General features: G+C 39.4%; 4 protein-coding genes across 24 annotated transcripts; 3 read left to right on the top strand and 1 right to left on the bottom strand.

Moving 5' to 3' along the window:
• Positions 1 to 1,383: 1,383 nt before the first annotated feature.
• On the top strand, positions 1,384 to 75,879 carry r3hdm2 (R3H domain containing 2). 14 transcript variants are annotated; one of them, XM_088088870.1, is made up of 28 exons: positions 1,384 to 1,682; positions 2,034 to 2,086; positions 33,067 to 33,165; positions 33,827 to 33,985; positions 34,109 to 34,331; positions 35,861 to 35,902; positions 38,058 to 38,144; positions 38,311 to 38,455; positions 39,615 to 39,693; positions 40,550 to 40,609; positions 41,942 to 42,082; positions 43,557 to 43,665; positions 45,068 to 45,163; positions 46,286 to 46,335; positions 47,016 to 47,069; positions 51,800 to 52,035; positions 53,186 to 53,358; positions 55,448 to 55,546; positions 57,019 to 57,312; positions 64,696 to 64,831; positions 65,959 to 66,116; positions 66,798 to 66,937; positions 67,370 to 67,470; positions 68,735 to 68,904; positions 70,102 to 70,246; positions 71,524 to 71,618; positions 71,874 to 71,958; positions 74,301 to 75,879. In XM_088088870.1, exons 5-28 carry the CDS (start codon positions 34,173 to 34,175, stop codon positions 74,696 to 74,698), a joined length of 3,252 nt encoding a protein of 1,083 aa, XP_087944996.1. In that variant the 5' UTR covers positions 1,384 to 1,682; positions 2,034 to 2,086; positions 33,067 to 33,165; positions 33,827 to 33,985; positions 34,109 to 34,172; the 3' UTR covers positions 74,699 to 75,879. The 14 variants fall into 14 exon arrangements, with proteins under 14 accessions (XP_087944996.1, XP_087945022.1, XP_087945014.1 ...); XM_088088896.1 differs by having other exon boundaries at positions 33,067 to 33,225; positions 38,332 to 38,455; positions 53,228 to 53,358; XM_088088888.1 differs by having other exon boundaries at positions 33,067 to 33,225; positions 38,332 to 38,455.
• A 4,654-nt stretch (positions 75,880 to 80,533) lies between these two features.
• Positions 80,534 to 93,785, bottom strand: LOC148190217 (uncharacterized). The gene is made up of 7 exons (XM_088071362.1): positions 90,788 to 93,785; positions 90,296 to 90,404; positions 89,877 to 89,945; positions 88,486 to 88,588; positions 87,321 to 87,400; positions 81,086 to 83,664; positions 80,534 to 80,689 (listed from the first exon to the last, which is right to left on the bottom strand). Exons 1-7 carry the CDS (start codon positions 93,299 to 93,301, stop codon positions 80,534 to 80,536), a joined length of 5,610 nt encoding a protein of 1,869 aa, XP_087927488.1. The 5' UTR covers positions 93,302 to 93,785.
• A 1,839-nt stretch (positions 93,786 to 95,624) lies between these two features.
• LOC121958248 (SH3 and cysteine-rich domain-containing protein 3-like) lies at positions 95,625 to 109,566 on the top strand. 3 transcript variants are annotated; one of them, XM_088088857.1, is made up of 14 exons: positions 95,626 to 95,886; positions 96,002 to 96,068; positions 96,363 to 96,437; positions 97,708 to 97,786; positions 102,393 to 102,549; positions 102,641 to 102,738; positions 102,837 to 102,918; positions 103,788 to 103,885; positions 104,215 to 104,281; positions 104,560 to 104,609; positions 105,221 to 105,327; positions 105,468 to 105,519; positions 107,264 to 107,401; positions 109,087 to 109,566. In XM_088088857.1, exons 3-14 carry the CDS (start codon positions 96,421 to 96,423, stop codon positions 109,183 to 109,185), a joined length of 1,044 nt encoding a protein of 347 aa, XP_087944983.1. In that variant the 5' UTR covers positions 95,626 to 95,886; positions 96,002 to 96,068; positions 96,363 to 96,420; the 3' UTR covers positions 109,186 to 109,566. The 3 variants fall into 3 exon arrangements, with proteins under 3 accessions (XP_087944986.1, XP_087944983.1, XP_087944990.1); XM_088088864.1 differs by having other exon boundaries at positions 95,627 to 95,886; positions 105,224 to 105,327; XM_088088860.1 differs by lacking the exon at positions 96,002 to 96,068 and having other exon boundaries at positions 95,625 to 95,886.
• An 8,762-nt stretch (positions 109,567 to 118,328) lies between these two features.
• On the top strand, positions 118,329 to 255,547 carry LOC121951326 (neurexophilin-4). Of its 6 annotated transcripts, none has more exons than XM_042497616.2 (6): positions 118,332 to 118,523; positions 120,773 to 120,945; positions 137,710 to 137,812; positions 153,567 to 153,678; positions 200,202 to 200,296; positions 254,147 to 255,547. In XM_042497616.2, the coding sequence occupies exons 5-6, from the start codon at positions 200,264 to 200,266 to the stop codon at positions 254,963 to 254,965; spliced, it is 852 nt and encodes a 283-aa protein (XP_042353550.1). In that variant the 5' UTR covers positions 118,332 to 118,523; positions 120,773 to 120,945; positions 137,710 to 137,812; positions 153,567 to 153,678; positions 200,202 to 200,263; the 3' UTR covers positions 254,966 to 255,547. The 6 variants fall into 6 exon arrangements, 4 of the variants coding, with proteins under 4 accessions (XP_042353550.1, XP_087944972.1, XP_087944967.1 ...); XM_088088841.1 differs by lacking the exon at positions 118,332 to 118,523 and adding an exon at positions 118,542 to 118,619; XM_088088846.1 differs by lacking the exon at positions 200,202 to 200,296 and having other exon boundaries at positions 118,333 to 118,523.
• Positions 255,548 to 258,974: the final 3,427 nt, after the last annotated feature.

Below are 258,974 nucleotides of genomic sequence, written 5' to 3'. Positions count from 1 at the left end.
ACTGTAGGAAAATGTCCTTTTATGAAAAGAAGTATTCAGATCCTTTACTTATAGGACCCCCTCGAAAACTAGATGGTTCATCTTAAGGGGTTTATCCTATCCTTATTTATTTATTTTTGTCAATCAGCTAAGTGGTTTATCAGCAAAGAGTTTTAGCTGTAACCTATTTGTGTCAGCTGTTGGGTAGTTTAATTTATAACAAAACATGATATTTAGTAGACCTTTCCAATGCTTTTTATGCAGAAATCTTAATTTGTAAAGTAACCGGTCAATAAAGCTGTCAGATAAATGTAGTGAAGTAAAAAGTATGATGTGGATTTCCGTGTGGAATGTAGCGGAGCCGTATTAAGTGGCATGAAAAGAACAGACTTAAGTAAAGTAGAAAGCTTCAGATTCATACCAAAGTACAGTACTTGACTAAACGGTATACTGCATTGGTTTTACATTCATAATGTCACTAAACCGTCATTGCTTTACAGTGAGCAGCACCTTAATGACATATTTTTAATTAACCAAAAACAGTGGTGGAATTTAACTTAGAGTATGAATTTACTTGTACTTTAGCTGAGAATTTTATTTCATACTGTTACTCCACTCCATTTCAGAGGGAATATTGTACTTTTTACTTTTATCTGACAGCTTGAGTTACTTCAATTAAGATTTTGCATTAAAAAAAATAAGTTACCAGAGAGTTTTTTTACAAGTACATTTGCAACAATTAGTTGATTAATCAGTCTGTTCACATAAAATTATCTACCAACTATTTAGATAAACGCTGAAGTCTTTTTGTATTAAATTTTTTTTTTTTAGGATTTAAGTTAGGGGGACGGGAGATATTTTCAATTTTGTTTATAATTTTGAGGTTTTTTTTCTTATTTTAATAATTTTGAGTTTGGGGGTGTTTTGTATTTTTTGTTTTAAATAATTTTGAGTTTGTTTTTTTTCCTTAATTTTTACTCTAGACTTTTTTTTTGGATTTTTTTTTCCTTTTTTAACAATTTTGAGTTTTTTGTCTATTTTTTTCAATTTTCTTTTCCTTTTTAATAATAATTTGATGTTTTCTGCTGTGTGTGTGTGTGTGTGTGTGTTTACGTTTTTTCTGCATTGGGTACTTTTATTTTTAATTCTTTACATACATTTTCCTGATTATACTTACGTATTTTTACTTAAGTACCATTTTGCAGGACTTTTACCTGTAACAGAGTATTTCCACAAGGGTGGTCTTCGTAGTTTTACTTGAGCAAAGAATCTGAATACTTTTTCCACCACTGACCAAAAATAATAATATCAGTATTTTTGACAGTTATTTCTTTTTTGGCCGGTAACGTTAGATAGTTAAACTCTCCTGTATCCTGAACGTCTCCCTGCGAATGTGAAGTACGCCGCTGACGTAAACTGTCGGTGAGGGGAAAAAAAAGTGACGTTGACACACACACATACAAGCCAGAGCCGAGAAGGGGGAATAGCGTTTTGTTTCTTTTTTCTTTAATTTGTGTCCTTTTATTCTTTGGCGTTTTTGTTGATATTTCGCTGTCTTCCTGTCACGGAGTCGACTGCCTTGCTCCTCAGCGCTTGCTATCTATCGTTAGCGTTCATGCCGCTCTCCCCTCACGCGGCGCTATTTTGACAGTCGGGGTCGCAGTGAACCAACTCAAGCTAGCAGCTCCATTATATTAGCACTGGTAAGTCATTCGGAAAGCTAGCTAACCATAGCTAGCACCTCTTATTTTGAGACCTGACAGTGCTAATGCAGGTTTAAAACAAGTCTTGTTTTACTGGAAACGTATGCTACTTTGTCGGCTATCTGGTTGTAATATAAACGCTGTGTTTTGCTAACGTATGGTTGCTAACGTACACTGAAGAGAAAAGGCTAGCTAGCGGGCTAACGTTAGCTAGGTGGCTAGGTGCTGTAGGTGGCTAATTATACTCGCCGGAGGAAGCAAGCTAATGCCGTGAGCTAGCTATTGTTAGCGTGTGCTAATATTTTCAGTCAACTGCACAGCTCTGACCATACTGCCATCTGTTCTCTACAGACACAACTTGAAGGATTCTCCACACGGACTTGCGACACACGGCCAACAAAACGGTGAGCTGACCCTTTAAGGAGACTTGAGATAACTTGTAATCGATGATCCATGATTTTTAGTCCGATATATAACGTGATGTTAAGCACCATCTTTAAAGTCCGCGTTCTCCATGCCTGACACGAGATGGCCATGTTAACATTTTATCTTTCTAATCTTAGCAAGGAGACGTTACTGAAACTCGGCAAATGAATGCGTGACTAGAGTGACTGGGAATGAAGGGGTTATCTTATAATTGGGTTGAATTGGAAGGAAGTGGTAGTAAATTTATTGTACGTTAGCTTTTCATTGCAATCACGCTTAAATCCCACCTTGGCTGGTGACAACAAGGTGCTATTTATGCCATTACTCCCTGGTGTGTGCATGTTTATGTCCACTAATGTCAGAAATGACAGCAAACAAGGCGTAAGTGTAAGTTAACATCAACTTAATATTAAACTACAAACCTATAGTTCAATAACTGAATATTATGAAGCTGGGTTGAAGTGGTCTTATTTAGAAATAATTTTAAAAAAGAGACTTCACTACTGGGCTGTGCTTTATGCACTATGGCACTGAAGTTTATATTCTGTGTAACGTGTTCCTCAACTTTCTCTGTCATTCTCCAGTCTAAGGCAAGATCTATCACCATGGTTCAGTTAATCTTCTCTGACTTTTTTAGTTAGTCAGTTATAAACCAGACTTTTACATTCATATGTTCACCAATCCATAGTCTAAAAAGCTCCCAGTTGAGGGGGATATAACCCCTCATAATTTGGATGGAAATCTGGTTTGTTGACACCTTTCACAAGCATTGAAATTTGTGGGACCTGAGAAATTTGCTTTGATTTCTTTTAAAAACAAAGGGAAAAATGAGCAACTTGGCAAGAAATGTCCTGCGAATTGCAAAAATTAGTAAAAGATTAAATAAATTGACTTTAAAAGATTGACCATGGGGAGATTGTTTGATTTTATTAAAACAAAAAAATCTTATAAAATGTCCAAAAAACAATATTCGTAATTCTTATTATTATATATTTACAGTTATGCATTAATTTACTTGTTTCCTTTTTAACTTTAATTTTATTTATTTATTTATTTATTTATACATGTTTTCAGGCAATTTTCTTTTAAGGTGACTATTTTTTGCAAATTTTTGGTCCATCTCTTCTTGGTTATTGCTCATTGCTGTTGCTTCTTCGGTTCATCGGTTCCAAAGGGTTAAATAAGAAAAAGTGTTTTTCGAGAAAAACTTGACAAATGGCCATCGGTCCTTCTGTCTTGGCTTTCGCTCAACATTTTGATACTCAAGGCTGAAAATAGATGGCAAGACTGTTGTGTCAAACTAGGTGGGATCACAGCACAGACTGTCTGAGCTGTGTTTCAAACATCTGCTCTGGGAAAACGGCATGTGTGTCAGAAAACATAAATATTCATAATTGGCTTTGGCCAGTCATGTGATGCAGATAATTGGCAAGTGGCAGCCAAGGATTGCCAATATAGTAACATTTGATGGTGAAATTGTGTTGAAAATGTCACACTTTGTTGGTTGCTGTGTAGATTTATCTGAGTGAGATTAAGGACAGGTTGAGGAGGAGGAAAAGCATTGGTATAAACAGTGATTCTCTCTGCTCTAGATGTGACCTCATGACTTTTCTCCATATTTGTACATTAGGTAGCTATCTTTGCTAAATAATACTGAATCAAATTGCTGGTGTGAGGGTAGTATCATTGAGAAAAGGTTTCTCCATAGTAAGATCTGATGGAGGTGAGTCATTGAATCAACAGTTTGCTGTTGCTAAGGCCAGTGATGAGAAAGATGGCATATCCTGCCTCCCTGTCAACATGCTCCCCCCCATACACTGCAACTTACGAATCTTGATAATGCATCACTTATCATATTGTGAAGAAGTAATAAATTGTAGAAACAGACATTTTTGGTGAACAAGTGCAAGAAGAGAGGAAGAGATTCAATGAGTGTGCTTATTCTTTTTGCAGGAAGCATGACCATAAATAGCTCACTATTCACACACCAGTAGAACATGTGAGTGTATGTGTTGGATATCGGCTACTTGCTTTTACTGTGTTCACTTCCTACAATCAAATTGGCCGATTTTAGTATTGCATTTAAAACGGTGATGTAATTGAAAGAGGCAGCTATCATCCGATAAGACATGATCCGTTTTCTCTGTTTGTATTTGTCAGCGAGGTATCCGTATCTTCTTCTGTCTCTGAATCTCTGTTTGCAGCAGCATAAGCAGAAGAGTGGCTTTTTCTAGAGAGATTTGAAGAGCTATTTATAGATCTCTGCCAGAGCACCAAGCGTGGTGCTGTTGCTGCTGCTCCTATCTCTCTCTTCTCTTAACCACTCCTGCTTCTGTTTCTCTGTCTCTCTCCATCTTCATTTGCTCCCTCTTCTTTTCCTGTTCTCTTTGTTTTCTGAGACCTCTTTCGTTTGATGTCTTCCTCTGACTGTCACTGTTTCTCAATCCTCTCTTTCCATATCTTTCCTTCGTTGCTTGCTTTGATGTAAATTATTGATCAGAGCAGAAGGGAGGCGACTGGTTGCATGGCCGAAAGCCTGGCCTCAGACTGGGTATAGCTGCCTGACTGACTTTAGTGTAATTGCTGCAAAGCTAGAGGGTTTTCGCATGATATTTCAAAGGGAAAGAAAAAAGAAAAATCATCACATGTTGAAATTCACCATTGGATTGTAAGACATGAGCAGGGTTTGAAAAAAGTGTCTGTTTTGTTAATAACTCTGCTTGAAAAAACGAATACTTTAAGAATGAGTATCTATTGACTATATGCAACAGTAGGGTAATTTGTTCAAAGATTTGGGCCAAAATAACCCTTATTTAACTCAGGTTGCATCCTAAGTCAAACCAGTTATGTTTAAAACACAGCTGTATTTTGTGAAGCCCTATTTTGCCTGTTTGTCCTAGTGATATCTTATAACTTAACCTCAGTTACATGCTGTGTGTAGAGACTGCAACATCTTGTGATTGTGCTCACAAACGGTTTATCTGTGGTATCTTTGGCAACTGATCCTTGCTCAGCTCCTCCCCTTTCTGCTTCATGCTTTCTAAGCCTGTCGCTGTCTTCTCTTACTGTCCTGTGTAAGAGACTACCTGGCTGCCCAAATGCAGAAGAAGCTGTTGGACTTGGTTTGAGGCATTAGGTGGCATTAGTGCATCCCATCCCCTTTATCCCAGTCATGTGGCCAGCCTGAGATCAACCTTTTTGCAAGGCCATGCTGGGATTGCAGAGTCATTGGTTGGTTTCTGGTCTTAAGTTGGCTAAGTAAGGATAGAAGGTCAGTCTGGTGCTGAATGTCCATCCATCCATTTTCTGTACAGTGTGCTTATGTTGTGCAGGATCCACAAATCTTGACTGTGGATTTGAAGTAAAGACCAGTGAAGTAGCGGTGCTAACTGAGCCACAGTGTTGCACCTATGTAAAATCTGTACAATTTAACTAAACTCTACTCTGTGTGTGTGTGCGCGCGTGTGTGTGTGTGTGTGTGTGTGTGTGTGTGTGTGTGTGTGTGTGTGTGTGTGTATATAAACAATGTGGAAAAAGTCACAGCACCTGCGGTGAGGGGATGTAGGCCTGTTTATTGCTTCACTGTGTTGTGGCACTGGGAATAGAGAATAAAGATTGAAAAAATGAAATTTTTACCAGGATTGAACAGATTTTGGTGGAACCTCAATGCAAGAGCTAAATGTATTTGCACAATGTGCATATCTTTACTTTTTAAATAGACTTGTGCATCTACCAGGCAGTCCCACTAGCAATGTGCTGGCACATATGAATTTAAAACAATAGATAGTTAGGTGAAAGCGAAGAACAAATGAGACATGGTGCAGAGATAGACGTCTGAAAAATCTAGCAATGACAGCCCTGAGTGCTGACTGGGAAACCAATATGTCCCATAATGGCCTAAGTGTCGAGAACCACTTCCATTAATAAACGAACAGGGACAATACTTAAAAATGTGCTGTCCCATGCTGATCCTTGAAAGTGAATTGCAAAATTGAAGATTAGGTTAAAGTTTAGACATAATGTGGTATCTTCTACCTCACGGGTTACACAAATATCAACATATCAATGTCAGACAAGAGTTGTTGCATGTGGTTTTTCATACAGCAAAAACAGTAAAGGTGTCAATTGCCTGGTGAGTTTTTGAACTGCAGAAAGCACCTGTTGAGTTTACCTATCCAGCTAATCATCTCATAGTTGCTCTTTTTTTCACTGCTCCCCTTTATATTTAAAAGTGTCCCACTAACTTCAAAAAGTTATCTTAATTTTTAATATGGGATTTTTATTATGGGATAGACATTTTGCCACCGAGTGCAATTGCCGGTTGTTTCATGCTTGGCTGAGTGTTTTAAAAGTTGCTTCACATTCAGACTTTGCCATCATTACAACAAGCAACTTTCAGCCCACAAAAGTCTATGATTTGACTTGGGGGTGACTTGCTTTGATCATTGTCAATGCTAGATATGACAATGGCATGTATTGTGGCTGTGTGTCCACTTGCCCGTAACAGGCCCACCTGCTTTGATGCAGTTGGTACACTAGTGTTTTTTAGACTGAACACATCTACGCCAGTTCTTCCCTCAGTATAATCGTTGATCTGGCTATCTTAATTTTTTTATTTTAAACATATTGTGGCGTACTGGGATGGTTTATTAGTGATTCTGCCTCACAGCAAGAGGGTCCCCGGATCGAATCCAGGTTGGGGCAAAGTTCAGACCTTGGGCGGGGGGCCCTTCTGTGCGGAGTTTGCATGCCCCCCCCCACCCCCACCCCGCGACCCTTACGAGGACAAGCGGTTATGGACAATGAATGAATGAAATTTAACTGCCAAAGACTAGCTGGTGACTGCTATTTCAGTAATTCAAGACTGGAACACTGTCTTACTTGGCCACGCGTCCAAATTTTGCCCCCAAGTGCCCGGAAGTCTAGCTACATGCTGTCAACTCAAGAGTTCGGCCATCTATGAGACAGACATCTGTGGACTTATGCTACCTTACCTAGAGTTCCCTGTTGACATTTCCTTTGATGCTGAACTTTTGACTGCCTCTTTTCCATTGCGTCTATCAGCTGCCGTTTGCAGCGAGGGGGCTGCAGGGAGAAGATGCAAATATTTCGTCTTGTGGGATTAAGGTTTTTCCAAGCTAATGAGGTGGTTTCATCAATTTGCCCCACTGTTGTTCCTTCAAAAGGAACATTGCAGCAGTGTTCTGTTTCACCAGCAGCTGTCAGTATTTTGAGCTCATTCAGTTTGTCCAGACACATACTAAAGATAATGACTTCATATATTTCCATGAAATGGAGATTGATGAAAGGTGACTAGAGTGTGCCTGGATTCTACCTTCTGCCTGTCCATGGCTATATGCTTATGTTCTGTTTTGCCAAAAAATGTACCAAACCTTAAATTGCATTTGTGAAAAAATAAATGTATTTTGTTGAACCTCTCATATAAGCATCCTGCCATTGTATCAAGTGACATACTGGCTGATCCAAGCAATCCTGTAAACAGCTGGGCTTCTTGCGAGCCCTAGTTTGGCTGTCATTGCAATTATATTGTTACACAGAGGCAGAGCAAACAAGATATGTAAGAGAGAGAGTGAGAGAGAATCCACACGAAAGGGAGGGTTGGAGGAGAAGGGAGCGGTGCAAACTGTGTGCATGATAGCATAAGAGCAGGGAGGAGAGAAAGGGAGCCAGCCAGCAAGCAAGGTTTTCTGTTTCCCTGTAGTGCGTGTGCTTCATTCAGAAAAAGAGAGGGGGCAGTCAAAAAGAGTTGTCGGTCCATTTTCATGAAACCCATTAAGAAAACAGAGCTGTTTGTACCTGCTGGCAGGGAGGAAGAGAGCTTGCATGAAGATGAAGAAAGTAGAATGAGCTGAAACGAGTGACAGAGGTAAACACCCCTGAAACTCTGTTATTTACGTGCTGCAAGAAATGGAATTCATTCATCTGTACAATTCAGTGAGATTAAACTATTGTCAGTGTTGTCTCGGTTCAGAGCTCCTTCTGCTGCTGCTGCTGCTGCTGCTGCTGCTGCTGCTGCTGCTGCTGCTTCTCCTGTGATAATGTGCTTTTATCTGTGAGGCACCTGATCCGACTTGGCTGGAGATCCACAGAGCTGAACTCTAAATACAGTAAGCATGTGCTTTGTGTGTGTGTGTGTGTTTGTCAGTGGGTGTTAATAATTTGTAGGTGAGATGTAGCTTGTTCATGTCCCTTTCACAACTTTTGAGATTCGATTTAACATGCAGACATTGCTGCCATTATAACTGCTTCTCATTGTGGCACTTTTCATCGTTGGTCTTTGTGAAGTTCCTGTAGCAGTTTTATTTAAATATGCCTTAGAAACTGTGCAAAAATTATATATAGGGGCTTGTTGGGAGATAGTTTCATATACTCTGCATACTTATGCAAGTGCAGCTCATTGTGTCAGTGTGTTTAAGTTGGAAGGAGAGCCCTGATTGGTTTCATGCTAATGGATTTTACACATCACAAGCTTAAAGATGATCAGTTTATGTTCGTATATGTGTTTGTATATTGTATTTTTGTATTTTTATCAGACACACACAAAACATGTTTAGTGAGGCAAATGCTGAGGTAATGTGGAATTCCCTTCCACTGTGTCCCTGTGTGGGAGGAGGGAGGGTGGAGGTGGCCTAGTGGGGGTGGAGAGTCACTGAGAAGTAGGCGTCACTCTGCAACACTGTCATACCGAGGAGGGAGGGAGGGGTGCAGTTAAAAAGGACAACCTATGGGCTTACATAAGGCTGCATGTGGGAAGTTCTGTGTTATGAGACCCTGAAGTTTGTCCTCAGTGATCCTCTCGACTTGAAGGCGCTGTAATGGGTTATGATGATGAGCATTTATGAATGCATCAGACATCACAAATCTCCTTTTGATCTCTAAAGATAATATATATTTACACAGTCAATGTTTCCCCCCTTTATTTGTGAAACACAATGTGCAGGAATAGCGGAAGAATAGAGGGGAGGTGAGAGAGGCAGCACAAACATGAGCGAAAGCACAACAGCAGAGCCCTCTTGAATAAAAAATCTGCCGCTATTAATAGCAAGCTGTCCTCATGGCCTCAGCACTGTTTCAGGTTTAGAAGACCTGGCTTTTCCCTCTTTTTCTGTTCTGATGCTTACAGCCTCGAAAAATCAGGCTCACAATCCTCCTCATGGCTTCTTCCCTTTATTCTTTTTTTGTTCACTCGGCCCAGATCTGTCTTGTGCTGGATATGGGCTGTTTATGTAATGACTCCCTGCTTGTGTACGTGTGTGCACGTCTTTCAGCATTATAATAAATCAAGTTGTATCACTGTCCTAAGCGATGCACCCTAATTCAACTAGCTTGATGTTGGCTCATAAAATGACAATGATCCCATGATTCTACCCTCGTGTCAATTAGAAATGCAAAAGACAGACAACAACCACAGCAACCCCCAAATTAGATAGAAGCTGCCCATCTGGTGTCAGGTTGCCAGAGCTAATGCTGTTTTCTTCCTGATGTCTGCAAGGCCACGTTAGCCCCTCTCTCGGGCAAGTAAATGTATGGATAGCTAAAGTGGCTAAAGCTAGTTGATTAGCCCCGACTCACTTAAGTTGTTTGTATTAACTCGCATTAAGAAATTGTGTGTGTGCATCCATGTCTGTGCATATGACTGTTACCTTTGTTGTTTGTTTGTTTGTGACTTTGGAGTTCTGCTCCCCAGGTAGCTGGTGCTCCTGCAGGCTCACTCCTGCATACTAATTGCCAATGCGTGGGAAAAAGACTGAGTATGAAAGGGAGGAAGCATGAGAGGGAGAGGAAGGGAGGGAAAAAATCAATAGCAACCCCTGGAGTAACTGCTGCTGTAATTGCCTTTAAGTCAGAAGGTTCACACTTTTGCATCCTGAGCGTTTTTTTCCTTTTTTTTAAATTCTTCGAAATGTTTGTTCAGGTTAACACAGTGGATGGTGACAATGCTAACTTCCACTACCAAGATTTATAGCGTTAATGCATGCATGCATGTGTTTTACATGCTCCTGTAAATCCCAGCGCCTTTGTTTTGTTAATGTAATACCATCAGTTTACTTTCCTCAGATTTGGGAGTCTTACTCCTACCCCTACTCCTCTTAAAGAAGAGGCCAAAGCAAAATCTTTTGTAAAATTATGAACAAATCATCACTTCAGCCTCAGCTTGTGAATAAGTCCCCTGTGTGAAGCATTGATGAAGTGTATATGTCTCAGGCTTTTATTGTGAAAGGTAAGAACGAAAGAAGTGGACCTAATGTGGTGCTGTTGACATTGTGGTAGGCTGAGTTTGCTGTCTTGGATCAAAGTGGGGCCTCAATTGATATTTAATGACCTTCATAAGTGCGTGCAACGCTAGCTTGTAGCGGACTGGCGGCAAATGACATTGTAGTGGGTCAGCTGATGTCCCCTACAGTTAACAGTGCCACAGAAGCAGTAGCGCTGAAGACGGTCAAGTTTTGTCACACTGGCGCAGGTGCGTGTGTGTGTGTGTGTGTGTGTGTGTGTGAGAGACTCAGACAGCTTAGGAGCAACAGAGCCGTATACACATAAGTGACACCAAAAAGCAGCAGATTTTCAGCCTAATTTAATACATGACTATTTTGGTACAAACATGTACCCGTCAGTGTGGCAAATAGCCCTCAGAGAATTACTCGCCAAACGGAAAATCCACCCACATTTTGCGCTTTGTGGGTGTTAATTTCGGACCCTGCCAAAGACACTTTAATTGTTGTGCATGTGAGAATATAGAACTTAAACTTGAAACTTGCAGGTTGCAAGCTTATAGTAGCTAACAGAGATGTGTAAACCCTTAAGTACACTTTTATTTAAACAATAAAATATAGAGAAAACATCTTCTTGAGAGTCTGCTTTCAGGCCAACGTAATAAAGGGCAGATGACAGTGTCGTGCAAATTAGGCCAGCACAATCCTGTGTCATCCTTATGCTCAGATAAGACTGGTGAAGAGACATACCCACTTGTTGAATTTCAAGAGAGTAGGACTGAAGGAGCAACTTCAGTCATTAAGAGGCCTCTAAAGCCAACAGATCACCTTTTCAGACTGAAATCACTAAGTAAATGATAGAAGAGTGAGGAGGAGGATGGAGAACATGCTGTACTTAACAAGAACAAGTTTAGGAGTGGTAATTTCTGACGTAATTAGCAGGTAGTGACGATAGATGGAGAGGCTGATGGACAGAGAGAAAGAGCAAGAAAAACGGGAAGAAGGTGGGGACGGATAATTTGCTATCCTTAGACAGGCGGAGGAATTGGGAGTGGTTGGCTTTTACAGGTAAACAGATGGCATAGCACAGCAAGGTGCTGACCTGCCACCACTGTCAGGTCAGCTACGTGATCTAGCGACTCGCTGCCGTGTGCAGTTTCTCTAATTATCACTACCTCCTAATCTGTGCTGAGTTGCCAGTGCTATTCATACACATTAATTCTCTCACACATGAAATGGGTGAGGATAGCAAAGCATCTAATTAATTAAACAGTGGCAACACATTTCAGGTACAAAGAATCAAGACTTTCTAAATTTGACATGCATAGTGTATGTTAGGGCTGCAGGATTCTTGCTTCAATGTGAATCACAATTTTTCTCCTTAAGAATCAAAGTCACAATTCTCACACACAGATTCTTATTTTTTCAGCAAAAACATTGCACTTTTAGATGCTCAAGGGAAAAACAAGCCTAAGATGCTTGCTGTCTAGACAGCTTTACATTACCTTAGGAAATATCAAAGTGCTTGACTTACATCTAAAATATGTCAGAGTGCTCGACTTAAACTTTAAAGTCTCGTGTAACAAAAAACTTAAATGCTGCTGAATATTAAAAATAGAATGTAAAGTAACAGCTTCAGAATGAATAACACACACTGACCATTATGACACACAGAGCCTACACCATAGACCATGCACATATCCTAATCTGTTGTAAGCATTTATATGATTATTACTTGTACAGTGGTGTGTCCGTGTCACTCTGCAGTTACGCCCCTAAAACAGTAGTCGGCTATGGAGTTTCTGTGAAGTGCTGTAACGTAAGACCGATTCAAAACTGTCCTAAAACATACATTAAACATGACTTAATAGCAACAATTTCAAACGCAAGTACAGGATACATTACAAGATAGTTGCATTAAATTTTGTTTTTTTGAACGCTGTTCACAGCTAGAGGCAGGATTTCAGTCTCCTGTTCAGGTGATTTTTTTTCAGCCACTGTGGGTCAAAACTACAGGCTCTGTGTTTATTGTGTTAATTAGATCTGGGAAGATGAATAAAAACTAATATTAACACTATAAAGGCTAGAATTCCATATCTACTAAACTTTTCTGCATTATTTAGGTGCAGGCACCAAATAAGCCCAGTGGGTTTTCTGTCTCCATGTACTGCATGTCTTCTTCATTCTTGCGATTTTTCCCCCCTTTTTTTTATTATTTTGCAAAAAGTATGACAAAAAGGTGAGAAACTGTGCTATTTGTTGAAGTCTCCATCAAAGCACTTGGTGTCAAAATTTGAGAGCTATAACACATTTTAAGCTTGATATGGGTGACGGTGTTGCAACCGCCCCCAGTCTCCCCTACTGATTGTCCCTCACAGCAGCGCAGCTCACAGGTGACACAGCGGAGCTGAGCTCACCATGAGCCACAAGCGGATCTGGCTGATCCGTCACTGATGACAGTCGCCGTTTTCTCTTCCTCATTGGCATAACATAAAAATCACTTTCCAATGAGGATGAAACTTTAGCGGCCGCTTTTAAAGTTTTACTTTTGACAGAGACTATGATAGTTGCTAAGCAACCAAGATGCAGCTGCCACCGTGCGAAAATGAATCAATTTGACCGTGGCAAAATCTGTATGATTATTATTACCACCTGTTGCCGAAACAGGTAAAAATGATCACATTTTCTTTACTGTTTGTGCAATTTGTATAAATTACATCCATCTTTTCCTCACCTGGACTCCTCCCCGTCTCTCCTGCACTCTGCTGCTCCTCTCGGCCCCTCCCGTATCTTTAGGTTGAGCAGCAATATTTTCAGACCTGATAAATGTATTATTTTTATTTATCAGGACAAAACCTGCCACTGACACTCTTTGGACAGAAGGAAATTTCTCTGAGGAAAATTAAATTTTACTCAAGTGTAGAAGTGGTGAAGTTTATTTTGTCCCTCTGCTTCCAGTCTGTGATGCGGGCAGTTAGGCACGACGCCAGCGCTGCGATAGACAACAGCCAGCATTGCATTATAAAAAAAAAAAAAAAAAATGATGAAGATGTGGAATGATTATACTGCGTTAGTTTTTGCCAACATTGACCGTTTTAAGTGGTGGCGGCCTAGAAATTGGAAGTGGCAACTGCCACTAAAATTAATAAGCAGGAAAAACCTCCAGATTCACACTGTTTTTAGTTTGGCCTATGATATTTTCCATTGTATAAAGTAGCCTAGCAGCTAGCAGAGATTTAAGTGGCTTTAAAACAATGGATGTTTCATTCCCTATGCATTCTTCACAATAAAAGCTCCACATTGTTTTGTTATTCAACATCTTTTTTGTGAAACAGCCAAATAAAGAAATATTGTTTTTAAATCTGCAGCGAATTAACATAAATGCATAGGGAAATAGAAGCAAATGAATTGGCGAAATTTAGAAATAAGGTACATAGACATGTCAATTAAAATCGTGAGTTTTATTTATTTAATTGTGCAGCCCTAGTGTATGTTGTGGAAACATTTTCATTGAAGCTATATAATCACAAAAAGAGAAAGGGTCCTTTATTATTTGAGGACTTCTGAACATAAGAGTGTGTTGTAGGCTCTTGAAATTTTGTTCCAAACAAGTAGGACGTTGGCGACTAGATAAGGATCTGCACAGCTGTATTCAAATATAGTCATAGCCCTACTTAGATGAGCTCATACATCTATCAAACGGTCTACAGTATGCATGTCATTTTATGTCCACAGCTCCTACAGCCAACAGCAGGCCTGTCATCATCTCCCTATTTTTCTATTTTAGCACAGCGTCGTCATGGTTGGAACATTGCAGCCGCCCGATGCCTGGTGTAATGCAAAAAGGACAGAGGCCATGTTTTATCTGTCTGTGCTGACTAACTGTTATGGTTGCTGCTGTTTCGGTATTTAATGTCCTCTGTGATGCCTGTGACAGAGACATCTTGTTTGGGGTGTTTGGTTTGCAGACCCTGACCTGTGGGTCTTTGGCCTCAGGGATTTAAGGAGACTATATTTAGCTGGCTAGGTGCCTGGGGAACGAAGGAGGGAGGAGAAACACTGAAGAGCAGTTGAAGGGGGATGCTGGGTGGTAGACTGGGCTGAGTGTTGGTTGGCTGGATGGATGTCTAAATGGCTGGCATGTTGCCTTCCTGCTGGCCATACTGGAGTTCACAAGCCACATTGTAAGAGACCACACTTTCTGCTGGCCCAACAGAGACAGCCTGGCTGTTTGACTGGCTGGATGCCTGACTTCCGGGTTCGGCTGGCTGGCTGGCACCACTCGATTCTCCATCACTGTTTTGGCATGGCAGCCCAGCCAGCCAGCTGTCATTAAGTTTGGCTGTGGCAAATGGAGGTGTTTGTGCAGATCATAGAGGGCACTGGTCACCATCTGGACACATCCAGCTGTTGGCCAGGGCTTTATTTAACATGTCACTTAGGTGATAGCCAAGAGCATCTTTTTCGTCATGTCAATAGAAGTTCCACTCAGTCTCTTAGGAGTTGATGGGACCAAAAAATAGCACAGCATTAGAAAACAATGCAAGAAGCTGTGTTGTTGTGGGTCTGCTGCTATAGGTGCTAGTGATCTGCGATCCAGGAAGTCTAGTTTGAGTAAAATATTTTTTGGTCTGAAGGGTGCCAACAGACTGCACAGCGGTTCATAAAACTTTAATCTATGTGGGATATATTCAGTTGTCCAATACCATGGAAATTGGCTAAGGGATGTCATGTTACATTGCCTTGTGGCAAAAGTTCCATGAAATTCTTTGCTATACAACCTTTTAACCAAAGGTCTTGTAACACACTGCAGTTAGCAGTTGTGCTAAGCTAGATTAGGAGGAGTGCTTTGTCAACTGGTCGCATGCTTTGTCAACATGCGACCAGTTTTAATCAGTCAATGGGCCAGTTTTAGTTGAAATATTGTCCACATGAAAGCTTTAGTGCTCTAATTGCTTCACTAATTAAAGCATTTTTTGACATGGTTAAAATCTGTAAACTGTTTAAATTTCAAATATATTCATTATTTAATAACTATATCAAGAAATACATTAAACATAATATTGTTCAAATTAAGTCATTTTATGTATGTGTATTTCTGCTAATCTTTAATTTTGATTGGTCTTGGCATTATAATTGAACATAGAATCAGTTAATTTTTATTCAATCTGATCAGATGAAGAGTAAAGAGAGTGATTTTATGATGATTGTTTTGCTGGTACTTATTTTAGAATAATTAGAAAAACTACCATGTTGCCGGAAAAAAATGCTGTTTTACTGTTGTTGAGTAAAATTCCATGACATTGTATGATTTTCAATAACATGTTATCTGGTGTTTCTCTAGAAGTTAAAGCAACAAAAGGGGGTAAGTGGGTATGACAGATGACCAAATAAAACATATCATTACCTTGAATAAAATTATCAGAACTTTGTTGGAAACATTTTGGATAGTGTATGAACACAATTTTTTTTAAAAAGAAAAAAATAGGTCAAGAAACAGGTCAAAAAATGTTTAGACATTTTAATGTGTAAATATTACATATTATATGGATGGTGTTATAATATATAATAAGTTAAAATGAATTTATAATGGCTTATGTTGCTCCCCTTGCTCCAAACAATTTAAGAGCTATGGTTGAGATTTAAGTAGTGAAAATTGTAACGGTTTGTTGTGGGAATTCCTTTGTTTTTGCGTAACGGACATCTGAGTCCCCTGATCCAGCCCTCTAAAGATGTACTGTAGATACTGCATCAGTCTTTTCCTGAAGTCTTTTTTTTTTTCTTTTTTGTAACCCCCAGTAGGTCATCCATCAAACTTGACTATGCCACAGCATGTGCATCAATCATGGGAATTGATTGAGCCTGTATTGATCTATAGTCTACAGTATTGTAGGCAATTCACAACATTGTCCTACTGTGGCTAATCATTTTGTTAACAGAGCTTTGGATTTTCTTTTCTTTTTCTTTTTTTATTTTCGCAGATTCACCAGTGTGTCTGTCATGTTCACATACTTGTATCCAAATGTTTGGTTTGTCAAACGCAGTAGAAACAAAAGACAGAACCTGAAGCTGAAGCCTTCCAGATTCTTACAAGCTCAGACTGTGGGAAGCTCCAGGTACCATTAGCACCAGCTGGTCGTACGCCTGGGTGTAGCGTTACACCCGACTTAGAACTCCAAGATACGACCAACTTAAGGTTGTGACTGGTGCACCATTTAGACTTAGTTTAGTTTCACTTTTAATGCGCCTGACGTTTTACTGCTCCTCTCTGTCACTACTGGACTATAAATAAACCAGCGGTGTATATACTTTAATACCACGAGTAATTAACAGTCCAGCTTCATTCATTGAGACTATAGCGGGACAAATTTGCGCCCTTGCTCCTCTTGCTCCATGTGTGTATGAGGGTGACGAGAGGAGACGCTGCACGTGGTGTGAGTTCAGGTGTAGTGAGTTTCCAGCTCGGTTATGTTGAAAGAATGAAGTGATATCTGATGATGATTGATACAACAAGCAGAACAATATGTAAATATGCAGAGATCACAACAAAGCTGTTACTTAGGGACTGTTCTGTGGTGCTTCCTGACATTTTGGAGAATGTTCCACTATAACTCAAACAGAATGTTATTTTATACATTATTTAGAAAATAAGAGGGAAAAAAGCAAAAAATATTAAATTGAAATTAATTTTGCCCTTGAAAATGACTTTCTTTTACAAAAATGCGATTTAGCCAGATTTTTTTATTAAAATGCACAAATTCAGACGTTGATATAAAAGGAACAGAAGAAACTAGAATTAAATAATTTTTGTGTATGAAAGCTGAAGATCTGTTCTTATTTTGATGTATTCATTGTTATTATATTCAAAACACAAAATATTCTGGAGGTCACAACAGTCTACCATATCTTTATTCGTCAGTTTTTTATCTACGGACTATGCAGCTGTAGGCTTTTGGTTGTATACAAGCTTTTATATTTTTAATAAATAAAAGTAATATAATATGCTGCATTTTTCTGAAACGGCGCCGCTGAGAAGGTCCAAAAAGCTGTTAAATAGCGCTAAAGTCGGCACGTTAGTAGTCCTCTCCTCCCGTCACCCTGGGACCTTAGATTGTGTTGTTCGTTTGTTTTTGGATGTGGAAATGTTGTTTTATTGCACAACATCCGCAACAGTATCCCTTACACTACAGTGATAACACTGATTGACGGAAAATCCCGTTAATGTCGGGGAAAGAGTTTATAAAGAAGAAACAATGGGGGAAACTGTGCTGCTGACTGCGATGACATGTTTTGTACTGATCTAGCAGGCGCAGCAGTTTGACGTCACGTGCAGCACAATGCAGTACGTGTAGTACTAGCTGAGCGAAACCATAGTCAGAACTGTCTAAATCAAAGCAATTTATGCTTATTGGTTAAAACTCAACCCAGAACTTAATATCGAGAAGAAAAAAAAACAATCCAAAGCCATATCTGATACAGCTGATGTAATTCTGAGTCAGGTACAGCTCTGCTGTAACACTTTCACTGATCTTCATGCTGCTTTCAACTGTTTACCTGTTTTCTGGCCTGCCTGTGACATCAATCCTGTCACATCACTTAAGAAAAAAAAAAACAAAACACAGAAATGAGTACTCTGCTGAAGATCCATATACACGGCTCTGGTCTACGGGCAATGGTAAAGGACTCAATTGCATATTTTTAGTGTGTTTTCCCATGTTTAAGAAACCTCCACACGTGCTAATTTTGGTGGAAAAGGGCTTTGTGTCTTTATCAGATCAAGGTTCATCTTAACCACTCAGACAAAATGAGTGCCACAGAAGAGGGATTAAGACAACAACTATAGATAGGAACAGGGTGTGGGAGCGTAGTGTACTGCTGTAGTGGCATGATTTTCCCTGGAACATGAAGCAGCTTAGAGCATTGGATTTCTCTGTTACTCCAAGATAGTGATACAACTGACCACTGTTTTGTGGTCAGTGTTTAATCACTGTGTGCATAGAAGCTGGCTTTAACAACGTGTGTTCAGTTTTTAATGGATCAGGCATACTGATGAGAGGAACTTAAGCAGCTTCTCTGATCTTACCCTAGGTTCAGTTTGCACCTTTCACTGTTATTAGTGAATTAAAACAACTTCATAGACATTTGAGATGCTTTACATTTTGCATTTTTTGTTTGGTATTGTGCAACATACAGACAAGACAAGTACAAGAAAGGAGTGGGATTTCTCTGGGTGGGATTGGAGAGCAAACAAGACACTGGAAGCGGAGTGATTATAAAATGTTGTGGGGGGGGTTACAAACTGCTGCTTCTCCACTCTGCTCTCAAAGTGGAATGGACAGAAAATAATAGATATTGGGAAAGAGACAGACTCAGCCAGAAAGAGATAGTAGTCCAACAGAAATGGACATTTAGAGATGAGACTAAGTTGTCTGAGAAAGTTGTACTGGCTTTGCAGTACCTGGGGGCAAGTCATCAAGTATGCGTCTTAAGCTAGAGGCGGCACCACTAGGTTGAAGACCACTGGCCAAACGGAGAGAGAAAAAGACAGCTCGAGACATCCAGAATACAGAGCAGGGATGGTGCCAATAAAGTTGTGTGATAGCTCAAGTTTCATTTTTGCTAGACAGTCATTAGTTGTCCCTCCCTTAGAGCTCTGTTTGGCCAGGGCTTTCCTTATTGATACTGTATATCCACCATGACTGGTTATATGGAAATTTCAGTTCTACATCAGGTAGTGTGATGCTGTGCTGAACTCTGTTTTAATCTTTCTACAGGCTAATTTCAACAGTAGTATTGGCGAACACAATCCAGAATCTATTTTAATTGAATTATTGAAATGGTTTGTCTTGGTTATAATTCTGCTCCGATGCATGATATTTATTTACTTGCTGACAGAGCTGTCAAGTCCCTTTAAGACTGCATAATATGCATGTGGTTTTGATGTTGCAAATTAAAATGGTGTTGTAACCACACCCAACCAGCTGTAACTGAGTCAGGTTTTTGAGTGCGCCTATAAGTCACATGCACGGATGCAAACACTTCAAAAACAAAGCAGGCACAACAGATTTGCTAATGCCTGTACATGGATCAGATATAATTCGATCTGCATTTTGTCTGTTGCTTTCTCCTTGTAGACATGAGTTATCAGTGTCCACAAGAAGGGTTTATAATTCTGTGTTGAATCAACTCTGTACCTGAGGCAAAGGCTCTGCATAGACGTGTACCTGACAACATAGGCTGACGTGCACCTCTCCAGAAATTTAACTGCATGTTGCAGCGACACAGACTTTGTGTATTTTTACAAACTCAGTGGAAACAAAGCTTTTAAGATAAAAACTATAAATTGGGCAGACAATAAAGCCCCCACAAATAGAACTTTTAGTCTTATATGTGATTTATCCTGATGTCGTATAAGTAGAGGAAAAGGCAGGTAGCTGCTTGGCTAATTTATGCAATTGGAATTGGCCTAGGCTTATGCTAATCTGCTAATTGCTTTGTCTGTAAACCTTGCAAGTTGTTAAAGAGTCAGAATCTGTGATTGTATTTAGGGATGTCCCGATCAAGTTTTTTTTTTTTTGCTCCCTAGTCATTTTATAATGAGTATCTTCTGATACAGAGTCCTGATTTGATACATGTATTGACCTGGATAATAAAGCTGGACAATGCACACTTCAGTACTTTAATATGATTAAAATCATATATGCTTGAACAGGGTTTTTTTTTAATTTAATTTTATTTTTTACAAAATTACAAAGTAAACAAACTAAAACATTTTTTACATGGCTGTTATCACAATTCTACTCAGTACAGCATTTGTTTGTAACAAAACAACCTAGTAAACAAACTAAAATGTGTCTTCAGAAATTGCTCAAAAATCAACTTATTGTAGCATTGTAATAAAAGTACAAAACACTATAAATATGTAATATAATCACAATTCCACATCAAAGTAGTTATAGCTTAACTTAAACATTAACATTCCCAAACATGAAAAATAAAGATCGGTCCCATACTGTTATTACAGCACTATAGCAAAACTATTTCACTAAAAACGAACCAAAAAAATAAATTCCACTTACAATTTTTGTAGCAGCTTATGTTCAACATTAAAAAAAAAATCTGTTTCTACTTATTGGAGTAGCAGCATTACAATAACATCTGAATATCTGCTGTAAATCGAGCTCTCCATCGTGCTTTTTTTTTTTTTTCTGGGGAGGTATAACCACACAAGTAAAAATGCTCACAACAGGGGCGGCCTCTAGCTCACTTCACCTGTCCTATGAATAAAGGGAACATGCCCCCCAAAAATCTTAAATGCTGCCAATGGCAAAGGCTATGATGTTGACCTGAAATACATTTTCTTTTTTAGGTTTTTATAGGTAAAGACAGTACTTAAGTTAAATGCCAAAATGTTCAAACTGAAAGGCAACGTGGATTAAATCAATATTAGTATTAGTATGAGTATTAATATTAGTAATATTTACTCAAGAATTCATAGTCACATATTAAAAAATGTATTTAAAAATCTATCCCATTTAATACAGATCTGTCTAGGCAAACTGTCTGCCCAATGGGATTTGTCTGTCATGCTGTTGCCAACAAAATAAGGTTGTGAAGTACTTGAGCATGTATGGCCTCCCTTGGGAAACCTCACCTCTCAGCATGAACTGCTGACGTAGCATCTTCAGTGGTTAAACAGAAATCCATTATTAGTATGCTTCCAGCAAAGTTTTAGGGTTAACCTTGAATGTTAAAACTGTTGTCCTGTGGTTTACCGTCCCAAATCAGCTAGCTGTAACCTGTAAAGCTAGCCTGTAAGGCTTGGGTATAGTTGGGTCAGTACTTACAAGTGATACTTTTTGATGCATGAACTTCATCACCTTGTTCAAAAACATATACATATCTGGTAGGGAGGGTAGTTCCTTTTTGTCTGCTGAGGACTACTTCCTTGTTCTGGAGGTCTGGTCTTTTGTCTGTGAGCTCAGTCTGTTAAGTTCAAGGTTCAGCTCCACCAGACCTGATAGTTAGTCACAGCTCTCATCAGGACGGCGTGAACAGCCCTGTCTGCAGTGAGTGTGTGAGGGGAGTCAGCCAATCTGCACATTTTAAATAACTGTGTGCGCGAATGACTCACATTCTGATCACTATGTAAGCCCCATTAAGTCTGTGTGACTGTGTGTACATCTGCAAGCCTTGTTTGGTTGCATGTGTGTATGTTTGTTTTGTCTGTGTGATGAAGCTGTGTTGTTCAAGCTATAAGTAACCCACGAGGCTGCTATGTTTTGTGTGTGTGTGTGTGTGTGTGTCTGTGTGTCTGTGTCTGTGTGTGTCTGTGTCTATGTGTCTGTGTCTGTGTGTGTGAGACTGTGTGCTTTTTTATTTGTGTTTACCCAGTGATAAATACACCGGGCCTTGTAATTGGGGAAAGGAGGGGGGTCGTGAGAGAGAAAGGGAGAGAAAATATGGGGGTGTTGAGGGATATGGCTGCTTTTCTCTTGGTGACAGAGCCTGTTGCCATGGAGCTGGTCCTCCCATTGGTGGAAGTCTGGTCCAATGGCTTAACAGCACAGATTGTTTCATCATTGAGAAGTTTTTCCTCTCTTCCTGTCTCACTAGCTACCCCTTGCTCCTCCATCTTTCTCTCTTCTCTCTCCTCTCTCTCCTCTCCTTCCACTGCCCCCCCTCCATCTCCTCACAGTTAAAGGAGATGATAAATTACATAAAGTTTATAATGAGTGCAGGAGCTGCCACCCAATTCTATTTTGACACGGTTATTCATTTTACATCAGCAGCTCAAGTTGAGCAGACAGAATCGTTCACAAATCTCCTCAGTGTACTTGAGAGGGCAAGATAATCCCACATTCATTTTTTATGTATTTATTGGGCAGCTTAGAAATTGTTGTAGATAATGGGTCTGATGTGCCAGGCTGTTTAAGAACTAAAAGATGACCATCTTTGGACCGGCAGACTTTTTTATTTGGTAGTTCATGCTACAGTGAGGAAATTTCTCCACTACCAAATAAATTTGTGACAACACTGTTGTGAACAATTACTCTGGATATTTGTCGATTGCGCTTAATATCTGTTGAGCGCTTACTTTGATATTTCCCTTACTTTAAATGGAAACAGGAACACTTGGTGAGGCTGTGGCAGCACGTGGTTTTCTTTTCAGCACGTTAACTTTTTTTTTCTTCATCTCCCTCTTCTCTCATGGTGCGCTCCCTGCCCAATGATGTCCACTTAGCATTCAAGTTATTGTCAACCTGGTTGCGCAGCGCTTGAATGTTGCCTTGTGTAGCTTGTTTATGGTTGATTTCTCTCAAAGCAGACACTTTCAGTTAATAATTGTAGCGTCTGTTGTTGGACTAAATTTAATAACCCACTTTGTTCTTTTTTTTCATGCATGTGGCCACAGATAAGTGGAAATGTACTAAATGGGTTTTGTTTCTGTTTAAAAAAGAAAAGAAAAACAGACGACTATTTGGGCAGTCAGCAAGCACTGTAACTGGTGTGTAATTGGTACATGCTGAAAACACTGTGTATATGGCCGGGACTACAGCAGCAAGCCTATAGCTGATGGTTCAATATAAGTGTTTTATGTTTTTAGCTAAAATGTTACTTTCTGTCCTTAGAAGTGGAGGAATTTCATCCAATGCTTTCTTAGGTAATTGTCAGCCAGATCATGCAGCAACAGCATGCAACTTGTAAATTGTCTCAGCTCTGAAGCTAAAACTTTAGCTTTGAGTACTGTTGTACTCAAGAAACATAAAATATACTTGTTACAGAGCACTATTTTACAAGAACATTTTCCCATCCCTGCAATTCAAGTTCAGACATGTAGTATTCTTTCATACTTTTGTATCCCCACACATTTAACTATAATTAATGTAAATAAGTATCTTATTTTTTATTCATAGGCACAAATATGATTTGTCTGTAGGCTGCATATTTTCACTGAAATCCTTGAACACAGTAGTGAGAAGTATTTTTTATTTTTTTATAAGGTTATTAATTGTTTTCGGTGCTTTCCTTTGACTATTGAACATTGTATTATTATGAAGCTTTGTTTAAATTCAATAGATGTGTAACAGGTTATGTGCTATTAAAGTTACTGTGGCAGTAGTAGCCATTCTGCAAGGTGACACAGTTGAATGTGCTCTGGTGGTGTTATTAACACGCTCCCTGAGGACTCCCATTTGATAGACACACTGATGAGGAGATGTCTTCGAGGCCCAGCGTGCCCAAGTATCGGACATTACATTGACCATTGACAGAACCAAAAATAGAACTGCATTGAGGAACGGGGATTTCTAGGTTATTTAGATGCTTAGATTAAAAGATGCCAAAGATGCTGATTTATTTTAGCTTTGATAACCTAATATTATGTATTTTGTGGTGATGTTTCAAGTGGTTGTCTGAATTTCACGGTGTAGAGCAGTGCTGCAGCTAAATATTTCTTGATTATCATAATCTTTCTTAAGTACAACAAAAGTTTCCCACAACAGAATGTAACCCTTAATTTGGTACAAGCCCAATGTTTATTTCAGCTCTGGCATCAGACAAATTTATTTATTTGTCTTGTTCATCACTGACGGGGTTTTCTTCATTGTGACTCATTTTTTCTCTTCAGTTGTTCCTCTGAAGCGTTTTCTTTTGCTGTGGTTGTTCACACGTTAGATTCGTTTCTGCCTCCACTTGTCTGTGCACAGTTTGTCACATGGCATGATGCAGTCTTGTCATTTGTTGGTGCAACTTTTCAGACATGGAATATGTAACACTGCTGGCTTCCCCTTTCTGTTAAAGTGGCGGCATTTTGTCATTCAGACACAGCGGGCTTTTTCCGTTAATGTTCAGCTTCAATCAGATGTGACAGGACATTGACAAAATGAGCTTTGTCGGCCCTTGAGAAGAAGAGTGTTGACTATTTTCTCTCAAGCTGCGCCTCTGATGATTTCTAAAACTTGTTTTGTTGTTTAAGCCTGAATGACCATTATGGTCGCAGGGAATGCTCTCCACCGCTCCAAACAGTAAAACTACTGATACATTTGCACATCAGTTTCATCATTTACTGTTATTTGATCACAAAGTCTGCTGCCCATTCTCCAGTATCCATCCTTGCACAGGCACTGAATGACAGGATGTTAAGTTGGGACTCATTCATTTTACATTAATTCCAATTGTGTAACATGCTGTATATAAATGTTTTTTTAGGTATTAGACTAAATTTTCCATTCACTCAGATAGATTTCCTAGATGGCTTAAAATGGGCTCATTCAGTGTTTCCTAATTCATTAAACTGATAATGTGCATACCCAGAAATAACCTATTGGTTTACAGTTAAAGGGATACTTAGACAATTTACAACCAGCTTTGTATAAAAACAGTATGGGTGGTATATGAAAGTGAATGGTTGTAGACTACCCTCCCACTGACCAGTGCCTAGATATCCTACCTAGGTGAAACTTTGCCAGGTGATGCAAATTGATGCAAAAAAGTAATTCCATGAAGTTTTAGTTTTTAGCTGTTGCTCAAATCGTAGGCTGTACCTATGCATTCTTGTACTGCCCACCAGCCATGCCACCACAGTGTACACAAACAATATACAAGCAGGTCAAGAGGCAGACCCGCCCCCCTCTCGGTCCCTTAACCTCAGAGTAGAATCCAATCAAACTGGAAAACTAGGTCATGCCGATTGAATAAAAATCAACATCATCATCAATCATCAGCACTGCCTATTTCTCATTTTTAAGAAATGTTTTAGTTTACCTTTACCGTAATAAGAGATTGAGAGACAGAGATTTTCTTCTTTCTACTGCATACACATCTTAGTTTCATTTAAAGGCCATCTTTCCAATAGTGACAGTAATAGGAAATGCCGATTGAATAGGAAAATTTCAACGTGTTAATGGAAAAGAACGTCTTTGGATCTGACTAAAAATATTGAGACAATTCCTAGTAAAGTTTTTCTCATTTTTCCTTGTCACACGTAAATGTGATCCATATTTACTTCTGTAAATTTGGGTCATGTGGAATTCCACATTAGTCTCATTCACCCACATTCCAGCACTTTTCCTTTATCATTAATGCATGCAAGTATAGGATCTCCTCCCTCTCTCTGCTGGCATTCGTTAATTATGCAGAGGGAAGACTTGTCGTTCACGCGGCCAACACCTTTTTTTCTTCATCACTCACTTTATCTTGTGTTGTACCCTCTTCATACACCTTCTGTATGTTCCCCCTCACACAGAAAAGAACTAAACATAGGTTATAACTAGTGAGAGCAACAGAGAGGGAGACTTGGAGAGAGCTACAGAAAGGTAGGTAGGTAACTAGGGAGGGAGGGAGGGGAGGGAAGGAGGGAGAGAATGAGTCATAGCTCGTCCCACAGGACTGAGTGGGTTGGCTGAGTGGAGGAGGATGGCGTCAGCAGTAGGCCTGACAATTTAAGAAGACACATTAAAAGAAGAAGAAAAAGGAGAGAGAGGGAGAGAGACTGAGAGCTAACACTTAGAAGTGGGTGGATGTTGAGAGAGATATTGATGGGAGGGGTTGACGTGGAGGGGGTGGAAGGCAGGAAGGGGTATCCTCAGCACTGACAGAGAATTGAGAGAGGGGGTGGCATGGAGAAGGACACAGAGAGACGTAGATGGGAAAAGAGAAACCCTGTCTTCCGCTGCATTTGACCATTCATGTCCCCCTCATCTGTGTTTTATGTTGTGCTAGTCCGCCTTCAGGATTTTTTTTTCCTCCATATCTGTGTTGCTGTCATCAGCAAAGTTTACCGGCTTTGTATTTCTAAGCTATACAGTCACCTTAATCACTTAGACATATGTAACGGCAGAAAATATGTACAGTATTCTGGATTGTCTGTGTGTGAGCCTGTGATGCATGTATCCATTTTTTCACTGTGTGAAGCACACAGTGCGAATGTGCCTGGACCATTCCTCTATCATCCCGACTGCTCTGCCAGCCCCCTCGTCCCCTCCCTGTGTGAGATTGTGCAACTGACGCAAAGGGGAATCCTCTCTGACACAGACAAACACTGGTGCGCACACACTGCGAGGGCTGCTGATATATAATATGTGCAGGCACTGAGCTTGCACAAACTCTGCCATCACTACACACACATCAGAATCCACCCTGCGAAGACATAACCTTGCTGCCTTTTGTGAAATGGGTCCTCTCTGACGTCAAATGGGCGAGGTGCGCGGCTGAATACAGAGGAGCCGAATTGGGTCGAACTGCCTGTGCATGTCTCTCCCACTGCTGTCTGTGGGTTTGTACGTGCTCGCTCACTCCTGTTTGCAGCGTTCTGCGCTTCCATTCACCTTCATCTTTCATTCAGCCTCTGCAGAGAAAATGGAGAGGCATGTCTGCTACACATTTCTCCATTGTGAAATTTGAAATAATGCAATGAATGAAATAAATTACTGATGATAGTAGCAGCTTGCAATCATTCCCCACAGAAAATTGTAGGACTATACAGTGCTCATTCTCTGTTCATTTGCACTCTAGCAATCATTAATAGGGAACAACCAGAGACAGAGGAGATCTGTCCATCTGCACGGTAACTACAGTATATCTGTACTGCACTACTGCGCTACTGGCAAGCTACTGGCAATTTAATCCAATCCTCTTAAATTCTTTTGTAGGGGGATTTGTTTTTCCACCAGATTGTTTTTCCTTTCTTTCTGCCAGTTGAAATGGATAATGATTAATCAATGATTTAATTAATCTAGAATGCAAGAAAATAAGAACAGAAGCCCATTTTAACCTGTCCTAGTCCAAGGTGTCATCTTTGCCTAATCTAGCACCTTCATTTATCAGCAACTGTCTTTCTTTTTGTGTCCCAACAAAAACCTATAGATCTTTCACTGCTGTTCCCAATGTATCCCGCAATGAATCTGGTGTGGCGGCTTTCTGTTTTTATGGTCCTAAACTGTGGAACTCCTTCCCCTTCTGTCTTAGGGCAGCAAACTCCCTTGTAATTTTTTAAAGAAAGAAATTTAAGACCTGTCATTTTAATTCGTCTTGCTATTTGGGTACATTTTGATATTGTATTAAGTTTTGCCAAATTGTTTTTGCTTGTTTGTTTCATTTGTTTGTTTTTCTCTCACTAACTGCTGTAGCTTTTATTGCCAGATTTCCTTTTTTTATGGGGTGCATCTTTGCATTAATGAAAATAAAAAAACAAAAAACTAGAAGTTGCACACTAAGAGATAAGAAACCTACATATGTTTGTTTGTTTTTTGTTTTTTTTTTTCAAGAAATGGTTCAGATTTTGGTAATTTCATTTTCTTTGGATCCACTAATTTCAGCACAGCAGTGTAGGTTAACTTTCAGCCAAATGTACCTTGTCTTCAAACAACTTGTGAAATAAATATGTATTGCTACTCTTTTGCAACAGCTGGCATCAAACCATGGCTTTTGGCTGCCAGTGATCCTCACATCAATTATCTTATAAGTTAATCACTCAAAGACTTGATGTAGACAAGCTCTCCACTCAACTCACTGCTACCACCCAGAAGAATTCCTTTCATTTCTGTGGCTTGCCCCACTGCTAACTATTGCTGAGACCCTGACCCAGCCTGACCTGGAGCAGCTAAATTTGACAGTGAGCTCATACTTGCGCGAAATATTCGGTACGACTTGCCTACTGTCTGAAGCAGTGATATACATTCTGTTCACCTTAACACAAACACACATACACATGGTGTCGACCAGACAGATAGTTCTCGCTCTGTCTTTCGCTCTGTGCCTCACACTATCTCACTCCATTGGCAGTCTTTGGTACAGTAACCTGACACAGTGGGCAGGGGAGTGTATGACCGGTGTGTCACAGCTGGTTGCCTGTCCTCAGGAGGGCACATGTAAGAGGCTACAAGGTTCAGTAATGTGTGTGAAGTGGGTCAGAGTGCCCTGTGCTCGTTATGACAGCTGATGAAGATGATTGTGTTTTTTTTGTGTGTGTGTGTGTGTGTGTGTGTGTGTGTGTGTGTGTGTGTGTGTGTGTGTGTGTGTGTGTGTGTGTGTGTGTGTGTGTGTGTGTTTGTTTGTGGGTGGTCTGCCTGTGTAGCCTGTCTATGTGCTTACCTGTGTGGATGTTGAGGAGTTTGTAAAACACTGCCATTTTCATAGGATCTCTTTTAAAGAATGTGTAAAATTTTCACTGTGTATAGGCTGACAAATGTCCTCAATATTCTGTTTATTAAACTGTTTTAAGATTTCCTTTTTTGTTAGAAAAGGGAAACAGGTTTAGTTTTGTACATTCACATTGTTGTGAATGTGTGATGTGTAGGACCAAGTTACTGTTTTAATTAAGGACCGAGAAATTGATGGTGACACCTGCAACTGAGATGCTGTCTCACAGTTGAAAGACAGTGTCTTGTTGGTTACATCATTTGATTGTTAAACTCGCTCTGATTATTCACAGGGGCATGCAGAGGAGGGAAGCCTGCACAGACTTTGAGTGTTAAGAAGGATGCATGATGAGTTTTGAAAGAAGTGGCAGAATGATTAAATGAAAAAGGACGACTTGTTTAATGAGCTTTAGTTCACTTTCTGGCAACTGCTTTGGTGCCCTTGAGCAAGGCACCAAATCCTCAACTGCTCAGGGCACCATCCTGTGAGGCAGCCCCTTAGCGCTGTCATCTCTCCATATATAATGCATGTGTATAGGGCTTCTTTGTGCATTTGTGTATTTAGGCCTGTGTGTATATAAGAACAAAGAAAAATGTATATACGGAGTAGCATAAGTAGTATATGAATAGTATAGACCAAACCACAGGGTTTATTTACTGTTATTTACTTTTGGGTAGAAAATCCTCGCCTCGTGCACATTAAATGAAACGCTGCTGAACAAACGCTGCTTTATTTGGATAGTTTTTAGCCACATTAAAAAAGGCCCACTAAAAAATAACATTATTAGTTTAAATCTACGCTATATTTAAGTCGGTGATAATTCTCAGTCATCCAGGTCATGGTAATTCTAAGTGCTATATTGTAGGCAAATGGACTTGCTTGAGTTTTTTGAAGACATTTCACCACACATCCAAGAGGCTTTTCAGTTCTAACAGACTGTTGGTCTGACAGCAGAAAGAAATGTTTACCAGTTTTACAAATCTCCATAATTGAAATCAGGTGTGTGCCCATTGTCTTCCCGGAAGTGATTGTAGTCGTCACCACACCATCACTGTGATTTGGTCTCTACCCTAACCTACCTAAATTAGCGTTGTACTGTAATGAGACCATCTTAGAGAATCGACAGGTACGACATAAGTGGTGGATTTTACAGGTGGTCTTAGTGTAAGCTTTTTGTGAAAATGGTCAGAAACAAGACAAAATCATATTCCTTCAGTGGTAAGAGAATCAAGACATTAAATGGGTTATCAACATTACCAATCACAGCATCCCTATCCTGCTGTTGAACACCAGCCTGGTAATGTGGTTTTATGAGGATAACATGATGTGAATGCCTCTTCTGCTGTGATGTAACCGGCCAGGGTCCTTTGTGAATCAGCTGCCCTGCTGCATATCTGCAGCCTCATGTGATGATGCAGACAGTTTGCAGAGAGATGCCAACATCAGGCTGACCGACACACTGACTGAACTGGGACACAATAGGCATTGACGGGCTGCTGGTCGTGTTGTAGATGTTGTGTCTGCAATGTATAACCTCTGTTATGGCTCATTGTAGTTAAGTTCTTATGCCAGAATAACACTTTGTGTCACCACATAAGATTAAGGATGTTCTTTACTAGTTCTGGTTACATCAGTGTATGTAGTTGTAGGGCGAGTCTTACCACAATATTTTGGTAACATAGACATACTTCAGTGTTGAGATAATAAGCACAATCACCACTTTCCATCAACAATAGAGTTAGACTGCTAATGGTAAATTTTGTTTCCTAGGATGCATGATATTGGATTTTTGCTGATAAACAATATGCTGATATTTTCAGACTCATTTTGGCCAATTGCAGATGCAGATAAAGATATGTGCACTTATGATTTTCCACCAAATTGCAGAGAGCATCAGCTCTCTCCTGTAGCTAATAAAAGTTGACTAAATAAAGCCTCATGGCTTTCATGTTGGCAGAAAAGTTAATTGCCGATGCCGATTTTTCATTTTAAAGCCATTGTCTCCCAATATAAATGATATGCTGATATTATTTTGCATCCCTATTAGTTTCCTCCTCTGCTTTGCTCTGCTCAGAGCTGTGATTTAAGCATTGATTTAAGCATTGTCTGCTTTTTATTGTATGTTGTGATACGTGGCCCCATTTTTGTGCTAATTGGTAATCATTCATATGAGTTTGTTTGCAGTGACCATATTATTCTTCCAGTAACTGAACATAATTTCTCAATGTGAGCGTGCTAAGGTGAACTGTGTGGGGTTCAGGTTACCATGTCAAATCTTTCATCGTGATGTGCTAACTGGCATGCATATCAGTGTTTTAGGGCACCAATGCTGTTTGTCTAATCATGGTAGCCCGTTGCATTGTTTTTGAAGAGTTTTCACTACCTCTCATAGGCATAATCAGTTCAGCAAGCACTAAAATGCATACTACTTGACATCCGATGACCTTGATTACTGAAAGCCCATGTTGTTGTTTGTATCACAGTCTAAGATTTCCTGAACTTAAGAAACTGAAACAGCAGCAAAAGCACATCCTGGTCTCTCACTTTTTCTTTCCTTCTGTCCGTGCTCCCTCTGCCTCTGTCAGTCTGTCCCTCTCAGTCTGTGCACACTGCAATCCACATATTTATTTTTAATATCATTCTTCTTCTCTCTGCTCTTCTCGCTGGTACTCGCTCAACACAAATGGCAGCAGTTGAGAATGACGTTGCCATCTCCTTGGCAACACTGTGGGTCGGTTTGTGTGTGTTAGTGTTAAGGGAAGCGGGGGGGGGTGCTGAGGAGAGAGCTGAGGAAACATAAGAGAATCATGGGTGGAGGAGAAGAGAATGGGGAGCTGGTTTATTCATAAGCACCCCATTTCTGGCGCTGATTCACAATTTGTCCTGCAGCCTCTCCCTGCTACTGCTATGCTATTGGTCCACTCAGCCATGAGATTGACACTTGAGATGAATGATTATCTTTGCCCTCTAATGCGAAACGATTCATTCTTTTTGGTGCAAGGATAGGCTGTGTGTGTATGTGTGTGAGCGAGCATACAGGGATTATTTCGAAGATACAGTGTCAGGCATGTGTATCTGCCTGTAGTAGATAGTGTGGCTGTGGTGCGTGATGCTGTATGGCAAGCTTGTATAAGCAGTGCGGGGTTGGGGCATGTGGGTGTCCTGGTCAGTGATGTGGTGTAATGCTGCTGCTGATGCTGCTGCTGATGACGCCTTTGCTGTTGCATTGCCTGGGTCTCCCCACACTGGGAATCCCTGCCTAGTTTGTTCACTCATCTCATCTATCCTGCAGCGCAGCTCAGCACAGCACAGCACAGCAGCACAGACAGGGTGAATGGACGGATGACACTCCTCCATGCTGCATGCGTGCAATCTGGCGATCGTGCTTCTGATGCTTGAACTTGAGCTTGCTTCATCTCACTATTGCATGCATGTATGCATTTGGGATTTCATGCATACTCTTCATCTTTCTTTCAACGGGTGCACAGAATATATGCTGCTGTTGACCCTGTGATACCAGAGGTTATACGCTTGTAGGACAGATGGATTGTTATTCATCTGTGTTGATGTACGGATGTAATGCTGAAGACATCAGTTACTGCTTTAAAGCTAAAATTCACCCCAAAGCTGTTTGTGGTTCTGTGTCATGTTTGTTATGTAGCAAACTAGTCATGCTAAGGATAGGATTATCTCTTTGGTACAAGAAGCTGCAGACATGCAGGAAGCGGCCTGGAGAGAGGAGAGGACATCTTCTTAGTAGTGGTGAATTTGCAGTTCACAGCAACTTAATACGATACAGTCTCTGGCTTTTGTGTGATATCAAGTGTCGACATAAAATGTTGCAAATTTTCGATCTGTTGTTATTGCAGATAGCTTGTTTACTATATTATGTGAATGCCACTGTCATGCTGTCTGACCATCCTGCTGAAACCCATACCAACTTAAAAACCTAAAACAAATCATAGATTATTCATATTGAAGTGCCAAATTTGATTCAGTGGGCATCATTTTAGTTAGCTACAGGCTTAGTGTTTTATGTTTGGTGGAAGTTTAATTAAAAGATGATGGTGATTTAATGGTAACATTTGTTGTGTTTCTATGTTGTGTTTCAGACCATAGCTGGCAGACAAATGTTTGAATTCCATCCTTTTCTAGCTCTGCTTTGCATTCTTGATTTTTATGGTAAACTGGACTGCCAGTATGACTGCTTACTGTTATTAGTGTATTATTTTCATGATTCTATGTAGATTAAGCCGGCAAATACCCAAACTCCGCTTAAAAATGCAATCATTTTCACTGCACTGTGTTGACAGCTTTGCCAAATGAACCTTCTTTCACTGACATTTTGCTGCTAGTTTGAATTTTGGGGGGGAGACGTGTTAATTCTGAGGAAACACATTTCCCATTCATAAAGAGTGTTGCCCACACTATAGAGATCTGCAGCCCTGTGTGCAAGTAGGCTCTGAGCTCTCAGCTGCTTTGTCCCCCTCCCTGCTAGAATCAGCAGCAGCAGCAGCGATGAGTCACTCAGTGTGTGAAACATGACGTCATTCGTGTCTTCCTCTTCTGTTCTTGGTGTCCAGGGCTCCTGACTGGAGGACAGACCATGCTGCTGCACTGAGCCGGAGGGAGAGAAAAGAGAGAGGCCCCAGAGGACCGCTGAGGTGGTGGCTGGCCTGTTGGTGAGCCCCTCCCCCCTACCTGGCTGGCTAGCTGCTGCCTCTTCAGTTCACCTTACCGCTGTAAATATTGCTGCCTCTTTTTTGTCATGCATGTTAATATGCTTGTATATTGCTTGACTAAAGGTGTATCTTTTGGAGTGAGTATGCAATCATACCAGTGAAGTTAAACCTCTAAATAGATCTTTATGAATCCAAAAATGATCTTATTTTGTAACTAATTCTCATTAATGGAGCACAAAACTTCTGGCTTAAGCTAAAACACCTTAGCCTATAGATGAAGAAAAACATGGTTGGGTTTGCAGCTTGTTTCATCCATCAGAGTCAAGTTTTCACTAGGGGCAGTGTATGCATTATAAATGACACATTGGCAGAGTTTTGGCTTTGAGGCTTTTTCTGACATTAGGAATAAAAGAAAAGTCCTTTACTGTTTACAAATTAAAATGTTAAGTCATTTGTTAACAAAAGTGTAGTTTCTATATCTCTTGAGATTAACCTGTTAACCTCTTTTTTTTCTCCCAAAAGTAAGGCGACCCATTCTTAACAAATAATTGAAAAAACCAGTGGAAGAGATAAATAGTTATGCTTTTTTAATTTATTATGTAAATTAGTAATTTTTCATTCAGTTTACCATTTTTTTCATCTGAGCATTGTTTCTTCTCAGCCCCACCCCATAGGCTAAGGCTTGCTATGGACTGCGCTTCGCCCCCTGCTGCTGCCCAGCCCAGTATACTACCTTAGTGGGTTCCCTTCATCTTCCTGTGTGTGGTTCCCATCCAGACCCACTGTTCAGAGTCCAGCACAGATCTGGTACCACCTACAGGTAGATCATATAGCAATACACTTTCACACAAATACTGTATGTGTCTGTCTGTCTCTTTCTCTTTGGTCATTAATTTGGTGCTTAAAACTGTCAGACTCTAAAACTCTTCTATTTTTTTCTCAGCCACTCCTGGGTTCTCCACCCAACCCCCTCCCCAACTCCCACCCTCTCCCCCTCCCCTAAGAAGATGTCAGTGAGCCTGACAACAGACATCCAGCAGGAGGGAGAGAGTGGGCCACTCATCGAGCCCTGCAGTAGAGGCAAGACCTCCCCTCAACCACAGGGCACCAAGGAAGGAACAGGAGAGGGCCTTGAGCCTGAGGAGAGCTCCCCACAGGACGCACAGGTGAGAGAACGTGATCATCGGCCCTCTGGCCACCAATGTTGAATCCTCCTAAAGAAACTTTGGTGTAATCTTTGACCTTTACATAAACAAACTTGTGCAAACTGGCCTCTTCAAACTATGCACATCAAATCAAAGCTATCAACCACAGATTCAGAATTACTAATCCATACTCTCATATTTTCAGTCAGGTAGCTCTTTCCCACCTGCAAATTGAGCAAAATGCTACAGCTAGGCCCACATCGCACAAATGCTCACATCCCCTCATCCCCCATATAAAGTACGGAATAGACGGCAAGATGCTGCTTGTATTATACTAGGCCCAATGTGGTCTTGTGCCCTTCATACATCTTCAAACTCCTGCATCCCTATACCACCGCTAGGCCACTCAGATAATCAGACCAAAGTGTCTGACTCATATCCAGCTCCCTCCGCAAATCCAAGGGTGACTGGGCTTTTGCTGTTGGGCCCCTGTCCTTCTGGAACTGTTTCTCCCCCTCTGTACAATTAATTGAGTTTATAAACTAATTCAAAAAACTTCTCAAAACCCATTACTACCGACTCACTTTCCCTGTGTAGGGGCTCTAATATATTTGTGCCCTCTGTATTTTTATGTGTCCTTTCTGTTTATGGCTGTGTATGTATATATGTCTTACTTTTCTTCTTCTGTATGTCCTATGAAGCCCTTTTCCCCCCTTTTTCTTAAGGTACTATATAAATTACATCTTGCCAACTTACAATACAAAAGTGCAAGTAGTTTTTTCTTTTGTACCATTTCCATTTTGTATTAAACTGATTGATTTGTTTAATAATTTAATGAAACAAATTAAAGGCAGTAAATTAGATTGTGTTAGCATACTCTGCAATAACCCGGCTAAAGAAAAACAAACATTCATTTTCAGCTGGTCTGTAAAAGTGTGTCTCCATCTCTCAACCATGTTTTTTTAGCCAGTACTGCTGTATTTTAAGTGTTTTAGAGAGGTTATGAGAGGGCCTGAAGCTTGAGAATTGCTAATATATGCACACTTTTTTTCTTATATCTTTCTGACTTTTACATACAACTGTTTAGGTAGAAACTGACTCATGTAGATTTATCGTAGTTTCCGTTTTAGCCAGATTTTGGATTTATGTTTTATGTTGCATTCTGTGTTATCTCAATGTAGACACTTGGCATTTACACTTTTATTCATTTCCCCCCCTATTCTACACACTTTTGATCTGAGCAGACTAGGTGCGTGCCAATTATGCAAATCTGGAAGGGCTACCCAAATGTATTATGCGGAAAACATGAGAGTTTTTAAATGTACATGACTACACAACTTACAGTTATCCCTGTGCTGTTGTTTTAATATTCAGTTGTTCAAAGTGAGCCTGGAAAAAGTCTTAACTACATGTGCTGGTAACTGTCCCTTTACAAATGTTTGTATCTGTATCTGATCTACAATACATTCTTGAATCCATAGGTAATAAGGTGTTTGTGTGTATAATGTTCACCTTATCATTAAGTGGAGTAAAATAAATTTGTCTTGCAGAAACGGGCTCCTAATCACAGCCATGGCAGGAAAAGAGCCAAGGTAAGTCATTTGTGGTCAGCGTTTATTTATTTATTTAATTCAAAAACAAAAACAAAAAAACGACAATTTCTATTTGTAACCCTTCCATTATTAACATGCTAATCCTCTCAACTACAGTGAGCATCCTTCTTCTTACATTGGCCTAAAATCTTAGATCCCATGAGAGGGTGAAAAGTAGGTCTGTTGACATCACCTACCCACTTAGGACAGTTGTATATATATATATATATATATATATATATATATATATATATATATATATATACACTGTTTATATAAAAATAATTGGCTCGCAGTGGGGTGAATGAGTTGTGTGAAGTACAGCATAGTTGTTTTTTAAAACATACTGCAGGTCTCATCTTTTGCAATCGTTTACTGAGCAAGCTATGTTCAAATACATGGTGAAGTTTTGTGTCTTGCTGGGACTGGAGTTATACTTGCTTTTGAATCACACTTTTGCATAGACAACTAGCTGCGTCGTGAATCGAGCTCATTATGTATATGCTTTTGTACTTTGTGTTTTTCTGAAGAGTTCCAGTAGAGGACAAACCAGTACACTGAGACTGTATTTAACTTCCAGATTTGCATGATATGATAATTCTGAGATCACGGCAGAAGAAGCAACAGCGTATCAAGCACGTCGTGACAGTGGAGAGTATGTTCTCTCTTCTGCTAATACTGCCCCTGCTATTCATTTACATATGGCATTTTGCTGATGCACCATGTTAATTGCAGATGTGCACAACCAAAGCTCAAAATAAATGCAGGATAAACAACAGCCATCGTGTACATGTTTATAAATAGTTAAAAGCAAGTATATGTCTGATCTCCTGACAGTGTTGCAGTCTATGTCTGGAACTCCTGACTGTATGGAGCTGTGACGAAATGTGCTGACTCTGTGAACTCAAGTTGCACTGGGTCTCTATGCACTGACAGTGATACAACACGTTTCCTGGCTTTTTGCTGGGTAGTTTGGCCATGCATCAAAGTCTTGCCTTCAACATTGTTTGCATACATAGCACTTCTAAATATCTAATAATACATTAATGCAGTTGCACAGAAGCATTCACCATAATTGTCTTAGAAACTTGGGTTCGTAACCAGCTAAGCAGCGTATTAAATATTGTTGTTAAAACTCTATCATAAAATCTATTATAATAAACAATTATTTGAAAAGGATTGTAAAACAAGCACCACTTTTACAAAATGTGCACATGAGAGGAATAAACAAAGGAGGCCTTTTATGCTGTTATAATTTTCATTAACAATAAATGTGGGTGTACAGAGCTATGAACCCTGGGTAATTATGTCATTAGAATCAGCTCATTTGTCATTGTCTTAAGTTATGGTGACTTGATCTTAAATGAAGCAAACACTAATAATTGTGTTCAGAAACCGGAGCTCTCCTAAACTGAACATGCCTTACTCATAACTTAAAGATATGTGTTTATTTTTCTTAGGCCTGTGTGCATCTCTAACAATATCAAGGCAGTGTCGGTCATATTTGGACGCAAGAGTTTAAAACTTCTATGTCTTAATGGAAGTGGCTTTCCAGTGTGACTCCGCATGCTTAACCTTCTCCTTATAATCACTCCAGTAAAATGAATAAGATCAAAATGGTGCTTTCACAGTGAAAATATTCTTGAAGCTGGATCACCAGATCAAAAAAAAATCTGCAAAGGGACAATGTCCTAATTAGCTATGATGTATTGGGAACTTTGAATTTTTTTTATATTGTAACCTTCGGCAAACAAAACAAGCCTAGAAATTTTCAGATTTTTTGAATTTTTAGAATAACTTGAAAATAATAATAGTTTTAAATAAATACAACAAATAAACCTTAGCTTTTAAAGTTAATAATAAATAATACAAACGTGTTCAACACTGATTTTAATAATGTGTTTTGCGATTCAAGCATGCTGTAGTTCAATTTTGTTTCCTATTGAATATTATTATCATCATCCACATTTTTTTAAACTTCATTTTACTGGCAGTTGTTGAATTATGCTTGTTCTAAGAAGACATTGTTTACTGTAAACTACATCATCAATGCCACCTTACAGTAGGAAAGTTTTTAACTGATCTGCTACAATTTAAATCCCTAAAAAAACTAACTTAATTAGCCTTACAGATAATGTGTGTGGTTCTGTTTCAGTCTAATGCCAAACTGAAGCTGGTACGGAGTCTGGCAGTGTGTGAGGAGTCCTCTGGTCCGTTCTCCAATGATGGACCTCCAGAATCGGTATTGTTCCTGTCTTTAACCCCTAACCCTCACCCTAACCTTTGTCCATAGCTTGCAGTCAACCTAACCTGCAATTTCTTGTATGCAGCTACAGTTTGTGTAGGACTAACAATGTTAAATAGACTAAACAAAATTAGAATTCAAAATGTACCATCTTTTCTCATAGCAGTGGAATGTGGTTTTCCAGGATATCATCCAGCTTCACATCAGCTGCCCGTCAGACAAGGAAGAGGAGAAGTCCTCAAAGGACGAGTATGAAAATGAAGAGAAGGAGAAGAAAGACAAGGCTCCGCGAAAGATGTTGTCACGTGGTAAGATGAAACTTTGCTATTAAATGCATTTAAATTGTAGCCCATTTTGGTCACATGCCTTTTTTTACCACACAAGACAAGAGAGTTAGCTCTAGAGTTAGTAAATTGCATTCTCCATACCATAGACTGTATAAAATAATAGATGTAGCTACGATAACACCACGCGTTGGTTTGTGGACTCATGGTTTTAAGCCTCGAGTTCGGCTGCTAACAACTTGGTGTTATGGAGCCAGATGTGACCATATTTGGATGAGAGGATGGAGCAGTGGAGGAGGGAGAGGTGGAGCTCACTCATTAGCCCCTTTTACACTGCCTGTCCAAGGCGGGAATATTGCAGAAAATTCACTTCTTGCACAGTTGTCATGATTAAGGGAAACTAGCTATAGAGACCCAAAACTTTTCTTTTTGTACCAGGCTGTAAACATGTTTATTTCCACTGTAAAGTTTGGCATTTTATCATGGGGGCCTATGGGGATTGACCCGTTGCTGGAACCAGCCTGAAGTGGCCATTAGAGGAACTGCAGTTTTTGGCACTTTGTGTTAGCTTCATTTCTCAGCCCTTGAGGATGCTGCTTGCTCCATGTTCAAACACAATGAATGCTAAATAACTTTGCCAATGTTTAAAAATGTCTCACAATAATGTTTAAATGTTTTTTTAATGTAATGTCTGTTGCATGGAAATGCGATGTCCACTGTTTCATTAATACCAAAACCGAAATGACATAAAGCTAATTTCTCTGGAAGATAATGGGATCCCTCCCTCTCCTTTTTTTAAAATTACCTAGCTCTCTCTGCAGAGGCCCTCAGGCGTCATTAGACTCTGAGAGCAGCAGAGATGAAATGGCTAGCCCAACTGTCAAGTTTAGTTGAAAATAGTGGAAAATGATCCCCTAAAGAGTGTATGTGCATATGTGTGAACATAGGAGAACAGCAAGCTGGTGACTTATGCTGTTTGCTTTGTATGTTTATCGTCCCTGACCAATCAGGAATGTCATTGTTGGTGTATTGGGGTGCCATTTCAGTAGCGCTCAGGTTTTGCTCTTTCTGTCCTCCCCTGCACTTTACTGAAGTGTCACCAGCTCTTCATACTGCACCTAACCAGTCTCTCAACCTTTCTTACTCTTGGCTTCGTATTTACTTTTTCCTTTCTTTCTGGTAGACTCCAGTCAGGAATACACTGACTCCACGGGCATCGATGTTCATGAGTTTCTGGTCAACACACTGAAAAACAATCCCAGGTATGAGATAACCACCAAAAACATGAAAAAGCACAAGATGGGATACAGCTGGTCATTTATGTTGATTGATTCGGTCCTGTACACGTTAGTTAATACATGGCAAAAATATATTTTTATCCAAACCACTTCTGAGATATAGTTAACCTTTTATGAGCAATTTAAATGTTAGATTTTATATGATCTTTTATCCTGTATCTTACATCTGTTCTTTTTTTTACATAGCTCATCAGGTAAATACTGTCAACAGATAAGGACAAGCATCCACAAAAGCACTTGCACATTCATCTCTCAGTTTTCATAAAGCGAAAAAGTCTGCAGCCTGGTAACATTGTAGTTCCAATGTTAGTGGCAGTGTGGAATATTAATTGCAAAATGCACTGACTTTTAAAATACCTGCTAATTTTTGAAGCATCGTGCAAAGCAGAGTGTTAAAGGGATATGATAAGAAATTGTAACATCATGTTTGTCCAACCGTTGCAGGGCTAATATTCGGTTAGCATGATGTTCCCTGCAGTTGCTGCTGAGTAATAATATAGTCTGAAAAGTGAAAGTCCATCTCCTTTATCCTCTGCATGAGTTTGTACATGAATTGTTGATATAAATGTCTTATATTTCCTCCAAAATGCCAACATGATTGTATCCAGTTGTTCAAAGAAGGATTATTAAAAATTCAGTTTGACAAAGGCTTTAAATTCTGAAACAATCACCTTTGTAACAGAAGTGAAGGGATACAACCATTATTGGAAGTATTCATTGCGTGACATCATACCTTTAATCTTTGGCTGACATGCACTCTCTGACCTCCTCCCCCCACTGATCTCTCCTTCTACCCCCTCCCCCACCTTTGGCCCAACAGGGATCGAATGATGCTGCTCAAACTAGAACAAGATATCCTGGAGTTCATTAATGACGACAAGTAAGCCACGTTCTTCATACCCACTCTCTTGTATTTAAATTTAGCCCCTCTATGTCCATTCCTTCTTATTTATAGATTGCTGAGGTGATGAGATAAATATGGCAAGTTGTAGTTGTCGATTGTATGGGGCTGGTTTGGGCTGACTGTCTGGCAAAAGACCCTGTGTTCCTTTGTAACGAGAATAGTGTTGTGTTAGTAAATAGTATGGTCTTTAAATCTGTCTGAAAGCAGCAAATAATTTTGTCCTCAGTTGAGCCTAAGTAGAACTTCGTGCTAGTCAAACAAACTTAAGAATTTGAAAAAACTAAAACTTTGTTTGAGAGAATAACTCTTGTGGGAATCAAGACAATAGTGTTGGAGTTGTAAAAATTACATCATTGGAGTATTTATCATTGTTTTTTTAGAAAATGTGTGGAATACAATTTTGAGTGAAAAGGGAATTTTGTGTCAGACAGCCTGGTGTTTTTACATCATTCCTCAACCTCTTACTAACATACAGCGAACAAGTGAACTGGGAGAGCAGATGGGCTGCATAAAAGTGTTTAGACATACTGTGGCGACAACAACATTCAGGGAACCCATTGAGCCCTGAGTGAGCCTAAGCAATGGACTGCTGCTGCTCTGAGAATAGGTTTGAGGTGTGCAAGCTTTGCAAAAATAGAGCTAGGGTCATAGACTGTATAAAATTCTGAATGTAGCTACTATGACATGACTCATTGGTTTTTGGACTCCCATTTTTAGGCCTTGAGTTGGGCATTTCGATGTCTGTTTTTTGTTTGTGTTTCCCTTTGTATCATTCTATGCCCCTTCTCTAAATTGTGAGTTTTTTGCCATGAGTCCATAGACGCAGGGCAGGCTGTTCATGAGTTTTCTTTTTTCCTCAGCCACAGTTTGTGGAGTGTTCGCTTTGGAGTTGATAAGTGATCACTTAATCTAAACAGAGCTGATCTGATCAAATCGTAAGGATGAGAGGAGCAGCTGCTGCAGAGGCGAGTGAAAACAAAATTTAAGACCCAGTGCAATAAATGGTTACGTTTCACTGCGTCTGGCATTCTGCAGCTCCGTCTGTGTCCTGAGTACGCTCTGTAACCCTGCAAGTGTGGCCGTCAAAAATAATTGAATGTGTGGGAAACCCTGAGGTTAGAACACCTTCACTGGGGGAAAAAAATGAAACAATCTGATGTTTGCTGGTTCGTATTGCATCCAGTTAGGAAGAGATGTAAGAAGTATGATTACATACACTACAGTATTCAGCAAAAACAAAAATATAGTGTTTTAGAAACTAATTGCAGTGCAGTATTGAAATAACATGTTACTTTGTGTCTCCTGCAGTAACCAGTATAAGAAGTTTCCTCAGATGACTTCTTATCACCGTATGCTGCTGCACCGTGTGGCTGCCTACTTTGGCATGGACCACAATGTGGATCAGACAGGCAAGGCTGTCATCATCAACAAAACAGGCAACACGCGCATGTGAGTGTAGTTTCTAACTTTGCTTCAGACTTCAGCAGCTGCAGCCTTAATTGTGTTTTTCAAATCTTTATTTACGTATTTGTAGAATAAACTTAAATTATTCAACCTTTTAAAAGAGTTAAAAAAACACCATATTTTATTTAGACTTTTCCAGATGGCAGGATTGTAATGGTGTCAATAAGGGTTTCGGGGGGGCTGTTATAATCAAATCAAATCCAGAAGTAATCTAAACAGCCTCAAGGAAATACACAACAACAAACGCATGTGACTGAGATTGCTGTGACAACTGCAGCATGAAGCTTACAGTACATTCCCAAAGCTATAAACTCTTAAGTGTGAGCTGGATGAAGAACAACCTGACCCAAACATGTGACAGAGCAGCAACATGTAAGCAAATGAAAAGTGTATTTCTGCTGAAAGCTTAGGCAGTATCAATACACCTGAGAAATGAAAGCAGCTTGAGCCAAGTATGCACCTCATCTTTTCTAACAACATCCCATTGAATAGCAAGAATATGCTGTGCTTTTCACACTGTGTGCACTTTAGGCAGAGAGTGGAGAACTAACTAATTTAGCAACCAGCAAGCTGTTAAAAGTTAGGTTACACCTCACAGCTATTAGGTGAAATATGTGTAGGTAATAAATGTACTTTTATATACTATAAACTGGTCATTGTTTAAACCAGGAAATAAAGTTGCTAAATGTGTTGTTAAAAACAGTAGAGAAATCAGTCATCAGTCATCAGACTGACTGACCGTGACCAATTTCTGATGCATTAATGAGAATAAATACTCTCCACAGAGTGTTGTTTTTTTTACTGTAGGGGCATAGCTGGTCCAGTTTATACGGCAAAAGCTTCACTCAGTTGAGTCAATAAAAATGATTGTTTACTTACATAAGCAGTTTGCTAGAGAGAGAGTGTTTTTCTCTCTGTCAAACTATCTATGCACGTTAAACAATCGAAGAGCCAAAGAGATATGAGAGACATGGCGGCATGATGGACCTGTTACTGTCTGGCTACAAACTGTCTGAGACTATTTTTATCTTGGTCAAGCCAAAGTAGCTCTGCACACCTTGACCATTTTTGGACCAAATGACAGCTGTGAGTCAGCTTTCTCCAGTTGAACATTATTTCAACCATGTTGCGTTCAGGCTCATCAGTGAGCACATGTGCACAGAGATTTTACTACCTCTATTCCAGGTAAGATTCAAACTACTGGCAGGACAGTCACAGGCCCATTTCTTAAAAAAAAAAAAAAAAAAAAATCTGTACTTTTTCTAAAAGACACGTTTTGATTATTTTGTTTAGAAGATTTCATTGTGCTGGGACTAATTTTATTTATGATAAAGATACCATATGTTTTTACATATAACTGCCAAAAGCGTTAACTGTGTCTTATTTTGTTTCAGTCAATGGTACCTTTGGCTAGTTTTAAGTTTGTTGAAAGCATGCCTTTTGTCTTTTTCTTCTACAGCCCAGAACAAAGGTTCTCTGAACACATTAAGGATGAACGTAACATGGACTTCCAGAAGAAATTCATCCTGAAAAGAGATGATGCCAGCATGGACAAGGATGATAATCAGGTAGGCTGAATTATATACCATGACAATCATTAACTATATGTTTGTTAACTATCTTAAGATGGATAGGGACACAGAAGGACGGGGACACAGAAGTCTGAACATAATGACATAAGACTGTTAATTACCTTTCCCAGATCTGATGAAACAAGGTAATGTCTGATTTTGATGCCAACTAAGCTGTGAATCAAACACTCACAGATTTCCGGTGGTGAGGCCCCAGACTATCTGGGCATCTGGAAGTGGGAGTAGTAGAGCTGCAGCATCATCTTGACCTGGCCATGTGTTAAGAATTACAATGAACTCTTAAATTATTTAAAATAAAGAGGCAATACTTAAGAGTCTTAATTGATTTAGCTATGTGTAAGAGCATGCAGAGTTTGAACAGTGGTAACTGTACATTATTGTAGTTACGCAGTTGGCAGGTGGGTGTTAAACGGCATTGTTTCCAACAGGGATTAAAACAAACTTGGTATGTGAAAGGAGATTTAACAATCTCAAAAGATTTGGGGTGGTACTAATAATAACTTACAATTGAGGAAGCATGGTCTGCACTTAAAGGATGTGTTTAAGTAAAACCCATTATGCTTTCTGTCCACCCATGTTGTTTTTTTTAATGTTATGATGACTGTAAACCTCATCTCCTGTATCACAAAGGATTTTGTTTTTGTGAAATTGTTGATAAATTAAGGTTAGAAAATGAGATGCTGTCATACCTCTTTGTCCCTTCCAATACTAGTATCACCAACACAGAGGAGCAAATGCACAAAAAGGATTGCGTGGCTTTTGCTGTAGCTAAACATGTAAAAATAAGACAAAAGAAACTGTAATTCTCAAAGCACCCACAAAGGGTGAAATGCAACCCTAACTGGGCTGCAAAGCAGTTAGTGTGTCTGTATTCCTGCGCTATTTGCACATATTTGAATACGTTAAGCATTGAAACCCCACGTTGTCAACCACGGAAACAGTTTGATCATAATAATAATAAAGGATAATATACTTGCTTTGTTGCTGGCTGAACCAAGTTTTCACACCTCATTCCTTCCAACCATGTTTGTTTGAAGCATTGACACTTTTCTTCGGCGCCTAATGCTTGTGCATATTTATCGTTTTCCTTTGTTCTATCACATTTGTGGTGTTAAAGCTTCCCACGCTTATTCTGCCCCTCAAAGCACTCTTTCTGCACTGTTTCCATTCTGTTGTTTTGTTTTGACGGCAAGCAGCTGCTCTCTCTTGCATGCTACTGTTGCTATCATGTGACTTGTTGCTACTTATCTTTACAGTAGGTCGCACTAAGTGTGGCTATAAATGTGTTTACATAAAATTTAAGCACATATTTGGGAATATTGCATATTGGATTAAAAGTGTAATTTTTTAAAAATTCAATTGTTTTCCCAAATGTTAGATCCGTGTCCCGCTGCAGGATGGGCGACGTAGCAAGTCCATTGAAGAGCGGGAGGAAGAGTATCAGCGGGTACGAGATCGGATATTTGCCCGAGAAGTAAGTATTGAACCTGGTCAGGGCAACAAAAACTCGGAAGGACATGTTTACATGAAATCACACTCCAGCTCCCTTTACCATAGAGAAATCAGTATTTCTTAATTAGACAAGAATGTAAAATGTTTGTTTAATAACTGGTGCAGTGAAACATGGTAACATTCATAATCCAAGTCAGTGGTTCCCAATGTGTTTTGCTGACACAAGGTGCATGTCCATGAGTTGTGAGCAAATCATTCAAAGCATGATTTTTACCTTCTCAGGCCCTGTCTGCATGTTAGAGTTGGCTACTGTTCATATTTGTACAGATACCTGCACTAGCTTTGGCACCTGGAATTTGGTAGGCCTACCTGTAACCAACAGCTGCACGGGTGAAGTCGTAGATTAAAACAATTCTGCACCTGCGTATTTGTGTGTCTGTTTCTGCTCATCCACTAGTGATACTAGGCTGTTCCTAAATTATTTTTAGAAAAGAAATAACAAAAGAGGCTAAAAATTTTGCGGTAGATTGGTGCTGCAGCTTTGGAGCTCTGTGAATGGTTTACCCATCCCCCGGTTTTGGGGCGCTTCTTGCCTCGGCGGCTCCATCGATGGCCAACAACAACTTCCACACTACAGGACACTTAACACGCCTCCTGTCTAAACCCGGCATTCTCCCCCAGATGTGCTCGCAGGTCCTGACATTTGGCACAAATTGATTTAACCAGAATCAGTACCGAGTTCAGAGTTCAGTACCCAATCCTACTATATACAGATATTTATTATATATAGTATTATATAATATGGTATTATATAATATAATATATAGTATTATTAAAGCTGAGTTGCTGTTTTTAAAACACCCTTTAAGGTGAAGACTTTTCAAAACACAGGTTACTTAGTATCCATGCGGACATGTAATCAAACTGTTTAACCTTATTTGTTTTTAGAGGTCTGAAGAGGTAAAACTAAAGATATCTAATGTCATACACTGATAATAAACTTTTGGGAACCACTGCTTTAAGCAACATGTCACATCCTGAATACCAATAATGTCAAACTTAAGAACTTCTGAAAGGTTGAGCTGCAGAAAAGAATGCTAGTCTTAAGTGCTGCTGGTTGAATTAAGCATTTCATAATGTGCAGGTGTCCTTTTTTTTACAGTCCTCTCAAAATGGATACATCAATGACAACAGGTAAGATGATTCATCCTACTTGAGACTCTAATGTGTGCAATTTATAAGACTCTCTTTGCCACCTTTTCCCTTTAAAGCCACAGTTGCTTGCTAGGTTTTAGCTATAAAAGGTGGAGGGCTGTAGACCCATAAATATAAAGTTTTCAGATGGTATATATTGGGTTTTTTTTCATACAAATCTGACAATTTAACATGAATGTAGCCCCTACTTAAGTTTTTTGTTTTCTTTTCAATGCCATGCAAATAATCAGTATGTGTTTGATGATGTTTGTCTCTCACTGCTAAATATACCAGTGTTGTTTTATGCTAGACTGTTATAGGGACACACTTTCTTTGAGAAAGATTTGTAGGTAGTGGAAGAAATGTTTTCTAGAAAAATAAGTTAGCTCACACAGCAGTTACAGTCAGCCTCCATCCCCAGGCACCCTGCCCATTGAGGTTGAAAGATTAGGACGTAATATGCTGAGAGAGAGAAAGAGGAAGCGTGGGCTTTTCAACAGTCAAAGTTTCTGCCTTGTGTGCGTTTTTTTTTTTTCTCACTTTTTCACAGGGGTGAAAGTTCTGCACTGTGCCTACCTCAACCTCCCACCCCTCCTTATCTCACCCTCCCCTAAACCCCCTCCTGTTCTCCAATCCAGCCCTGTAACCCCAGCATTTTCTCCTAATGTTAACCCCAACAGACTTTCCACTGAGGGCTACTGCTCTAGCTCTCAAAAGAGGAGGCAGATCTTTAGGTATTGGGGTGCTGCTGACTTTGACTTGTGTGTTGCCATGCCCATTCTTTGAAAGTGGTTTGGTGATGATAGTGGTGACTTGTGGTGGTTTTTATATCTTTGCTTGGCGTAGTCGGCTGATTGATGGCTATTCCAGCACTGCACCGTGGGGCTTCCCATGGCCCATGCATGGCTGCTTTGTGGTTTCACTGGGGACTGATTGACCTACTTACCCCTCCACCCATCCACCGTCAACTACATTTTTTTATATAAAGTAACTGCATCGCTTCCACAGTAACCTGTTTGTTTTGTGGTTGACTTAGTCTTGTAGTTTTTGTTAACATGTCACCTGTTGCACAGTCACATAAAAAAATATATAAGTAGTACATAAAATTGAAAGTGCTGCTGGACTGGAACATTAGACTGCCAGCAAAAAACTTATTACACCAACTACGTTTACATGCACACTAATATTCCTGCTATCCTGAATATGATATGTTCTGATTTTGATGCAGGTTGTATAAGCAGCATATTCTGTTTTTTCTGGATATTCCGAATTAGGCCTTTTTCCAAATTAAAAAAAAAAGGCCAAAGACGTGGGATTTGCTTATAATAGTCAGGTATGGCAGCATTATTTGAGAGATAATTCCAAATGTGCTGTATACATGTCCAGTTGGGGTTTTTACTGCAGCTTGCGACACACGGCCTCTTGCCTGTTCATGTTCAAATCTGTGCATTGTCATGGATACATTTTACACAAGCATCTAGCCAACAGAATGCAGGTTTGGGTTAGAGATGTAGACTCAAAAGAAAAGCCCACATTTTTGAACGAAGGAGAAACATACCAACTGTTGAACATTATGAAAGACTTGGATAAATCAACAATTTTGGGATATGCATAAATATCACAGCAACACAGCAACCATTACAGCAAGGTATTTTAGGAAATAAAACAGGAACGCTGTGTTCACGTGGTTGAATAAGTCAAAATGGTGCAAGCAGCTTCCATACTTGTTTTGTATTGTATTGTATTGAGTATAAGTGGACTACTAATTTCCATTAGACATGTAAACAGCTTATTGGCAATATTGTCTTTTTCAGAATAAGAGCAAAATTTGTAATATTTTGTGCATGTAAATGTACCAACTGTCTTTATTTAGAGTTAAAAGTGCTTTAGCTAACATTTTTTTTATTGTTAATTAATCCTCTGATTATGTTCTTGATTAACCAATTAATCTTCTGATCCATAAAATATATGATGAGTAAAAAATGATCACAATTTCACAGAGCCCAAGTTGACGTATTTATGCCTTTGTTGTTGTTTTTTGTCCGACCAGCATCAAATCCCAGAGATATTCAGTTTTAGTTGTAGATTACCACCAAAAAAGAAATTGACAAAGTAATGAAAATAGAAGTCAAATCATTTTTTGGCAATTGATTAATTGATTAATTGTTTTATCTCTAGAGTGCAACAGTATATGCAGTATTCTTATTTTCATGATGTTAAAGTATTCTGCTGTTTGTAAATATTGTTTCTTGTGTGTACTGTGTTATTAAGAGCTTTTAGATATAGCTCTCCTGTTCTCCCCTCTTTACTTTAGCTTTTCATATAAATAATCTTCTTGTATAAGTTTAAGACTTTTTTTTTCTTCAACCTGTGCTGCTTGCAGAAATTTCATTGGAGGTTTTCATGTCATATAGTAATATGGCATTAATGATTTATGTGGAGTTTTAATTCTTGTCATGGGTTTTTTACTTTACCTAAAAATAAGCTTTATAATCCAAGTCCAGCATTCACTTCAAGTATAACCTTTACAGAGGACATGCTGTTAAAGCAAGGACACCATAAAACTACAGACTGCACTTAAATGAACTATAACAAGCAACTCTTCTGTGAGGCATGGGTTAATATAGTCGTCTAATAAAGACTGAGTTAAGGACGCACTGAACAACAGCAGCTGCCTAGCTTCCCCTGTTTGTGTGTGTGATGGGGAATGCTGTCGTGAGGAGAGAGTGGAGATGAAATATCATGTGATCAGCGGCAGAATCCCTCCTCCTCCTCTTCCTCCTCCCGCTCATCCTGCTCTCATCTTTGTCTGCAGAGCGAAGCGAACAAGTGTGTGCCTCCCTTTACAGAGAAACGGCAGAGCACCCACCCTTCCTTAAAATAGGCTGTGCAGCGAGAGGACTCAAAATAGATCCACCATTAATTACAGTCTCTCTGAAATATTTATCAGCCACAGCCACCTTCAAACACCACTCACTATCGCTATGGTTTTACTACCCATACCACGTCCGTGTTCTCGTCATGGAGATTCCCACAATCAACTGCATGTTTTGAATTGTCTCTACATGGACATACTCTGTTCATATACCTCTTCCAGTTATATGAGGATGAAAAAACAAGTGTTTACTGCAGCTGACTTGGCTGTTTTTTTTTTTTCTACTGTCCTCAATTCAAAGTCGTAGGTCTCTGTTCACCTGCAGGGCTTTCTATGTACATTCAACTTAATGCTGTACCATTATGTATAACACATTTTTCTTTTTTTCTTTTTTTTATTTTAAAAAAGCTGTATGTAAAATTCTGATTTCTTCGGACACGGTTATCAACATAGAGTGGGCTGCACCGGCGGCTCTCACAAGCCCCAGGAAGAGCTTTGAAGCCGATTTTACATAGTAGCCAAACTGTGTGACCACAACTTCAGGGTTCATGACAGGATGCCATTGGGCCCAGAAAGACTTTTCCCATATATTTACATTGTGAAAGAGACATTTATAAATTAATGGATGACTTTTTAGCGCTTTGGAACCCCACGGAAATGCCTTGTTTTAATATTATATTGATCTATTTGGTTCAATAACATTTGGAAAGTCTTAAAAAGCCACTTGATTGAATGCATCCAGGTAATTTTATACCTGAGAAGTCGAACATTTTTGGCTTCATGTGCATATACATCTATGGTGGCTCACAACTAATGGTAGTAACTCAATACACAAGGCTAAACAAAGGCAACAGTGCTGACAGAGCACTGAGCACTAGTTTGTGGGATACAGACATGCACATGCAGCTCGGATTACAACACAAACAGAGGAAGCATGACTTCATTGTCTGCTCAGGATGCCTTTACTCTACGATATCTTTACACAGGAAATGGTGGTTTGCTGCTTTATTATTGCTCTGAAGTAGAGTTCCTCCAATACCAATACCAGTATTGAAAATGCCTCTCATACTGCCACGTTACATCGCGTAACCATGAGTATGCTACTCTAAGCACAGATCCAATATCAGTTCATTTAAGAATAAACTAAAAAGTAGTTTCACATTTGCATAAATGGCAGTTTCCCCAAAAATCTATTCTTTTATAGTAACCCACACAAGTTGCACTGTGCAGCTGCTGGCAACTATTGTCACAGAGTGGCAAAAAATTATTGCTTTCTGGTAAATAGTTTAACATTATCAATTAACAACATGTCAGCAATTGGCAGTGTTTTATACTAGAAAGTCAGACCTGTGAAGCGGCAGTGGTATTGGATCGTCTGAGGTGTTATATCCAGGAGGCAAAAATTAAAATTGGAACATCTTGACTCTGAATATTGTATACAGGTTGTTCTGCTACATCTGTATACAGAACCTTTAAGTTTGTTGTTTTTGAGCACAGACACTGACATGTTCAAATGGATCAATAATATTCTTAATGCTGACATGTCAACGGCAGACCCAACCATTCACTCATGATGGGGAGGTTTCCCCAGGGTGGTGGTTACGCTTACAGTGTGATCATTGGTTTTCTTGGCAGCTACCCTTATCGAGGGTGACAGCATCACAACAACACAATGAATGTGTACACGGCAATATAATACAAAGAACCATAGGGGTGAACCAGTGGTAGCAAGTGGTTATTTGCAGATAAGTGTGTGTGAGTGTTGATGTACATCTGGTATCAATTTACAGGTGTATGTGTCCTGTTTCTGTCATTTCTTTTCTTCAGTACAATGAATCTTAAGTGCATGTGTCACTGTTTATCTGTATTCAAATGTATAACACGTACGTATGCAAGTGCTCATTCTGTAGAGTCCCTTATGTGAATGTTGTCTCCAGTCTTTGATGGTTTGTGTGTTGAATTCATGGAAGTTTGTCTCATCTAGTGTCACTGTAATATTCTGTTACAACCCAGTGTTGATTGTCTGGAGCATCTTTTCTCCCTGCATGTATGTTCTCGTATGTGGATGGGTTTGTATGTGTGTTTGTGCGTGTGAATGTGTGTGTGGTGGTATGTTTAAAATTGAAAATAATACTGTTTGGTGGTTTGTTGCCTGATCTTTTTGTATTGTGGTTTCACTAAAACCTGCCAATGCGCATCTGTGTTGAATGCCCCATCCTAAAGCCTGTCGCACTTGTCGTCCCCTCTGATGACCTTTTTGTGTTCTTCTGCTTTTGCTCCCCCCTCTATCCTATTTTGTCTTTGACTTTCCTTCTGTTTCTGTTTCCACCTACATGCTTCTCTGCTTGAAATCCTCCTATGTGCACACCCTCCCTTTTCTATATATGCCTCACCCTGCCCATGTACATTTTTGTCTCTGTCCTCCTCTTACTTCAATCTGCTCTCTCTACATCTCTAAAATCTTCTTGTTTAACCTCTCCTGTTGCTTCACTTTTCATTTTCTCTTTTTCCTGCATCCATCTCCATTTTATCCCCGTCATTTCATCTTGTTGTCTCTGTCCTCTCCCTCCCTATTCTGTCTTCTCTCAGAGGGAACCGTGAGAGCTCCAGCCGGGCGTCTAGCAGTCGTCAAAGCAGCACAGACAGTGATATGAAGTGCCTGGAGCCACGGCCCTGGAGCAGCACCGACTCAGACAGCTCCAACCGCACCCTCCGGCCGCCCGTCACTAAGGCTAGCAGCTTCTCTGGCATCTCCATTCTTACCAGAGGGGATAGCCTTGGCAGCAACAAAGGCTCACAGGGAAGCTGCAAAGGCTCACGCTCTGGTAAGGACTGTGAAGGAAAGTTGAGAAAAAAAGGAGAGACATTTAGGTCTGTCCTGTTTTTGTCATTAATGCTACTGAAACACTCGCTTTTACTATCCATTATAATTATTTCTAATAGACTGAAGCAAGCATAGCATATGGTCTTTCCAGTCAGTGATTTATTTTTATTTATTTTTTTTTTTTACTGTTGGCATTTTCTTTTTGAGCTTACTTATGAAATTTCATGACTCTCTTACTCTTGGCCGTTTGACAGATGATTCAGTCCTCTCCGTTTCTGCAGTAAAGACGTCAGGAGACGCTTTTGACTCACTGACTCATGAATTTACTTCCGCCGTTACACAAGCCTTTGGAAACTCCTGTATGTTAAACTGGGCTAACTGAACACTTGCAGAGACTTGCTAGCATAGCAACATTAAAGCTACAAACAACCCATAATGCAACACACTTTGTTGGAGTTGATGACCAGGGCCGCAGTTGAATACTCTTTTTTTCCTTCTTCTTCTTCTTCTTCTTAGGAAGGTTAGGAAGTGAAATGGCTCGAAAGTATCAGAAGTAAGCCATTTTTACACAGAGATTGTGCTGTATGTCCGCTACAAACTCCCATCTTCATGTTTTCATAGCATTTTCACACAGAACCAAGCAACCGCTCCAGTGTGTGATTTTAGATAGAATGCTGGCATCGCAGAATCAAGTGAGGCGTGTTGTTTAATGCAACAGTGTCTGCCTCAGTTGTGACATCTAACAGCTTGTTATTTAAAACAACAATGGCATAACATGGCAGTAACACTGACATATCACTGACCTTTTCTGATATATGGTGGCTGATCTTGTCCTCTGCTCAGAGGGTAGAGAACTCCTGAATCTCATTGTTTTCCCCAATTTGCAGAGATACATGTAAGCTGTTTTTCTTCCGAAATTAGCAGTTACCTGCTGTTAGCTGCTTTTTGGAATCTCCCATGGTGGATTTCACACATACCAAGTTTAAAAACTTGTCATGCCCAGGAAACTCACATTATTTTGTAAGGAGGAGGACAACACAAGATAACAAACAGACACATAATTTAAACCTTACAGAATTTGCTTTTGGATTGACCAAATGTTTTTGATAAGGACATTTTTGTGGGTTTCATGTCTTCCTCTGCATCACTAGGCCTGCCCCTAGTCAGTCCTGATGTGTGTCCCCCACCTGCAGCCTCCCAGCCTAGCCGTAGCCTACTCCCCTGCCCATCACAACAGCCACAGCCGCAGCCCCAGGTCCCGCCTCAGACTGCCCTGCTGCCCACCCCGCAGCAACACCCCATGGGAAACCACATGATTGCTCAGGTATGTACCTCCACTAACTGGATTTATGTCAACTGTATCAGTAAAAATGAAGCCACACTTTCAAGTTACAGAGGGTCTAATTGAATCTGGTGGTCCATTGAACATCTTTACTCTCCACCTTCCTGCTCTTAATGGGCAGGTAATTAAATAAATGTTGTGCCTGCAGCTGAATCAGTTCATATATAAAGAGAAGGCACTTTGAGTAACAATAAGTGTTTTCGAACTGGAGGAACTATTTTATAGTTCAAGAAACACTGTTCTAAGAGCCCCACTTTCTGTTAGGCCCATTAGAGATGACCTGTGCCTCGCCTAATAAGTGGCGTTAGCACAGGTCAGTAACATAAAGCTGCAGTCAAGTCCAAAAGTTTCCAGCAGCCATCAAAGAATATACAGGACATCAAAGAAATATTTACATTCTGCCCGATCCATCTTGAGGCTTCCTGTAATTTGCAGCTCATGTATTATTATTGTTGTCAACCACACATATGTTTGTTATCAGATTAAATCTTCATTGCACAACATGATACTAATAGCCTACAATCTAGTATTAAATATTACAAGTACGCAGTAAATTAGGATTTTTAGGTCTGTGGTTGAAATGAGGAGCCAATCAGCTCTTTGGTTTGGTGACATCCAGGCGTTTCCCATCATGCCCTGCGTCTTACCGTCAGTAGAGAGCAACTTTAGAGCCTTGCTCTAAAAATTGCGGCTACCTTGATCTCATGAGGTTATTGTTGCCCATGTGCACCGCTGCTGCTGCAATACCCACACATCAATCACTGTACATATGGCATCAAGTGCTGAAGAGGTCATCAAAGCAGCTAATGATCATCAATCAAATCATAATGTTGAACTATTTTAATTTAACATGTACGACAACTACATCATTATAGGCAAGAGGATATATCTGAGGCCTACATAATTGCTTGAAATAATAAAATTAATTTTGTGTCAGGGTCATTTAGTTAAACAAAAAAGCAATCATGCTTATGGCACCCAAATGGCCTGCAGCGGTCCTGCCCAAATGTACATTACATCAGCAAGTTGGGATCAAGTCTGACAAATACTGAAACAGGCATGCATTGTAAGTGAACAACAGCGCAGGCCTGACTTTACTCTAACAAGCTTAACATGTCTGCACTGCAAGACCTAAGAACAATCAAGGTCCTTAGAAATGCTGTGAGAGACTTTTCAGCTCATATCTCAGAGTATTTAATCCCCCCGGTCTCCCAGCCCAAAGGAACCATGAGTGAATAAAGTGTACGATGATTGGTCCAGACATTAAGTGTATAGTGTCTGATTGGTTGAACTGAGCCAATGCAGGTCCAGCAACTGCCAGTTTTAACAACCTGTGTTTATCGTGCAAACGTCAGACAACACAAAAAATAGTTTGTGACAAAAAAATTGAAGAAAACACTGACAAATTGAGTCTAGACTTTACTGAGCACATATGCAACAGGGGAAAATGAAGCACTATTTTTGTTCATCAAAGCAAAATTTACATTGTTATACCAACCCCAAACTTAAGTTACCTCAGCGTTCCTATCTGCGGTGTGAATTCAAGCAGTAAAAAAGTTCTTGAAGGTGTGCAGTTCTCAGGGTCGCTCCCCAGCAGACAGTTCCTCTAAGGGAGTCTCCAGAACTGCTCCGAAAACGCCTATTATACAAGTTATTTACAGTGGATGGCAACAAATCTACTGACAGGCGTTTCCTTTCTTATCTCTCTCTGAGTAGTAGTAATCACATTTCACGTTGTGAACAGTTTTATTGCTTTTGTATGATATTTAGAAACTGAATGTAATTTCCATTTCTATCCATCTGTTCATTAACAACTTTTCCTCTTTGTTCTAACCCACATCTTTCCTATGTCTTAATTTCTCTTTTTTTCCCTTCTATTCGCCTGCTTCTGATTCCCCTCCTCTCACTGGCTTGCTCCACGCTCTCTCTGTCTCTCTGTCTCTCTGTCTCTCTCTCTCTCTCTCTCTCTCTCTCTCTCTCTCTCTCTCTCTCTCTCTCTCTCTCTCTTTCTCTCTTGCTCTCTCTGTGCTCTGACTCTTTATTTCCTCCCTCTCTCTGGTGGTGTGTATAGCCGGTGGCATCTCTGCAGCCCTCTCAGCCTGTCTCCTACTCCAGCCCTTCCTGCCCCCAGGTTCTCCTGCCAGTTTCTCCTCCCCAGCAGTACACAATGGTACTGACACCTCTCGTAGCTTCATCTCTCTATATTAATTCAGTTAAAGATTGCATCACTGACACCCTCACAGTTTGCGTTTAGCTATTGCTGCATCCTGCCAGAGACTCTTGCACTCTCACATCCTGTTCTTATTTATATTAGTTAGATATTTAACCACAGCCATGGAAGAATTAGGTTGTTGCCACTCTGGACCACTCAGGTAGTGCTTAAACTCAGGACCAGACAGTCTGTCTGCATATTCCATGTCTCCATGCGCGTCAAGCACATATGAGTTGCTGTGACTAAAAAAAGTGACAGCTGTGCTATGTGGTACTAATTCCTTTTAGTTGTATGGCATACAAAATGTTTTTTCCTTTTTGATGTGATGAATATTTTTGATCAGCTAAGCACTTTTTTGGAAGTGTCTCTTGTGGGAGGAGAGTTTATGGTAGTTACTGCTGTCAGGAGTGTACATTCTTTGAATATACACGAACTAATGTTAAGACATAACAAATTCTATCTATTTTAACAATTAACCTAAATAAAGACCAAAAAAAATTAACCCAGAAAAAATATGTAATTGGGTTAAAATATTTTTTTAGAATTCTGTAGAAAAATTCAAATGGATTTCTGTGTGATCTTACACGACTCAGTGTTTCAGTGGACAGTGGTGCCAACAACACCAACAACAATTGTGGTTGGCTTTTACTGTCACTTTGACTGTCGTGTGTGAGTACAAACAGTAAGTGACAACCCTGCAAAGTATAACTTTAAGTTTGCAATTTATCTCTTGTTATTGTACTGAATGGTAGATAGGTATTTTTTCCAAAATGTCACAGTTCCCCTTTAGTAATCCATACCTTTAGTGCTCTCACTCTGTTGCTAATGTAACATTATGGCTTTAGTGATCACTCTAAGAGCTCAGTTAGACCTAACACCACAACTTCAAAATTCACAAGAGGCACTGACAGAGAGATATCAGCAGCAAACAGGTCTGCAGCCCATCTGAGGTCATGACCTGTAACTTAATCTGCAGATATATAAAGCTACAAATATAAAGCTTTAGACCATGACATACAGTTTCATATATCTGTAGATGGTGCATACAGTGACTTGCTTTATGAAAAATTTTGTTTCGGTTACCTGCATCATGAGAAACAAAGATTATTTCACACAAAATTTCTCAGTCAATAGTCAAACAAGGAATAGGCTGAAGTCCAAGGCTTCCTTTGCCTGTCCTATGTCAACCAAAAAAAGCCCAGAATAACAGCAAAGGAGCACCAAAGAAAGAAAACAAAGATTAATTACAAAAACAAACAAAAAAACAGTATACTCCAAACTTTAATCCTGAATTATTTTACACTACAATCATTTTAAATAATAATCTGTAATCACTTTACAATTTAAGGTATCTTAATAATAATGTTGCGCCTGTATTTAGTGTGGTGACAATTAAAAACCACCAGTGACATCATTCCCGTTTCTCCCAGGGAGAAGAGCTGGCACCTCAGTTCAGCCAGATGACGCTGAGTCGGCAGGGCTCCAGTGAGAACCCTGAGCCTCCAACCATGTATCAGGCTCCTCCCACGGTGTTGTCCCAGCACCCTCCTCCTCAGACCGGCTACATCATGGCTACCACGGGTCAGCCTATGCCGCCTCCGTCTGGATACCAGCCCGCCACTGGACACCCCCATCCTCCACCTCCACCGCCGCCTCCATCCCAGCCTGTCATGCAGGCCCCGCCACCCCCACAAGGCTACATGCAGCCCCCTCCACCTCAACAGGTACGTTATTCTCTGCAGGTTGCGATATGAAGTCATCAGGCAACTTTTCTCTCATGTTTTTTGGTTTGTCTGCAGCAAGGCGAGGCCCTGCACTGTTCTGAAAGTCTGTCAGTGAGTGAGTGAGTAACTAAGAAAATTAACCTGTTGGTTAGAGTGAGTGTTGGTGGTTCCCCATTTGCCATTTTACTTTCAAAATGAATAGGTGCAACAGTGTTTCCACAGTTTACGTCTTTGCCACCACCGCCCAAATTATTATTTTTTTTTTAAATCACAAAATGAAAAAAAAATCTTTGCCGCTCAGTGTTTCAATAGTTTTACATCATGTAAATTTCTGAGTCGAGGACACCCATACTGTCTTTAACACACTTCTACAAGACACTTTTGTAAGAGGACCACTTAAAATACAACTTTTTAAAAAATTTTTAAATGCTTCAAAAACAGGAGGAAATTGTATTTGTGTGAATAATATCTTGCAAGATATTCAGTGTATCAGTAGCATTTATGGTGTGTTCTCAGTCTCAAACATACGACTACGACAGAGAAGAACAGATGAACACTTAATATTCAGGGATTCACATTACAGTTACCACTGATGCTCTGTGTAACATATTAGCCACCATTTAGCACATTGAACACACACGGTCTGGCCATAAATGAAGTTTAACCAAGTTGTGTTAGGTTTTGTTTTAATGACCTTAGAGTACAAGATAGAAGCTGTATTTCTCAGAAATTGTTTTACAAGATTTTGGACCTCACCTGCAAGGCACTTTTGCATTCTCATTGCATTTTATTGGCTTTAATATATGATACATTTTTATATCATTAATTCAGTAGTAATTGGCCCCAGGTCAATAGGAAATCTAATACTGTACCCTTCTTTTGTATTGCAAGTAAGGCTCATCATCTAGGGCTACCATACAAAATTGAGATCCATAGCTTTAGAGTTTTCACTTCACGCTATTTTCTGAATACAAGAGTTATATTATTGCTGTGGACAAAACGATACCAGTAAACACTGATGACATCGTGCATACAACTTCCGGTATTTTTATTTCATGGGGGAGCTGCGATGTGGTCTGGAAGAATTCACGTAGTTTATTCCATCAACGGGATGCATGTGTGATGTTTGAGAGTTCTTGAGATTTTTGCCACTGTGGAGAATCATGTTCCTTACACCTCATATTAATGAGTGTTAATGTAAAGCTTCGTTGATGACAGAGACGGGTACACAGTGTGCTCGTCGCTGCACCTTGTTGACATACAGATACAGAGAGATGAAACTTGACTGCTTTCTTTTATGTTGCAAGGGTGATATGGAACTTAACAACAAGCACAGGAGTCATTCCTGATTCATCTCTGAGCAATGCGTAACCAGGGAACTTGCTCCAAAGTTGGTTAAAGAAAGGTTACACAACAGCCCAGTTCAGTCGTCACCCTTTACAGTAAAGGTGTATAGGGAAGTCACTACTAGCTGTGGGAAGAAGACATCAGAACTACTTCTTCTGGTGCTATGGAGATGTTAAGTAACAGCAACCACAGTTTAAAAAATTCACTTTGAGCAATAGTTTCATGCAACGAGGACATAACTTATTTATTTAGTGAGTCACCTCTACCCACAGCAAATAAGTTGCGTCTATTTAACGAGTTTCCAGCTGTGGCACAGGTACGACATTTGCCTCTGGCTACAAGACAAAAAATGTGCAATCACAATCTGTGTTGTTGTTCCAAGTTTCAACGAATGACATAAATTGAAGCTCATGCATCTCCATTTAAATGCAGGTTGATTGATATGCCATAGGTGTCGTATACGTCTTTGTCTCCCTTGTAAAAATGCCAATGCCTCATTTTAACCATCTGTCATTTCTGTATAATTCCTACAAAGCAAGCAAGCAAAACTTTATGTATATAGCACATTTCATACCAGGTGGACGCACAAAGTGCTGGACAAAGTGTGAGGTAAAAGTTGCAGGCACAAAACAAAACCAGCAACAGACCCTTAAAAGTGAATCAAATCCATTGAAACTAACAATAAAACCTCATAAAATAATAAAGATGAAGAATAAACCAAAAAAATAAGTACAAAGACATGAGTCAGAACTGCTAAAAAATTCTAAAATTCATTAAGTAACGATTCCAAAAGTAGACCATGAAAAACAATAGCACATATGAATTAAAAAAAATAAAGGAACTAAAGACAGAAAAAAATAGAAAAGAATAGAAAATATAGAAAAATAGACCCAAAGAAGATGATAACCATACGAGTAAAACCACCACAACCAACAACAACAAAATAAAAGATAAACCAATAAACCAGTGAAAGTAAAAACACACCTGATCTAATATCAATGATATTAGACAACATTGATACTAATAATAATATTGATACTTTTTCCCAACTTATTTTAGTGATCATCAAGTCTCTTTTGTAGAGGAATAAACATCATATTATGAATACTTCATCATGATGGCCCACCAGCAGATGGAGACATGCAATACGAGAAATCAACATGTAGGCCGATTCCGATATTTCATTTTTCAAGCCAATATCTGTCAATACTGATGACGTGCTGATATTATCATGCATCCCTCTTGCCTTCACACTCAACCTGTTTGGTTTGTTTAAAAGAAACCAAGCCCAGGTACAGGTTAGCATGGTTTATCTGGGCAGGTGTGAAAGCTGTCAGTTGAACCCTTGTGTAGACCAAACAGCCGAACCAAGACTACTTTAAAAGGTCTAGTGTGGTGCGTTTTTGGTGTGAAAGCAAACGATCCAACCACATCTTCTTTCATTCATCAGAATTTAATTTCCCCACGTGGGTCCTGATGATGCAGGATGATCGCCAAAACTGTCTAATCAATGAGTCACCTGATTCTGTAAAACTTAATGTCTGCTCCTCTTAGTTAATTTGTAAAAAGTCATTGTCAACATGACTGAGAGCACCCTGAGCCATCAGTTGAAATTGTACCGATATAACTTTGTCTGTGCTTTACTTTTAACTCCTTTCAAATTTACGTACTCTGTTCCAGGAAACTTCCTAGGTAATTACAAACCTGGAAAATAGGACATTACTGTAAAAACAACCCAGTGATGCATGACTGCTATAAATATTACAAATTAAAAAGATCTTTCTTTTATAAACTCAAAGAGTTAGGTGTGACATATGAGGGATGTGATTTCTGTGAAGTAGCAGGATTCACCCAGTGGGGGAGTTTGGTCCTCGCACTCAAAGCGCCGTGTGTCACCTCCACAAGCTCGGTCTCAGTCAGTCAGCTCGCCTGTCACATTCTTCCGATTGCAGAGGCGGTGACAATAATGAGTTCTCTCACTCTCTGTCACTCACACTCTTCCTTCCCTCCCTCAGGCTTCTGCTTGAATCCATAAAGTAGTTATTATAATTCATTTGAGCAGAGAGAACTAAATTGACCTGGCCATTAAGCACCCTGTGGGAGACATTAGGCCCTGTAATGTTCCTCCAGGGCTAAGTTGTAAAGGAGGATTGTCTGTTTAGTAGAGTTTTTAATAGCCGAAGTGACTACATTTTTTTTTTTAATAGGCAATAGTGTCGTAATCATATGAAGGTAATCTGGGGTCAGTAGTATCTTCTTAAAGCAACGTGTCAATTACAGCACACAAACACAAATGAAGTTCATTATTGCAGAGCCAGAGTGAGTTTTCCACAGCAGATGTGAAGGAAGAGAGATTTACTAGAGTCAGATGTACGTTTCACAGTACTCGGACAGCAGTGCAATCCAGGGCTGAACGATGCGAGAAATTCATCCAGTTGTGTTTTTTCTAGACAAATATTGTGATTCCAGTTCTGTTTTTAATATTTTTGTTAGTTTATTCTGTATTATCTTCTATGCACCAGTATTAAATCATTCTATAGTATGACCAACACAACATTGGATAAAGTCAACAAACTGCTCATTCGTTTAGGCCAGGCCTTCGTTTTATGATGCATGAATTAAGGAATAACATATCTTTATTTAGCTACCAAATGGTTAATGAATTGACTCCATTTATGTTGTGCGTCACAACACAAACACCATTTACACTGGTAACTCAGGCTACCGTACAAGTTGCCATCTACTCATCAGATGAACATTCACACGCACTCACACACCGATGGCACAGCATTTGGGAGCACATTGGGGTTTAGTATCTTGCCCAGGGACACTTTGACTGTAGACTGCGAGGGCCAGGGATCAAGCTGCTACAACATCCTACAATGGAGTATTACAACTTTTAACTCCACGCCATATAAACATGTAGTAGGAAAACTTTACAGATTTTCAACCAGCTTTGTGTTATAACAGTGCGGGTAGTATGTGTTAGTGAACTTTGGTAAACATCCCTCCATCTTAACAGTGCCAAGATCTCCATGCTCATTACCCTCTCAAACTCTGACCAAATTCTGATCATACAGTAAAACTAGGAACTGCAAGTCAAATAAACCAAGATAATGTTACTGCATTGCGTATTTCTCAACTGAATGATTTCATAAACACATTTCAGTGCATTAAGCTGTAATAATGAGTGAGGCGTGGTACTGTTTCCCGTAAAGTGAAAACTGAGGCCATAAAACAAACGGTGACGCTAAGCAGCACTGATCAAATATAAACCAAGATTCTGTTACCGCGTTGCATATTGCTCTCCTCAGATGTTTTCAGAAGCATGTTTAACTGTATTAGAGATGGTTTGTTACCAGCTGGTTGCCATTGTGTCAAACTGGTGAGCTCGCATTACGTCACCCACCAGCAAGAGCGTAAACTGATCTTGTGAGGTTCAGTGCATTCTGATGATAGTTGTAGGTTTTCTAGCTTTTTTGCAAAAGCAACTGCCCAAATCCTTACTCTCGGTTTTCTCTGCTCATGTAGTACCAATCTCAAAAGCATTTGTGCCAAATTTAAGTGCATACTGACTTTGGCTTTTTCACTCCACCACTAAAAATACTAACTCAAAGATAACTCAGAGCTTTGTTGTAAAGAGTTTAACCGTTCCTGCTTCAGCCTTCAGTCCATGCCTAAGAAGCACACCTGAGATGCTGCTCCAGTCGCCAAAATGTATCTTCTCTCAGCTTATTTGCTGTCTCTCCTTTCTAGTTTTACTATGCATTCACTGTAGCCAACAATGTAACATATAAACATAGTGTTACTGCAAGTATCAAAGCTTGTGTAGCATTTTTTCAAGTTGTTATCTTCATCTACTCTTATTCGCATTTGTGACCTGGTGCATTGGTCAATGTGTGTGCACATGAAGCCAACTGGCTCAGTTGTTTCTGGCCCAAACTTTTTTTTTTTTTTAATGGTGGCTTTTGGGATTTGTTAATTGTGTTCTATTACATCACAATCTCTGTGTAAATATGATAATTGTTGAGTGCAAACTAATAGTTTGTATTATTGTGTGTTGTTTTTCCACATGCGCTTGCTTATAGGACTTAGTTTTGGCATGTTCCTGCACTGTAACACCTTTCTGTTAAAGATTCCTCATCCATCCTGTCTCCTGTCTTTTATAGCTTTCATATTCTGCTCTTTTATTTTGTAGTTCCAAGCTCTGACCCATATAGATGGCATCTTTTCATGCCTTTTTATCGCCCTACACATCTTCCTATATTATCCTCACTGTTAGATTGCCGTCCTTGTATAAACAGCATTGGCTGGGAAGGAAGATCTGCTCTGTGTTGTTCAATGTGTGGGTGGTCGACAGCGTAACAGGAGTGCAAATATTGACACCGCTGTAGCCTCTAGATGGGCTGAATGTTGTCATGTATGCAGATGAAGGTGGAGGCAGGAACTATCGATCCTCCTAACATTCAACGTCCTCTCTGTTTGTCCATTTGATGTCTCGTTTGGAAATTCTGTGCTGCTACATTTAGCTCAGTTGTGTAAGATGCAAGTTGCTCAGGCTTCAGCGAGACACTTAGACCTCTGCAACTGTAGTACATTGTTAGATAGTTTCTGTTGAACAATCTTGTTGGTGCACATCACTGTTGAAGACTGACTAGGAAGCACAGAATTTATTTATAGGCATCATCTTCATTCTGCTCTAATCAACATTTTATTAACAGTGGATCACATGACCATTGATGTGCAAGTGGTTGCTTGCAGTTATAAAGTCAGAGATAATTGTGGGACCATAAAGCAGCACAGCAACTTTTAAGTCATTGTTGGTTTCATTGGTTTCCGGTTAATACTTTACTGTCCAGATTTAGTGTTACCAATCTCATATGTCCACTGTGTGTTGACTGTGAAATTGTTTCTGGCCACAACAGGTAGCTGTTATTTGTGCTCTGACTGACACTACATGTTCTTCAAAGGTGCAGAGCTAAAAGAAGAGTGAATACCAGAATTAAAACCATCAGGTGGACAAACATATGCCTCCAGATGAATGCTATTGTTGCTCTGTATCAGCTGTTTATATGAATTGGAAACTGTTTGCTAACAAGTTTGTGATAGCAGCTCAAAAGGTGATAACATATGTTATGTTGTCAGAGCTTGTTTCTGCTGCCCCCAAGTGGCCAGAAAGAGTGCAATGCAGGTTCAATGTGGTTTAACTGGGAAACAGACAACTGCAAAAAACTTGTACTGATAAATGAAACAAAAGGGCCATCCTCTTCCTGTTTTATTTGCGCAATGGTTGAAGCACTTCCTACATGCCATAAATGGAGTCTTTTTTTCCCGGGGGATCGTACCAGGTGTCAGGCAGAATAGTGAAAGTGAGACTTGGAGGGAATCAATATGAATGTTGATGTTGTCATTATTCTGAACTTATTACATTGTACAATCAACATTTACTTCATAATTATAAGTAAAAGTAAAACACCATTCCATTTCCATTTTAAGATGAGTTATGATAGTGAAAGTATTTAACAGTTTGTCTTCAACTGCACTTTAAAGTGGAAATATTTATTGCTGGAAATTTATATAGCACATTTCACTACAAAGTGTATAATATTGAAAGAAGAAATACAAGAAGAAATAATAATGTAGAGAACATAAAAACATCAACGCAATCAAATAGAAGCCCCTGCACTATCAACAAAGAGACACAAGTGCAATCATATGAGTGTCTACACACACACACAGATACTAACTATAAGCCTGGTAGAATAATAACGTTTTAAGTTTGTTTTCAAATGTGAACACGTGTGCTGGACGTCAGTCAGCAGGCAGCTTGTTCCAGAGAGCAGGACCACCTAAAGGCACCCAGAGCTTTGACAGCATACATGAGTATAAACAATTAAAAGTAAATGTGCATTAATATAATACATGAACAAGGTAAAAGGCTGTTAATCTGAGTCATTCTGACTGATGAACTGTTGTTATCCTCTCATCTTTGTGTATTTATTAATATCTAAATATGTTTTTGCTGTTTCTCTTCAGATACAGGTGTCATACTACCCTCCTGGTCAGTATCCCAGCTCAGGCCAGCAGTATCGTGTGCCCCAGCCCATGTCCCACCAGGTGTCTTATCCTGCCCAGCGCACACAACCCATGCCTCAGCCCACACAGCAGTCAGGTCAGTACATCCTACTATGCTGTACTTCTGTATAGATAAATAGATGGATAGAAATAACCACATAAAGACATATAATATATGTGTTTCCTGTGTGTATTAGTTATACAAAATAGTTAACACAAATACACTTTCTTTTGTGTTTAATATTATATATTAGGATGTCCGCTTTTATTATTGCTAGAGCTATCAAAATAGAATGTACACAGGTACAGTCCACTTGATCTTAAAACTGTATTTCATTATTGCCTCAGCAAAAACCTGCTGAATCATACTCAGTTTGTAGTCTACCAGGTGAAAGGTTGAATTTAAGCAACCATGTCCCTGCATTGTTCTGCCAAGTCAAATATGCTTGGACCAAAATAGAGTTCCTTTTCTTTTTTTCACGGAAAAACCCTGACAGCGTTATCCCTCAGTCTCTTTCATTTGGGGTCTGTCAAGGTTGACCGTGTGTTCATACAGTAAGTGACAGATAGGCGTTGTTGACAACCTGAGCGGACTCTGGCTCATAGAGGAGGGCTGCCAGATCCATCATGGATCATGAGCATTGCGGTCAGGGTGACTTTATTTCAATCCACAGCTGCCGCCTGCTTTGAAATGAGTTTTGAGATGGTCAAGATTTATACTTACATAAATATTTTTGAAATAATATTAACTGAGATCACTTTTTTTTATTCCAGTTATGATTGTTGAAACATATCCACTGCTGCACAACCAATCAGCCTAATTGGGACAAATAGTTATTGATTGATGAATTTGTATAGAGCATGTTGCTTTTTCAATAGGTGCAAATAAAGTGCTACAAACACCCTTTTATTACAAATCCAAGGTAAACAGTATAAAAACCTGAACAAGTATAAAGATATTTCAGAGAAGTGTATTGTGATTTCATGTGCCATCGTCCAGGTAACCTAAAATTTGGAAATCAAAAATAACTCACCGCACCATAAATCTGTAAACTGTTTTGTTCTGTGTTTGTTGATGTCAGCTCTACTTCTGTCCTGTTGAACAGTGATTTCCCCCTCAAAGACAAAGGCTCAACTACCTTTCTTTTCTTTTTCTTACTTTGCACTCTTTCTTAATCACACTTATCTAATTTCTCTCCTCCAATTGTCGTCTGCCGTCCTCAGGTCTCCAGACCATGATGCCCAGCCAGCAGCCGAGCTACCAGGGCATGATGGGTGTGCAGCAGCCCCAAAACCCTGGTCTGCTTAATTCCCAGAGGGCGGGCATGGGAGGACAAATGCAAAGCATAATGGTTCAGTACCCACAGATGCCATCATATCAGGTATGGACAGTTTTAAGTCAGCTTCAGGACAAAATTAATAAAGGATAAAAAAAAATAATCTTATCTTATTATTGGTAGGAAAACGAGCCCTCCCTGGTGAGCTGAATATTTTAGTCCCATTAGTGTCCATAATACATGAAGTTTATCTTTCGAGGTTAAACAGCTCCATCTGGTGCATACTTAAAATAACAGTTTATGTAGAAGGGTCTTACAAAGTTAAATGACTCCAAAATATGTATGACTGCAGTAATCTTGATTCACATGAATTTAATTGATGAAAACACTCTAAGTAATCGTGTACATCTTTAAATCAGTGTCACTGAATTGCAGTAAGCTCAACATAAATCACAGCAGCAACACAGACAGTTATAAATCGGCTCGAGTTGATTGTGTTAAACTCTGTGGGTTCCTTCCAGAGGGCAGACCCTGTTCATTTGTGGCAGTGCTCAGTAGGACAGCAACTGACAATTATTGTCAGTATTGTTTTCATAATTTGTCAGTAAAATGTCAGAAAAGTGGAACATGCTCTGTGTAATTTCCCAGGGCCCAAGGTTACATCTTGAAATTATACCGTTTATTTGAACAACAGTCCAAAAAACCAAAGCTACTCAATTTAATATCATGTATGACAAAGAAAAGCAAAAATGTATTTTTTTCTCATCTACTTTTAAATTTTTCCAGGTACCAGTGGGAAATGAAAATCAGCAGGTGGTGCAGCAGCAGTACCAGCAGCAGGTGATGGTGCCGGTCAGCCAGTCTGTCCAGGGGCCCATGCCTGTCTACTACAGTGTTATCACACCCACACAGCAGAATAGCACAAGGTATGCATGAACAGTATTGCCCTCTCATGGTATCATTAGCACTTGGGTCGACTGTGTTTTTTTTAATGTGCTCTACAAATAAAGTTTGAATTGAACTGAAAAAAAATACATATTATCCATACAGACGAGTTGGCAGTGATATCCAGACATTTCTAATGATCACCATAACTGTGAAGAAATGTGTTGTGTATTAAGCCTAGACCAAATGTGTTATGTGACGTTTTGTGAGCACCTTCATATCAGTAAAGTTGTTTCCTGCTGTAAGCTCTGTTGTAATTGTCATCAGCAAGTTGTGAATCATTTAACTTATCTAGCATTTTCTAAACAAAGTATAGAAACTTTATTTGGGTATCTACTGTATCTTCCTGTATTTGTGTGAATTACCTTTCCTCGTGCTTTTTTTCTCCCCTTTGTCTGTGTTTAATCCTGCAGCCCATCAGTAGGTTACCTGCAGCCCCCCAGCTCTGAGCAGTATCAAATCACACAGTCGCCGTCCCCTTGCAACCCTCAGCAGTTGCAGCAGCAATATTCAGGTGAGACTTGGCGTCAAGGGGTTTGTAAAGACGCTGTTAGTGAAACATTTTGTGATCACTAGACAATTATACATTTTATTCAATTTGTGGACATTATTTGGGTATTTCACAATTTGGTGATACCCAACTTGCTGCTGCTCGTTACAAATGTAGGTGAGAGGTATTCAGAGTAAAGTTCAGACAGAGGTACACGGGGTTCACAATTTGTAAATCGATGTCCTGAAGAAATCGTAAACCTAAACATCAGAAAGTCCTTGTTCTCCTGTTTGCCCTCATTAAGTAAATGTTGATCGAAATGGTCTTTTTATCCTTTCGACCTCTGCTCTTGTTTGTGTCTTTTACTCCGCTGAAAGTTTATTTGTTGAGAAGCGAATTTGGTTGGTCGGTTTCCCAGTTATGTTTGTCATTTACTCTGAAAGTTTCATTTTAGATTCTGTTTTCAAATTTTCCCCAGACCCTGAGACTAAACTCAACAATAGCTCTAAGCTTTGGGTCTTTTTGGATTTTTATTAGATATTGTCTGCAGCTTATTTTACATGTTTGGAATAGTGAGTGTAGTTCGTCCTCTGGTATCTGATAGCTTGAGCTGTTCTATTGACAGGACAACCAGATGGCAATCTTGAACCAGGAAACAAGGCATCATGGTAGTATTTATAACAGGTTGTGTGCAGGTCATTAAAAGGGTACATTTCTCCAATACTAGGCCTTCAAAGTCACTCAAATGTTCTGAATTTCTGTCTGAAACACTTTTACATGACACATTTGAGCCACCAAGAAAAGTCTAAGCAACTTAGAGCTATAAAAAGTATTCTGCAAAAACTATTTACAGTGGTATGTTGACGGTAAGGTGAAATTAAATTGGACATTGGTAATTACATTTTAAATTTATTTTATTTTATTTTTATTAATTTATATTTTCTTATTTATTTAATTTGTAATGTATTTTTCTTTTTAATATTTTTTATTTGTCTCCTGTATGTCTGTATGTTGATATAGGTGATTTATTAATTATATTGATGTAAAATCTAACAAAGAAAAAATTACATTAAAAACAACATAAAAATATTATATTAAATATTATATATATATATATATATATATATATATATATATATATATATATATATATATAATTACAGGGAATATCCCATCTTTTACAGCCAATAAAATATTAAGAGGGTCAAACTTAACTTCTATGGAGTCACCCCTGTGTTGTTTTAAGTCACTAGTGTCTACTACTGTCTCTCTCTGTAATCTCTCTCAGGAGTACCGCCTCCTGGGCCTGGGGTGATGGTCATGCAGCTCAGCGTCCCCAATGGACCACAGCCTTCCCAGAACCCTCCTCTGGTCCAGTGGAACCCATGCAAGTACTACAGCATAGAGCAGAGGCCCAGCAAGCCAGGAGAGCTCTACAAACCAGACAACACTCCACAGGTACACACCGATACACAGGAACGTCCCCCCAGCCAGTGGGTGACGATATGTGTAACTTGATGTGAATCCAGACTGTAATTCACAAAGCCAGTCATTTATTTTTGTACATTTATACCCCTGAAAATAACCAAGGGTGAAAGTGATGTTTCCTCAGAGACAAACTTCACTCTAATGATTCAAATAAAGGGACGGGTGTGTGGATGAAGACAGAGGCAAATGATTTTAGGATCTTATTAAAAAAAAATCACCTCGCAGAGCACAGAAAAGCACTTTTTATATCTCTAAGTAATCATTAGGGAATAAAGCAAACAATGTAATATTAACAGCTTTGAGGATTTTAACCATTATTTACAATTAAAAAGAGTTCATTAAGTGGGAGGGTAATAACGGTTTAAGGGTTAAGTTAAATTTAAAACAACTTACTTCTTGACCAACATTGAAAACTTGTATGTCTATCTGTGGATTTCAAATGATTTTCACAAAGTATGTGGATGAGGAAGGGCCTTTTCAGGACCAGGTGTTATATAGGTTAATATGTAAATAGGAATGTGTTTATGTATAAATGTATGTGTGTATGTATGTAGACAACTATGATATATTTCGTATGTTTTCATATTTTTTATTTGTATATGTAGGATAGATAAATTTGATTAATTTTTGAACAGGGAAGAATGGGTTGGATTAAAAAAGTTAAGATTTCTTCCTAGTCCTTTTTAAAGATGGAATCAGATTTATGTATTTGTACATGTATTTTTTTTGTTATTTATATAGGCCTATATTATGTTTTTATCTATGTGTTTATGTGTATGTATAGACGTGTGTGTGTGTGTGTGTGTGTGTGTGTGTGTGTGGTTGACTTTTTTCTTATTGTTTTATTAACATGTTAAAAATAAACATAACAGTTGCAAAATTTTAACAGTGTTACTTATTTAACTATTTTGGGCCAGGTTTTGCATTCAAGTCAATCCTTATGAACTGCTCACAAATGCAAGATTTAAACCTCATTAAAGATTTTAACATTACAAATCATAAACTTCCTTATAAACAAGCTATGAGTATTATTTTCTAACTTGTCACACATATACTGAAATACTATTCAATAGCAGCCCTCTAGTGGTCAACAGGAGGGATGACATGACTCATTTGTCAAAGTATTTTATATTTTTCCTGTCAATTTTTCTCTCTTTCTGTCTCTAGGCCAGTACCCAGCTTACGAGTCCCCTGGCCTCCCCCACTCAGTCTCCCACCCCGTCTCCCTCCGGCAGCGTCAGCAGCGTCTGTCCAGGCCTGGGACCATTACCCCTCATTTCCCAGTTTCCCCGGCCAGGAGGACCAGCTCAAGGTACAAATGAACCAGAGGGCTGAAACTTCAAATGCATATACGGATATTTTTCACACAAATGCAACAAAACCCCCTGCAATAAACATGTTTACACATAAAGTTATCATCAGTACGATAAATGATGGCAAAAATGGGCTGTTAAAAAATAATTTACTCTTAAGTTTGCAGGCAAATAAACTTGAACTTTTACATCTGTGAGCTCGAGCTCCTGCTTAGACTTGTGCCACAGCAACCTCTAAACATGTCAGGTGGCTCCTGGCCCAAAGCCAAAGGCCTCAGCAGGTTCATGCGACCGGCACTTTGCCACCTGGACAAACCTCCTGCCCCCACACATGACCTTACCTAGTCCCTGTCCTCTGACCGATGTATAAACACAGAGCAACAACACCTGTACTGATAAATAGACCCGCTCTTTGGAATGTGATTACAAATACAGATACGGCCTTGCGTCAGTTTACGAGCCACGTGATATCACCATGACGCAGGTCATGTCATTCATTGTCTTCAAAGCATCAAATTGAAGAAACAAAAAGTGTAGTAGTGAGCTACATTAGTTTGGACTTATTTTAGCGGCTGTGGGGGCTTTTCAAAACCTTAGTCCACCTGACTGCTGTATGTAAGTGTGTCCAGTGATGGAAAAAGTATTCAGATTTTACCTTTTTACAAATTAAAGACCTGCATTGAAAATAGGACAAAGTACTTAAAGTAAAAGTACCTAATGCAGAAAAATCTAAACAACAAACAAAACACCCCGCAAAACTCAAAATTAGAAAAAAAACTACACACAAAAAACTTTTTTTTAATCCTAAAAAGTCAGTTATTAGAAAGCAACACCCAAAAAAACTCAATTTTATAAAAACAAAAGAAAAACACACTAAAAATTAAGAAAAAAATAAAAAAAACATCTACATAATGTAAAATGGATAAAAAAGTAGTTGGCAATTAATTTTCAGTCGATCGACTGAGTGATTAATCACCTAATCATTGCAGCTATGCTTGTATAAACTCTTTGGTCATTTATTTTGTAACAAAACCTCATATTTTATAAAGTCTTCTTACTTTTTTAAGCAAAAATCTTATTCTGTAAAATAACTACAGTGTTTAGATAAATATAGTGAATTAAAAAGTAAAGTATAAGTACCTCAAATTTGAATTATGCTGCCTTGTTGGCCGGCACAAAGTGTGGCGATAAGGTTCACGTGGTCTCTGCTGAGGCAGTAAAACTCTGATGTATTTTCAGGATTGATCACTTTGATTTAACTTCATGTTGTTTTTAGGTGATGGGCGCTACTCTCTGTTGGGGCAGCCTCTCCAGTACAGCCTGTGTCCTCCTCCCCTCATGCACGGCCAGTCCTCCTACAGCTCCCATCAGGTCAGTGCTGATGAAACAGGCAGAAATAAGCCACACAGGCAAAGCAGTGTGCTGCTGTGGACGAGGGCAGCAGCAGCTAAACATGTTGTAGTCACCTGAAAAAATGAATTTGTAAGTTATCTCTATACTTAGGACGTTTTCACCGTATTGCCCTGCAGTCGGGAAGCCTTTTTCAACAAGCTACCTCCATCTAGTGTCACGTTGTCGAACTGCATTGTAATAAAGAGCTTCATGATATCTGCGTTTTGTTTTCAGGGCCAAGGAGTAATGAAACACGGGGCACGAGGGAAAAAACAAACACTCAAATCTGCGTCAACAGATCTCGGCACCACTGATGTTGGTAAGTTAGAGATCCATCATCACATACCAGAGTGTCATACTGATGTTATTAAATATTTCTACTTGTATTGTTGTACTCGTGTGATCTTGTGTCTGATAGGAACCCTCCGTTCACGTCTCAGCACATCGGCTGAGTGTTCAGGTGTATGTGTAAAAAGTAGATACAGTACAAGTCATGGCTGAAGAGTTGTTGTAGAAACTCTGAGCTGTGGAAGACCTGGGAACATTGACCAGTCTGAGCAGTCTGAGCTTTTTTCGGGAGGGAGAGCCAGGTACTCAAACAGAGCATTTTAGACAGAGGGTGAATACATGTTTTCAGCACAGAGAGTATGGGGGAAAAGTGTTTTTTAAAGTTCAGTGTAGAAGATTTAGTGGCATTCAGTAGTGAGGTTGCAGAACTGAAAACGTCTTGTGTGCCAAACGTGAAGAACTATGTTGGCCGATGCAAATATGCGAAAAAACAAAAAGCCAGTGCTTAGTTTGTCTGTTCTGGGCTACTGTAGAAAAACACAAGTTTGAGTCTGTGAAAGAGGACCCACTAAGTATGTAGATATAATCGGCTCATTCTGAGGAAACAAACACAACCATTTTTAGTTTTAGGTGATTATACACTAATGGAAACTAACAATTGTGAATATTATGTTCCATTTCTGGCAATATATCCCCTTAAATCCTTTAAAATACTTTAAAGCATGCTTACATGTTCTAGTATAAACTCAAAATACAGGTACCAGTCTGAAAAGGAGCGTACAGGGTTTTCATGGTCATGGAAAACCTGGAAAAATTGAATTTGACAATGAAATTTTCCGGGCCTATAAAAATCATTGAAAGTTTTGGATAAGTCATGGAATTTTGTTGTGTGCAATGAAGTTCTTGCAGTCATCTAACACAAATAACCGTCCACGTAATTTAACATAACGGCAAATTATTTTCTGGAGCTGCTGACGCACTGTAGCTCCAATACGCATCGATACATGAAAACGTTTCATTTACCATCGCTTACATTTTTCTTCATTTTCTCCCCGCGGATATGTTTGGAGGGGGAAAAAAAAGCCAGGCAAAGTTGTTTTATCATGGTTCCTTGAAAAGTCATGGAGAAGTTTTGTCCAGTATGCGTTAACCCTGAGCATGTGTCATTATGGTTCACTTACTGCATACACTAACGTACTTTTCCTTGCAGGATCTTCATTTTGTGTTCTGTTTTGGGATTGTGTTTTTTTTAACTTTCCTTTTTTTGCTCTATGTTGTCTGTCTGTTTTTTTTCTGGTTAAATAAAGGTTGAATAAAATAAATAAAACCTGAAGCATGATAGGTCCCCTTTAAAGTTGCTGAGAGTGTACTGACGTGCTCGCAGCATTGCATTCAAGTGCAGTTCTGTAGCCATTGAACAAACCCCAAATTAGATTTATCCTGCCGGCCTCAGGGCCGTGCACTAGGGGTGGGTTTATGGCCCTTAGATAATATCAAGATATTTTAGGGTATTTTTTCAATAACAACAACATTCTTGATGATATGACAAAATAGAACAAACAATTTCAACAAAATAAGTGTTACAGTTTTATATTTCTGCATAAATGGAACAGTTTGCCTTCAAATATTCAGTGAAAACCCCCCCAAAAATTTCTCTGAATGAGATTAAGACTCTGTTTGAAGTATAAATAGTAGAATAAAATAAAATAAGTCACAAATTACGTATCTTAACAGTTGCTAAATACAAAATAAATACCCTTGAATCTATATATAGTGTATACATATAAAATAATAATCAACAACCAACTATCACAATCAACTGGTAATTTCCTTCTCTTGGAAAAATCCTAAATGATTCAGTTGATGATTCAGTTGTTTTCAGCCTGAGAAGCTGGTAACTGAGTTTACTCACTAAGCTGCCAAAAGGGTCTGAAAAGTCTGGAGCTGTCCACAAAACATGGCGGTGTTTAGCGTCAGACGCCGAGGCCTAACAACGCCGCCGATTCCACACTACTGTGATCGCTGCAGTTTTTGGAAGTCAACTCCTCCACTGTGGAGCAATTTCGCTTTCAGCCATGGTTGTTGCACTGTGTGACTGCATGATGTCGTGTCAACAAGTCAAAATTCTGCCATTATCACAATACAGATTTTTCTCACCGTATTACAAATTTTACAGGTATTATCGTGAACAGTATGATTTGGCACAACTCTACCGTTCACATCATAATTCCCTCGAGTGCTGCACATGACAAAAACATCTTTTGCTGAAACAGACGAGCAAAGACACACAGCATGTCTCGACCAGGTCTGAGCAGACAAGCTGGTTAACGTCCTCTGCCTCTCTCTGACCGTCCTCGTGTCTTCTTTGCCCAGTGGTGAGTCGAGTACTTGAGGTAACGGACCTGCCAGAGGGGATTTCACGTCCAGAAGCTGAAAAGCTCTTTAACCAGCTGTCGATGTGCGGTGCCAAGATCCAGTGGCTGAAGGAGCCCCAGGGAGGCCGAGGAGGAGGCTGCGGCCCCTGTCCTGGTGCAGGGCCTTCTGGGTCGGGAGCCGCTGCTGGGCTCGGGCCCAGCGTGGGAGCTGGGGGAGTGAAGGGCGACGGCAATGATCCGGCTCACCTCTACACAGTAGTGGCGGTGTTCCCCAGCACCATGGCTGCCCAGAGTGCTTCCTTCAAACTTAACAACAGCGGGGCCAGCCTCTTCAAACTGAGGGCCGCCAAAAAGAACTATGACCTGCGCGTGCTGGAGAGAGCCAGTTCTCAGTGAAAGGAGAAGAGAGGGCGAGGAAAGAAAGAAAGTGAAAGAGACAAAGAAAGAGAGACTCTTGGTGGAGTGGTGGAAAAGGAAGGAGGACTGAGGGGGACTGCTCTTAGTGTATAATTTAAAAACAAAACAAAAAAAAAAAAACTTGAGTTAAATGATGTGTCAAATGTATAAAAGGGAAGAAGGTGTGAATCATGAGGTGGTTGGTGTTTGGTTGCAAATATGATTTTTTGTTTGTTTTTATTCATTGTTTTTGTTTTGTATTTATATAGCAGAAGAGCACACAAGACACGCGAGCATGTGTTTCACTGTTGCCGTGGAATGTGTGCTGCCATCATACAGAAACACGTCAAATGCCACACAACTACACACAAACAGACACAAACGCAGGCAACAGGGTCACGTAGCACATAACAAAAACACACTGGACAGTCGGCCTCAGTCAAACCTCTTCCTCCTCCCTCCGCTCTCCGACCCTTCCTCCTTTTCCTGCCAACGCTTTCTCTCCTTCCTCAACTCTCCGTCACCCAGTCGTCTCTTAAAATCTCACATATTTATAAATTTTCATACGCACAGTTGCGCACTCTCTGCTTTCCCTCCACAGCTCCCCGCTCTCTTTTTCTTGCCATGTCTCATGCTGCCTCCTATCTCTCTCGGCTCCTCTGTCCCTCTCATGTACTCTCACTGCTCTCTCCTCTCTTGCTTTCTGTTTGCCTTACTGCTGTTGTGGGTTTCTGTATTGCGCTGTTTTTTTTTTTTTTCCTCAAAGGTTTTTTCTTTTTTGTTTTTTGGGATTCAATATATTTATATAAGTGATGTAAGGAATAAAAGAAATCTATATATTCAGTGATTTTTCTTTCTTTCCCCCCTGAGTGAAAAAGTTTAGCTCTTCCTTTATCCTTTACTCCTCCCCTCTTCATCCCCCTCTTCTCTTTCCTACATTCGTTTCCTCCTTACCGCCCTCTACCTCACTACTTCGGTCCTCTCCTCTCTCCCACATCCCTACGCTCCACCCCGACGCCCCATTGTGTTTGCGTTTTTCGTTGACAGCTGTGCAGAACGTATCAGAAGAAGTAGTTAAAGTGCACAATGATTGCATATGTCTACTGTAAATTTTATTTAATCTGTTATTTTTTGTTTGTTTTTAAAAATATAAAAGTCGAGAAAAAATCTATCAAAAAATCTTCTGTGTCATGTGGTTCATTGTTTGACTTTATTGAAGCTGCCTGTGAGGTGGCTACACCGTGTGTGTGTGTGTGTGTGTGTGTGTGTGTGTGTGTGTGTGTGTATCCAGCATATAAACATATGTCAAAAAAACATGGTGAGGTGTTAGGGCCACTACGACCCAACACAAGAGCTTTATTGCTCCTTGGCATATCTTCAGTGTTCCCATCGCAGATCCTTAAAAGACACAGACCGGGATTGCAGAAACAATACGTGTAAGCTGATTCTGGCCCGGATGCTCAGAGCATAGGACCGACCAAAAGCTAGCTAGCTGTCACTGTACCCTCGACAACATGGGGAAGTGCAAATTCAATGAAAATTGACTATTTAACCAAAACACCACGGCATGGCTGAAACTGGCACAAAGCAGTGCCTGTGAAGCTCAGTGAATTTTATGCAAAAAGGCAGTAAAATCCCACATGCAGAGTAAAAAACACAGTCAACAAGGCAAAATTTTCAGGGATGTCCCAGTTTCGCTCTACCCTTGTTTTGGCCTGAAGACAAAAAATAAAAAAATAAAGTCACATCCTAATTCATATTGTTTCATGCTTTTTTTTTTAAAATGTGCTAGTTTATTTTTTCATTCATTTTTGTTTTATGAAATTGGAGTCTTAAATCTAAATAGCCTTAAGCTGTAGGAACCCTGCTTAGACGTCTGAAATTTAATTTTTAAATATATTCCTTTATTTTGTTTAGATCATGATGGTGGAGAAGGCTGTCTGGTATTTCAGTCCAAACTTTCCCACAAGCGTTTCTTTGTGTGGAGGTGAATGGAATGAGATTTGGTGACTGTGAAGGTTACAGCATCTGATTCACATCCTTTTCATACTCAGTTAAGCTCATTGTGTCTTGTATGAAAACATCTGCAGTTTTTATTTCTCCTCTCAATACCTCCTCCAAGGAGGTTATGTTCTCTATTTGTTTTTTGATTGTTTGTCAGCAGGATTACAGAAAATCTACTGGCCCCATTTTCATAGAAGTTGTTAGAAGGGTGAAGCATCAGCCAAGGAGAAGGCCATGACGTACTGGAGTGGATCCAAATCAAGGGGCAGGTACACAATAGTTTGTAATTGTTTGTGTTATTGTTTTCTAGTGCACAATTAATATCGTCGGGTTGTTGTTGTTATTAATGTGCTAACTGACTAATAATAATGTTCATTAAGAACAGGAAAAAAAGTGCCCCAAAACACAAAATATTGAACAAAACAAGTTTATCAAAACAGTTTGCAATACATTTTATGTCAGTCAACTTACTAATCATTTCAGATGTGTCTGTATTAATTTAACTAATTATAAAATAGCATTAACTGGGGAGCAGGCTGCAGAGTGAAACTCTTCTTAGATTTTTTTCTGTAAAAATCAAAACTAAAGCTATCATAAATCGAGTGAAGTAAACCGCACAATATTTTAAGCTAGTAGAGTAAAATTATAATGTGTCAGAAAAACAAAACTATGCAAAGAAAGTACAAGTACCTCAAATGTGTAGTAGTAGTAGTAGTAGTTATAGTAGTTATTGAGTAACTGCACTTAGTTAAATTCCACCACCAAGTTTAATTTCTAACCTGACTGTGCATACTGAGCACAGTCAGGCTCCCCAGAGGAAGAATCCTTTTGAGTTTTGGTGCAACGGCTACAAGTTTTAAAATGACATGTAAAGTCTGTTTGTGTGGTGTTTTAAAGAAGTGAGCTTACCAGACCTCTGCAGCATGCTCCCCATCTCAGCTTTAGGCTGGCGGTGCCACGCTACATTAGCAGCTGATAGCAAAACACACCTGAATCAGTAAAGAGACACTTCATACTAAAACTGAAAACGTACATATTTTTCTCTCACCTGTAGTGCTGTTGATTATTCTAGATTGTTTCATTTTTTTAGTGAGTTGCTTAGCGTTTGAGATATCGACTGTAGAGATGTCTGTCTCCTCTCCATGATAATGTAACTATATGTCACCTGTCTTGTGGAGCTCAAAATGCCAAAAAATGATTTTGTCTCTTTTTCAGAAATCATGACCCAACCAATCTCCAACACTCAACACCACAAGTCAAATCAGTCTACATTGATAAACAGCACGACAGGTAAGCGGAAAAATATTTATTTTTGTATTTTGGGGTTGAATTGTCCCTTAAAGCTTTAAGTGTTGTCAAACTCCATCTAAAAAAGAAGATAATGTAATATGATTACCAGAGCACTTAGTGATAGGATTTACAACATCGATAAATCGTACACACAATATACCGCAGCACATCATGTAACGTTGACCAAACAACATCAGTCTATTGATTTTTTTTTTTTGTTGTTTATTTATTTGAGGTAATGGGGTGGTGGGGTTGTTAAGTGGAGAGTTTACTCATCAAGGGAACAGCAGCTCTGATAGCACTAGTGCTGGTAAGCAGGAGCATGTTAGCTTTTGTGTCCGCACAGCTGGAGATCTCGCTGTCATCAGGACCAAGGCATTTCTTTCAGTAGGGTAAAATGAGGAAAGGGTCAGGCAACACTTGGTCCAACTACACATAAAACAGGTAAGTAATAGAGCATTAGCACGCTGCAACCAAAACAACCACCACGTCCTCCACTGATAAAGTAGTTCTTGTTGGAGACACTTTAGAGCAGCATTAGTGTTTATACAACAAAAGATAAATGGTTAATGTATCCTGGGTTAATGTATCCTATCCTAGACCTCGGCAAGTGGTTTCAGTGATTGGATAAGAATTGCATCTTGGTGGTCGTTTACACCTGTACTTTGCACTGTCCAGCTGTGATCAGATCTCCCATGTTGTTTGTCTGCCTCCTGGAAGAGTGCATCTGTCTCCATGACTGTTGGTGTTTTTAGATGTTTAATCACTGCAGACCGACCTGCAGAACTCATCTTCACAATCTGCTTCTGGCAGCACCAGGAAGAGGCCTGGTGTTGTGTCTGTGTTGAAGTTTTTCTCTATCAGTTTGTCCATTACACCCTCTGAGTGTAATGAGGGGATGGGAGACACCTCTTCAGGACATGTCGAGTTAGATTTTGAGTCATTGCTTTCTGACTCAAAAGCATCATCCAAATCTTCCTCCGCTGTTGGCTAGATCTTATTACTTGGTCTTTATCTGAAACAGCACTCCCACTCAGACTTCATTTAATGCACAACATACAATCAGAGCAAGCACATCATTTGAAATAGACCAAACAACAATACTATTTATTTTTTGTTTTTTTATTTAAGGAAATAGACTAAATGGTAAACTAAGAAGAACAGGGACCAACTCCAGATCTTCTACCAGTGCCTTGGTCAGAAGCATTGACAGGAGTAATTAACCTAGCCTACATGTTTTTGATTGTGGGGGAAACCGGAGCACCCGGAGGAAACCCACACAGACACGGGGAGAACATGCCAACTCCACACAGAAAGGACCTGGGTCACCCGGGACCTTCTTGCTGTGAGGCAACAGTGCTAACCACTGATCCACCGTGCTGCCAAATGGTAAATGGACTGCAATTGTTTAGCACTTTTCTAGTCTTTTGACCACTCAAAGCGCTTTCACACTACATGTCACATTCACCCATTCACACACACATTCATACACTGGTGACCGAGGCTACCAGTGTATGAATGTGTGTGTACCAGTGAGAGTAGAGAGAAATTAAGATAGTAAAGAAAGGAAATAGAGTGAAGGTGAGAAAGCAGAGCAGAGGAAGATTTTTTTTTATGTCACACATACATTACACAGCAAAACTGTCCTCTGCATTTAACCAAAAGCAGTGAGCAGCAGCAAGCAGCTGCGTGCAGCGGTCCGAACCAACCCCAGATCTTCTGCCAGTGCATTGGTCAGGACCCCTGACAGGAGCAATTAACGTAACATATGTGTTTTGATGCGGGGAAACCGGAGCACCCGGAGGAAACCCAAAGAGACACAGGTAGATCATGCTAACTCCACACAGAAAAGACCTTGAATGGCTGAAACTCAAACCTGGGGCCTTCTGGATGTGAGGCAGCAGTCCTCACGACTGATCCACCATGCCGTCCCAAAGAAAGGAAATATAGGGAAGTGAAGGTAAGATAGAAGAGAAAGGAAAAAGAGACAGGGTAAGATAAGATAGAGAAAGGGAATAGTGAAGTAAAGGTAAGACAGAGAAAGGAAACAGAGTAAAGCTGAGGGAAGATAGTAGAGAAAAGAAATAGAGTTTAGGGTGGCGATTTGAAGAGGTCAGTCATGTGGGAATGGCTGCTCTGATGGAAACAGAACAGCCAAATCCTCCTCACCAGTGATGGCCTATTGGTCTCCGAATCCTGATCCTGAACTGGAGCCTTCTGGTCCTCCTTCTTCTTGCCCTTTAAGAATACTTGACATAAAACGAGGTTAGGACAAAAAATCGGCACATAGAGTCATTGTGAAAGGAAACAGGGTGTAGTAAAGGTAAGATAGTACAGAAAGGAAATAGAGTGAAGTGGAGGTAAGACAGAGAAAGGAAATAGAGTAAAGGGAAGGTAAGATAATTGTAACATGTAAAAGAGTGAAGGAAAGGGAAGATAATTGAGGAAGGAATCAGAGTGAAGGGTAGGTAAGACAGTAGAAAAAGGAAATAGAGTGAAGGGAAGATAAAATGATAGAGAAATAAAATTAAGAGCTTGCGGTTAGTCATTTTTGTGGAGGTCACTCGGTTGAGAACGGCTGCTCTGACGGGTGGGGAACGACCAAATCCTCTTCAGTAGCGATGGCCTTTTGGTCTTCGAATCCTGATCCTGAGCTTGAGCCTTCTGGTCATCCTTCTTCTTGCCCCTTGAGAACATCTGAAATAAAACAGGGCGTCAGTACAAAAGAAAAAAAACATAGCTTAAAGACTCCACGAGATGTCTACAAGTTGAAGCCAACTGAAGTTGATTGGCCTTGAAGATGTTTCATTTAAGTACCCACGGAGCTTATTTTCTGCATTACTCCTAAATCCCATAGAAAAATCCCATAGGCTCTTTGACAAGGGAACCGGGGCGAAGCTAACTTCTGCATTGGCCTACAGAAAAACATCATCCCTGGGGCTATTAGGCCCATTTTTCAACTCATTTATTCCCCACATGAGCCCCACATACAAATGTTGTAACCTAACTATGAACATAATGTGTCTTGTTTAATTTAGTTTGTCATTCAGTCTTTTCAAATCAATTTCACTTCACAGGTAAATGCACACATACCTTTCTGAAGAATGAGCTGATTCTGTTTGTCTTCTTGGCCTGGGTCTTATTGGCATCAGCAGAATCTATGACACCCTCCTCCTCCACAACATTGCCACTATCATCTCCAGAGTCAACAAGCCGGTCTGAGCATCTCGACAGAGGAAGGCTCTCTCTGGCATCCGAGATCTCATCCTCAAGGCATACTGTTGGAAACTGGCTGATGGACTGTGAAGGTTGGGTGTTTCCGGTGTCATCTGATATATTGATCTCATCCTCTTCGATGTAATCAACTAATTCCAGAGGGGTGAAGTCCACAGAGCAGATGTTGGTTGTAACTGGACAAGATGGGGAGAATTTGTGTCCAGATGATGGCTTACTCGATGACACCCTGACAGTCTCATCCGTTTGTTCGTCAGATATCGGATGGACCCTTCTCATCTGCCGTCTCTTGAAGATATTCAACCACAAATACTTCTGGACATTGATGATAGGCGCCTCTGTAAATCTGTCATCTTTACTCTTATGATCAGATTTTTTCTGTGTTGTTGCTGCCTCAAAGTCAGTATTGACGGATTCCATTTCAAAGGAAACAAACATCCTGTTGCATGCTGTTGTCATGTCCTCATGCTGCACATTAGTGGCCAACTTCAGAGGAACAGAGATTTGGTCTGCTTTCACAGCAGCCTTGTCCTCACTGGAGCTGAATGAGCTAGTGGGAGTCACCTCCTCAGGATACAGAGAGTTGGATTTTGCGTCTCTGCTTTCTGACTCTGTAACCTCATCCACACGCTGTTCTTCTGGCTGGATCTTATTTTTTGGTCTTGATTTGAAACACCTCTTACAAGCCTTACATGCAGAATGCATCTTCTTGTAGATCTTGCTTCTACATCTGCTTGCATGTTTTTTGTTGGACTTTGAAGACATTTGTGTCTTGGCAGTTGCTACGGTCTTGAGGACATTTTCATTCTTCTGGGGAGCTGCATCCATCTTCACAAAGGACGCCTCTCCAGGAAATGGAGATCCTGTTTTTTTCAGATCAGTGTCCATCATTGTTGATTTGCCTTTGGCTGACTCAACGTGCTCATCAACATGTACTGTTGCTAACGGTCCTGGAGTTGCATCTGTAGCTGCTACCACACTGTACTCCATCTTTGTGTCCATGCTGCCCTCTGTTGTGACTTCCTTATCCATCATACCTGTTATTACCAGTGGTACAGAGGTCAGGTGTGCTTCAACAGTAGTCCTATCCTCACTGGAGCTGAATGAGTCAGCGAAAGACAACTCTTCAAGACAGGGAGAGCCAGATTTCGAGTCTCTGCTTTCTGACTCGACAGTCTCATCCACATCCTGTTCATTTACCGGCTGGATCTTATTTCTTGGTCTTGATCTGAAACAGCTCTTACAAGCCTTCCATGCAGAATATATCTTCTTGTAGGTCTTGCTTGTATATCTGCTTGCAGATTTCTTATGTTTTGTGTCAGACTTACATGATGTCTGTGTCTTGGCAGCTACAACTGTTTTGTGGACATTTCTATCATCCGTCTGGGGGGTTGTATCCATATTCACTAAGGACACCTCTCCAGGAGATAAAGATCCTGTTTTTTGTGGATCAATGTCTGTCATTGTGGATTTGTCTTTGGCTGACTCCACAACCTCATCCACGTCCTGTTCTTTTACGAGCTGGATCTTATGTCTTCGTTTTGATCTGAAACAGCTCTTACAAGCCTTCCATGCAGATTGAATCTTCTTGTAGGTCTTGCTTCTATATCTGCTTGAAGACTTCTTATATTTTTTATCAGACTGAGATGTCTGTGTCTTGGCAGCTACACCTCTCTTGTGGACATTTCTGTCATCCTTCTGGGGGGCTGCATCCGTCTTCTCTAAGGACACCTCTCCAGGACGTAGAGATCCTGTTTTCTGTAGATCAAGGTCTGTCGTTGTGGATTTGCCTTTGGCTGACTCCACAACCTCATCCACATTCTGTTCTTTCACTAGCTGGATCTTATGTCTACGTCTTGATCTGAAGCAGCTCTTACAAGCCTTCCATGCAGACTGTATCTTCTTGTAGGCCTGGCTTTTACATCTGCTTGCAGATTTCTTATATTTTTTGTCTGACTGAGAAGATGTCAGTATCTTTGCAGCTACAACTGTCTTGTGGACTCTGTCATCCTTCTGGGGGGCTGCATCCGTTTCTTCCTGGTGCTCAGCAAACACTCTTCGGAGGGCAAAAAAATGCTCCAACTCTCTATCCACCTTCTGGTGAAAAGCTGCTGAGTGTTTGCCTTCATCGCCAGCAGTCTCTTCTGCCGCCCACCCAGACATTTTCTGCATCAGCTCTCTGATATTACACAAACTCTGACCCAGTATGTCTTCCACCATTTCGTTGACATTATCAGCGATAACGGAGGGGGTCAGAGAAGTTGAGAAGACCGTTGCCTCACTTTTGTTGCTGGAGGGTCCCGGCTTTGAAGCAGTCTCTCTGTCTTTCAAATGTTCTCCCTCTTTCTCCATCATATCTGGATCCAGTGGGCTTTGTTCGACAGTCTGTTGGAGAAACACAAAAAGTGGGAAACTGTAAAATAGAGCTACTACTAGTGCTGCTCACTTTGAAATCTTTTTGTACAGATGACTAAATACATGCCTTAACGTGCAATTTGTAACATATTCTGTTAAGCTATATTACTCAAATTAAAGGTGCTGTATGTGTCTCTTGAGAAAGATAGTTGATGTTGAGTCAAATTCACAGGTCGTACCGACATTTTAGGTAGGCAGTCAATCAAAACATTGATCCAAAGAATCTGTATTTGATTACCCAGGACTGATACCCAATCAACTTTCTTTCTTTGTCCTTTTTGGTAATGTATCAATGAAACAAACATTAAATATCAATTGTCATTATATAAATGTTTGATATTGCAAATCCAATTAAACTTAAAGTATTCAACTATATTTATAAAATCAATTGGTTTTCCAGTCCACTCAGTACATTTTGCTGCAATAAAAATGATTGAAGTGAGATAAACAGACTGCAAACTTTGTCTATTTGGTTAAAAAGATGTTAACATAGTTTTACTTTTGATGAAAGTAATGTATTGCAGTGTTCCAACATATAATTATTACATATAAAAATAAGACAACACTTAAACGTAAAATGTGAGGCCTTTGGTGATTCCCACCCCTCATATACACTATTAATCTGAAAAGTAACTAGAACCTGTTGTGTTAAATGAATGTAGAGCAAATCAAAGTAAAATATTTTTCTCCAAAATTTAGTTTAAGTGTGGGAGATATATAAAGTAGCCTAAAATTGAAATACCTTAAAGAAATATGATAAATACCTTTTCCTGTTGAGACATCTTCAATTGTTCTCTGTTTTTGCTTTTCATATTTTTCTTCATACTTCTTCTGCAATGGATGCTCTGTCGTCAGTTAAAGTAGAAGTTTTTCCTCTCTCGTTCTGGGATATTGTCAGTTCAGATATCTGGACTGAAATGAGATATTGAAACTCAAAGCCTGTACTTGTAATGATGGAACACTGGTGATGGCATAAAGCAGTGATGTCATAAAGCAGCCATTCCATTCTAAATTGTCATGAACATTCCACACACGTGCACTTACATCACACACACACACACACACACACACACCCCCTTACATTACACACACACACACACACACACACACACACACTTACATCACACACACACAAACACACACACACACACACACACACACACTTACATCACACACATATGAATGCACAGCATTTACAGCATTAGTACTGTATAACTATATTTCATATGAAGACATATTTTTATATCAGTGCAAATTAATTATATTATCATTCAATATCTGCTATATACCAACATCCAATTCTTCAGGAGAGGATTTGAAGTTTGTTTACAACATATCATTAAAAACTTTGGGAGACTCTAATTCAACTAGTGTGTCATAAATTTAAATTTTTAAGCAGTAAAATATAGAGACAGCAGTAGGAATGGCCTTAAGATCTGATATTACCATGATACTCAATTTACAATAGTATTTAGAGAGAGAGAGAATAGAGTATTATTTTTTTTAACCATTCTTTCGTGCATATATATATTATACATGCAGACACAGATAAATTGTGATTTATTAACCATAATGCCCAAAATAAACATTTTTTTCCACATAAGACAAATGAGTTCTGAGAGGCTGTTTATCTCACTTAAGGCAAAATGAAAAATGTCTTCAAAATTCTAGTGGTTGAACAAAAGTTAATTTCAATTTGTATTGTCAGTAATTTAAATAGGCTATATCAAAATAATTCTACTTGACCTCCATGTATCAGTGAAATATTGCCACAGACAATATTGTGATGCTACGCTAAATTGGTCACCCAGTCATCCCCACCCCCAGCATCGTATAATGTCTTACAAGATCAGGTATCATAATAATTTAGAATTGCTCCCTCAATGAGAGTTCAACACTCTGCTGTCTTACACACTACACATATAATTATACATACTTTGGTTCTTTATATGGTACATACATAACAAGCACACCGCTAAGGGCAAATCTAAAATATAGTGTTTTCAATTCCCTAATGAAAAGCAAAAGTCTGACTCATGTAGCCTGTTAATATCGCAAGATTTATAAACATTAGAAAATGCACCCACCTTGTATTTCACACCATTTCATAGGGAAATTTAGGTTTTTGGGTTTTTTTGTTTTTTTTTAACCAAACTAGATTTATCTGAATGCTTTAGTTACTTTGCAAATTATTTTCTTTTTGCATAAAAACATTTAATACATGTACAGCTCTAAATAATTTTGAGGTTCTTCTGGGATGTCTTTTTTTTAAGTCAGAGTTTTAGGTGGGTTTTTCTTTCAATAATTTTGAGGGGTTTGGGGCATTTTTTCTGTTTTTATAACTGAGTTGTTTGGGGGGGGGTTAAATTAAAATCATTTTGAGGGTTTTCATGTGTGTTTTTTTCTGTTGTTTTTGATCTTCTTGTGTTTGTCTTTTTTGGATTTTTTTCATTGGGTTCTTTAACTTTCAATACTTATACAACGTTATACTGATTATACGTACTTACCTTTACTTAGGAAACATTTTCAATGAAGGACTTTCACTTGTATCATTTTCAGAGTCTGGTATTAGTTCTTTTACTTAAGTATCTTACACTTCATCCTCCACTGTTGGTCAGTACTGAGCATATGACTTGATAATGGTGATCACACGAGTTGTGTTAGAGTTTGTAAACTGAGGTTTTAATTGTAGTTTTACTGCTATTAAACATGGCCCACGATCAATCAATAAAGCAACATGTTTCTCCATGAATTCAAGGTAACACTGCAAGACTAACTGATATACTAATGGTCATTTTGAGGGGGGGAAGTATGATAATACATCCGCTAAGCTTTTTGGTTGTGTTGCTGCTGTCTACATTTCTCCTGATGAAAATTCAAAAAATACATTATTGGTATACGCATGTTGACATGTTTTTGTTTTGTTTTTCTTGTGTACCATAAGTACATGGTTCGCACCTGTGAAGCCCTGTGTTGTACAACGACAATAACCTTGAAGCAACATGTATAAATCATAGGAGACAGGGAAAGAACATTTTTTAGCTTGCTACATGAAGTCGATTTAAACATTTGTTATGATGTTGGACCTTCTTTTCTTGATTAGGGGTGCAAACAATTAGAATAAACCTGGCACTGATTATGTTTGCAGTCTCTTTTTATGCATCTCCAATATCTCCATATCTCCAGTGTCTGCTGTTGCTAATGTGTTATTCATATAAGTGAATAAAAATGTAATGATTTGAAAAATATTTCAGAATAAACACTGGGGTAGACATTTGTCAAATACTCACTGTAGTCAATGTTTAATTGTCTATTAGTAGTATAAATTTCAGAGTCTTTCATGTATTCAACCTTTGATTCCTATAAAGCAAAAGCTTCAAATATTTATTCAGTTACTCTTTGTTGTTAAATAGTAAACAGTACAGACAGTGTGTGTGTGTGTGTGTGTGTGTGTGTGTGTGTGTGTGTTACATGGCATGGGAGACCGGATATCTCACTGTGTTGTCCTCCTCTTTCACCACATTGTCAGGGAGAGGGGGGTTGTCATGAATATCCACAGAGTCCTTGTCATCCATCCTGTCAACATTAAAGAATCCTTTTGATTTTTGGTTAAATGGCTACAAGTTTTAAAATGACATGTAAAGTCTGTTTGTGTGGTGTTTTAAAGAAGTGAGCTTACCAGACCTCTGCAGCATGCTCCCCATCTCAGCTTTAGGCTGGCGGTGCCACGCTACATTAGCAGCTGATAGCAAAACACACCTGAATCAGTAAAGAGACACTTCATACTAAAACTGAAAACGTACATATTTTTCTCTCACCTGTAGTGCTGTTGATTATTCTAGATTGTTTCATTTTTTTAGTGAGTTGCTTAGCGTTTGAGATATCGACTGTAGAGATGTCTGTCTCCTCTCCATGATAATGTAACTATATGTCACCTGTCTTGTGGAGCTCAAAATGCCAAAAAATGATTTTGTCTCTTTTTCAGAAATCATGACCCAACCAATCTCCAACACTCAACACCACAAGTCAAATCAGTCTACATTGATAAACAGCACGACAGGTAAGAGGAAAAATATTTATTTTTGTATTTTGGGGTTGAATTGTCCCTTAAAGCTTTAAGTGTTGTCAAACTCCATCTAAAAAAGAAGATAATGTAATATGATTACCAGAGCACTTAGTGATAGGATTTACAACATCGATAAATCGTACACACAATATACCATCAGAACCAGCACATCATGTCACGTTGACCAAACAACATCAGTCTATTGATTTTTTTTTTTTTTGTTTATTTATTTGAGGTAATGGGGTGGTGGGGTTGTTAAGTGGAGAGTTTACTCATCAAGGGAACAGCAGCTCTGATAGCACTAGTGCTGGTAAGCAGGAGCATGTTAGCTTTTGTGTCCGCACAGCTGGAGATCTCGCTGTCATCAGGACCAAGGCATTTCTTTCAGTAGGGTAAAATGAGGAAAGGGTCAGGCAACACTTGGTCCAACTACACATAAAACAGGTAAGTAATAGAGCATTAGCACGCTGCAACCAAAACAACCACCACGTCCTTCACTGATAAAGTAGTTCTTGTTGGAGACACTTTAGAGCAGCATTAGTGTTTATACAACAAAAGATAAATGGTTAATGTATCCTGGGTTAATGTATCCTATCCTAGACCTCGGCAAGTGGTTTCAGTGATTGGATAAGAATTGCATCTTGGTGGTTGTTTACACCTGTACTTGGCACTGTCCAGCTGTGATCAGATCTCCCATGTTGTTTGTCTGCCTCCTGGAAGAGTGCATCTGTCTCCATGAATGTTGGTGTTTTTAGATGTTTAATCACTGCAGACCGACCTGCAGAACTCATCTTCACAATCTGCTTCTGGCAGCACCAGGAAGAGGCCTGGTGTTGCATCTGTGTTGAAGTTTTTCTCTATCAGTTTGTCCATTACACCCTCTGAGTGTAATGAGGGGATGGGAGACACCTCTTCAGGACATGTCGAGTTAAATTTTGAGTCATTGCTTTCTGACTCAAAAGCATCATCCAAATCTTCCTCCGCTGTTGGCTAGATCTTATTACTTGGTCTTTATCTGAAACAGCACTCCCACTCAGACTTCATTTAATGCACAACATACAATCAGAGCAAGCACATCATTTGAAATAGACCAAACAACAATACTATTTATTTTTTGTTTTTTTATTTAAGGAAATAGACTAAATGGTAAACTAAGAAGAACAGGGACCAACTCCAGATCTTCTGCCAGTGCCTTGGTCAGAAGCATTGACAGGAGTAATTAACCTAGCCTACATGTTTTTGATTGTGGGGGAAACCGGAGCACCCGGAGGAAACCCACACAGACACGGGGAGAACATGCCAACTCCACACAGAAAGGACCTGGGTCACCCGGGACCTTCTTGCTGTGAGGCAACAGTGCTAACCACTGATCCACCGTGCTGCCAAATGGTAAATGGACTGCAATTGTTTAGCACTTTTCTAGTCTTTTGACCACTCAAAGCGCTTTCACACCACATGTCACATTCACCCATTCACACACACATTCATACACTGGTGACCGAGGCTACCAGTGTATGAATGTGTGTGTACCAGTGAGAGTAGAGAGAAATTAAGATAGTAAAGAAAGGAAATAGAGTGAAGGTGAGAAAGCAGAGCAGAGGAAGATTTTTTTTTATGTCACACATACATTACACAGCAAAACTGTCCTCTGCATTTAACCAAAAGCAGTGAGCAGCAGCAAGCAGCTGCGTGCAGCGGTCCGAACCAACCCCAGATCTTCTGCCAGTGCAGTGGGCAGGACCCCTGACAGGAGCAATTAACGTAACATATGTGTTTTGATGCGGGGAAACCGGAGCACCCGGAGGAAACCCAAAGAGACACAGGTAGATCATGCTAACTCCACACAGAAAAGACCTTGAATGGCTGAAACTCAAACCTGGGGCCTTCTGGATGTGAGGCAGCAGTCCTCACGACTGATCCACCATGCCGTCCCAAAGAAAGGAAATATAGGGAAGTGAAGGTAAGATAGAAGAGAAAGGAAAAAGAGACAGGGTAAGATAAGATAGAGAAAGGAAATAGTGAAGTAAAGGTAAGACAGAGAAAGGAAACAGAGTAAAGCTGAGGGAAGATAGTAGAGAAAAGAAATAGAGTTTAGGGTGGCGATTTGAAGAGGTCAGTCATGTGGGAATGGCTGCTCTGATGGAAACAGAACAGCCAAATCCTCCTCACCAGTGATGGCCTTTTGGTCTCCGAATCCTGATCCTGAACTGGAGCCTTCTGGTCCTCCTTCTTCTTGCCCTTTAAGAATACTTGACATAAAACGAGGTTAGGACAAAAAATCGGCACATAGAGTCATTGTGAAAGGAAACAGGGTGTAGTAAAGGTAAGATAGTACAGAAAGGAAATAGAGTGAAGTGGAGGTAAGACAGAGAAAGGAAATAGAGTAAAGGGAAGGTAAGATAATTGTAACATGTAAAAGAGTGAAGGGAAGGGAAGATAATTGAGGAAGGAATCAGAGTGAAGGGTAGGTAAGACAGTAGAAAAAGGAAATAGAGTGAAGGGAAGATAAAATGATAGAGAAATAAAATTAAGAGCTTGCGGTTAGTCATTTTTGTGGAGGTCACTCGGTTGAGAACGGCTGCTCTGACGGGTGGGGAACGACCAAATCCTCTTCAGTAGCGATGGCCTTTTGGTCTTCGAATCCTGATCCTGAGCTTGAGCCTTCTGGTCATCCTTCTTCTTGCCCCTTGAGAACATCTGAAATAAAACAGGGCGTCAGTACAAAAGAAAAAAAACATAGCTTAAAGACTCCACGAGATGTCTACAAGTTGAAGCCAACTGAAGTTGATTGGCCTTGAAGATGTTTCATTTAAGTACCCACGGAGCTTATTTTCTGCATTACTCCTAAATCCCATAGAAAAATCCCATAGGCTCTTTGACAAGGGAACCGGGGCGAAGCTAACTTCTGCATTGGCCTACAGAAAAACATCATCCCTGGGGCTATTAGGCCCATTTTTCAACTCATTTATTCCCCACATGAGCCCCACATACAAATGTTGTAACCTAACTAAACTATGAACATAATGTGTCTTGTTTAATTTAGTTTGTCATTCAGTCTTTTCAAATCAATTTCACTTCACAGGTAAATGCACACATACCTTTCTGAAGAATGAGCTGATTCTGTTTGTCTTCTTGGCCTGGGTCCTATTGGCATCAGCAGAATCTATGACACCCTCCTCCTCCACAACATTGCCACTATCATCTCCAGAGTCAACAAGCCGGTCTGAGCATCTCGACAGAGGAAGGCTCTCTCTGGCATCCGAGATCTCATCCTCAAGGCATACTGTTGGAAACTGGCTGATGGACTGTGAAGGTTGGGTGTTTCCGGTGTCATCTGATATATTGATCTCATCCTCTTCGATGTAATCAACTAATTCCAGAGGGGTGAAGTCCACAGAGCAGATGTTGGTTGTAACTGGACAAGATGGGGAGAATTTGTGTCCAGATGATGGCTTACTCAATGACACCTTGACAGTCTCATCCGTTTGTTCGTCAGATATCGGATGGACCCTTCTCATCTGCCGTCTCTTGAAGATATTCAACCACAAATACTTCTGGACATTGATGATAGGCGCCTCTGTAAATCTGTCATCTTTACTCTTATGATCAGATTTTTTCTGTGTTGTTGCTGCCTCAAAGTCAGTATTGACGGATTCCATTTCAAAGGAAACAAACATCCTGTTGCATGCTGTTGTCATGTCCTCATGCTGCACATTATTGGCCAACTTCAGAGGAACAGAGATTTGGTCTGCTTTCACAGCAGCCTTGTCCTCACTGGAGCTGAATGAGCTAGTGGGAGTCACCTCCTCAGGATACAGAGAGTTGGATTTTGCGTCTCTGCTTTCTGACTCTGTAACCTCATCCACACGCTGTTCTTCTGGCTGGATCTTATTTTTTGGTCTTGATTTGAAACACCTCTTACAAGCCTTACATGCAGAATGCATCTTCTTGTAGATCTTGCTTCTACATCTGCTTGCATGTTTTTTGTTGGACTTTGAAGACATTTGTGTCTTGGCAGTTGCTACGGTCTTGAGGACATTTTCATTCTTCTGGGGAGCTGCATCCGTCTTCACAAAGGACGCCTCTCCAGGAAATGGAGATCCTGTTTTTTTCAGATCAGTGTCCATCATTGTTGATTTGCCTTTGGCTGACTCAACGTGCTCATCAACATGTACTGTTGCTAACGGTCCTGGAGTTGCATCTGTAGCTGCTACCACACTGTACTCCATCTTTGTGTCCATGCTGCCCTCTGTTGTGACTTCCTTATCCATCATACCTGTTATTACCAGTGGTACAGAGGTCAGGTGTGCTTCAACAGTAGTCCTATCCTCACTGGAGCTGAATGAGTCAGCGAAAGACAACTCTTCAAGACAGGGAGAGCCAGATTTCGAGTCTCTGCTTTCTGACTCGACAGTCTCATCCACATCCTGTTCTTTTACCGGCTGGATCTTATTTCTTGGTCTTAATCTGAAACAGCTCTTACAAGCCTTCCACGCAGAATATATCTTTTTGTAGATCTTGCTTCTACATCGGCTTGCAGATTTCTTATGTTTTGTGTCAGACTTACATGATGTCTGTGTCTTGGCAGCTACACCTCTCTTGTGGACATTTCTATCATCCGTCTGGGGGGTTGTATCCATATTCACTAAGGACACCTCTCCAGGAGATAAAGATCCTGTTTTTTGTGGATCAATGTCTGTAATTGTGGATTTGCCTTTGGCTGACTCCACAACCTCGTCCACGTCCTGTTCTTTTACGAGCTGGATCTTATGTCTTCGTTTTGATCTGAAACAGCTCTTACAAGCCTTCCATGCAGATTGAATCTTCTTGTAGGTCTTGCTTCTATATCTGCTTGAAGACTTCTTATATTTTTTATCAGACTGAGATGTCTGTGTCTTGGCAGCTACACCTCTCTTGTGGACATTTCTGTCATCCTTCTGGGGGGTTGCATCCGTCTTCTCTAAGGACACCTCTCCAGGACGTAGAGATCCTGTTTTCTGTAGATCAAGGTCTGTTGTTGTGGATTTGCCTTTGGCTGACTCCACAACCTCATCCACATTCTGTTCTTTTACTAGCTGGATCTTATGTCTACGTCTTGATCTGAAGCAGCTCTTACAAGCCTTCCATGCAGACTGTATCTTCTTGTAGGCCTGGCTTTTACATCTGCTTGCAGATTTCTTATATTTTTTGTCTGACTGAGAAGATGTCAGTATCTTTGCAGCTACAACTGTCTTGTGGACTCTGTCATCCTTCTGGGGGGCTGCATCTGTTTCTTCCTGGTGCTCAGCAAACACTCTTCGGAGGGCAAAAAAATGCTCCAACTCTCTATCCACCTTCTGGTGAAAAGCTGCTGAGTGTTTGCCTTCATCGCCAGCAGTCTCTTCCGCCGCCCACCCAGACATTTTCTGCATCAGCTCACTGATATTACACAAACTCTGACCCAGTATGTCTTCCACCATTTCGTTGACATTATCAGCGATAACGGAGGGGGTCAGAGAAGTTGAGAAGACCGTTGCCTCACTTTTGTTGCTGGAGGGTCCCGGCTTTGAAGCAGTCTCTCTGTCTTTCAAATGTTCTCCCTCTTTCTCCATCATATCTGGATCCAGTGGGCTTTGTTCGACAGTCTGTTGGAGAAACACAAAAAGTGGGAAACTGTAAAATAGAGCTACTACTAGTGCTGCTCACTTTGAAATCTTTTTGTACAGACGACTAAATACATGCCTTAACATGCAATTTGTAACATATTCTGTTAAGCTATATTACTCAAATTAAAGGTGCTGTATGTGTCTCTTGAGAAAGATAGTTGATGTTGACTCAAATTCACAGGTCGTGCCAACATTTTAGGTAGGCAGTCAATCAAAACATTGATCCAAAGAATCTGGATTTGATTACCTAGGACTGACACCCAATCAACTTTCTTTCTTTGTCCTCTGAAAAGAATCAATACAGCATAGTGTGCAATTTTTTTTTGGTAATGTATCAATGAAACAAACATCAAATATCAATTCTGTCATTATATAAATGTTTGATATTGCAAATCCAATTAAACTTAAAGTATTCAACTATATTTATAAAATCAATTGGTTTTCCAGTCCACTCAGTACATTTTGCTGCAATAAAAATGACTGAAGTGAGATAAACAGACTGCAAACTTTGTCTATTTGGTTAAAAAGATGTTAACATAGTTTTACTTTTGATGAAAGTAATGTATTGCAGTGTTCCAACATATAATTATTACATATAAAAATAAGACAACACTTAAACGTAAAATGTCATATTGTGAGGCCTTTGGTGATTCCCACCCCTCATATAAACTATTAATCTGAAAAGTAACTAGAACCTGTTGTGTTAAATGAATGTAGAGCAAATCAAAGTAAAATATTTTTCTCCAAAATTTAGTTTAAGTGTGGGAGATATATAAAGTAGCCTAAAATTGAAATACTTAAAGAAATATGATAAATACCTTTTCCTGTTGAGACATCTTCAATTGTTCTCTGTTTTTGCTTTTCATATTTTTCTTCATACTTCTTCTGCAATGGATGTTCTGTCTTCAGTTAAAGTAGAAGTTTTTCCTCTCTCGTTCTGGGATGTTGTCAGTTCAGATATCTGGACTGAAATGAAATATTGAAACTCAAAGCCTGTACTTGTAATGATGGAACACTGGTGATGGCATAAAGCAGTGATGTCATAAAGCAGCCATTCCATTCTAAATTGTCATGAACATTCCACACACGTGCACTTACATCACACACATATGAATGCACAGCATTTACAGAATTAGTACTGTATAACTATATTTCATATAAAGACATATTTTATATAAGTGCAAATGAATTATATTATCATTCAATATCTGCTATATACCAACATCCAATTCTTCAGGAGAGGATTTGAAGTTTGTTTACAACATATCATTAAAAACTTTGGGAGACTCTAATTCAACTAGTGTGTCATAAATTTAAATTTTTAAGCAGTAAAATATAGAGACAGAGCAGTAGGAATGGCCTTAAGATCTGATATTACCATGATACTCAATTTACAATAGTATTTAGAGAGAGAGAGAATAGAGTATTATTTTATTTAACCATTCTTTCATGCATATATATATTATACATGCATACACAGATAAATTGTGATTTATTAACCATAATGCCCAAAATAAACATTTTTTTCTACATAATAAGACAAATGAGTTCTGAGAGGCTGTTTATCTCACTTAAGGCAAAATGAAAAATGTATTCAAAATTCTAGGTTGAACAAAAGTTAATTTCAATTTGTATTGTCAGTAATTTAAATAGGCTATATCAAAATAATTCTATTTGACCTCCATGTATCAGTGAAATATTGCCACAGAAAATATTGTGATACTACGCTAAATTGGTCACCCAGTTATCCCCACCCCCACCCCCAGCATCGTATAATGTCTTACAAGATCAGGTATCATAATAATTTAGAATTGCTCCCTCAATGAGAGTTCAACACTCTGCTGTCTTACACACTACACATATAATTATACATACTTTGGTTCTTTATATGGTACATACATAACAAGCACACCGCTAAGGGGTAGAGGGAGCTCATAATCACAATCTGACATGCCAACTTAAATCTAAAAATATAGTGTTTTCAACTCCCTAATAAAAAGCAAAAGTCTGACTCATGTAGCCTGTTAATATTGCAAGATTTATAAACATTAGAAAATGCACCCACCTTGTATGTAGACCTATGAAACATTAAAATTTGTGTGTGTGTGTGGGGGGGGGTCCAAAAACAAGACATCTAACAAAGTCCAGTTGTGAGTGTGAGAGTGTTTGACATGACGCTTTACGTTGCTGGGAGTGGTCTGGGATTTTTGTGTTTGTCTTTTTTGACCACTCAGCAGGGAGAGCCTTTCAGCTTTTAAAGCGCTCAGCTGTCCCAAACAGTCACACACACACATACAGACTCAGGGCTGGGCCACCGGGTTTGGCCTGCTGGCATTACTCATCCCAATCTCCCACCTGTTGGAGCCTCATTTGGAAAGTTGAGCATGTAAAGGACTGAGCAACAAGACTGGTGGAAAAACCTCGAAAGACTTCCAAGAAGTTTCGAGCTGCAGGAATTCCTGATGGTGCTGAGTGTGTAAGAACCACCTAACTTTGAGAAGAAGTGGATTCAAGCTTCACGGTCAAGCTTCACGGTCAGTTGAACAAATGATCTTCCCTCCCTTAATCATATTTAACCTGTTACTAAAACCTTTTGGGTACTTGTTAAGATCTGTGAATGTTTTCTTGGTTATGAATTCTGACATGTAGAGCAACCTGAGAAGGAGGAACCCTCTTAACCATGTGTAGATGTGCCATATCGTGTACCAGGTTACGAGTGAGTCCTGTTTTAACTTTGCAAAGATCATGTTGCCTCTCAGGGTTCACTGTATTTTGAAGAAGCTATACTTTGTTCAGTGAAAACTAAAGTAATGGCAAACACGCTGAAAAAAACCTTTGAATTAGTATTAAAGAAACCTGAGAAATCTGGTCTTGACCTGTTGTTTCTGGTTGATCATTAGTTGTGAGCCAAACAGAAAGGAGATGTCTTGCTATGAGACACCTATGGGGATTTCAGAGGACACTTTGTGGATTTCAGCAAAAGTGATGCTGGTGTGTTTTCCGTCTTCAGAGCTGCTGGTCCAGAATCTGAATATCTGTAGGAACTAAACCTCGACTGACGCGACTCCATGGCTCATTATGACCTGTAAGTTCATTCTGCAGTAGGGATCAGGAGAAGATTAATGCATACTGAGTTTGAGTTAATGTACATTGATGCTGACAGTTCACAACTGAATAGATACGGAATCTACAATTGAATAAGTAAATTATTAAATAAATTACATTAGTACCTTGCTTTATGGAAGAAATCTCATCCTTTAACCCTTTTAAGTCCTCACCAAGAAAAAAAGCAATTTAATTTCATTTAATTTTATTTATTAATTTATTACATTTTTTGTGTGTGTGCTTTGCATGTTATTTGCATTTCCATGTCCTATAATAGCAAAAATCATTGATTTTAGTTTTTAAAAAAAATTTTTTTACAAACCCCACAGGCCTCTACCAAACCGCTGAGGTGGCCATTCAGAGAAATGTAAATTACAAATTTGTTACAATTCTTGCAATTGTTAGTTTACTAATGCATCAATTTCTGACCATGAAATTAGTAGTATTGCCAGTTCTAGTATTATTCTGACGCATATTTAACATTACAGTATGTTGAAAGTATCTCAGAAATTGTAAAAAAAAAAAAAAAAAAAATCACACTTTTCATTTCTTTCACCAAACATGCACTGGACTAACATAAAGAATAAATATATGCTGAACTACAACTGATTAACTACAGTGAATATTCATCTCTGTTTTCATAAAAAATGTAAATTTATTATCTTAACATCTCTACTTTTACCATAAAAGGCCGAATTAACCATTGGTAAAACATGGTGTAAAACAGTTTAAAAAAAAAAATTAGGAAACGTCACCGTATATATAAAGGATAACACTAACACTGTATCGTTTAACAACAATAAATGATCAGATCATAGATCAGATCATATCTTAGCAAAAAATCAGTAATAATTTCATTAGCTTAGCTATACCTTTTTATTAAAAGACCTGGGCAAGGCATGTTTTTTAAAAAGTATGACCCTTAATAGATTTTTATTTTTTGAAAACCACCCCACACAGAGCCCTAATGCAGTCTAACTTAGTGTAGGAGGGTGACCCTAAAAGGAAGACTTAAGGCAGAATTATATTTTTATGTATTAATTATCTTTCATCAAGTTATAGTGAACACAACAGTTGAACACAAAGTTAAAGGGTTATTGTCACATACCAGAGAATAACATAAAACTCAATGTGAGTTTCAAGGCATGTACTGATTCTTAAGACTGCCATTAGACATTTAAGTCACATATTTTTCTTTTGCATTACAACATTTGCTTCTCCCTGTGACATTTGCAATTTAATGTTGACAGGATGGATGACAAGGACTCTGTGGATATTCATGACAACCCCCCTCTCCCTGACAATGTGGTGAAAGAGGAGGACAACACGGTGAGATATCCGGTCTCCATAACATGCCATGTAACACACACACACACACACACACACACACACACACACACTGTCTGTACTGTTTACTATTTAACAACACAGAGTAACTGAATAAATTATTTGAAGCTTATGCTTTATAGGAATCAAAGGTTGAATACATGAAAGACTGAAATTTATACTGCTAATAGACAATTAAACATTGACTACAGTGAGTATTTGACTAATGTCTACCCCAGTGTTTATTCTTAAATATTTTTCAAATCATTACATTTTTATTCACTTATATGAATAACACATTAGCAACAGCAGACACTGGAGATATGGAGATATTGGCGATGCATAAAAAGAGACTGCAAACATAATCAATGCCAGGTTTATTCTAATTGTTTGCACCCCTAATCAAGAAAAGAAGGTCCAACATCATAACAAATGTTTAAATGGACTTCATGTAGCAAGCTAAAAAATGTTCTTTCCCTGTCTCCTATGATTTATACATGTTGCTTCAAGGTTATTGTCGTTGTACAACACAGGGCTTCACAGGTGCGAACCATGTACTTATGGTACACAAGAAAAACAAAACAAAAACATGTCAACATGCGTATACCAATAATGTATTTTTTGAATTTGCATCAGGAGAAATGTAGACAGCAGCAACACAACCAAAAAACTTAGCGAATGTATTATCATACTTCACCCACAAAATGACCATTAGTATATCAGTTAGTCTTGCAGTGTTACCTTGAATTCATGGAGAAACATGTTGCTTTATTGATTGATCGTGGGCCATGTTTAATAGCAGTAAAACTACAATTAAAACCTCAGTTTACAAACTCTAACACAACTCGTGTGATCACCATTATCAAGTCATATGCTCAGTACTTACCAACAGTGGAGGATGAAGTGTAAGATACCTAAGTAAAAGAACTAATACCAGACTCTGAAAATGATACAAGTGAAAGTCCTTCATTGAAAATGTTTCCTAAGTAAAGGTAAGTACGTATAATCAGTATAATGTTGTATAAGTATTGAAAGTTAAAGAACCCAATTTAAAAAAAAAATCCAAAAAAGACAAACACAAGAAGAACAAAAACAACAGAAAAAAACACACATGAAAACCCTCAAAATGATTTTAATTTAACCCCCCCCCAAACAACTCGGTTATAAAAACAGAAAAAATGCCCCAAACCCCTCAAAATTATTGAAAGAAAAACCCACCTAAAACTCTGACTTAAAAAAAAGACATCCCAGAAGAACCTCAAAATTATTTAGAGCTGTACATGTATTAACTGTTTGGAAATGTTTTTATGCAAAAAAAAATTTGCAAAGTAACTAAAGCATTCAGATAAATCTAGTTTGGTTAAAAAAAAAAAATGTGTGGAAAATGTGTGATGTGGAGTAGAAGTAGAAATTGGCATCAAAACAATTTGGTAAAGTTTGACTCATGTTACATGTGATCCCCAATGAATCTAAAAATCAATATATTTTCAGTATGTTTTTCCATGCTAGAAAAAAAATGTTTTCTTAAATTCAAGGTTACAAGGTATAAATAGTCATTTTGTGGATAAAGTTTTCCTCTTACACTGGAGCCCTCTTAAAGGAAAAGTTCAGCTCAAAATCAAAAATACATGTTTTTTCCTCTTACCTGTCGTCCTTCAGAGAACGTGAACGTCCATCACAGAGGGGCACCATGTTGCGTTACGACCCCTTTTTATGTCCATTTCCAAAGTGTATGCACTCAGTGAGTGGAGGTAGTGTAGTCTAATCCTTCTTTGGGCTGTCAAGCCATATGGATTCAATGTTGTTTTTCATGATGAGTTATTTTTCTGAATATCCTTACCATCATAGCAGAAACAATGACATGTCATGGTCCTCACAAGATGGCGACCCCATCCGCAAAATTTAAAGACATGACATGGACTTATCATATAAATGCATCAGTGTGAATCTCACACCCAAACCATCTAGACTGATAAATAGCACTACAGGTAAGAGGAAGAATGAAGAAGAATATGTATTTTTTCACATTTTAGTCCAAAATTCACTTTTCAGCATTTTGGTAAATGTGTGAATAGACAAGACCAGAACTATCTGAGTCGTAAGGTAACAGTGGCGGAATAAGGATGAACTGGCCCTTTAATGTACATTAATTTATGTTTCCTCAGCCTAACTTCTTGTTAACATGAAGTTAAGTTATCACCCTTGTTTTTTCTAATCTCATGACTTGTGAAAGATTGCCAGAGTGGGTTTGGACACTTCGTCTCTAAACTACCAAATAAACAGAGATGTTGTGGTGTGTTTGTTTAGGAAACCTGACAGCTAAATAGAGTTGCAGAGTGATGGTGCTGCAGTGTGTGAACTGTCTCTGGTATTATCAGTTATTGTAGTGTAAATCCACAGCCTGGCGGCCACAGGACGCCTCTAATCCTGCCAGTGATGGAGAGTCGGAGCCAGTTCAGTCTGTCAGGCGTCCCTCTGAGTGTGTGTGTGTGTGTACAAATCTTTGAATGTGTGTGTGACATCTCGTTGTATATTTAGAAGTAGCAATGTCAAGCTATGTTGCGTTCAGTTGGGAATTCTGTCGGTCTCTGTTGAATGCTATTTTGAGATCTAAGCCCTTTCAGTCTATCCCACCTGTGGATTGAGGTGTTTTTTGTGTGTGTGTGTGTGTTTGTGTGTGTGTGTTTGTGTGTGTGTGCGTGTGTGTGCCTACAAAAGAATGTGGAAAACCTCCCAGTACCATGCAGATTTAACTTCTAAACTCAATTTATGTTTTGAATATGAGTGAAATAAAAACTGGGGGGAAAAAAAGGTGACGTACACTAGTGTGGACACGTGTGTGTGTTTGAAGTCATTATTCATTGATCTGTCTCTGGCTGATTTGATACAGTTTGTGTGAACAGGCCCACCAGACGGACTCCATATGACTCAGACCGCATGTGGTTCAGTATTAATAGCATCGTTCTCGTATAAATCTGTCAGGCTGTGGGTGGTGCAGGAGACTGGAACTGTTTGGGTTAAATGAGGCAAACAAACAAAAAGAGAACAATTCAATGGAATAACAAAACTGAATCATTAAGGAGGATTTATTTAGTTTGTTTTGCCTGATTGAAAAGATACTAGCAGATAAAATTGAAAAATTGCCTCATATTTTTCTCAATTAGGCTTTTATCGTCTGTTACAATCTCAGTCTATGTCTTTCATGTTTTGTCTTTCTAACAGTTGAATACTGCACATTTATGACCTGTGCTGGACAAAGTACACAACTTTACTTGAGTTAAAGTAAAGATACTCCAATACAAGTGAAGGTCGCTGAATCCAAGTATTAAAAGAAGCAGAATTATTTACTGTCACATGTATATTGTACCCTAAAATTTGTCTTCTGCATGGGGCACCTGGTGGCTCAGTGGATAGAGCAGCGCCCCATGTGCAGAGGACGTGTCCTTGCTGCAGCGGCCACAGGTTCGAGTCTTTTATATGCCCTTTGCTGCATGTCTCCCCCTCTCTCTCTACCCCTTTCACGCTCACACTGTCCTATCATTTAAAGGCAATAAAAGCCCCCAAAAATAATAATATATATATATAAAAAAAATTGTCTTCTGCATCTTACCCATCCTCTATGCAGTAATGAGCAGCCAAATGCAGTGTTTTAAGTACTGGAGTACTTGCTTTTTAAAATCAATACTCAAACTTAAAAAAAAAAAAAAAAAAATACTGGTGAATCCACAACTGAAGGCAAAACACTGAGTAAAAATATTAGCATATAAGTATATAAATATAAGTCACAAAAACTGCAGCTACAATAATAATAGAAAACTTTGTTTAAATTATTCATCTGGAATCAAGCAAATGTTCACAGACCTCAAACAACACGCAGAACTGCATTATCACAATTTATGAAGTTTTGCATTTTCCCAAAAAATCATCTGCAGACTTTAAAAACAAATGTTACCAGTAACAATAGCCGTCCTAGAAATGTAGGGGATTCAAAAGAGTAATATTTGTCTTTCAAATGAAGTTAAATCAAAGTAATACATTTCCCAAAAAATAATACTCAAGTACAATCAAGTAGTACTTAAAAACTGTACTTAAATACAGTAGTAGGGCTCAAAACCAGCTCATGCTGGTAGCTGGTTTTAGTTGATTTTAGCTGGTCTAAGATGATCTTTGATGATCTTGACTCAGGTCCTGCTGGTCTTTATGGTTTAGCTGGATGGGCCACCAGCATGACATGTTATTATCATTTATCTTTATGCTTAACACATGACAGTAGATTTAACTGACTTATGCTCTTTGCTTTTCATACCTTCCTCTAATGATACTACTATTTCTCCACACTCAAGGACATTGATTTGGTTTCAGTCTCAGAACTTCAATAGATGTATCAGCTAGAGTGACCATCACAAGCTGGCATGACCTGCTAAACCATCAATAATTATTCAAAAACATACCTAAAACTGGTCAAACAAGCTGGTCAACCATACCATCTTAACCATCTTAAGCTGGTGAGGCAGTAAAGATGTATTTCGTTACTGTCCACCACTGTGTCCCGATCCACTTTTATTCGGCTCCTTAGTGATTTTGAACCTCTGTCCTCTTCTGTCTCTAGGTGTATTTCATCTACGATGAGGAGGTGGAGGTGGAAGACAAAGAGGAACCAGCCCCTCCAGAACCAGTCAAACCAGTCAACGACAGACCTCACAAGTTCAAGGACCACTACTGCAAAAAACCAAAGTTTTGTGATGTCTGCGCACGCATGATAGTGTGTACGTCCATCCCTCTTGTTTACCCCATGACAAAATAAGTGAACTCCAGAGTAAGCTTTTAAATTCTGCTTTATTTTTGTTCTCTCCTCAGTAAACAATAAGTTTGCGTTGCGATGTAAGAACTGCAAAACCAGCATCCACCACCAGTGTCAGTCCTATGTGGAGTTCCAGAGATGTTTTGGCAAAATTGTGAGTTCAATGTTGTCGAGTACTGGCTTTGAAATAAGAAATACACAACAGAACTTTTTTTCCAGATATTTTGTCTCTCCTCTCTTCTCCAAATTTAGCCTCCAGGATTCAGAAGAGCCTACAGTTCACCCCTCTACAGCAGCCAGCAGAACGCCACAGTCTCACAGCTGCTGCCCTTCTGTGAGTCCTTCTCGTGTACACTTCATTGCCAGGTTGACAAATAACTACATTTTGTCACACCCCTCTGCATCTAATATTGACAGACAAGGCATCATTTAGCATCTTTATGAGTGTCTGTTTACTATGGCTGACAAATGATTAACTTGTACAATCATGATTAATCGCAGAATTTCAATAGTTATTCGCGATTAATCACATTTTGTAACTGCATGTTTTAATTCAATAATTCTGAATAATAATAAGTTAATGACAAGGTGAAGCAATACCAGATTATCTTGATCAGAAATTAAATGGCAGCAAAAAACTGCATAGGATTAGCATTATGTGGGCTTGTCTGTAAAGGGGGAGACTCATGGGTACCCATTAAAACCCATTTAAAAATAAAAACAAAAATAAAGCTTTTTGTACGGACCTTAATTGCATTGAGATTAATGTGTTTATGCAGCCCTTCTTTCACCTAACTCCAATTCAAACCCATTCACAGGAATATTAGACACTCAAAACAACTGGCATAGCAGAAAGTTCATAAAGGCAGGAGGTCAGGGTGGATGGATGGATAAAACAAACACATGACTTTCACCCAGGAGACTGTCGTTTGTGTTCTGGGTGAAACCAAAAGGCAATGATATTTTAACCTAAATCATGATCTTTTCCAAGACCAAGCCCCAAGGAGTTTTAGTGCTGAAACTTACATTTCCTGTGAACATGGAAGTTTATTTTGACAAGACACTGTATACATGTTCCGATTCTTTATCTTATTATTAAATAAGGTATTTAAACACCTCTTGTTACAACTGCCCATATGTTCTCACTCACCTGCATCCATATTTTCTCTGAGTGTGTATTGACTGATGACATTTGATTGGCAGCTCAGTCAAACCGCACTGACCCTGTGTTTGAGACTCTGCGTATCGGTGTGATCATGGCCAACAAGGAGCGTAAAAAAGGGTCTGAGGACAAGAAGAATGTGAGTATGAAAGCCCTAATAACACTTTATACACCACAAAACTGTCTGTGTAAACGATGCAGTAATTTAATGATTTAAAGCATTGTCATCTATGTCATGAGACTCTGACGTACAGTTAACTGTAGGCTTTAGGTTAGACTGTAGGTTACTGGGTTTGTTAGCAGAATGGTTTTACTGTATTTAGTGTTACAGTACATTAGTTTTACTAAACGGTTTTTTATGTATTATGTTTTTGTTTAATCTGATTCTGAAAGCCTAATTCAGTTATAAAAGGTGTTGCAGACAGTTCTATATATTTTTTTATGTACTGTTAATCTTAAATTGTTCAGATGATGATGATGATGATGGATGAAGATGAGTCGCAGCCCAAACCAGATGATGAAGGAGGTGAAGGAAGTAAGTGTGTTTCTTAGCAGCTGTCAAAATGTTTTGGTAGTTAACTTGTTGCTCTGTTAGATTAAATTTCTGAGAGTCATCATAACGATATGCAGATCTTTTGTCTGACTTTTATTTTCAGTTTGTCTTTTGATTCAGCACCTATCAACGCTTTTCTGTTTGTTTAAAACAAAAGCAGAAATAACATCAGATATCCTTTACAAACATGTAAACACAGCACCTGAAAGTGAATTATTTATTTGTTTGCTTTTCTTGTTTTTGTTGTTGTTGTCTGCCAGCAAACACAGAAGCAGACAAAAAAGGAGACAAGGCTCCTGCTGATGAAAAGGTCAGAAATTTGATAATAACAATGAAAACTAAATATTACAAAGATGTTTCTTAACCCGCTGAACCCTGAGCATATTGGTGCAATTTTTTCCAAAACATCGGAAAAAAGGCAATGACTTTGTAAGTGTTGAATGAATGAATGAATGAATAAATAAAGGCTTTTATTTTAGTGTCATTCCACCTACTGGCCGATCCCTCATGGGATTATATGACACCTTTGCAACAAGATGCACAGTAGTCCATAGTACGTTTCATTACATGAAGATAGCTTCCAGATTTTTTTTTTCTTTTTTGTGAGGGAAAGAAGAAAAAAAAAAAACAAAAGCTAAGGAAAAAATATTTATAATTATCATGTCATTTTATTAGCACTTTTTCAAAGTCTTGTTTCCCTTTCCTTTTTCTTTTTAATTTTTTGGTTTGTTTTAACTTTTTGGGGGTAGTTTTCCTGTACTTTTTACAAATTTCTTGCAAATTTTTGGGGTAATTTCTTCCTTCATTGCTCAGTGCAGTTCTTGAAAGAGTTCTGAAAGAAATCAAGACAATTTTCTGAGATTTTAAAGGGTTGTTTGGCAATGTCACATCAGCAATGTGCTTTTCTTTGTTTGTGTTCAGCAGAGTAAAAAGCTTCAGCCGGGGAAGATTGGCGTGTTCAGTCAGTCTCACTACTACCTGGCTCTGTACCGCTTCAAAGCCATCGAGAAAGATGATCTGGATGTTCAGTGAGTCCCTCTCTCAGAGCATTTCCAAATCTTTCAGTTTTTCCTGCATACTTTCTTCCTGACTGTCTTATTCACACCAAACATACCTTTTTGCATCATTATTCAAGATTTAAATATTTAATATCCTGTTTGTTTCCAAGTGCTGGTGACCGTATCACAGTGATAGATGACTCCAATGAAGAATGGTGGAGGGTGAGTCCTAGATCTGTTTTCTTATGTTAGTCATGGAGATGCCAAGCTGATGTTTTCAATCCTTACTGCTCTCCAAAAGTTATTACATTTTTACAGATAGACATCCAGATGAACTTGAGGCTCAATTAAGTAGATTTTGGTCATAATTTGGGATTTTTTGGGGTTTGAGCTGCAAGAATTTATGGTACATTCATGTGCACCTTTCAGCATTTTTAGCATTGTGCATTTCCTCAAACCACAGGTATGTTACATTTGTCCATTTCATACCTATTATGTCACCATTTATAAAGTGATGTACTTCAGATTACATGTTCATGAGCTGAATTTCTCATCAGGCGGTGGAGAGGGTAGTGAGAGGCATGACACTTCAGCAAGACAGCTGCCAAGCAGCAGACAGCAGTAGACCTCTGTTTAAGACCAACAAACAACAAGAGTGGTTATTTAAAATAAATCACCAGGACACATCGGTCTCTGTGACTACAGTCGTGCTCTAGCAGCATAAGTAGTCACTTACTCTGTTCTAGCAGCGTTTAAAGATATATTCTCTTTCTGTCTTGACTAAACCACTTTGTATCCTTTAGTAAGGGATGAAAGGAGCCTCAGAGTCTCCACTTTTTTCATTGATAATGTTAAGTCTCTCAAGCAATTTTTTACAGCCAATTTTTATAATACCTCCATGTCACCGATAGCTTAGGCCGGAGCCATTTTTTTTTTTTGGGTATGTCCGTTCATCTGTGAGTTCGTCCCATTCTTGTGAACACGATATCTTAAGAATGCCTTGTGGGACTCTGTTCAAATTTGACACAAACTTTCACTTGGACTCAGGGATGAACTGATTCGATTTTGGTGGTCAGAGGTGAACGTCACTGTGACTTCCTCAGTTTCATTCTTGTGAACGAGATATCTCAAGAACACCTTGAGGGTATTTCTTAATATTTGGCACAAACATTTACTTGAACCCAATGCTGAGCTGCTTAGATTTTGGTGGGCAAAGGTCAAGGTCATGCTGACCTTGCATTTGTTTCATTTTTGTGAACACAATTTCTCAATATTTGGCACAAATTTTCACTTGACCTGAAACATGACCTGATTTCAATCTGGTGGTTAAAGGCCGAAAGTCAAGGTCACAGTGACTTCATAAAGCACATTTTTGGCCAGACCTCAAGATCCCTGGGTCCCCACCTTGAAACTGTGCTTATTATATGGATCTTTTGTGCTGCTGGCGAGAAGATGTGTGTGAAGCATCCATTTCGTTTTCCATCCATTTCGTTTTCACAGTCATGGATGTTAACTGTAACTGCAATTTGACTGGTTTGCAAACAAACATTTTTGAGGGCCCCCTCCCATCAGGACCCTGAGTCAGTCCTACTTTTCCCCCCACTATGACGCTTGTGCTATCCAAGTGGACAACCACAGCATTGCCACAACTTAAAACTGAAAACTGACAGTTAAAGAAACAAAGAAAAAAGTTTAAAGGTATTTTCTACATATGACATGTACAAATATAACATATCAGCGGTTTGCAGAAATGTGCAATGCTAAAATCTGGTGACTGGGTTATGGGTTCATTTACTTCAAAGACAATTACTTTTAAGCATTGTGTGTATTTATGTAGTCATAACAACAATCAACTATCACTGACAAAAAAATGTAAACCATGAGACTTTGGGCGAAGCTTTGCAAGTTGGAAACTGTTCTTCAGAGGTGAGCTTCAAATTCAAAGATTAAGCTTTGGCTCCACCAGGGGAAGATCGGCGAGAGAACGGGCTTCATACCTGCTAACTACATCATCCGAGTGCGAGCAGGAGAGAGAGTCTACAAGGTGACACGCTCCTTCGTTGGCAACAGAGAGATGGGCCAAATCACTCTGAAGAAGGACCAGGTTAGCACACGCACACACACACACACACACACACACACACACACACACTAAAAACATTATAATGCAGATGCACAAGTATGTAAACCATAAATGCCTCCACTATAAATAAATCTATTCCCAGTCTACTTTCCAAACAGTATGCCTACCCATAAATGAACTTAAAATATGTTGTTGTGTTTATTTCTGTGGTTGTGAGGACAGTTGATCCTCTTAGCTACAGAAATGCACTCGCGCACACACACACATACACACACACACACACACACACACACACACACACTGTATGCTTTACACAGAAACACAAGAAGTGCGTCCACATCAACATGCAACCTGAAGCACCATTTCACCAGTTCTCAAATCAATTCTCTGTAGATTTTTTGCTTAATAAAAGCCAAACCTAATCCACTGTCGTCCACACACTGTAGACTGTTAAAGCTTCATACACCTTAATTATTAAAAAACTAATCCAGAGGAGCAGGGCAAAAAATTACAAACACAGTAATTATGGAGTTCTTTTGACCAGATGTTTCAAAAGGGGAATCAAAAGAAAACACATGCTGTTTTCCAGTTCAATGAACTTAACATGGCACAGTTATTCATATAAATACAGCCATCATGTGTGTTGACATGACGGCAGTAAAAGAGATGAATAGAAACCCACACACAGGCATGCGTCATGCTGACAAGAAGAGACAGATGTTGCGGTGTTACTGATTTATGTTCAGTGACTACTATGTAACCTGAATGTTGAACCTCACAGCTGTTTAAATTTAACCCTCACTGTAAATTAACCTGAACATTAACTTTAAATTCTTGTTCTTCTCGTGAAGACGTGAGAACTATTCAGCAGCTTGCAGTGCTATCTGTTACACTGTCTTATTATATTACCACCACGTGGTGCCAAGGTTGGGTGTTTTCCACCTCTGCACCTCTAAAGGTCATTACCAACTACTCACCTGCTCTGTTGTGCTGCACTTGGGTCCTACCACACCTTGATACAATGCACCCTGAGTGTGTCTGGGCATGTGTGCACAAGCTCTGCTTGAGCAGACTTCTGATGTTTTTTGAGGGGTTCTTTTTAATTGTAACATTTTAGCAAAAGGAAATGTCTGTGGGAAGTATATATGTTCATGAAGAATTATTGCTTTTAGGGGATTCTTTGTTAATTGTGTAGGCAAAAACAGAGGAAAAAACAAAGTTTTCCTCACAAATTCAACGTAGTTTGATGAGGAATTGATGTACAGATGGTAATTTTGGGATGAAGTATTCATTTAAGAGTTCAATGTTAAATCCAGATTTTTTTTTTTTGCACATTTCAAAATCTGCTCTCTCAGTTTAGCAAACATAAATCTGGCTGATATGGTTAATTCTTTTTCACAATGTGTGAGATTGTTGAAATAGTTCATTTTGCACATGCATAGTGAAACATTTACTCTCACTGCCTCCAATTTTTTTTTACATGCACATTTCTTTTCTCTCTTGCCAAAGTTATGCATTAATGAATTTGCCGTAGCACACTCTCAAACGTTGAATTTTAGACTACCTTCTGCTCTAATTTGTTGTGTGCTTTGTATATATATTTGTTTTTGAGGACCAAGACAAGCATGTAGGAGAACAACAAGCATACAATTTGAAAACATTTAAAAACATTTTCAGTCTAAAATGTGTGTTTTGTGTGTCCTCAGATTGTAGTGAAGAAAGGTGAGGAGGTAAACGGCTACCTGAAGGTCAGTACAGGACGAAAGCTTGGCTTCTTCCCCGCCAACCTGCTGCAGGAGATCTGAGAAGGACCAGGCTGACGTCAAACCTGTGGCCAGCTTCCTCCCCAGTTTCATCACCTGCTGTGGCTGACAGGCTTGTTATTGGTCCAAAGCAACAAAAACATTTGATACCACTTTGATATCAGCAGACATTGGTTTTATAAGGTCACTCATGACCTTATAAAGCCTGTGTGCAGAATTTACTGGGATGAATTTATCAAGCAGCAAACTCCAGAGCTGAAGGATGAAGCTAATGCAAAATTTCCAAAAAAATGCAGTTTCTCTAGTGGCCACTTGAGGCTGGCTCCAAAACAGTGTAAATCCTCATAGACCCCTGTGTCAAAATACCCAACTTTACAGCAGCAATAAACATATTTATAGCCTGGCACAAAATCCTGTTTTCTTTCCACTTGTCAGAAAGAAGCTATGTTATGTAAGAAAATGTATCTAACATCTCATTGACCAGTGTCTCATATTGCCTGTTTTGCCAACGTTCTGCAAACTGGAGACACAGGTGTTTTAGGAGGGAAAATACTTTGGCAGCACATTTGACACGTAGATAACTCAGGATTAACAATATGTATTTTTCAATCGTCCATAAGGCACAAATGTAGCCTATTACTTATACTGCAGCTCCCATACACTTTTTCAGCACATGTGTGCATCTTTCTCATCAGTTATCATGTTAGCAGTGGGAATAATTAATATTATTTCAGTGTTTTATTATACAGACGTATGGGTGTGTAAAGGAGGTGTCATAGAAACTGAAAAAAGAGGTGAATCTGTTGAATTTGTGAGCAGCTAGTTACTGGAGTCATTCGTATAGTGAATAGAAGAATGCTTTTATTTCCTCGCATGTGGGGGAACAAAATGATATTGTCAAATGAGAAAGAGGCATTTCCAGAACTTCAAAAGGATGTGGAGCTATTTTCTGTAGCTACCCTGAGTGCAGTGTAATTATCCATAAGAAACACCGTGGGGATGGTTCACTATGCAAAGGGACAGCTCAGAGATCAGGTATGCAGGGAATGGCATCTGTAGGTCTGAGAGAACATTCCTCTGGAGACTACAGGCCTGAATAACATGACACCAAGACAGATGGACAGACCGAGAGACAGACACAGATTTACTTTGGTTTCTTTTTCCATGCACCTTTTCATACCTTTTTTTTTTACCTTTCCATCCTGTCTTTTGATTGTTATGCCTCGGTGCTGTTGATAGCCACGGCCAGAGGCATTAAGTTTGAGTTGTCCGCCCAGCTGTCTGCATGTACCTAAGTCCAAACATCCGTACATCTGTCCGTCCCATTCTCATGAGCGCGTTATCTCAAGTACACCTTGATGGAATCTCTTTAAATTTGGCACAAATGTCCGCTTGAAGGAATTTCTGAATTTCTTAACATCTGTTACAAAGATGCACTTGGACTCTATAATGAACTGGTTAGAATTTGGTGGTCAAAGATGAAAGGTCACTGTGTCCCCACAAAGAAATGTTTTTGGCCATAATGCAAGAATTCATCTTATAATTATGACAAAATTTCACACAAATGTCCAATAAGATACAATGATGAAGTGATGAGACTTTATATCCAAAAGGTGACATCATAATGTTATGTACAAACACTTTTCTGACCTTAACTATATCTCAGGAACAGAAGGGGAGACATTTGGTCATTTGGACATTTGGTGACACTAATCTTTGGTGCCCACCTTGAAACTATGCTAGCTGTATAGATCTTCTGTGCTGCCGAGGGGGAAGATGTGCGTGAAGCATCCATGTTTTCGCAGACATGGATGTAAACTGTAACTGCAACTTGACTGGTTCATGGATGCATACAACCACGAGGCACTATTTCTAGCTAATACAATAAATCTTTTCCTATACTTTTGCTCTGTCACTATTCTAGTATAGATCTTCGTCTTTCTCTCTCTGGTTTCCTCTCCTTCTCACTCTGGATGCAGATGATGAGCTGCCTGGTCATGCCTCCTTCCTCCTCTGTTGTCTGTCAGGGGGAAAAGGAGCAGAGCGGACCGAGCAGGTAGCGCTGCCAGGCTTCAACGGTCCTCTGATTGGACAAAAGAGCACCCCTTCAGACACGGGTCACTTCCTCCTGGGAAACAGCCTCTACTTCACGCCGCTCTGGACCGAGGGGACGGCATTGGAAGATATCACAGCTGCCATGTTGTCATCCCCAACCTCCTGACCCTGCCACTCCAGACAGACACGATGGAGGAGGGGTGCCGAAATGTTTGTGGATTTGAGTGGGTGGATTATTTTATGTGTGTGTGTGTGTGTGTGTGTGAGTGCAGTGGTGAGATGGCGAGGGCATGGAGGCTATGATGCTGTGGCAATGAATCTTTTCAGTTCAAGAGAATTTCATTTTTACTGGGGACAGCCAATGAGCCAAACTTTGGTGTACAACACAGGTAAACTTTTGGTTGTATTTATTTGTTAGGATTAAAGGCCCAGTGTGTCAGATTTTGGGGAATAATGGCAGAAACCTCTGTGTATAATTCAGCCCCCAGTGAAAACATTCTGCATCTAATGTTATCGGAGAAAAAAGGTGAGCAGACATAAACAGATACTAAGCTTGCAGCCCACATTTTATGTGCCAAACAGCATCAGAGAAACAATGATCTGTAAGATTAAACTGTTTGATTCAATGTTTTTACAGGTTTGAATAACCAGGTCTGTTTGTTCTGGAGAGAAGTAGACCTCTGCAGATAATTTGGCTCCTGGTAAAAACCCTTTGAATGTCTGGATCTGAAGTAACGTGAGCACACATCAGAAAGAAAAGGTGAGCAAACATTTGCGGGTGCTGGGTAAGCAGGCCGCCTGTGATGTGCTGAGCAGAAACACTGATTTGTAATATGAAACTGCTTTATTCTGTGTTTTTGTTTTTGTTTTTTTTTTTTTAAACCTGGTCCATTTGTTTTGAAAAGGGAGAGGCCTTTCTGGGTAATATGGCTCCAAGTAAAAACCTGAAGAATGAACACTGATGGTATCCTAAATAGGAGACATTTCAGCTGGTTGCAATCTGCAATTTTCACCACAAGATGGCACTACATTACCCGAAATCTTGCACACTGTTCTGTTTAAATCAAATAAAATTAGAAAGTAAAATGTAAAACAGGCCCATTGATAACCTCTACCTAAATAATATATAAAAATATTAACAGTTGGCCCTGAAAAGCAATTTTACTCCATTGCCATGGAAACACACTTAAGTTGCATCTGAGCACCACGCCATCTTTTCATCCATGTTTGCTTCAGGGAACCTATACATTTTTAACAGCTTTTTTGGTTGGCTTCAAAGTTGAAATTATCAGTTTAATTCTGGACCTTGGAGACAGTTTTGGAGAAAGTTTATGCATGCACGTTTCCATGGCAACGGCCACGACTGGAGCTTGGAAGTTGAGATTGTTTTATCTGCTGCTGTTTCCTAGGTCACAAATGATCTGACAAGATCAGTTTTCACAACGACAAAGATGCAAGTAAATTATGTAACAAAGACAAGCAAGGGAGATGTCATTTGACCTCTGCTGGAAAGATGTTTGGGCAGATTAAACATTTTAACTTTGAATACAGAGTCCTTAAAACAGCTTTTTCACAACAATCAGTCATATTTCAGGACTTTTAGGATATCAGAAAATGCTTTACTAGTTCCACAAATGTTTCGCTAAATATTTCGTCATGTGCAACAGGCGTGTGCATCGCTGGAATTTTTAAAATCTGCAATATGCAATGAAAAACAAAAAAGAAAAAAAAAAGGGAGAAGTACAAAATGTAAACTAAAGATAAAAAATGAAGAAGCTTAATGTGTAAAACTAATAAATTTAGCATCAAATACAGTATGTTACACTGTGTGTTTTACTGAGATATATGGGCCCGTGGGCAAAGATCATATGCAAAAGGCCCCATCACTACTGCTAAAGTCACTTGGGTGTGGTTTTCTCTAATTTAATTGTTGTTTTGCATCTCTTTGCTGTCATTTTGAGGGGCTTTTTTTTGGTCTTTTTGTAGTCATCTTGTGTTTTTTTTTGTCTTTTTTAGTCTTTGTTGTTGTTTTACCCCTCTTGCAGTTATGTTGTGTCTTCTTTTTGCAGTTTCTTTGCATGTCTTTGTGGTCATTTTGTGTTTGTGTTTTTTTCTGCCATTTTGTGTCATTTTGTGGTAACATTGTGAGGTTTTTTTGGGGTCATCTTGTATTTTTTTTCTTTTTGTTTGTTTTGCCACTGTTTGAAGTTATTGTGTGTTTCTTTGCAGATCTGTTAATTTTAGTGACATTTAGCAGGTGAAGGCCAGCGCTGAGACCAAGTGTATCATGTAATAATAATTTCTTCCAACAGAGGTCCCTGTTGCACCAGATATTGCGCAAATTGCACTGAAATTCCCACAGACCCAACTTTATGCACCATAGGGGCCCAGTGTGTGTTTGTTGTGAATAACAGTTACGACGCTCATGTGCAGTCTGTCCAGGCCAGAGGATCACAGGTCTGCAAGAGGGAAGAAATCATTTTCAGTGTTTATGAATAATGAGGCGTTTTTAAATAAGTGCTGGCAGAGCTGCTTGAAAGATTAATTTAGCCTCTAGAAAACATAATAGAGCCCATATTTCTAAAGTGTTCAAGTGATTTCCTGTCCATATAATCAAATGCAAATATTATAAATAGGCTGTCAATAGCATGCATTAAATTAATTGATCAATTTACAGCTAAAAGCTCCTTAATACCCCTCTCCTGAGTTGTTAAGTATCACACCAGTGAGTGCAGTTTGTGGCATACAGCTTGTTACTTTCCAAGCATATCAGAAATCTTCCTGTGACATGTAATTTGCAGCACATGTTCACACATCGTTGAAAAGCAATACAACTTTGCCAGGTGTCAAACTGCACTCATGGATGTCCAGAAAGTGACGCATCCCTTTTTTAAGAGTGCAGGCTCTGCATCATCTCATTGACCCACCACATTCAGAATCACATTTAGCATCCAGTAGAAGAGAAAATCCATCTTCCCCCTCCGCCAGCCGCTGAGAAATGTAGCAATGTGTGAGGAAAAATAATAACATAAAACTATATTAGAGATCCTCTTTGCCTAGCAGAGAAGGTATTGATTTTTAGAGAAATGTTTCAGAAAGTCTCTTCCAGGGGCTTCTCTCAGCCCTCAAAGCAACAAAACATTTTAGGGCCTTTCACAAAGCTTACAGATTTATTTTTAGAACGTTTTTTTTTTTTGCTCCCTCGCTCTGTCTGTGACATACAGATGTGTGTGAGTGTGTGTAAATCCCATATTTCCTGACAGAACCTCTCAAGCATTAGATTAAAGCCTTGACATGATTCTTTTAATAACTGTTGCAGAATAACACCCCTTTTATTTCCATTCATTTTTCACTGAGGCGCCCAAATTCAATTATCTAATCTGATTTGTACGATTATTAATCTTCATTACTCATACATTCAAAATGACTTTGCAGTCTTGTGAGTCTTTTTTTTTTTTAAGTGGAATTGTAATAAGGATGTGGTGATGGTTGGAGATAGACTCAGTGTGGGACAGGGGTCAATGTTATGGACTAGATAGACAGCTAAAGAGATGGAAACGGTTTCCTGTCTGGCATCATTAAACAATTTCAGGTGTTTATATGCACTAGCTGCCAAAATAACACAGCAGGGGAAGACAGCGGTAAGATGTTGAGATATTGGCAGCACCTTACAGTACATAGATGTCTGTGAGTGTATGTTTCTGGTCTGTCTGCCTGTGTGTGCAGAGGGAGACCAGGACAGAGGGACAGAAAGCGCGGGTGTATACGTGTGATTTTATGCTTGTGCAAGAATAAATTTAAGCTGGTGATGACACATACACATAAAGAGAAAGACAAGTTTACCGAGTGACTCCCGAGGCCCAGAGAGAGAGAGAGAGCGAGTGGGAGGGAGGGAGAAAAGGCTGGAGAGAAGACTGCAGGGTTGGAACCAATTAGGCCAGGAGAGGATCCCTCCACCTGCACTGCGAGGCCCTCGGGGGAGAGCCCCAGTGACAAGATGAGGGATCATCATCATTACCATTATTTATTTGCTAAGCAGAGGCCGACTCTGGGGCCAATCCTAATAGGATTTGCGAATTACAATGAGCATCTTGTTTTTGGGGGCACAGAGGATGCTTGAGGAGGAGGGGAGGGTTAATGCATGGATAAAAGCGAGCATGCATTCAGAGGCATCAGCAGCAAATACGATATGCTAAAATAAATGCCTTTTAATCAATTATGCACACTTTCTACAGGCCCCCAATCTAACATCAATAATATGTGGGGTCCCAGGTAGTTTGGTATGTTATGTGAAGAAGTCAGGTCAAACTGACTGCCTGAAATCAATTCTGTTTATGCAGGTGCATTTTAACAAATTCATAGCAAGACCAGGTAGTTCATGTGGTCATTACCTGGGGCCCCAATGGGAGGTTGGCCCTCGCAAAGCCTACCATGAAAAGTTTTGATTTGTTTGCAGTTTGTTATTTTTAAGTAATAAGTGCCAAAACTAAATTTAAATTGGCTGAATAAATCTGTGTGAAGAATGACATTTTTATTTAAAAAAGGGAGCTTTCTGAGGCCTCTCTCACACCTCAAAGCAGAAAAATGGTTTAGTCCATCACTGCACTAGGTTTTGTGTTTTAACATAGGTAAAGATGAGTGACTGCTTAAGCTGCTGGAGCACCAATGTACACTGTCAGATTTTTTCCCAAAAAAGGGAAGTGAGAAAATGTTTATTAAAAATACATAAATAAATAAAAATCACAATATACGTGAGAGAGAGAAATTGATCAGGAGAGAGGAAGGGCAGGGGGGGCCCCAGAGACTGCTTATGCATAGGGCTCAACATTTTGTGCTGCGGCCCTGCTGCTGTCTTTTGTATTTCCATGAAAAATTAACTTTTTTAAAAAAGGTCAGACCCTACTGTCTCTGTCTTCTTCAAGAGTTTGAGCCCATGCATTGAGACATTGCATAGTATATCTGGCTTTACAACTAAACTTGATGTACTTCAGTAGCTGTTTCACAAAACCACATTTTTTTTATTATAATAGTCTTTGAGAAAGTGCTGCACATATTCAGGAGGAAATACAATTAAATTTCCCCTTAAAACGTCTGTTAGAATGCAATATGTTAGAAAGAAAATTTGTCCACCAATTTGCAGAGAACATCTGTGCTTTAGGGAGAAACTCACAATAAACCTTTTCTTTCTTTTTTTTTTTTTTGAAACTTAAGTGCTCCCACTCCTAATAATTTCACAGGCTGAGTGTTCCCAGAAGTGCTTGTAGTTTCATATGTGTATGGTCAATATTTAATGTAGATAGCCTACATTTATGCTCAGTTACAAAAGAATCTGCCGGCATACAAACAGGAAACCACGATGTACATCAGGGTCTTCAGTTTTTTTGGGAGAGGGAGCAATGACTCCTTACTACATATAAAGCATACAATTAAACTGCAAATTAAACAGTGCCTACAAGAACACATCTGGTGGCCTACAGTGCCACGTATAAACTTAACTTTTCAGAAATACAATACTAAGCTACTGTAGCCTATTAAATAATAATAATGCTATTGCGAGATTAATTTTTAATACTACATCATCTTTGTTTTTTAGAGTCTCTTGCTCAAAAAGTTACAAAACAATCCACCGTGACTCACAACAATGACTACACTTGCAATTATTGTTCACTTATTAGCTATCTAGCCCAGAGATGCTGCACAGTGATAGTTTTAGCTAGCTCACATGATTTCATAAGGATTCATGGTTAAAAGTTAGCCTGTCATCAAAGTTGTGCACTGTAAATTAAACATTTCTGTTTTTTATAATAAGACTGATTTATCTTTGCTTATAATGCGCTGGATTCATTTTAATATGTATTTAAAGACATACTCTAATTTTTTAAGAAATTTGTTTTTAATTAAACATCTAACTAAACGATAAATTGGCTGACCCACTTCAGTATCTGAGAATCACTTAGGGGTCACAGACCCCTGTTCAAGACCCAGGATATGAATCATCCAAACAAACGAAAACAAAACAAAAAAAACAACAAACAGAAATGTCAAGTGAATTTGGCGCAATTAAGCATCATACAAAATTAAGATACAAAATAATTAGAATACTGTGCAAAAGTCTAAGGCCACCTTAAACTATCTTATTTTAGCAAAGTTATAATGATCACACATATTTACTTCTGAGTAGTCATTTTACTAAAATGCAATCAGAACATAGCTACAGGAAATATGTATGCAGTACTGAAAACACAAATATTTCTGAATAAAGCAACTTGAACAGGTTAAATTGTAAGCATTCAATGTGACCTCCCTTTCCACTTAGCATGTCTTGAACTCTCTTGGCCAGACAATATGAAATTAGCAGTACTACTCTTTTGGTGCATTTACACCAGATTGCGTTGAATACATTTCAAAAGCCCAATATTGATTGAGCTACATTTTGTTGTGATTGTAGGCCTATAATTCCATGTTTCACACAATATATTCACTTCAGTCTGAAGAAGGCATTTTGTTTTGACTTTCTGGGAGTTTTAACGCATAATAATAATAATAATAATAATACTAATAACTTAGTTTATACAGAACCTTTAAAAACAGAGTTTACAAAGTGCTTTGACAAACAAGGTAAAGCATAAACAAGAAGGCTTTCTTGCAGAGGCAACATAACTAGCCTTTAACAGCCGAACAATAATGCTGAACTGGGGCCAGACAAAATTTAAAGTAAAATTAAAAAAACAAACGAAAAAAAACCCAACAACAACTGTATACTACCAATAAGAGAAAATACAAATCAAAGAATATTAGCAGTAAAAACAGAAGTAATAGGCTAGTACTGATAATAGAATCGAGACATACTAAAATAAAAAATTAAAAGATAATTAAAACACAAACTAAAACAGATTAATTAAAATAGAAAAATTAAAAGAGACAAAATAGCATTGTACATATTCCATATATTCTTTGTATTATAATAGAGAGATAAATGTATATCCTATATAGCCTACATATAATTATATTAATATAAATCAATAAATAAATATCCTCATTACAACTCTGCTGAAACAACAAGTCCATGGGGGCCTAAGACTTTTGCGCAATACTTTAAAAGAAAAAGACAAAGTTGTTGGTTTGACGGGCTGTCGGGAGGCGGAACCATCGACACGGGGGTGCGATTATCCCCACGCACACAGGTGACCGGAAGTGTCTGCATTAATGGAGTTAACAAGTTATCTAACCTAAACAATATCCATGATTTCTTTTCGGTCTTGAAGCTCGTGCTACACTCGCAGCGAGGACGCCCGGTGGTGCAGCACGTGAGGACTCAGCAACAGGTGAGGAAAACCAGCCCGGTTTATTAAAGCTAACACGCGCATTAACGGCTAACGTCAGCACCGACGTCTGACTGCCCGCGTGATGTTCCGGTTCAGGTAAAAAATGAACATTTGTGATGAGATGCTGAAATAGTTTTTCCTGTAACCGTCTGCCTTCTACAATACGTCAGCCAGCTTTGTAGAAATATGGTGGATGATTTTAATGTGAGTACTTAAGCAGCCCAGTTAGCTCAAACATGTAGGTGAAGTCAGGTACTTTCAGACATCACGTAAAATGGGACATAAGGTTAGCCACTCACCAAATAAGTTTATTTATTTATAAAGTTTATTTTATGGGGGCAAATAAAGTTGTAGTAACTGAAGTTACTCATGTAAAGATTAGAGTTATTGCTAGTTTCCTGTCCCTAGTTAGGCTTTTAGGAAAGAAAAAGAAGGACAAAAAGAGAAGATATCAAGGTTACATAAATTGTAGTCAAAGGGGCTTCGCTCTAATTGGCCGTAGTTGTTACTACATGAGGCATTTTGGTTTTTTCCTGTTGGTAATAAGAGCTCTACATCTAGAACAACAGGGGTGCAACAACAAAAATTATTATAGGTTGTTGCTTTGTAACTGTTTGATTTCTAATCAGAATACTTTTTACTTCGTATGGGAAAGGGTTTTGAATAAGTACTTAATGCACTCAGATAAAATTGGATTAAGAAAAATCAGATAAGATTGGAATTAAAAAAAAACAAACAACTAAAATGGGACATTTTTTTCTGAAGTAAAACCAGCATCGGGCTAACAGGTGTCATTAAATCATTTTATCATGTGCCACCCTCTAATATTACAAACATGTTTTTGTATTTTTTCACCTAAAAAATATTAAATATGATGCTGTGAGACTATATCTGCCACAATACTCCAGAATTAACTGTAATTGTCTCACACACACACACACACACACACACACACACACACACACGCAAATTCATTACAGATAATATGGCACCAAGGAAACAGGCAGCAAGAAAACAGGGAATCATTGCAGAAAAGTTGGACAATATTTTTTGATAAATAGCCACAGGTTACATTATGATTTGATGAGTTAATGACTGAACTGATAAATGGATTTAACCATTAAAAAAAATAAATAAATAAAATACCTGAACATGTCATCAGAATCAGGTCAGGGTTCTTGATGTGTGTGAAGGTCAAAAGTTTCTATATTATTTTACAACATACTCCCCTTATAGAAATATAGCAGAAAATGACAACAAGTTATAAAAGTAAGATTTAAGATAGTCTGTAGAGTTTTAAATGGTTATCTACCAAATAGCTACCCAAATTACCTGACTTCACCCTGACTTAAACCCACCAATACAACCCTATTTAATACCTCTGTGTCAAAGAGGTCAACGTTCTTAATTCAAAGTGTTTTTCATTATTATTCTAGTAGCCTATTATCAGCAAAATATCAATCGATCAATCAATCATGAAATGACGAAATCACAAAACATAATTTCAGTGAAAAATTCAGTGAGCTGCAACTAACAATTATTTTCACTGTCACTTAATACTTTCCCAACTGATTAATTGATGGTCCATAAATCCTTTTTCTTTTTTTTTTTTAACAATAGGCTACACATCCTCTTTGACATCAAGAGTTAAGATCAAGCAAAACAGAACTGCTTGTTTTGTTCAACCAGCAGTTCAACCCGAAAAGATATTCAGTTTAGTAGCATAGAAGATTAGGAAACCAGCAAATATTCACATCTGAGAAGTTAACGCACATGAAGTTTTTGCATCTTTGAGCAACAAACAGCTCACATGAGTAATAAATTGTCAAAATACAGTAGTTTCAGTCAACCAATCTATTAATTGTACTAAAGTTCTCATTATGCACCAGCTCCATAGTGTTCTGTTGTAATGTAATTCTTATTGTCAGATTATCATCACTGACAGATAACTGTGTACAGAACTTTAATGTTGTTTGTTCATATCAAGCTACTTCATATAGTGTTGAGCTGTAACAGTACAGCTTATTTTATAAGATTATTGTATTTTTTGGATAAAAAAAATACTAAACTTGTGCTGTACGCACTGTAGAGGAGTAAAACGTACAGTAATTCCCTCTGATCTGCAGTTGAGTAGAAGTACAATGTAAAGTAGTATGAAATGAAAAGGAAAGTATGGTACCAGTTCATGAGTACATGTACTTGCCTCACAGCAGGTTTTTTTAAGCGCCACTGTTTTTCTTACATTGTAGGTTAAGGTCGCTGAACATGGATGAGCCAGGGCCTCACAGCACGAACGGTGTGGTTGCTGCTGGTTACTGCTGCTGAGCTCAGAAAGACCTGCAACAAAGTGCACTAATGACTGAGAGGATACTTTCATAAGATGGCTCAACATTACCACTTGCTTTCCTCTCCAATTTTACTGGTGAGTAAAGATTTATTTTTCTACCACTGGCATTATTGTGAGTCCTTTGTTATGTAGATTCATTTGTACACCCCTCATATCTGTGGCTCTTCATATAGTGTTGAATCCTGGATGTAATGTCAGAAATGTGATGCCTTTACTGCAATAGAAATGAAATGTCAGAGGTCATGGCTGGATGCAGTTTTATCTGAATGCAAATTAAAAGCAATAGAGGTTATAAAATGGCACCTTTAAGTCAGTTGAAATGAAGTTATGTTTGCAGTTAGATCAGCTGTGTGTGTTTGTGTCAGCGATTGTAACTGTGATCAATGTGAGTGTCCTTGTTTTGGTTTGCATTGGGGAAAGCAGCTTCTGTGTGTGCGTATGTGTGTGTGGATAGCGTGTCTGCCTGTGATTCAGGTGTTGTGGAAGAGTGACTATAGTTAGTCCATAACTCATGATGCTCTCCATTCAGAAGACACCTTAGGGCCTGCATTACACCCAGTGAGACTCAATCACAGCCTACGCTAAATCGATAATCCTGGAGATAGTTGGTGGGAGGGAGAGAGAGAAAAATGGATGGAGAGAAAGTGGCTGGGGGAGAGAGAGAGAACGGGTGGAGAAGGAGGAGGAGGAGGAAAAAGGGAGACAGAAAGTCCTGAGGAGGAGGAGGTGGGGGGACAAGAGAAGGTAAGAACAGGGCCAGGATGGGAGGATGAAAGATGAGGGCTGGTTTTCCCACAAACTCCCAAAGGTCCCTTTGCTGACTGTGTTTTTATCTGAGGATGAGAGGACATTGTTGAGGTGAGCAGGGAGAAAGAGGAGGAGGAGTAAGAATGAAACAGAGGAATCATGTGGAGAGCAAGAAGAGATACACTGAAACAACAAGATGTCTTCTGTACAAAATAGGACACTTCCTTTGGAAATTTGGCCTCTTGACTCAGCTTGCTGAGAAATGCAGAGTCACGTTATAGCTAGTGCTGTGGTTTTAGTTTTTCTTCAGATTTAGAAGAGAGGATCATGATCATTGTCAGTTCAGTTTGTTTTTGTCAACAATGTGTTAGTCTGTCGCACTGATTGTCCAATACTTTCTGATGAGACCCTCGCTCCCAAGCTGATTTATTCCTATTATTCCTAAATGTAAATTATTTTAAAAGAGTATAAGTAGTTATTCAGGCACTGTAGTTTTTAGCAAATTCAGTGTCACTTAAACAGGAATAGTGCACTTGTTTAAAATCATGTTTGTGGGGTTGACTCAAAAGAAACTACAGTAACAGAATAGATGTTTTAGTTTTTGGTGTTTTCATGGTATTTAGAGTTGCTGTGTATTTCTATATATATTCACAGAGCCTTCAATGTCTGCTTAAACGCCCCGTCCTGCAATAGAAAAGTATCAGATAAAAACGAGCAGAACAATGGCCGAGTGTCAGGAAGAAGGAAACACTAAATTTGTCAAAAAAGAAGCCCATTAATTATGTGTGATAGTGATAGAAATGAAAAAACAATGTGTAATACAAACACAGAATCATATAAAAAGTTCCCCACGAATATCAGGAAAATTCATCTCTCATACAATTATTCACAGGAAAATCTGCTCAAAATTAATTCAAATCCTTTGTCGGACACAAAGTGCGATCACTATTTGGCAGGGTCCGAAATTTACACCCGCCAAGCTCCAAATGCAGGTACATTTTCTGTTTGGCGCTTAAATCTCTGATCGCCACACTGGTTAGTAAATGTTTGTACCAGAATAGTCATGATTAAAATATGCTGGACATCAGCTGACCGACTAAACTATCATTGTCACTGGTCCGCTGCAAGCGAGTGTTGCGCACGTACTTATGAGGATTATTAAATATTAACGCAGAGGCCTCGTAGTTTTATCAAAGACGGTAAAATCAGCCTCCTACATCGTCATCGTTTGTTCAATCTATTTAAGTAATTTTGCTTTAGCATTCGTTCTGGCCTCTTCTTTAAGGTTGTATTCAACTTAAGACATTATTATCTAAATTCAGTGTACTAAAATATGTGAAACAGAAAAGACAATCTTCCATTTTGGCCGTTAAAAAAATATGACTGGTGTTTTTTTTCATTTATCAGCCACTTTGGCCGATGAGTCAAAAAGTTAATTTCGAACACTGCTATTTGGGTTAACTGTACAGTTTATCAGTTGTTCTGTACTGTTATGCATTGACTTTATCATGAAATATCCATAAAATATGTTGCTTCGTCAGAGGTGGTAAGTTTACTCAATGATAGAAAAGGGGTTCCTTAAGGAGAAAGGTTGGGAACCACTGCTTTTACTGCACACGGAGAAAAGGCTCTATGCTTATTTATATGAACAATATTAACAAACTATTCCCCGTTAATGGTGTTGGGGTTAGGCTCTGCAAAGAGGTCAGTGTTTTTTGTTATTGTTGTAAATAGAGAGTGGGCAGTCTACCTGGTTTTGGTACTTTTTTTGCACAAACACAGTAGTGAAGAAAAGAGGATGGACGGGGAGCAGAGGGAATAAAGCTCTGGTGAGATTCGATCGTAGGTCGGCGGGACGCTCTCTGTGAGTATAAAACAATCCATGGGCACAACAGGGCAACATCAACAGGTTGGCTCAGAGACGGGCAGCAAAAAATCTCCATCTGTCTCTTCCTTTCCCTTGCTGTTTCTCCCTCTCTCCATCACTCCTCCCTCCATCTCTTCACCCTCACTCTCTCATTTACTCTCACTCACACCCTCCAACTCTCATCCTTGCACCTCCCAGTCTCTTCAGCCCCTCTCCTCTCTCCTCACCCTCCTCCCGTCTCTCTCTCTCTCTCTCTGAGGTGTTGCAGTGTTTGCCCCCCCCCCCTTCTCTTTCTTCCTTCTCTCACTCTCTCTCCACAACTTGCTGTTGTTGTTTTTGAGTGATGTGCGGCTGATGGCGAACGCTGGGCGATGACAGATGGATGTGACAAGCAGATGGTTTTGCTTGTCGTCTTTAATCACACAAATTCAGTCGGCCATGAAGCCGGAGCTCTGTCTTGTCAAAGAAACACAAAGTGGAGACAAATTTATCCAGCATGCCATAGATTTTGATACAGAAAACGTGTAGGCATTTGTGAAGTGAAGGGTCTAAACATAAATGGGGGTCTTCGCGTTAAGGTTGGCCCTGATATTGTTTTGATGAGTGTCGAGTCTGTCGACTGCTGTTGGGTTGCACGGCGAGGAGTTGCACTTTTAATTTGACAGATATGACCATGTAAGTTAAAGCTGGATAAACAATTGTCCTTGTCATTGTAATCCTAGAATTGCTTGACATTATTTGCTGAGTGCATTTTTAATACAAATGCAGTATTATGCTAATATATGGTAGGGACACACAAGCTGATGCCAACAGAACATTAGATATGATTTATTAGCATTTACTCCCTTATTCCCACCAATAAGCTGTATGACATGGCTGGATGATAAGGTATAAACTCACTCCGAGAAACTTTATGTAGAAGAAATAAGAAGATTCGTCTGTTTTTAGTGAATCCAATAACTAAGAAATCAAGGTCCTTAATCACTTCAGAAAATCCTGTAAAGCCAGCCTTACCATAAAGCAATCCAGTTTATACATTTGCTGCCATCCCTGCAATAGTATAGAATATTAAATATAAAAAATAGAATATTAAATGTTAGAATGGTTACTTTCATAGTCAATACTAGTAGCAGCACAGTACTTGAGTTTTGGTACTGGTACCAAAATAATGGATTTTTCATAGCGTATGTTCAGGAATACAGACATTCTTCTTCTTCTTCTTCTTCTTTTTACATTTCACTAACTTTAAATGCACAAGGTAAATTTAAGCGTTATCCACGGAGTTACAAGTTTATATTCTGCACTTGCAAAAATCTAGTTGTTGCAAAAACAGCCATTCTCCGAAGTTTAGGGCTACTCTGTGAAAGTCGGAGATCCGTATCATCAGTGGGAGACCCCTCAGTTGACTGAGATTGCTTCAAGTCCAGCAGTTTTTTTTTGTTTTGTAATTAGTGTGCTGTGCATTGTACTTTAGGGGACATTGTGATCCCCATATTTTGTTGCGGAGTGAGTGCTCTTGACTTTCATGCTGCTCTTTAGAGCTGCAGACATGCAGGCAGTGCATAGACGGCGGCACAGAGGAGGAGAGATCTTCTGCATAAACTGGTGAGTTTGCAGCTCACAGCAACCTAATCCGCTGCAGTCTCTGGCTTCTGTTTGATATCTAGTGTTTACTCTCTGGCGTGAATGCCACTGTTAGTGTCCAGCTGAGCTCAGTTCAAACTTAAAAACCCTGTATGCAAAACAAACAAATCATTGAATATTCATATTGAACAGCTAAATCCAATTATTCTGGAATAATTCTAAGTCGGGTACAGCTCTGCTGAAGTTTTTCATTGTCCTCCATTAATTGCTGACAGTAGTGGTATAGATTCACTCCTCTAATGTATGTTAATAGGGAAAGAAAAATTAAAATATTATGAACTCCAGTACAACAACAGCACCTATTACAGCATGAGAAATTATTATAGATTTGTAGCAGCACTTCTCTGACCAAGCGTGACCCAAAAAAATATATCATTGGAATTTTTTGAGCCTTGCCATCATGGCTGCTTGATTGGATTTTAATTCAGGTATACAAAGCAGATATTGGCCGTGTCCAAAATTCCATACTAAGATGCTATTTTGTAGGCTGTGTGAGATATTTTTGGTTTGTCCAAAACCTTTGTTATGAAACCAGTGTTATGTGATGTGCATACGATTTCCATTGAAATATTGCAGTATGCAAACACTAGACAGTGCACATGCATAAATATTCCACAGTGCAATGAGGACTGAAATATCTCAAAAATGTATAAAGCTAACTATAAAAGTATAAGTATTATCTGGTGACAAAGATGCTTGTGGTCACCTAAAGTTCATATTCTCGCAATGCTGAGGTAACATTACTTTAACAGACATGATGAAATCAGAAACTCTAGAGGTTTATTATGCTTTCAGCTGCTGGTAGAGCTAAGGTTGACGGGGTTACCATAGTTATGAGTCTACAACTGACAAGAGGACTCTCAGGAAATGGCGTGGTGATTACAGCTCAGTGCTTCCAAAAAAGGTACATACTGCTGTTTATGTACACAAAATTATGTTGAGTGATGATAGAAATATTGAGTATGTTGTGCATGATATGTGATTTCGGACATAGCCATTGTTTTATGAATTTTACAACGTCCTCTTAATCACATTCTTCACTGAACATCAGCTCTCGCCGTGTTTGATGCAGGTCAGATTTATTTGCAGAGGAGACCATCTTGTTTAGACAAACTGAGAAAAAAACAGCAACTGAATACTGAAATACTGGTAAGTCAGTTTTCTGGTAATTGCAACTTCACCTGTAGAGACATCTGGAAACACACACACACACACACACACTAATGCACAAACACAGACTGTAGCCAAGATGGTTGCCTGAGAGAATGAACACTGAGGCTTCGCAGAGTTTTCAAATGAGAGGCGTAATTAACACCTAAATGATCAACTCAGCAGAATAAGCTGGCAATTGTCTGATAAGGTGTAATGTTGCACTCACACACTCTCTCTCTCACTCTCTCTCTCTCTCACTCACACACACACACACCAGGCTATCTTCACAAAGACAAGTAGATACTCCAAGTGATTTCTCCACCTGTGTTGAGATAAGCCGACATTAGTCCATCATTTTCCTCCTCCCCTCTCTGCTTCTTCTGCTCCCCCCATCTCACCATCAAACCAGTTCTTCGCCTCAGTGTCACGACTACCACGGCTCCCAATCTCAAGGTTAGGCTGGCAAGGTCAAATTGACTTTAGATTAATTAACTGTCAATTAAGGGAGTAATTGTTTCATAATGTGGTGTGCCCCCGAGACAAGGTGTGTGTGAGCAGGGCCAGCACTGTCAGAGCTGGTTTAAGCCGATAAGGTGGTGAGTGAAGCCTCTCAGAGAGGCTGGGAAAGGAAAGGATACAGGTGTGTGTGTGTGTGTGTGTGTGTGTGTGAGAGAGAGAGAGAGAGAGAGAGGAGATCGGTAAGAGGTGTGTGAGAGAAAAAGAGAGTGATGGAGACCTGTAATGAGAGAAACGAGAGGCACATCCTCCATTATCCCATAACAGTGGCGCTTCTGGACGCCACTCTCTCCTCCACTGCCATCAGGGTGCATCAGGTCACCCTGAGGTAACCACGCACAAACATCAACACACTCGCAAACACACACACACACCTGTGGTAGTCACAAGTAGACACACAATCTAACACAACAAGGTTGTATTCTTCACTCAAATCAACATTCGCCAGCGCATACAAAGGTGGATGAACGGATGTGTCCACCACCACAGTCAACTGAGGGAAGGAGTGAAGAGCTCAGAGAAAGCGAGAAGAGATGAAATTAGAATGAAAATGAGAAATGGAGAGGGAAAAACAAAACTAAAAAGGAAGAAGACATGAATAAAAGAGAGGGGGGGGAGAGGCCGTGCGGTGAACGTTGATGAAATGGTGATTGCCTCTTGCTTGCTAATGGTTGGCCCGGAGGGGTGTCAGAGAATGACATGTGCAGCTCTTCCCTCTGCATTTGTTTCTCCTCTTCCTAATATTACCAGTGAGGTTCACCTTCACCGACAATTGCAGATGTTCCATTGAGAGAACACAGGACGAATCAATAACGATTCAATAATTCGTTGATTGTCTGAAACAGCAAACCTTGCAGATAACAGATATTTAGTTCTTCCCTGAGGGTAACGTCATACAGAGCCACTGCTTACTGCATTGGATTATGGAACAAGTATCTTCAATATCAATTTTCATTACTCCATTTTCTGAAGACCCTCATTTTAATTTTCTTTAAAAGCAAAGCTTTTTTTTTTTTGCCAACTTTTTTTATTGAACGTAATGAACCATAAAAACCAAAAAGGAAAGAGGAGAAAATGAAGTAAAAGACACAAAAGAAGGTGCCTACTTTGTAACTAATGGCTGAGAAAAGGGACATCATTATACCTGGGACATTATAACAAGAGGCTGGTATCAGCAGTGATATGCCAATCATCAGTGGCACCTTTACTTCTAGCAGTCAAAAGCTTCAGCGATGTCACCTCCATAAAAGAAACAATGTGTCTGATGGTGAGATCAGACTAAAGAGGTAGACCAAGTCTGAATTCCTCTTTTGTTTGAAATCCGTCATCTGAAAAAAATATTACCCACCGAAATCTTTGTGCAGAAATTCTCTCACCTTTAATTTCCTGAAAATACCTGAAACTCATAGAGCTTTCCCAAGATGATATTGGAGATATTTTACTTCATGATCAACTTTATGGTGTGGTGCCCAGTTTGATACAACACTAAAATTACAAGAAGTACATGTTGAACGAATCAGACTAATTACAGTAATTCAGTTGTTCCCAACAGCTGCTGGCAGCATGGTAGACCCACACATCATCTAAACAAATGCTTAGCTCCTACAATTAAAGTGCATTCATTAAAACAAAGCATCTTCTTTTGTTCAACTTGTAAAGAGCTCACGGTTTGATATGATTCACGACACAGGATTCATAATATGATTTTCTCATGAATTTTTTAAAGTACAAAATGACATTACAGTAAAATGATGACTGAAAATGATTCTGTTAAAAGTAGATTACGCCCTCTACTTTTCAAAAAGTGTATCGTGGTTCATTTCAAATCTCAACAATTTGAATCTCACATATTTTTATATCAATTTTCACTGCCTCGCAATGCATCGTTACATCCCTACTAAGAGCTGCTATCAACAATATTAGCTTGAATGGCAATTAGAAGTTTGTCAACCTTTGTTTCGCTGTTTTGTGATCTGATCTGTCACTAATCCATATATGACTAAGGAGCATCATGCCCAGCAACGCCCCATAGCCATATAAAAATCACTGTAAACCATGGCCATGGCTTATTGCTGAACTTTAACTCTGGGTATGTAACATAGACTGTATAAAAAAATGGACGTAGCTACCTTGACGTCACCCATCGGCTTGTGGGCCACTGTTTTAAGGCATAGAGTTCGTTCTTTCGCCTTTCGCCTACAAGCCACGCTAGCTGTTCCCCCCGTTTACAGTCTTTGTGCTAAGCTTAGCCAACCGTCTGCTTGTGGTAGATTCATATTTAGACTATTAGACACATACACATTTTTTTTGCCAAAACATCAGACTATTCCCTTAATCTGCAAAGATTCTGTGTCTAGACAGTTTTACACAATCACTGCCTGTCTATACATGACACAGGAGAATAATCCTTGAACACTAATCCATTTCAATTACAGTATATATCTGTGAACTGGTAATTGTTTTCAAAGACGAGACTCCCTTGGTAATCAGCGCCTTTGAACAGTGTCTGTACATTGTTTTCGATCAGTGCTCTTAATTGTTTTTCCCCCGTTTATTTTGCATTTTTCCAGAACTATTGAGTCACAGGAGTGATTACAACTTGCACCGTCAATTGATCGAAAAGCTCCTCTGTTTGTTTGGAAGTCTAACATACGGTTGGTTGTATTCATATGAGGGACTTTAAACAACTGAGATGCAGTCTTGATGGAGCTGCTGGAAACTGATGGAAGCAAGCACGTGTGTTTGGATGGATGGATGGCCGGATGATAGACAAATGGATGAATGATGGAGAGATAGATGGATGGGTAGATGAATTGCTGGATGGGTGCACAGATGGATGTGTTGATGGACTGATTATCTGAAAGATGGAGGAGAGGCAGAAGAATAGTAGAATAGACAGGGTGGATTGTCATCAGATGAGCTGATGAATAAATGGGCAGACAGATAGGTAGATGGCCAGGGAGAGATTAATAGGTGCTTTCCTCAGTGGGCCACCTGCATCCTCAGCATTTAGAAGAGGTTGGAGAGCAGATACTCATCTGTAATAGAGGTAATGGAGCTCAAAATAAACTCACAAACAACTCTATTCCTGTCTTTTTTCCCCTTCACCCTGTCAGCACACCCTCACTCCCTCTCACAGTACGAACATTTCCCATGTACCTGGTACTCCATTTTGACATGTTTTTTTTAAGGGACTACACATATACTCTGAAGTGAAAACAAGCTCAAACACCAGAAAAAAAAAATTATAGCATGCACTGTAAGAATAACAACCGATGAAGCAAAATACCCGTCCTTCTCAGTTTATCCAAATCTCATCATTTAGTTTTCTAGGAAGTATTACTTTACCTCTGGTAAAATGTTATAACACATTTTCAGGGAATAAAATAAAAGACTACCTGTGGGCAGAGGCATGATGTTTTCGGGTTGTTCGTCCAACCGTCCATCCGCCCCATTCTTGACCGGGCCAATTTCACTTTGAGGAAATTTCTCCAAATTTGATGCAAATGTCCACTTGGACTTCACGATGAACTTATTAGATTTTGGTGGTCAAAGGTTAAGGCCACTGTGACCTCGTCTGTCTCATTCTTGTGAATGGGATATCTCGAGAGTGTCCCAAGGAAATTTTCTCAAGGATGAACTGATTAGATTTTGGTGACAATAGGTCAAAGGTCAAGGCCATCTTGACCTTGCATCCATCTCATTTTTGCAAACGCAATATCTCATGAACCCCTTGAAAGAATAAATTTAACTTTGCCATAAATGTCCACTTGAGCTAAAAAAATGCACTGATTAGAATTTAGTCAAAGGTCAAGGTCACTGTGACCTCACAAAACATGTTTTTTTGGCCATTACTCAAGAATTCATACGCTAATTATAAGAAAATTTCACTTGGATGTCTAAAAGGATATAATGCTGAAGTGATGGCTTTTTGTATCCAAAAGGTTAAAGGTCAACTTCACTGTGACATCATAATGTTCTGCAGAAACACTTTCCTGGCCATGACTCAGCATCATATCTCAGGAACAGAAGGGGAGACATTTGGCCAGATACTGAATTGGTGACACTAATTTTGGGTTTCCAGCTGACTAGGTACCTCCAACTAAAATGTATGCAGTCTAATACAACAGTCTTAAAATAAATCCCAAAAAGATAACAATGTTCAGTTTTATGTTAAAACAGTTTAAGAGAGGTGTTGGAGGCTGCAGTGTGTGATGCCGCTGAATTGCTGAAAAGTGTTCCTATTATTTTGTCCTCCCTACTCATGTCAGTAAGGGTAGGCTAAATAACAAAAAACATCTATTTGTATAACATAGTACAATTAAACAGAACCACAAACTACATCCTCCAAATTAATGATAAAGTTGAATAAACACGTCTTTTAAACAGTTTTGACAAAAAATGTATTTCGTAACCTTCATGAGGATAGTATTATTTCAGGACTGTGGTATTAGACTGCTTAGTTTTAACTAGGTGTACCTAATAAACTGAGTTTAGATCTTCTGCGCTGCCGGGGGAAGATGTGTGCAAAGCATCCGCGTTTTCAGACATGGACGTAAACTGTACCTGCAACTTGCACAGCTGCAAGGTGGTAATTCTAGTTTCCTACTTTGAAGTTTTCTACTTACCGCTATCTTAACAAGTTATATGTGATGCTTTGAATTATTTTCTATGTCATTAATATAAGTGACATGGACAACTGATGCCTCTTCCATGCTGACTGGTTGTCTGGTGCTGTTGTTTTTCTCGTGCACACATCCGTTTTAATGTCGCTGTTTGGATGTGTTTGTTGCACCTGCCTCTCCAGAGGTGTCTGTTCAAATGGTGTGTACATGTAGAATGTGCGTATATATTTCACATGCATGATTTTGCAGCACTATAATGTTGTGCAAACATAAGCGTGTACCTGTGAGACATAAACACAAAAGGCTGTTTATGTGCTTGTTTATCAGTTTTCTGTTACATTCAATTAGAAAGCTTTATCCTCTTTTCAGCAGTGACGGTTACCAGCTTAACACATTACTGTCACTCTTTCATCTCATCCTCCTCTCCTCTCCTCCCTCTTTTGCATCCTCTCATTTTGCTGTCCTCTCTCAGCAGATGGGCCTGACACACACTGCTGGCTCTGTGTGTAAAGTAACTGGTATTGAGGCAGAGTGGTTTGACTGGTGTGCGTGTATGTGTATGTGCTGCTACTTGCATTTTCTCTCTCTCTCTTTCTCTCTCTCTCTGTCATTTGATTGTGTTTATGTTAGTGTGTGCGCGCGTACAGTGTGTGTTGACAGGTGGCAGTGGAGGTGGTAATGCCACCAGCCACACACTCCAAATACATTTCCATGTCTCCCACCACCTATCTCATTTAATAGTCATCCTGGTGGCTTCTGCGTTCAAACCCACTTATGCTAATGTGTTTAGGGGTATCAGGCTGCTTGTTCTTTAACCATTTTATATTAGCTCTATTGATCATCACTTCGCTGCGAATAATTGTGCAGATAACTGTTATCTATTGGCAGGAAATGCAGGACTTACAGATGGGCAGAAAAAAAGTGAAGAGTCTGCAGAATGAGAAAGGGGAATAAAAAAAAAAAAGAAATCAATACAACGTAAGCAGTTTTTGCCCTCTTGAGAAAAGTTCAGGAAAACTACCATGATGCCTTTTTGCAAAACACAGTCATTCAAAGCAGTGAAAAGTTGGGACAGTGAAAGTATCAGGAAATATTACTGGTCCAGTCGTAAAAGACCCATATATTTATTTGCAGTTGCAATTAGCATTGGATAAACATTGAATATATATTCGAATATTAGTCCTGTTTTTAGTTTTTAAGCAGTTTTGTGTTTGTTGCAAGGAGATTTCTGCAGTTTTGCTTACTGCAGGTGTTTCAATACTTACACCACTTTCTTACTCTTTAACGAAGCCTCTATTCTATTTAAAAAATTGCATTATTGAACCCTATCTGCTGTACTTTTTTAAACTTTGGATATCTGCAATATTTTAAGTGATGGTAGTAGATACAGTTCTTTAGAGAAACAGAAGAGTGACAGAGGGAAAGATTGATGAGCATTGACTGTATTGTTTCAAGTCTTTGTCTTCAGGTAAATCACTTGTATTGTAGAATGACAGAATGGTGCCGGTGATCAACAAATACCCTCTAGAGAATATAGCGGGCTGCTACTGACAGTTTCTGAGAGATGGACCATCAAATCCAACCTGAGGGAAGCAGTTAACTTGTAGTTCAGGTTATACAAATTAATATTGGAACTCATGGACCACATATTAACAAGGGATGGGGTGTTTCCTCTTGGTGAATATTGTATACCAATGGCTATATATATATATATATATATATATATATATATATATATAGATATAAAGGGTATGAAAGGGTCTATGGTTAACCATTACATTGGCCCAAGCACGACGATCTATTTACTGACTTATATCACTGATGATGTAATTCATATATTTACATGATAAATTAATTATTTTCATTAAAACGCATGTCAACTTGTCATCTGATACCCCACCGAAATGGTGCTATCCATCTGACAGTGTAGGTCAGAGATTCGCAGAATCTTGGGGCCCAAAATGAAGAGCCGGGGTAGAGAGAACAAGACAATGAAAGGAGAGGAGCGGCATTAGGAACTGTTTGTTATTTATGAGAGGGCAGAGGGTGCTGCAAAACAGGGGAGGCGCTTCAGATACCTTTTTTAAACATTGGGTAGGGAGGTTTTTTTTTCATTTGTATTTAGCCTATGGGGATGACAGTAAACTGAAAGCAGTTGTATTTGTATTCAACTTGCAACTGAGTTTTTAAGGCATATTTTCTTTAAAAATGTGCACAATCACACCATTTGTCATAGCCCGAAACTGTGAAATGTGGTTATTTATGGTGAAGGGAGGGTCATGCATTTTGCCCCAGCCACCCCCCTACTTTGATTAAAAAAATATACTTTTTTCCTAATCTAAACTTTTAGAGCTCAGGACACACGTGACTACCTCTGCTCTGCAGGTGTTTAAAGAGTTACACCACTTTCTTCCTTTTTAAACATGACTCAGGTTAGAGTGATGTATCTGTAAATATTGTGAGGGATGCTTGCAAGCGAGCTTGTTTTACAGAGTAGAGGTGCTGGTATGATATAGTGTGGAAGAGGGCTGCCCCTTGAAAGTTGGAGACTTGAATCATCAGTCAACTGAGTTTCCTTCAGGTCAAGCAGTCATTTTTTTTCAATGCAGTGTACCTCTGGAGCAGCTTTGCTACACACATTTTTCTGTGGAGTGAGTGCTCTTGACTTTCATGCTAGTCTTTGCAGTTGTGGACAGGCAGGCAGCGGCACAGAGGGAGAGAGAGTCTGCGCTGTAAGGTGATGAAGAGGTGAATTTACAGCTCACTGCAAGTTAATAAAATACAGTCCCTGGCTTTTGTTCATATTAGTGTCAGCAAAAAATGATGCGCATTTCTGATCCATTGTTAGCGCCGTAAGCTTGTTTAACGTATTAATGAATGCTGCTATCACACTGAACGTCCCACAGATCCCATTCAGACATTAAAACTTTATATGGACAACAAAACAACTTGTCAAGTTGTTGACTTGTCAACTTGACTGGCATAACTCTGAGTCAACTACAGCCCTAGTGTGAAACGTACAACAGCTGTACGTGAATAAGCACTCACACATCTTTTCAGTGGTTATGTCTCTTAGTGCACAGCTGGTAGGTAAGTTGTTTGTTACTTGACGTGAAACCGTTCCATATTAAAAGATGCAGCGTGGAAAGAGTGTGCGATGTAACATGATGTCAAAAATACATTAATGACTATAAAAGCTGCTAACAAGGTGGGTGAATTTATTAACATCAAGTGTTCTGTGGACCAGACGTTCGCTCTCATTTTTCATTTAAAAGCTTTACAGTCTTCTTTTTCCCCCCTTACCTGACTGATATTTTGGTTTCTTTCCATGAATGTGACTGCGGTGAAGTGGAGGGTGAGGAACAGAAGGGTACGTGTCAGTCATGGTCGAGCAGTGCAATGCAATTTTTATCACTCACGTCCGTGCTTATACTGGTCAGCCTGCCTGCTCAGGTAGAAGGTATTTTATCTGTGCTGTATTTATGCCTTTAAAATGTAATACCCACTCACATCAAACGCTTGCCAACACTGTTTTCACATTTAATGTTAATTATACAAACGTGGATGTAGATTGGAAGATTGTCATGTAACGTATAACATGGAGCTGTTGGTGTATGCACATCCTCTTTAGATGTAGATGGGTCCCCTTCCGATAGTCAGGCTGTCCCTGTGGACTGCTGTTGGCTCTGTTTGTCTCTTCACTTGATATCACTGAACTATTTGTTTCATTGGGCGTAGGGTCTCCCGGGACCAGAGCAGCATGGCAACCAAATGTGTCATCTTCTCCCAGGCTAATTTAATTTAAGATGCCATTTATTCGCTTGTGGCTATTCTACACCTCCTGCACAAGGACAGTCATTTCCTCTTAAGAGAGGCTATATTTGCTGATATTTCTGGGCTATTTACACACTCTTTGGATCTCACACTGTTATTTTACAAGTAGTCACATGCCTTGCCCCGTGCTACCACTAGTGTACAATATTTGTTGAACATTATTGAACAAAAGTAATCAGTTTTATACTGGCTTGTTTTGAACTAAAAATTAAGAGTGAAGTTTCCATGTATGCTTTGCAAAAATATCTGTTTTTGTGCGTACAAGTGCATTTCTGATTTTTATTCTATTTTGATATCTGCTTTTTTTCACTGGTATTTTTCTACATCAGATTAAAATGAATACCATGTGCTTTTCATCTGTGACGTGATTTGTTTTAAATTATTTTTTTTATAGTTGACTTTGATCCATCATTTTTTATATATTAGCTTTTTATATATTCACAAGTATGTTGGCCAGTGAGAACTCACAAATTGCAGTGCACAAAAGGCCAGATATATGTTGGCAGTAATTTTGAAACACTGTCTCCATTACAGTTTGTTTCAACTTAATTAAAAATCTCAACTGTAAAATATAATGTAAAAAGTATTTTTATTACTTTTTTGATTACTTTTCATAACTTTATTACTTTTTAACTGGGTACCAGTTAGCACTATTTTAGTCATAGTTTTTTATATACATCTATATACTTATGTGTGTATTCTTTGAATCTTGCGTGACAGCAGCAGGTTTCGTGTAAAGTAGGTTGGATAACAATAGGCGTGTCAGGATTTTGTGAATGCTTTCATAAATACAATCTGACAGTCTACACTAAAATGAGGAAACTGCTGTTTCACTGCTGTTTGACCAAAGTTGCCTGCTGTCCTCCATCCTTACCTTAGCTATGTGAATATTTATCGCATTAAATAGTCTATTTGTTTTTTTCATGCTTTGTTACGTAACAAACTCCAGCACTGAACAAGAAGTAGCCCAACACAGGTCCATCATTTTTATAGAACTTTACACTGTATTTTTTCCTAAAAAAAGAACTTGAAGCACCAGGACAAGTAGACCGCATCCGACCCGAATCCGAACCCGAACCAGAACCCGAACATTATTTATAAATATTTGTCAGAATTGGCCCTACCCCACGGGTCCCGTCAGGCTTGGGACGAATGCAGATACACTCACTTTCATCTGCAGTTCTTTTTCCCAAAGGCAGCACAGACAGTCAGGGTCATATGTTAGGAGAGACAGGCTGACCTTCACAGCCGCAGGACTGCCAGGACACAGTGGGAGACACGGAGGGAGAAAAGGAGCTTGGGATGCCAGATGTCAAAGGATTTAAAGACATGTTAAACAGCACTTGTGAGATGAAGTTGGAATCATAGACATTATCACACTGGAAACAAATTAAAAACAGTGTGTATGTTAAAGTAAGAAACAGTATAAGTTATGTTGATAGAGGTTTCCAGTTTGTGGTTGGCAAAGAAATGCTTTTAGCACTTTGATAAAAATGGCAAGCTGGCTGCTTATCCACTGCTAAATTTGGTATATTTCCTGCCCAAAATATGCAAAACTGTTACCTCTGTCATTTTTAACAGTTCGTTTTTTTTTCCAATGGAAGAGTCTGATAACCAAAAACCCCAATCAGAGCCCCGATATATTATTTTCATTCGCTCTGTCCAGACTTTGTGCGTTTCAGTGAACCCTGAGGAAAATTATCATACACTGAATTCTGATTTTAATGAATAAATGAATGAATACACTCAGATTAAATCTGATAGTATAATTATAGCGTTGATTGACTGAAATGTCACATCCAGAGTAATTGCATTAATCCCCTATATGCAGTCATTGTACCGTATCACTTCCAAGATAAGCATTCAATTCAGTACATCTATCTTTCTATATACCGTGATGATGACCTGTCAGACTGCACTGGCCTACTTTTAACTGGCACTGCCACTGTTTTTCCCTCTCCATTGCCAACATGACAGTCCAAGGTCTCAGGTCAGATCATTAAGGTGTCTGACCCCAACACCCTGCTGCCAGATTGCTTTGCAACTGCCCATAACTCACAGAAACCACACCAACAACCCCTCAGTGCAAAGTGCCAGGTGACAGACTCTATAGAAAGCCTCTGTGGTCATGATATGATAATGGTCACTCAGATTAGCAGAAAAGTTAACATTGCATCCTCATGGAGAGGTTTGGGAATACACCATATACATTAAAGCAGTTTTTAAAAGACAAGTACTGCACACACAGTCACATTTTCTATTCTTCACACACCAATCATGTCTCAGACTGCCGTGTTGGTATTTATACAGTTGTGACCTTCCCCTCTGTGACCTCTTGATCCTCTTCAGCATGTATGGTTTACTGGCTGGCTGTCCAACACCAGATAAATCACATGTGATCTATTCTCTCTCTCTCTCTCTCTTTCCCTCATGTCCCCAAATACTGATCTCCAGAGAAGACATGCAAATACCAGCTGAAGGCAGAGAATGGACTGATGATAGCGTGACAGAATCAATGGATCCTGCCAGCAGCGGGGGCGACAAAACAAGATGCAGAGTAAGGCATTTGTTCTGGTTTCTGTCTGTCCCTGTGCATACATGTACTTTATGTGCTGTGTATGGAAGTACAGAAGGGTCACAAATCATTGAGGTGACAATTGGTGACAGGCTCAAGAAGAGCTTCAATGCTCTTTTGCATGCAGTAGATGTTAAGAGTGGAAGGATGGACACCATTCACCGTCCCTCATTTGGTGTTTTGAGAATGGTATTGCAGAGCAGTCATGCTGGTCCAAAATCTCTCATGCTGTTCTTATGGATTGAAATTGGGTGACTGCAAAGGCCACAGCTTATGATTCACATGATTTCTATGCTCATCAAACCATTCGGTGACCCCTTATGACCTGTGTGGAAGCATTTTTCAGTGTTTTTTAAAGCATTTATTCAGGCTTTTCCTTTGATTTGTGACCCATCTAAGTGTTTCCATCCAGATGTTCCACAAATATTAAAGGGATTTACCAAATTTAGCACAAAAATTATATTTAAAAGTTGTAGTTGGTAGGTTGATTGAATGTTTGATTTTGAGATGATTTTATTCACTGATTTTTTTTTGTCTCATGTACTTCTTTCAGATCATAGTAACAGTTTTGACAAAAACGTATTTTCAGCTATTTAAGTAGCTTAAAAGAATAAGGCAGCTTTGCATCTTTAGCATTTTTGTTGATGCTTGCCATTTTACATATTACAGTACTGCAGGTATTGTATGTATTTTTATATGTATTTTTTTTTACACAACCTACTTTATCTACATGGCTTTCAAGGCAGCACTAGGACTCTCCAGACCTAGCAAGCCCTGCGGGCTCTATTCTTGGCTTGCCATGTATTTACATGTCTCTGGCATCAACAATATGTCTGTAATATTCTTTTTTCACGACAACACACCTATTTATGGACTATGACGCAATTTTAAATGAGCTCAAATTTAACAAGCCACCATTTACCCAGCAGCCTGTTTATATATTTCCAAGTAACTGCTGTTACAAGGGTTTTTAGAAAGAGCAAGAGGAAATGACCTGGTACTCTAAATTGATTATTATCTTTTTTAAAACCCACCTACTGTAATTGAGAAATGCCCACTGAAATCATAGGAAGGTTGTCAGCACGCTATATGCACTGGCACAGTTTCATGATGAACCTGGAGTCTTAAGCACAAACCTTTCAACATTAGTCAACATAAAGCACCTGATACCTGTTTAAAAGTTAAAGCATTGACACATATGGTTCAGCTGTTCAGCAGGAGGGGATGTGTACCCATTTAACAGCTCAAGTGAAGTTAGAGAAGGGGCTCCAGTGCATGTGAGGCCTCAGGAGACACACATGTTGACAGGAAATAATGAATCAGGAGGAACCCTCTGGAGGTTCAGGAGATGAGGGGAAAGACAGAAAGAAGGATGAGGGAAAGATGGAGTGAGATGAGGGGGAGGAGGTGAGAGGAGGGGAGAGATGAGGAAAAAATGGCTCCGGGCTGTTGATGTAAAAAACCCATCCATACCTGCGTGGTATTTGCGTTGCGTGTGGATGTTTTTTTGCTTTAATGTGCATGAATGTATATGTGCGTGCGTGTTCCTAGTCTTTAAGTGAGCTTTGCATGTATCATCTGTGGCAGAGTAGCTATCACACACACACAGGCTCTTGGGGGGCAAAAAGCAAAATACCTTCAAGTGACAGACATGTGTCATATCAACATCAGCAAGAAAGGAGAGGTAAACATCTGTACATCTATTTTCAGGCACCGATTGAGGTGAGTTTTGCACGGTAATTTTTTTTCCCCGAAGAGTTTTGAAACACTAGTGAGAAGAAGAGGCAGCACTCTGAGATAAACGCTTCATATTGAATCAGACAAGTGGCCAAGAAAATTAATGCATCCGTCAGTGCCACATTATGAATTCAGACAGTTTACATACAGAGGTGATCATTAGGAACTCAGCATCGGAAAGAAAAGACGAAACATTGTCTGGCAACAAAGTCCTTTTCCCCCTTTTTTCTTGGAGTAAAAATATAATTGTGTTTCTGTATGTGCAAAGTAAATGAGAGATAAATTTGGTTTCAGGAAAATGAATTAGTTAGAGGAGAGTGTCTTGTTGAGAAATGGCTCTGTCAGGAAGAGGAGGCACAGCAATGGCGATAATAAAGCAAAATGATGTCAGCAGTCTGGGTAATCGCAACAACACAACAACAGCAAACAGTATGGATACAATGAGACCATCTGGTTACTTTCAATGAGTTGATAGTGAAGCTGCCAGTCTTCTCTTTGTGTCTTTCATACAAGGAATACTTTACCCACAAAAATGTAATTTGTATATCAGTTACTCACTCCGTGTTACGTTGAATTCATGAAGAAAGCTTTGTTTTTGTCACATACCTCTACAGTGGACGTAGAATCCAAAAATGGGGCCTTGTTTAGCAACAGCAAAACTATGTAAAGAAATCAGCTTACAAACTCACACAACTTATGTGGTATACTCCAAGTGTCATTTATCCAGCTGTTTGCTCAGAACTTCCCGAGCACATGCATTTTTCTGCTAAAACACTGTTATTTTAGGGTTACACCAGTATGAGATACTCATGGTACGGAAACCGTCTCACAAAATATCCCAGTATCACGGTGTTACAAAATAATTATTATCAGTTGCGATGACCTTTAAATGAATGAAAACTGAGAGGTTCTTTTGGCTCAACAAACTTTTTATAACTTTGAGACTTGATATATTTTTTAAAAAGTGTCCCTTTTGTCAATAGCTGAAATGAAGGAGAGATTTTCTGTCCAGATGCGTTTTTTAGTATGATAATCATCAATTACGGTATACCTTGTTACTGGTACATGACGAGTGTGGTAAATCATCTAACACTCCGATCTCCAAAAAATAATAAATAAACAATGAGAACTCAACCTAAAGCATATCAGTCCTAAAGAATAAGAGCACAGAGACAGTTGTAAATTAAATATATCAAGTATATCAAAAATATCCCAAATAGTTCCTTGTTACATGAAACACAACAGAGTGAATATAATGTATTTTGCCAGAAGTCTACACTTATAAGTTTTATATTTCTCACTAGTATTTACCAAAATGAGTATGTTATTGTCAGGACCAGGGACAGTGTCAACAATAAGCTATTTAAAATATACATCTACATTTCTAAAATCAAAACTTCTAAGAAATGTATTAATTTTGGTACATTTGACAAGAGGGAAGTGTTTTAGATATATCTGTAATTATGTTTATTTGTCCGTGCATGTTAGATAGGACGAGTATATGGATTGTATGTACGTGAACACATCTGTATGCATATGTCGCTTTGTTAGTCCTTTTTTTTCCCCACACCACCCAGATGTGAAGTGCTGACATCAGGTTGTCTTTGCTAATACATTCAGGCGTGCTGATGTTTGAGTAGCCAGGCAAACATGCTCATATGCACAGGCATGCTGATACTGGCTCACAAAAGACATACAGACCAAGTGCTGGCACTCTGGCCTCTGTCCTGTTCCAGCTGGGATCTTATCAGTGTGTGTGGTGGGTGGTAATCAGAAGATGTAATACATCAGGCAGCTGGCCGTACAGCCACAATGGAGGGAGCGTGGCTGGTACAGCCAGGCTCTCAGCAGTGTCCTTGAAATGGCGAATGAGATTGAGTTGGAAAAATTAGAAGTCCAGTACTCAGTAATGATGAGTTTGGCCAACCCTGTCCACACTCAATCTGATCGTACTCTTTTTTTTCTCTTTTTCACGGTCAGATTGGATTCCACATGGGGTCATTGTCTACTGTTAGGCTTGTATGACTTCCCTGCCAAACATCTGAAATAGCTAAAATGTTGCGTTTTCTACTTGAAAGTTAAGATTTTCACTACATTAAACCCCCTTTTTTAATGCTCTTTAGTGCAGGCTTTAGCAAAAGGCTTTTAATATATACAATAGGGATGGGCATTTTAAATAATTTCAACATTTGAGTACTCGCAGAAAAAAAAAAAAAATCTAATACAAGAATAGAAGAGTAAATTGGCCAACAACGGAAAACAAGTGTAATTTAAAATTAATTTATGGAACAACCAGGTTTTAATTATCCTATGAAACCACATGTTTAAAGTTAACATAAGAAAAATCAGCAAACTTTCTTTTGTAGATCCTAACATCTACAAAAGCGGCTCTAAAGGACCATCTCTGAGCCGCTCTCCTCTAAGTCAATTCACCATTTGCCCGGCACAAACTTACACAACAGCAGCGGCGAACACCCGGCACAGCGAGCCATATAACCGTCCTAGCAAAGTCTCGCTGACAACATTTAAACCTATTAATAACCATTAGGTAACGTTAGTTGTGTAATGCTGACAGCAGACGGACTCTCACCAAATGTTAACACTTCCATAGCAGTAGTAATACTGATAAACAGATAGCGAGAGAGCTATAGCGGGGCAAGAGGGCACTAAGTGAAGCAATAAACTGCACACAGCTCTGCATTAGAATAAGATTTTACCCATTTAAAATAGTAAAAAAACCTTTCATGTTCACATGTGGCAGGGGTGGTAGCAAGTACTCACGTACCCATGCCCGTCCCTAATATTTACATTATATTATTGCCTCTCTATATAATACAGTAGTTGTCATTGTCGCTGGCGGTGTCTGTCTTCCGTGGGCAGGTATCAAACTGTGTAGCCAAACTCAAAAGATTCATAAGAAGCAATGCACATACTGGATATAAAGCTGATAACTAAAACCACTGCATGCACACATTTCACATAATACAGAAAACAACATGAGTTCAGTCCCATGTTGTTGACTGTCTTCTTAAAACAGCGTGACACAATGAATTCACCCAGTTCCCAGCTTGTTCTTATCTGTAAACAGAAAAAATAGCAACCCTTCACTTTTCTATGTATCATTGCAAACTAAATATCTTGTTGTTTGGAAAGACTGCACCCATGAAATCGTGATGTGTACTATATCAACAAATCCTGATGAAAACAATTCATTTATAAAATAATTGGGAGAGTCATTATAAATTAATATACATTTACTTCATCCTCATCATTCAACACAGTTTTCAGCCATCAGTTTCCCTACAAGAAGGAATTTTGTATGCATTCTCTTAAAAAGGCAGCATATCAGACAAATGCAGTTCTTTCCCCCAAATCCGTCAGGTGCTAGAGTCCAACACCACCTCTAAGACGAGAGCAGAATCAACATGGTGACATTGTGCGGTGTGGGATTGTTTAATCTAAATTCTCTTATTCCGTCTGCTACAGTGCCTCTCTCCAGGGGTCCACGACTACTCTGGTGCTGGCTGTCACTGCTCTGCTCCCTGCCTGCCTAAATGAACAGCTCTGCCTGGATCTCAGGGTCACCTTCCCCGAGCTACAAGCCTCCACTACTACTACCTCATTTCACCTCTCCCTCTCATTCTCTCTTCTCTCTCTGTGTTTTCTTTTGTGTTTTTACAGCCTGTGTTTTCCATCATGCATTCACTCTTTATTCCTCAACCTCCTTTTACTTTTACTTTAGAGGTCCATGTAGCCATCTAAGAGTTGAATGTTGACTCCTGAAACAGTGGAAAAATAACTGAGTACAGAAAATAGCCAGTATGACCTATCCTTATAAAGTTCAGCAAAGCAAATTAACCCCAGGGGCTTGATCTGGAAACATCTTTGTTTTTTGTTTGTATAACTACTAAAATATCTGTTGCAACATTACAGATCTGAATCAACCAAGAGTCAGACGTAAAGACCAAATTACAATGTTAGTGTAAAAATAACTTATAAATAACTAACTGCCTCAGCTGATTAGTTTTTAGCCACCTAAAAAAAGGCCCACAACAAAAATCAATATCACTTTGAGAGTACGCTGTTTTTCAGATATATTCACCGCCTCACCTTTCTTTCAGAGAGCCCGTTAAGTCGTTAGATCAAAGCAACCAGACTCCATTAACAAAAACATTAAGAGTACCTCCCAGAACACAGGAGTTGCTGGTCTATCGCTGCTTTAATCAGTTAGTATGTAAGGTTAGGTGTTGAAAATATTCTTAATGTACCTGAATTTAAACTGATATTGATTTTTGAGGTGACTAAAATATGTTTTGCTGCAGCCCCTGTTGACAGCAGTACATTGTTCATCTTCCATGCCAGTAAATTTTGTCAATCAAACATGCTAGCAGAGCTAGCTTTCAGATCACCGTGCTTAACTATGTATCTTTAATTGTTACGGTTGTGGCTGAAAATGAAAACAGAAATGAACAAGTTTGCTGACTGCGCATATCTCAGCAATGATTTGCCAATTGCTTACCCAGAAGTTATTGTTTACATCACAGTGATTCAGTCTATTAAGAATTTTACAGGTCTGACAAAGTAATGTGACAAAGCTTTTGTAGCTGGTGGGAAGGGCATATTATGACTATGAGTGTGTACTAGTCCATAATGCTATACCACAATACTGCAGTTGGGATTAGTTATGACTCCTGTGCTGCCAAAATACTCACCTGTTTGCACTGCAGCTTTGATGAAACTCAGTCTAATCCATCAGCAACTTGTGGTTTCATTTTAGTTCCCAAGCCAAATTGCACTTGCGCTATGTTGTATTAAAAAAAGGCAATAAAGCAAGCTTTTCCAGGTTGGACATTAAATAATGTGATTGCAACATTGTTTCAGAATCAGAGTCAGAAATACTTTATTGATCCCCACGGGGAAATTGCGAATTCAAAATTCAAATTCAAAATGTACGGAAAGTTTGTAAGACTTCATTTACACATTCTGCAGTTATTGGTACTTTTTCTCTTATTTCAATAACTTGTACTAAAAAAAACAATCACACAAAAGCACAGATTAGAAACATATTTAAACCTAAATTGACTGTAAAATCTAATTAAACTCCTAATATTCAGAGTAATTACACTGAGCTTAGGATTTCAGTGTCTACCCGAGAGCCTTTTGATAGATCAATGGATCAATCCAGCAATTAATCACCTCATTAATTACATCAGGTGCTGATTGTAATCAGGTTGAAGGTCAACTTGCAACAAGAGGCGAGATGATACATACCCTGGATGTTGCTGTTAAAGCAGCCGTTGCTGAAATCTTTTGGGATTTTTAAAAAATTAAATATTTTTCCATAAAGCAGAGGAGAGTGTGAGGTACTAACCACAGTTTCCTCTGTGCTTCAGCATACTGTCTGTAAACAACAGTGTTCTCATGTAATGTTGTAATTATGCATAACCTTTACGAGCATAGATGCATAGAACTTTTGGAAATTTTGTATAGAGCATTGTATAAATTATTTAGTATAGATAATGTAATATTCAGTGGTCCAAGCAACATACATTTCTTTGCATTCCTTTCAAGTGCAGGGTATAGTAGCCTTTCAATGTAAAATTCAATTAGATATGCAAAAACACATACTCCAGTCAGTGAATAATCCATGCAACAAAAAACAAAAAATGCATAATTCTGCCTGAAACAGGAAACCATAAGATTTTGCAGCTCTTTATCTACCTGTTATGCTTGCATGGCATGAAAAAGCACTTTTACTGGTGCCATATCTCTGGCAGTGTGAACACTTCACAACTGTGGAGTGTTTATCAGATACAAAGCGCTGATAGTGTGGGCGAAACTGACAAAATTCCTCTGAGATAACATCCTATCCCATGATAGCACAGTGTTCACCTTTCTTTCTTTCTCACCCTAACCTCACACTGATGACTTGATAACACCAAGGCTGCATCACAGCATCACTTCTTCCCCCTCTTCTTCCCTGTTCCCCCTTTTGTGAAGACCTCATTGTTTATCACGCACAGAACCGAACAGCGTTCATTCCCTCTGGGCAGCAATCATTGCTTGTGTAAGTGATATGGTTGTTGGCTACTAATTGCATTAGCCCAGCGGGTTGTTGAAGTTTTGTTCCACAACTTGTGGTCAGCACGGAAAAAGATGACCTCAGTCACCAATCCAGTAGGCTGAGCATCAATGAGCGCAGGCCGGGCGGTGAGTTGGGCGGCACAGCGTGGTTCCCATTAGTGTCAGCCACACAGGGAAATATGGAGGTCATTTAGCTCCAACGGAGGGATGTAGACACAGGATCTTAACATTGAACTGTCGTGGCGAAGGGGCCCCCTGCTCTGTCAACTCCGGATGCTTCCAGGAGTGTAGCTGTAATGATGACTTGACTCTGAAGTTAAAATCCTTCTCTTTGTATTCACTTCTTATTTCATTAACTTTTACGAAGGGGCCATTTTACATAACGTTCAAATCTTTCCCACAAATCTCATCACACCGGCACAGAGTGATCTGGCCTTACAATAGAGAGGCAAAGTCTCCTTCTTTCTGTATTTCGGGGAAAAAATGTGTCTTCAGCTACTGGTTTTACCCAAATACATTAAAACAAACATCACGATGTGATCATAGTCGGGTTAGAATGTTTGCGGTTTGTGTTAATAATAACGTTGATGGGCACTTAATTAAATTGTATGACTGCACACGGAGGTGCTGATTAAGAGCGGGATTCAGAGGGCACAGAGATGACAGCAGGTCATTATTTAAGCCTTGGGCACTCTATCTAGATGTCTTAAAATGTGTGATTTTCAAATCACATGGGCAAACACACATAGATATCACACTAACGCATACAGTAGCGCATATGAACAAACATTTCATATACACAAAAAGAAATACACAGTAACTGATGCTCTCACTACACCCTTCTGCTCCACAGCTCTCTGAGTTTGAAGTAAACAGGGGTCAAGCTTCAGAAAAGCAGCTCACTTCAGATGTACAAGTGGGAGTTAGTGATGCCTTATGAGTTTAAAACCACATTTGAAGCTACAGTATGCAGTGTATTTACCAGAGATGTTTGATTGAAACAAGGTATTTATTTTCAACCGTTTTAAAATAACTGTCACTGGGTTATTGGAGGCAAGAGACCATTCACAGGAAAGAGAATATATTAAGTACCCGACATATGAGAAGAAGAATTGAAAATGATAAATGGAGGACCAGAGATAAAGTAAAAGTGAACTTTGGGTTAACAGTGTAGAGTAGGATGAAATGAAAGAATAGATGCTACTAAAGGTTTACATAATAAAAAACAGGGAAGGACTACAAATAGTTGTACCGAACCAGCACTGGAATAGTTTTGACGTGGATGATTGATTTCTTTTTTTTTTTTAGTGTCATTCATTCAATGTGTTTAATGTGTGTGTTTATGAGAGATCAAAATTACAGGTTCAGCAGTCTAATAATTCTTCTCATTACAATTATTACAGATTATTTTACAACTCGGTCTTAAACGAAATATTCTGCCTTTTCTACCAACCTTGAGCAAGGAAATTTGCAACCAAAAAGGTTCCCCGCATGACGCACAACTTTTTCATAGTCATCCCACCAAAAGAAATCGGCATAAATTGACGACATTTTAGTAAAAAATACATTCCTCAAGTCATCATAAAAAGGGCAACATAACAAAAAATGAACCCAATTCTTAATATCACCTAGGTCACACAACAAACACAGATCTTTGTCCTTTGTTTAAATTACACTTCACATAGGGTTCTTCATTATAACCATCCCTTTTAAGACAATAAGTTCGTAATTTTAGAGTAATGTGTTCTTGAAAATATATGACAAGCCATTCAAATAAAATTAATATTCTAATAAATATATTAATATTTTTTACTGATACTTCACTGTTGTCCCTGTTAAAAAATTTTTAAAAAATGCCTGAGGAGAAGGAGTCGGGTTATTTGGGACATGATCTCAGGTAGGATTGTGCAACAGAGGATAAGAGCGGATCTAATCTTTATTTTCACCGGACTCACTGCGGGAGAGCCTGACGATTCTCAGTCAGGGCGCTGAGGCAATTCCAATTTGTCGCGAGGGTGTCGTTCGTTGGTCACAGAGAGTTAATGAGGCGAAGCCCCGAGTTCTAAGTCATCCTGCCACCACTGCCGATCCCAGACCTGATTACTGTAATGAAATGGTCAGGAGATTATTAATCAAACGCCACTATATATCCACATACTGTACACACACCCACACACCCACACATTGAATCACAGGCACACACAAACAAGACAAACACTTACAATGTAATATAGAAAATAATTGACACAGGATTGATAGAGATCATACGTAACACAAAAATAACAGAGCACACTGGATTGTTCCAGAAAGTCTTTGATACCGATAGACTGGAGGTAGTAAATGTACTACGCTACAAAATGTTTTTTTTTTTCTATTTTATGGGGTGCACAAAATATTTTGAGTGCTAAAAGACTTCCCACTATAGTCTGAATTTTTTGGCTCCCATGCTGAAGAAGTCCCAAAGCTGTTGGTACAATTCGTTGTTAAAATGTGACACAATTAAAGTATTTATTTATTTTTTTTGCTTAATGTTCTTAAATCATTTAACTGGGTGGTGTAAATCTAAAAGCATACAAAAACAAACAGCAACTTTTCCACTGTGGTTGGAACAAAGATAAATGATTTGATTTATCAATACGGCTCTGAATATTTGAAAAGGTTTCAATACGCATATTCCACAGTAACAATGTGCTGGTACCAGCTGATATTTCTCTTTCTCTTATTTTTAATGTTCACTCTGCTGTTATCTGCTACTAACCAAGAAAAGAAAAGTCTATGGCCTTGTTAAAGTTATGTTCTAAAAATAATATTACATTTTATGCCCTCAAAATGTCCGTTTTCCCTGTGGTATTGAAAAAGTATTGTATGAAAGTTGGAAATTCCCCTATCATGACAGCATGAGCGGTCACATGCTCCTTAAAGAAAAGTTGATCAGTTTATAAAGATTTATTCCCTGTCATCTCCCAAAATGTTCAGTATGTTTTGCTGTCCTTGTCAGTGGTAAAAGGTTGAGCTGTAGGCTCATATCATTAGAGTCACATTTTCTTATCTTTTTTTGGGCCCTTTGGCTTTTATTTGAAGGCAGACATTGTAGAAATGGAGAAGAGAAGGAGAGGAGTATGGCATACAAATAGGTCCCAATGCTGGAATTAAACCTGGGATTGAAGCGGAGCTGGTATATGGCATACGCTGTTACTACTCAGCTGCCAAGGCACTCCAAGATTCACATTTTCAATTTTCCTCTTAATTTTGCCTGGCTGGTAGAGGGCAGGTTATCAATTAACTCGAGAGACCCAGGTGTATTCAGTGCTTATGTGTAGCAGCACTGGAGTTGTCGGCTTTGGTGAGCTGCTGTTGGACTGAGAAATTTAATTTACACCTAAATGTTTTAACTTTGAACTGATTAAACCATCTAACTCCAGATCCATTTCCCTTTGTAAACTAAAAGCAACAACCAAAACATCTTTGATAAACTAGGCTGCCAACCTTTTATTTCTTCCCTTTAGTCTATTATCTTTCATACAGACGCCCACACTGTGGAGTGACCATAGCCTGGACAAAATTAAAAAGCCAGATTCACAGTGGTTCAACAGTGGTTAATGCTACTGGTCTTTGGAAAGCTGCAAACAGACATTTTTTGCGTAACGATACACAGATAAAAAAAAACCTGTCTTTATATAAAATAAGCATGTTGTTTATTATCAGTCTATTCAAAAAGAAATGTTTGGATAAATTAACAGGATTAAGCAGTGTTTTACTGCCCCAACAGGTGAAAAGTGTTCTCTGACTACATGTGTGTGGCTGTGGCTGGATGATGTCAGACGTTTCACCAAAAAACACCTAATAATGATGCCTTGGTGGACCAAAACACTAGAGGTCAGCAATAGGATTTCTTTAGATGGTGTTAAATTGCTCTTTAAAAATGTTGTTTCAAATTTTAAGTATTCCTCAGTAACTTAAAACACTCATAACTAAAGATTAGCAGTTCAAGATGGAAAATGCCCAAAGTTCTTCTTTATTAAAAATTTTAATCTCAAAACAAAACTGGCTAATCTGATCAATCAACACTATCATCACATCCAACTATAAAATGAAGACAGCGCTGTCCGTCCGTCCAACTGTCTGCATCCATTTTCCTCCTCGATGCCCAATCAATCTGAAATTGCACACGACCATTGAGAATTGCGATCGCTAGAGACTGACGAAGCCCTTCATCTCCTTCACCCACAGCCTGCCTGTTCTATAAAAATACTTTATAAATAAGGTTGACTTGCTTCTTCTTCTGTCTGTGGAGTCAATGCGTAAAAACACGGACAGCATCACGCGGCCATTGTGGCCCACATTGTGGTCGAAGGTCGACTGGATGTTTATGCAAACCATGGGTGCATTACATTTGTACGTTTATTGTGTAGAGCACACTTTAAAACTTTACCAATGGTCTGTAACAAAGTAGCCGTCATTGGAGCCTAAAAAGCTGTTGGACACACAGCAATGACTCGCTAAAACACTGCCAATTTTGTTGTTTGTTGGTCTAGAACAGTAGTGGTCCGCAGCTTGGTAGCCATCTCACATGGGTGACACCTCCAGATGACAAAGTAAGGTTATATGTAACATCACTTGATAAGATGTGTATGAAGCGTATTCAAGGTTTACAGAAACATGTAATGGCAACATTTTCTCCTGGTGACTGGGATGCTACACAAAGCTGCAGTATGTTTAACTGGTTTACTCCCCTTCTCGTTGGGTATAAAGGGCTTACAGTCTTTGGCTGCTTCTTCAGGAGGAGGGTCAGATGCATGAAGCCTAATTTTTAACCTGCGTACTTTGGCCTTCTGTGACATTTTCTGCACCAAAGAGAGAAATTGGCCTGTGTACAGAGCAGACCGTTCGTCCGTCTGCCGCTTTGCTGCTCCCACAGAGAGCAGAGTTATTTTTCACTGAATTATCTCCCCTTAATGACCAAGGGATTCTAATTAAAGGCATGATTAGGGATCGTTCTTAAGCACCTTATTGGAAATTAAGCACAATCCATTCTGCCTGACAGCGAGTTTCTAGAGATACACTTTTGCTGATCACCCTGTGAACAGCAGGGGGGAAGATGCTAAGTCTTGCTTTTTGTTTGCACAGGCACAACAGGCCAGGCTTGTGGCCAGCTTTTATCCACAGAAATATTGTTGGTTGTGTATCTCCAGATAAGATAAATGAGACCCCCTTCTCCCCTTCCAACAGGACCATTGAATGGATTATAATGCCTTTTTCACTGTCCATTTTCTTCATTTTCCCTACCCCCCTTGGCTGTAATGTTAATGCTTCATGTCTCATCTAAGTTATTTCACAAGTGGGATCCTCCAGGGTGCACAGGGCATTGTGCAAGTTGAAGCTGTTCTTAGTGTCTTCTTTTACTCTTAAAGATCATTTATCCCAACCTGACACATTGACTTACGAAAGAGCAGCGAACAACACAGCTGAGGAACTGTTAAGAAATAATTGGAACATTTTCAGCACAGTTGTATATTGTAGTCAACTATGATGAAGATGAAATTTGCTGTTTATAGTTTGATGAGTTGGACTCTTTTGTCAAAATATGCAATTACATGCAGAACAAAGTTAGATACTTAAAAAAGAAACTACTTTGGAAATTGTTTCATATGCACGCATGTAAGTTTTATTTTTTTAAGTTGTGGATATCATGCAGTTGGAACGCGGGGCTTACTTGAAAAAACATAACCTTGCATTTTTTTCATAAATTTGTCCTCTGGCTGCTGCAAAAACTAATGAAATTGCATCCATTTGGTCCTATTGAACCTTTCCCATCTACTGTACACACACGCACGCACGCACGCACACACACACACACACACACACGCACGCACGCACGCACACACACACACACACACACACACACAGAGATTTTAATGAACCCCCAGCCACAGTATCATCTAAACACACAACAAAAACAATTCTATTACAGTCTATTGATTTGCTTCATGCAGCAATAACAACTGAAGAGTATTGATCCCACCTAATTCAGCTATACATTATATTAAATGCATTACTTGAAGAATGAAATGCTTAAAAGTAATCTTTTCTACATATATTAGTTATATGTGCATAAATAAGAGAGGCATCTACATTTTTTCTAATTCAACAACGACTAGGTAAAGCAAAAAATGAATATGTGTAATGAGTTTGTCACACCACAAAAAATGTGTTATAAACCACCCAGCCAAATTTGAATTATTAAAAAATTGCCACATATATAAAATCAGGTTTCAAAACCACAAAAAAATGTGCAGAATTGTCTGCTGACACGCTGGGGGTGTGTATGCTGACAAAGCTGAAACTACATTACAGTTAAAACTAATGTTAGAGCTCACAGCGTTATATTATATTATTAGTGTTGTTCCATTCACTGCATCTATGAGCGGCAAGTTTGCTATGTTCTGCAAGCCCTCTCAGCTCTTTCAGTCAACAATTACATGAAAGATGTCAATTAAATGCCCAGTCATATCAACGAAAACGCAATCCGTCACTAACTTACTTTTCAGATTTTTTAACGTGAATCAGCTACGAGGATTGCAAATAGTTGCTGCTCACTGCTTTGGGTGTGTGCTTTGTGCTAACTTTGTCTCCTTTTAGCTGCTGAATGAGGGTCTGATGCCATTCTGTGACTTTGTCGTTCTTTGGCTCAGGATGTATGTGTTACTGTGTTACTGGTTAAGCTGCTAACAAGAGTCTGTAGCTGCACAGTGGCTCGCTCTTTGGCTTGAGAGACGTGGGTGCTGTCACTTAGCAGCTATCGAGGGGCTCCTGACACACAGCAGGTCGTTTTTTGTTTTTATAGAGTAGGGAAGGGATTATTTTAAGAATGGCTCATAAGGGTCATTGGACAGGCTTTTAGGCCAGCTCAAAAACATCCTGAACACAGAGATGGTAAAAAAAAAAAGTAATCGGTCAGATTCACAATGCAGTACTACACAGTTCTCATTTTTTTTCATGTTTTCAAATACTTAAAAGTGACAAAATCAACACAGTAGTTGTATTTTTAATTCAGTGCTCTGTACAGTGAAAATTCAGTGTTGGTAATGGTTAGTTTCCTTAAATCATCTGATAAACACTAGAGTGCCCTCTGCCAACTTTACAACCATTTTTCATCAGAGAAGAAGAAATAATTACTGGATTTTCAATCTTGAACCCTAACCCTAACCCTTATGCCAAACAAGGGAGTCCATACTATGAATGTTTAAGATGCATGCTGTGCAATTACTGCATCCCTCACTATTCGGACAAAGTTTCTTGAAAAGGTCACTTCTATCCTGTTAGAAATGAAAATCCTTTAGGAGAAGATTCTCTACCCTTTTGTAACCTTTACACAAGAAATCCCATCGGGTTGACTCATTGTGCGGTGTAGGGGCTCATAAATCTATATCCTATGGAATGGATGTCTTTAATCAATGGCTTTGGGTGCTTGTCTTGTCTAATCACCTGGTCACACCCATTGATCATGACAGCTGGGTCAGAACAAGGGAGGCAATTACCAATCACAATACATGCTGCAAGTGAGCGATATGTGCATGTGCATATGTGTGATTATGTGCATACTTGAAAGCCTGTAGTACCTGCACAACTGACTGTATGTGTTAATTGTGCTTCTGTGGAAGTAAATGGATTGTGTGGCTTTGGCTTTACCTGCTGAAGTGTGGAGCATGTGTACGAGTTTGCAAGTGTGTGACAGGAAGGGTCAAATGTTCCCAGAGGGCCGCAGGCACTCGTGACCCTCCTACAACACCAATTTAACCATCGGTTAGTCCATGTGTGGCATGGGGTGCGCTGTCGATGGTGGGCTGTCGCCATGTCTGAGGGTTTGTGGATGTGTTCGGGTGACATCTTAACTAAGTCTGCTCCTATCAATTAGAGTGAAGAGGCGAGAGGCTGCGGCACCGAGGGGAGGCCAGAGGTGAGAGAGGGACAGAGGAGAAATACAACGCAGAAATGAAACAGCAAGGCACAGCGCGGCTGAGAAAGAGGTGGGTGTTCAGTGAAGCTCTGAGTTAACTGCCCTGGAATTAAAGTTTTACTTCAGTGAGTTGGAGAATGATAGAAAATAGCATATGGCTGCACAAATAATCATTAAAATTTGTGTCTACATTCACTTCAGAGTTTTTTTGAATGATGGATGAATTCACATCTGTAGCTGTTGCATCACTTTTGCTGTGACTAATTACACCATCACTAATTAGGCCACATATTCACAGGCAAAGAAAAGCTCATACAATAGATTCACAGTATATTTTAGATGTATAACGCCACTGTATATTTCTGCTTCCAAGCAAGATAAGGCAATGATATGTTTGAGGTTAATTAGAAGCAGCGTTTGTTTTTTCAGTTTAATGTGCTGCTCAATACATTTCTTTGCTGCGATGTTTTAGAAAGCTAATTTAAGGAATCCTTATCAGACACGCTTGTTTATGTGTTCATGTCACTAAACAAATATCAGCTGGTATATTGTTATCTGGCTTTTTAAGGAGTATCTTGACACCCCATGATATTTTATTCTGAACTCCTTTTGGTTTCTGATGATGATGCATTCATTGCTGCAAGCCTGTCTCCCTTGAGAATGTTTTTTCTTTGTAAATGATGCTGTGCACCATAATAATTTTTAACTTCGCCATTATAACATTTTAAGCCTTAAAATTTGAATTTTTATGAAATGAAATTTTTATATTTAATTTATCCATCTTTTATTTGTTTTATTTATTTACTCATTTATTTATTCATCTGCATCCACAATTCTGATGTTGCAAATCTTTCGATCTACCGCCGAACCTGAAAGTATTTTTACTATGTACTTTTACTTACCTTTGGTAGATTAACCTTACTCACTACTGTTTACCTTACCGTCAATTCTTTAATGAGAAAAAGATGATAAATTTTAGAAAGAATCTTTCTAAAATTTGGTTAAAAGCATATTTTGAAAAAGTCATAAAAAACATCAAATGTCTGTGTGATCCCTGTCAACACACTGATTGAATTGCCCAGAGTCAGCAAACTTAAGCTCTGTCTGGTCCAGTGACTGTTTCAGTCCTTTGACAGTTCTGTGTTGCATAGTTTGAACCTATTTATTTGGAAAGCAAACAGTTTACTTCACTAAAAGTATTGTAGCCAAAAGCCGATGATGTGCATCAAACAGCCATGCCTGTTGTTTTCCATTTAAAATCATTCACATCACTGGTGTTGTAACACACTTTAACTCTCCAGAAAAGCTGCAGTTTTATCACATTCACTTCCCAAATTGACAAATCTCACACATTACTGCAGCCCTCTATAACTGCAGCAGAGAGGAAGAGGGAAGTGGTCAAGGAATTTGTATCTATTTTATTTATATACGTAGGTCAGTTTTTCCTGCGTTGAGGTGGAAGTGTACTCTGTGTTGGTATACTGGGACATCACTGTTGTTCATGACTGAGCACACATTAGCCCTTTTTATTTATTTTTTTTGCTTCTTTTTTACACAGTAGGCTGCTGCTTTATAGTTGTCCATGTTTCAAGATGTGTGTCTACGGCATCCTGGATGGTTCTGGTAATCCATGGTTTCTAGCTGTTGAATGATTTAACTGTAGTTTTGGGTGGAGCTGCTTTGGTTATTTTACAAATGAAATCCACCAAAGACTCTGTGAATTCATTGATGTCATCGGTGACGTCGATGGTGGTGTCCTGGGGCATGCTCCAGACTCTGATTGGCTTCATCTTCCCATCGCTGGGGACATGCTTCATAGGTTCTTTGAATTCCACATGAGGGCCGCGTGGTCGCTTCTCCCGAACATGGGCAGCGACTTGGCTCTGCAGCCGCCTCTAAATGGCACACAGCAGTGATTCAGAGTGTCCACTCCCCTTGTGGCACAGAGCAGCACCTCACATTCCCACTGTCACACTAGTCGCTATTCATCATAAAACACATGCCTGCTCGCCTTCTCTCACCAAAGTTCTCTGCCGGTTCCTGATGTCCCGTTTGAAACTGATACAGGCATGGAAGTTGTCTAGTTGCCTGTGCAGTGGTTACCAGTACAGATGATCAACACAATCAGGACCGCTGGCCTCTGATGTAGATATCGTTTCAGAAATGGTCTTGCTTGTACATGTTGAAGTCAGTATTGTAGCTTGTGCTCATCTTGTTCATCTTTCCTAGATCTTCTGAGATGTTTACATTTGAAAATCTGGACTTGGCTTTCTAGCAGAGGTGCCAGGAGGACAGTTTTCAGACTGATTAGTTAAATTTACTCATCCTGATGAATGACACATGCCGCTACCGTCCAACGCTAAAAAATGGCAGCAATACTTATAAAATAGAAGTAAGAGCATAGCACAAATGTAGCAGAGCTGAGAGAGAGGTGACTGGAAATGTTCGTGCCAGTTTTAAACTATCAATCAGAGGGCAGTGAAATGGTGCTTTTCATGTTAACTTATTCTTAACTTACTCTTCTGAGTCACGGATATCAATATCAGTGTTGGCCTTGAAAATCCTGCGTTGGTTAGGCTTCTCTGTGCACCAAAGTAGACCCTCTTCACTTGGGACCTTACCTTTGTGCCTTAAGACAAATCCCAGGATTCATATATCAAATTGGAAACATTTAATAATATGCCGTAATTGTTGTGAATTTGGCTGATGAAAACCTTCATTAAATGGTCATTACGGCTCTGCAATGTGAAATCCATACAGAACTGGTCCTGTATGATAATGAGACGACCCTCAGGGGCTCCTTTTGCTCTTTCACGGCAGTTTTTAGCACCATTTCTCCTCCCCTTACTCTCCTTCAGCTCTCCTAATATCATACTCATTTTACACCATGCTTTGAGTTCAAACATACTGCACATCATCTTGTGAGTCTGCAGACATGCGTGGGTATCACACTGGAACATATAGTAATTTGATTGTTTGCGAAAGGAAGCAGTAGTACATTTACTAAACCATAAGGTTCAAAGATTTAAAATTAATATAGTGTTTTCACAGCAACATTTTAAGTAATTTCGATATCATTATCCGTTATGATTTTGCACTGGAAACACTCGCGTTACAACTCTGTTTGCAAAGCCACTATCAGCGCTGTTGCTGCTTGGCAACAAATATGCTTACATGCAAAAGAGAGGAAAAAAAGATGAATACATGAAATAAAATATGAATAAACAGACCAACACAGTTTATAATATAAAAGTTGACATCTTAATAGATACTGGCCATTCAATGGGTGTTCCATCACAATCAGCCTCAGATATAGATGTAGTGGGCTTCTTGTGTATTGGACAGTGCCTCATCAATCTTTGCGGTGCTGTCCCCACAACAAAAAGGAGAGGAAAGCAAATTGCTGTATTTAATTAATGCACTGCCTCCTTTGTTACACTGCTGCTCAGCATCTTTCAGTCCACAGTAGGAGAGAAGGAACAGGAGAAACTCATTCACACTGCCCTGTACACACACAGAAAACACAAACGAGAGAGTGAGAGGCAAAAAGATGGAGATGGAAAGCAGGGACGGAGAGAGAGAAAGAGAAAGAGGGTCTAAAAAAAATGAATGGCCGAGCAGAACGGGCTGCATCCATCGGCAAACTTTATAATGAATGTCTAAGTTTGGCAAGCATGATGGATGAGTCGGGAATGGTGTTTGTCACAAATGCAATCTTCTTTGAATCGCTCTGCTGTATCCCAGTTCAGGGCAAGGCCTCGTGTGCTGTGCTGAACCAGCGAGAGCGTTGCCCTAATCATGTCATTAACGTTTAATGATCTGACAATTAACTCAACGACTGCAGAGCACATACATATGACTAATATCTCGTATCAGTGTGTGTAAATGTTAATCTCGTTAGACTTGTTTACAGTAACACATTGGACAATTAAGGCGAAGCCACGGTATATTCAATTAGCTTTGAGTGATGTGTTGTAGCTGTGAAGCTGTAGTGACATAAAGCTTTTACAGTGTGATGGTCATCTTGTGCTGAACCACAGAGCCGGGCTGAGCGAGCTCACAGTCAGTCAATATCAAGGTCAGATTGGTCAAAAATCCTTCGATGACAAAATAAAACAACAAAAAGCACAAGACAAAAGCAGTAGTATATCTCACTTTGCAGTCAACAAGATCAAATATTTATCACATGTAGCTGAGGGATCTTTAACTGGAGGACTAGTTCAGTCTGATCTACAGTTTACAATGAAGGCCTGTTGTGTATTATGGAGTCAGACATTTTGTTGTGTTTTTCACTCCATATAAATAACCTGCCTCCTTTTATTTAACCTTCTCTGTTTTCACGTTGGACTGCAACTATTATTGAGGACATAGTCCTCTTATTCCTTTGTGTGTGCCTGTGTGTGTGTGTGTGTGTGTGTGTGTGCGTGTGCAATATGAATACTATATGTCACCCACACTAAGATTAAATTAGTGTAAAAGTGAATCGGTCATAAATCTTTCTTACAAGTATTAAGGCTAATCTTTGGAGCATGTGTACAGCTTCTACTCCAAAAAGCTTCTATAGTCTGAGTTGAGCTTATAGAATCCAGTATCAAGAGAGAAAAGGCTGCATTCCTGACTCATGATACGATACTATCTTAATATATTGCCCACGCTAACGATGGTGTCGTGATACAGGAATTTTTTGATACAAAGACGTTAGGATGATAAGTCAGGTGGCTATGCATGCGTTGTCCTTTACTTTGCCAACACGAGACAGTTCTTGTATATCGCATAGTCCTCATTGATTTTGTTTGTCCTGTCTGTGTTCTTTAAAGTCAAAAAACAGCCAGACTTTTGACTTGATCATCTAATTTGTTTTTCCCCAGCTTTCTGCACTGTCTGCCATTTTCCCCGCGAGTTTCTTCCTCACCGCAAGTTAGATAACTTTCGTTCAGTTTACCCGCAGTCATTAGATAGTCACCACCATGTGGAGTCGTGAGGTACTGCTTCTAAAAAGTCAAACTGTCAGGTGAATCCGTTTTGATTATCTGCTGGTTTAATAAAAATATCAATACTTGTTACCAGTGCATCCATAACATATTGTAAGAGTAAGTAGTATACTATATTATTTGTTCCATCTGTAGTAGAAAAATGTGATGGTTCCTAAGCTTTTATGGACTGATGAGTCATAAATGCATACAGTAAGCATATTTGGTTTTGGCCTTGAGAAGGACTTGATATACCATCAAGCTACAGTTCAACCAATGATACTTTGGATCTGAATCTTGAAGTATGATTGCATGTTTTTGTAATGTCTTGGACTAGTCTGAGGTAGTTTTGACATGTAAAGAAGTGTGAATGTTTATTTACACTTGAATAATAAACCATTTTAGCACTGCACAGATAATTTTTTTCAGATGAACTTGGATCTATTTGAAGTAGTAAAGCTCAAATGTCCTTCAAACCCCTTCAGTCAGAGTTTTTTTTGCATATTTGAGGTAATGTTAAGGAATGCCATTGGTCATCATACACTTAACAGTAGCTACTCGCTGCCATTGTCCATGTGTCCAGGCCAGGAAGAATACCGTCTCCCACAGTCTGCTCTGTCTAAAGGACGAACAGCAGGGTCCATTTCTCAGAGATGTGGGTGGCCGGCTGCTTGCCCACCCATCAATATCATGCAAGTATGTTGCTGTGACCTGCCATGCGTGTCCCCTCAGCTTAGATCAATAACACGAACAGATTGTACCCCCCTCCCCCCATCCCCACCTCCACTCTCTGAGGGATTAGTGTGTGCCTTTTCAACATCATTATCATATATCCGCTCTTTGAAAGGGCAGTGTCAGCTAGACTGTTGGAGCACTACAGAAATTCAATTGGCAGGATAAGCTCTATGAGATATAATAGGATAGAAAGTGTAACTGATAATGAAGCAATCACATGATACATCTGAGTTTTCTTTTTTCTTTTTGTAATGAATTAATTTTCAGTACAGATCCATCTGTTAATTTTAAAAGTTGCCTGATAATATTACCTGATATATTAAAAGGATAAAACTGACTCTTGTCTTTTATGGTAAAAACAGCAGCTCTACAAAAACAGTAAAAGCAAAAAAAAAAAAAAAAAGGAAGACAAGAAATCATCACTCACACACACACGCTGGGTCAAAAACAAACCAAAGGAGACGGGCCACACGCGGCAAGTCTCAGTGGAAAAGAACACACGTGGGATGAAGGGGGAAGAGAAAAGAGAGGAAGGAGAGGTGTTCACCTTGAGAGTGCTCATCCATTACAGGAAGGCTGAGGCCCGCTCTGTCACACTGTCACAGTGATGCCACCTCTACACCACCCGAAAGGTCACCCAGCACTTCACTGCACCACTCCAAACACAAAATACACACACGCGCACGCACACACACACACACACACACACATTCCATGTGTGCATTTACAAAATCACAGATGGACACACTCCCATCTGTCGCCCTATCACTGACAAGTTACTGCTGCCGCTGCCGCAAAGGCACAAATAAGCAGAGATATGCATAGAGCTACTGTATGTGTCAGAGGATGATAATGTTCCACCAGTCTATTAAACAAAAACAAACAAAGAAAATACACATTTTGGTATTTTGTGCTGTTCTCTCATGGGACATCTCTTTCTCTGAAACCAGAGTGTGAAAATGCACTCATATTTTAACTACTATTCCTTACCTACTTCTCTATAGTACCACTATTTTATATGCGGTACTTCTGCATTTGAAACCGCACCTTAAAAATACAGTGTGAATCAACTGATGCATTTTTTGGGGGTTTTTTGTATAGTTTTATCAGTGTGAAAGAAATGTTGAAGGTCACTGTGAAAAATCTGTTTGGCATTTGGATTTGATAACAGGAACAACTGTGCAGCTCCACAATTTCATACTGTACATCAACATCATTATTACACACCCAAAAAAATAGTTTTAAGCTTTGGTGTTTAAATGTTACATTTCTCTTTTGGTTAAATATACATAAAACACAGTTTGTGTTCTGTAGAGTTTCATTTTTTCTAGGAAAAGCAATGTTTCTTTATGGCATAATGTTTTTTGGTCGTCTATCCATCCATCAGTCCCATTCTCATGACCGAGATATCTCAAGAAAACCTTCAGTGAATTTATTTTTAAATTTGGCACAAACATCCACTTAACGATGAACTGATTGGATTTTGATGCTCATAGGTCACCGTGACCTCATTTGTCTCATTCTCATGAGTCTCATTCTCATCTCATTCCTTCAAATTTTGCACAAGCGTCTGATTGGACTCAATGATGAACTGATTAGAATTTGATGGTCGCAGGTCAAAGTTCATTGTGACCTCAGAAAACTTTTTTTGGCCATAATTCAAGAATTCAATGCTAATTTTGGCAAAATAGGTAAAATGATGAAGTGTTGACGTTTTACATCCAAAAGGTCAAAGGTGAGCTTCACTGTGGCATCTTAATGTTATGCAAAAACACTTTTCTTGCCATTACACAACGCTATAATACAGGAACAGAAGGAGAGACATTTGGACAGATATTGAATTGGTGACACTAATTTTGGGTGCCCACCTTTAAACCGTATAGGTCTTCTGTGCTGCAGAGGAGAAAGTTGTATGTGAAGAATCCATGTTTTTTGCAGACATGGATGTATATTGTAAGTGCAACTTGACTGGTTCGTAGACGTATACAAACTCGAGGCAGTTATTCTAGCTTCTCCATATTGTGGGTAATGAGTAGATGCAGGCACTGTAAATCCGATAACCATTACAAAACACTAACTAGCTTTCAAGGTAAAATGGCATTACAGAATCAGGACTTAAGCAAAAACAAAGACACTTGACACAGGGCTGAAGGACAGTAACGTAAAATGTGTTATTTCACAAGGCAAAATGTCTTGAGGCATTCTTACAGACAGTCAATCAATAGCTAAACTGATTACTCACTCTCATGTTACACAGAGCTGATGTTTTGGTGTAATGTGGACACACAAATCCATTTTTTTTTTTCCCCAGTGAGATCTGGTCCACTTTCATTCGTGCTACTAAATCAGAATCTGGTCATGGGCAACTGCAGTGAGAGTGGTCATATTGGATGGGTTAATGCGTGTTTTTTCCATGCGTTAATAGTTTTTACAAGTCATAGTTAACTGTACAGGTGCAGATCACTCAGCATCAAGTGTCAGAGCAGTTTATTTAAACAAAGGCTGCTGCAGCTTGTAGAAACCAAGGTGTTCCTTCCTAACTGACTGAATGAAACAACACAACAGCTTGTACCTTCAGTATCACTTCTAATTTATATCTGGGGAGCATGAAATGCATGACCAACAGTTTTCTTTGTCTTGATATTTTTTTGTGAAAACAACGGCAAAGTGTCACTTATTGGCTGGTGTGTTTTCTTCACAGCGTATTACAGGTGTTTTCTGTGAGCATCTGCTTTAACTTGCCGTGAAATTTAAAAGGTGCAAATTGAATCAAATAAGTGTGTTTATATGTGTAGTTTGTTCCTGTTAAGTATAAACAGTATGTGCAATATGTGTTGTGACCATGATATTCAATATTATGAGGACCTTTGTGTGTGTGTGTGTGTGTGTGTGCATGCGTACATACTGTGGAGTTTATCAATTGTAGTCCAGCCAGTTCTCACTCCCAACTTGTAGCACTCCCAGCTTTGTCATTGGACATTGACGTCAGGTACAGACGCACAGAGACACCCTTTGTGGCGTTATAAAACGCAGCGGCCAGCAGCAGACTGGCCACAGGAAACTAACTACCTACAAAGAGCGAGAAAGTCCTTCTTGAGGTGGATGGGTCTAACAGACCCTTGATTTTCATTTGGGAGCCTGCTGTTTGGTTCCTGTGTGAAACTAAAAGTAAATCAAGTTATTTTAATAACTCAGTAGTTTTTTATAGTATGTGTAGCATGCTACATAGTTTGCTTGCCAGTGAAAGCAAAAGTAAAAGGCAACCCCAGATTTACTTTTATTTGGCATTTATATTTTTTCTGCGCTGTGTCGCTTTGATACCTGCTGTATACGATCTGGCGCCTGGTTGCTACCTCTTTAATAAAGCTCCAACTTCATCTGAACGCTGTGGGGGAACATGACTATAAGCGTCCTGAACACAGAAAATAAGTAGAAAATTAGAAAATACAAACAGAGGGCAGAGTCCCTGCAGATAAATGCACCACCAAACACATCTAGTTGGTCATAAGCGATGAAGAAGTGTTGTATTTTAGGAAAATACTGTATAGTATACCTTTAAGAGCAGAGAAGGAAGAGGATTTCAGAGGTTGGAGAAAGAGGGTAAGGAGTGCGAGTGAGAGAGGTGAGACACGGTATGGCAGACAGACTCACTCTGCTTCTTTAGGATCTGGAGAGAACAGGTGGTGTTATGATTTCAGCGTGGTGCTTTAGAGGCTGCCTAGCACAAATGTTCATCTAAGCGGCCAGTTAGTGGTTACCTCAGCATCTGCTTGTAGAGGAGAGCCTCGCAGCAGGGCATTTAAGACCATCAATAACCCAGTAAACCTGCCGGCCTCCTGCAGTACCAAGCTAAACAGACTGCATTTAAGGGGTGGTGGGTCTAAGATTATAGGAAAACCAGTAAACCACCAGTATTGTGGTCATCAACAATGGGAATAATCAGGTTTCTTATACATTTTGCGCTTGTTATTTATTTTTTTTTGTTTCAAAGTTTTTGGAAGTATTACCATTAATTTGTGGTACAAAATCAAGTTTTTTCATCAAGCCGTGCTGTTTTTAGTGGCTTATGCTTATTCAATGCCTCTTAACAATGTGTTGGACAGATGTAGGGATAATGTTTGCTGACTAAAATTGGTATTCAAAAAATCTACAAATTCCCTAGTATTCTTCTGTTTTGTTGGGCAGATTTTCATCAGATATTTTCTCTGCTCTGGTTCATATCAAACCTTTCTGGTAACTTGCATCATAATGCCCTCCAGACAAATGATCAATAGGTTTGAAGTGTGCAGTTTCCATCAGCATCAATAATTATCAACGGTAAGATGCTGCCAAGGGTACTATGGCTTTTATACAACAGTAACAGCTTCATATTTTTTCTACAAAAAGCGAGCATAGATAACACATTACTGATTAGCTCTCTAATTATCACAAGAGTTACCATAGCAACCAAAAAATTCACTGCTATAAAAGCCATGCCTTATGGAAATTCATGGCACAGTTGGAATTGACTGCAGTGTACCGGCTTGGGTAAAAATTTTGTATTGAAGGTTATTTTTTTCACATGCAGGAGACATTGTCAGCTGTCAGTTATACTTATTATGTCAAGTCAATTTTATTTATAAAGGCCATTATCACAAATCACAATTTGCCTCAGAGGGCTTTACAGCATACGACATCCCGCTGTCCTTAGACCCTCATATAGACTAAGAAAAAACTCTCCCAAAAAACCCTATAACAGGGAAAAAAATGATAGAAACCTCAGGAAGAGCGACAGAGGAGGGATCCCTCTTCCAGGACGGAGAGATGTGTAATAGATGTCGGAAAAACCAATAATATTACAATAGATGACAAAATGACATATAGGAAAGAGAGAGAGAAGAGAAAGAGAGGAAGGAAGAGAGAGGGAGAGAGATGCACAGCAGCAATAACGTAACATATAACAATAGTAATAGATAATGAAATTAATAAATGTAAGTCAGTGGTGGTATATTTTCTGCAGAGTCTCTGCCCTCTGCCTGTATTTTCTTATTTGCATCTTTTTTCTGTGTGGACTTTTATGGGAGTGTACACCCACAGTTGACATCAGGGCTTTATGAAAAGATAGCAACCAGGTGCCAGCAGCAGGCATTCAGGAGACAAGCCCATTCTCACTCCGCTCTCACTCCCAACTCATGAAATACTGCCGCTTTGTCAGTGGCCCTCAATGGCAGACAGAGGCACCCTTATCGGGGATATGATATGCACGGGTGGCGGGTGTTTCTGATGAAGCGGGCAATTACCGTAGTATGAAGGGCAAGAAAGTCTGCACTGGGTGGAATGGAAGGGAGATGGATGGGTTAAACAAATTTCAGACTTTCAAATCTGTTGACTTATTTAAACAACAGTGTAGTGTGCTACAATGTATAGCATGCCACCCTAATAGCATATGTCACATGGTGTATGTAAGTGACATTACGCTAGGAACAACCATACTTATTTAAGCCAAACCATGTTTGTTTTTTTTTCTTTTCGAAACCCAACCATGGACTTTTGTTGCCTAAATTTAAGTGTTTTACCTATGTTATTAGATTATTTAGGAAAATACTTTTTATGAGCAGAAACTGTACATTTCCCGTGGAAGCAGAAGTGTCTTTTAAAAAGACTATGCATGTAAAAAGCAGAAATAAACAGGATCTCCCTGATCTTCCAAAATTATCTTCCAAAATAATCCGCTGACAAAGTGGTGGTATTTGAGTTGGGATTAGAATGTGTTAAAGAGTAACAGCACTGAAAAACCACAAATATAACAAGGTGAAATACCAAACCAGAATAAATGTGGGTTGGCTTTTACTTTTACTTTCACTGACAAGCGTATTTACATTCAGTGACCTGCTCAGTCCTGTGTAGCATACTTTCAAGTACATGTAGTGCAAAATGTTTCTGCAGGCATAGTCCCTTTGTGTCAAAATGTGCTGTGAATGAACCAAGGACTTATAGGAAGAACAGTCACTCCAGCAAACTATAACCAGACAAAAATTTCTATGTCTGACTGTTCTGCAAAACACCAAAATGCTTTCAATGACAAATCTTTTTATTTCCAATAACAATAGCATCACTCAAACAGTCCCTGTCATTTATGTTTTTAACTACGAAATCCACCATTTGGTCGACGTAAAATTCTCTCCGCTGCCTCTTGGACAAATTGTCTGGTGCCATCACCACCACTTGCGCTGCTGTGCCAAAACCACTCAACTGTATCTCTCGATCATAACCGTCCATAAACCATCCTGTCCTCACCAACTGTGTTGTCAACATAAAATGCCAAGCGCACTAAACGGCCCTGAAATGAAATGTAATATTAACCTTGAAATCTTGATTGTTTGCCCCATGTGTTTGTCATAAAACCCGGTTGTCTATACTTGAAGTGTTGAAGTATTAAACACCACAAGTTTCATGTGAAACCCAAATTCTGGCTGAATTATTACCTCTGAATGGCACCGGTACACGTCCTCCAGCCTGTTTACTGCCCTGTGGTTATTTCATCCTGTAACTGTTTGTGCAGACGTGTGACTTCCCTAGTTGATGTATTATGAGGCCTGTAACTTGTTACTCGACCCTCTGGGGAGGATGGGATAGCAAGGAGGACTCCATCTTGCATTCCAAAACTTCAAGGTCTTGGTAGATTGGCCGTGAACTCTGGTAGAGTAGTTTGAAAGTTAATAATAGCTCCTGATTGGGGTGAATATACAAGTTACACTTCACAGGAGTTTTGAAATTGGTCTTGTTGTGTTAAAAGAACAGGCAGCTTTTGATTTGTCTGCAAATTAGCATGAGAAAAATATTCCACGCCAAAGCACAGGTCACCTCACAGTGCCAAGCCTAGTTTTTCAGACAGAGAGTAAAAAGAAAGAAGAAGAGAGGAATCTAAAACTGTAAGATTAAAGCCTAATAAGTGTCGGGGAACAGCAGCTGCTGTCAGCTCCAGTCAGTGAAACCTGCTGCACCCAGTCTGCCAGTAGAGAAAGGAAAAGAGAGAGGAGCACTGAGAGAGGGAAAAGGTTAATTGTATCTAAGAATACTTACGACTGTTTGCATTTTCCATCATTCGCCAAGGCCCACCGTAAGGTTCCCTGACCTTTTGTTTGCTGCCTAATGAAACTTGTGTAATAAATCACGCCGTGACACACCTCTTCCTTTTCCCCTACCCCTACTTGTGTATTTACTGCTGCTGGAAGTCCATGTGCCACCTCTCTGTCCCTCTCCATTCCTTCTTCCTCTCTCTTTCTCCTTCTCTCTCCCTTATGTGGACCTTGAGCCTGTATTAATAACACTGACACTCCAAACGGGGGAGATAAAGGGAAATGAAGATGGGAACCAGAGTCTCTCAATATGTGCACTTCATCATATACCAGACAGCTTCTGAAACAAGGGGAGGGGGATGCAACGGATAGGGGAGGAAAGAAGAGAAGGGAGATGGAAATGGAGAGACCAAGACATGAAAGAAAAGGAGAGGGGAGTTGGTGGGAATGATGATGTGAGGAACTTGGGGTAAAGAAGTTGCTAGGACCACTATAAGGAATGGTTGGGTGTTGAAAGGTCCTTTTTAGGTGTCATGGCATTTTGAATGATCCTTCATGAGATCCAGAACAACTGGATAATGCTTACTACTGGAGAAAGACCAGTTTAAGTTCTTCTTATAACCTCTAAAACTCATCTCTGTTCATCAGAAATTATATATTTTGAAGCTTTATTTATTTAAAAAAAAAATCCCTTAATGTCTTAAACCAGTGGTTCCCACTTGGACATCTCCTTAGTCATTAGTTCAAGGTCCACACATGAGATAAATATCTGGACCTTTCTCTTATTTATTTTGTTCAGATCTATGAATATGCAAATTGGTCCATGCCTCTAACTCCACCCACCCTGCAGCCAGCCGCTCACCTTTGACTCTGCTCATTGCTCATTGTAATAGATAATATGTTCGATAAACCTTGTTCTTGATCGTCAGCCATGACAGCTTGAAGTCAAAAAGGAACTCAAGTTGCAAAGTGCTGATGCACAGCAGCATCAGGCTCCTCTGATACCCGTAGTTGTGCAAGTTGATTAGATTGGTTTCTTTGTGATGTATGAAACCCTGGGCGTCTGAATGCTTGTTTTTAAGACTCTCGCTGGTACCCTGCACTTTCAAGGCAGATATGCTCAACCACTGTGCTGACTGTTTATTTTGCTCATGGTATGCCCTGTAGCTTATGAAAAAACACCATATGGACATATTAACAAGCTTAAAAACATGATTTTTATTGGATGGTGGCTTTAAGGTTAACAGTGAACATAGATACAAGATGAAAGGCAGTAGAATTACAAACCAAGTGGCAGTGATAAAGTACAAACACGTCTCATTGCTTTTTCCATCCAAACCTTTATTTTGAATCATCAAATCTTCTTCTTATGATGATGTTTGCCACAGTGTCTTTTTCATAACTGACACTGTCTTCACACTGTCAGAGGATGGTGGTAAAGATTAATTATGTCATACAGTTAACAACAGCATAAAAATAGACGAGCTTTGGTGGAATTTTTTTTTTTCTAATTTAAAAGTATACTTTTTTAGTATTATCACATAGCACCACTGTCAAATTTTGACATCCTATTGTATTTTTAATTTTTTTTATAGGAAGTAGGATATTTTTTATCCCTTAAAGCAGCCATGGTCTTTATATATATTATATATATTTACATAAATTGTGGATCACATGTATACTAGTATGCTGAAAGGGTCATTTGTCGTGATTAACCCACAGATAATTAACACTGAATTCTACAGCTCCCCTGAGATACAGAGCTTTGTAACAACTTAAAGCACTAATAATATTAATATATATTCTGGTTTAGGTATGAAACCTCACAACATGTCAGTGAGTTTATTGCAGTGTTTCCTGCCTTGCTGTTTTAAAATATGTCTTTTTAGGAACAATGGATGCACTGCAGGGTGCAACATGTGTTTTTTTTTTTTTTTACCTGCCCGCTCAAAGTCAATTGTTTTTTAGTTGCCCCTTAAAAAATATGCACATCAAATAACAACAAAGACTGAAGTTAATTGTTGTGAAAAACGACCTTTTTTTATTCGTCTTGCTTGCCAGTTGGCGGCAAACTGCTCTATACATAGAGTTTCACCCACATCCTCTAACTCCACCTAACTAAACTAAAACTAAACTAGACAGAAGGCTGGGCGATGGGTGTGTTTCTGCATGTTAATCAGTTGGCCAGCTGTCTGTCAGCAAAGCCAACAATAAATAAAATAAAAGGCAAGACATTTACATTACAAAACATTAAAGTTTCACCACCTCTATATGGATGGTGCCTTTTTTTGTTTTACCACTTTTCCTGATTGGGCAAGTTAGTTGCTAGATTTACTTGCCCAACATGGCATTTCACTGACCCCGACAATTGTGCTGACGTTATTTTTTAGACTCTCTTTGTGAGAAACCTTGGCATGAGTAAACACAACTCTCTTTAGTGAGGCAGAGCAATCTGTAGAGAGACAACTTGTTGCTGCCGTGATCAAAGGCGTTGGGCCATCTGACAATATTATCCCTCTCATCATCCGCAACCTCCTCCCTCTCATCGTCATCATCCTAATCAGCATCATCACCTTTCACTCGCAGCTCCACTCTTACATGGTTACAGCCTGTGAGAAAGTATTAATCTCCCTCTCTTCTTTCCACAGCCACCAAAAGCATATCTCCAATAAATCTGTTGAATTATTAAAAAAAAAAAGAAAATAGCAGAGACTTTGTTTTCAGAAGCAGATTGTTCAAAACTCCCACCAGTAATTAACAAGCAGAGAGACATAGGAGAGAGCGAGAGGCAAACAGAAAGACAGATCCTCAGTGGCTTTAATTGGAACAACATCTCACACTATACAGAAGTGTCGTACCGTTCCCATCATCAACAGCCCCCTGTTTCCCTTCGCTCCGCTTTTTCCCACTTCTCTGCTCTCTCTGTGCTCGCCTTCAATTAGCACTGGCCAATCAGTAGCCCAATTAAGTATTTCTGTGACTTCATGCCTCTCTCCTCTCAAGATGATGAACATTCAGCCGTCTCCCAATTAGAGGGATATTAATTAGGATTAACGAATGAGGGGTCAGTGACTGCAGGCTCATCATCTCACGCAGTCTTTGCATTGATATATTTTGGCGCGTCTCTCTTATGAAATAGAGGTATTGACATTTATAGAAACACAGAAGGACAAAGAGAGGTGGGATGGTAGCTACATGGCATCAATTATATATATGTATATATATATATATATATATTTTGTTTGTTTGTTTTATCACCACAAATTTCACCACGTAGCAAGACGGCCGTGACAACCAATGTAAAAAGATTTTACCCCAAGCCAATCCCCGAACAAAACCTCCCTCATCCCGTTCCTCCTTTTGTCTGCCGCGTTCCTTCACAAGCAGACAAAATAGAAGCAATGAGTCAAGGCAGCCATGCGTGGCTCCTGTGTGCGGCTCTGTGAGCTTTGTTTGAGCTTGAGGATGCTCAATGAGTCGCAGAGAGTGTCATTTCTCAGGCCTGTCCCACAGGCTCGCCGAGAGGGCGGAGAGGGGAAAATGGAAGTGTAACAAACAGACTGTTCAATTAGGGGCGGAATGGTGTGAAATTGCCTCCAAATGATAAGCCTCTATTATAGCTGAGGCTGTATACTTGCCTGGTAGGTGAGTAGTTAGGAAGAAAAAAAAACACAAATTTCAGAGACAGTATCCACGCATGCATCTTTATGATTATGACAAAACAAACATTATAGAAATGGAACGCTGTGCAAGTCACAAAATGTGGTAAATAGTGTGAGGAGCTTGTTGCAGAAGGACTTGTATGAGGGTACAAACCATCTTGATATCCTCCGTTTCATGGAAACTACACCCAATTTCCAGTTTATAGGTACACAGAGCTAAGACTAATGCAGACCAATGCAACAGTCCTGCAGTAACTCCTCCCTTCATATTCAGTTTTTGTTGAAACTGTTTTATGGAGCTACAGATGTAACTTTATGATAATTTTGAGGGGTGTAGTTTGTGGGACTGTTGAACTATATTGTGGTATACATAGAGATGCCCTTTTTATATAAATACAGGGCCTGTCTGTATTGATATAAAAAGGGTTCCAACAAAAACTGAACATTATAACCCTTATGCAGATATGAATTGACTGTTGTATATAATGCAGCCTAATACAAGACTGTTGTATTAGGCTGCATTATTTGTAGCTAGGTGTGCCTTATAAAAACTGGAAACACATGGTTTGGTTGTGCGTGTCATGGATGTAGGAAGAAAACCTGGTTTTAGCCATGGAGGCGGGTCTCCGTTCATTCCTATGAGATTTGCTCAGCAGCGCATCAAGCAAAAAAATTCTTCTTCTGTGGTATGAAAGTACCCTTCACCAGTACCGGGCCCATAGAGCATGCACTCTATGAGACGCCACCTGGTGGAGATCTTCACTTTAGTTATTGCGCTTTTCTTTAGTGTTTATGCCGTACAATTAGAACAATACAGATGGCTTCATGTCATAAGGGGACATATAATTAGTGTTAAACTTTTTTGTAGAATTGTAACCTACATTTATTTTCGTGACCAATTCAGTTTTTAATTAATTAGAGTCTCTAAAACATCAGAATATCGTGAAAATAACTCATCACACTTTCCCAGAGTCCATGGTGACATCTCCATATAACCTGTTTTGTCCAACAAACAGTCTAAAGTCCAAAGATATTTAATGTGAAATGATATAAAATAGAAAAAAGCAGCAAATTCTCACATTAGAGAAGCTTGAATTAGAATGACAAGTGTTGGATACTGCACATTTAGATTTTTTTTTAAATTATTTAAAGCCAATTAAAAAGATAACAGTCCAGTTTATGGCTTTCTCACTCCTCCTGTGCCATACTCTACTCCGCTCTGACATTATGGATGCACCGGCCTGCAGCCACTCCTCTGAGCTCATACATCACTGGATAAAGGTTAAGGAACAGAACTCTCCTCAGACAATGGGCCCAGGAAAGGGCACGTGTAAGTAATTGTGCAGGGTTTCTCCCCCCCACACCTTCACAATGAAGAGGTTCAAATCAAATATTCAAACTTTGCAGAGGAGCATAACTCACAGAGGAACGGCAATTGTGCAAGTGCTTCTACCTTGAGACAAACAGGTTGATTAAGACATATTATGACAGTGGAAATCCAGAGGAGAGACTGGGATAATTCTCGGGTCCCTCTTTCCCAAATATCCTCACAGGAAGGTCAGCACTCATGCATAAAGGTTCAACTAACAAGAGTTGTGCTGAGGCATCGCTGCAGAGGGAGCAGAGGTAGAAAACTAATAAGTCATTGAGTTTGCTTTCCAAAATGCTGCTAGATGGATGACTCTTACCACATGTGAAACATCAAATAAGTAAGCGCCAGTAAGCAGAGACTATGTGAAGGTCAGTTAGCATTTGACTCTGACAACAAGTTGACATAATGTAGAAAATTCAATAATTTGGTTACAGTAAAAACAGCACTAGCCATGTAGTGTTTTTTAGTTTGTTTGTTGGTTGGTTTTTTAAAGCCCACCACTCACTTAAAAGTGTCTTGCTTGTCATTTGTTGAGTTGAATGTTGGACCTTCAGAGTTTGACTAGTTTTCACATTCATCTGCAGAAGGAAGAAGACACCTGCGCAGACCTTATATCTGAGTTTGACACGCAAATACGAGCATGCTTTTGTGACATCACAATATGTTTGAATACAGTCTGTGGTTAAATAAAAGGACAAAGTCCCTCCCCTTTCCATGACCCTCATGGGAACTTATTTTTGGAAATATTGGTTGAAGGAGGAGCAAAGTATTAAAGAGGTGAAAATCACTAGGTTACAAAGTTTTGTTAAAGCGTGAGTACATCCCACTACGAATCACACAGGCAGTTGTAGTTTCAGCAAGAGAGAAAGTTCACATCACTTATGCAACTTTTGTTTGTGTCGTCTAAATAATAACATAAATATACAAATATCATATGTTCATTTTTGGTCTCAAGCTCTTAACTACCATACATACTTTACAAATAAAGGTCCCATGGTTGTCAAGCAGAAAGTGGGGGACTTTGCCTCTTTGTATGCAACCCACTGAAGTGTGTGATGTGGAAACTAGAAGCCTTCAGTGAGCATACACTGGGAACAGACTTTTCAGTGATGTAGGAAACATCTTGTATGGTTCAACATTGAAAATCTGGATATTCGGCAGCCATATTGATACATTCTGGGTTTCTTTTTGGAAGAGTAGAAATGCAAGTAATTTTACACTGTACAATGCAAAACTTTTTTAGTGGAAAATCTTATCAGACACAAAAAAAATATTAAAAGCAAATTATTTTTATATTTCTACTGTACAAAAATAAAGCCAAAATATTCTGGATATGGCTGCCGCATTTGGAGCCAAAGTCTGTGCAGTATCAAGTTCCCGCCCATTCACCCATTCAACCAATCACAGCCATTGATTATGAGCACACAAACTAAACTTATCAAAAATGAACACCTGAACATACATCCGTGTGATAAGAACTACCTAAAATGACAGATAATATCTTTGAGAAATATGTATTTGATGTGTACTTTACGATACTGCATACAGCCACTAGGGGGAGATTAAGATGTGTTGTTTTACTTTCGGGGAGTTGTCCATCTTTATATGCAGTCTATGGTCTTTAAACATTTCTCGGGGGGAATCTCTGATAATGAATCATGGGTGTATAGAGCATCTTTTGCTAGTAGATGTCTGAATGGATATTTTTAAAGGTTCCCTGTGGAGATTTTTTTTTACTCTAGTAGGGTTATGGAGCTGTTTTATTGTCAGTGTGTCCCCATTTTGATTATCTTATGCACACCCATGGGGATCCGCATGCACTCTATGGTGCAGCCTTAAGGCAAGTAGGAGGCAAAATGTTCATAATAAATTACATTTCATGTAAATGATACTAATGTCAATTGTTGTATAATTATTATTATTATTAACAATTTCAATATGTTTCCTATATGTTTCCTATATCGATATGTGGCAAACGAATGCAAAAATCTAATAGAAAATAAAGTAATATTGAATTCAGGTTGTTTATCACTATTATGCAATATATCAGAGAAATCGGCAATCAAACAGAAAAAAAACACTGAAGCAATTTTCATATCCTCACAGAAGTACCCACTCCCTTTTCTTTCTGGCTGGCATTAAGCGCCCACAGAAGAGGTGTATCTTAACGCATGTTCACATTGACTTCTCCACTCAGCCGTGGTGGTTGCTGCTTGTATTTGACCCTTCTTATCTACAAATGTAGCAGGGTCAATGTGGTTTATCCCCAGTCAGTTAAAGCACTGTGGGGATTTGAGCTCCACTGCCCTTTTGATGCCTTCATCACTGGAGCCTAACATCAGCTGCCAGAACCCAGAAAAAGAATAATTACATTTTTATGGATGACTTTATCGAGCAGAGTAAAGAGGCTCTCACACTAACAATGCCATGCAGGTATGACGTTTAAATCCCTATCCTGCTGAAATCAGCAGACCTTACCACTGGTGTTTTTCCTCAAGCAGGTTCCTGACAATGAAAAATGTCCGTATTCTCAAGTTCAGACTGAGTGTGTGTGTGTGTGCGTGTGTGTGTGTCTGTGTGTGTGTAAGAGAAAGAGAGAGAGAGCTGGAGACAGTTACAGAGAGAGTGGGAGCAGTGGATAAAGAGCGTCAGAGTGTATGCATGAGCCTATAAGCAAGTTGCTGCTGTGTACTGCTGCTTACTGTGGTGGAAAGACCTTGCGCAGTGAATTTGTCCGGTTAGTGAGCTCCCTGCTTCTGTTATCCTTGATCAATAGCATGAGGTGACTAGATGGGTCTCCTGCGCAGCGAGTTGAGGGGCCAATCTTCATCCGCTAACCAGCTGGCCCTCACAACCCCACCTAAGACAGATAGAAACATTACACATGCATGTGTATATTGACCTGCACACACACATACACACCACACTGCCACCTATCCCACCATACCAGGCAGGCTTTAAACAGATGGGGAGGAAGAGGTAAAGCCCCTCTGCAACCATTCTGCAGCCACTCGATTGGTAAGATTTATGGCTGACAGACTCTTAGTATTTTTTATGCATTCCTTCCTCATCTTTCTCCTCTTCTCCTTTCTCTCACTCGCCATACCTTTTGTTGATCATGCTGACATAAGCTGAAAAACCTCATTGTGTTGTTCAGGTTTTGCGCCGGTCTGTGTTGGTGTCCTGATTAAACCCCCCTCATGAGAAGCTCACGACCTCAACAGAAACTAATGCAGAGAGAGGCATGGTGCATCTAGAAAATGTTTAAATAATGTATTTAATATGTGAGGAAATAAAAAGGAGACATGGTGGTTTAAGGGGGTGGCACATGGGTGGAGATATTTCCAGATGACGAACAATTGTTTTATTCATCTGCTCAGTAGCTTTTTTTCTAACATTTCTGGCTACAGCAGGTGCTCATACAATTAATGAGCATTAAAGAGAAGCATGATGTGCATGAAAAAATGTGATTCAATAAAAAAAAGCTCATGGCAGTGATTACATACATAATACATAAATGTCAGATAATATATAACTTTACAATCACCGGTGCAAGCGTGATTCAAAAAAGATGGTGTTAATTTGCAACCTCACCTGGTTTTGTTTTTGTGAAGACATGCAGGAAGATCTCCGCTGTACCCAGCTTAGTCTTGGCAAGGTGCTGCAAACATCAATAAGTCCCAACTTGTAGAAAAGATTTCCGCACACTTACATCTATGCAGTGGTTCACTCTATTCTCAGCTTTCAGTCTATCAGAGCTTCATCAGAGCATACTTTTTTGGTCAGACAAAAATGTTGCAAATGGCCTTTTAAGACCATATATTCAGGAGAGCACCTACATGGCTTAAGGGGATACTTTGCCGATTTTCAACCAGCTTTGTCTCTTGACAATGTGGGTAGTATATGTAGCACATGTTAGCAGCTCCCACATCTCTCTGCTCATTTCCCTGCTTAAATCTGATTTTTGCGTCTTTTTCCTGGCTGTAGGACTGTTGCTGAAACATTGCGCTTGCAATGTTTGTACTTGAAAGAGTCTGTCTCTCTCTCTTTGTCTTTCTGTATGTCCACCACCAAGGACACAAAGTGTGCATTTTGAAATATTCGCTCCAAGAGCCTTAACACTGTCTGGCACAGACCAGATCATTTGTAAATTCTGAGCGCTGTAGGAATGTACCGCGTACCAGAACACAACACTCAATTCAGTCTAGTAGGCTGTCATTTTTTTAGGACATTTGACATGTGTTGTGTAAGGACAATTACAATTAAAATACAGTGAATGAAACTGATCATATTTCTAACAACATTAGTAAAATAGAGTAAAATATAAAAACATAAATCAAGAATCTGTTACTGTATTGTCTATTTCCTGCCTGAAATGTCTTCGGAACCATATTTTTGTGTATTGTTTGGCTGTAATACGAGATTTTGTGAACAGGAAGTGGGCGCCATACTGTTTTCTGTTTTATAAAAATGGAAGCTGATAAAACTGAAATCAATCAGTTAAACTAAACATTGGTAATCAGATACAATGCGATGTTCTGTCACTGCTTTGTCCATTTCTCACCAAAAATGTTCATTGTTTAACTGTAAATTGAGATTGTTTGTTGCCAGTCAGTTGTCATTATGTTATGTATTGTTTTTTGTGTCAAAACAAACAAGCACGCTTTAGGTCACCCACTAGCAGGAGCAAATATTGGTCAGTTACAGTGCAGTGCATTCTGGTAGTTGTAGGATTTCTTCCTCTTGAGCAAAAGCAAAATCCGTAGCCCCTTTTCTTTTTCCTGTTGTCAAAAGTATTTGTCTTTCTATTGCACAGACAGCCCAGTTTTAAGAAAAGGCCATCTTTTCAGCTGTGAAATACTTCTTTAAGTGAGAATTTATGACTTGAGTAAAATTGTGTTTACAATAATCATGTTTTCTTTCCAGTCCACCTCTCTGAATGTATCACCAGGGTGACATTTTGTCTGAGATTTCATGTAATAATAAGGTATATTGTTAACTTTCCTTAATCGATAGGTATGGAAATTGCTTATGGATGTGGAGGGAGGCAAAGTAATCCAAAGGTAACAGAGTAGATAACCGAAAGTGCATGAAAGAGCAGGAGCCAGGAGTTCACAGCAGTTCCACAGAGCAGCTAATCACAGATGTGTGATTGTACAGTAATAAATGTAACTCTCCCAACTCTGATTACCAGTCAGATGACAAGGGTGAAATCTCAAGGGCAGTAAAACGAGACAGAAGAACGATGATGATGAGATAAGCCATAAATTGGAATATGTGGCCTATCTTTCTGTCTGGTGCCGCAGATGAGATGGAGGAATAAAGCATTATGGGTCTGTTCCCCCCACCCTGGAGCTGGGAGGTACAGAGATGACCATCCACTCCTGTCTATCAGCGTCTGCCAGGGCTCTTTCTGATTCACCTCCCAGAACTTTTCCTCAGCCTCGACTCTCGGGCTTTAATTATGCCTTAGGCGCTACTAGGCAGCCTCTCTCTGAGCATAAATACATAAATACATGAGTACAGATATAAAAATATACAGACAGGTGGACAGAGAGACACACAAAGTCATGTGCCACACACACGCCTATAAACACAGTACGATGCAATCACCAGAGCTGCAAAGAATAGCACATTAACACAAGTCATTTGAATGTAACACAGGAGCTGTCAGCTGAGGTCCCAAGGTTCCTCAGTCCAGCCAGTCAGTTTATCGTTGTCGGGGCTCCACCACCTCTGAATATAAAGTCTCATTGCCGTACACATCACTATTAGGAGCCCAGCAGCATGTATAGCATACATATAGGGGGAGTAGTATATGTACAGACCATTAACCAGGGACAGGGATCAGAATAGGATACGATGGGCAGTGTGTGGGGAGCACGATTAGAACACAGGAATGCAGCGTTATACGATAAATATTAGATAGGAGGTATTGTGCCAACACAGCTCTCACTGACAAGCAGAGGGAAGAATGCTCCGAGACTGCATTATAACCCCCCGATCAGACACAGCCAGTGTTTCCAGCACCTTCAGACTCCATCATTACCTATTCAGAGCCTATTCCACCGGACTGTCATGGGACTCATTACTCCATTGCTTTGTGAGGCTGCAGACAGTCGCGCGGCTGTGCGGTGGGTAAGAGAGAGAAGGCGTGCGCTGACCCAGGGCACAGGCGTTGACATGGAGTGTCTATCAACGCACACATAGAGTACACAGCCCTGCACTGAGGGAGGTTTAGAGGTAGAGTAGTGCCACTGACAGTCCAACAACTGCTCAGGGCACCTGCCCAAATCCACGCAAGCTGCATGCATGTGGAGGTGATGTTAGCAGTGTTAGTGAGAGAAAATGCACATGCTTCTGAATACTAGGGGATATAATACACAGGGTTCCAATGGTCATGGAAAACCTGGAAAAATGATGGAAGTTTACAGTCACAATTTCCAGGCCTGGAAAAGTCATGTCATTATTAGTCAAAATAATTGAAAGTTTTGGAAAAGTCATGGAAAGCTTGTTGTGTGTAATGAAATTGTTACGTTAATCTTTCATGGATAACCCTCCATGTAATGTAACATAATGGCATATTTATTGCCTGTAGTTGTCGGTGTAACATCACTAATAGCAGCTACCTGAAATTCTGGTTGAATAAAGTTTGAATCTTATATGCTTGAAAAATGCGGGTCAAAAAGAAAAAAAAATGTTATTAAGGGTCCTTGAAAAGTCATGGAAAAGTTTTAAAATTTTGAAAAAATGTGAAAATGTGTGGGAACCCTGTATACAATATTAAAGGTCCAGTGTGTGGGATTTAGGGGGATATATTGGCAGAGATGGTCTATTATAGCATTTCTCAGTGGGGGCAGAACTACACCAAGGGGGGCGTTTAGAGGACATTTTGGGGCAATGGAAGCCATTATTTTAAAAGGAGATGTTAAGGAGTTCTGTGGGGGCATTTATTTTGTCATATTGCTCTGCCCTACAGAGGGTGTATACAGATGTTCCAGCAAAGACAGTATGACGAAAGTAAAGTGTTCTTAAAACATTTTTGCATCTAAACATATTCTGGTAGAAACCCATACTACAAGTATGAACTTAAAGAAAATAATAATAATCATAATCATAATAATGAGAAAATAATAATAGGTCCCCTTTAAAGTCTGGCAGAGTTCATGAAATTTGTGACTCTACATTAATGTAACATTATTTTCTTATTTGCTCCCGATGGACAAGTCTCAATAACATATGTCATTTTTACTGATCATTATTCTTGAAAGGACAGTCTCCTTTCATCTCTTACATTTTAATCACATTGAAAACCAATCTTTGCACAGCCAGCCATTATAGATGGAAGGAATGATTGCAGCCTCCAATTACTCTTTAAATGTATACATCGATATGCGAGTATTGTATTAAGACAGCCTTGACAAAATGCATATTTTCATGCAGATCCCACAGTGAACCTGTTTGTGTCTGTCTCCCTCAGTGTGAGACTGTCAGTATGTTTACATACACAGTTAAGTTGAGCTTTGCTAATAATAGCTCGGTTAGGGCATCTTTGTTCCAGTACACATGCACTGAAAGAGAATCACATTATTGACTGTAGTATGTCCAACTCGATGGTGGATGGTGGTGATATGCCCCCTTTCAGCTAGCTGCCATAGACTGAATCACAATCACAGCTGTTTCTTTATGATAATTATGGGGTAGAAAACCGCCACATAACATACATGTAATCAAATGGTGCTGAGCAAACTTGGCTTTAATTGATTAGTTTTAAACCACGTAAAAAAGGCCAAACTAAAAAATCTGTATCATTTAAAGGATACGCTACATTTAGAATATTTTTACCACTGCACCTTCCCATATAAGACATCCTTAAAGATGGGGAGCTGTTATATCAAAAACACCAGAGTCATTTTTTTCCACCGAACGGCCGAGTGTCTGTGCTGCCTTCATCAGCTATTGTGTAAGAATTTGAGGAGAAAATATTCAAATATAACCTAGTGTAACCTTGAACTGATATTGGTTGTTTAGGTGGTTAAAATATGATTTGCTGTTGGCCTGTCCCCACAGTAGTACATTGCTTAGCATCCGTGCCGGTGTTGTGGGGCTCTACTTTATTATTCAGAGGAGGGTGGTAGCTGAGGTGTGACTTTTTTTCTTTTATAAATACAAAATACTACCATTTTAAAGTTGTATGCCCCTCACCTAAGCCAAATTTAAAAACACAAGTCCTTAGTGCTTAATTTTTTTGAAATGCCTGACCTGTTTTGCACAACTCCTTACCATCTTATAAATAATGAACAGTCCCCCGAGCAGGACGCTGAGACCAGTTAAAGTCCGACTGAGGTGTATACACGATGGGGGAAGTTGACTTCCAATGGCATTTACTGGGTGAGTTAGTCTGACTACAAGAAATTTGATTTAGTACAATTTCAATCAGACTAACATGTATTTGAAAGTCCAATTTTAGTCAGACTAACACAATAAATCAACTTTTTCTAACATCATGTGAATGTGCTGAATGTGTGTACAGAGTAAAGAGGGAAACAACTGTGGCATGACAATGTGGCGTCAAAAGATGAACGAAAAGCTTCTCTTTATCTCCCTGCTTCCACCTCACTCCTCTCATGTTCCTCTCCTGCTCATCTTGTGTCTTCCCACAAAGTTCTCAAGACCCGGGGGCACTCTACAAATTAATATCAAACACACGCCTGTCATTGGCCCCAGTTGGTAGAACAAACCAGATATTAACAGTAATAAAAAGAAAGCTTTAGAAGAACAGAACAGGACAGGAGAGAAGAGAAGGGAAGTGCAAGAAATGAACAGGGACTTGGTGAGATGGATGTGAACGCACGCACATCCATATTGAGTACACACATGTATGCAATCACAGCCAAACACAAGTCGGCTGTGTGTGCCGACACACACACACACACACACACACACACACACACACACACACAGAGCCCTGTGTTATATGATCCAGAAAGAGCAGGATAATGGAAAAGCCCTGGGGGTGTGAGAGGATTGTGTCTTCTCTCTAGCTACAACTCTCCACTGTCCGCTGCCTTACAATCCTTCAGACCACTCCACTGAAACCAACAGCCAAGCTTTAAAACGCTGCTCATTACAACAGTGGGAAAATAAACAAAAAAAACCTCACATCATAAAAAGACTATTTATTTAATCTGTCTTGTATCTAAGGAGTGGCTGCTCAGTCAAGTATAGCTGTGATCATGTTCAGCAATGTCTTCCCGTGCTGAATATGTATTTTAATAAAATGATAAGTTGTGCGATGGTAATCATAGAAGAAATCCTTCATTTAAAATCCAACGGCTGAGAGAGGCTTGTGTGATCCAGGGAGGTGATAGGAGATCAGAGTAGCCTCGGTATAACCCAGCGGCTATCACAGAATATTTCCTGCTCCCTGGATCCAATTCCTTTGGTGCCGTATATGACGAGCTCATGATGACATGAAATTAGCCCACCTCAATTAGTGCCACCATTAGTGGCTCATTAAACAGGTGTGCCATCGCTGCATCAGAGACCACTTGGAAGTGTCACAATATATACACACAGATCAGCTCTGTGCGTGGTGGAAACCCCGCTGTCCCCGCTGTTTTTCTGCTTCTTTCTCTCTCGTTTTTGTCTCCGTCTAACAGAGACAAAAAAAAGCAGCCACATAAAGAATCAGAATAAATTCAAGAGCTAGACTTCATTTTTAAGCTAAGAATGTTCAAATAAACAAATAAATGGCATTACTCTCTTAAAGTCCCCCTCCACTCATGATATAAAATATGTAAAAATACTCTGCTGTGAATAATATTTTGTTAAAGATGGTTTTCCTTTATACCTAAAAAAAGGAAAAGGTCGATTTCCACTGACTTCCAAAATGACTTATATGACTTGCCATGAAACGGCATTTATCACTATTCTAACAGTCGAAGTTTGAACAAGCAAAATAACTACCAAGAAAATATATGGCTTGGCAATAAAATAAGTACTTTTGTCACAAACAAAATATGACAAACATCACATACAACATTTCACATATGTCATGAGGGTAGTATGCTGCACATGCTTGCATACTTGCATTGTTATTAAAATAAGTGGACGTTGACTCTGGGACACAAACAGCAGTCTCCTGGGTGAAATTCCTGGGCAGTGATAACCTGCTTGCAGAGTTAAACTATGTGGTTGTTTTGGGTTTTTTTTTTTTGTGGTGAGCGTGAGCTGACTCTCCCTCATTTCTGGCTCTGGCCTCCACACAAAAATCAGCGACAAGCAGACTTATCAGAATGATAGCTGCAGTTATTTTTTATTTGTTTATGTTATTTGTCAGCTTGTGCACTAACTGGCAGTGGCTGACACGTAGTGGTTATGAAACTTTAAGATAATATCTGTTACGATGGGGTTTTTGGTAGATCGTGGAAAGAAGCTTCAGGGTCTGGTTTATATGGAAAGACTGCACACTCTGCCGTGTTTGTTTGAAAAAAACTTTTACTTTGCTAGTGTAAACTCTGTTTCCTGCACTGACGAGTCCACTCCATGCTGAAGGTTTCAGGTTTCTTTGTCGGTGTTGTGATGGTGTTATTTCCTGCATTAGACAGCAATTGGCTTTCTTGTTATTGACGTACTTAATGTCACATACCCAGCGTACATTTGAATATCAGATTTGAGAGAAGTGCACACACATCACCCCCTTCATTAGAGTAGTGTACAGACACTCTAAAACTTTGCACAGACATAAGTCAGTATAGTCAAGGTCAGACATCCTGGGGCACAAAAGCATACAAAAAAGACATTTTTGAGGAGGAGGACTTAGATGTTATCCTTATTTTATCCTCTCAGACCTTTTCAGGCCACCTCACCTCGTCGTTTTGCCTGATTTTGGCTTCCTGACATTTTTGCTACATTTAATTAGAAGGTTTTGCGCCAGCTGGATTGAATCGAATAAAGCACACAAGGTAAAAATAGCGAAAATTGGAGAGGCAAATATAAATCCCCCTGCTGTGATGGCTGGGTGTTAAGTCGAAGCAGTAGATGGGGAACTGTTTAGTAGGAATTCAACACACAAGGGCTTTCTGATTCAATAATGGGATTATTGTAAGTCCAATACTAATATATTATGTAGTACCTCCAATAAAAGATGTCCAATGGAAAAGGTCTAACGGCTAAATTTCATATGACATTTAAACCGATCAATGTATTTTGAAGGACAATATTACAGATAATCATGTTTCCTCAGTTTCAACGTGGCTATTAACTATTAATCACTGCTGTCTCAAACCTGGAAAATACATTTATAAAGCATCTGAAAAAAATTATGAGCTGCGGACACACTATGAACAAAGAGAAGGGGTTCCTGCTGTCCGCACATTACTGTAATCATTTTACTCTGACTGTAATGCTGTAATGTAACGTGTTACTGCTCTAAATTCATATGTTACTAATGAAACAATTATTTTGTTATTTGTTTTACATAAGTTCTTCAGTCACCTGCGTTATGGACTGATAGAGAAAAAAATAATTAAACATGCCATCAACAGCGATGCCATCTAGTTTGCCATTAAAAGGCTCTTCAGCCTGGGCAGTCTTGAGGTGAAGCAGAGGAGGAACAAACTGTCTAACATGTAATTTGAGGGACTCCTCATGAGGTATAACCTCTGCTGTGATTAATTTGTCAAATAAGCTGGACTAGTCTTTTATAAAGCTATGATTGAGCAAATTGAGCAAGTTTGTTTGTGTTGGCTGTTGAGATGCCGTCGATATGGCATATAAATATGTATTTTCTCGTGTTTGTCAGAGTAAACATGCGTCACCGTGACTTTTTTTATTTGGAAATCTTTAACTGTCAGGCAATCATGTGGTTTAGTTCTGATAGTTTTGCATTAATGTTGTTGAGATGCATTTTAATGTTAAACAAAAAAGCTGGGCTGCATTAACAGTCATCAACATCCAAAACTTGCTAATGGTAAGCCCCTTGGCACTCCATGAAAAAATCCTCACACATCTCATGGAGTTGATGCCGCAGCTTTGATAACCAGCCCACCACTGTTTAAAAAAAACTTGGAAGTTCAGCAAGTTTTTGGGGCAAAGATGCAAAGCTGTCACTTTTCTAACTACCATAATTTGTTTTCTACATCATTAACCTCGAACTAGCTTCAAGTTGGCCTACAGTTAACAAAATGACAATGGTAAGCCTCTGTACCATGCCCTGTTGTGAGTGTGCTGTTTCTGAATGTGTGTTTGCAGAGGTGTGATGAGCATGCAGGACACACTGGTGTGCTTTTTGTGGCACCTGCACTTCTGTTTTCTCACAGATTTTTACCTACATTTACATATTTAATTAACATATTTCTTGTCTTTCACATCCTCCTCAACCACTCCTCTCACTTATCTCACCCCTCTCTTTACGAGCTTGCTATTTCACATTTGCAAGGAAATAGAACATGATGTGGGTTCACAGTTTTCTTCAGTCTTAAAAAATATTGACACTGAATATATCTGCAAATTTTACGAAAAGATCACATACGCCACACACAAATAGAAAACAAGGATTTTTTTGGGGTTCAAGAGGCAGTCAGTTTAAGGTTTGGAAATATATAATTAATGACAACAACTGTCTTAACAGTTTCCTGCCTGTTGCAAGTTTTTGCCTTCAGTTTTGTGTTTGCAAGCATCTATCTTCTGTCCACCTTTAATCTATATAGAACCTATAGGTCTCTACGAATTTAGAAAATTTGTTAGATGTTTAATGTTTAAATATGTTAGATGTCCAAATGTCCTGTATGCAGCATTTAAAATATAATATAGCAGCAAACAACTACTTGCTATGCAAAGATATAATGGCGTCTTGAGCAAAGAATGAAGTCACGCCTCTGTGTGTGTGTGTTGCAATCTGAGCTTCTCTGTGGTTTCTTGTCGTAAGCCAGTCTGACCGTGTGTGCATGTTCGTGCATCTGTGTATCCCACTGGCTAGCTCATCACTGCCACTTTGCACTGTGTTTATGCAACTGATACTGCTGATATTAGGGTGGTGTCTTTGAAGAGTTACGCCCAGCCTCTGGTTCCTCCCCGGTCAACACCATTATCTCGGTCAGCACTGTTGCCGTTTGACACTGTTTATGGAGTTAGTACTGTTAGCTGCTTGTTGTTGGCTCAGCCACCTCCATGTTGAGACACGTGTCCAGACAACCCATACACTTTGAATTTCCCATAGAGCCTCTTTAAGTAAATGATTATGTCATTTTAACTGGTTCTACAAAGGCACTACTAATGTAGTATTTCTAGGTAATAGCCGACTAGATCGCTCATTGTTATTGGTTGTTAAAAAACAGATTTCCGTAGCTCTGTTTACAAAACCACACAATGTAGTAAACCTGTCAAAAAGTAAGCGATATCACACACACATACAAGCACTCGCACCACATGTGTGAGGTTTTTGCTGCACTGCCTGACACTGACTGCACAGACTTCCAAAACAGAGTTTATAGACAGAAAAAAAATTATGTTCAGACTTAAAATGCGAAGCATGCTAATATACAAACTCTCAGAACAGACAGGTACAAATGTGCAAAATAAAATAAAAAAATGCAAGTACAAAGCCAAATTTTCAAGCTAACCTTTTGAAATTATAAAATACTCCACAGTTACTCTGTAATGTGATTCTCTACACTGGACAGAATGTGACACCCATATTGTCAGTAAGGATGAGAGGTTTTTTTTCTTTTTCTTTTTTTTTTGCAGCTGTACATTATGTTACAACATGCCTCCTACATTTGTAGAAGTTTACTCCTGAATATAAATCCTTAATGCATATTGTGGCATATGAACATCATTTTTAGAAACAAGATTGCTGGATAAAGACCTTCCCTCTCCCAGTTTTCTGCTTTATTCTCATTTGCAAATACATTAGGGCTACCTACTTTATTTCCCCTCCATTATCTCCATCTCTTACCAGCTCTCAGCAGTACAGATGCTTACTGTATATACCTCTCACTGCATTTCAGCCAGCTCTCTTCCCCTCTCAACATCCTGTCATTCTGATCCCTCTTAAACATGTCAGACTGTGGATCTGCTCCCCAGGGAGAGCCACCGCTACCAATCTGAATACTGAGCAAAATGCCTGAAAAACAGGTGATGTGGATGTAGGGAGGAGGTAGCAACACGGGTGGGGAAAGGGGGGTTCGAGAAAAACCAGAGTGAGGCTGGGGCTCAGAGAAACAGACGGGGGGGACATATAATAACTTTGGAAATAAAGACACAAAAACAGTGAGGGGATGATTGCTGGCAGATGATTGTTTTAAAGGGAATGCCTCTTAACAAGCTCCCAGGTTGCCGTATAAGGGGAACCCAGCTCTGTGCTGATGGGAATGCACCAAGGAGCTCATTAAGAGCCACAGCCCATCCCTGCTAACCTGCCGTCTCCTGCCCTACCCTGCTCCATCCACATCTCAAAATGAAGGACAGGACCTGAGCATTTTGGACAATGCATGCTAATGAACTGTGCGCACGCTGCTGGGGAGTGTTTGGGTTTTTAGTAGGTTGGTGGTGTCTGTCTGTGTGTAATTGCTCACTGTGTAGAAATGCCACACTGTTTGGTTGTTAGCACCAAATGCTTTGAAACTGTGGATGAGCCTCCACCTCAGGTCAGTGATTGTGTTCAGTGTTTATGGTCCTTGTAGTGTGAAGCCGTGCAAGTGACATGGTTACTGTATGGACACTGCTAGAGGAGGGCAAGAGGTCGGTTCAGTTAAGTATTTGCAGTATTACAGTTTTTCTTTTCTACAGTTTTTTAATTATTTTTATGCCTGAATTTATATAATTCAAGTGCAAAGGTGGAAGTATGTTTCTTCTTTTATTGTAGTACCTTACGTCTTATCCCTTTCGAGTAGAACAAAGCTGGAGTGAGAAAGCAGACAATGGTGGATGGTACAGGGAGAGGGACTTTCATTTGCTGGATAGCTATTTGAAAGCCTATTGCAAACTCCTCTGCTGATCAGTAAGATTTTTGTTACTGCCATTACACAGGTTGGACCCCGCTTGCTGTGACCCTGGCAACTGGGTTTGCAGAAATTTGAGCTGCTACAGTTGAGTCTGTCTCCAGAGCATCTGTCCACTCTCCCTCCATAACTAGTCTCCTAGCAGCAAGGAGAAGCAGACAAAATTTTAATTAATAACTGCAGCTAAATACAAAGAACAGCCGAGTTTTCTTCCTTTTTTTTGCCTGTGCATCGGTGACAACCATAGCCGGAGGCACTATGTTTTCAACCTCACTTGGACTCAAGGATGAATTATTTAAATTATGGGGTTCAAAGGGCTGTTTTTAGCCATATTTCAAGAATTCATACACTAACCATGAAAAAAATATAACTCATGTCTAATAGGATAAAATGATCCAAAAGGTAAATTTCGACCTTTTGGATCATTTTATTCACTATGACATCATCATGATCTCCAAAAACACTTTTCTAGATATTATATAAAGCTATAACTCAGTGACAGAGGGGGAGATGGTAACCATGTTTCACATTTGGTCCAGCTATCTGTTCTTCATTTGGATTTCAATCAGGAGAGACTCATTCTGTCTAAAAAGAATATTTATGTTACTTACTAACTTATTTATTTATATTACTTTTGTGCACATAAGTATGAAAAAAGTGCAGTCTTTTGCTGATAAACTCCATTGTGAAGTCATATATTTAAGGAGGGTGATGAAGCCATAGTTGAACAGAGGAGCCCCCTCATGGAGTGTAGATGCTGGTAGTGATGATCAGATGAAGAGGATCTGGAGGAGTGGCTTTTTGATGAGCTCGTCCTGGGATCTGGATACAGTGACCGGAGGAGAAAGGGATGTGGGGGGACTCGATGAATCTGTCTAAAATGAAAGCTGACAGCAGCAGAGAACAGGAGACCAGATTTGAAGTTTGAGAGTAGATTACATGATTGGCTGAAAGAGATCATGGCAAAATCTGAAAAATCTATTTTGAATCAAAATCAAATCTATTTTGCTATATGTCTTTTATTGTATAAGTCCATTGAGATGTATGAGTCTTGATAGACTGAATGTAAACTATAACTTGACTGGTTGGCAGAGGCAAGTGTGTGGCAATAATTCTAGTTTCTGCTTTCCTTACTTTTCTACTACTCTTCCCATTGTTCTTTCTGTGATCTTTTTGTTTGCTGTACAGTTCATGGTGTAAAAAAATGTCTTTTCCAGTAAAAGGTCTGTTTCCACTCATTGCTTGCAAACGCATTTAATTGCTTGTGCCATATGATGTTAAAGGCTCAAAGCCTTTGTTGTAATGAGCGAAGCGAAAAATACTGGATCATCTTTAGCTGCATCCTCTTCTATAACTGTGATGTGGGAGTTCTTTTTTCTTTTTTAAGCACAATACATCAGGCACCAAAGGGCTCTTTGAGACAGAAGTTGTTATCACGTGGACCTTTCAGCCAGTACGCTGTCATGCAGAGGTCAGAGCTGCTGGTCTGAAGCTGTTGATTAGTGCTAGCAGCGGATAGTGAAACCAAGTGTTGATTCAAGAACTCAGCCTCCTATTGTTCTCTTATTATTGATGATGGTGTGGTCAGTTATCAGTATAAATGTTGGCTGTGACTATCATGTTGGCTAGTTCACCAAAAGTTAACCTATGACTTTGTTTAAAATTCGATTGAAACAAGTCTTAAAAATTACTTTTTTGTCACTTAAATCCTGGAAACTTTGGAGGTTGATTCTGCTGCTCAAGATGTCTTAATATAATGAACCCTCAGTAGAAAAAAGGTATAATAACTGCAGAAATAGCATGCACATTAGAGGCAAAGTACAACAATATCTTATTTTACAGCTTCCAGGGAAACTGGATGTATAAAATCATGCATATGAAGTAAATAAACTACTAAAATGAAATCATTACAATAATCCATACAAAATAGTCACAGCGCCTTATTCTTCAATCACTTGGGTTGCAACAGTATGCATATAGACATGCAAAAAAGGCCACACATATACTCAATGTCTTTATTGTCATTAAATAAAAATAAAGCAATACACTATATATTATACATTATACACTAAATAAAACATACATGTCGTATTACACTCAGTTTCAGCCACTATATCCTCTTAAATCCTACACACTAGACCTTTAACTAGCAGCCAAAAACATGAGAACAGTTTCAAATAAGCAATTTTTAGCTCAGTATTCAGTCCAGCGATCATGTTGGTTTTGAGAACTGCGCTTTTAAAGGGGCAGAGATAAATTTGCTGATAAACCACCTCTATTTTCTAACGTTAAAGTACAGTATGTATTTCTTAATCTCAGCAAAAATGTGGCATCAGTTCAACCCCATTAAAGTGAACTTAAATGCCCTAAGCCATCAGAATTTAAGTTCTACATTTAGATTTTGGGGAAAAGGTTACAAAAAAAAAACAAAGTCTCTTTCTTCCCTGCCTGAAGAGTAATAATGAGGCACCTAGACCTGCTTCTAGCTGGCAGCCTAGGGGAGGTTCACACTGATCAGCCTGGTGTGAAGGTATTAGCCTTGCTGGTCTGCTTGGACCGCCTCATTAAACACCTCACCTGCTGGTTGTCACCAACCAGAACCCTGGTCTCTCGACTCGGCCTTCTCTATCTCTGACTGTCTCTGATGACATCGGCTCCCAGGGCACCGTTCACAAGCTCTCAATACCTGAGGAATTGGTGCGTACAGAGGAAGGATACGTTCTACCAAACTACCCTTGTCTTAATGAAAGTTAAGATTTATGCTTCACTCAATTAAAATTAGTTTCTATCATACAGTACAAAGAGTTTTTGCCGTTACTGAATATCGACACCTAGATGTGGAAGGAAACTAATCGTGCCTCTCTCATAGGTGCTGAATTCATTTCTTGCATGCTTCCGGTGAACAAAGATTTTTTTTTAAAAGCCATGCAAGAAAAACGGTTTTCTTCATGAATTCAACATAATATGGGGTGAGTAATGATAACAATAAACACATGGTCAGCTGGAGGGTTAAGTATTCCTTAAAGGGATTTTTTTGTTTCATATAACCTGGTTCTTATTTTTAACTAGCCTGATTTTATCTGTTTTTATTAAGTGAAACGATTATTTTATAATTTTACACATTTATGGAATTATTGAATTTAGACATGTCAGTGCAAGTGTTCACATGTACTATTGTTTGTGTGTGTCTGCGTTGTATGATGCTGCGACTTCTAGTCCAAAACAAATCTCCCTGTGGGACAATAAGTATACCTTACCTTACTCAGCAGGGTAAATGTGGCAGCAGCATTACAGACAGGGCTAGTAGACAAAGTCAGATGTTTTAATCACTTTAAAAAAGAATCTCTTGGTTTGTCAAACTTTGGAAGATAAAAACTAGATAATAAGATAACAACTAACTATAATGTCCTAACTATAATGTCCATCATAATCCCTCATTGCACAAACATTTGTGCAATGAGGGATTATGATGGACATTTATGCGCGCTCACTTTCAATTTTTTCTAGAAATGAAATGGTTTAGATAATCTGGCTAAACTGTTGGCTCATCTACACCCCCTGTCAATGTGTTTCCAGAGTACGGTACTATCATAACCAACCGAAGTACAACATCATGATAAACATTATTGCCTTTTCTGTAGAAGTTACCAAAAGGTACATGGGAGGCAACAATTTCTGGAAATTAAAAAATGTGTTATTTTGTGTGATTAAAGGCTTTGCAGTAAATAAGGTGTAGAACGGAGCAAACAATGGCAGCCATGCTCCTGTGCAAGACAAACAAAGTGGGGACTTTCCACCTTTTGCAAAATGGTACAATCTAAGGGGAACAAGAATGAGTGCAATCCTTGGCCCCTCCATATGGCTGCTGTGGGGAGCTGAGTATTTGCTTTAACAGCACGGTGGATCAGGAGTCAAGTGGCTGGATTCATTTGTTGGAGTGCAGAGGGAGTGCTCAGAGTTAGGAGTGCCACAGAGAGAGGAGGGGGAACGAGTGTTAGAGGATAAAGAGAATGGCAAACCGTAGGAGGTGAGAGGTAGATAAGCCTGGAGAGAGAAGAGACAGAAAGAGAGAAGCAGCAACACGGGTAGAGAGAGGACGAGAGAGAGGCTTCAGTTCCCAGCGCTCTCAGACAGGTACTCTTCCCCAGAGACTTCTTATCTACGGGGGGCATCTTTGACTTGATAATCCTGCTCCTCGTCACTTTTACCACCCTGAACTCCCAACACACACGCACAAACACACACCTCCACCTCTGCACTCCTGCCCAGGGCCCAGGGGAGTGAAGCGCTACCTGTCACTGTGCCTATACCTCCAGGCAGCTTGTGGGGCAGGGTGGCGAGGGGTGGGGGGTTGTCACCGTGCCCGACTAAGAAGTCACCTTTCGGGGATATGAATCTTAATAAGATGGGGATGAAGGGAGGGCTAGAGGAGGTGGGAGCAGATGCATGCTGCTGCTGTTACAGTTTGTGTGTGTTTCTCTCTGTATGTGTGTGTGTGTGTGAGAGAGAGAGAGAGAGACAGATGGGGAGTTGCGGAGTGCTGACAGGCCGTCTATGCTTCCTGGGTGCCAGATTATTTTTGGTAATTTATAACCATTGTTGCTTAAAGGGGCTTTTATCTTCAGCGGTTACTGATATAACAACACTCCAACAACGGCACCGCAACTGGCTCCACTATAGACGGTTATTTGTGTGTTTTTGCTTTCTCTGCCTTGTGTGGCGGTGTGTTTGTATTTGTTTGGTGTAGGGCACTGAGAGTAGGGGCGCTCTCACTCATAGAAACGTGTCTTTGTGAGAAGGTGTGCAGATAAACAAAGGAGCTGAAAATGTGCTGTTCTGTATGTGAATATAGAACGTCAAGGCCAAACAACAGAACTGTTTGAGTTTATGAAAAATGACTTGTTTGTGATCACTTTTGCCTGTTTTGAGCAAAGTGCTGGTTAGATGAAGTCGCTCTTGATTGATATTAGGTGCTGTATTCATGCATCAGTTTCACTGACTCCTTCTTCAGCTGCTTGGCTACCAGCTGACTTGTAACTAGTGCAGCAACTAAAGATTATTTCTCATTTGTTTTCTCAATGAATCGATTAGTTGTTTGATCTAAAAAATGTCCAAAATTCCTAAAAAATGTCGACCGGTATTTCCCAGAGTCCAAACGACGTCCTGAAAAGTCTCTAAAGCTACTCAGTGTACTGATAAACAGAAGTAAACTCTTTGCTATAAATGGTCAATTTCTTAATAGACATGTCTCGGACTGAATTGTAACGTTTGTTTTATGGCACCTCATGATCTGTCCACATTAAGGCTGCTTAATAGTTATATGTAGGCTCTGACTTATTATTGTGTGCAAAATACATTTCAGTCAAAATTTATATATAATAACTAGCTATTAGCAATCATATGATGTATATGCATACATTTCACCTTTTCGGGGACTGTCATGACTCTTGTTGGTTGGTAAAGGCTCGTTTCAGATGGAAACCTCACATCAATACAATTGTTGCTCAGAAATTCTAGATAAATGATCTCATGTTGCAAATTGCAGCTTGCATGTTGTAAAATCTGCTGAATTTGCCCCCCAGTGTTTATAATACTTTGCCAAATATATGTCTATATTTGTGTGTTAAGTTGGTTGAAAGAAAAGACATCCTGAAGCACCAGACACTGTTGCGGTCACTGTGCCACTGAGTCACTGTTTTATTTTTGACCAAAGTGCAACATGCATCTAAAACAGTACAAATCAAATAGAGGATGTGCAGACACCGGAGCGTATGGCAGAGTCAGACAGGGAAATATGATTATGTTTGATCAAAGTGGCTTTTAAATTGATCTATTTAAGATGTTTTGTCTACAGCCTCAGCCTGTTAGATGGATTACGTGTATGTTGTCAGGTGAGTTTGAGGTTGTACATCATCTGAGGCATTTGGACACATCAGCGCTGTAACCTGAGGTCAAAGAGTGTTTAGGGTCTTTCAACATTAGACACACTCAGCCGTGCCTCCAGGCTAGAATCGATCCGTTCTCAGCTTGTATCCAAGTCTTATCTGTAGTCCACATATCAATCTTCATTATTCATGGCCACCCTGAGGCTTTTTATATAACCGCTGATGGTATCAGTGGTAAATAAGGTAGATTCAAAAACTTAATCCTGCGACTGACCTTTCTGTCTCCATGTCAGAAGAAAGTGGTTGTGGATCACAGCAGCATTCACAAAACTGACATAAGATGCAAAGATTTTCAAAAGTTGTGCTCATAGCTGGGAGCACAACAGACAACCTTTAGGTTGTTGTGAAAATATTCAGCCCTCCTCTTTATTTTCAAAGGGTGCCAATGCATGGGGCTTCGTCAAAGAGACGCAGGGTTTTCTGGCAAAAAAGTTGAACCAGGCTGAACCTTTGTTGGACCCCAACACAGTCATCTGGCAGGAGGCTGTGGTGGCAAATTAATTACATCAAAGCTTGCATCTCTGGTTATTTTGTATCATAATTGGTGTATTTCCACTATTCACCCAAAGTTTGTTGCAAAAATAGATTATTGCCTTTGTGGTGATTTTCAGAGTTGTAGAGCCCTGTCTCACAGCATTACAGTCAACAGTGCAGTGTTTTGTGTTTTCTAAGCGTTCAACCTCATTGTTCCGTTACTTAGACTGGACTTAAGTGAGGATTTCATGTTTCACCTGTACAGGAAACAACACACACTGACCATTGCAGCCCTTTGCATTGTTTTAACACAGAGCTGGTTTTAAAAGCCCCCATAAGAGTCTAACAAAAAAAACAAAAAAATCTGCATCCATATGATAACATTGTGAGAGTAATCCTCAGCCATTAGTTGTTGGTGTTACCATAGAAGAACATCACATGCATGTGTCAAATGCAGGCGTGACGTCACCGGATTCACAGGATCCGCACATAGCCAGTCTGCATGGCAAAAGGGTGGTTGCATTTTCAGAAGATTACACTCTGAGCCCGGTTTCAAAAGTTTGTGTTTTCAGGCCCCTAAAATGCTGTTGTTGTGTGAATGAAAGGCCAAACAGCAACAAAAGCTTAGCATTTAATGCAAGAACTGTTGCCGTGTCAACAGCCCCTAAACCTAACCACACTGTCATTAAAACATTGTTGAGACATGTTAAGTTTCAACATGTCTGCCAGAAATGTAATGTGTTCATGGTTTGCAATAGATAGTTTGCAATGGATCTAGTGGTAAACATGGATGTTTGCACCAGAACTCATCACAATCTTCACCATAGTTGATAGTCAAAAGCACCAATGACACCCTGATGGTGGCACAAGAGGAAAAGTCAGGGGCACACCAAGGCTGTCTATACCAATTTCTCAGCGAAAAAAAAGTTGTTGACATATTTCTATCTGGACCAAAGTGTGGACTGACTTACTAACAGACAGACAGACTTAACCATCCCTACAGCCACCCTGAGCTGAGCAACAAATCTGAATGAGACAATTCTCATTCTTCACATTGGACCAACTTCACAAAGAGTCTTCCACATTGTGACACTGTCAAAATAATTCCAGCCTCATATTATGTCCCGTCCTGTTCTGACAGACAGACATAATCAAATCCAATTATACCACTTCTCCCTTTGCTCCCCATTAGCGCCCGTCTCCCATTCTCCTCTCAAATTCCCTTTCTGCAACAAAACATTTGAATGACAATGGCATCGTCCTAACACCCGCAACAGGCAAACCGTGTGCGCTCTTCTCCTGTGCCTCTCTCACCCTCTCTCCTTTCTACACGTTCTCCTTTCTGAAATCGATGGAAAGGAAAACAGAATGACAGGGATTCATATCACTGCTGTGATACTCCGAGACTACACAGGGAAATGACTATTTCCACACACAAAAGGCTCCATTACTGCCAGGTGACCTCTCGTCATTGTGTTCCTTAACCCACGAGTTAGACAGCCCAGGATTGGCGCTTCAATGTATGTATTAGCGTCTGTGTGTGTGTGTGTGTGTGTGTGTGTGTGTGTATGACTGAGCAGTGCGATTGTGCATGTTCCAGAGCTCCTCATGCAATGGCAAGGAATCTGTCATTCATTCTGACTTTTTTTCCTCACACTCTTGTAGTTGTCATGTTTGCAATGACTGCTGGGCCTTCTATTTTTAGCATTAAAAATTCCACCATTTGAAAAAATGTCGAAGGCATAACTAATTATATTCTTTCTTTGTCCATCTAGGCATGCTTGCAATTTCTCATAATTATCCTTAATACATGTTTTACCTTATTGAGAAGATAAAAGACTTTATTCTATAGACTTAGGATGGCCAATTGAGTGTTTTCCAGCTCTGCAATTGTGTCCAATTCGACATCATCATTGAAGTGTATTACCTCCTTCCATTTGATGAGTTGGGAGTGAGAACGTGTTGGATCATACAGAAAGCCAGGTTGTTTTTGTGATCCATAATCAGTTCAGGCATGCGGGGCATTTATCTGTATGGGTGAATTAGAAATGTAACAGAGAGCTTTTGTCTCGCTCACAGTCCATAAATGTGATGCATTCATGTGTTTGTTTATGGGTAGTTATTAGATAGCTAGCTTTATTGTAAACAGCAATTCTAACTGTTACAGTGCTGTTCTTCTTCTGGGGTTTTTTGGTCACCAAAGTGCACTACCACCACTCTCTGGACTGGAGCAGGTCCAGCCATGGTTAGTCATGTGTTTAAAAAAAATCTCGATTTTATCTGGATATGAGACACAAAAAGAAAATTTTAAAAAAGGCCAAAGTATGTAATTAAAGTAGGATGCGGCCTGATCATGTACTGTACCTGAACATCTGTCTCGTGTTGCTGTGGTGCTATAGGAGAGATATGACGCAAAATTATAAATAAAAAGCTAAGCTGTAGATATGTACAGCTTTACTTTAATCCCCAGGACCATTTCCTTCTTTTTCACTTCTGCTACTTCCTCCCCCTTTAGTCCTTCCTCCTTGTTGTTCACACTTTACCATCTTCTTTCCATTCTTACCCCCCACCCCCCTTCTACTTTTCCTCATTTGCTGATTCTCCTGTTTCCACTTGCTGCCTCATCCTCGTCCATCATACTCACACTGTTGTCCTCCTTACTTATCCTCTTTTACCTCCTCCACCTCCACCTACATCTGCTTTTCTCAAAATCCATGCTATAAGGCTGGTTAAAGCTTAAACATGTGTGGACTTCTGCATGCACTTAGTCTCGACTGTAATTTGTTGTCTTCAGTGATACATGTATCTCATTTGTTTGCAAACATGAAGATGATAAACAGGAGCAGCCTTTAAGTGCGCGGTTTTGGAAATGATAAAAAACTTTCTCCTGACATTTGGGGAGGGGAAAAAGTGGAATAATGATGTGAGGATGATATTTGTGAAAGTAGATGCACTCGGCTCTCGATCAGAGCATGTTCATTCATTTACTATAACGACGCGGCGACCGAGTGACTCTGAACAGGAGCGTTGCTGCTAAGTGGAACAGAGAAGGGGAGCAGCTGGGCGAAATTCACCTGCCACTTCCAATGTGGATCAGAAATTGCACTCACACCAGCAACCCTGCTCCGACAGTGGTGGGGAAAAAAAATTAGGGGAAACAGGAGGACAGAGTGTGCAGTGGCCATACAAATCACAGACAGTAGATTGAATGGAGGGCAGTGATGGAAATGGGAAATGGTCACATTCTTTGAGACCTGCTGTGTTTGATAGACAAGGTTTCATGGTCCGCTGAAGATGAAGCAATGGGTGTAACACACTGATTTACAGCAGCTGGAAGACGGACAGAAAACAAAAGAGTACTTGGATGGTCTTTGATGGCAAGTTAAGTATTTTATTCTTTATAACTGAGAAACATTAAGTAGTATTAGTTTTTATCATCTGAGGGAGATTATCTGTGTCTCAAATGTTTGACTAAACATTGTATTAATACAAATATAACACTGAAATTCTGTTTATGTACTCAGCGTATCTCGGTGAATATGATACCTAGTGAATTATTGCCCCACAAATAAACATCACATTGCATCACGTCACGTCATGTCACTGCACATCACGTTATGTCACCTTACGGTGGTTATGGTTTGGATAAAGAAACATGCTGATGATGTACCTTAAAATAACAGAGAGCTCACTTGGTTTCACACAAAGCAAGAACACCTGTCTCACGGTAAACAGAGAGAGAGAGGGACAATGGCGCAAGGAGGCGCTGAGAAAAGTAATAAACTACACGCAGCTTTACAGTGAATTAAGATTTTAATCATTTTAAATAATCAAAAAATGCAAAAGTCATGTTCACATATGGGAGGGACAGTGGCAAGTCACACATGACCACAAAATACTGACGTCTAAACAAGCACTCGAGTACTCATACCTGTTCCTAGTACAGAAAGGATCAAATGACTGGAGAAATTTCAAAACTACATGGTACCAGGTTATTTCAATTGATGCCTCAATGGTATGGAGTACCAATACCCAGCCCTAGCCATAACAAATGCCTTTTCTGCCAAAATTATGTTCAGAGACAATGCCTGTGTATAAGTGGTCAGGGATGGTGGGGATTTAAGTGGAGGGCTTTGACATCAGATATAGTTTGTATTCTGAGACCCGTACATGATTAGGTTTTAAATTAATTAAGGTTGAGGTTCTGGAAGGTGGCTTTGATTAGATGATAATACAGTAAACATGTCATGCTTCAAGTCACTGTTGACTTTTTCAAAATTTTCAACCAAGATTGATGAGTGATCTTTCCCTAACCTGAAGGAAGTGCTGCGAGATTTCTAACACAATGAAGAAACTTAAATCCTGCTGTAGTGGCAAGGAGCTGATACTGTGAAATTGAATATGTTGTCAGTGAATGTTTGAAAATTTTACAACTTGGCAGACATGTTAATTAAAATGTATGGTAATATTAAAAAAAAAAACATAGTTCCAGTTACATTAGTTTGTTTCTGTCAAAACCTATTGATTATTAAAAATAAGTAGTATATACTGTATAAATGTAATTTCAGTGGGGTAGGATTGGTTTATTCCCTGATGCACACTTATCTGACTACTTAGTCTTCTACTTTAAAAATGGGAAAGTGATATTCCACAGTAGCACACAAGTGTCATTTTTTGTAGAGTTGATATCTGATGTTAGCTGTTCCTGGTAGTTTTGACAAATGATTCCCAACCTGGGGGTCCTAACCCCTGGGGTTATAGCTTGACAGGGGATCGCGAGGCCTTTTGATTTTAAGGGGTGTAAGAAAACATTTTTACAAAAAATATAAAGAATATATATCTCAGCATTTAATTATTGTCTGTGAAGAAAACTATTTTTTTTTTCAAGTTTAGATTATTATTCAAAAACATAACTTAAAAAAAGAACACAGTGAAGACCTGAACACAAGTTATATTCACCGAGCCTTCACACTCTGCTAAGCAGCCTCATCCTGCATTAGAAAAGGGCCCAGATAAAACAACTTAAGAGCTAGAACAATGGCCAGGCATCAGGGAGAAGAAAACACAGAACATGTCAAAAAAAAGAAGCCCGTTGTATGTATAATTGTTAAAAATAAAAATAAAATTTAAAAAATAAATAGAGGAAAACTCATCTTTTCGACTCATATTCACAGGAAATGATCTCCTTGAAATTCATCCAAATTGCTCATTTTACACAAACGTCCTGCAGTTGCTGCATCAGTTTATTCTGTGATAGAAAAAGGGATCCCTGCGAAAGACGTTGAGAGCTGCTGGTTTAGTGTACGTTCTCATTACAGGGCTACGATTATTTACCCAGAGCAAATTTTTCTGCCTAGACTGTATACATTCACGTTTGAAGTGAATAGCATATAATGTCAGTGTGAATGGATCTCTGCCCTGAAACGCCTCATATGTGACTAATAACATTACATGAGGGTGTTGGAACAGCAACAAAAACCAACACATTTGCAAGATAGGCGTTTAGGGATAAATAAATGACACATCTTCCCAATGATCACCATAGTATGAAGGTTCATTCTGTGTAATAATTAGCCATGCGCTTCTGTTTTGGACTGCATGTCGTGCAGAATTGGCCTTTTGAGTCATGGGCTATTTGTTTTTGGGATAACGGGCTGTTGTACAAATGGACTCGTAGTCCATGAGCTTTGTTAGCAGCTATTGGTAGCTCTGTGGAGAGCGAAGTGTGGGTGTGGCCAGGACACGAGTCAGGAGCGGTTTCACGCAGGAACACTTAACCTTAGGATGTCCAGGGCCACATTCCAATATCTCTGTTGGTGCCTCACGACAAGGCTGTCACGACATGTAGGAAAGCTGTCCCCTTCGGAAAACATCTGGCAGTTGGGCTCTATTGGCTGGCGAGTGGGGCAACTCACCACAGCAGCCTCATGTAGTTTCCACAGACCGCTTTGACACTGTATGGTGAGTGATCTGCACCTGCTCTGTGAAGTATGGCATGGATAGAAACTGTGTATGTATGGAAAAAACCCACAAGAAGTCCAATATGACTGTTCTCACAATGGTCACATGGCCCCACTGATCAGATTAAGGGCCAAATTAGAAAGTGGCCCGGATCTGACTAGAAAAAAAACCCATGAGGTTAAAAGAAATCTGGATCAGGGCCACATTTGCTTGTAATGTAAACATAGCCGTAGCCTCAATCAGTCCGTCATTTCATTGTCACATGGAAGATATACAAGGTACAAGTCCAGTAAAATGTGGTCCTATCAGCTCCTTTAACTTATTTTTTACATTTCTTTTTGTAGGTTAGTTTAAAAAATAAACAGATCTACTAATTCTCAATGTAAGAGTGACGCCACATAAATGTAAAATAATGCTTCCCTTACCTTACTAAAGACGTTCCTCCAAAAGTAAATAGTACAAGAGTACAAGTAAAAGTGCTGACAAAATTTAAGTGCCAAAAATTAAAATAAATAAGTCTGTGAGATAAAAGTTTTTAACAGGTGTATCAACGTATTTGTATGTAAAATGAGTCAGGCTAGACACTACTCTGGCACTTTACTGCCTCTCAGGTTTAAGACTGAATTGCTGAAATAAACAAAAATTCAGTTTACACATCAAACAGATCAAACTGACTAGACAGATAGCCAGTCATTATGGAGTAGCACCTTGGGTGGCCAATCAGATTTCAGGGCCACTCCCTAGACACGCCCCTGGAACACAGGCAGCACCGCAGTGTAGCGGCTGTTAGCAGTAATCCAAAGAAGGACTTGCTGTGACGGCACATCATATCCCACCAACACACCAGTCCTTATTCACCATAAAACACACTCCTCCTCTCTTACCAGAGTCCTCTGTTCTATCAGGGCGGCAGATAGAAAAGAGAAGAATAGCGCTGTCCAGGATTTAGCCCCCTTCTCTCCAGGTTTCTTGCGTGATTACTTAAACGATTACATCAGCCAAACAATACTTTCAGCAAAAGGTTGCATACTTGAAACTGAACACTGACAGGTTTGTCATAACCACCTCTTTCTTCTGCATTTTGATCATCCACATAATGGCAGATTTACTGCACATCATACTGCAGTTATCAGTATGCATTCCTGAACTATTTTTCCCCGCCTTGTAAAAACCCAGTCCCCAGTGTTCAAGTCGTCTCAGCACTGAAGTTTGCCTCTGCATGCAATGACTCTTTGCCTCGCAGGGAGGCAGCACTGTGTCATTCTCACACTCCTGAGAGCCACAGACAGACTGCAGAAAGCCTGCATTTCAAAGAGTGACAACAGATTGCTAATATACAATATATAGAGTCGCACATAACTGCAAAGCAGCTCATTTAATGCGGGCACTCCTCTCCATCTGTGTCTCACAGAACAGATCCATCAACATGGTGTGCACTTTGGCCAGCAGTCCCCCAAAAACTGGCCTGTGTCAATGCTGGACAAGAAGTATGACGACATGCCACAGGTGAGCTTAAATATCTGACATTTGGAGAAAGAAGCTTTGCAAATTCTGTTTGATCTGCAGACAAATGTCTTTGGGTTCAGGGCCAAAATGTGATGCAAAAAGGATAATTTTGTGAACTGAATACACACTGTGAATATTTGGAAACGACAGACATAGAAATGGATGAAAAAACAATAAGACAGACAAGTTGATAAAGGGGCATTGGGAAAAACAAATAGACAGTTAGCCAGTCAGTCAGTCATTCAGACAGACAGTTATCCAGCAGGGACACACTTCATCATACACAGACAGAAAGTCGAGACGGACATTATGCTTATACAGAAGAGACGTCCAGCAGTCACTCAGTTAGATACGTATGACTGATTGACAGCATTATATAACGCCACGCAGAGAGACACACTAACAATCCAGCAGACAGACACGCTGATCTCTGCACAGATAAGCTCGCGAGACAGGCGAGTGAACACTTTGTGCATCCCAGATCAGTTAATTTTAAAGGTCCACAATCAGGCAGGCAGCAGCTGGGACTGGCCATCAGGGAGAGATGTGGGGCCACGCTGCCCCAATATATCCATGCAACATTAATATTTCAAAATTGTTTTTCTGGGAATTTATAGTGTGGCTAGCTCGGGCCACTGGCCTCCATCACACAGTCACGAAAACGAAGCTGTCAAGGTTCAGGTCTTTGTGTGAGATAATGATTGTTTTACATTTGTTTATTTCACTTCAAGACGTAGCTCATGATGGTGTGTATTTCATAAAGCTTGTGTGGTTGTGTAGGTCATCTGTCTGTCTGTCTGTTGGTTTTTCTCATGCATGAATGCAGATAGAGTTCCAACTAAAATGTGTGTTGTTTAAAGAGCCACAGATCTGAGTAACTTAAATCATTTTCCATGATTAATTGGAATAATGAAGCCAATATCATATACAGACTGAGGTGGTTTAAAATAGCCCTGTTGGCCACCAGCATGGTTAGGCATATATGGTTGAATTTAGGTTGGATGTCAGGCGCCAAAATTCAACGTCAGGACAACCTCTAATGCCAGCGCCAAACTGACATAAAATACTGACAACAGCTGATATTTTGTTAGTTTTAAGTGAGCAGTGTGTAGTGTTTAGTGACACGTAATGATGAGGTTGCAGATTGCAACCAACTGAATACACCTCACTTTCAACAACGTACGGTGGCCCTCAGGTAACATAAAAATGCAAGTTCTCTGGAGCCAGTGTTTCATTGTGGGCTACTAAAGAAATGAGCAACATCAACACATTTTCATCACTACTCGTCACTTGGTGCCGCTTTTGTCATCTAGTTATGATGTTGTAGGTATCCTTCTGCGTCAGCTGTTCAAGCTTTAGGATGACGGTACCAAGATGTCAACAAATGTGCAAAGTGGGTCGATGCACCATGCAAATTTGTTTAGACAACATGAGTACATGGCAACCAATGTCGGACTGTTTACAAACGCACAGGATGGTTAGGATTAGACAACAAAGTCACGGATGAGGAGGGAAAAGAGGCACATTGTAAGGTGTAGAAAAAAAACATCACCTAAAGATGGGAAGCAAACACCAGACTCCTGCATGAAAGTCAGTTGATTTTGGGGCCCATCCCACCTGCCCTTAAAGGTGCACTGGCGCTCCTTACATTACGTTTGTACCAGCAGTGTTTCAACCTGATGTCGTCCTTCTGCATTTCATACGCACTCGACAGGTTCCCTTTAGCCGTATTCTGACGCCGCCAGTGAGCGTATCATCTGGATGCACCTTGTGCCATCCGTCCTTCAAAAATTTAAATCTACTGATTTCTTTATTGAATAATGTATGAAATATTAAAAATATCTAAAATTCCCCAGCGCCTGTTTTCAAATTGCTAGCTTTGTCCTGCCATCATTGAAAACTCAAATATATCCAATTTATTATCATATATGACAACGAAAAATAGCATTTGTCAAACTGAAGAAATCATTAGTTATAAAATGTATTGTATCTCCTCTAAAAGTTAAACTGACGGACCATTTGAGCTCTAGTATGAGTCAATTAATGTAATTAATGTTTTGAGAAAGTCTGCATCAAAAAGTCATTTTAAGCCAACCTCTTACCTTTTTTTTTTTTTTTTTTTTAAACACTACCCTAACTTTTAGGAGTCTGAAACATAATTCTTGTCACCCCCTGTGATTAAGCAGTACATGGGAGAGTGTAGTCACCTCATTATCCAAACACTGACAGGAAGAGATCTCATACATGCAGTTGTGGTCAGTGTGGTTGCGATTAAACGGGAAGTGCTGTGCGCCGTGACGCGCGCGTGGAGAGAGAAACAGAGGTGGAGAGAGAGAGAGATGGGGAGAGAGAGAGAGATCTAAATCAACCACTCAGTATCCCAAAAACACAAGAAGCGCCGGCGATCCTCAATGAAATCCCCTCTTTGCTTCCGCCCTCCAAACTGACTCCGTCTCCGCGCCAAACTTCCAGCAAGCGTCCAGCATGACCGGAGACAAACACCATGGATGCACCACATGAGGCGGACCAGACAAACTGAAGCCACCGCTCAAAGTTTGCTCATAGAGAGCACCGTTACACTGACTGAACAAGCGCACAACTTTACGCGTGTTTTCCTGCTTTCCTGATACTTTTTACTCTCCGCCTGCCTCTTGGGATTGCTTGGACTCCGCGGTGTTTGTTTTATATGTTCAGCCGGGGAGACGTGTAGTTTTTTTTCGGGGTGGTCCGCTATAAGGAAGGTGACATGCAGGTTCTCGGGTGGACCATAGTTCTCCTGTGCCAGTGGATCCTACGGAAGGTGAGTTTAATATTATCCTGAGAAGAAAAAACACGAAAACATTATTTTTTTTTATTTATCCAAACAGAAATGTGGCTGCTGCGTATGGAGAGAAACAGCTGCCTCATTCTTTCAGAGGGTCAGTTTCCTTGAAATCGCTCTGAAATATTATGTGCAATCTCGTTTTTAATCAGGTAACTTTAAAAAAGAAATAAAAAAAATCAGACGCAGCAACACCTTATTATTTTATAGTTTGCCTTGATTGAGCCGTATTTTCACTGTAATTTTGCCATCTACATAAAATCTTGGATCACTAAAACTTGATTCAAAGTTGTTATATCTGCCGAACAGCTATTTACACCATAAAAAAACCGCACTAGGCGCATTTATTTGGCTTAATTCTCTGTTGTTAGTTTCAATGAACGAGTGCGCGACTTTTGCCCGATCTCCAAACGCGCAGATTAGTGCTGTCAGAGCGTTTTACCCTTTTTACTCCCAGTTAAGCAGCCCGCCCCTTATCTATTTATCTATTTGCGCTCGCAGCAACTTCCTCTAATTTTTCTTCAGAAGTTAAAACACGCCCGTGGCTTGTTTTATTATCTCGGCATCGCCATGGTAAAGAGTTTGCGCGCCTGGTTTGGGCTCTGATGTCGCTGCAGCTGCTGATTATGTGCGGCGTGTAAATGCGCGCGCGCGTGTGTGTGTGCACGCACGCTCAGATTGGCTGTTTGCGCATTATATGAGAGTGTTTTCCCGATTGCTTTACACTGACACTAATAATGTAGTCATTATACCCAAACATCCGCACATAAGAAAATACAATAGGAGGCGTCTGTCCCAGCAGACACACAACATCTGCAGTCAGAGTGTGTTTGGCCTCAACCAGAAATGAAACAGAATAAATACATGACTTTTCACCATGATCCTCCTCTTCTTCCTCTTCCTCACCTTTGATTCCTTACTTTCCTCTTTTTCCTCCTCCTCTTCTATTATGGGTCACCCCTCTACACACTTTTACCGGTTTTCATTAAAAACAACTTGCTGTTTCTTCAGATGCAGTTGTAAAAGACAGTTGTTGTTTTGATAGGACTTTTTTTTAAAATAAGATTTAAAAAGCAGCCCTAAAAGTGTAAAACAAGTCTAAACATGACTTGGTTCGAGACCTGTAGAGAGCTGAGGAGGCGGATGGTGGGGAACCGTCATTGCTAACACAATGGCTTGGTGGTCCACGGTAGCTGGCGTTCTCTCTTTTAGCTTGTGATTTAAAAAAAAGAATACAAATAAATTAAAAACCACCCTGTTGGCTGGTGGCAGATTGGGGCTAGGTTGTATTGTGACAGGTAATAACACCTACGCTTCTTTTGAAGATTGAATGCAAATCATTTCTGCTGCAAAGTGGAACTGCTGTGTCTCTTCCGCATCAGAGTGCAACTCTGGTTCAAGTATTGGGATCGACTTGGTATTAGATTATATCAGCCATGCTTTTCAGTAATGTGCCATTTGAGATTGCGTTAGATAGTTTTTCTTCCTTTTTCTTCCCGAGCAGTCGGGGGATGAGAGTTTTGTTTGTTTTGTGTGCGGCGTAGATGACAGTGATTCGGCTGACATAATATGACAAGTTACATCCCTGGGAGCACTATTAGCTTAAGGGATTAATAAGTGAAGAGGTAAAGGAGCCAGTGAAGAAGTGAAGGCAGGTGAGAGATTTGGCAAACAGAAAGAAGAGAGGAATCAGTGGAGGGGAAGGAAGAAAAGGTAACATTAACCGTCTCTCTAATTTAATTACATGCTCTCTTTGAACACCTTTAGTGGCGATTTACAGTAACTTAGTGGCCTGTTTAAGTATGTGTTAGTGAGAAAGAGAAGAGGAGGAGAACAGGAAAAAAGTATCCTCTCTAAGTTTATCATCTAAATTTCTAACCACATTCAAAATGTAAAACTTATTTTATAGATTAATTTAAAAAATGTGTTTAAACACACTCGAATAGGAGTGGGCTTTCACATTGTGTGTGTGTGTGTGTGTGTGTGTGTATGTATAAATTCCTGCATATGATGTCCAATGCTGCAATATTCTAATTTTTTCCACCTCGTGCTTTGAAATGATATCTACAGTAACAGCACTACAAAAGAAGAAAAGATGTGTGAAAAGCTTCTTTGCTGTTTTATGCTCCCAGTAGGAACAATAGCATTAGCCGGCATCTCAACCTGACAAAATCCTCTTATCTCCCCCCATAAAACAACTAGCTATATACCCCCAGGGATATTACAGCAACTGAGTCACTTTAATTTCATTATGCTGTATATCCTACTTCCTTTGCAATCATGTCTGATATATTCTGCATAGCTTTGCATTTCAGTCTCTGCCCCAGTAAAATGTGTATGAGGAATACACCGGAGTGTGTTTCCATGCCTCATGTTCGTGCCCACTTATATTTACACCATTGTCGGGGGAAAAAAATTGAGCCATCAGAAGAGCAGGATCAGATGCTTTTTCCACCACAGATTAAACCAGGTGGTTGGTGGTTCCCCTCCCACTCACTGTCTCTTGGTCCATCCATCTGTCCGTCCGCGGATCATGTAAACTGTCAAACGGCCCAGTTTCAACAAGCAGGAGGCACCACTGGTCTGTAATCTGTGCAAATTATATTCACAAACCGATTAGATATGTAATCTGTTGAAACATGATGACAGAAGCAATCACATTACGGCTATATCTATTGCCTCTGAAATTGTTCCGAGAGATCAAAGCATTCTTTAAAAAATAAAAAAATTAAAAAATGGCACAGATTCATCCAGTGTTTTAATGGATTCTAACATGGTTTGCTTAAGGTTAAGCAACGATCCATTTTTATTTAATTTGTTTTCTCCCCTTTCAACAGCCCCTGTGCCCCATTTTTGACAACCCATTACTTTTAAAAATGAGTTATCACTTGCTCGGTGGCGGTGCAGTGAACAGTTCCACCTCAGGCTTTATATCAGCCTTAAGGAGAAGGGAATTTAATTTAAATGTGCAAAGACGTCGTATATTTTAGACTAATGTGAGATAAAACATCGTTGTGGGCGTGTAGGCTCTGCTCTGTTCAAGCATCTGTCAGGTTGTGGAGCTCATGTAGGACTGTAAACTTTAACATAATTGCATTTTGGGCGATTTAATTAAAACCTTCTTTTTTAAAATCTGAACGCAGAGTTTAGTATAACTGCATTATCCTATTCTGCAGTTTATAGATGATCCAATTGTAATGATGCAGGCAGAAGAATAAATACAATATGGAGCCAAAATTCAATTGCAAACAACGTGTGCACACTCTGTTTGACTGGCAGCTCGAGTGCACCTGAGGTTCTGAAAAGGGGAGCATTATGTTTGAAATTATTGATAAGGTGATGGTATTATTTTTAAGGCACAAAGAAAGAGAAGCCGAAAACATATTCAGGAGCATTGACAGCTGCTGCTGCTGCTGCTCTCTCTGCTCAACAGGCCTGTTGCGGTTGTTTGGTGCGCTTCCTGTTGGAGCCACCTGTTCATGTTTGACACACGGATGTTAAAGGCGTTCCTGGGTCAGAGATCTGGCCGCTATTCACGCATAGTAAATGCATTTCATCACTGTTTTTTAAAATTAATCTCAGGAGTGATTTCCGAATGAATCTTAGCCGGCAGTGGAAGTATTTAGGTCCTTAATTATAGTAAAATTAGCAATGACACCCTGTAAAAATACTACCTTACAGGTAGAATTCTCAGCCCAAGTGCCAGAATAAAATTTGACACTGTCCATTCCTTCACAAATGAATCTCATCACTAAATTTTGTATTCCCTATCTTGACTGGGGTTTGAACCTCATCTGTGTATAAATTTGCCATTTATTTTTGTTTTGTTACACTGCTGATAACTCTATATCTGAAAGTCGTACATGTCGATTCATTTTTGCCCAAATTGAAAAAGTGAAATTTTCGGTGAGTGCCGTTGTTGCTCTCTGATCTTTGCCACAGCCGTGCACCATTTTTATATTGTCAAAGATTTTTGGTGTTGTGCGCACTGCTGTTTTTCAGCATTCCTGCAGACCACAGATATGTTACATTTGTATGTTTCATTATGACGTAGTTCAGATTACATGTGCGTTAGATGAGTTCCTCATGAGGAGGAGGGGATGGTGGATGCTGTGTGAGATCAAACTGCAGACAGCAGCAAACTGCTCTGTTCAAGACCAACAAAAGTGGGATTTTTTTTCCCAGGTATTTAAAGCCAAAACATGATGTTTTTCTAACCCTTACTAAGTGGTATTTAGTGCCTAAATTTAACCACAGCACTGTCACAACATATAAACATACAATGCTAACATTGACTCTGGCAATTGGGTTAAAACACCTGCATTAACACTGTTACTGTAGTAAAAGTGAACAAGTTTTATGAACAAAATGTACATTAAGTGCTGGGCAATAAAGTGTTTGTAATGCAGAAGAATTACCCTGTGAGTGTTACCAGTGGTCATATATTATTGGATTATTATTACAAATGCATACACATGTAAGTAGCATTTTACTGTTGTAGTTGGTCGAGGAAAAGCTAATGAATAGGTGCATCAAAAATATATCACATTTTATAAGCAGATTGTTTATTTTGTTTGTAATGTTGTGGTTTAAAAATAATAATAATTCTTGGAAATGCAGTAGAGTATACATTTAGCATCAAGCAACATGAAGTAAATTAATTAATTATTAATTATTAAATCTTTAGCACAGTGTGAAAGTAAATGTAAGAACTATAGTGGGGTTTCTATAGACAAAGTACCCATAACTTTTACAATTTTTATTTTTAAGGGGGGTATCTGTGTTGTTGGTGGGGAGTGTGAATCTCAAGGCGCTATCAGAAATGTTAAAAAAACAGAGGTTGCAGACAGATGTGAGGATAATAAAAGAGTGGACTTTAAATGTCCCGCCATTTTAATATACATGTCAGACACATTTACCTCGTCTAAGCCTAGAGCTTCGTCACATTTCAGCTTCTTCATCCAGCTTCTTTCTCGTCCGTCTGGAGCAGAGCAGATGTGTCTGAGGTTTAAATGCAGAGGCAGATCATATTTCTTTGGGCAGACAGGAAACAGCTGGAACCAGGGGCTGCAGTGTTTTTACTGTCACCCACACAAACTGGCTTTGGAGCTAATTTTACAGTTTGGGTCTTATACTTCTTAAAATCAAGACCTAATCAGAATTTAGTCCCAATCTGGGCCAACTGAACCATCAATAATCTCTCTGTGCTACATTTAGGATGTTTTTCTCACCTTACTCACCTTACAGCCTTTCTGTTTATACCAGTACAGTTTTTAGTGTGACTGCATTACACCCTTTTTCATCCATGATGATGAAACAGGTCACTGCCATGATACTTTTTGTGAAAGCAATATAATCGTGTTTATATGTGATTTACACATCATTTACATATGCCAACTTAAATGGGTTTCTTTTTTCATTGTGAGTAAAATACAAATATATTATCTATAGTTTCCATCATCATTTCACAAACAAGTGACAAATGCAACTATGTCTCATGTTTTGGTAATGAAAAGTTGCCCTTGACAAATTAAATCAGTGCCAATTACATCATCTTAGATTATGAAAGTACAACAGTTTTAATTAATTGTGAAATGCACACAGGGGCTTCTCCTGTTTGGTTTATGTCTGAATGACAGAAACAGTGAAAGTCAACAGTGTGAAGAGATTAGGTTTTTGCAACAATTTAGTCATGAGGCAAAAAGGTATGATCCTTAATTTTTGGATTTGTTAAAAAAATGTGTGCATTTTTGTAGCACCACCATCAGGGAAACTATTACCACATTTAGATGGCATAATTTTTGGATTATTCTCGATGTATCTGCTAAATTTTGGTAGCTTTACATCAGTGGTAGAGCTCTTTATGAGTCAAAAAGCAGACATAATAAAAAAAAATTGACCATACTTTGATTGGCAATTTATTTTGAATATAGAGTCAAAATATAATTTCTTGGCGACAGACGGATGCTGCCATTCTCAAACCCAGGCTGTCAGCATTGCTTAAATATATACCTGGTCAGAGTTCAACATTAACCGTGGCCCAATGGCCAAAAGTTGCTCTGTGGCCACTAAGTTTTATCTGGTCCCTCTTGAAAATGAGGCTGCATGTCTCATTGAGATTACCCGTCTAAATAAAGGCTACATTTAAAAAAAGAATGTGAGAGAATATACTGTATCTATCGTATTTCTCTGTTACTGTCTTTTATTTAGGTGTCACTGTTAATATAGGCTCTGTTGAATTGCCTTTTCTGTATTTTTTACACAAGTTTACATTTGGGCTGCCAAAAATATACTTGGCCACCAAATTTAGGAGCCTGTGGTCTTTATGAGCCTCTATTCCTGCACCCATTTGGGTTCCATTTTGTTAGGTGGTGTTATTGCATTTATAGTTAGTATGTTCAGAATTCACGTATCAGCTATTGAGCAGTCATTGGCAAAACTTTTTCAGTCTTAAAGTATCAACAAGGCTGTGGTGACCCTGTGGTTTTATTTAAGCATTAAAAAAAAAAAAACTTGGTTATGGTTAGAAAAAGATCAATGTTTTGGCTCAAAACACCTGGTTTTGGTGGCACAATTCCCACAAGAAACACTTTTATGACTTGTTTAATAAAACAGCCATGTTTGGGGGGCAGAAATGCTGCTATAAACGTCTCAATGTCTCACTGGTAAACAATTCAATTCAAATCAGTTGGGCTGAGAGGGTTTTACAGCATACAGTATCCCTCTGTCTTTGGACCCTCACAGAAACTCCTTCCAGAAAAAACATTTAACCGGGGAAAAAAGGTAGAAACCTCAGGAAGAGCAACTGAGGAAAGATCCCTCTTCCAGGACAGATATGCATACAATAGATGTTATGTGTGCAGAACAGATCAACATAATAAAATTATAGTAATCAATTTGACAAAGTGATACTTAGGAAAGAGAGAGAGGGAGGTGGAGATGCACAGCAATAAGAATAATAATACCAACAATAGTAGTAGAAATATGATTATTAATAAATGTGGTTTGTGATAGTATGTATGTTACATGCATATATTATAATATATGTATGTGACAATAATAATCATATGTGCATAGTAATAAGCATGACTCATAATGATAGCAGTAGTAGTTGACATCAGGCAGGATCACAGCATCAGTGCAACCATGACCAAAACAGTGGTCTGCAGCTTGGCAGCTGTCTTGCATACATGTCACGCCATCCATCACCCCCTTCAACACTCAGGTCATAACCATGTTGTGGTATAACAACAAACATGACCGTTGCTGGCCATAGTCAACATGCTGGTCAGTGTAGGAGGAGCCGTCTAACCTATATCCATAATGCTGATAACCACTAATGCCTATTGAACAGAGTGATAACATTTGAACTGGGTGATTCCTGCCAGTCACCTAAATAATATATGCATCATAAGACCAATAACTGATGATTGGGTGATGATAGTTGTGCTCTGAATCTGTAAATCATTGAGCAGAAGGTGGACCAGGCTCTGTGTATAAACACAGTTAAACTCACCCTCGTTAAATGATCTATTGGCTCCCTCCATCCAGCCTGGTCATACCATCTCTGTTATGCACAGTTGTACAGTGAAATGATTGATGTTATTGCTAATTCCCTGCAGTCTGCTACTTTGTTTTTACATCACCTGCCATTTTCATAGCACTTTACTTATTCTGTGAGGTGTTTGCTCTCTTTTTATCCCAGGTCTTAGCTGTTTTTTTAATCGTTATTTTAAAATAAATAGGACAAAGTTCTTGCAGAAGGAAAGGACAGGCTTTTGTGAATAATCAAGTTAAATTTTATGTTTAATTTTACAAACTAGCCTCCAGCTGTCAAAAGAGTCTTGCTTTGGTTTGGATTGACTTGGTTGTGAATGCCAGATGGTGGGCTTTCACATAACTGCAAATAACGCTGGCAATTGGTTGAAGCTTTTATGTTAGAAAGAAAAACATGGAAATCAGAGAAGCAGAAGCAGACAACTTGAATAAAACGCCTCCTCCTGTCTCGTCTGGGCTCTCATGATGTTCCAGAAAGCTCCATTTAATGTAAAAAGGTAAACAGAACGTCTGTCATACAGTAACAGTTTATGGCATCATGGCAGTGAACAGATACAACAAGATGTGTTTCTATTTCTTACTTGTTGAGTGATCCACTTTGTTGAGTGATTTTCTATCTTCACTGGTTAATAGTCTCTGAATTAGTTTTCTATGTTGTAATCAGTGGAACCAAAAGAGAGGTTGAAAAAAAGGAAAATACTTTAATCATGGTGCCTGCAAAAAAACAAAACAAAACTTGTCACATGCAACTGTGACAGGATGCTGAAAACTGGAACGCTCAAATTGCTGCACAGATTGTGTTTGCATAGTTGAGAGTTGTGTAGTTATTGTAAATATCATTCCAGGTATACAAATAATCAGAATATCACGATGTCAGTGTGCTAGTATTGCGAGTATTTTGCAAAGCTTGGTTGGCAAATAAGTATCTGAATAAACTTGCATTAAAGCAACAAACTGTATTGCATAATGTCAATGCTGTCATATCGGGGTGTGATATAAAGTTTGTATTTTCAGAAGTTGTATCGTATAACTTCTGCTTCAGCTGGTGAATTTAAAGCAAATGTGTAACATCTGGACGTCAAAATCATTCAGTCAGGGAGGGAGGCTGATGTTTCACTTCCCCCCCAAAAATTGGGTTAAGTGTTCTTTTTAATTGACATAGAAGGAAATCTGTCACACCCTCCTCTATGCCGAACAGTATGTTTGATGCAGCTCATTTGACCAATAATGATTAATAGACAGTTGTGGAAGAAATATTTAGATCCTTAACTGTAATATTATGTTTTATTTAGGACAGCTGTTGCTACTCTTCCTGGGGTCGGGCACATATTCTTAACATATACATATACAGTGCATAACATATACAGTACATATCATGTAACAATTAGAAAAGAATTCAACTAAAAAAGCAACAATAATCATTTTAACCAAAAATCCTAAATAATAAAAAGATAATTCTAACAAAAATGATAGAAATCAATCAAAGTACATTTGCTTTGTTATGGTTCACAGGCACGTCAGTCCTTCAAACACATTTTCCTTTGTCCAGAACCTAATAGGTTCCTGTGTTTTGTTGTATTTATTTAGGCAATGCTGTTTCACAAATAGTTTGATTTGCAGTTTACTGGTTCTTTGTGTGATGTGTGAATTCAGTTCATACATGGCTCTACATTACTGTATGTTTGATTGCTTTTGTGTTTGATTTGGGCAGTGTAACATTATCTCCAGCAGCCCACCATGCTGTTGAAATATTCCGTAAAAACTTCAGATAAAAGTTTAAGTCCTGCAATCAGACACATCATCTAAACTCAAGTACCTAACCTACAAAAGGATAATCAGCCAGATGCATCAACACATTTGCAGCATTCTCATGTTGCAGACTTGTGGAAAAGCAATTTTTTACTGCTTTGTGTACTGCTTGGTAGTGCAATTTTTACTCAATGGAATTTAATTTGATATGTTCATCATATGTTTTTTTCTGCATATCTGCAAAGTCAAATTAGTGCAGTAAAAAGTACAGTAATTGGCTTTAAAATGGAGTGGAGAAGAAGTATGAAGTAGCACATGGTAATGTAAAGTGCATCAGAGTTGTAGGCCTACTTAAAAAGACAGAAAATGTAGAATTTAAAGGTTCAGTATGCAACATTCAGAGCATTAATGTTGCAGCAAACTATAATTTGATATGTAGAGATATAGTGGATTAATGGCTGTATTAAGCAGAAAATGAAGTCAGGATACCTCTGTGTGCTTTATAATCTGAGCTTCTCTGTTCTTTGCTGTGGTAGGCGATTCGGCAGCATGTGCATGTTAGTGCATGTGCGTCCCAGTGTAAGGACTCACACAGAGACTCACTGGCTAGCTAACCACTGCCAATTTAGATTGCCCTCATACAGCAGTCATGGGCAATTATTGCTGACCGTTGTTTCCACTGTTCACACTGTTAGCACACTTAGGTGCTAGCACCATTAGCTGCTAGCTGCCAGCTTAGCCACCTCCATGTTGAGAAACATGCGCAGACATTTCAGGCTCAGACAACACATAATAAAATCAATATCTGTTTAAATGTACAAGATATTTAGAATATTTTACCGCTTTAACCTGCCATCAAACCGCCCTGTCCTGCTGCATTTTCTCAGCTGTAGAACTTCTGTTTTCCTTTATTATTAACAAAACTAAGAACTGAACTGAAATGTGAAAGAAAGGTGAGAGAGAAAGCAGTTCCAAACAAACACAGTATGGATAGTTGTGTCTCAACAGTCCCTACACAAAGCGAGCTTTAACATAATAACACAAAATATCCCTGACCTGTTGCTGGAAAAAATAGCTCTTGAGCTTCGGTGAAAACACGGCCAGACAGAAAGAAGCAGAGCGCCGGGCTCCACATCAGACCACACCAGGCACTTTCACTGCCAGGATAATCTGGAGAAAAAGGCCTGTGGACAGCTGCTGCCTCAACCCCAAGAGGGTCTCACATCTCTCATGGCCAGAGCCACCGCCCAGCCTCCAACACAGCTCTCTGTGTATCTGCCAGCTCGGGCGGTGGAGGAGGAAGTGGTGATGATGGAGATTGTTGGAGAGTTTTGGTGGGCTGGGAAACAGGAAGTCTGTGAAACTCCATGTTTCTCATTCTTCTAGTTTGTGTATCATTTATGCTTTTCCTCGTAGGTCTTCATACTGACTCAACTTCTGTGTTTCCTCTGTGTGCTCTCTCTCTCCTTCTGTCTCCCCTCTCCACCCAAGCAAAGGGATGGAGGATGAGGGTAGAGCAGGCAAGGCACATATGGAGGTCCGGGTCAAGATAACCACACCTGATCTGTCTTGAACTGAGCTCTACCCACACCGCAGAACACACACTCACATAGCATTTTAATGCATCCTTGCCTGCCTCAATGGATGGGCTACCATTATTACAATAGTACTGTGTATGACTCACCAAGCCTTATGGAGTGACTGTGGAAAATTGCTCCCTGAGAGGAGTTGTGGGGGGCAAAAAAAAAAGGGAATGCACGAGGAGACGATAACGCCTGAAAAGGAATCAATTTGAAAATATTACTCATAATCTGTTTGCCGAAAAGATATGTGGTGCAGACGTGCATTCATAGAACGGAGCTGTGATAAAATGAATTATACCCAAGCACAGGCATAAACACACGTATACAACTAGAGGGTAAATTTCAGGAACGCAAGGTACATGTTCATGTTGTCATGACCACAGTGTGATAGACGAAGAGCTTATCTATTACACAGCAATTACAACTGAGGTGGTGCAGCCATGATGGCACAGGGGAGAAAATGAACACTTAGCTGAAGCCGATAAAGGGACATTACAGCTGGGTGTGTCATGGCCCTGTAACACATCCATCACTGCACTGTGTCCTCCTGAACAGAGGAGAAGGGCAGGGGGAGCTCCTTAACGTCATTTGTCGTCTCCCTTTTGTAAATGTTGACTGTAACTGACAGTGAGGCCAAAAGGTTTTTCAGTGTTAAATATTTGAGCTTCTTGATGTTTTTGTGTGGGAGTAACATACAGTTAGGCTGAGTATCTGTACTCTTTTGGTACTGACTCAGATGTACTGAAATAATCTTTGAATGTTTGTTCAGGTATAATCTTGTTGACTGATTGTTTGATCAGATATTTCCTGAGTGAGATATTTTGTCCAATTTCAGACTGTATTTCATTACCTTCGCCAAGGAAATAGTGTTTTCAGTTCAGTTTGTGTGTTTGTCAGCAGGTTTATGGAAAAACTACTGACCCAGTTTAATGAAACTTCGTGGAAGAGTGTAGCATGGACCAGGGAAGAGCCCATTAAATTTTTAAGTGAATCCGAATCATAGGGCATTGCAGGATAGGGCACTTGGCCTTGGCGGAAGTCTCTGATTGCCCCTCTAGGTTATACAAAATTTTTGTCTGCCTGTTTTCTTAAGCGCTGGTAGTGGCAGGGCTCTATGGATGACAGAGTTTGTTGGTCTACCACTTTGTTCAAATCAAAATTTCCCAACCATTAGTGGATGAATTAACCTGACATTTTGTGAAGATATTTATGATCCACAGAGGAAGACACGGTTTATGGTCTACGACCAAATACCTGCAAAAGTAAAGACACCAGTTTTACTACGTGTTTACACCTCGTTTCTGAACAGTTTTGATTTGTGTCCATATTTCCATCAAGTATTTGGACTTAGTGTTCAATGCAAGGAAATTTTTCTCTCTCTTATTTTGCAATTACATAGTTTGACTATCAACAGTCAAGCAAACAGTCAAGCACCTGAACTGGATCAAGTAGCGTGTTAACTATTTCACTCTTATGCTAACTTCCTGTGGCACACAGTGCATACATCTGTCCGAAATCTGCCGCAAAAATTAAAAATTTTAAATGCACTCGAGGCATAGCTTAATATGCTAAGTATGTTTCTTTAAAACTATGTAATTACACGATTTGACTCATGCTAACTTCCTGAGGGACACGGTGTATACAGTTTGTCCAAAATCAAATGCAAAAATAAACATTTTTCAACATACTCTAAAATTGGGATCCAAAAAAAAGAAAAAAAAAAAACAAGAAGGAGAAGTTTTGCACATTGGAAATCACGGAGGTTCCTGAATTAATGGTTTTCCCATTGACCAACAAATGTACAGAGAGCTATGTGGCAACGAGGTGTTAGCACTAATTCGTAATAATGTTAGCGCATTTTCATGCTTAATTACGAAGGCAAACATAGTAAACCTTTTCACTGCTTGACATCAGCATGTTACTACTGTCATTGTGAGCATGTTAGCATGCTGATGTTAGCATCAAATCACCACTAAGTGCAAATAGCTGCTTGCACCACTGTAACTCTTTAGTCTTGTTAGACAACATTTAATATTTCAGAAGTTTTAAATCTTGTGTGAAATTAAAAAAAAGCTTTGTAGAAAAGCTTGTTTATATCTCTGAAAGCATGGCATCAAAAATAAGTGTTGTTTTGGTACTGAAACTCTGTATGATTTTGGCATCAGTATTGAAAAATTTTAAAGTGGCGAGTTATTGTCAATCATAACACTTATTTTTTGAGAGCCTGTGGTATTTTGTTTGTTTTCTTTAGTTATATATTGGACTATTAGCTTGCCTGGATCTCCACTGGGGTTTTGTTGTTGTTGTCCTCTTTTGCATGACTTAATAAATAAAGCAGCAGGGGGAGATTCTGGGTGTAAAGTGGTCAGCCCTACTTTTGATTGCTCTACTGGTGTTGCTCCACTTTGAGAGGTCCCCAGTCATCTTTGTGATGTGAGCGGTGTGTTAATCTCTCTCTCACTCCCTCTCACTCTCTTTTTCCTGGCTGCGAGGAGCAGAGTTGAGCTTTGGAAATAAATCACATCAGAATGGATGCTTGGCTCCCGATGATGGGCACCGCGTTTGTTTCATACATGCATGATGAGTAGCTCAGCTCTCGGCGGGGGCCACCAGTTATGGCATCACGCCGCTGCCCACGGTCAGTGTGTTGCCTAGTCTCAGCTCCCCCTGGGAGAAAACGCACGCTGTGCTTCGTACTTTCGCTATTTGATATAGCAGTGTGTATTCTGACGCCTTCACGTGTGTTTACTGGTGCAAGAGACAAGCATGAGAAGTGAACACGGGCTCACACAGAGCGCTGAATGGTTGCAGAAAAACGACAGGGTGTGAATACGTGTGTGTGTGTGTGTGTGTGGCTGTTTATGTGCACAATTTGTAATTATCTTTATGTACACTGTAGATGCATGTGTTTGTTTCTTTTTTTTTTTCCTTCATATACACGCGGTGTTTGTGTAAGAGTGTATCGCACATAGTTAAAAGCCTTTAGACAGCCTTGGGTTTTCACAACGTTGTGTGATTAATAGTGACACACCTGCGGGAGACATATAGAATAGGATTTTGTGCATGTAATGAAATATTAAAGTGTAATCCGAGTGACACCAAATATCATAACTCACGGTGCAGATGCTCAGGGTCAGCTCAGTGTGAGGACCCCGCCACAGATGGGACTGTGGAGGAGGGATTAGTTTTTATCATTTTTTAATATCTCCAGCGTGGCTTGTAATGCATTAATTCAGACATGCATTGAATTTATTGGAGAACTGAGGCAGGGTGAGAGAGAGAGAAAAAAGAGACTAAGGTAGCTCAGCCAGAATGGTGACCCCTCTGGTAAGTCTTGGTATGCACTGAACCTCCGCATCTTAATAAATAAAAGATCCTGCGGAAATCCGCAAATCAAATCTCTGAGATTTGATTTCTTTTTTTCTTTTTTTTTTAAAGATATGTAATAATGGAGTCTTGTTTGCATTCGTGTTTGTCCTTTCAGGATTTCAGGAGGTACAGGGGATGCATTATTGAGATGAAAGTAAGACAATATGCTTGCTGTTTTTGGATTTGTTTTCCCGCAGACTGTCCAAACTTTCTTTTTATATACTGTTTCCTGGAGCTTAATGGAGAGTGGTCAGGAGATTTCAGGGGAGAAGCGAGCACTCCGCACAACCATTTGGTCACAGATCCCTCGCGCGTCTCTCAGTCTGTTTCCCTGTCTTTCTCTCTCACTGTCTTTCATCTCACACCTCTCTCACCTGCCACCTGCCTATCAAAACCTTCACAATCGAGCCTCTATCTTTTTCACTCCGTCGCCCCATTTCTCCTCTTGCATGCTCTTTCCAAATCCTCCACTCCCCTGCTCCATTCCCCTCCGCCTTCACACTGGTCATGCCCGGTCCGCGACTGCTTTTGTGTCTGATTAAAATGTAGCCCTGGAAGAAATAAAATATGTGAGAAGAATATCATAGTTTCAGCTTCTAGCTCCTGATAGCTTGAGCTGGTAGAGACGAGATATTTTTTTTTTTTTTTTTTTTTCCCCTCTCCTGGTGGTTTCTGGCTCCAGTCACCATGTTTCTCTCTGGGTGTTTCTGGATCAAGACATGGCAGTTCTCACTGCTGAATTATAAAAAATCTCTGCTTGGTTTTTAGTTAATTAGCCTGAGCAATGAAGAAACGGGGGGGGGGATGGGGAGATTGATGGCAAGAGGGAAGGAGTGGTGTGTGCGGAGCCGGCGAGGGTAGACTTTTCCTCCTTTAAGTTGGTCCAAGTTGGCCCAAAGGAGGTTGCTGGGGAGGGAGTCTAGGTCAGGGCTAAGGAAGGAGACGAGTGCAGGGGAAACTGAACTTGAGGCTGTGCGGGCAAAAGGGGAACATCAGAAAATCGTCTCATATCTTAACTACCCTCACATTGGAAAATTTCACTGCATTAGTCCTCATGCAGAGCTTAACTGTCAGCATGTGTTAGTAGATCTTGACATGCATGGTTCTGATGTTATTACAAATTCTGAATAAGGGATTTATAAAGTGAAGGGCTGCAGCTTTCAGTGAGGAAATTACTAATATGTGAGTAGCCTTGAAGAAACAACCCACAGAGTTTGTTCACTCGCTGGATTCTGACGTGGCTTGCTCTGTGTGTGTGTGTGTCTGTGTGTGTGCCCGTGTGTGTATGTTTGGGTTAGAGGCAACATTATCTGAATCCAAAATTCACCTTAAACAATGGACTGATCATTTTACAGGCTGAGTGGAGGAACATGTCATTGACTAAAGAACTAAAAGCCAAGGCTGCTTTGATCTAATGTCATGTAAGTCAGACTATTTGAACATAACATCACATACTTAGGTCACTCGTGATGTTTTTCTAAACCTTATAAAGTTGTTTTGTCGCCTTAACTTGACTATGTGTGTTACGAGTTTCACCCAGGAGATGGCTGTGCATTACATACAGACGCTAAACTGTGCATCTCAGGGGAAGTAACTACCAGCTGCCAGCCAAATGCTGGTAAAATATGCAAGTGGCAGCTAGATTTGCTTTACTCACCTTCCACCAAAAACATCCAATGATAATCTGCTGGTAGATTTTACAATCCAACAGTCACAGTGGCAGCTGGACAAAAGAGTTAACTTCCAACCCTGGTGGGTCTCATAGTGAGGCCAAAGAGTGCCTTTGGGGGTTGTTATTATGACCTTGATGACCTGGGATGAAAACCTGTCAAGGGACCAGATTAGAAAACGTTCATATGCATTGTTTTGGAAGGCATTGACATTAGATCCATTTGTTGCTGTTGGTGGTTTTTTTGGTGCCGGGATTTTTTGGTTTTAGCTGGATACATTTTTGGTAAAATACAGGCAGTGCAGTCACTGCATCGTGTTGCGGTGCCTTCTGTAGTTTAAATTGGTGCTGAGTTCAGACTCTGCATACAGCTCTACTTATCACCATGATATTAACCACTTCTCTCTGATTAGTCCAGACTCAACTCGCAGGCGATGTTTTCAAAATCATTAAGTCATAGCAAAAACGGTGCTTGTGAGATGTAGCTCAAAATAATTTTCCTCTTCTTTTTAAAACCGTAATTACCACTGGATAGCTAACAACAACTCAACACTTTAGTAGATGAAACCTCAGATTGTGACACAAATTCAGACCTTGGCGTTAATTAAAGAGAGCTGGAACTGCAGTTCTCTTCACTCTCATTCTGAGTCACAGCCTGATCACTCACGCTCATATTTATAAAAAAAAAAATAAATAAAAATAAATGTTATACTTAGTGTGTTCTGGTCAGAAAACCACAGATGGAGCCAGTTTCCTGACACCCCAGTTCACTTCGCTCACCAGATGTCACCCTCCCCTCGGCAGACACTTGGACCAGACCCCAACCTGCATGTAGCGACATGACCAGTCAGTGACAGTGACATAATGTGGCACCTAGAGAAACAGACAGAGAATGAGGGCTGGGAAGTGACAGACAGAGGGAGAAACTGACACATATGCTGCACCAGCGAGAGGCTGGACGTCGCTCTGCAGCCGGCTGTGCTCCTGTATGTCCAGCTGAGGAGAGAGTGAACAATGTAATGCAGCGGAAACAACGAGGGCATCTGCAGAATCAGTGTAACCCTGATGGACCAACGCAAGCAATGCTGATCAGACTCTTCTCACTCTCCTTATGATCTAAGGCAAAGAATTTGCCAACAGTATAACCTGAAACTGTCAGTGTATGTCTGCTGTAGTGAAATATGCTGCATGAGTGACTGCGTGAAGTTCAACTAACTACAGTTTAGGGATGAAAAGACAGCGATCGCTTGAATGATTCAAGTTAATTTGCGAGCTCCGTGATGCATTCAACTCATCCTGTACACACTACAGGACTTTAGGAGTCTTCATTTCTTTCATTCTCTTTTTTGTGACAAACTTTTCAGCTATAAACCAATGTCATATTTTCTATGTTTACTGAATTTTAGGACCAACTGAAATTACAGGATACAGATCCGCTCTGTAAATTACGCAAATACCCGAAAGGGCACAATTTATATTTCATATTTTTGGTTTCATGACGGTGTGCTCAGTCTCTTCAGACTGTTGCCACCATGTCTACAAAGACAGACATGACTTGCATTTCTTTGTTTGTTTACATTGTCTCTCCATTCTCCTGCTGGATCAGCTGTCAGTCAAACACAGACACTGGCCCGCCCACTCAGAGGTCTGATGACTTAAGGAGCATTTCTGATGTTCTCCTTCTCTTCTGAGGATCTCCAAATACCTTTTTTTTCAAATCCTATTTTTATTCTTTGTTCTTTCCTCATATCCTCATTAGTTTCCACAACTTGGCTACGAGTTTTTCTGGGGTCCTTATATTTCTTTGCCTGATAAATCCACAACATGGAGTGCCCTTGTAGCTCACAGCGCATATTACCTATGTGGAGTCCTGACCACAGCAGCTCTGGTTTAAATGCAGTCTGGGACCTTTGCTGCACTTGGTTAGGTTTTTTTTTTTTTTAAATCATGGTTTGACTTGTTACTTACGCAATGTAACATCATATGGCATACGTCACTGACTTTTGGTGTTACACAAGAAACAAACAGTGGTCTCCTGGATAGATGTCTGAGTCTGTATGACCCATACACCCTCCCACCCACCAGCCCTATGGAGACTTTTTCGCTCTTTACTGGAGTTGTGTGGAGCATCAGAGATGCAAAAATGGAGCATCATATTAAAGGGTGCCTCAGTGCAACGTGTATTCTGTTAATTTCTATCCAATCAATACATTATGGCATTCTTACACACTAAACAAACTAAACATTACACCTGCTAAATACCAGCAAGTTAACTTTGTCATTGTGAGCATGTCGCCTGGCTAGAGTTGGCATTTAGCTCACAGCTGAGCCAAAGTACAACCTCACCACCTTCACCACCTCCTCCTCTATTCTTCAGTTTGATCCAAATTCCTCTTGTTTTCCAGGTATTCATTTCCTTTATATTTTTCTCTGTCACTGTTTGTGGTCGGATGTTTTCTTGTAGTTGAGATAAGGAGGCCAGCGTGATCTCATGTCTTGCTACATCAGACAGCGGAGTATTGAGGGGCCAGCACTGTGTCCTGATGGCCTGCTGAGCCACATAAATCAAACACATGCGCACACAAGGACAGAAAGAAAGAGATTAAAAAGATATCGGTGAAAGATTGACTACCCTGTTGCCTTGTAAAATAGAACCGCCAAAAGGTTAAAAAAAAAAAAAAAAAAGATACATACTAGTGTGTATACGTACCTGTGCAGGAGCCTAGTATCAAAAATCCTTGTGTAGACCTTGAATGAGTAAACGCTCGCTTTGAGAGCGACACACCCTCAGAATTTATGGCCTAGTTTAGTATCTGAACATCATTCTTGAGACAGACTTGGGAACTTAACCTTAGAGTAATATCAAAAATGATGCATCCACGAATTTTGCTCCTGCATTATTGTTTGGCTCAAGGTTTATCACATCTTAAATGTAATAAAAATCTCATCAGGCAAAGCAATTTGTATTGAACAGGATGTTGCATTATTTGGAGATTGCCACATCCACTAAATGGAGATTAAAATGAGATTTACAAATAAATATAGCCGATAAATGTTTTTTGTAATTTTTTCCGATGTTTAATCCACGAGGTCAGTGATTCCCACAAGTCCCCTGTGTCGCCCATATCAATTGTAATTCAAATTCCTCCCCCCACAATTTTTTGATATTTATATCAGACACACTACCGGCTCCAGTTATTGTCTTTTACAGGACATAGATTACAAAAGGCTTTCGGATTTAATGTCTCGTCTTAAATATTGCATTTCTGACAATTTCTAAGGTCTATGGTTTTTTACCCCTCCCACCAGCCAAACTGCTGCACCAAACACCTCTGGTGCCTTTATGCACATTGCCTCAACACTGATTTCTATTTTGGTGTGAATTGATTTTCATCTGTGATAACAAATGTTCTTTGTTGAGATATCAACCCACCCTCCCATTTTCATTTACCATGTCTGATGTAGCAAAGATTAGATTCTGTTGCCAAATGGTTTAGTTAATGATTTCATTCTTGTTCTTCATTGAGATATCAAACCCCGGCGTCTCCTTTTCACTGTAGAAAAGAAGATTACAATCTGTTGACAAATAATTTCGGACTTGTTTTGCGGCTCAGACTGAATGTCATGTTGGATAAAGACGTGCCAATCCTTTTAGTCACACAGGTTTTCTATATGAACATGCAGCAGTGGATTTGCACGACACTATCGCTTGACATCTATGTTTTCTCCTTTCTTGTTTCACACACAGAAAAAATCTGGAAAATAATTTGGCAAGCAGATAATTGGACATAACTGAATGGAATACAATGTTTGCCAAATATGTAATACAAGCTTTTCATTGAGCTGATGAAGGGGTTGTTTGATGCTTAGCAAAAAAAAAACTAGAATGCCTGTGTCAATATTTGCAAACATTAAAATCATTAGCAACTGTAGGTACACAACCTATTATTAAGTGTTTAAATCTGTAATGCAAACAGATTAAATCAGTTTGAGGGATTGTGCTACTAAAACTTACTTTGTACGGTGGCGACAGGGCAAACGTGCTTCGACAGCAAAAAATATTTCCATAGGAGAAATGTGTCGCAGCTTTAGAAATGATGCCAATTCAAAAACACATACCAACTGTGCTGCAGAAAGACAAAACAAAAACATTAACAGCAAACATGCTGCAAATGCAGAAACAATGTAAAGTCAAAAAGACACACACCCAAGAGCAAATGCTGCGTATCTAGTCAACTTTACGGAAGTTCTCCAGGCCTTTAGATTGGGCGCCGAATGTAAAAACCAAATAAAAATTTTCATTCCCAGGTCGTCAAATATCAACTCTTTGTTACTTGGATGTCACTTAGTTCTGTTATGTTCCACAAAAGTTTTAGTTTTTTTTTTTTTTTAAAGCAAAACATATTTTTTTTTCTAATCCAAACCAAGTACTTTTGTTGCCTAAACCTAACTTTTCGCAACATTAAGCATATGTTCCAATGTGTTTGAGCTGTATGTCATGTAGATGTGCTAAAGGGTGCTGTTTGCATCAATATGATAAAGCATCAGTGTTTTACAAGCTGGGAATAAGAACAACTTTAGCCCTCTTTACTCTACTTTTCTTCCTACCTCAAAAAACAAACACTCTCGTCTGGTCAAAAATCAGGCTGTTCCACTCAGCGTTCCTGGAGAATATGACCTGATATGCAGCGTTTTTCTGATGCATTCGCTTTTCGGTAATTGTGTGTTTCTGACTTTGCATTGCTCCGGTATTTGAAATGTGTTTGTGTGTGTCTGTTAATGTATTTGTTTTGGTATTCTGCTGCACATTTTTACATTTGCAGCACATTTCTGTGCTTGTATTTGTGTTGGATTTATGTATGTGTGTTTAAATTGCCATTGTTGGTGAAGCTGCAGCATGTTTCTCCTAATTTTTGGCCATTGCAGCGCATTTTCCTTTGAAAGCCACCATAATATTGTGAGATTTTTTTTAAAGCAACAAAAAAATATGATATATATATATATATTTAATATTCATATTTCTGATTCTTGGCAAAACCCATTATATTTAGGCTTTGCATGTATCCAGTGTAGTTACTGTTAAAATCCATTGCTGCTTTCTGTAAACTCTCTTTGATACTTTTGAACTTTTTCAATCAGTTTTTTATTTATTTAATTTTTTATAACAAGCTCACCATTTATTTTAATGAAAGGAGACGTGAGAGAAAATGTTCTGTGAGTTTGTGTAAAATTAGCTTGTCCTCACGAGTGGTTTCACTAATGTTATGCAGTGACTGGCTCAGCTGACAGTTTTATCTGTGATGTGTTTCATTAATTTAAATTCAGTCATCTGCTTTTTTCATTAGTTTTGTTAAAGTTATGTGCCTTCTGAGGGAGTCATATCTCAATAATAGCATATTCAGATAAATGTTGGATGGTGTGTATGTGTTCATATGAAAAAATTAATGCAAAATAGTCACCAAAACACAGTATATAAAATGTTTATTGGTAGAGAATGTCTACTTGTTGTCTGTGTGTGTCATGGTCTAAAATGCTAAAAAGCTGAGAGCAGTGTGGCACAAGAGGCTATAATTTACTTTTACAACTTAAGTGTTGCCATACACAAGTGAGGAACACATAACCAATAAAGATAACAGTTTTCTCGGCCCAGCAGTACAGCTTTAGCACTAATTGAGGGTTCTTTATCAGTGCGTTTACTGTCTTATTTTGTAGCTTTAAAGGAGGTTAACCAAATCAGGGACTCCAAACTAAGCTTTGTGTTTTACAAATGGAGTGTGATAACATTTGAATGACTGCATCAGTTTCTTCTTAACGTGAAAGAAAAAGGTCGAGGGGGTGCCGCGGTAGAGGTCACTGTCAGGAAAACAAACAACAACAAAAACATCCACAGTGCATTTTATTTTGCAGAATTCTCCAAACTCTGTTCTAGATTGATCAGTGCAGCTTGTACACACAGTACAGCCTGAATTTGCTACCCTCTTGTTGTAAATTGACTTTGTGTGGATTTGTTTTAATTCTGGCATTCAGCTCAATTTCAGTTTAGTTTTCAATCACGGCTAATTGGGATTGTCCAGGGGGCCTGAGAACAGATTTACCGAGACCACTAACAACTGTGTAAATAAAGAGTGGGCTGCTGGCTGTATTGACTTGAGGGTGTATTGGCAAAGCTAACAGAGTGTGTTAAGATTGTTGTGTTTGTGGGTTAATTTGCCCCTTGAGACGGAGCCAACTGTAATGAGACGATCTGAAAAGTGCTCCCGTCCTTTCTCGTCACTCTCGAGGCCTCTGGAAAAGGGCGAGAGTTTAGAGGTGTAAGAGGAAAGTCACTGTCGACACTGCGGAGGAGACGTGATGACTCTTTCAAGACAACAGACAGTTTTGAATTAATGCAGTATGTTTGGGGTTAAAGATGGAGGGCAAACAATGTGTTCTTTTCTTATCACACATCTGTAACTGACTTGTCTAAAGAAGTAGTGTACAATTCTGATTTATTTGTACTTCACTTGAGTATTTTAATTTGAATCTTCTTTATATTTTTACTCCACATTTAAGAGGGAAACATTGCACTAAAATTTTTCTGACAATTTACTCTTTAAAATGCTGACTCAGATTTACAAATCCATAATCAATATTTACGACATGATGCATCTTTATATAAACTTATATAATATATACTTTATATATATATATATATATTTATATATATATATATATATATATATATATATAAACTTCACCAAGGCCAGCTACAATTTTAAAATGTTTTGCAAATGTTAATGCATCAATAATAATCATACAGTATCAAAACATATCATATCAGTCCCATGAACAACGATGTTCTGCAGAGCCTGTTAGTCCCGAAACTAGATAGTTTATTATTTTATGCACATAAGTCGGTTATCTTTTGGGAACAAGTTAATAACTTGTGCGCATATACAAAAAAAACCAAACATTTTGTTCACTAGTCTATGCTTCCATACATGTTAAAGTAAATAACCACTGTAATTTAATTCAATTTTTAGGGTATGGGTTATGTCGACTCTTCATCTCGTTTTTTATCTTTTGCCCAGCAGCTAGTTTTTTGTCATCTGGATGAACATACTTTTGCTAACTTTTTGGATAGTTTGTGTGCTGAAAATTAAAAAAAAAAAAAAAAAGAAGAAGAATACCCGAATATTAGAGTTTTACTTCTGGCGTTTGCATTTACGCTTCAAAAATCAGAAATGTGCTGTTCATCTGTGAAGATTATCTTGCTTAACAAAACAAGTAAGTATAATAAGTATTTGTTTGCCTCGGAGTATATTTTCTGTAAAAATTCAAAACCCTACGGAAAAATCCCATGGGTTTTTTATCGAGGTAACCGGGGCGACACTAACTTGGCCTACAAAAAAAGTCATCCCTACAGCACTCTAATGAGTAAACGTAATCAGCAAAATTGAAAACATAGAATACCAAATGCAGGCAGATTATATGGTTTTGAATGCAGGATATTTACTTGAAATGGCCTATTGTTAGAGTATTATTGCTGCTTTTACTAAGGTAAAGCATCTGAATACCTCTGTAACTGATTGTAATGCTGTAGATTTTCACCTTTTAAAGGGTCAGTTCAGCGCTATCACAAAAAAAGGGATTTTTCCAAGAAATATATTTTTCCAGCACCATGGTGGTATCAAGCCATGCATGTAGTTTTTGTTTAATTTTTAATACTGTTTGTGTTTACCAAAGAAATTGTAATTAGAGCAGTGTTTCTGGAAAGAAACTCCCAGGTGACATTGGCTCTATTATGTTGGTTAGGTAGGCAGCAGAAATCTTATAACCCTGGTAAATAAAAACAATAAAGTGTATCGTATCGAAAATAAAACCCAAAGTATTTGTATGGTTAAATCCCATCAGGAGCAAGTAGGAAAATGTGTCCTTTGTGATGTGAGTGAACTGATCAAAACTGAAATATCATATTTTATGTTTCATTTCTAGCTTGCAGTTATTAATTAAAAAAAAAAGATGAGTTGTTGAAATGCTGGTTTGCAGATTTTTGCTCTTTGCGTGATGGAAAATGCGGGGCAGAGGTGTTTTCAGCATGTGAATATTTCTCTTGGTGCAGTAAGGGCAGAAATCACATTGCTAGAAGTTAGTGTTTGCTTTGCTGAGAGCTTCAGAGTGCAAGATGCATAATGTCATTACTGATTCAGTCAGCAGAGGGGGTTGTCAGGAAGGATGGAGGAGGAGAAGGAAGAAGGTGCAAAAAAAAAAAAAATCCTCTGCTAAAATTAAAAAATGCCACAAAATGAAATAAAGATGAGTGCTCCACTGAGCCACAGACTGAATATAAAAGACAATCCCGTGAAATATACATGGCTGGTAGGAGAGTTGAGCAGAATGCTAAGCCCCAAACTCTACCTGTAATCCACAATACCGGCCCCTGATCCCGGGCCCCATCCCAGAACATTTAGGGATCAAGCCAACCACTGCGGTTTGTCCAAAGGAGCGGTTTCCTGCTCACCTAGGCAACAAGAGACAGGAAGATATAGAAGGAAAGAGACCATCTCCCATATTTAATAAGATTTGGTGTTATTTTTCCCCATCTGTAATGCCTTTATTATTGCAGATTTGCTTAGCAGTGAAAGGTATTGATTGTGAGCCAGAGCCCCAACTGGGACTGAAGAGAAGGAAACAGAGATGGAGGGTGTAGGCTGTTAGCAGCAGGTGAGCTGTATGTGTTTAAAAAAACATGTTATTTCCCCGACATGTAAGGTGTTATTTCCCAGCGTACTTTACTCAGATGAGCAGGATGCATAAATTTATTTGAATAAAATCAAAGCAGTTGCACTTCAGTCCTTGACAAACTACCTAAGGGACATTATATTTAACCAGACTTGGCATGTAGAGACAATCTAACACTAACGATAGGTGTGTGTGGTTCTGTACTGTACATGTAATATCGTCTACAAGAGGCAGTCAGCGAAAAACAACGAAAAAGTGATTTTTGTGTTTTAGTTGATTGGAGTATTAAAGACAAGAGATATTGGACACATGTTCTGTGATGATTTGGCAGTGTAGCATTGCTGCTCATTTAATCCCACATGTACTACAGAAGGATATTTAATTGTTTTAGTCTTCCCGTGACCAAAATAATGAATCTCAGAGGGGGAAAAAGCAAGAAAGGAAAGAAATACAGAGATGATGAGTGAGTGATTGTGTTCATGCTCCTATTCTTAGCCGTGCAGTGGAGAAGCAGGACTAATGATGCTTCCTGACCTTAATGCCTAGCACTCAAGGTCAGCCCTCCACTGATGCATTATGGGCAAGGTGTCCTGGACCGCTGAGGAGCGCTGCCGGATTGAGCTTGCTGTTGTTGTTGTTGTTTTCTGTGACTTTGCCCCAGAATTTATCACTGTTCTTCCTGAAAGAATAACAGATACAATCACAGAACAAGCAATTTATTCAGCTGTGCAGCTCCGAGGGGGGAGACTACTAGCGCTTGTTCTGCGAGTTACTCACCCGATTTTTCACAGTTTCTTCAGGTTGTACACAGATAATTTCACGCAAATGGAAAAATAATGCAAAGGAGAGACAAAAGGATGCAGGATTTTCAAAGAGACAGAATGAGTTTAGATTAAGCTACCTGGATAACTTTATCTTTAGGTTTTTTATACATGATAGCATAACGATTACTTTTTGTGCAAATCTGGCAGCGGATTTATTTTTTACGCTCTCAACTGAACCAATTTACACTGATGGGGAAATCACGTTTGGGATGGTCGTGGTCAACAGTTACCCCATCTGACAGTTGAGTGTCATCAACGTGAATGAGGACATTATTCCATATCTGTAGAAAATCTCTGCATACCTGAACGTGTGACAGGTGCGGTGATACCTGATGAAGGTCTGCTAGACCAAAGCGTTGTTTTTTCACTCAAAAAATGTGTCAGCAGAAAGCGGGACAGTATGTGGGAGTTTCTCTCATTGACATAAACCATATGAAAGCACTAAACTGAAATTAGTAATGACAAAAATATTTTTAAAAATATCCTTACTGTTTCTGTTAGACCTTCCAACAACTGCTGTATGAGCTGCTATTTAACAGAGATCAAGTGTGGAGTGGTGGTTCATGACTGACCCCATGTAGGCAGACCGTGCAGTCATTAGGGGCCCTGTCTTGCAACCAGTGTAATGCAGCGCAACTACCCTTGCTAGTTTCAGACCGACGCAGTTGTCATTGTTGGCCACATTGTGGAGCAAATGTACTTGTGCCCATCTTTGCGCCCATGGGTGTATAGGTCTTAAAATGAGGTGTGATCAGGCACATTGTTGGCATATTACTGTTTTCAGACTGCAAAAAGACATTGCACCACTAACCAACAGAAACTTGGTCAAGACTCAGACCGGTGCAGTACATTCCCTCTTTCCAAGGAGTATATCAGTTATAAAGTAAGATTTACTTAAATGGCCAGGTTCACAACATGCATCCATTCTGCTTGCTCCACACACCAGGAGGCATGGTTGGGTTGCTGATGGTTGAAATAATACATAGGCTACTTAATGAGAAAAATATTAATGACATTGTCTGAAATGTGAAGAGAGCAGAACAGAGCAGAGGTTTTTTTTCTGACTCCCAGTTAAGAGACACACTGTGCAGTTGCACTCGAGGAGCAGCATAACTTCACTGATTTTTAATCAAAGTTTAGTTGTTTCTTCTGTCAAGTTTATAACTACAGTTTTAATTTTGCTGCTTAAATATCCCACTGTGTTTGCTGACGTAACATCACTGCTCTTGCTGTGTTACTCTCAGCAGACATTAGCTCACTTCTCCAGTATGTAGAATTTGTCACGTAAATAACAGAGTGCCAGTTATAGCCCGACTAGCTTTTAAAGAGAATAGCAGAAGACACTGATTAGCTGAATTCATGTTATTAAGTCACCAAACACAGCCCTCTTGCCCCTTGTGCTTCACTCTGTGCTGAGACTATGCACTGTTTAACAAGCAAAAGTGGAGTTAGAAGCCCAAAATGCACCATGTGTTTACCATGCAGTTTAGTACATACATAGATTGTTTAAACAGGGCCATAGGTATCCCTGGTTGGTCCTTTATGGGCACACTGACAAATCGATTGAGATTTTTTTTAAGTAAAATTGATTTCAAGGAGGAGTAACTTGTAACTTTTAGATTCCCCCTTTTTTCACAAAAGTTTGTTGTTGGTGCCGCTGATAACACAACAAAACAGAGAAGACATCAAGCCGTCTGTTGGAACTGGACTAAATTTCATTTCAAGTTTATTTTTTCAAACCTTTATTTTAATAGTATTCCCTTGATGCCTGCATTTTTAACATTCAAAGAATTTCCTGGACTGATTTGATGACAAAAGTGCATATTCATTACAGTTTTACGCACAGATTTACAAGTTAGCTACTTCTGCCTACAACCTTGATTTGTCTCTCGTCTGATTGCAAAACCTTGGAAATGAGGAAATGATGCCTACGTTTCTTAATTGAAAAATTACAAACGGGTTGTGTTCGCACATCATTCTTCAAGTGGAGAGGAGAAAGACGAAAAGGAAAAAAGTATTACCGTTATTATCTATAACAACAGACAAAGCAAAAGTGAAGAGGAGTAAGAATGAGAAGTGACTGCAGAGGAAGATGCAACCAGGAGGACGGCTAAATGTTGACTAGAGGGAGGGAGAGTCAGACTGACTCACTTGCTTGGATCATTAATTTGTGTTCTAATTAGCAGGAATGCCACAGTTGGAATGTGACGCCTGCGTAAGGACGCAGAGCGGACGTGTGTGTGCATGCATGTGTGTGTGTGTGTGTGTGTGTGTGTGTGTGTGTGTGTGTGTGTGTGTGTGTGTGTGTGTGTGTGTGTGTGTGTGTGTGTGTGACCTGCCCTGGCTGCAAGTCTCCTGGCTTGTTAGAAATGACAGATTGGCGCTCTCCTGCACCCCCCACCCACCAGGCCCACCCCACTCCCCTACCCAACCCACCCATCTGCTCTGGAAGCACGCCAGATCCTTAGACCCGTCTTGTATTTACAGCGTGTGGGCGTTTGTGTGTGCGTGTGTCAGTCAGTTCAGTTTTGTCACCGTAGGTCTGGTTGGACCAGTGGGGGAGCTTGAGAAAATTCTAGTCATGCTTTTGTTGCATTCATCATTTTTTGCTCCTGTGAATGTCAAGGCCGAGCTGGTTTTGTTGATATAAGCTGTTCTGCCTTTTAAGCACATATTGTCCAAACCGAGGCTGCACTACAGAGAACATTATGTCACTGACATCTTTCAGTAAATCAAGTTTGTTTGCTTAAAGTGCACATTATTAGTCCTTGGACTCAAACTTAGAAGAGAATAATTGCCAGCCAAATGAAACTATGAGTCAGTCTTTCACAGATGATGTTAACTCGCTATTACCAAAGTGTTTTGTGGGTTTAATTGCTGGTACTCTACATTTCCTTTACCTCCGCATTTATGTTAAAACACAATAGCACCTAAAAACTTCGGGATGTATAGGTAATTATATTGTAAGAAAAATGGTGCAGAGGGGGGCAATAAACAAACAAACAAAAACAATGCCCAGAAAGAGAGCAGCTGTATCTTTTTGATAAATTGTGTTTGTGATTAGCTTGCCTTGCTTGATTGACATATTGTTTAATTAAATAGAGCTGATCACTGACAAAATATCTGCTCCTATAAAAAGATGATGATGATTTCTTACAACTCATACACAGACACTCACTCATTCTGTGAACATTTAACATAATTCTGTATTAATTTTAGCTCCATGTCAATTTAAAAAAGTGATGTTTCTCAGATGATGCTCATCTACCTAAACAATGCAGCACCCTTTATTTTAACTGCTGATTAATTTGGCATATTTACTATAAAAATGTTGTCTGCTTGATGCGCAGGTTGTTTTGTTTATGTTTTTCGCCATTTCATCACTACTAAAAATGCACCTGTGGCAGGTATCTCACTATCACTATCCTCATTCATATTTCAGGATGCTACAAATTAAATTCAGCTATAAAATAATCCTGAAAAGCTGGAAATCAGGACTGAAGTACAGAGAGTTGTTGCTATAGAGATGATACACTGTCTCATCTAGTTGAGCTGGTGTGAAGCGGCAGGTTTTTACAATGTTTCAGACCGCCACATTACAAGTAGTTCCATGTTTCAACTCATCTCGTCACGATTATTTCAGTCTGAACTGGGGTTTTTTTTTTGGTTTTTTTTTACATGATATGAAAGAAGGACGGTAAGTCAGTAACACATCGTCAGCCTAGGAAACATAAGCAAATCCTCCATGCAGACATTGTTGAAATGAACCTGGACTTGAAGGGATTCATAGTTTATGAACGATTCACAAGGGTGTATGCTTATGTCGTAAACTACATAGTTGATGGTTATATCCAAGAACAAAGTTGGAGGCAGCAGTGTGGGTCAGCTCTCCCACTTTTTCCTGTCAGGTCGCATTGATTATGCCTTTGAAACCTAGATCGACATGAGCTTTCTGGTGTTGCGTTCAATTGCTCTCACAAGCATTTAAACCTTTGAAACTAGTGCAGTTGGTTTGCTGATGTAGAAAAAACTTGTACTCTTAGTCCACCTTCATTCTTGATAAGATAGCTGATTTTCTATGAATATATAGGTTTAATGGAAACATCAGATCCGAGAAAGTCTTGGTGCAGCACGAACATGGACAGAGACATACCGACAACTTAAAGAAACTTAAGAAGCTTTCAGCCTTATACAGCACATTTCACACATCATGCAGCTGTGTCTGTGTCTAATCGCAGGAAATTAGTGACAAGAAAGAGAAAGAGAGAATGAGAGAAAATTAATGAAAAGAAATTTTTAAAAATTCAAAAATTTAAAAATTTTTAGTGCTTCTTTCAAGGTCTTTGTTTTTGACTTTTCTTTTTTCCCCTGCACATTTTCAGGTAAATTTCCTGCAATTTTAACTCAATTCTTGCCAAAGATATCAGACTGAATTGCTCAGGTTTCAAAGGGTTAATGTTGTTTATGGATAACAATTTAGCCTTGCTGAGTTTGTCTCAGTGTGGTATTCTCTGAATTTTTTTAACCTTCTCCAGGTTGACAATCTAAGTGCTTATATGTAATAACTTTATTATTTGTGATGTTTAAGTCACTGTTGCTATACCTATGAAATGGCGCCCAGGTGGCATCATTGATAATGTACACACGTGACTGAAAAAAAATGTTTCCCACCCACTAACTGTCATCAGACTTGTGTGAAAGTGCTGGAATTGACTTCATAGGTCACTATTCATTTCCTGTGTTTTCTCGCTCATTGTGGATACGCTGCTTCAGCCAAGCTTTTCATCAGCTGTCCCCTGATTTTTAAAGACCCAGACGGTGCAGTGAGCCTTTGCCTCCCCAGGGCCTGAAAACATTCATTTAGATAGTGCCAATATCCAATCTTCCAATACGTTTCTTCTGGACATATCTTTAAGGAAAAAAAACGAGGTAGAGAAATGTATCAGTGTTGATATCCTTTGGTCAGTGACATCACATTTATAAAGGCTGTGTGTGCGTGGACTCTGGTGTGTGCTTCAGTGTGTGTGTGTTTACTGAAGCTATTCCAGTAAAGCATCTAGCCCGGGGACAGAGGAGAGCTGCCCCACACAGTAATTGAACCACAGATCCTGCTGGACTATTAGTCACAAGTCTTGGTCTGTCCAGAGCCTTTTATCGCTGTTGAATCAACACAAGCAGTGTGAATGAGAGAAGGTCAGTAATACAAATGTAGCTATCATAGCAGTGCCACAATTTTACTTTCTATACAAATCTGCTGCTACAAGTTCTCTGCAGAAAAAAAAACTGTTTAATCTTTTAGAAGTCATACCGAGGCAGGATTGGCTGATGTTGCAATGAGATGATAACATTTGTCAGCTATATGAGATTTTACCTTTTTGTGTATACTGAGTCCCCAGATCGACATCTTGGTTCATCTTAAACCTACCTTGCTTGCTGTTATCCTCTGTAATAACGGGTCATTATTAAAATTACAGGTATCGGTAAAGCAGTCGAGGTGATCTGGTTAATCTCTTGGTTTTTTTACTGTGTTCCTAGATCTCTGGACCAGCCAGGATAGTGTCACATCCAATATCTGCTTACTATAGATATATATCGGTATGGTATATGCCAGCTGATAAGTAAGAAAGAAAATGTAGTTTTGAAATGTCAAAGATGCGATTGAGGTAACTTAGAGCAGTGTGTCGACTTCATCGTTTGTCCAGCAGAGAGCCATGACAGCTGTGAAATGTCTTGTTCAGTACATTTCTTGAGCACAATTTTATTAAAATCCAATTAAAAGGATTCTTATGGATCAAGGGTCAAGGGCGTTTTTGTGTTAAAGAAAAAAAAATAAAAGCAGGGTGAGGCTTTTTGGCACAACCTCAGCTACGTCCAAGGATGCCATGGAGAAGGGAAATAAATCAAAAAAAGTTGAAACTCATGCAACAGTATCAGTCACCTGGTCTTACAATACTGGACCCAGTAAAGGGACCTTGGTCTTGCTATAAAGTTCTTTTAAATACTTTGTGTTGCTAAAGTTTCGTTATTCTCAGCAGTGAGTATGATGTTAGTGGGACGGAAATCTGATATGAACTGAAATATGACTGAAATGATTAGTCAATTTATCGATTAGCTGATAAATAATCAGCAATCAATTAATAATTAGATTTGCAGCTCTGAATACTTTCGGATTTGGACTGTTTATTGTTATATAACTATTTCCAGATATTTTATAGACTAAAAGTAGGGCTGGGTGTTGTGGCAAAAAATGATAGAGATATTTTTTTCCAAATATCTTGATATTGTAATAATATTATAAACTTGAGTATTCACAAAATATTTACACAGTGAAATTTTTGAAAAATAATCAGTAATGTGAAAATAATGACCAAGTGGTCAAGCAATTTTATAAAATTACGCCTCTGTATCGTAACACAGCCTTTTAAAAGACAACACTTATATTACATTTACCAAAATCTAAGACCATACTTAGTCACATATCACAATTTCATTATAATACGGATTTATTACCTAGTCCTAACCGAACGACTAATCTCAAAAATAATCTGCAGATTAATCAGTAATTTGAAAGTTCTTAAAAACCATAAAAAACAATAATCATGGTTGCAGCCGTATTTGCATCACTGTCAATTAATTTTTAATTAACTGATTTGAACATTTGAAGAAATTTGAGACACAGAAAATATAACACGTGTATGATGCATGAGACTGTCTGCGGTCAAGGATGATGTTTGGGGGAGTGTTTATGTGCATGTCTGAGTGTTGACAGTGACCAAGTGATCAGCCGCCGGGCAGCACCCTGCAGGTGAGATGACCCGAGCTAAAACAAAGCGGCTGTCCTATCAGGTGGAGAGGGAGAGACAGAGGAACACTGCTGTCCTCTGTAATGTTTCGGCCTGATGGAAAGACAGCAGGCAGGCGGACGGGCGAGCAGCCCGGAGAGATATTGGCCCACTTACACCAGTGGATGGCATGACACAAATAACCGCAGTGGACACGATTGCCAGTGGAAAGAAAATCCTTTGTTTCTCATTTCTGTTCATATCTACTCTGATATTGGGTCTCGGAGTGTGAAACCAGGCCGAATGATGGAAGGACACCGTCTCTGGAGGAGGGCGAGGGAAGAGGAAAGAGAGAGATGGAGGGAGTGTGTGTGAATGAATGAATACTTTGGACAGTTCTGGATGAGCAGAGACGCTGACGGCTTCTCTCATTCTCTCTTTTCGTCCGTTCTGGCTTCGGCCTCTCTCTCAAAATATCATTACTGCTCCATTCGACTCCTCCTCGTCTCCAGAGAGGATTTTTCTATGAAGTCCAGTACACACTAAGCAGTTGTTGGATTGATTAGGTTTCTATACGCCCGCCCCCCATCTTGCGGCTCGTCCTGAGGAACAGAATGAGAGCAGGGCCGCTGGTCAGCACTCTGCTTTTCTGCGTCCAGATGGTGGATGTGAAAGATCCCAGTTAGGGGTCCCAATGCTGTGTCCTTGAAGCCGGGTGATTTATACACTGGCAAAGGCATCCAAAAGGCAGCAGAGGAGAAAACTTGCTATACATTGTGCACTACAATGTGTATGTGTTGTCTTATCTTCATCTATCTTATCTTTTGTGCTATTTTCGGCTCTTTTTAATCAACTTACAGAATTAAAGTGTAGCCAATCCTGTGCTCTCTATGCAAATACCACAGGAACCTTGTCGCTTCAGTAGCAGGTGTGTGTGTTTTCGCATGTGTGCATAACCTTGAAGTGAAAGGGGAACGCCGCCGAGTCCTGTTGCCAGTATCTCTGAGGGGTTTTATTCATTGGCACCTCCCACTGTTTTCTCTCCAATTAACTCTGCCATCAGCCCCGGTGAAGATAGTGTGCCGCGAACCGAAGAGCCTCGTATCCCCTCGCAGGTTTGAGCTTTGCCCTTACGCAGCCCCACTCGGCTTACGCCCCAAACGCACAGAGTGAATCCTTTCGCAGCAGGGAAGCGGTAGATGCGGAAACACTTAGTCTTTTTATCTGTGTCTCATCATCCCATTACATCCAAAATTGGAAGGTGAGACTGGGAGGCCTGGCCTCTGGTAGCAGGATGAAAGGAAAGTGGGAAAGGAAGGACCCAGCGGAGGGATGGAATTAAGGAAGGAGGTATCAGGAGCTCATTGGTGAAAGGTGGATGGATGCAGGAAAAAATGTGAGGGAAAAATGGAAAGATGAGGAAGAAAGAAATCATGAGGAAAAACAGAGGAGTTGTAACTCTTGTCATGTCATAGTCATGTGGGGCTTGAATGAGGAAGAAATGAAAAGACACAGGAAAGAGGGAATAAAGCCAAGAAGGATATAAAGGTAAAAAAGTGAGGATGGAAGGAAAGTAGAGGGGTGAGGTGTGAGAGAATTTAAGGGACAATCAGAAAATCCTGTTCTGGTTATGGATGGATGAAAGGATGGAGAACTGTGGGAGGAGGTAAAGAGGAGGGAGGATGGGTAGATGAGAATATGGATGAAGAGAAAAATAATCAAGAGTTGAATTAAGGAGATGGATGGAAGAAATTAAGGAAAGAGTTATAACTTTGGTGTAGTCATGGATGGGTTGGTAAATGAATGGAAGGCCGAAAGAGATAAAGACAGAAAGTGTAGACAAATCGAGGAAGTTTGTCGGCTGAATTAAAGCAAAAATTCTTAATAGTTTCTCATTTGGGGGTGAGCCAAATCTGTGCAGCCAAGGATGGAGATGTGGGAGGATGCAAGGAAGGAGGAAATAAAGTAGGTAAGTTTGGAGATATGATAAAAATTAAGGACAAAACAAGGAATAGGGGATTAAAGTATTGAGGAGGAAATAAAGAAAAGATGACAAGAGAACGAAAGGGGGATGGATTAGGAAAGGAAGCATCAAGATCTAGTCACAAATGTTAAAGTCATGGATGTTTGAACAGATGAAGACATGGAAGGATGCAAGTGAGGAAATTAATGAAGGAGGAGGAAATTAAAAAAGAAAGGGAAAAATTTAGGTATTGAATACAGATCAGAGATGGTATAAAGGAAGGCCAGAAGGATTAAAAGTATAAGGAAGCACAAGTTTTAATGCCGTCAGTGGATGGAGGAATGAAGGAATAAGGCAAGTCAGGAGGAATAAAGACGGGGGTGAAGCAAGGACTGAGGGATGTAGGATAGATGAGAGATAGGAAATTTGGAAAGGAAACAAGGAATTAAGTTTCAGGATGTGGTCAATATTACAGTAATTGTATGAGTGAGCTGTTGGAGATGGAGAGAAGGAAAAGTGTAGGAAATAGAGGAGGGTGTGCAAGATTGTTGAAGAAAGAGGTTAAGAACTTGTCCTCATGTTAAAGTCATGGATAGTTGGATGAACTACATGGCGGGACGCAACAAAAAGGGAGAAATTTAAGAGAGATCAGAGATGGAATAAAGGAAGGGTGGAGGGATGAATGGAAGAATGGAAAAATCAGTTTAGTAAGGGGGAATAAAGGAAGGGATGAAGCAAGGACAGAGGGATCTAGGATAGATGAGAGAAATTTGGGAAAAGAGAAGCAATTAAGTTTCAGGATGTGTTTAAAATCAGAGTAATTTCGTGAGTGAGTTGTTGGACGGAAATAAATGGATAGAGAGATAGGCGATGAAAGAAGGAATTTGTCACAATGTTAAAGTCAGGGATGGTTAGATAAATAAGAAGGATGCAGGAAAGAGGAAATTAAGGAAGAAAGGGAAGAGTGGAAGAAGTGAAGACTGATCAGAGATTGATTCAAGGAAGGATGTAGGAATTGAGGTGTGAAGGAAGACAAAAACAAAGGCAGATTAAAATGAAATGAAATCGGTTGTAGGCAGTGGGACTGCAGGTGGCTGTAAAAGAAAAAAAAAAAAAGGGAAGCGGATGGAAGGAAAAAGAGCAGGTCTTTATTATGGTGAGTAACTTTGACACGCTCGCGTTGCGCCCAGCGCCAGTCCATCCGTCATCCAGCTCTCCTACTGATGAGCACTGGAAACAAATCTGAGGAAGCCGGGCTTTATTTTGCCGCCTGGGTGACTTGTCGGAGTCGTCACAGGCCCATGTGTCCCTGTATCCCTCCCTAACAGACGTCTCCCAGGCTCAGTTTCTCCCGCTGGGAATCTCTGCCTCTCTTCTCCCTCCTTCTTTCCATCTCGTCTATTCATTATGCAGATAGTTCGTTTTCTTTGCCAGTCCCCTGTGTTTATTTGATTCTTTATTTATCTCAAATGTTTCTGCTGTTTATATGTTTGCGGAGTGAGTGTGTGTGTATATGCACTTGATAAGTTGCGAAACACAGAGGGCATCAATCACTGTCACTTAGCTGCTCAACACGTCGCTCATGCTGCCAGCGCCCGAGTACCCTGCACCTCCTCCGAACCCGCTCAGTCTAACCTTGATGAATTTCTAACTCGTTCCGAATCTATGCGGCATCTACATAAATCTATGAGAGAGAGAGCGTGAGGGAAGAGGAGTGAGTGCAGGGTTGTGGGTGATGAGGACAAGCGCTTTTGTGCTTTTGCAATCTGAGTCAAATATATGTTTACACGTTTACAAATGAGAAATCCAGTAGCGCAACGTCAGTTTTCATATTCCCCCGCGCCCATGGCAGCCAGCCGGGCTGCGGCTCCCTCCGGTAGCAGACTTCTGCAACAGTTATTTAGATGAATGATTAAAGTTAAGGCACAGCCAGCTAGAGTCTCACCACTCTTATTTAAGGAAGAATGGGATGGCTGTCATCTTTTGATGCATTGCCTGCCATACAGCATGCAAACTAGACACCCTCAATCCAACCGGTGCCTCCTCTCGCCCCCCTCATCTTCGACGGGTCCCCAAAGAGTCGCCGTAGGTGATTGATCAGGTGCCATGGCATCACTGGAGACATGCAAGAAGTCTGCCCACCCAGCCAGCTGGGCAAAAACACTCCGGCATGCTGATCTGATGTGATCAGTAAGATAGGAGGAACAAGGGAGGACTCCTGCATGTAGTTGATCTATGGCCACCGAAGTCGGGCTCTTGAGAGTAAAATCTTCTAATGACTTTACAGATAAAGCATACTGCGGTTTCTATTCACTCCCTCCCTTGTCTACCTTCAGCATGCGGCAGAGAGAGATGTAAGAGAAGCCGTGAGACTTACGCTTTGTTTTCACACTTCTGTTTGGCGACTTTTTAAAAAAAAAAACTGTAGGGTAGCGATGACAAAACACTTAAAATAGTACCGGTGCCTGAACAGTGCCTTAACTGACACTTTTTCCCCAAAATAAAGCACAAAACCTGGTCAATGATGTGAAAAAAAACTTATTCCATCAGCAAATCTGAACCAAAATTGAACAATATACTACCTCTTAACAGTTTAAAGTATACTTAAATATGTAAACACGATCAAAAATTAACACTCACCAAGCACCAAATTTTGTTTGGCAAATAAATCTCAGAAGGCTGTTTGCCACACTGGCAGGTGACTTTTTGTACCAAAATTGTAGCATAATATTGAAAATAAGTATGCTGAGGGTCTCTACGGCGTTAATTATGTAATTTATGGTTGCACTGCTTCTGTCCTCTGCTGTCTGTCTTTGTCAGAGACGAGGTTGACACCACAGTAACAGGGATGTAAATTCAGTTATCTATACTTGAATGGCCATAGACGTTAATATCGAGAGAGCATTTTAATTATTACATGCTAAAATCGTAACAATATCCTCTTCATCTCTACACAGGCATTTTTTTTTTAAATTCCATTTAAAAATCAAATCAAGTTGTTATCAGACTCTGTAATATTGTTGTTTAATAGGCCCCGAAGTGCCTCCGTGATCATTTTCAAGTTTTTTTTACCACAGCATGTTTAAATAATTAAATACTAAAGTCATACCAAAAATGCATACATTTTGGCCAGTTAAAATATCCATGTTCAAAATAAACCAAACTATTATCTAGCCACCGGTCTGCTCCAATAAAAAGTAGCAAGGTTTAAATTTAGGCAAGGAAAATACCCCCACAACTTGTAATTTTATTTTCTATTTTATACATTTGAGTTATTTTTAGTTTGTTATATTAGATAAATGTTTTAATTTCTTTGTGTAATCATTAATACTGATGACATTGTGATATTCTACTTGTTCCAAATAATGACCAGTGGAGTTATAAAAGCAAAATGAGCGACCATATCTTCACTGATACACATCATCGCACTCTAACACATTCTGTGCAGTATCGACTTTGCTAGATAGAAGATAGACAGTCAACATTTACAGGTATCAGTGTCTGTGACACCCCAGCATCCCTTTGATGACATACAGCACACCTGCCCCTCACGACACATAGGCCTATTCCGAACGTCACACAGAAAATTGGTATTGGTTTTGATAATTACAGAGCTTTAGTGCAAGAAAATAACATCCAGTCAGACTGAAATTACAGCAGTTGCTCTTGTTGGCAGCAAATTTTTGCAAACCTAAATGTTCAAATACATTTCCTCTTTGGACTTTTGCTGGGTTTGTGAAATAAAAGCTGGGTAACATGCTGCATCTTTAACTGCCTGGAAAATGCGTGGTGGGGTGCTAGGTGTGTCTGCTCTTCAAGAGCAAGGAGGCAGGTTGTGTCTGAGGTTACTTCGTGACCGTAACCAGCATCATATCATAACCTTCTGACCAGAAATCCTGACCGCAGAGCTGATCTTTTTCCAGTCATGGTTTTGTAAGTGTGTTTTAGGCTGAAAACATTGTCCTGTGGACAGATTTAAAGCCCTGGGTAGCCCCGCACTAAAATGATCAACTTCTTTTCCATATTTACCAGAGTGATATTTATGAAAGAATAGAGAGATTTCTACTGGCTGTAATTGTTTCATCCTCTTCACATGGCATGCTGTGAACGCTGCTGCATTTCAAAACCTGAACTCTTTATCGCAGGGTGCAACTGTCGCACCCTGAAAGATAGGCACTCAGGAGCATTTTTGTGTTTTGACGGTGTCGCGGTCACATTAAGCATGCATTATGCTCTTCTACGTAGGAAACAATGGATTTTGGGGCTGAAAATGTGGCATGTGTACAGGCTGTTACATGTCCTTTACCCAAAAAAATGAAGAGAGGAGGACATCTGGACACTTTGACAGAAGTCTGGGCTATTTATTTATATATTATTATTATCATTAACGTTTGTTATTAACTGGCCCATGGCATTTTGCAAAAGTGGCCTCTGGGCAAAGCAAGTTGAGTATTCCTTTTTTCATGCAGTTTTTTGTGCTACATGTATAATTTCTTGGGTATTTTGGATGAGTTTTTTGTCTGATTTGGTGCAGTAATGTCGCTCCACTGCAGATCTCATTGCATCATGGTACCTGGTTGTTTTGCACAATATCTATCCTTCGGTGAGGGCAACATGGCCAGTACCAGTCAGATTTTATGTTTGTGATATTAACATAGTCTGCTGTACCTTGCCACAAGCATCTCTGTGTGTCCTAGGGATGACAGTCCCGCCACAAGGTGTCAGCTGCTGTTTTGCTGTTATGATTATTCCTCATATTGTCTAATATTAACCTTAACTATATAATAACACTGTGGCCTGACTAATCTCCTTAAAGGGTTGTTGCTACATTTTAATTTCATAATTTCTTGGACTGAAGCAGTCTGAAGATTTTGGCCAGGCTGTTGAATTTGGCTTCGTGTTTGCACTGATTTGGCAGCGGCAGTATTGTTGAATGAAAGCTCCCACTCACAACCGATGCCCAGTGTGTTGTAAGCACTGTATGCTTATTTGGCAGTGATTCCTACTCACTGGGTGATTGTTCAGTCCCCTGAGTTAATAATAATAATCCCGCATAGCTTCATAATCCCACCTTGTTGTACAAAAGGCAGTGTTAACAAGAGCAGTATGGTGTGTTAAGGACAGTTAATCTATGTGAGTGTATAATATTACTTTATTCCTTTGTGCTATAGTGGCAGTATTTACTTTGTCACACCTCCCGTTTTTGGTTGTGGCTGCTTCTTTTAAATTAGAGATTCATTATGCTGTGATCCTCGTGTACACTGTGGGTTACAGCTGAGTGTGACAGTTGGCAGGAGTTTGGATTGTAATGCAAATTGAGCGTAAAATGTAACAGCGTTGATCTTAATGTGTAATAGTGAAAGGGTTTGTTAGACTGTGGCAATGTGTTTCCTAATTCAGACTGTGATTGCAACATATCACAGCTGGCAGCATTTTGTGACCTGACGAGATACCAAGAGAAAGAGGGGCGTGTTTTAAGGAATATCTTGAGTTAGAAAAGAGGACTGATACTCATACTCATACTACATATACGGCTACAGTCAGTAGCCAGTTGTCTTAGCCCGGAATTAGGACCGGAAGCAGTTAGCCCATTTTTTGTTGCCACAATGAGGTTGCCAGGTAACCAGCGGAGACTTTAGGAAGTTACTGCTTCTGGCCAAACACGTTTGTGCAATGCTGTTGGTGTTATGATTTTATCAAGATATGCTTTTAATAATGTACCTATATTCTCATATTTTTGACTGTGTTTATTTGATCATTTCTGTGTTTTATTCAAATTCTTTGTAAAACATTTCGGCCATCATTTTTTGTTGTTTTTAAAGGTTTCTAAACATTAACTTGACTTAACATAAACCCCCGTAAATTTACAACTTGCTGTTTTTATATGCTCCTCTATTTTTGTTTGGATTAAACAAATGTGTAACTGTTGTTGTTTTTGTTCTTATAGACTTTTGGTTAGGTGGTAGATTTGCTTTGTAAAGGTAAACGGAGTAGATGAACCCTGTATGGCAGTGATATACTGTCTCCCAACATTTCTGACTTCAAGTCACCTCTCTGCCTTCACTGGATCTCTGTTGCAGACTTTCTTTCATCTCGATGTTTCTCGTGGCTTAATAACTAGTGATGCTGATAGGCATTAAAGAAGTTCAGCTGTCTTGCACAAACAATATTTTCCAAAAGAGAGTCTGAATTTAAGATGCTAATTGATGAAATATGAAACTCTGTAAATAAAAAACATGCAGCAAAACATAAAACGTTTCCAAGTGCCAAAGCAATGCAACAAAAATGAAAAATTGCCTTGAGGGTTTGTTTTTCCACACATGCTGAATTTCCTACAGCCCATCATGTGTTACCTTACACACCACAAAACAGGGATTTCTGCAATATTTTGCAATATTGTCAGTATATAACACTTAAGCTAGCACACAATACCTTTATAGATCCTCTTACGTAGACATCAGATGGCTGTACTGTCTTCTTTCTTTCTTTCTTTCTTTCTTTCTTTCTTTCTTTCTCTCTTTTTCGCTTTCTCGCTTTCTGCCTTTCTGAAATAGTTACAAAATGTTGGCCTATACAGAAGGTACAGATTCCTCTATATGAAACTTTTGCTCATGATCAACCACAAATACTTTTTAGATTTTGCCTACTACATGGGAAAAAGACTTCATCCCTTCTTTAACTAAAAATTATTTCGGAGCTGAGCTGGTCTTCTCGAAACAATATTACTGATATTACTTCTCAAGAAACCTCTGATTATTTTCTATGGGGTGAAGTGATTCTCATTTCTGTCTTATTGCACTCATAATCTCACTGTGTGTCGTATATATATTGTCTTTTTACCTTTTCTCTCTTTCTTTGCACTTTCCCCTCACATTGTCTTACAGACCTCTCTGCTTTCTCTACACTCGTTCTCTTATTCGTTTTCTTCTTCTCCCTTACTGTGTTATCTGTCTCGGCTCCATTTCCTTGCTCCCTGATACTCCCTGACTCAGTAGCTTTCATTTTCATGATAATCCAGCGACACCACTGGACTGCGAAATCGCTTTTACTGCCTTTTCTTTTTCTTCTTTTCCCTCCCTTCCTCTCTCTCTCTCTCTCTCTCTCTCTCTCTCTCTCTCTCTCTCTCCATTTTCCCCCTACTGGTTTATCTTTTTTCCTCCTGGCTTTATTTTGCTTTTTGTAATTAAATGTCATTTTCAGTTCTCCCATATTTTTGGGGGGAACAAGGAAGAAAAGTTTCTTTTTTTATAATATGATCATTGTCAAAACAGAGTGGAGTCACTGCTGAGCCACGGTGCCTCACTGCCGGCACTGAAATATGTTCAAGTCAGCTTCTCTGTCTTATTTGCCTCACAAATTAGTTCTATTATTACAGCAGCAATGAACACTTTGGAACACTTTCATAAATTTATAAAATATCCTAACCAAATGGACATGGGTTCAACTTCTAAAGTGTCTGTTGACAACTTAGACATCCCATTCAGCTCCATGTAGTGGTGGCCGAGACATTCTTTTTTTAAGTCACGTCTGATAAAATTTCCAGGGGGTTCCTGCTATGTTCAGAAGGCAAATCTGATTTGTAATCCCTGGTATGAGACCTGTAGGTCTGCCTTGAGGTGCTACAGGGAGGCACCTTTGATGCTACAACACCTGTAAATGCCCAAAGCACCTCAGCTGGCCTCTTTCAGAACAATGACAACCTGTTCCTCTGGATATTTTGAGTCCTTACCCCTCAGCCCAGAGATGAATTTGGACACCATGCAATGTTCTGGTGGCTTCAACATCTAAATGTGTTTTCTTGATTTGACTAATGGTTGTGGGTGTCCTGCTGCCTGATTTGTCTTGTTCTGCTGTTTCAGACCTATCTGTCTGATGCCAGCATAAGGCTTTCAGATCTTCATGTCTGCTTTTGGGTTCCCACTCTGTCTACCAGAGACTGCCGTCCACACCTATCCACTATTCAGTAGGATTTTGTTGACACTTAGCAGCAGGGTTGGGTGATGTGACTGTATATACCCTGGAGCAGTACAAGCCAGGATTTTAACTCACATTCCTTAATTTGTAGCAAGCTGCCACAATTACAACAACAATCTGACACCACACATTGTTTTTCTAACACTATTGAAATATACTGTGTGGTTATTCATTGCACCACACTCTCGTGCGTCCGGCATACTGTTGTCACCGACTGAGCAGTACAATTTAAATAAAATGTAACCGTTGATTGCGCTGGGTCTAAAAGTTTGCATTCACTCATTCTGCACTCTGCTTCTCCTCTTCAGTCTGATCAGCTCTGATCGGATCACATGACCAGTTATTAGCGCTGTGACTCAAACCCTCATGATGTCCATCCTCTGTCATCAGCTACCGCCACACATAGATTTCAGTTCTGTTGGAAACACTAAAATGTGTCCATTCAGGGCAGGCTATGCATGGATGTATAAATATAACTGTATACAGCATAACTGGGACCATGCCTCTGAGGGCAAACGAAGCCAGCGCACAAGTGCCAAAAACTGCAGTTCCTCTAATGGCCACATGAGGCTGGCTCTAAAACAGGGTAAATTTCCATGGACCCCCATGTTAAAGTGCCAAAGTTTACAGCAGAAATAAACATGTTTACAGCCTGGTACAAAAAACTTTTTTGTCTCTGTTGCTAATTTCAGCATTTGTGACAACTGTGTGAGGGGCATTTTTTTTTAATGAGTCACCTGTTTACATTTCATTGAGGGCCACGATTATGCATATTTATGGGCAGGACAGCTTTAAGTGACGGGATATCTCTAAGGCGTCAATAGCAAGCCTTCAAAATGGCAGTCCACAAACAAATGGGTGAAGACATGGTAGCTATGTCCATTATTTATGCATGGTTGTGATGGCCAAACAAATGTATTCACTGATTTCAGACATCTCTCACACAGTGTAAGTCTATGGAAAAAGTCTTTTTAGACCCAGTGGCATCACTGATGGATCCAGAAGTTGTGTTTACACAGTTTGGCAGTTATGTCAAATTGGCTTCAAAGTCCAGCGCATTTTTCTGGCAGCCTGAGGCCGTAGCAAATCTGGGCTGGATGTCACATGATCATGCGACTCCAGCTGCCTTTGCCGGGTAACATGTTTTTGGCAGACATGGAAGAGGAGAGTAAAGTTGCAAATACAGAAACCTGTAACACTTGAAATTATTCTTCTCAGGATCTTTAAAGCTTTCATTTTATTTTTCAATTCAGTTTTACGATTTTTAGTCTTTTGTTTTTAACTCAAGTGTTGTGTCATACGGGGTAGGTGTTTGTTGTTTTTGGTGGTGTTGGTGGTGGAAGTTCCCAAAAAAAGAGAAAAAAAATTAAACATGATTCAGTACGACAGGGACACTCAACTTGCTTTGCCCGAGGGCCACTTTTGCAAAGTGACAGCAGGCCAGGGGCCGAATAATAAACAAACATTAATAATGAATACATAAATAATTAGCCTGGACCCTTGTCAGGGAGTCTGGGGGATCCTCTTCTGGCACTGTTTTTTGACAAACAATCTCGTTTTTGATGCTTTTTATGTACAGGAGCACCTTATTTACATTCAAAATACAAAAAAAAGTATTTTCATTGTGAATTTGAAAATGGACAGGGCGCCACCCAGCACCCTATCCGTGTTAGTTGAATCCTCAGGTCTGTGGCCATTGTTTCTCCCAGCTTTCTTCTACGAATTTATACTGTTCAGCTTCTGGATCAAAGCCCGCACAGGGACTATGGAGCATGTGCAGAGCGCCTAGGCCAGTTCAGGCCTATACATGAAAAAGCATTATCTATTTGTGTCTGACCTTGAGAAATTTGACTTGGTTCAATTTCAGTCAGACTTACATGTTTACGAGTATTTTAAAAGTCAAGTGTTTGTCTGACTTAAACAATAATCAAACTTTTTCTGACATCCTGTAAATATGCTGACTGTTAATGTTAATATTATTCTGTTAAAATGGCATTACATTTGGTAAATAGTGCGTTATGACTTGTTTTGGAGTCAAAACTCAAAAGTTTAGGAACTTGACTCTTGTTTGACTTGTCTTGACTTGAGACTCATCAGTCTTGACTGAGGGGCAAAGACTTAAGACTTACTGGTGACCTGCAAGACAGTGACTTGGTCCCACCTCAGGGTAAACCTGAAAAAAATGTGAAAGTGATTTCTGTTTTTTACCACAACAAGGAGTAAAGAAGTAGAAACAGAGAGTCAAAAAAACTATCAGTAGCTGGCATCAGAGCTTGTGGTTTGTAGTGCAGTGGGAGTGGAACTGTACATTTGACTCTTCTCTGTGACAGCAGATCAATGCAGCCTAGAGCACAGATAGAAATGAATTGATTGTCACCAATAAAACTCCAATTAAACAAAGAAACAAGCCTTGGAGAGAGCTCTGAGACAAGCAACTCTCATTCTCTCATCAGTCCTCCGGGGGGGAAGGATGAGAGGGCGGGAGGCAAGAGATGGAGTTGGTTGGATTTGTGCAGGGGAGCCAGCCAGCGAGGTCCATTTCCTCTGAATACTATCAAGGAGGTGTGGAAGTTATGGATGAAGGTGAGAGAGAGCCGATGGAGGATCAGATAGCCGATATACAGAGAAAGAACGGGAGAGCAGAGGTGCTGCCATTGATCCAAAGCTTCCTTAATGATGAAAAGAGATCTTAATTGTGGTGGCATGTGATATATCAGGTTTCAGCAGTCAATTCTGGCGCTCATCTGACCTTCTCTTATTAAATAAGTTGGTGCGAAGCTCTTTACCACACAGTCTATCCTTCACTTTCTCTCCTAAACCCTTCTCTATCTGCCAGAATGTGCGTCTTCTCTGTCTGTCACTCACCCTGAGCTACACTCATAATCTCCTCATTGAACAATCCCTACATTTCATTCCTGCGTGTACTTCCAGGTAGGTTATAGGCCTCCCATCTAAGCAGCAACTTAAGATGCTTTTTTGCCCATATGAACCTCCAAATGAAGTTATGGATGATTAATGTTACCCATTCCTAGAAAATGTACAAGATCCCCTTACTCTCCCCTCCCCTCATCTCACTTCTCCGCTAATAACATTTTCTTCACTATCTCCCTCTATCTCCCGTGCTCTGTAATCTGATTGTTCTTTCTATGATTGTGCTGTTATTGAGTTGCCTGTATCATACATATGTATAAGTCCACCACGATGCTTATTCCATCATCTGCTGTGATTTCCTCCAGCATCCTACCAAACAGGAATCTCATCACTAAATGGGGCAAACACTAATGTCATGTTGACATGAGTAAAGATTAAATATCGGGGGAAGTTCACAGGTTGGGAGCTGCAAATTGACATAAGAGGGAACCTATAACATCCCCCTTAATCAAGTTTCTCAGACCTTTACATTGAGTATTTTCTTGTTTTCTTGTCTTGCACATTCCTGAGATTAAAAGAGTTTTTTTTACTTGATAGTTAGTTGGTGCACCACTTTGTTCCAAACTGATATATCTAAACAGCTGTTAGATGGATTTTGATTCAGTTTTGTCCAGATATTCACGGTCCCCGCAGGATGAATCCAGATGACTTTCATGATCCTCTGATGACTGGTGCTACCACAAGGCTCACTTTTGTGGCTTTGAGTGAAATGTCTACAACTATTGGATGGATTGCCATGAAATTTAGTGCAAACCATAGACTTTATATAAATATGGACGGCATGACAGCTCCCCCAAAGTGAAGCCTTCCTCCTTATATATAAAGATGAATATAGTATGTATTTATACTTATTCCTACTGCTTTTTAAATATAGATCCAGATATGGATCCAGAATATAGATTAGATTTTTTTTAATAGAATTTATTAATTGAGTTCATTTTATATGATATCATCTATTTCAATCGTTATTTTGGTTTGTTTTCATAATTTTTCTTTTGTTTATTGTAAAAAAAAATATCAAGCATATCAAATGAAGCCAAAATATCGCCATGTGGTGGCTGAGATATAGGTCGTAAACCCCGCCCCCTTTATGTTATCTCATGAGACATGGACCAAACAAAAAAAAAATCTAAGCAGGCATTTGATGGTTTTTGTTTGTTCAAGTATTTGTTTTTCTGAAAAGTTTGTTTTTGATTGCTTATTTGATGCTACATAAAGGGGGTGTGACAACATGATTGACAGCTGTGATTAACTCGTTAACGACTTAACTAATTAACGACTGGGCTGGACGGGTGTTTTGGTAGGACTTCGATACCTTGGCTCAGTCCCAGGTTACTACTGTGCAGACTTTGGCTTCAGTGACGTCACCAGCACAAGATGGCAGTGCTCATATCTGAGATATTTTGGCTTTATTTTTTTTACAGTTGGAGGAAATGTAGACACCTTCTCCATTTTTATATGCAGTCTGGTTCAAACATTTATGTCCCCTTCAGTATGAATTGCAATAACTATTATCATACCTCACTTTTTAGATAGAGCCATTGTGAACTTTCGGTTTGTGACAAATTCTTGCAGAACTAATGACATTTCCATCAACCTGAAGTGTATTTTGTGTTAGGTGAAAACTGAATAATGTTATCATGGTAACATGAAAAAAATAAAGGTAAATATTAACTTTGTTAGCATGCAGATTAGAGATATTGACAGGTCCAAAATTATGAACCCAAACCCTAAAAGACCTGCCAAAGATATTACAGACCCAGTAATTGAATTATGCTGATGTTTAGTAACATTTCAGATATCTATTTTTATTTTGTTGTGTTGTCACTTATTTTAGGTTTTGGGTTATCCCACTATAATTACAAAATGTACTTAACTATTGATGGACGGTTAAAATATTATGGCAAGTGCTTGTAGCTATCATTTATTATCCTTGCTTAAATTCAAACAAAATGTGATGTGCATCTCCCAACTGGTTATTATTGCAGATCCTCTGATTCCTATACAAGCGACCAAGCAGTGACCTCTGGGATTCTGATGCCACCCCTTCTGACCCGAAATTATATAGAGCCTTTCTGTAATTTTTGTTTTCATGCAGTTGATGCTGTATGTTGTACTTAAAGTTTTTTATTCTTGATTTTAACATATATGTCTCACCAAAATCAGATACAGGATCAGTGTCAAATATACACAGACGCCTGATAATAAACCTCTAGATTTTTTTTTAATATTTTAACAGACTATTAAACATAGTGAACAAACATAAATACAGCAGAGGTGACTTATTATTAATCCAGCTCTTCCCAGAATTACAGCAGATTTAGATTATTACTATGTAAACAAAAGTACGTGCGTGTTTCGGTATTCCTTATCATATGATCATGGTTTTCATTTTCTTAACGTGTGACTGATGAATTACAATTGGTACTCAAATTTCTTTCAGCTGTAACCTACAAGCCTCTCTAGTTTAGTTTCTTAGTGTGTAAATACAGTGTATCTGCTGTGTGCCTGTTTGTGTGTGTGTGTGTGTGTGTGTGTGTGTGTGTGTGTGTGTGTGCGTGCGTGCGTGCGTGCGTGCGCGTGCGTGCGTGCGTGCACCTGTGTGTATTTAGCTTCAGCACCTCTTCATCACCCCAGCAACATCCCTCTGGCTATTGCTCTAAAACTTACTTCTCACTCATTGTAACCTAACTGAACAGAAGCTGAGGAGGAAGAAAAGCGTAAAGCTGTATTTTTCAAACCGTCAATCTCTCGCTGGTTGCGGCAGCCTGATGTGACCTTATAGCAAACATCCGCTGTTTTGCAAAAAGTCTATAGCTTATGGATTTCACGTCAGGAGAAAATATCTGATATTTCTTCTAACAAATCCTCACCCTTTAAATGGATTTACTGTCCAGCACAAAAAAATATTTCATATTTATGCTAATAAAAAGCCCATCTATTCGTTGCTTTCTGTTGGCATTTTATTACTTTTCGTGCCACAGAAGAAGAGGCCCTTTCTCCATACTCATCTTTTTTCACTCAATCGATGTTTGTTAAAGTTGCTGACTGTGTACTGCGCCCCCCCCTCCACCCCTCCTCAGAAAGACCTGACCTCAGACCCCATCATAAAATCATTTCTTAGCGTCATACAGTTGACCCTGAAGGTTAGGTTGAGGTTCCTAGCGTGATGTTGCCACTGAAGATGGTTAAGGATTATGATGATGGTGCTAGTTTGAGCTCTGTGCCATCAGCAAGAGAAATGATTAGGACTGCACCAGCAGAGTGTTAGCCTGACAGATGGCAACACATGGAGCTAGCTGACAGCACTGCTGACAGCGCATTCACAGGAAGTCCCCATCTTGCATGCACTGTATACACTGTTTGTTGCTGCATGTATTCTGGTGTTTTTTCCGCCATCAACTGTATTCCTACCTGTCAACGTTGGCTCACATCACTGATTCACCAGCTTAAAAATTGCAAGACCACTGCACAGGCTTCCTGTCATGGTACCAAAGGGAGTCGAGGTGTGTTAAAAATCTTCAGCAGGTCATTATCCCAGTCACTGGTCATTTATCAACACCTGTCTTTTTTGGTAATTCATTCCTCCAGTGGTCAATAAACTTTCAGTTATTTTCCCCTCAATCAATCTACTTAGAAATCAGCTCTGCGGGCATGTTAATGAATGGCCAACAGACATAGATACATTAATTGAATGACTGAATACATTAGGAGGTGTATTGAGCGCTGCACTGTTGCCTCTGCGAATAGCAATATGGAGTTATTATTAGGTTCAATGATTGATGAAAGATGAGGAGCGCTTTGGCACAAACCTGTCGGTTCCACTGCCCTGGATAGGAATGAAGGGAGAGGGAAACTGTCCGTGCATGAGAAGACACAAAGATCTGATCCTGTGCTTGTTTTGAGATGCCATTTTCATTTTTTGCTTTGGTTTGTTTATCCAGCAGAACAGTTTAAAACTCTATCCAAATGCATCCTCAGGGGAAGCACATGTAACCCCTCCGAATAGCTGTAAAATTTGCGCTGTCACTTCATGACAGCTACGAGCTTGAAGTTTGCATGCGTGCTCGAGTGTGTGTGTGTGTGTGTGTGTGTGTGTGTGTGTGTGTGTGTGTGTGTGTGCTGTGTTTTAAAGTGTGTACATACATGCATATGGATGGGAGCTTGGCAGTGATGTGATTGATGAGACATGAAAGAGAGCAGGGGGAAGATTTCCAGTCAATCAGCCCAGTGAATAACCACCTAGGCTGTGGATTAAAGGCAGAAAGCTGTCTGAACTAACAAAGGCTCACATCCATTACCTTACATGCAGAGTTGTTTTTCTCTCCAGAGCAACACTGACAACAAAATTAAAGTGTGTTAACAAAAATAGATGGTTTTGTTTTCTTGAATTTGAAGAGATGAAACGTTGCAACATCTAACAACTTGAATGCTCGCGGAAATAAAAATCATGTGAGGTAAAAAGATCTCTGCAGAAGAGTGACCTATACAGCACTTACCATTATGATAATGTGTGTAAAATGAAATTGGACATAATGGAATTTTTCTCTGTATATTAGATTTTGTCCAGACTGTTTCAAGATTGAATCCAATGTAAATTTCTGAATAATTAACATCTCTGATCTTTTCAGCGTGGCTTAGAGGTAAAGAGGCCAAACAAGATCCAGTTGAAGGTTGCTGGTTCAACTTTCAGTATATTCAGTGCATTTAGGCAACAGAAAGGGGGCTCGTTTTACGTCTGCTGTATGGTGCTCACTATTTTATGTTTCGTGCCTTTGACAGAGGTGTAGAACTGCTCAAAGCCGCCTCAGGTCGCTCCGCTCAAATCACACACCGTTGTTTCAGTTTCCTTTTGAAAGTACTTTGTAAACTCCATTGTCGAGTCAGCAATGGCCAGTCTTTGAGGGAAAAAAAGTGTATGTGTAATACATAAATCCAGTCTATGTCAGGCATGCTTCGGGGTCGTGGTCAGCAGATGATAGGGCAATGCTTTAAATTTTTTCAAAATCCGCTCTGCACTGCATCCAGAATCTTTCTGCTCACACTCAAACTCCAGAGTTATTACACTTCTGTTTTTCTTTTTTTTCAATTCTCTTTAGTTTCAGTCACTTTCCAGAGTGGATTTCCTTGTTTAAGTTTAGTTTTTATTTGTTTTAGTATTAGGTTTAGTTCATTTTTTGTCATTGGGGGCATTTGTCAAGGGCAAGATTTAAGAAGTTTAAAATAGGTATCACAATACAAACATGGTTACTTGTAAAGATCTCAATCTCTCTCTCTTAATGTGAAGACAAATTTGAACAAACTGACAGACTAAAACTAAAAAAAAGTAAAAATTATAATGTTAGTTCATTTAGTAAGAACACAATATCATTACAGTTAACTTTCATTTTTTCTTCTAAATTTTACTTTTTACTTTAATTTCAGTTAACTAAAGTTTTTTTTTTTAGTTTTTGTTAGGTTAGTTTAGTTCATTTTTAGTTAACTGTTATAATCTTGCTTGACTCATAGGCTCTAAACCCAACTGGGCCAAATTCCCGGCAGATCGGTTGTTTTTTGTCGTTTTACCAAGTGATCAATTTCCCAAACAATCAGCAATTTGTTTTTTGGACACTCAGATGTATTTCTGGCGTGTCAGAAACAGCTTGGGCACTTCTGCTCTTTTGATTTCCCACAGGGCTGTTGTCAAAAAAGATCTCTAAAATGTAGCAAGATCATTTTAATATTAATGGGGATGTATTTTACAAGCTGTTGCTCACTGTAGTCTTGATAAAAACATAGACATGCTAAGTTTTGTTTCATGATGCTTTTGACATTCTCTTATATATAATAATATGTGAAAATTCAAATTAAATAGCCATTGTCCTTTTGTAACGAAACATTTTCTCCTTTCTGTTTTTTTTCCTCCAGGTCCAAGGGTTGGAGAAGCAGGTGGAGTTCTCAGACCTGCGCCCAGTGGGGTCGGTGATGAAGACTCTTCCATACGGCATGGGTGGAGGTGCAGTGGGAGGAACGACAGGGGGAGTGGTTAAGCCACCATACCAAACACGTATCTTCTCCACCTCCATCGACCAGACACCCATGAAATCCAAGCCGCCCACCTACAGTTTCTTCAACCCGTACGACACAGCCCGAAACCAGTCCCTGCTCCTGGACCAGACAGGATACCGCTCTAAGCGCAAGCCCTCGCTAAAAACAGCCATGAAGACCAAGAAGATCTTCGGCTGGGGAGACTTCTACTTCAACGTCAAGACCATGAAGTTCAGCCTGTTGGTGACGGGGAAGATCGTGGACCACATCAACGGGACGTTCACCGTTTACTTCCGCCACAACTCGTCCAGCCTGGGAAATGTCTCGGTCAGTATCGTGCCGCCGACCAAAGTGGTGGAGTTTGAGGTACTCCAGCAACAGCAGCTGCACCCTCACACCCAGCAGGACATCCAGATCCAAGAGACCCAGCAGTCCACCATCGACCCCAAAGAGACAAAGACCTTTAACTGTCGGGTAGAGTACGAGAAAACCAACAGATCCAAGAAGCCCAAACCCTGCCTGTACGATCCTTCTCAGACCTGCTTCACAGAGCACACCCAGTCCCACGCCGCCTGGCTGTGCGCCAAACCCTTCAAGGTGATCTGCATCTTCATCTCTTTCTTCAGCATCGACTACAAGCTGGTTCAAAAAGTGTGTCCGGACTACAACTTCCAAAGTGAGCACCCTTACTTTGGATAAAGAAAGTGAGGCTGAACTGCAAAGAGGAAAAAAAAAAAAGAGACAATGTTAATGACCATGATGATGATTATAATGATGGGAATCATAGTCATATTGATTACGATGAAGAAGCAGGGGACAGTTTTTTTGCCTCTAAACTGCTGTGAATTGTGGATTTAAATCAAGTATAATCAGAGTTATGGATGGTTAGGATATGGCTGATTTCTCTGACTTATTTTCCAACTTTGTATTCGTTAACTTCTGTTTTTATTTGCTTTTTTCTGTAAATAATGTACTCAACCTCAGCACACTTATTGTTTTTAGATATTTGTTTCTCAGTGTTATTACTTTTTGCAGTTGGAGAATTCGGTTGAAAACAGCTGGAGTCAGTATTATGCCCTCGGAGTACAAAGGGAGCCTCTGAGGCGGCTGTGCTGTGCCATCACTGTATGGCAGACGTAATGTTATGGTAGACTGACTGTTAATCATCCTCTCAGCTCTACGTTTCTAACCCTGGATATAAGAGAGTTATATGTATGAGAAATGCTATGCTGGATATGCATACAATATACTGTATGAAAAAGCACATTAAAATCTCTTTAAACTGTCTTTCACTGGGTGAATGTTTTCGTTCGGAGCACAAGCTGTGCAGCATGTTATCTAACTCAGCGAGGACACTATTACAAATTAAGTTATATTTCACTCTGATTGGGAATTCATGCCCAAGCTTTCTGTGAAGATATGTCATTTTAATTTTCTGAAACATATTGAAGGGAAGGATTGAATTCTAACTTGAAAACCAACCGTGAAACATTCTTAAGATGATGATAGTGTTTGACTCCTTTTGAGGGAGTGGGTATGTACAATAATTGAATCCGAGGGAGGTTTCTGATATAATGTTTAATTACATTTACCCTGAAACTGAAGGGAAAAATAACTATTGTACTGAGGTACTATGACTGACAGATTTGTATTTGTTTGATTGTGCCAGCAAAGGAAGTATTGCACATCCGAGCAAGCGTTTTTCAGCTGCACAGGTGGCTTCCTCACAATTTATTGACTGCTGTATTACTGCTGCCAATCTCAACTACCTAATAATAGGGAAGAGCGCGGTCAGTTAGGACATTTTTATATCGACCTGAAGAAAACGTCTATTACTCACAGACTACTTGAACAGTAATAAAAATAGTTTAATCCCTGAACAGATACAGGCGTCTGATAACGATTTATTAAGCAGTGGTGGATACCATCTAAGAGCTATACTTGAGTAAAAGTACAGATTTCTTACCAGAAACTGACTTGGGTAGAAGTTGGTAACCTATCAGAATATCACTTTAGTAAAAGTCTAAAAGTATCTGATGTTTATTGTACTTAAGTATCAAAATTAATTTTGTTATGTTAAATACATATAGGCTAAATATTTAAAGTAAATGTACACATAAATGCTGTTGATACAAACAAGCAATCAGAATTGTGAGAATTATGAAGTTTATGTCTTTGTAGCATACATCACCTTAGAAATTAAGCTTCATTACACAGATTAAAAAAAAAAAAATCCAGTTTCCTCCCCTTTCATTCTTTCAATTACCTGTGGGTACCAACAAAAGTTCAAACTGCTAACATTAGCACAAACTGTTTGGCCAGAAAATCAGCCTTCAAACAATATATTTTGTGTGTGTGTGTGTGTGTGTGTGTGTGTGTGTGTGTGTGTGTGTGTTTGGTTTGACTAAAACAGTATGGTAACATTTTTCTTACACGCCATAGAATTTAAAACATAAAAGTTGAGGAATAGCTAGAGAGAGTTTAAGGTTGAAAGTGAGGTGTTTTTTAGAAAATGTTTGATTCCGTTTATACCCTGTTGGTTTTATTTATATGTGTAGCTGCAACAGAGAGAGTGATTTCCTTTTTAGCAGTGGCGTCATAGTGTTTAATAGCCAATCACAGTGCTCGGTGCACAAAGAAGGCAAAGACTTGATTTTATAGTTGTTGCAACCTCCCCCTGTCCAAACTGACCTCACTCTCCCCTGTTTACTTAATTGTTGCATTCTGTACGCTAAAAATATGTGTTTATGGAAGAAAGCAAGATCATGTCACTAGTGATAAACATATTCATGCATGCAGATTAGAGATTAAAATTGAAAGCATGAATAAACTCACCCACCTCCACCCTGCGATAATCTCAGTCTGTCACTCTTAGTCCTCATTCACAAACCCTTTTTCTCTCTCTCGGCGTCAGAGTTGTTGGCTCTTTGCGCTGCACACTTTTGATCTGACAATAATGGTGCTCAGAATTTCATTAGAAAACACGCAGTCGATGCTAATTGAATCTTCATCTCAGTCTGGCTCGATACCCTATTATGCTTTTGATCAATGACATGGAGACGGAGGTCCAGGGAGATCCGTGTATCTTATACCAGTTGCTGTGGATAGTCGGGACACAGAGATTGATGGAGTCACCGCAACCCAGATTCTCAAGAGTTCCCTCTTTGTTACACAGAGTGTCTACTGTGGGCTGAAGAATCACAGGACTAGTTGCTGTGGACAGATCCTTATGTTCTCCTTTGTGTGTGTGTGTGTATCTAATAAACTATGTAAGAAAGATACATTCCATTTTTTTACATTACAAAACAGATTTGAAGTCAATATTGAGAAGGTAAAACAATTCTTACCAGATTTTCTTGATTAGGAATACAATAAAAACAAATAAACTGCATGGGACTAACTTATACAGCTTTCCCACCCAAATAAACATGTGCACGCAGGTTTTTCAAACACGGGTAAACCTGCTAAATATAGGAGATAGACTCCATTCCCACTGCCAGTAAACACACCACTGCAGCACACCAGTCTGCCTTTCTGTCAGCTGGTGTATATGTGGTGTATGTGTGTGTGTGTGTGTGTGTGTGTGTGTGTGTGTGTGTGTGTGTGTGTGTGTCTACTGCAGAGTCATTTGACCTGGGTGTGAATGCCAATTTTACGCATTGTCGTATTAAAAAGCCAGTTGTTAGCGGGTGTTAGCGGGTTTTGTGTGCAGTAGTGAATGACGCTATAAGGTGTGCATGTCTGTAAAGGGGAGACTCATTGGTACCCATGCCCAAACCCATTTTCATTCAAATATCTTGAGGTCATAGGTCAAAGAACCATGTGAAATGGCAATGCCGTTTTTCATCGCCAAAATCTTTCATAAATTTGGAGCGTGACATGTATTCTGTATGTTTTGATTTATTTGGAAGTTGACAGTAAGTAGATGTCAGGAAATGAAGGGAGAGGAGAGATGCGGAACAACATGTAATGAATATCCCCAGCTGAACTCAAACCTGCAGTTCATGGTTGGCACCATAAACCCTACACCACCAAGTTACTTCACTTGTTCCTGCTGGCACCGGGGCTTGGTGCAGTTCTCAGCAATCATTGGGCAGATTCCAAAAACAATGAAGAAACCAGTTTGATAAACAGAATCAGACAAGCAAAGTCACACAGACATAATCGTGTTTACTGAAAAATTTGAAGTCACACTTGACCTGACTTGTCTTGTGTTGCTTTGGGAGGCAAAAGTGATGTAAGCCTTTACCAACTGCAAGATAAGATAACATTAAAGTTATAAATGTTAATTAACCTTTTAAGCCTTGATCTATATTAGTTTTCGCATGGTGCGTTCAGACACCTTTCACAACTATTTCAACCTTTGAAACCTGAGCAAATTGGTTTGATTTCTTAAAAAAAAAAGGCAGTCAGCAACTTGGCATAAAATGTTCTGCAAATTGCAAGAAATTATTTAAAGGTGACAAGAAGATTACCAGAAAATAAGCTAAAAGAGAGAGAGAGCAAGAAAGAGAGAGAGAGGGAGGCAGAGAGGGAGTGAATTAAAGAATTAGATTATATTCATAACCATCAAAATGGTTTACTGAAATGAAGTTATTAAAAAACATTTATTATTTTTTATTTAACACTTTATTGTCATCCCATTTCCTGTTTTGTTTTTCTTTTATTTTTTGTGTTTGTTTTATTTTAGAACTTTACACTAATTTAT

The sequence above is a fragment of the Plectropomus leopardus genome, chromosome 2 (assembly GCF_026936395.1).
Source record: "Plectropomus leopardus strain MGB_pleo_1.0 chromosome 2, ASM2693639v1, whole genome shotgun sequence".
Taxonomy (NCBI): domain Eukaryota; kingdom Metazoa; phylum Chordata; class Actinopteri; order Perciformes; family Serranidae; genus Plectropomus; species Plectropomus leopardus.
This window is presented reverse-complemented; position numbering and strand designations above follow the sequence as displayed.

What these genes read in the sequence shown, in the direction of transcription:
- r3hdm2 (XM_088088870.1), top strand. Translation starts at nt 34,173, where the DNA reads ATGTCAGTGAGCCTGACAACAGACATCCAGCAGGAGGGAGAGAGTGGG. An exon ending in ATGGCAGGAAAAGAGCCAAG is followed by an intron (nt 35,903 to 38,057) that starts GTAAGTCATTTG and finishes GTTCTGTTTCAG; the next exon opens with TCTAATGCCAAACTGAAGCT. An exon ending in TCTCGGCACCACTGATGTTG is followed by an intron (nt 71,959 to 74,300) that starts GTAAGTTAGAGA and finishes TTCTTTGCCCAG; the next exon opens with TGGTGAGTCGAGTACTTGAG.
- LOC121958248 (XM_088088860.1), top strand. An exon ending in CTCACAGCTGCTGCCCTTCT is followed by an intron (nt 102,919 to 103,787) that starts GTGAGTCCTTCT and finishes TTTGATTGGCAG; the next exon opens with CTCAGTCAAACCGCACTGAC. An exon ending in TGATGAAGGAGGTGAAGGAA is followed by an intron (nt 104,282 to 104,559) that starts GTAAGTGTGTTT and finishes GTTGTCTGCCAG; the next exon opens with CAAACACAGAAGCAGACAAA.
- LOC148190217 (XM_088071362.1), bottom strand. Translation starts at nt 93,301, where the DNA reads ATGATGGAGAAAGAGGGAGAACATTTGAAAGACAGAGAGACTGCTTCA. An exon ending in AGGTATGTGTGCATTTACCT is followed by an intron (nt 90,405 to 90,787) that starts GTGAAGTGAAAT and finishes GTTTTATTTCAG; the next exon opens with ATGTTCTCAAGGGGCAAGAA. An exon ending in GAGCATGCTGCAGAGGTCTG is followed by an intron (nt 83,665 to 87,320) that starts GTAAGCTCACTT and finishes CAAAGTGAGCAG; the next exon opens with CACTAGTAGTAGCTCTATTT.
- LOC121951326 (XM_042497609.2), top strand. Translation starts at nt 203,043, where the DNA reads ATGCAGGTTCTCGGGTGGACCATAGTTCTCCTGTGCCAGTGGATCCTA. An exon ending in GCCAGTGGATCCTACGGAAG is followed by an intron (nt 203,097 to 254,146) that starts GTGAGTTTAATA and finishes TTTTTCCTCCAG; the next exon opens with GTCCAAGGGTTGGAGAAGCA.